A 203,882-nucleotide genomic window follows, 5' to 3' on the forward strand; every position below is an offset into this window, starting at 1 on the left:
CCCTTACGCAGTAGCAAGTGTTATTTCCTCATTCAGTGGGTTCACTCCTGTGCTGCTGGGAGCCAAGATGCCAAGATGAAAAGCATGAGTAGAGTGGCCCTAAATTACAATGAAAACAGAGCAGGTTCAAAATTTTCTGGTGGAAAGCTTTTCCCTCAGAATATGCCTTTTTTTATTTTTATTTTTTACAAATGTAAAACATTCTGTGGGAATATGTCAATTCTGACAAAATTTCATTAAAAAATCTAAACTGTTTCAAGAAGGGTGCAATGAAATATTTTCAACTTTTTGTTTCTTAGCTTATTGTTTACAAATTTATTTTGTTTGATATTATATTATAAATCATAATATAATAAGTCAAAATCAGACTGAAATGTTTCAGTTTTATCAAAGCAGAACATTTTGACTGACTGAAAACAAATTGTTCTTGAAAATTTCATTTCACAGGAAATATTGAAATGTTTTATTTTCATTCTGATTTGGAATGTAAATGAATTTTGAAATGTCAAAATTTCCCATGGGATGGATATGCCAAGTTTGGACTAGCTCTAAATGAAAGAATACTGAAGGACACCCTAGCCTTACATCAAAATAGAAAGGTTTCTTCTCTCGGATTACCTTCTTAGATAAAAGGAGAAGCAGCAGGGCAGGTTTGTGAGAGTAAGAATTTCCAGAGAAGTAAGATGAAGAGTAATTTATGCAGAAGTGGGAAAAATTATTAATGTTAAAACAGGAAAAAAGTTACCCTATTTTGAACCTTAAGAACTCTTTGGGATTGGGTTTGTTTCTGATAAAATAAGGACCTCCCTGAACCATTTTGGCCATCTCTAATGATAAGATAGATTAGCTGTATAGATATGGGTTTTTTAACATCCTCACGGACATCACTAAAGACCACACAACTTTCTGCCATAAGTCTTTGGAAACCATTGCAGTCTATCATGTCAAAGCAGGTTTAGTGGGGTTGCTTAGAGAAAGTGAAGGCAGAATTTTGCCCATGATAACTGCAGAGTCCTATTATCATCTCAATAAGCTTATGTTTGTTGTCCACCAAGTTCATGGAGAAAAATGTGGGCAGGATCAACACAGTTTTACTATTGGTCATATAAATAAAAGCCATGAACAGTACATAATGGGTACAGGACTGGGAGTTCTAGTCTAGGCTCTTACACTGTCTGTTTCAGTTCTTATATAGCCTCTGTTACCACAGTATTTGAGCACCTCACAAACTTTCATGTATGTATTCTCACAACCCCCTTGTGAGATAGTACTTCTCTGTCATCCCATTTTACAGATGGAGAACTGAGGCACAAAGAGGTCAAGGCCAGCTTTTTATAGTTATTTAAGTGTTCTTCTGCTCAGCATTGCAAGGCCTGAGTATCTTAGCCATCTAAATTACTTCAGTGCTGGGCAGAGCAACACCTAAATATCTTTAAAATCTGGGCCTACGTTACTTGTCCAAAGTCACTCAGGAAATCTGTAGCAAGAGCAGCAAATTCACCCTGGGTCTTTCTAGACCCAGGCTATCACACTAGCCACTGGACTACCCTTCCTGTCTAAACACCATTCACTCCTTGTGTGGTTTGGGGCCAATAACATAATCTCTCTTTTTCTGCTTCCACATCTGTAAAATAAGGATAACATTTGTTTATTCTCTCCTTGGGAAGTGGTTAATATTCATTAGTTAATGTTTGTACGTCACTATATAAAAGTGTTAAGTATTATTATTTCTCATTTAAGTTCTCAACAATTACTGTACACTGACACAAAGCTGTATGTGTATGGAAATCTAAGTAGGCTAAGAACTGTGTTTGAAATCACATGTGTGTGCAGGAAACTGTTTTACTGGACGTAGAATAAATGATCAAATTGTCACGAGTGGATTTTGAAGAGGAGCTTAATAAAGAACATAGTATTATCCATCATTTTGTTATACTGTAGCAATAATGTGATATGGAAGATCATAAAAGCTTCACAAGATCTTTATTGGGAAGGACTGTCTAATGATTCGGGTATCGGTCTGAGACTTCTGGGATCTTTTCTCAGTTTTGCTGCTTGAATTCTGTAAACTTTGGACAAATAACTTAAACAAAATAGATAAGCAGGTTAACTTATGTCTCAGTTTACCAACTTGATAGGAATGCTCTGAGGTTCGGATAATGATTGTTAAGTGCTTTTAGATCCTCAGATGACATGAGCACTTTATAAGAAAGTCCTAATTCGTTTTACCTGAGTGCCTGTATAACCATAAGGTATAAACAAATGTATTCTACGTAAGCATCTTAGATGAAAGGCAATGGCCAGTTACGTTATGAAACTGTATACAAGGGAGTGCTCTTAACCCTTCACATCATACACTATAATGCAGAAGTCACTGGACATGATTCTTTCTAGTGCCCATGCCTTGTAAAGTCTTTATAGCTGTGTGAAATGCTACCTAATCACAATGCACTCGGCACAACTTTAAATGAGTACGGAAGGTGCAAAGCAGTAGATAAGCAGGCCCACTATGTGTGAATCTGTAGCATAGGCCCTACAGCTCAGTATAAGCTGCCTATTAATCAGTAGATGCCAATAGAATGTGTTGGTTCAACAATCTACCCTAAATGTAGGCTTTCTGTACATGCTCCCCCGGTTGAATCTTTCACTGGAATCACTCTCCTCTTCTGAGTGTGACACACAAAAATTCTAAAGGTTACAGTAACAGCAATAGGAGACAGGAAACAACAGTTCTTTGATCCTGTTTAGACAATAAACAAAGAAATGTTTTTTTCAAATCAGTAAAAGTTCAAACACAGCTGCAATGTGTAATGCTCAGCATGTGTGTGCTGGCTGCCCTCAGACACAGATTCCTGTCCAAATGAGGCCAAAAAGGGTCAAAAGCCATTTAAAACTCTGACATGTTATTACTCACATGTCTTACATTCTGAAAAATGACTTCATTTAGAAATGCACCAGCATTAGTGAAGGGAAATATAGGAAAGTCCATGATGCTGGTTGTGCTACTCTTACCTTAGTGAGTCATGACGTGGGTTGTGATGATGAAGATCGTTAAGGGCTGGCCAGAAAACAAGAATTCTGTTTCACAAAAAAAATGGTGATGTTTTGACGTTTGTTCTCATTCTGTAGTGGTGAGTGCCCTAACCACTGGACTATTGGTTATTCTGGACTCTTGCTCTCTCTGTGATCAAAACACTCATCCTCAGAAATCTTCCTCATGAAAATTTAATCAAAACCAATATGTTTCCACAAAAAGTCTTGTTTTTGATGAATCAGCATTTTCCATTGAAAAAAATTCAACCAGCTCTAATCATGAGAACTCACTGCACAGCCATGAATGACATAAAAATTTTCATAATATTTCCAACTGCTTCCCCAATAGCAAAGCATACTGGGAAGTGGGAATTCAGAGGGTATGTCTACACTGCAAAAAAATATGTTCTTAACTGAGGTTAACTACCTCGCATTAGCAAACTCAGGTTGAAAGAGCAATGAAAACATGGCAGCTTGGCTTTCAATTCAAGTTAGCAGCTGGAGTTCAAACCTATAATAGAGCCTGGAGTGGAACCGGTTCTGCCAACCAGAGTTAAAAGCCCAGTTGCAGTGTCTTCTCTGCTGCTTTAACCCAAGTTAGCTAACCCAAGTTAAGAAGAAACTTCAATTTTTCAGGGTGGATATACTCTGGGATATAGTGAGCTACAATCATTGAAAAGGTAGCCAGTGGGGAGCAATGCTTTATGTATTGTGATACAGCATGGCCAGAGGGCAGCAGGAGAGTGAGGTTTTTTTTTTCAGCAGGAGAGTGTTTATTTGCATAACACACTTACAAAACAAAAACAACAGCATATGCAATGTGTAACACAGCAACTGATCACAATTGTTTTCTCATTAGCTTCAGGGGAGGGAAGTGTTCAAGCTTGCCTGGGCCCAGGGCGGGGGGGGGCTTCCTCGACTCTCGTGGTCTTCCACCCTTCCGAGTTACCTGGCGCCACGCCCAGTGTCACCAACAATTCCCTCCTTTGCAAGCACTCAACAAGAGGGGCAGTCTGTGGGGTGGACAATCCAGGGGGTGGGGGGGGCACATGCACCCACGTGTGAAAGGACCCCTCTAAGGTGGTGGTGTCCGCAGCAGCAATGGCTGGGGCTGGGGTCCCTTACTCTCTCCCCCAATCAAAGGGTCAAACAAAGGGAACCGGACGGGGACACCGAGCAGAGAACCTCGAACAGCACCCACCGCTCCTCAAAAGCATCAAGGAAGTCGGTGGACGCCGCCCAGAGGAACTCCGCCTGGATACGTGAATGGACCGAGGATCGGAAAATGCCCCACAGTCACAGGAAACTCCATCGGCCAACCTCCTCTCTCTGGTTTTATAGATGGCTGTTTTAGCCAGGGCCAGGAGGAGGTTAACTAGGAGATCCCACGACTTTGTGAGGCCACGGATGGGGAGTGCATAAATAAAAAGGTGAGGGAAAAATGCAACCAAAAACGTAATAGAAAATTTGTGAGGAGCTGGAACAGGGGCTGCAGCCTGGCGCACTCCAAATATACGTGCGCCAGGGTTTCCCTCACACCGCAAAAGGGACAAGTATCTGGGATCGGGGTGAATCGCACCAAGTACGTGCCTGTGCTCACAGCTCCATGAAGGAGCTGCCAACTGATGTCCCCAGCGGGCCTCGGAACCAAGGTGGAATATAGGCTGGCCCACCGGGGTTGCTCACCCTCCAAAAGGTGGCAAAAGGTCTCGCCACTTTGTGTCGGGGCGGGACACTAGGGTGAGGGCGTGAAGGGTGTGGGGCATAAGCGTGTATAGACGTTTCCTTGGCGTGGTTTGGAAGCATACCGGCTGCAGTTCATGCAGCCGGCTCGCAGTAAAGGGGTGAGGGGGTCGATTGGGTATACGGGGTGGGGGTCCAATTAAAAGATCCGGCGCGCCTGGGGTAGAGGGTGGGCGGGGCGTGCCCTCGAGCAGGGCCCAGTCGAGGTAAGCTTGGGCAGCAAAGCGGCCTTCACCTCCTGAAGTATGCGTTGGGGGGGTACGAGGTCTGGAGAGCCCCATGCGCCGAGCGAGCGTCAGGGGATCCAGCCAGTCTCCCCGGTCGTAGTCCAGGAGGTCTCCGACTCTCATGACTTCTGCCAGGATCAAGCTCTGGCGCACCGAGTGGGACTCCGCCACCTGCACACGGAGCTGGGGGTTGTGTAGCAGGGGCTCCGCGAGGAGATCTGCCCCCTCGGTGGCCACCACAGACCTGGTCATTAAAAACAGTTTCCAAGTCCGGAGGAGGTCCTGGTAGAAGACCCGCAGCCCAGAGAGGTCTCGCGGAAGACCTCCCGGACGGAGATAAAAGAGCTGCCGGTCATATCAGAGCCCTCGGATGTGGCGCAGGATGGCGTGCGCCAGTATGCTCCACGCCGAACTGCCTGCACCATAAAGGAGCCTCTGTAGGGCCTGGAGGCGAAAGACGCGGACCTGAGTGTGCAGACACTTCAGGCCCTGTCCTCCTTCCTTCAGGGGTAGATGAAGAACCCCTACAGGGGCCCAGTGCATTCCTGTCCAAAAGAACCCCAGAATCGATGTCTGGAGGTTGGTCAGGAAACCCGGGGCCGGGACCAGGGTGTTGAGCCGGTACCAGAGCATGGACAGGACTAGTTGATTAAGCACCAGCGCTCTCCCTCGGCGGGAGAGACATCGGAGTAGTCCCGTCCATTTCCGGAGCTGCTCTATCACCCCGCCCTCTAAATTTTCCCAGTTCTCCGGTGGAGAGGGATGCGTGGCAGAAAGGTAAACGCCAAGGTAGAGCAGCGGACCCACGCTCCACCGGATAGTCTGAAGCACGGGTGGGAGGGAGGTTGTCTGCCGCCAGTCTCCTACTGGCGGGCCAGAGCTCTTGACCCAGTTGACCCGGGCGGAGGAGGTTGCCGAATAGATGGCCTGGCAAGCCTCCACCCGCGCCAAGTCGCCCGGGTCCTGGACCACGAGGAGCATGTCATCAGCGTATGCTGACAGGACCAGCCGCAGCTCCAGCTCCCGCAACACCAACCCTGTCAACCTCCTGCAGAGGAGACAGAGGAAGGGCTCAATCACCAAAGCGTACAGCTGACCCGAGAGGGGGCACCCCTGCCATACTCCTCGCCCGACGTTGACCAGTTCGGTCAGGGTCCAGTTGAGCTTAACCAGACACTCTGCAGAAGCGTACAGCAGCTGGAGAAAACCCACAAACTGGGGTCCAAAGCCAAACGCCCGCAGAGTGCTCAGGAGATACCCGTGGTCCACCCTATCAAACGCCTTCTCCTGATCTAGGGACAGGAGGGCGAACGACAGACCGTCTCTACGCCCGAGTTCCAAAAGGTCCCGAACCAGAAATAGGTTATCAAAGATGCTGCGGTCCGGGACGGTGTAAGTCTGGTCTGGGTGGCTCACGTCCGCCAGCACAGACCCTAGCCGCAGCGAGATTGCTTTCGCTATGATTTTGTAGTCCGTGCTGAGGAGCAAGACGGGATGCCAATTTCGTAAATCGCGGAGGTCCCCCTTCTTCGGCAATAAGGCGAGCACAGCTCGCCTGCACGAAAGAGGGAGGACCCCGCTCTGCAGACACTCGGCCCAGACGGTGACTAGGTCTGGGCCGAGGATGTCCCAAAACATGCGGTAGAACTCCATGGTCAGCCCGTCCATGCCTGGAGACTTATTAGTGGGCATGCGATGGAGAGCTTCCGAGAACTTGGCCAGAGTGAGAGGCAACTCTAGCCGGTCTCGGTCGCTCGCGCTGACTGTAGGGAGCTCCTCCCAGAGCACTCTGCAAGCGCTAGGGTCGGTTGGATCCAGGGAGAAAAGACTTGCTTAGAAGGCTCGGGCCCTCCAGCACATCTCCACCGGTTCCGTGAGGGGGGTGCCGTCTTCTGCCAGGAGGCAGGTGACATGTTTCTTGGCCCCCCCTCTTTTTCTCCAGGGCATAGAAGAAGCAGGAGCCACGATCCATCTCCCGAAGGAGGCGGATGCGGGATCGAACAAAGGCGCCCCAGCCCGATGGTCCTCAAGGGCCCGGAGCTCCTCCCGCTTCTCCCGGCACACTCTGCAGAGGAGCGGGTCCTCGGGGCTGGTGGCCAGACACCTCTCCAGCTCTAAGACTTCCCGTTCCAACTGCTCTATTGCCGCATTTCTCCATCGGCTGGTACCCCGGGTGTAGTCGCGGCAGAAAAGCCGGGCGCGCACCTTCCCCAGGTCCCACCATCACCGTGCCGAGGGAAAGGCACACCACTGCCCTCGCCAGGCCAGGCAGAATTCCCGGAAGGATGTCATGAAGCCCTCATCCTCCAACAGGCTGTTGTTAAAATGCCAGTAGGCCAGCCCCAGCCTCTCCGCACAGAGGGAGGCTGTCACGGTGGCTAGGTGATGGTCAGAAAATGGGGCCAGCCGAATGCTGGAGGAGTGGGCTCGTGAGAGATGGAGGCATGATAAATAAATGCGGTCCAACCGGGAGTGGCTCGACCGATGGGCTCCCACCCGGACAAAGGTGAACGTGGAAGTGTCAACCAGGTAGTGGTCACGCCAGATGTCCACTAGGGAGTGATGTTCGACTATCTCCCGGAGGGTGTTCGCGGCGGCCGGGCTCTGCTCGGTCCCTGAGCGGTCTTGCTCCTCAAGGGCGGTATTAAAATTCCCTCCCAGGACCAGGCACTCATGAGAATCTAAGGTGCCGAGGAAGGCGGACGCCTGCTGATAGAACTGCAGCTGCTCCGGGCCCGATGTCGGGGCAGAGACGTTAACAAGGTTAACCACAAGCCCCTCTATACAGACCCGGAGATGCAGCAGGCGACCCGGCATGGCCTCGGTGACCCCTAGCACCTCGGGCCATAGGTCGGGGGAGAACAGAGTCGCCACTCCAGCCTGTCGAACCGTGGAATGGCTAAAGTAGACCCTGTCCCCCCACTCCAGCCGCCAACTGTCTTCGGCGGTCGGATCCGTATGGGTCTCCTGCAGGAAAACCACAGAGTACTCCCCCTCCTGAAGGAAGGGGAGCACCTGGGACCTGCGGAGAGCCATCCTACAACCCCGGGTGTTCAATGTTGCGATGGTGAGAGGTGTCATGGGGAGGGCCGGGGGGGATCCTCACTGGCAGGGATGCTCGCATCCCCAAGCGGCCCGTGCAACAGTCCTTGAGCCATCCCATAGGTGATTAATTGTTCACGGAAGATGTGGACCCGCCAGTAGGCCGCGGCATCCTGCTTCCCCGTCCCTTTACCTTCCCCCATGAGGGCCCTTGTGGCCTGGAGGATTTGAAAAAAGTCCCCCCATCGCTGGAGAACAAGCTGTACCTTGTTGCAGGAGCCACGAACATCCTCTAAAAACTTCCACAGCTCTCCTCGCAGCTCATGGGAGGGTGGGGTTATGGTTTCCCGGTTGCTCCCTGGTGGGGCCGTTGGTGCAGCCCCGTGGCCCACTAAAACAGGCAAGCAGGGTGCATACCCCCGACGGGGTGCCTGATGGGCTGGAGCTTCTAGGCCCGCCTCAAGCCCTGGGGCGATAGGGGACGGTGGAGGGAAAATAGCAGCCCCTAATGGGTCGGGGGAGGAGAACACAAAGGCCCCTCCCTGGGGGTCATCAGTTGGAAAAGGGAAGGAGACAGCCCCAGGGGCAGCGATAACATTGCAGGAGGTAAACTGGATAGGGGTAGGGGTAGGGACAGGGGCAGAGGCGAGGTTCTGGGTTTCGGGAGGCAAGCAGCTGGATGGTGGCACCTCCCGATCAGGCTCAAGGGTTAAGGGGGTGGGGAGGGAGCTCTCAGTGATACCGGGCACAGGTGGATTTAGCGGCCACAGCATCAGGAGGTGGATTATCTTCTGTCGGGCCCCTTCCCGGGAAGGAAATCAATTGCTCCACACCAACGGGGGGTGCCCCTGGCGACTCGTGTCCCGGCTGCGTGGCACCGGCTGTCACCTGAGCAGGCTCGGTGGTCGTCAGCGGGGTGCCATCAGCGGCCGGGTCGATGGAGGAGTCCAGGGGCTCCTCGGAGGTGGGAGCAGAAGCAGCAGTTAGGGGGAGGGAGCATGGGGAAAAGAGGAGTGGAGTGAGGTCGCCCAAATCGAGGTTTGCTGGCAAAAGGTCGTCCTCCCCCTGGGCGACTAGGGTCAGATTTAGGGCCTCGATCTCCTCGAACATGGAGGAGAGGACACTTTCCGCCACCCCGGGGTTCTCCCCACTGGCACCCGCCACGGCGGTTGCCTCGGGGTTCACGGGGGCTTCTGGTAGTGTCAGGACAGAAGGGGCTTCCTCGAGGGTCTCAGAGGGGAGGGTCTCCCGTGGAGGGGAGACACTACCTTCCGGTGCTACCACGTCTTTCCAGGCTGACAGCGGTGGATGGGACGTACTCGTGGGCAAAGCAGAAGGTTCAGCATTGGTGCCCCCCTTCCTGGTCTTCCGGGGGGCCTCCGCTTCAGGTAGATGAGGCGGAGCTCGAGCCTTCTGCTTGCCTCACTTCCCCTGGACTAGGGCCCAGCCCTCCATGGCATCATCTGGGGGCTGGTTAGCAGGGGTCATGTCAGGGGGTAAAGGCGAGGGCTCAGGGACTTGGGGGGGGGGGGGGAACGGTGGGGCGGCATAAGGGAGGGAGGATTCTCCCTGGGGCAGGCTCTCTCCCATGGCTGGTGGTATCTCTTCCACACCCTCCTCCATAGGCCCCGCCAGATTGTCAGCAGCGAGGGTGGGGCTATCCCGCTCGTCTGGGCATTGTAGGGGAGGTGCCCCTTGGGCCTGAGCGGGAGTAGCGGTGGTCCGAAGAGGAGGGGGGGCGGGTTCGGGTACCGGGTGGCCAGGGGCGTCGGCAATGACGGGGCCGATGTCCTGCCGGGTCTCGGGGATCCCAGGTGCCCCTCCTTGCCAGGCTAAGGGGCAGTCCCTCCAGACATGCCCCGACACCTGTCAGAGGTAGCACCGGGCTTCCCCCATAAAGAAATACACCCGGTAACGGGCCCCCTGGTGGGGACTAGGAAGGACCCCTCGAGCGCCACTCCGTCATGTGCCGCCGACAACAGTAGAAGCTGCACTTGCCGGCGGAAGGAAAAGATGTGACAGAAGGCGGAGTCCTTGCAGCCCAACGGGAGAGAGCTGAGAACAGAAACAGGTTTCCCCAGGGTGGAAAGGGTGGGTAGCAGGGCAGCACTGGGGAGAAAAGGAGGGACAGAGGTCAGGACCAGGTGGACGCCCAGGTCCTCCAGCGGCTCTAGGGGGACAAACACCCCCCCGCACCGCCAGGCCCCTCTCCACCGCTTCCTGGGCGACAGCCTCCGATGCTAAGAAGAAAACGACCTTCCCGTACATTTTGGAGGCCGCCACAATGGCCGAAGGCCCCACCACCCTCGCCAACGCCCACACGTAGGTCTCCACATGGGGCGAGGTGAGCACCAGGAGGCATCGGACACCGTGCTTCCTTGTCATGGTGGGAAAGGGGCCCTGGCCGCTATTGATGGTGGTAGAGGCGGTGGGTGGGAGAGATGACGAGGCGGCAGGCGGGGGGGGCTGCCGCCGCCCGGGCATACATCCTTGGGGCTGAGGGAGGGGCACTCGCAGAGCTGGTGGAGGGGGCAGCGGGGAAGGACATAGTGGTCGGTGGCAGGGCCGCAGCAGCGGGGGTGGCCTCTGCCATGGAGAGCCTGGTGGTTTTAGCGGGGCCCTTCCCCTTCTTCTTGCCCTGGCCTTTCCTGCTGTTAATAAATGAATAAAAACAGTGGGCCCCATTCTACCTTACATAGGAATAACTCCTGTAAGGGATTACTTGAACATAAAACAACACATCCACACCATAATGGAGAGAATGCTTTATGAGTGACATTCATAGTGTGTCCTGTTGTTATAGCAGGAATCAGCAGGTGACACAATTACACAATCTTCTACATACTCGTTCTTGACATCTGACCAAATGTTCAGCCTTTGAAAAATATGTTGTGTTCTTGTTAGTTTGTTATACAAGTCTCTAGTAGATGAGCTGGGAGCAGACAGTTTAATCTCTGCCTCAGTCTCTGATTACAGACAATTCTTGAGGCAAAGCTGCTCCATGGGAACGAAGCATTGGTGTTGGGCTGGGGCCCCTGAAAGAAGGCATTGCCTACATGCTGTTTGACCACCTCTGTTTCAGGACTTGGGGGTGCATGTAAATAAAGCAAATTACATTTAGAATATATCCAGCCTCCATGTCACTGATTTCTCCTCCAGAAGGAAGCTAACCTACAAGGCCTGCACATCTGCTAAAGATTAGCAGAGGAGTGATACTGGTGTCAGAACAGGACCCTGATTTAGATAGAAGGGGCATGTCACAGGCACTTCATCAACTACCCAGTGAGCAGCACTGTCTAGTCTGCTTTCATGGTCCCCAGTCACAAACAAATATGGTCTATTTCTTTTCCACCACATGTATCTTTAATCTTCTGTTTTCAAACAGGGCAGGGCATAGTACATGTATACAGGAGAAGCCACCTTCCACCCAGCTTCTCTCCTCCATCCAGCTCAACCTCTGAGCTCTCTGTTCCTCCCAAATATATCTATATCCTCCCAGTTATTGAACCAATTACATCATTAACCCAAGAGTTACCACCAAGGGTTAGTAATTCCCACTAGAAACAGGTTAATTGGCTCCAGTTGTACCTGCAGCCTTCTCTGTGCTACAGCTAGCTCTCTGCCACAGGGTAACGTGCAGAATGTTTCCAGTGAGGGAGAAAGAGGGTAAAGGGAGCTTGGGTTTGCCAGTCCTACCCATGCACAGGAAGATGAGGGACTCTTCCCACTGAAAGGGCAGGATCACTGACCTACCAGCCTGGGCTCCCTTTACACTGTACTGCTGTGACCAGCCTGCACTTTACCAGCACACGTACAGATAGGGACACACCCAGCTGCAGTTACATACACACAGGTTCTTTATAGAACCCCTGCATGGAAAGGCACAGCTAGAGCACCTCCCAGTTCCTAAGGCATGCACCCCCCTCTGGAGTGTAAACCCAAAATTATACCGTCTTGTGCTGCACAGAGAACTGTACAGCATAAGCCCAAGAAATTTTCCCCCTCCCTCAATGAGGAGAAAGATATGCAATAGCTTTCTGCCGCAAGTTATGATTTTCATACACACTGGCTTTAGAAAAAGCAAAACAAATGTAACATCTATCTTTTGTAGTTAATAAGTGATTATAAGGGATAGCAAACAGATCAAAGCAGATTACCTAGCAAATAAACAAAACACACAAACTAAGTTTAGTATACTGAAGAGATTGAATATGAGTAGCAAATTCTCACCCCAAATGATGATTCAAGCAGGCTGCAGAGATTCTTAAGGGCCAAGCTTCAGTAACTTACAGCTTGGAATCCCCAAGTGTTTCATTCACAGGCTAAAAATCCCTTTAGCCTGGGTCCAGCACTTTCCCCCAGTTCAATCTTTGTTCCTCGGGTGTTTTTAGGAGTCTCTTTTGGCAGGGAGTCAGTGAAGAACCACTATGATGTCACTCACCTGCCTTATCTAGACTTTACATATGGTGGGAACCATTTGTTTCCAAGCTTGGTTCCCATGCCAGTCAGTGGAAAAATACTGGTATCCCAAGATGGAATCCAGCACCAGGTGACCAGATCACATGGGCCCTGTAGTGTCATAGCAGCCATGAGACAGAGGCTGAGGAGTAGAGGGGAGTTAAAGTCAAAAGACAAGCTAAAACATGCCATTTGATGCTTTTTAAATCATGATTGTGACAGTCTGACTCATAATTTTTGATCTCTTGAGGTTGGTAATACTGAGTCCATCTCACCCTTCTCCCTAAGCAACCTTCCAGTCCAGCTACTACTGTGAGAGGAGACACCCCCCTCACTGGGGACACGAAGAAGAGACAAATAACCACTGTTAGCAGGAAGAAGATGCAAAGAGCCCCTAGAGTGGAAGGGGAGGGATGTGGGAGTAGATGGCTACACAGGGCTCCTGGCTTGGGTATGTGAAGGAAACACAGAGCCTCTAGGGGGCAAGGAAAGGACACCAAGAACCTGCGGTTGGTAGGACCCCACTGGATACACACAAAAGCGAAAGACAAAAGTGACCTCTAAGAGGGACAGAAAAGGGGGAAAGAAGGGATCTCTAAGAGGGACACTGCAGGACATGATGGAGACAGAGAAAAATGAACAGAAGGAAGAATAAGAACAAGAGCAATTGTAAGGGTGTTTTTGTTTTGTTTTTTTAGAAAATTGTGCTAAAATACACACAAGAATTTGATTCTGTGTATCTTATAAAAAGCAAATGGTGTTGCCTATACCCCCACATTTCCTCATGGTTGGTATAAATGCAAGCTATAATGTTGCTGGAAGCATGTTACAGGGATTATAGGGGCTAAGCTTGTCTATGGGCCAGCTCTTTAGCAATAACTCCAAATTTGGAGCCATAATTATTCTGTGGAGTGGCATACAACAAAGCAGAATTTTCCTAATCCCAGCTTCCCTCCACAAGTGGACACGGATTGTCCCCCACGGCCAATGCAGGCAAAGCTTCACTGTTTGTGCACTAGCATTGAAGAGGTAACTTGGAGTTTTCTGATGGAGTCTCACATCATTGCAGCTATGTAGATGATCCACACACCTGAATGTCCATGACAAGTTAGAATTGCCAGAGAGCTGTATAGATGAAATAATGCCCATATGCTGTGGACTGCTAAAGCACAAACCTTATAACTTCACTAGGAGAATAGAGCTGAGGAAAAGAGAAATCCCTCAATTCCAGAGCAATTTTTCTGAATGTGCATAGCATATGTCCAGTGAAACTAACAACAGAGAAACTAGCTCATCATGAGAACAGTTTGAACTCTCTCTAGCTTCTGTCTTCATAAGTCATTTTACCAACTATTTTCAGATTTGAAACCTCAACTAAGATAACATGAAGGACAAGGTCCAATATGTCTATTCATTTCAAAATCTTGTCTTCTATATAGTTATGGTTAATTTCCTTGATCTGTAAAAACTTGGTAGTTCATGATCTGAAATGTATATATAGGCCTTGTGTGCTTGGTTGATCTGCAAACCTTTACTCTCAAAGGTATACCTTATTCCTGAGTTTGCTCGCAGATTGCGAGTATCTCAGAGTTCAGACCCTATTTGGGTATTTCCAAGCACCCAGCCCAAAATGGGCACTACCCCAATAAATACTTGTGACATTCTATACCTTGGTGGAGCATCCAGGAACCCCCATATTCCTCATTTTTATATAATTGTGACCTTACATAAAAAGCATGTCCTGTAAAGTATCAGGGAAAAGATTATGATTGGCTGAAAGTCACTTCTCTATCCATATGTGTATATCATTAATGCATGTGAAGTTATGAGAGTTGTGTTGTATGGTGGTCACTAAAACGTGCTGTAAATTGGGGAATCAGCCAGGGATTACAGCAAGGAAAGTAGCCAACCCCAGGATAGGGTATCAATCAACCCATCAACAGCCATTGTCCAACAAGGGAGCTACAATGCAATGACTCACCTGCATGAGGCCACGCCAGGGGAATTTCTCAGCTTTGCCTAGAGACTCAGCAAGGCCCACCCAGACATGCCTGGACTGGTGTTTTCCAAGCACACGGACTGAGGGCATAAAACAGACAGAGTGGACACATACTGGGCCCTTCTCCTGCCCCCACCTATGCTGCAAGCAACTAAGACACTGAGAAGAAAAGACTCAAACAGAGGAGATTGGCCCAGATTTCAAGGGTGAAATCTGTATACTAAGGACTGCAATATCCAGTGGGTGAGAACAACTGCTTAATCGAGTTGTTGCTCAGTCTAATAGGGTTGAGAGTTTAGACTGTGTGGTTATATTTTATTTCTAACTTTATAACTAACTTTGACTTTTTGTCTATCACTTACAATCTGTCTTTTATAGTCAATAAATTTGTTTAACTGTTTATCTTTACCAGTGAGTTTGTATGAAGTGTGTGGCAAATCTCAAGTCTTGCAAAGGCTGGTATATGTCCATTTTCCATTGATGAAGTAGCAAACTATTTAATAAATCTGCATTGCTCGTCTTAAACAGTGCAAGACAGTATATTCCTGAGATACAGTACTCGGAGCTGGGAGGATTTGGCTCCGGTGCCTTTCTCTACGTGATTCATGAGTGGCTCTGGGAGCATTCATACAATGTAGCAGGGTGTGGGGCTCCACATGCTGTTGTGCTGAGTGATCACAGCGCCTGGTGTGGCTTCCTGCTGGTCACTAGCAAGGCATTGTGAGAGAGCCCAGGCTGGAGAAAGTTAAGGGGGCACAACAGTCCCAGGCAAATCCCTGGGGGGATCCCGTCACAATACTAACTTCACTGTATATGGAATTTCACTAGAACAAAGTTCACAATGGGCAGATTCCACTGTACCATGATGTGCAAAGGAGGTAGTTATGAAATGTGTTCAACTCACTGATTAAAAACTACTCATCTGATTTGTGGTCACACGGTGCCAAATATTTAAAATTACTCACAGAAGAAAGAAAAACTACCTTGGCCGAAATAAAAAGAAGGAATTGAGTAGCTGAAAATTTATTTCATTCTCAGTGAAACATCTGGAGTTTTAAACCTTATATTGTATTAATGTTGCAGGATTGCTAATTCTAGGAGCTGTTCACTAGCAAGCAGGCTCTGGGGCATCTAAGGGGCTTTGCTTGATTCCACAGACCCTTTAGAAAGTGCATAGGCCTCCAGTTGATAGGGGGATATAAAGTCAATTGTAGTTGTGGTCAAATGCAGGTTGTAACAGAAAATTACTTTCCTGCAGTTACTTTCAGTAGCCCATAGTAAATGAATGAGAAGTTTTAACTCACATGTAAAAGACACCAGCATGATTAGCACTAATTGGTACCAAAAAACTGGTCAGAAAACAAAGAAGGAGGGGAAACAAGAAAATCATTTTATCTATTTTTAGTCCAATTGTTTCAGTAAAAATTTTTCAACTTTGTGTGAGGTTTTTCACAAGTCTCCCCTAGTCCATTTTTCTTTGAAATTTCATTTAGACAAATGTTCAGACCATCTCTGTGGTACCCTTGTTTGCTGTCATGAAAGGAAGAATGGCCCAGTGATTAGGCTGGGGAAAACCCAGATTCCATTCAGTTCCACAAGTGGCCTGCCTCTGTGTCACAGTCTCTCTGACCCTCATTTCCCCATCTGTAAAAGGGGGATAATAGCACTTCCCCACCGCACAGGGTGTTGTGGGGACAACTACATTAGAGATTGAGAGGGTGACAGGGGACCATATAAATACATTAGCTGTACAGTAGCCCCTCAATACCATCTCTCTGTGATTTAAAGATGACCCTCCAGGAGGAAGGGACATAGCCAAAACAATAGCAGCAGAAAGCTTATATTAAGTCTGGCTGACGGCAACCGATTTTTTTTTTTTTAAAGATCATATGCTGTGACTGTGTAGGAAGCAGATAAATGTTTCTTTGCCTCACCCTAAAATCTGCAAACTCTTGTCCTATAGAGCAGTTCTGAGGCTAGATTGCTGTAATAGGACTTGGAGATTAGGTAACTATAATAAGACTTCTAGGAAAACTAAAGACAACACAATGGAGCTGCCTGGTTATGAAGCAGAATTTCATGTGGGGAGCTCATAGCACCAGTACTCTAGGTTCTACATGGCTGTCAGTAAATTGCTAGGTGGAGATAAAGGTATTGCCACCGGTAAAAGGGATAAACAGTTTGGAACTCAATTACTTGAGAGATTGCCTCTCTCCCAGGGTCATACCACCAGAGCTGAGATTAGAGCCCTGCAACCCAACCCAAACCCCATGAGACGAGACTGCAAGTGTCAGATCCAGGTGGGAAAACAGCTGGACCCTCTCACGAGTCAGCTCCTCAAGTCCTGCCCATGGGGGTGGCACCACAGGGGCTGCATGGCCTGCTTCCCCTGCCAGCAGCACCTCACTGTCCTGGGCGTGCGGCAAAGTGAGCGTGCCAAGGAGTCGCAGCAGGCACATGGAGTGGCAGGGGGTGACAGACAGCAGGAGTGGGGCGTGCAGCCATGCTGATCCCACGGGCAGAAGGAGGAGAGCCAATCCCATGGGCAGGAGGAGGCATCTGCACTAACTCAGGATCAAGGGGAAGGGTCGAGATCAGGTCAGAAAATGACTCTACCCTCTTGGGTTCAGGATGGGTGGGCTTGAGTCTGGGTTGGGCCTAAAAATGTGACCTGAGCAGACCACTAATGGATGACCAGAGGCCCTTGAACAGCAGGTCCCTCCACATAAATGGGAGGAGCCTGCTGGCAGACAATCTGCATGGGATCATATCCTTTGTCTCTTGCTCCTTGGTCCTCCAGAGCTTATAGACACGGTGCACAGTCCATCATCCTTCCAAGTGTTTGAGGAGGGAGTAGGGAGGAGTTTGGAGGGAGGGTTATGATGTCACTAGTCCTAGCAGAGAGATCCTCCCCAAAGTATGTTCAGCACAGGAATAGAGCAGGGCAAGGGAGGTGGACAAGGGTGGTGGTAGGTCATTATGGTGCCTCCCTATATCCTGGGGCAAATTGGGAGGTCGACCTGGCACCTAGCGTAAATTACTGCAGCTTTAGGGCTGCTCTAGCATACACTTGGTTGCAATGGCCCTGTAGGGGCCATTGCTGTAGCCAACAGCCGCCTGAATGCAGTTGTCAACCGACCACCCCCCAATCTCCCTGGACCACGCTGGTGGTTGTGGGGCAGTAAAGAACCAGTTGCACTGGCTCGGTCATCCAAGGAATCCCCTTTGCAAGTGACATTCCCTGATGGGGAGATCTGCTATTTTCAGGGGCCCTTGGCATTGCTGAAGTGGCTGCATCTCAGTGAGATGCAAAATTGTGCCCACTCTCCAAGGCAAGATGAGGCACATTGGCAGGGTGAGGTGGGGAGGGCTTAACCACAGGAAACTTGTGTAGGAAAGCCCACTACTGTAGCTAGAGCCTAGCCTCCAGGGTCATCAAGCTAGCTCCTTCCTTATTAAAATTTTTTTAAAAGCGCCCATCTGTATACATCTGTCAGCACAGAGACAGACTCTGCTAAACCTCAGCACTGTTTGTAGCAATTAGGCATCTACTAATGGCATTCATTGAGCCCAGCTTATGTCCTAATGAGAGGGTGGATACTTCCATGGTTCACTGCCATATCTATTCCTGCCATCAGCCTGGGAGGGCTGTATGTTTGACACATACTAAATGGGCCCTTTCCTTCTGTTGTGCCCTTGAAAACAATGTCAGTTTAAAGAGGAAATATCACAGACTGTGGCGGGAGTTTAGCTTGTGTCAGTACTAGGAATATGATCTCTGAATCATACACAAATTTAGCTTATAAAAACTGGATGACGCCTAAGCAATTTTCAGTGGAAAATAAGCCATCAGGAATCACTACTTGGAGAACGTTTTCAGAAATCCCTGGCTCTGGGTGACCCCATCCCTTTTTCTTCTTTCAAAGCACAGTTCCACTCCAGTACGTCAATGACATTCATATTTACTTCAGAGTAATACAAATGGCCACAAGTTCTCCTTCAGACCTTCATTTCTCAAGCCAGAGTGAAAATGAGAGCAATTTAACACACGGTCCAGATTTAGAGGAGTGGTGGGATGTGGTGTATTGTATAGTATCACCATACATTGACACAGTCTGTGGTGCAGGTGTGCTTAGAAATGTGTGTGGTGTGTCTGTTTGCTACCTTATAAATCTAGCAGCTGCTGACATGGTCTTTTTTGTGCACCTCCCTTTCTGGACTGACACCATCAGGAATAAATACAACTGGCCATTTGGTACTTCCTTTGTCATAGCACCAAATACATCTATCAAGATAAACTTTGTTAGTGACAATCAGCATGTATTGCTATTTAGTTTTCGTTTACACCCTGAAAAGCAGAGGGAAACTAAATAATGTTCAGGCTAAAGCAATCTGTCTGCTGGCCTGGGTCTCTAACAGTCCGAGCACCCCAACATTTACGTTTTGATCTGAAATAGCTACAAGACCTGAATATCTCCTCTTGCATACTAGTCTTCCCCAGCAAACCATGGGAGACAACTGATCACCTGACATTAAACACCCTAGGGTTTGCTTTGCCATCTATAGCAATCATCATCTTTAACTGCCACATTGTTCATCCTCTACGAGAAAACACAAGAGGTCAAGGGACCACAAGGACACAAAAGCCACCATGTTGATCTTCACCGTTGGGCTTACATTTCTTTTCTGCTGGACTCTATCACATTTTTGTTTTCTTATTGAAGAACAGAAGCTGTCAAGGGCTGTTCCTGAGACAAGTTGTTCAATTTTGACTCCCAATTTTCTCCTGCTTTCACCAACAGTTGCCTTAAACCCGGGATTTATGTATTTGTTGGGAAGTACTTCAGGGAGAAGGTTTTTAAAGTTTATATACAATTTATTCCGAGCTGATTTCCTTTAAAAGGCCTAGCACCTCAAGAGAAATCTTCATATTTTACTTCCAGCTTGAAACAAGTTATCTTAACACAAGAATTCTGCTTCTGCTTTATTTTGATGTCACATTTCTCAGATATTAAAGAGATTAACATGAATTACTGAGGATTAGCTTGGCCTGTAAATATTGAATGCATATTTAACTAGAGTAAATCCTGTTGGTTAATTATTTCTCCATGGTTAGTCCAACTGCTATGCTATGTGTCCAAACGCACAAATAGCGAATTTTCACCCAATATAGATGATTAACACAGTGTCACCCAAGAGAAACTCTTACGCAACAGATATTGGAAGGATGGTTTAAAATCCTGTCTGGTCAGGAAACCCAGCACAGCCTCTGCAGCTGAGTAGTTATCTCACAGGAAGACAAAAACAACAGAATTTCGCTATCACACACAGATAGATAGCAAAGAGGGAAGTTTCAAGAGTTGATGAGGAGCCCACCAAGTCATCATGCATGAAAGTTAAGATGCCATCGGCATTGTACCACAGCAAAAAGGGTAGTTTGTCCTTATGTCACATTCTGCTTGGATGTCTTCTTAAAGAGACCATGGAAAAACACCATTGATCTAAGCTGGCTCATTTATCAGTCACAGGAAAGGAAAATCCCTCAGACTGGAAATCAGAGCGATGGTCTATGTATGAAAAATTACCAAAGGGTTAAAAATTGTACTGCATCCTATCTATTGACCATTTAATAGAGTTCAGTGTTAACCACTGTACACACCTGAACGGCAATGTGTGAAACGTACAATGCTTACAGACAGGTAGATGTAAATATGGAGTCGATCCACCAATGGTATAGATCTGTGTAGCTCCAAGGAACTATGACACTTTACACCAGCTAAGGATCTGGCTCTGTTATTGTTAATCTTTGCTATTTTTACTAATAGTCTTAGTGATGTAATGCTTGACAGTTGTTTCTAATATCTTGGATACATAAATATTGTACACTACATGAAAGTGTTCCATAAGGTGAGAATACCTGACTTGTTTAAAAAAAAATCCACACAAATAAATGGCCTTTTTGGGAGCCAATCTTAAAGATGTAGGCTGAGATTTTCAAAGTGAACTCAATGGTGCTGGGAACCTAAGTCACTTAGGCTTTTTTGGAAATCCTAGCCTTAAGCATTTAATGGAACTTTACTCACCTGAGTAGCCCCAATGAAGCAAGTGTGACTACTTGCAGGAGTAGAGTTATTCAACTACTGGAGTAATTTTCTACATTATTTGTAATATTGCGAAGATGGACTGTGCTGTTAAAGAGAATCTCTGAGCCAGATCCTCAGCTGGTGTAAATCAGGGTAGCTCGCTCTAGTCCATGGAGCTATGTTTCTATGCACCAGCTGAAGATCACACTCTAATATATTGCTAATATGATCAAGGACTCCATTCAAGGCTTGTCAGCTAGACAAGGATTCTTTTGATTTTTCTCCAAAGTCTAGATGAAGAAATCTGTACTTGTTGCATTTGTTTCCATAATAATTTACTGTATTCTTAATGTCTGGTAAAGACACCCAGAGCTCTGGATACGCACTTTTATTTTTGTTGGTATAAATCAATGAGATAAAATATATTTAATTTTATTTCCTTATGCTCCCTGTCTGTTTATTTCTGTATGCTCCCTGTGCATTTGTTATGTCCTCTTATACTTTGATTGTTGGTTCTGTGGGGAAAAGGCAGTTTTGTGTTTGTACGGCACCTAACACGATGGGGTCCTAGTCTAGGACTGGAGTCCCTAGGTGTTACCACAATAAATAGTAATTCTATCCCAAATCAGCACTGGGAGGCAGGGAAACTTCTCTTCATTCATGTACTCCTGTAAGACAGGCACAAGCTGACAGTTGGGAGATCGGACCTGATCATAGTACAAGATTATATATCTACAAGCCATAGAAAGAAATATAGTGTGTGCTTGGAACCAGTCAAACAGCATCACTGTGAAAGGAAAATAAGTTTGTGAACCCAGAACAATGCAGAGAGCAGAAAGGGCAAATACAATACAGCTGTATGTGTTCAACAGGTCATGAAATCAGTTTAAAAAAAACAACCTTCTACTCACAGCCATAATTAGCATTTTTAATAAAAATGTAAGTCATGACAGCCAGCAATTCCAATGGCTCTTGATTAAGAAATCTGTCCAGCTGCCCCTAATTCCAGTGATGTGTTGTTTTTTAAATCTTGACCTAATTCATTTCCTGTGGATCCTTTTTCATTTGAGCAAAGGAAGCCTTTTGGAGAAGTTGGGGGAGCCCCACAGCGGAAACCCATCTGATTACTAGAGTGGGTTAAGTGATCATGGAATGAAGATTACCCCTAACTGTGTGAATTTTACTCATTTTGGCATGTTTGAGATCAATGTGAACTGATCACTTGTTCCAGTGAGCCATTTGTGAGCAAGAATCTGCTTCTGGTCCACCCAGATATGCTGCATTCAGTTAAAAATAAAGACGGGATACTTACTCACTGAGAATCGTTGAGGGAAAAGTGAAAAGAATTAAAAAAATTGTATGAATGTATGTGTCATTTTCCCACTATTCTTGAGGACCTAAAAAGGCAAGAAACTTTCCTCTTTTGGGGCTGACTAACCCTCTGACATATTCATGTATATGTAGGCATCTAAGGGGGAAATGCTTCTTACACAGAACTTAGGGAAAAGATTTCCACTGATGTCAATAGACATTGTATCAAACCCCAAATTAATGCCCTGTTTGTTTTAGCTGTACATAGCTACCAAACAGTGTGAGATTAACATGTTTATGAACTGTTTAGTACTGGGATTTATAAATTACATGATTTGATTTCCTAGCTTCCTGCAAATATACCGGTAATGGTTTTCTACAGTACTTAGTGGAGTCTCAGATCAATAGATTGAATCCACAATACCAATGAGGGAAAAGCAAAGTGTTTATTTATAAATGCATGAAGCAGATGTAAGAGTCTCTGGCTTCTGGCTCCTATTTCCGCTTGCATTACAGATCACTTGCACTGTATTCGCCTAGATTACAGTAACTTTGATTATTAGCCTTGGAGGGCTTGATTAAATGTTCTAACAATGTTAAGTGCTGTGTTGTGATAGGAAAGGCATGGAAAATAAATATGAAAGTGAGATAGGCCACCTGTAATAGTGCCATCCTGGGAAGGATTCTTGACTTGAAATGTGCATGTGTGGGGAACAGCACAGGAATAAAGAAAGAGAAGTGGGGAGGGGAGGGTAAGGCTTGTTGTGCTCTGTGCAAGCCCTGTAGAAATCACAAGCCTTAAGACACAGATCTTCTTTGAGGAGAACCAATGTTTAGAGGATATTACTGTAAATCTGCAGCATCTATTCCATCAGTCACCATGTTATCCCATCATCTCCAGAGCTAAATTCTTATTTTGGAAGAAGCTCATAAGTTCAGCCAGCCATGAGCATTCAAAGATGAGGAGTCAGGTCCAAAAAGACAAAACAAATGGGATTTTTCCTCTCTTCTGCCTTGCGGGTCAAGTTTACAAGCTTTTCTCCACAACAAGGCCTAAAAAAAAATTATTTATTTTTTTTAAGGCCAAGTGAAAGCCCAGAGAATCATGTACTCACCTCACTCCAGAAACAGGGCTTTGGGGAAAAACACCAAGTATGTAAGACTCATGATAAAGATCATGCATTGGCAGCACTGCTCATACGTGGCTTTCCAAATCTACTGTGGTGAAACAGGGAAGCTTGTGACATTGGCCAAGTTGTGCTTGTGACCTTTCTTATGTTGTCACAAGCATAACAAGTCACTTCAACACCCTCCATGGTGGTTTCTAGCTTTAAGGCTATAATGCTAAAAAAAATCTATTAAAGGGAGGATAAATGTATTCACTACTGCCTAGTATTCATGCAGATTACGTGGATGATGCAATCAATGCTACCAGCAGAATGTCATTTAAAGTAATAACTCAGGAAAGAGACCCCAAAAGCCTTGCTGTACACACACAAGCTGCAGGCATCTTCCGAAAAAGAGTTCACAATAAGGATAAGCAATGTTTCCTCCAGAAACCAAGGCCAGTGATCAATCATTGTTCTAAACTTCAGCACATACCACAATTTCTAGAGATCCTCTCCTCTGGTAATTAATTTAAATGCATCAAAGTTCACATTTTCTTTCATGAATCCTCATCCATCTGTTTTGTCACATGCACACACAAAACCCATCCACACATTAGAAGTTATATCAAGCACCCTCTTCCAAAACTAATGATGAGCCCCACCCCTCACCTCTTACATGAGTAGTCCCACTGATGGGCCTAAGGGCCTAAGCGGTGCCCTGCATCCCTTGATGAGCCTTGAAGTCAATGGGATTGGAGGAGCTGTTAAGGCACTCTCAGAATTGGCCCCTACAGGGCAATTCATCAATTTACTAAGAGTCTATTGCTTATCCACCATCTCCAGAAACCCAGCAAGTTCTTTGTCCCATAACACTAACACACTTTTAGTTTGGTGAACGTTTCATGCACCTCTCTCCTAGACAGCAACAGGCACTTTTTTCAATAATACTTCAGTGGTAGGGTTCAGTGGTAGGGTTTTCCTGAAAGGATTCATCAAACAATTTATAGTGCCAATTAGCTGTGAAGCCTGCCTATGCAAATCAGATAGTCATGGAATGAGAAGAGTCTATATTCCTGTACAGGTAGAATGATGAGCAGTGCTGGGCAGGAAATGGTTTTCCTGTCCCATGAATATTTTCAAGAGCTCAATATTTTTCCCTCATCCCAAAATGGGATGAAAAGTCAAAATCTCATTAATATCCATGAACCAAAAAAAAAATGGGGAGGTCCAATTTGCCTTAAAGTTCTAAACAAGAAGTCATTTTCAATCAGAAAACTGGAAAATTTTATTTTGAAAAACATCAAAACAAAAAGATTGCTGGAATTCTGAAACTTTCAACATTTTTTCAGGTTGGGAAATTCATTGAACCTGAGACTGATCCACAACAGATTTTTCTCTGACAAATTGGCATTTTTTTCAAAACAAAAGAACAGTTGGTCAAAGGATTCCTGACCAGTTCTAGTGATGAGCAGAAATGAACTTCAAGTACTTCTTATCCTCCTACCCAAAATTGCTCTCTTGATAAAAGACTAAAGACCAGATCCTCAGCTGACATAAGTCAAACTGAAGTTTGTGGACCTATGGCTATATAGAACCTGTCAAGGACTTGGCCCTTACAGCAGAGATAATGGACTTGATTTCCACTCCATTATATTACTTTTTTAGATGATGAAACTCCACTGACTTCAGTGAAGTCACAACAGCATCAACCTGGTATAACAGAATGGAGAATCAGGCCCTATGTATTTTTGCTAGGCTTATTTAGCTCTAAAGGCTCTGGAAGAAAATGGCCTTCTGGGAACAGTACTGTTGACACAGAGCATAAAAATGCCAGCGGGTGATACGTTTTTACTGTTTTGAGGTGTAAACTATAAAGAAATAAAACCTTGGATCCTTTTCTGTTGGGAAAGGGAAAATTCAATTAGCCTAAGTTTTGAAAAGAGCTATTGGAAAAGAACTCAGGATTTGATAGTTGACTCAAAAAGCCTGGGGTATCTGAGACAAAGATAGGTGTAAAAAATCAATGGAAAGACAACTTCTCAAGGTCAGGGGTCTAGCCACAGAGTCTGAAACATTGTGGCCCAATCTCAGAAAACCATACTGCTGGCAGCACTGATTTACGTTTATCTTTTGGTTCAATGCCAGCATGCAGGAGCCCATTCCAGGAAGGGCTGTTGCAAAATACACATGTATGTACACAAAATATTCTGATGTTGAGAAATGACCTGCCAAGGCCAACTTTGGTGTGGCCTGTGGGAACAGGTGTGGCACCCTGGATTCCGAGCTGGCCCCACAGCTGCCTAGCGGCTTCCCATTTTCTCATGGATATATTTTTAGTAAAATTCAGGGACAGGTCACGGCTTCCGTGAATTTCTCTTTATTGTCTGTGACCTGTCCCTGACTTTTACTAAAAATATCAGTGACAAAATCTTAGTCTTAATTATAAATTATGGGCCTTAAAATCTCCACTATGTTTTAAGCACCATTGAGTGTGAAAAGGGTGAAAATCTACTCAAATGCCCAAAATTCTTTTGGAGGAAGAGGAGCTGAGTTTAAGGGGGGGGATCATTCCTCTCCCTCTTGCCCCACACATTTAGGGCTGAACGGACGCAGAGGAACACACAGAGGCTAAATGGGGAACCATATGATTGGAGAAGAGCCACTTTGCACAGCACCATCAAGGAGATACCCATGCAAGTTAATATTCTCCTTGTCAGCATTAATTCCTTTGGGTTATTGCTCTGCACCTTCTTCCTGGGCACACTTGAATCAAGAAGATGGGCTGGGCAGCTGATGGAGACCATACTGCCAGCAGGAATATTACCGTGGTGTGAGGTGGGAGATTGGCCATCAGCATGAATCTCCCAGCACTCTGCAGAAGGCCTGAGCTCCATTAAATTTATCTGCAGACCTCAGGATATACACAGAGTTGGAGAGTCAAGCTCGGTGGGAAGGCAAACCCCACCGCTCCAGCTGCTATGTGCCTCAGACAGTTGAAGTAGTCTTAGGATTTTTCCATAGTAAGCCATGACCTGGTCCTAAATGAACACTAGCCAACAACTCACCAGGCAAGAGCAGAGCAGAGCAGAGCAGATCAGTTCAAAGCATAGCTTTGTGGTAGAGCAGAAGTTCAGAACAAATTCCTCCTAGTTCTATTGTCATCGTCTATGCAAGATTATCAAGGAAAAAAGGGGGATCAGCCTTCATTTAGCAGCTACTGCCACAGCAGTCAGGCAGTGAAAGGTCTCTTATCTAGCCATACTTTATGGCAAGAACAGTCAAGGCTTTCTGCCAGTATGACAGATAAGGGAATCGCCTGGAGCAGAAAAATATTAACAGCAAAAGAATTAGTAGTGATATGAAAGGATTTTGAGCTGTTCTATTTTGTTTCTTAAGCAAAACACTGAGGATATTGCTTTGCCATCAACTGAAAATAGGGGAAGAACTGAAATAAAATTAATAAATTGCTAAGAAATGGGGTGGCAACAGTAGACCTTAACATTAAGGTGCATAAGTTCATAAGCATAAAGAAATAAGGACATTGTTTATAGTTTAAACATTTGGTAATTTAAAGTGTGTGTACACAATGTGGGGGCACAGCCAAGGACAGTGAGATGGCAGTTTTAAGCAGTTTGGCCTATGGCTAGTGTATTGGTAGGCAGATATGGACAGAGGCCAGGTAACGGTCACTCCAAAACTGAAGGAAGGGGTCAGTCAGGCATGTTCAGTCCAAACTAGGTGAGGGTCTCCATACCATACTAGAAAACATCCCCTAATACTAAAACTTGTTCTGTAACAGCTTTAATTGACAGACAGATTTAGCAGTTGTGGCTTTTTCACACACCTGAGCGAGGTAACTTGCATAGACTTAAACAGTAGTGTAGACAAGCCCTTACACAAAGCCAAAGAAAAGGCAAATACGGAGAGTAAGGATGCTATAGTATAGAATATAGGATAGAAATAGGGTTAATAAACGTGTATGCCTGGATCAATAAAGGTGAGTGTCGGTGGTGTGTATGTATAAAGTTTGCTGTCAGTGTCCCGCACATGATGGATCACTATGTGCAGAACCTAACCACTTAAGCCATTCATCTGTATGACATTACAGTGTTGGGTACTTTAGCTTGTATACCTGGGCTAAGGGATTTATGTTTATTTTTTAAATTTAGGTTTAGATTAATTGTGTTAGGAAAGATTGGGTACACTAAATAAAGAAAACACTGTGTTTTGGAAAAGTTCTGCTTGGGTGTCAATCCTTTGAGCAGAAGGCTGAATCTGTATCCTCCCAGGGGTGAACAGATCTAATCTGTTCTTGGGGAATTTCCTGAAGGGCACAGGGAAATCCTGGGTAAACTTTGGCAATTCTACTAGGACAGGGCAGGCCCCTTCCTTTCACCTTACAGGAACAGCTTATTGGGGCAACATCTTGGGAACCTGGGATCTGGGATCCCCGAGTCTGTTCTTGGGTTAACAGTAGGGTGTGTATGTATGCACACACACACACACACAGGCTGCTAGGGGGAGGACTGCAGCAGAATCCCTACAGCCAGTCCCGAGGATTCTCTTCATGACCTAAAATCAAAGTTGCTGATGAAGTAAAGGGAAGGGGATCCTCGGGGCTTCCACTAATCACACAGGAAGCCCCGGGAGGGAGGCGGGAAACCTCTGTCCTCTATTAATGCATTTTACTAAAAAGGTGTATGGTCGATTGGAAGTTTCCCTCAACCCAAAATTCAGGACACTTATTCACAAAACTGTCTCTGTGAATCAAGATTAACAGTGCAAGTGCCCAGTTATGCATCAAAGATGCACATTTCACTTGCATGCACAACCTTGTTCACCAAGGCTTAATATTCTTTTCTTATGCATATATATGATGCATCCAGCCCATCAGCCTAAGGGGACAGAGCAGTGGTCTAACCATCAATTGTATAACGGAATAGCCAAAGTCCCTTGAACCAGAGACTCAGATCCTAGCAGTACCAATTCAGCTCTTCAGCCGTCTGAGTTAAATTAAGAACTGTTATATTTGTACCAAGCAGAGACGGAAGTAGACACAAGGGGAGTGGATTTAAACGCACCTGTCTCTGTGCTGCCTTTATTGCTCTGGCAGCCAAATAGAAACCAAAATGAAAGTGGGAATGCACTGAGGAGGGTGAATACAGAACAAGCTCTTTAAAGGGACAGGACATCACAGGAACCACCCAGTTTAGAAGAGCCTCTTCTGAGTGAAAGGAAAAAGGATAGTCTGGTGGTTAGGGCACTAGCTGGGACTTGGGAGTTTCAGTTCTCTGGTCCTCCACAGAGTTTCCTGTGTGACCTTAGACAAGCCATTAGTCTCTCCTTCCTCATCTGTGAAATGGGGATAACAGCCCTTTCCTACCTCACCGGGTTATGACGACGCTAAATTCATTAAACTGTGAGGTGCTCAGATACAACAGCAGTGGGGAGGGGGAGGTCATGTAAGGACCTCAGATCTAAAATGCAGAGCTGGTTGGAACATTCAACAAACTGAATTTTTTTCCAAATTATGCTGTTTCAGAAGCCTTTGTTGAAATGCATTGTGGGCCCATGCCAAGAGTTAGCAAAACAGATGCTCACATGGTGGTTTGGGCATTAGCCTGGTACATGATGAAATGCAGGTTCAGGTCCCCGCTCTGTCTGAATCAGTGATCTGGGATGAAAAAACCCTCTACTCTGAACCAGATAGAGGAGTGACATCAATTTGGGTTTCCTCCTGTCCCAAGGCCAGTGTCCTAAGCACACATGCCCACTCTAGCATTTTGACACTTCTCCCCAAATTGAAAACCTCAGGTTTCAATTCAAAAACAGGCATTGACAATTTCATGTTGGTGAAAACATTTGAAGGGTTTTGCTTGCAAGCAAGTCTCAAAACTTCAGAAGTTGGCACCAAACAGAGCTGTTGTCCCCTGGTCAGCTCTACTCCTTAGCTAAGATTTTCCTTCACAGTCGTACAATATACATACGATGCTGGTTTGCGGTTGCCTCCTCCCAGAGTAGCCTGCATTTCCATGGTGCTGAATGTATATAGTTTGTGAAGCACTGCAGTTGGCATATAGGCAAAAATATTAGCCATATCCAAGTGTTCCTGAGTTGGTACTCACAGGATAATGATTTACTTAGATCAGCACATCCATCTTTTTAACTCGGGCTTATGACTAGGATCCGAGTAGAGGGTAGGTAGAGTTATTGATGTATTGTTCCAATCTCTGATCCTGGTGGCACAGTGCCCCTTTGTATATTCTGTTTTGGTTTATAATTGTGGTATTTAATTATTGGTAAAGTAACCATATGCCCTAGTTTTATCAGGACAGCAAATCCTGCTGCAGGATTCAGACATTTGAATGCACTTGTCAATCTTAATGAAGGCAGAAGAGAAACTGAGTTATTTTCATATATTCTTTGTTTGTGAAAACTTTCTGATCCTTCTATAATGTTAGAAATTCTCATTTTAATGAAAACTGGTAACAGATATCCTCAAGACAAACTGATTAATAAAAAGCTGTTTAATTAGTTTTTCAGTCTCCTCTGGGGCTGCAAGATAGCAACACGCAGCATGTGCTTAAGTGAAGAAATACAGTTCGACATACTTGGCTCTTTCATCCAGAGGATAAACTATCATCATATCACATCGAATCATCCTATCACAATTTATTACTGTGTTTTATTATTAGTTACTGTATTGCTTGCCATATGATAACGCACAGTATCGAGTGCCAAATCACTGTTTTCCCTTTCCTTACCTAATTGACAAATGTATACCGCTTTTAGTTTTGCTAATCTGACAGGTTGTATTGGAGAGAGGCTTTTTAGTACTCAGCTCATCCTTGTTAATTATGCACTATCACACTTCCACATGTGACACAACAAGCCACAGACTGAGGAGTTATTCTCTGGTGCAAAAAGATAGTTATTTTATCATGTAAATCAAAAATAAAGCAGGTCCCACTAATATGCTAACTAGCTTTAACAATCTTCTCACTGTATGCTCCTAATTTTACACAGAACCCAAAGACTTCACATTCTAGATGTGCAAAGAATTAAGTCACCCAATCAAAAGCTCCCCCAAAGGGGGAGGATTTTCCTTTGTAATGTGATTGTGTATGACAGCTTGTTCAATGGAGTAGAGCTGATTAGTTAGACATGGGTTATGAATTACTGCAAGTAGCTATGAAATGAAAGGGATATCATAATTTACAAAGTATGTGACTGTTCAAGGGATTTTGACAGGTTTATTAATGACACTTTGGATTATTAAAAGTGAATTTTTTAAAAAAGTTATATTGAATTTCCCAATTTATGCAGCATTTTTTACTTTTTGCATTTTACTCAGCTGGTTCTGTTTCACTTTGGTTTCTAGTCAGCTTCCCCTTCTAGTTCTCATGCCCTGGCAAAAAACTGCCATGTTTGGGTTGCAAAAACTGCACATTGAAATGAAGTCTTTCACTGAAGCTTCAAGCAAGTGCAATGAAAACATTTACCAAAACCTCCCATTAGAAGATCCTGTTGTCACTTGCTTATAACTTTACCAAACTGTTTCACATGGAAAGTTTCAGCCCAAGAGTTTGCCTCAGGCTGAATTTTACTGGAACATTTCAAACAGAAATGATGTATCTGTTTCCAAGAATGAGGCTATAGAAAAATATGTTTTGCACATTTTTTAAAAAAATCTGGTGACTTTTTTTGAGAACCTCTAGATTCATAGATTCCAAAGCCAAAAGGGACCACTGTGATCATCTAGTCTAGCACTTCCCCGAAATAATTCCTAGAGCATAGCTTTTAGAAAAAAACATCCAATCTGGATTTAAATTGTCAGTGATGAAGAATCAAGTTCCCCGTGCTTTGGACCAGTGATGTGAAATTTGTCAGCGGATGGCGTTTGTGACATGGATGTGTCCTTTGCCATCCTTATGAAAAACTGCCCAAACTTAGTGGAGGGGCAAGGGGGAATTAGTTTGCAAATGGTCAGTAGAAACTTGCTAGAGCGTCACAGCTAAATTCCTTTAAGATTCCATCTGCACTGAGCATGATTTTCCCTGCAACTGCCCCCCTGTGGGTTGCTCTGGGCCAGGCCTGCATGAGGGACTGAAACTGAGAGTAGGGAGCTCATTTCCTGCATGTTCTCAGTGACCTTCCTGCCAAACCCAGGCAGCCATAGGGGAGGGAAGCTGCCTGATTCGAGTGCAGAGGTGACAAAAGCTGAACCTGGCAAAGGAGTAGATTCAGAGAAAAAGGAAACAGAAACTGGGACTGGAGGTTGGCACGCATAGGGAGAAAGGGACTGGAGCTGGGGTAGACGGGGACTGGCAACATGAGACAGAGACCTGGACTAACTGGGCAAGTCAACTGGGAGCTGGGGAGGGAGATTGAGATGAGAAGCCTGAGGAGTAGAGAATGGGACTAGGACAAGGAGCCAGAGCTGGGGAAGAGACAAGACTGGGACAGGTTAGAGGGGACAGAGCAGAAGGGGTCAAGCTTGGGGGAAATGGGCAGAAGAATCCCAACGCAGGCAACCTTAATTTTGACATTTCCTAACTTTTGAAAGCTTGGTTTTTTTCAATCTTAATATGTTCTTTTAATGTTGTTAGTATGCTTACATATAAGTCTGGGGACTAAACTGTAGTGCTTCTTGGTGTCCCTTTAATAATCCCTGTTTTTTCTTGTAGAAAGAGAAACTCCTCAGACTTTCTTGTCAAGTGCTGGAAATGGCCCACCTTGATTATCACTGCAAAAGGTTTCCCCCCCGCTCCCCCTTGCTCTCCTGCTGGTAATAGCTCACCTTAAGTGATCACTCTGGTTACACTGTGTATGGTAACACCCATTGTTTCATGTTCTCTATGTATATAAATCTCCCCACTGGATTTTCCACTGAATGCATCCGATGAAGTGAGCTGTAGTTCACAAAAGCTGATGCTCAAATAAATTTTTTAGTCTCTGAGGTGCCACAAGTACTCCTTTTCTTTTTGCGAATACAGACTAACACTGCTGCTACTCAGAAACTGCAGTGTTATTCACGACAAATGCTTGCAGAGTCAAATATGTCAAGTTCACATTTGCAACATTCTGAGCTTGAAGTCTTCTGCCCTTTACATTATGAACTGATTTTAAATCCATCTATTCATTTTCGGTAATTACATTACACTTCAATTCTAGAAAATGTGCTTACAATTACTTCCACCAATTCCAGACCGATATTGAGCTATACCAAGCTAGGTGGGACCATTCACAGCCACACCATTTATTTCACAAATAGAGCTGCTTTGTCTGTTTATCTGCAAGCAGACTCTAGCATAAGGATTTGTTCTCTGTTTGAAGTTATCAGTGAATGTTTTATATAAACATATTGCAGTCTACCATTAGCTGATGAATGACTGAGCTAAGGCAGTTGCTTTGAGTATTTGCAGTTGAAAATTTATACTGCGTGTTTAGTCACCTAAGGCACATGGTTTCATTTTGTTCCCTGATTGGGTGACTCAAATCCACAAAATGTTTTCTGAATGGCCACATGAACACTTTTGAAGTGAATATGTATCCTCACGGGAGCATAAGTACAATTGTACAAGCACTGGTAAGACTGTGTACAATTCTGGTCATCCATGTTCAAGAAAGATGAATTCAAACTGAAACAGGCACAGAGGAAAGCTATCAAGATATCACAGGAACAGAGAGCCTGTCTTACAAGAGGAGACAAAGATTCTGGCTTGGTTAGCCTAGCAAAACAAAAATTGAGAGGTGATTTGATTGTTTCCTGTAAATCTATCATATGGGTAAACACCAGGGATGGTGAAGAGTTATTTAAACTAAAGGACAATACTGGCACAAGAAGAAAGTGGGTATAAACTGGTCATGAACAAATTCAAGTGGGAAATTAGAAGACTGTTTCTAACCACCAAAAGGATGAGGTTCTGGAACAGCCTTCCAACAGGAGTTTGTGCAGGGGGGAGCAAACAACTTAATTAGCTTTAAGAAAGCTGGACAAATTTATGAGTGGGATTGTATGATGGAGTTGCTTGGGGCCGGGGTGGGGGAGGGTTGGATTTGGATCCCTCAGGGCTATCTACTGGTGTATTATGTTCCTAAAATCTCATGCTTCAAAGCATCAGTCACCTGCAGGGGGCAGGAAGTTCCCCCTCCTTCTCCCTTCCCCCAGAGTCAAAGAGAGGCAGTTTCTCAGGTACTCCTAGCTAGCATGAGCTACCTACCACTAATGTTTATCCCATTGCATCTTCAAGCATGTCCTAGAAGACATTGATGTTGTTCCATATGGGTTTTTGCCACAATGTCCTTTCACTATTCATCTCTAATTTATATAATCTGGTTTTCTGGCCTTCTCTGAGCAGAAGAGAAAACACTTGATGACAAGTGATGGCTAGATGTCCCATTAACATCAGCTCTAAGCCTTATTAAAAAACCCAAACACTGCTGTTCTGGACAGCCCTTGAAGTCATACTACAATAGCCCTATTGTGATAGGATATGGACCATTACTACAGAACACCGCATTACCAAAAGTAAGACTGATTCCAATCCAATCCAGCTCCATAGGGAATGAAGATTATTCCCATACTTGATGATCTATGTGAAATGAGGTGATTATTACTTACTGTGTGTAGAGAACTCAAATGAATAGTCCCTGCCCCAAGGATCATATAACCTGGATTAGAAACTACAGATAAAATACACCACAAGGTCAGATGACCAAGCAGTTCTCAGGCCAGGTATATACAATACCAATCACTGTGGTGGCTTTTCTGGTCTCAGCAGCGAAGTCAAGTACTGAATAGGTGCAGAAAACACCACTAGCATCTGTCCGTCTGGGTCAAGATTGATACACATTGGCAGAGCACAATAGGGAAGCTTTTAGGGCCAGTTCAAGTGCATCTGGGATCCTGGAGACCCACTCATTTGAAGGCCCCTCTCACATGTAATCAGTCACTTAAAATAGGTCTATACGGCAATCAGAGGTGTGATTCAAGTTCATGTAGAAGACTCAAAATAGCTTTGATCTAGCTTGAGCAATGATAGTAGTGTAGCTGCACCACCACCATGGACTAACCTTCTGACTAAAAGTCTACACAGGACCCTCAACACCTGTGTGCCACAGTCACACTGCTATTGTTACCCCAAGTAGCTTTGACCTAGCTAGATCAAAGCTAGCTCAGGGTACGCCTACGTGAGCTGCAGTCATACCTCGGATACCCTTAGTTATCCCCAGCCCATGCTTACAGTTAAGGTAGAGGGGTGCAAAGGCTCAGACAGGCAGCAGCATCCAGGCAGTGGCCAAAGAGAGCTGAACAGACAGTCATGGGCAGCAGTACCATGCAGCTTACAGTATCTGGGTCGTGGAAGCCTGCTAGAGGCAGACTTGAGAGGACAGGACTAGGGTTGCCACTTGTCCAGGTTTTCCCAGGATCCCCTAATTTTTTGAGGTAGCTGTTGCAGGAGATCAGTAAGTGTGCTTGTGGCACAGAAGCTCCTTAGCAAGGAGCTCACCTCAGACCTGACTAACTCATTACACTAAACATATTAGAATATTTATACACAAAGAGTAACATGTCAGGTAGCTACAGAAAACTTGCAACTTGTGAAGATTCATAATCTTTGTGAGATGTGTGGATGGTAATATTTACAGAAGAGTGAATTTATACTGAAAGTACACTTTATGGACTTGGTGTAAAAGTTAGTCACCAGGGAATAATGTTTCTCACCAATGGCCCATGCGGGCAGTGGAGAATTACCACAATGCAAGGATCAATTGTATAGCCTTTCACAAAAAAAGACTTTCAACGGGAAACCATCAGACACAACTGCAAACAATCAAAGCTACTTGAAGATTAAAAAGGAACATTACAGCAAGACAGGGGTTAGCTTTGTCTGTGACTAGAAACAAAAGGCTGTTTTCAGTATAACACAGACGAGGGAGAAACACTCTGCATCCATTCATTAAGGAAACCCCTTTTTGGAGCTGAGGTGTTTTGATGAACATTTAGATCCTGGTTCTTGGGAAGCCAGTCAGCTCTGCAACAGATTGAACTATGTTCTTAACTAGGAACGGTAACTATTGATAGATGTAGACCAAGGTTCACATTTTGCAATTTTGTTTTGTATGGTAACCATGTGTGTCCATCACTTTCTCTCATTTCTAGTTAAATCTACTGGATTTCATATAAATGCTTACAAGTGCTCCGTGGTCTGCAGGAGTGGAGGTGTCACAGGGCGCACCATTCACCATTTGTCTGGTGTTTCCTCTTGCTCACTCTGGGGGATTTGCTCTTGAGACTAACATCCCTTTCTGTGATTGCATATTGTCACATCATCTTGCTCTCTCTCAGGTCTGCAGCTCCCAGGAACCCCAGCATCCTTTTCATGACTCAGCTCTCTGGCTAGATCACTCAGTGTTTTCCCCCTCCTGGGGTATATCAAAGTCTTTCCTTCAGCCGTGCTAGGTAATCTTCCCATTCACTGCCTCGGTGGCCGATAGGGGAACCCAGGCCTACCCTCTGCTCTAGACTCAGTCCAGGGACCCTACACCCAGCAGTTCTGGGCTTTCCTCTCCCACCACCTATTGCTCCTTCCCTGGACTGCTTCCCATAACTCCTGGTTTCCCTCCTTACTCTGGTTGTACTAGCTCCAAACCCTCCTCCCCAGAGGTGATGGCAACCTCCATGCCCCTGCAGCCTACAAACAGTCCTGCCTTTTTCCAAAGAGAGGCTACCTTTTCCCAGCAGCAGCAGCCCCTAGGCATTGCCAGCTTCCCGGTTTTATGGGCTCTGCTTACTCCTGCACAGCTGAATCTGCTTGCAATTAATTCCCTGCTCCGTGGCTCTTCCTCTAGGTGCAGCCTGTGGAGTTAATAGTGTACTTTGGCCATCATAACCGCTTCTAGTCCTATGTGGAGATTTAAGGTAAAACTGGGGTATGCTGCATCCTTAGGGACAGAAGATCTCTAATTTCTGGTTAGCTAGAGTAGCTAGTGTCAGGGGCTGGATATCATAGGATGAAAACTTCAGAGGGACTCTGGGATCAGGCTGCACCTATTGTTAACCTGCAAGGTGAAGCCAGGGCTGGCATAGTCCAGAGGAGAGTGCTTGAGTGGCTGAAAGGCTAGTGGTGTTAGGGAGAAGACACCCAGTTGGCACAGGCAGGATTATTTCACACTGGAGGCAGGGGGCTGCACAGTGACTCAAAGCCCTGTGTACCCTGAGAAACATCACAGTGTTCAGTGCATACTGCAACTGCCCAGTTTGATGGGCTTGGGATCATCCCAGATGTCCTGTTCTTTTCTACCTCAGAGGTGTCAATCTCAAAACCTGATACCCCCTTCCACACACCAACACTGCCCTGGGCTGTCCTGTCTCAGCAAAAATTCTGAGGGAGGAGAAAAGAACAACATGACCTCGCTGGGCCAGGACAAACTCAGGGATTGAGTATCTCCCCTGATCAACAGGCACAACTTGCTCACCCCTCTTCTTGTTTGGTTTGGAGGACTGAGGAGCAGGGCTGGAAAGTTTCCCCTGACTGTCAGAGTTTAAAGTACTGAGGAAGCTGTGGGATCAATGGGGTGGATTGGGTGAAGCACAGCTCCCCTTCTTCTGCTGAAAGCAGAGGGAGAACTCCTCTTCCTCATCCCTGGGTGCCATGGCAACCCTTTCCTGTTCCAGTCTACTTTAACCACACCTGACAGCTTCATGCCAGCGCACTAGGCTTAGTAAGCCAGGTGCCGAATACCTGCACTGCTACCTTCTCCCCCTAAAAGACACCCACTCTTCCACCTCCTTTAACCCTTGAACCCATGAACATACAACTCCCATGAGCCACCTCTGCACTTACCACAATAAATCAAATCAATTCCACCCCTGAGTAAGTCATTTGCATTCCCAATCAGTTCTGTCCATTCAAGCCAATCCATGTTGTCTCCCCAGAATAGATTCCAGCCTCAATCAATTCTGGCCCCAAATCCAATCCATCATCCCCACCCCTACTACATCACACTCTTTTTGTAGGACAGGGTTGCTTTGTGGCTGCTGCTGCCCTCTATCTCCAAAACCTTCATTCTGAGCCAGGTCCCCCTCCTTATCATTCCCCCAACCTGTGTCAAGGGTGGTGACTACAGCTGCTCAGTTACTCCACTCTTCCTTCTCCTGCTGAGAAACAGCTGGTGATGCTTGAGCTGCCCAGCTCAGTTCCTCCCTCTACGCCTATTAAAGGAGCAGCAGGGTTTACCAGCTTCCCTTTTTCCACAGGCTAGGTCTGCCTTCTTGTGGGCCACTTCTCAACTGAGGGTCTCCTGCAACCACCGGCCTCACGGTCTGCTTGACGTGGGCCCGGGAGCTTGCCCTGCACCCAGCAGCACTATTGTTGCTCTGTGGAGAAAGGGCTCCAGGCCTGGGAGGCCAGCCCTGACTCCATTTCCTGAAATGTTAAAACATAGAAACATAAAATCAAAGACACAGCAGCAGCTGCTGCCAACTAGGATTCAAATGCAGAGAGCTAATTGTCTCACAGATGGCTACAGCAGCTGCAAATGTTTGTGCTTGTGTGTCAGCTGCGTCTGCCTCCCGCACTGGGCAGGAATCTGCCAGCTCCTGTTCACACTGTCAGAAAGCATTGATGCTGAATTGCACAGTGCTGACAGGATCTGGGCCCTATTTTGGTGCCCTTTGCATTCCTGCCAGGAGGTATTTGGACCAGGTTCATTGTGCTAGTGCTTATCTAGTGACAATACCTATTCCCATGCAGTTGATGGCATTCTGCACCCATGGTCCTGAATGCACACATTAGTATGCAGTAGCTGTGAATGACCCACAGGTAACAGGATAGCATAGTATCCAAGTGCTGAAACACCACAGGATAGGGCAAGAGGATGTAAGTGAAATTAAAATAACTAAGGACATTGTCTTCTCTAGGTGGGAATAAAGAAGAGGCAACACTCCTAGTCACTAGGGAAAAGAGAAACACAGCAATGTTCCAACCACTTCAGCAGTGACCCTGACCTGCTCCAAATGGAGCTCTGCATAGGGCCTGTCCTGAAATATGGTAGATGAGATGTAAGGCCACAAAAAGTAGGGAGATGGAACATAAGAACAGCCATACTGGGTCAGACCAAACATCCATCTAGCCCTGTATCCTGTCTTCCGACAGTGGCCAATGCCAGGTGCCCCAGAGGGAATGAACAGAACAGGTAATCGTCAAGTGATCCATTCCCTGTCTCCCATTCACAGCTTCTGGCAAATAGAGGCTAGGGACACCACCCCTGCCCATCCTGGCTAATAGCCATTGATTGACCTGTCCTCCATGAATTTATCTAGTTCTTTTTTGAACCCTGGTATAGTCTTGGCCTTCACAACATCCTCTGGCAAAGAGTTCCACAGGTTGACTGTGCATTGTGTGAAGAAATACTTCCTTTTGTTCGTTTTGTGCCTATTAGTTTCATTTGGTGACCCCTAGTTCTTGTGTTATAAGAAGTAAATAACACTTCTTATTTACTTTCTCCACACCAGTCATGATTTTATAGACCTCAATCATATCTCCCCTTAGTCATCTCTTTTCCAAGCTGAAAAGTCCGGGTCTTATTAGGCTCTTCTCATATGGAAGCTGTTCCATAACCAATGAAGTGAGCTGTAGCTCATGAAAGCTTATGCTCAAATAAATTTGTTAGTCTCTAAGGTGCCACAAGTCCTCCTTTTCTTTTTGCAGATACAGACTAACACGGCTGCTACTCTGAAACCTGAAATTAATCATTTTTGTTGCACTTCCATGCCTTTTCCAATTGTAATATATCTTTTTGAGATGGGGCGACCACATCTGGGTGCAGTGTTCAAGATGTGGGCATACCATGGATTTATATAGAGGCAATATGATATTTTCTGTCTTCTTATCTGTCCCTTTCTTAATGATTCCCAACATTCTGTTCACTTTTTTTTCCTGCCGCTGCACACTGAGTGGATGTTTTCAGAGAACTATCCGCAATGATGCCAAGATCCCTTTCTTGAGTGGTAGAAGCTAATTTAGACCCCATCATTTTATATGGATAGTTGAGATTATGTTTTCCAATGTGCATTACTTTGCATTTATCAACATTGAATTTCATCTGCCATTTTGTTGCCCAGTCACCCAGTTTGGTGAGATCCCTTTGGAACTCTTCGTAATTTGCTTTGGACTTAACTATATTGAATAGTTTTGTATCATCTGCAAATTTTGCCACCTCAGAAGATGGAGGTGCGTGGGGAATGGAAGTATGGGGGAAGAGGTACAGTGTGTGCATGCTGATGTAGGAGAATGAGAGCTATCTACCCTATTCTGTCAAGGATGGGGATGAGCTCAGACTGTAACAAAACTAAAGGATCTATTTCCCCCACCCCAACGCATGTTTGAAATACCATTGATATGAGTGGTAGGAATGCAGTTTTATCAAGCATATTTATGCAGAGCTTTGCAGTCACTGAATTCACTTGAAACTATTTTGTTTTACTATTACTAAACAGAGAGCATGTCTGAGGGCAATACTTTAGTTACTTAGCTTACATTTTTATATCAAAGGATATATATTGTTCCACGATCTCTGTTCCCAGCCAAATGATAGGGGAATATATTAGCAAATGCTTATTCAATGGTAATCACCTGAGATCGACATAATGATTCTTCAAAAAAAGAAAAGGAGGACTTGTGGCACCTTAGAGACTAACAAATTTATTTGAGCGTAAGGTTTCGTGAGTTGATTAATCATTGGAACAAACTACCAGAAGAAATGGGGGATTCTCCATCTCTTGATGTCTTCAGATCAAGACTGGATGCCTTCCTGGAAGATAGAAAAGGAGTACTTGTGGCACCTTAGAGACTAACCAATTTATTTGAGCATAAGCTTTCGTGAGCTACAGCTCACTTCATCGGATGTGCTTTAGCCAAACACAGGTTATGCTTTTGTCAACACAAAAGTTATTGGGCTCAATACAGGGATAACTGGGTGAAATGTAATGGCTGGTAATATACAGGAGGTCAGATTAGGTCACCTAATAGTCACTTCTGGCTGTAAACTCTATGAATCTATGAAAAATTCCTGTTCCTTACACTACTGTGCTTCACAACACACCTCCCAGAGTATGTCATGCTCATAGCAGGTTTAAATTCAGATTGTTTCCCCTGAGGTAATTGTATTGATCAAGTAATAAAGACAGAGTACTAGCAAATTATCAGCTAGTTTCAGAGATAGAATCATAGAAATGTAGGGCTGGAAGGAATCTCGAGAAGTCATCAAGTCCAGTCCCCTAAGATGTGGAAGGACCAAGTAAACCTAGACCATCCCTGACAGGTGTTTGTCTAACCTGTTTTTAAAAAATTCCAAAAATGGGAATTCCCCAGCATCCCTTGGAAGTCTTTCCAGTGCTTAACTACCCTTATAATTAGAAAGTTTTTCCTAACATCTAACCTAAATCCCCCTTGCTGCAGAATAAGCCCATTGCTTCTTATCCTACCATTAGTGGACATGGAGAATAGTTGATCACAGTCCTCTTTATATCAGCCCTCAACCTATTTGAAGACTGTTATGTCCCCTCTTAGTCTTCTTTTCTTAAGATTAAACCTGCCCAGTTATTTTAACTTTTCATCATAAATCAGGTGTTCTAAACTTTGATTTTTTTTTTTTGTTGGTCTCCTCTGGACTCTCTCTAATTTGTCCACATCTTTCCTAAAGTGTGACACCCAGAACTAGACACAGTAATCCAGCTGAGGCTTCACCAGTGCTGAGTAGAGTCCAACAATTACCTCATTTCTTACATACAACACTCTTATTAATACACCCCAGAAAGATGTTAGCCTTTTTCATAGCTGCATCACATTCCGGACTCATATTTAATCTGTGATCCACTATAACTCCTAGATCCTTTGGGTGGAGAAAACGAAAAGACTGTTCATCTGTATTCATCAGACTTACTGGCCATTTTGGCAACTACCTAAATATGTTTTAACAGCTATTCTTAGGACTTCACACTTAATAGAAGGAAGCATCAATAATAATTCAGGGAGAGGACAGCGAGAAAAAGGGTTATGATGAGAACAGCATTTGAAAACCTCTCTTTATGTCAGTATGGATCTTCAAATTAAATGGTACAAGAGGCTTTAGGGGATGATGTAAAGACAGTAATGGTTAATGTAGGGGGACATGCTCCTCTGTAATTGCCTCCTGTCACTTCTGCAGTGTGCTGAGGGATAGTCCAAAGAGACAGGGCCCAGTTTATATTTCCATGTCCACAGAGCTCCTCAAACTTTGGGGACATTTTTTTGAAAGAATTGTCAAAGAGCATTGCATGAACACAGAATGCCCTCAGAGGCGCATCACCTCTGGTATTGAGAAAAAGGATCTACCTGGTGCTAAATTACAGGTCTGAGGGAATAAGAACAGTAACAAAATAAAGCAACGCTCTGGGACGATGTTAGCCACAGATAGACAAATTCAGCCCTAGAGTAAAAGGGCACAGCTCCATTTATTATTGATGGTATTGCCAAGGTGCCTAAGTGTCATGGACCAGGACCTCATTGTGTAAGGTGCTGTACAGGCACAGAACAAAGAGACAGGTCCTGCGCCAAAGACTGTACAATCTAAGTAATGAAGTCAATGTAGTTGCATTCCCCTTTACGCAAGATGCATTTGGCCCATTGACTTCCTGATCCTAAGGAGACTGTAATATTAGCACTCAGAGATAGCAGTAGCGAGTAGCAAAAGAGAAAAGGTTCAGCATTTCTTGCAAAATATTAAACAACAATGAAAAGCCCAGCAGAAATTGAGCTAATAGCACCTATTGGAGGCCTTGAGCTCAGAAATGGTTTGAGGTCATGAGATGAACTGATTATTTTAGTCCTCAAAATTATGCCCTTGGAACTGGGTAGATAGGGGCATGCCATGTTAGCGCTGAACTATTGTTCAGTAGTTGCAGGAAATCCTGGGCCCATGTATAGGAGAGTTAAACATTAGCAAAACACTAATGACACTAGGAACTACATTTCCTAATAAAGCAGGAAGTATGTATAAAAAGCAACAGGGCTTTTGAATATGCCTGAATTCTCTTTAAATAGTACTTATTACTCATGGACCGCCGTCCTCAAGCATGGTCCTGTACATAGGCGCCGACTCCGTGGGTGCTCCGGGGCTGGAGCACCCACAGGAAAACATTAGTAGGTGCTCTGCACCCACTGGCAGCCAAGTTCCCCACCCCACCTCACCTCTGCCTCTGCCTCCTCCCCTGAGCACGCCACATCCCCGCTCCCCCGTCTACTTCCCAGTGCTTTCCGCTGCCAAACAGCTGTAGCAAGCTCCGGGACGGAGGAGGGAGAAGCAGGAACATGGCGCACTCAGGGGAGGAGGCAGGGAAGAGGCGGGGCTGGGTGGGGATTTGGGGAAGGAGTTGGAATAGGGGCAGGGAGGGGGCGGAATTGGGGCAGGGACTTTGGGGAAGGGGTTGGAATGGGGGTGGGAGGTGGCAGGGCAGGGGTGGAGTCGGGGCGGGGCCAGGGGCAGAGGGGGTTCGAGCACCTACCGGAGCCCTTAGAAGTCAGCGCCAATGGCCCTGTACTATTATTATTATTTATTGTGTATTATGGTAGCACCTAGGAGCCCTAATAATGGACCAGGACCCCACTGTGGTAGGTGCTGTACAAACAGAACAAAAAGATGGTCGCTGCCCCAAAGAGTTTGAAAAAAGTGGTCTGAAAAAAGTGGGGGGAGGGGTCTATCATAACCTGAGAGCAGCAGCAGTTGGTAAGATAGTGCTCAAAGAGTGCTTCTCAGGGACCCGGCTTATTTATTTATTTATTGCTGAATCTGCAACCCCTTGCAGACCCTTCTCTTTACACCCTGGAGCTGAAGATCTAAGTATAAACAACAGGCTGGTACAATTAGTCACTGCATTTCTCCTTACAACTTTGCCATGTCTAATGGATTAGTGATCAGTCCCCTGTCCCCTTTCCACTCAGATGACCTGGTGCCCCTTTTACCAGCTTGGGTCCAGTCCATTACCTAACGTACTGGCCATGCCAGAACACAGACGTAGCAATCCCCTGATCCTTCCAGCCCATCACTTTATAAACACACTCTTGCCACACCCCATTTCTCTGTGGGTCACTGTATCTCCTCCAAATGTTCAGTCTCCTCTTTGGCACAGCATGTTCAGAACTTACCAAGTTTCTGCTGCTCAAGGGCCTTAAAGCACTGGAGTCAGTATGATGCCGTGGATAGAGCACTAGCGTGGAAAGATTTCAGAGTAACAGCCGTGTTCGTCTGTATTCGTAAAAAGAAAAGGAGTACTTGTGGCACCTTAGAGACTAACCAGTTTATTTGAGCATGAGCTTTCGTGAGCTACAGCTCACTTCATCGGATGCATAGCATATCGTGGAAACTACAGAAGACATTTGTTTCATGGTCTCTGTGTGTATATAATGTCTTCTGCAGTTTCCACGATATGCTATGCATCCGATGAAGTGAGCTGTAGCTCACGAAAGCTCATGCTCAAATAAACTGGTTAGTCTCTAAGGTGCCACAAGTACTCCTTTTCTTTTTAGCGTGGAAAGAGACCCATCTTCTATTCCCAGCTCTGCAATAGCCTGCTGGTTGGACAAGTCACTTCCCCTCATTTTTCCCCATCTGTAAAATGGGGACAATGATCTTTAACTCATTTGTGAAGTGCTTTGAGATCTAAGGGTGAAAAAGTGCTATGTGAGAGCTAGGTGTTATTGTTATAACAATGGATCTGGGTACAGAATGAGCTTCACATGCACACTTTCTTCACCATGTCTTCTGTAGTTTGTCAAAATCAGAGTTAAAATAAAGCATCTCTTCATCACCTTGTCCAATCTTTTTTCACTCTTAATTGAAGTAATTCTTTACAACTTGCTTCTTACCATCAGCATGCACCATGCTCACTAACCTCTGGGCTATTGTACACTTCCATGTAATACAAACATAATCAGCCTTTGGAAAATGGAGTGTAAATTTGTATTTCTTTTCTGCTGCAATTTGCTCTCTTGTTCATGACTGCAGGAAGAGACCAATATCAGAAGTCTTTTACGGAGGTATATCGAACACACTGACACTCACTGGGATACAGTAGTTTGGCTAATTTTTATTTTCTACACAGTCTGCATCTGTGAGTGTACATACATTTATTACTTGATGAAATATTCCTGATGAAATCTTCATAGACTGTATGCTTGTCAGGGCAGTCAGGGTGGGTAATTTTTTCAAAACAGCCCATATGACTTAGGAGTCTAAGTCTAATTGACACTTAGTGGGGCTCCTAATTGACCTAGGCCCAGATTTTCAGAAGTATTTAAGTGACTAAAGATGTGGATAGGTCTCTAATGGGATTTTCAAAATCCCCCTAAGGCATCCCCCCAGATGCCTATATTACTTTTGAAAATCTTGCCACTACTACTAGACCCCTTAAGGCACTATCATTGTATATGACATATTAATAAGCGCAGGAGCAGCTAGAGGGTTTTTGGAAGGCTTCTATACTCACCATTCTCCACCAGATGCAGAAGAATCATATAAAATGATGGGAATCCTTTAAAAAATAGTCTTAGTGATTTGCTCACAACAGAGGCAAAGGCTAAGGCAGTGGTGCCCAAACTTTTCCTGTCACGCCCCCCCTTACCACTAATGGAATCTGTCCACACCACCCCCTCCCTTACAACACAGCCAAGATTCTTTAGTAGAGGAGCTTGGGCTGACAGTGGAGGTGGGGACAGAACTGGAGATGGGGGAAGAGCTGGGGTTAGTGGTGGAGCTGGCCTGAGGGGCGGAGATGGAATGAGGGCAGAGCTGGGATGGGTGGAGCAGGGGGCGAAGTGGGGCTGGGGCCAGAACTGGGCTGGGGGTGGAGCAGGGGGAGAAGTGGAGCTGGAGCTGGGTCTGGGGCCGGAACTGGGCTGGGGGCGGAGCAGGGGGCAAAGTGGAGCTGGGGCTGGGTTGGGGGCAGAGCAGAGCTGCGTCTGGGACTGGAGCCTGAGCCGGGATGTGGGCAGAGCGGGACTGGGTGGCCCTCCCTTCCCTCCCCCCAGGGGGGCTGGCTTGGGCTCTGTCGCACAACTCCCACCCAAATGTTCCTCTATGCCCCCTTAGAGGGGTATGCCTGTGACACACTGTACCTCAAACTAGCACCCTGTAATCCCCATATTCATCATTCAGATATCGTTGTGATATTTCATACAAAGCATGCCATGTAAGATATCATATGAAAGGTCATGATCTGCTGAGACCCATTATTCTCTCAAAATATGTATATTGTTAGTATGTATGAAGTTATGAGAATTTGCATATGGTTGCTATTGAAATATATTGAGTTTGGGAGTCGTCCACTGCTAGTTCTCCAGTGACAATAACAATAGGGGGTGACCAACACCTAGAGGGCTTTAAACCACCATTAATCAGCAGGGGAATTGTAAACAAGGTATTTACAATTCTCTAAGAGAGTTGTGCAAGCACCACCCAATGGGACTTGTTCAAATGTATAACTCAGTTGTGCAAGACCACACATGGGGGACTGCTCAACTCTGGGACTCAGCAAGGCCCACCAGGACATGTCTGGGCTAGTGTTTTCCAGGCACAGGGGCTGAGGATATAAAATAAGGGACAGTGGCATCATGCAATTACCTCTTTCCTCGCCCACCTATGCTGAAGGCAACAAGAACACTGGGAAGACAAAGACTTCTGGGCTTGTTTCATTTGGAGATTGCTTATTTGGGTTTTTTGTAATAGGTGACTTACCAAATTATAGTTTAAAAATGATTGTAGGAGTGGTTTTGGTGATTGACTGGTGTCAATGCACATCATTAGAATTTTAGAATCCTCCTATCCCGACTCCCATTCAATTAAAAAAACACTCCGCAATTCATGAATTTTCTGGCCCTCCTACTTGACACATCCTATGTTCCAATATTTTGTCCCATACCAGGATATGCATCAATGGTCCAACATGGGAACGTACGACATTGAGGCAACAGAGACCATGGATCGCTTGAGTGAAGATGACCTTTTTTAATAATGGAAGTATACACACATTTATTATTTTAATATTTTTAATGAGGAACTGCTAGGAGCCGGGTCCCCTGAGCCCACGACCGAATGGGAGCATAGAGCTGCCTCCCTGAGGATCACTTTAAGCCACTGCTCCCTTTCTTTAAGAGTTCTAGGGCGGAACTTGCGACAGATCTCACAGCGATCCTTTTGGTGACCCTCCCCTAGGCACCGTAAACACGAGGAGTGTGGATTGCTCTTTGGCATGTGCTTTGTGCAGACCACACAGTTTTTAAACCCGGAGACCATGGCCTACCACAGCTCTGGGGACTCTAATTACTAACTACAAAGATAAACTAACTCTGTACAAACAACTGGAGTTGAACGCGCTTGCTAAAGCAAGGGCTACAGGACATTCCAGCCTACCGTCACTGGCGATAAGAAGGAACTGAGGGGGTGGTGGGTCGGCAGGGCTCTATATTGAGCGCCATGAAGGCACAACTCTTGGGGGTGCCCGGACCGACCGGACGGACGCTGCAAGGGGAAAAATCTTCCAGATACTGTGTACATGCGTGGACGCACACCTGATTGGAACTGACATGAACAAGCACTCGAAGAAGAACTAGAACTACTAAAAAAAATAGAATTAGTGTAAACACCCCCACTACCCTCCCTCTGAAATGGGTTGGGCTTCTTTGGAAAGACAGGGCCACTTTTTTTTTTTTCTCGTGAGACTTGGCTCCCAACATATTTCAGAGTAGCAGCCGTGTTAGTCTGTATTCGCAAAAAGAAAAGGAGTACTAGTGGCACTTTAGAGACTAACCAATTTATTTGAGCATAAGCCCTTTCGTGAGCTACAGCTCACTTCATCGGATGCATTCAGTGGAAAATACAGTGAGGAGATTTATATACACACAGAACATGAAAAAATGGGTGTTATCATACACACTGTAAGGAGAGTGATCACTTAAGATGAGTTATTACCAGCAGGAGAGTGGGAGGAGGGGGGGAAGAAAACCTTTTGTAGTGATAATCAAGGTGGGCCATTTCCAGCAGTTAACAGGAACGTCTGAGGAACAGTGCAGGGGAGAAATAAACATGGGGAAATAGTTTTACTTTGTGTAATGAAACATCCACTCCCAGTCTCTAGTCAAGCCTAAGTTAATTGTATCCAGTTTGCAAATTAATTCCAATTCAGCAGTCTCTCGTTGGAGTCTGTTTTTGAAGTCTTTTTGTTGTAATATTGCGACCTTTTGGTCTGAGATCAAGTGACCAGAGAGACTGAAGTGTTCTCCGACTGGTTTATGAATGTTATAATTCTTGACATCTGATTTGTGTCCATTTATTCGTTTACGTAGAGGCTGTCCAGTTTGACCAATGTACGTGGCAGAGGGGCATTGCTGGCACATGATGGCATATATCACATTGGTAGATGTGCAGGTGAACGAGCCACTGATAGTGTGGCTGATGTGATTAGGCCCCATGATGGTGTCCCCTGAATAGATATGTGGACACAGTTGGCAACGGGCTTTGTTGCAAGGATAGGTTCCTGGGTTAGTGGTTCTGTTGTGTGGTGTGTGGTTGCTGGTGAGTATTTGCTTCAGGTTGGGGGGCTGTCTGTAGGCAAGGACTGGCCTGTCTCCCAAGATTTGTGAGAGTGATGGGTCGTCCTTCAGGATAGGTTGTAGATCCTTGATGATGCATTAGAGAGGTTTTAGTTGGGGGCTGAAGGTGACGGCTAGTGGTGTTCTATTATTATCTTTGTTGGGCCTGTCCTGTAGTAGGTGACTTCTGGGTACTCTTCTGGCTCTGTCAATTTGTTTCTTCACTTCAGCAAGTGGGTATTGTAGTTGTAAGAACGCTTGATAGAGATCTTGTAGGCGTTTGTCTCTGTCTGAGGGGTTGGAGCAAATGCGGTTGTATCGCAGAGCTTGTCTGTAGACGATGGATCGTGTGGTGTGGTCTGGATGAAAGCTGGAGGCATGTTGGTAGGAATAGAAGAACATACTGGCCATAAGCTGAACTGCTTAAAACTGCCATCTCACTGTCCTTGGCTGTGTGCCAACATTGCACACTTCAACTACCAAACATTTTAATTATAAACCATCATCTTATTTCTTTAGTATACGCTTAATTGTTATGCATCTTAATGTTATGGTCTACCGCTGTCACCCAATTTCTTACCACTTTAGTTAATTTTATTCTGGTTTCCCCCCCTATTTTCAGTGAATGGTGGCAAAGCAATGTTCTCAGTGCTATGCTTAACAAAATAGAGCAGCTCAAAACCCTTCATATCAGTGGAAGGCTGAGTTATTTCATGATTACTGTTTACGTTATATAGCGCCATTCCTCAAAGCAGACCCAAGCCTGGGCAAAGGCACCTCAATTATGGATCAGCACCTTGGGAGAAACCGCAAGGATGCCAGAGGGGTAGATCACTATTAGGTAGGTGGAGTGCTCCAGGAATGGTTCAAGAAAGCCCCCGGGGAATGGGATGCTACACTAATCACGAGAGGCAGGGATAAGTGCCACACCATGGGCTGCTCACTGAGATGTGTGAACAGGAAAAAGAAAAAGAAGCAAGGCCTTGCAAGGTTTCCAAACAAAAATGCCAAGCTCATCTGCAGCCCATTGAGGGCTGCTTCATGAGAACCACAATGGGCATCTGCAGCCCCCTGAATGCTCCTTTGCAAGCATCTGGGTGGACATTTGCAGTTCACCATAGGCTGCTCTGCTAGATCCTGGCTAGACACTCCTTTCTCTGAGCCCCAGATTTTGTGCCTTGGGCAGCTGGACATTACTGACAGTCATATTTTGATGCAACGTGTTTAAAGAGTGATTTTTCTCAATATGTTGGAGTCTGATAGGTGCATCAAATAGCTCAGACATAGGTGAGAGGTTTTTCGCAGGAGTGGGTGGGTGAGATTCTGTGGCCTGCATTGTGCAGGAGGTCGGACTAGATGATCATAATGGTCCCTTCTGACCTTAGTATCTATGAATCTAAATGCACTGAAATCACCCAATCAACAAGGCTATGATATGGTCTAAAATGGGGGTCACTTCCAATCCATATAAATGTAAATACACGTTTAAACTCACTTCTCTTTATTTCATTGCATGAAACCTTTCATTAAAAGGCACAGTCAACTCCATGTTACTATTTTAGAATAACGTCTATCTAGATTTCCTGACCAGGAGCCATCTTCTTCTCTGTATAGCTTGAACTTGTCACTTTGCTCAACTTGCAATGGAGGTTGGGGAATAGCATGTTAACTTTCCAGACTCATCTTTTTGGGCCTCAAGTAGCTGCTTGTGCTTAAGACAGCCCTAGAGTTTGCCTGTTACACTCAGATGCTAAAAGGGGCTTAACATCCTGTCTTCCTCCAAGTTCCACAAGGATCAGGTCTTTGGAAAGCCCGACACCTGGGGCTCTCTCCCTGACAAACACAGTTCACACCATAGCATTTACAAATAAGATAATACCACTATTCTCTCTGTACTATAGAAAGAGCTAATAGCAAAGCATACAATTAAAGTTACTTACCACTTTCCAAGTGCAACACCCTGTCTTCAGTCACCTCTACCTTTACCAAACTATTTGAGCTGAAATGTGTCATGCTGGGTGTCTGCCACAGGGTGATTTTTTTTAAAAAAAGTTTCAGCAAAACAGCTCAGCTATGTCTGAGAGTGAGCTTAAGGGGAAAATATGTTTTGCCCACATTACAAAAAAAGTCTAACATCTGTTTAATTGCCTATGCAACCTTAATTCAGCCCCTTTGTGTATTTGCATTGTGATAGTCTTTAATGACATGATCTCATACTATTTTTCCATAGGACCCTTGCTGAATGCATCTGTTCTGGAGATGAAACAGGGTGTGTAACGAAGGCTGTTGTCTGTAGGACCCTTACCTCATTTGTTACACTAGTTGGAAGGTGTGTAGTGAATGAGAGAGGAGATTGCAAGAAGAGAAAAACTGTCTCCTGGATAAGAAAGTTGAATGCCAACTTGCAGAATTGGATTCTGCACAAAGAGTTCCTGTGTGAAGCTGGGCGAGTCACTTGAACTAAGCTTTTCAAAGATGGCCACTAACTGCATGAGACACCTGCGGCCAGATTTGCAGAAGTGGTGAGCACTCATGACTGCAAGTGAGCTGTGCTTTGAACATATGAAGTGCTATAAAAATGCAAAATACTCTGTACCTTGGTTCTCTAGCTAGACACTGAGGATACCACCACCTATTCTCACAGTGGTGTGGAGATTAATTCATTAATGTTTGTGAAGCACTTAGATGTTTTGGTGAGAGCACTATTAACACAGCCATCAGGAAATTAATAATTTTGTATTCATTCAGTACAGGGTTTGAATGGTGTGCAATAACAAAGACCTGGGGCCAGACATTGAATGTGGAGGATAAAAGTAGTATTGAGTAACTTCCCATTCACCAAATGAGGCAGGGGTTCTATGGGAAAAACAGCATAAGGTAAGGTAAAGCTGGTTCATAATGCATATGTAGAAGAGGGCTGAATTAAGAGGCACAGGCAACCTTAATTCTGGTATCTTCTAATTTCTGAGGGCTTGACTTTGCAACCTTAATACTCCTTTAACATAGATATACAACATTAGATTAAAAAAACAAAACCAACTTAAGTCAGGTGAAAGGCTCATAGTTACTTCTGCTTTTTTTAAAAGAGAGGTCATTTTCTATATTAAATTTACACATTAGGATTAGAAAACTGACTTGAGGCAGAGTAAGATGTTTATTAAGTATTGATACCAATCCACAGCTTTTTCCATTAAGTATATTGAACAGAACAGCCTATTTGTATGAGGCTTTTACCATTTTAATATACTAAAATATACATCAAGATTGGTGCAGATAAGTTATGATCTAAAAATAGTTCTCATATATATATGGAGGGCACAAGTACTTTAAGCAAAATAAAGAAAGATTAAATATTTTAATTCCTTTCACGAGTGGTTTTTAACTTCATAAGATTCTATTGTCTTTACACTAACAAATTATATACAAACAATGCCACAAAACTACTTTACCAGCAAATATGTAAAAAATATACACATACATATACACACAGTTTCTTTTCTGTGTAAGCTACATTAGGGTGTTTGTTTGTTTTTAAGGAAATCCAGTGTAAAAACATGATTAATATTTACGTTGTAACCGCAATTAATAGCTTTTTTTTAAATTTGTAAACCAGATTCACAGCAAGTTAAAATAGTTGAGAGAAGCATACATCGTGAAGGCTGGAAATGGATGGGACTAGATGAAAAGATGGGTGCAAAATGATTTAATATATACATCTGTTGAAAAAGCTTGTATTATTGTGAGAGCTGGGATGGTTAGGAATATATATTTAACCTAAATTAACTGCTGGACTTCACTGTTATTTTACAACAAAAAAACAAAAAAGAAATACCCAAAAACATTTGAATGTAATTTAGGCATCACATTTTCAGGTGTCGGGATCAACTCCAGTAAGAAAGGAATTTAGCTTGTTGATGTCATCCTGCTATTAAATAGCATTTTGCTTTATCAAGAAAACCCATCTCACTAGTGACATTAAATATTGATAAACTGTACAATAGCAAATAACAGATGCAAAACAAACAAACAAACAAAAAAAACCCACTGTAACTGATTTTTTTAGTGATGAAAAAAATTAAACCTCACATCCACCGAGTATGTAGCCATTGGTGACATGACTACATGTCCCTAATCTATGTGCAAGTAAGTACTGGGTATACTGTATTATTAAAATTGTGTTCTGCTCTGCAGTTTAACAACTACCAACTAATACCTGAAAGGAAATGGAAGCTGCTTCTGAATGGAGCCAGTTATAGGCTCCACTTAGTCACAGAAGAGATGTTTATGAAGAAATTTTTAAGAATGATGGAAGTGATCTCTACACCAGGTACTTCCAGGGCACTTGCCACTATACTGTTAAGAGCCAAGATGCTTAAGAAAATCAAAATGATAGCTTTGAGCCTGTCTCCCTGGATAGCATCAAACTAATCGGTATTAAAAGTAGCATCGGTCAGTATTTACACCTTTGTGAATGTGTACAGGGAAGAAAGCAAAATAGAATTGTGTATGTTATTTACACATTTACACATTATACAGTGTGTTCAGATCTGTTTAAACTTATTTGGAGTTATGAAAAATGTTAATAACTATAACAGAGTTTGTTACAGTGAAGAGCTCAAGTACAATAACCTTATCACAAACCTCATCATGCTAATGGAGATATACAGCACTAGATTTGCAAGTTTGTGTGCAAATTACATATACACAGATGTATCACCCACTATAATCAAAGTTTTAGTTAAACCTTATCCTGTGTATTTTGTAAAGTGCCCCCACAAACACTTATAGTAACAAACAGCACATTTGGTGAATCCTTTTTTCTATACCCTATATAATTTTTTGATTAAGAACATAGGGTACCCACATCTGCAACACATTTTAAGACAGTGACCTAGTTTAAAGGTTGAATTTATTTATTTTTTAATTTAAATGTAAACCTTTCTGTTCAGCTTTTGCAACCTAAACAAAATTCTTCTAGCCTATGAGAACCAAGAAGCTAGCCATAAACAGATCAGTTTTATTGAGCAGGTTGAATAAGTTGCAAGCAGTAAACAGCACAAATAGTGAAAAGTGAAGTTTGAAAATTTGAACTATTAAGAGACTTAATGAAAAAGAGAGCTTATAAAAATATAATATTATACCTTGACAGTGTGGATCTATGTAGAAATAATGTATTCTAAGGGCATCTCTCTGTACACTTTGATTGTGGGGAATCTGTAAATGAAGTAAAACTAAACAGCCATTTCTTTAAATTCAACTGTTAAAAATAGTTTATATATATGATAAATAGACAGATCTACGTTGTCTATTACAGTATATGCCAATTAACTTGGACAGATCTTTACCAGCATGGCTGATATATTGGTATACTAGCCTAATAGTAGCAAATGGTAATGACTGCAGCTACAGTATACTACTTATAACATAATTCCACTTACAAGGATTCGTTCAAGTGGTGTCAAGTGATTATGATGCATTTACCCAGGTGTGAAATGCTCCCCTCTGATCTTTTAATATAGAAATTACCAAATAATTAGACAAGGAAAAAAATAAACCCAACCCCCAAAACAAACCCCAACAGACAATAGTTCATGTCATTAAATCTTCAGCTTTTTTGGGGGGTGGAAGATAAATGGCATCTCCTCTCAGCTGTGACAAGATGCTTAATTGATACAACCAGCCAGTGACAGGGGTACCCCAATTAAGTGGCTTCTAGTATATCTAACAAACCCAGCAGTAAAATGTGCCATTTTTAAAACCAAGACCTTGTTTGTAAGTAACATTTTGTTTAAAAAAAATAATAATAATAATAATAAAGCAGAAGCTGAATTGCTGCTCATGACATTCAGTTAATCAAAATTGTATTACAGGAGTTTGAAATATACCATGCTGTGAGAATGGCAAAAACAAGTTTGTAACAATGTAACCTTTAAATAAAGGGAAGATTATTAAAATATATTCTGCATAGAATTTTAAACTAAATTATGAAATTGTATTTTTGTACTCTGCTTACCCCTTACCTACATCAGTTCTGTAACTGCTTTATTTTTAAAATATAGTTATTTCATGATAGGCAACAGTAGATCAGAAGACAAAGAAACTAGTATTTTTCATTTAATAGGCATTTTAAACAAAGCAAGACACATTGAATTTTGTTTTTCTTCCCTTAAAATTTTCATCAAACGTTGTCCCTTTCAAAAATTGGCATAAGTTTCTAAATCATAAAGGATAATGCACATTACTGTTTATTCACACTATAAAAAAAGCACAATATACAGGCCATATCCTTTAAAGTGCAACACAACAGAACATGTCTGCAACATTCAGGTTCTTCCAAAACCCACAGAAGAAGAAATTTGATATTTAGGAGGGACAATTATTGTTCACAAGCATATGGACACAGTGTAATTGCTGAACAGTTACCAAGAGACTGTCCTTGTTGTAAGTGCCACACTAAAAACAATGCTCATGACCCATAAAATTATAACATTCTGTCTGACTTCTTATCATATGGCTTCCATGTCTGATGTCCAAAACAAAATTCTTACTATTTAGTTATTGAAGAGCATCTATGGAACCCTTTATCAAAGACAGTTCTTTGAGCATGCTCAAGAAAACTTTTAAAATACACACAGTGTCACAAAGGGGCTGCTGATTCTAATGGCAAATCAAATGAACCAAGAAAAATATGGTAACTGAAATACAGCAAGCATGTTTCTGACTTGGCAGCAAATGCTCCACTATGTTTGACACTAGCTACCAAATGTATTGGTAACATGCAGCATGTCCACAAGCAAGTACCAATTTGCTTTTCATTTCTGAACTTTTTGGTTGGATGTTTTGATATTAAATTGTTTGAAAAACCTCCTCGTTCCTGAGATGAACACAATAAAATGAAATGAGTTCCATCTAAAGCTGCCACTGGGACATAATGTTATGTATTTCCAGCATCGTTATTCTCTTGCTGAGTCATATTTAAACTATCAATCCTCCCCAAGGCGCCATTTCTGTGACTCTTCTTGACGCACATCCGGACGGATTTGGTTTCTCATTCCACCTAAAACATTTGAGGTTGCCTCTGTTGCGACAATGAGAGGTTTCACCACAGCTGGTGGAATTTGGCGGAGGACTCCTCCTACTGCTCCCGTTACCCCTCTGTTCTCATGCTCTCGAGCAGCAGTTTCATATATGGTCTGGGCAGTGTCTGTAATTCCCTTGGGAAATTGAGGAAAAAAAAAACAAAAAACCAGTTACCTAAGAAGAAAATCCATCCTTTTCTAATTTTATGGACAACTTCAGTTAGGGCTTGTCTGCATGGTGGGGTAATGCATTCTATGGGAGTGTGATTTCTAAAGCACACTAACATGCTGCACATAAATTGGTCTGTGTAGACTTTGCTGTTGTGCACTAATGGTTCCCTAGTGCACTTTAATGTAGAATTGTTTCCAACAGCACTATGTTAAAGTGCGCCAGCAGAGTCTACAAGGGGCAAGTAACGTGCAACACATTAGTGTGCTTTAGAACTCAAAACCCCATGGAGTGCATTACCCGTTGTGTAGATAAGCCCTCGCTCAGCAGAAAACTGTGTGTGTGTATTACATCAACACTTTATGTAACTAGACAAGTTTAATGTGATTGTTTTGATATTTTTCTTATTAAAATCTGATAAACATAGGAAGACTGATTTAATATAATTGCTTGGGGGAACTTCTTGGGCTGTGGGGGAAGCAGGTTTGGGCTATTCCAAAATGATGGAATTCACTGAAACTTCCTCACCTCAGTTAGACTCACCTGTCCTCCAACTATTGTTATCACACAAATGTCACCCCAAATAATGACCAGAATAAAAAAAAAAAGATGGACATTTTTACTAACACACAAGAGATGAAACAAATAACTGAACCACAATACAACTAACTACAACACAGCTAATAATTCAACTTTTTAACATACTGCTATGGTAGAGAAAGACAAATTTCACTCGTTTCATTCACAGGCTGCTGCTTAAATCATAAATGCCTGAAATTTAGTTTTAGATAGTGTTAGATGCCAAAAGATAAGAATAACTGCTACGTCCTTCTAAGGTTGTTGATATTCACTAGGACAAATCAGCAAAACAATATCAAGGGAGATTAGGTTGGATATTAGGAAAAGGTTTCTAACTACAAGTTACGTACTGAGGCTGTGGAATCCTCATCATTGGAGATTTCTAAGAACAGGTTAGACAAACACATGTCAGGGATGGTCTAGGTATACATAATCCTGCCTCAGCTCAGGGGAAAAGAGTAGATGACCTGTTGAGGTCCCTTTCAGCCCATATTTCTATGATTCCATGAATGCAAATTTGTAGAACACAGATTTTCTATTGACTCAGGTTATAATTCATCTTGTTTGCAAGGTGCCTTGGCCTAATTCTGCTTCTCAGATTTTCCCTACATGTGAGGCTTTTATAGAGTTTGGTCTACTGAATTAGATTGTATGTTTCAAATGATCTGATATTTCTCTCCAGCTGAAATTTCAAAATAAGAACTTTTTAATACCATCTTACATATTTCATATTTTGCTTTAACAAGGTTTAATTGCACTTGGGTCAAAAATAACAGCATTTGTGCATACCTCTTTTACCACACTGTATGCTTTGGCCACACCTTCCCGTAGGTCTACTGGCTGATGAGCTAAGCGATGCCGAGAGAATCGTTTGACCTTTTTTGTCTCCATACAGCTAGGACCTGGGGAGACCATGTCATAAGCAGTTTCTGCAGCTGCCTAGGGATCAGTTCAAATGAAATATAAATTAATACATTCTTAATATAGCATTTGATCACATACCTAACCAACCCGATTTACAAAAATTACAATGATAATCCATCACGTACGTTCTTGTTTTTTTTTTTAAAGATATGAATATGCATTTTACATGCATTCCTCCCTCTATCAGTTGTTACCACAATACAGGCTATGTATTAAATATGAGTTTAAAAAGGGCAGACAAATATGGCCTCAGAGGGTTTATATTACACTCTAAATTACATATTAGTAAAACAGTCTCATCACTTTTACACACTGAACCACCACATGAGTCATCAGAACTAACATAATTTCTCCTCCTTCCCTCTGTCTCAATGTACAGCGATACCACAACATTAAAACCCCTTTTTAATTTTGCTTCACAGTGGAATGATTTTAAATCAAGGTGATTTTAATCACTGACTTAAATGATAATTTAAATAACTTAAAAAAAAATCATTGATTTAAATCAGGTTCGGGCTTTGTAAAACTATCTTGAAAATTATGACACTGCAATTTTAAATTATGTTATAATAAACTAAATTATAAATGCTGCTTTTTAATTGTCGCTACTGATAAGGTTTATATTTTATTTGAATTTTACAAAATGGCAGTAGCTGAAAATTGAAAATTAAGGCTCTGTTCCTAAAACACACAAGCAGGTATGTACCTTTAATCATATGAATAATGCCATTGACTTCAATGGGAAATCTCATATGCATAAAGTTAAAAATGTGCACAGGAAGTATTTGCAGCTTCAGGGGCTAAAATTGTAATTTTAATAAACTCTTTTCTCTTAGTGCATAGAACTATTTTCATTTAAAAACAAAATTACTTCAATGTTAACAGCAGAAAGTTATTCCAAGTTTGAAAACATTAATAAAGTTAGTGTGAACTTTTTATATACACAGGTCAAAATTTTCAGAAGTAGGAGCCTAAAGCTAGGCTTCTAAACCCATATTTAGGTGCCTAAACTGGGATTTTCAAAAGCATGTGAGTGACTCAAGAGCACAAGTCCCACTGATTTCAAAACTACAAATCCTAATGGAGGAGTACAGCTTTGTCCAAGCATTTTGGCTTTTCTGACTCTTGGATGTGCAATAGATCAGAAGGGGGTGTTGGTTGCAAACACAGCAGAGGCTGTTTGCTTACAATTTTGTGCTGATCTCACAGAAGGAATGAGCCCCTGGGCTTGTCTCTCTCAGCATGGATGAGCATTTTAAAAATAAAACTTCTTAGTGGAAAAAAATTCCTGTGTGAAATCTAAAATATGTAATTCTACTAACGAGGACAAAATATCCACTTTCACAATTAAAGACGATAAAACAGGAGGAGGATGGTAAAAAAACCAACATATACGTTACAAATCATAATAGAAATTAAAAATTTATTTGTAATTTTTTAAAGCATGATCTTTATCTACCCTGATTTATTTGCTGTCAGTGTTTCCATATTGCAAGTGTTTCAAGTGAAAACAAATAAGCCCTCTGGATAGAGACCATCTGTTTTCCATTTTTGTACAGCACCCATCACCGTGAGGCCCTGATCCACAGTGGGGCCTTTGGGGACTACTGTAATAATTATTACTAAAAAACTTGTTTTCTTGTCTAACCTCAGACATAACGTAAAATGTACCTGTATGGTTTGAACCATTCTGTTTGTTAGCTCTAAAGCTGCCATTGCAGTGGAAGTACCAAAGGAAGCTGCTCCTCTTTGAAAGCCTCTTACAATACGACCATCCTTTCGGTACTGTTCTATTGGTAACCAAACTAAGTCCTTCAGACCTTGAACTGAAATTACAGCCAGAATGCAAAACACATAACTTGTTATATAAACCTTTATACCTTGGAAAGCTGCTAAATGCTACATGCAGACTATTTTACCAGGGTGATATGTATTAGAACAGTAACAGAACTGAACTCACCTAATTGCACTAATGAATGCATAGGCCCTACTCCTCCTAGGATTCCTGGTAGCTGGTTTTTCTTTATGTCATTAAGCCATTCAGTGATGGCATAAGAGAATAGCTTATCCACACCTAACAAACTGTAACAGACAGAGTTATTAGTACTTATGGAAAGCAATGATAATTAAAGCTTTGGTACTGTCTCGCATGACCTCATAAAAAAATGAGGGAAATGCAACCTAGATGGAGCTACTATAAGGTGGATGCAAAACTGGTTAGAAAACCGTTCCCAGACAGTAGTTATCAGTGGTTCACAGTCATGCTGGAAGGACAACGAGTGGGGTCCCGCAGGGATCAGTTCTGGGTCCGGTTCTGTTCAATATCTTCATCAATGATTTAGATAATGGCATAGAGAGCACTCTCATAAAGTTTGCGGGTGATACCAAGCTGGGAGGGGTTGCAAGTTCTTTGGAGGATAGGATTAAAATTCAAAATGATCTGAACAAACTGGAGAAATGGTCTGAAGTAAATAGGATGAAATTCAATAAGGACAAATGCAAAGTACTCCATTTAGGAAGGAACAATCAGATACACACATACAAAATGGGAAATGACTGCCTAGGAAGGAGTACTGCGGAAAGGGATCTGGGGGGTCATAGTGGACACAAGCTAAATAGGAGTCAACAGTGTAACGCTATTGCAAAAAAAGCAAACATCGTTCTGGGATGTATTAGCAGGAGTGTTGTGAGCAAGACACGAGAAGTAATTCTTCCGCTTTACTCTGTGCTGATTAGGCCTCAACTGGAGTATTGTGTCCAGTTCTGGGCGCCACATTTCAGGAAAGATGTGGACAAATTGGAGAGAGTCCAGAGAAGAGTGACAAAAATGATTAAAGGTTTAGAAAACATGACCTATGAGGGAAAATTGAAAAAATCGGGTTTGTTTAGTCTGGAAAAGAGAAGTCCTAGAGGGGACATGATAACAGTTTTCAAGTATGTAAAAGGTTGTTACAAGTAGGTGGGAGAAAACTTATGGGGAAAATTGATACAGCAGCAGTACAGCTTCATGTTATTCCCATAGGCTCTGAATCAGGAAAGAACTTAAGTATGTGTTTAATTTTAAGATTTTATGGTCAAGTTCAGTACATGGTTAAGAGTTGTTTTGAACAGAGATGCTTTCCTGAATTGGAGCCATATTAGACAATTCTCTGCCCTAGTTTTCATCCCATTCACAGCACAAATGTCTATAAACAAACAGTTTAAGTGCATTAAAAATGAAGTTTCTCCTTATAAAAATCATTGCAATGTGCTCGGAATTTTAAATATGCTTAATATGAGATGTCGCTTTTTGCTTGGTATACCCCATTACTTGCAACGTACACATCCAATTTCCAGAAAAAAAATCATATTAAAATTTTGTAAACTCACCCATGTCGATAGCAAAGTCTCTTCAACTTTAACTCTGAGCAGTTTAATTGTGCAAGACCAATCAAAATCCCAGCTAATGTACCCTGAAAATTAAATACTTGATTAATCTAAAAGTCTATCTGCAATACGCAATCTGAAGTTGGGAAATAAATACTTGAGAACCTTGGATCAAATGCAAATTTTATTGAATATATTTTAAATTGCATACATGGAAATAAAACTTACCCCCATAACCCATATTTATTTTATTACAGCATTTTGAACTATGCCAGATTAAAACTGACACAAGGTGCTTTGGATAAAGAAGCCGCAATACAAACTTAGCAAACTGGTGTAAGGGAAATCTTTGGATGGCACAGGCCTCTCCAGCAGTATGGTGGTGTGTCAATGGGTGCACCCAACGGCTTAGCTGGAGCTCTAGTGCACTTCATGCACCTCAGATGGTGGCATGGTCCCTTGAGGGCCATTCCTGCTGGGTGAGAGTGGCTGGCATTCAACACCCAACCAACCCCAGGATTCAGGGGAGAAGGTACACAAAAGTGGCTTAACGCCAGTCCCCTTTGCCCCCAATCCTACAACTTCCTCTGCTGAATAATGGTGAACCAGACCCAAAGATCTACCCCATTGTTCTCACGTAACAGTTATATGTTATTTAGTTTCACTGAAAGTTTAAATAAGTAATACTTGAGAATTTTCAAGACTACACTGCAGATGGGAAGGTAGGTCAAAGGATAGTTCTGCTCATGGAAAGAAAGCACAAAACATCAGTTTTATCAGATAGTCTCTGTGTTGTAAACAAACCTGATCCATTGAGACATGTTTGCCATGGTAATCAAGACGTATTGGAACTTCTGATATAAATCGAAATTCTCTGAAATATACAAAGGAAACAATCAATTTATTACAGTGAGAGAAACTGAAACAGGAAATAAATGAAGCCATTCAAAAGGAAAACCAAAGTATGAATCACAAATAAGTGCATGTCACATTATAATATGATTCTCTTCAGTTTTTTTGTAAGGCATATATCACTATAGCGCACCTTAGACTGTTGTTCTACTCCAAAAAGGAGCATAAAAAACAATGTGGGGTTCCATGTTCACCGTTTCAATGACTTCAGGATCAAATCTGCTTATTGTAGAAGTTTGTACAATCTTTTTCTAACTATCAGCCCAGCAAATTAATCTTGAGATCAGAAAGTCAAGATGTATTCCTTCTCAATACTGTATCAGCACAATCCTTTCCAAGGGCCAATTCTGCCCTTAGTTACACTGGTGCAACTCTACTGTTTTCAGTGGCTTTGCACACATGAAAATGAGAGCAGAATTTGGCTCAGCAATCGGAATGTAGTTAACCGTTCTGGTGGTGATGCATGTGCTGGGACAGAATCTAGCTCACTCTCCCACAGCTTGGTTCTGCTGTGCTAACAAAAGTGAAAAGTTAATCGTTATAAGTAGTTATAACTGAATACATAAGGCAGAACTGTTGAATAAGAAGGTGCAGTTTCTTCAGTCACTTTTTAAGGCAAAACTACTTTAAAGCTCATCTCATGATATTTTACTATTGTAACCCTCTTTTCTCCCATAACATCCAGACCCTCCCTTAATTCACCGTCATCCTTGATTGTGTTAATTTTAATTTAGACTCAGCTCTTGAGTGCAGGGACCAGTCATTTTATTTCTTGGTAACACACTTTGCTCATCTATGGTGATGTATCAGAGCTTTTATTGAATTTCATTTTCTTCATATACATGTGAGAGTTTGAAAAAGCTAACAGGAAATTCAAGAAATGTTTATTTTTCAATGATACATCATAGTGTTATATTTAAGCTCTGGAAGAAAAAGATCATGCCCATTGAGGCTGCACAGAAATTATTGTAATGCCATATTTTATAAAAAGCAGTTAAAATGGTGGAATACGTGTACCCCTCTGGAAATCCTGCAACCAAAATTTACCTGAAAAAGACTGGTTGATCGCTGAACGATGTCTCTTCATGTGACAAATGATGGTCCTCTCCATTAACCATATCCACAGAATCAACACTATCATTTTGGCTTGTTTGCTTGTGTACTGAGAAAGAAATGACTGGGCTTGGGTCCTTGAAGCTGCTGACATGCTTGGGCAAACTACAGGTTACATCAGCACCAGGAGACTTTTTAACTGAGATAATAAAAATTTACATACAGTAAACAAATAATTCATAGTCTTTCACAGTAATTTCAAACAGCCTGTTAAATAAGTGTTTTCTTTTTTTTTGGTCTAATGAAACAAATCCATGCTGTTACAGTTAAACGCACTGTGGTGTATAAAAAGCGGTTACTCACCTTCTCGTAACTGTTTTTCTTCAAGATGTGCTGTTCACATTGATTCCAATCAGGTGTGCGCGCGCTGCGAACGTGGTCGTCGGAAAGTTTTCCCTTAGCAGCTCACGTTGGGTCGGCTGTGGAGCCCCCTGGAGTGGCGCTTCATGGCACTCAATATATGACCCTGCCGACCCGACCCGACCCTCCTTCAGGTCCTTCTTGCAAGCTACTCCAACAGAGGGGAAGGAGGGTGGGTATTGGAATGGACATGAACAATACATCTCGAAGAATGAGAAGGTGAGTAACCGTTTTTATTTCTTCAAGTGCTTGTTCATGACCATTCCAATCAGGTGACTCCCAAGCTCTACCCTGGAGGTGGGGTCAGAGTTAAGGAATCACTAATTGGAACACCACCCTGCTGAATGCTGCATCATCTCTGGCGTGTTGAGTGATAGCATAGTGAGAGGTAAACGTATGCACCGATGACCAAGCTGCTGCCCTGCAGATCTCTTGTATCGGGATCTGGGCCAGGAACGCAGCTGATGAGGCTTGTGCCCTTGCTCTTGTGCGGCACAGGGGAAGTCAAGCAGTGCTTGGCCGCTATCCCTGGGTATGGAGCCGGGGAGCGCCAGTGCCGAGTAGAGTCCTTCCTCAGCACTGTGTTGCGTATGGATGCCAGAGCACTCCGTACGGATGTGCCCAGTGCCGGGTCTTGGTGGTCTGCAGCCGGCTGTGGGCGGAGAGCGGATTCCATTCACAGTTGCTTTAGTGGGAAATCACGCTCCTTTTTGGTTCTTGCCAAAAACCCCTGCAGATTTTGCACCTTTCCGTTTGGTGCGCTTCCCCCCAGACACTTTAGACAAGAGTCATGGGGGTCACTGATGGGAATAGGCTTTTTACAAGCACTGCAGGGCTTAAAGGTTTGGGCTCATGGCATGCCCCAGAGCCAGAGAGAGGTTAGGGATTGGGGAGAGACCCCTGCTCTCAACCTACTATCTAAACTAACTATCTATACTAAATTACTGTAACACTAACTATAACTGATAGAAGAACGCTAAGGGAGCACTTGCTGAGCAAGTGAGCACTGTTCCAGTGGCCGTTGTGGATGATAAGAAGGAACTGAAGGGGGGGTCAGGTCGGCAGGGTCATATATTGAGCGCCATGAAGGCTCACTCCAGGGGGTTTCACAGGTGACCTGACGGGAGCTGCTAAGGGAAAACTTTCCGACAACTGTGCACGCGGTGTGCGCACACCTGATTGGAATCAACGTGAACAAGCACTCAAAGAACAAACTGGATTTTCACAAGAATAGCCATATTTGTAAAATGCTCCCAATCTGTAAAGTTATAAATAGTTCTATAGGTAGCTAAAGCTAACAAATAAATCATAAAAAAAAGTCAGGAGTAAAGATTTATGGTAACAAGCTCCTCTTGATGAGAGACTGAGTGAAATTTTCAGAATTTCAAGTAAACTTTGCGATTTCTAAGCATTCGTAGGCTGGCAAAAGCATTCATGGAATTTTACCAGAAACCCTGCTGAGAATTACACAGCCTGTATATTTCTGCAAGTTGCACCAAGGAAAGTAGGTGATCTAAGACTGTTTACATACACAGAAGAGAATACAATATAGTCAAAGGGAGAATAATACTTAATTAAAAAAAATCTTATTCTCTCATTTTTGGCCAGGTTTACAATGACAGTTGAATGGAAATACTACTTTAACTTAATACTAACATTTTACTACTTGCATATAAATATAGGATATGATTCCTTCTGCAAGAGCTGCATTTAACTTTAAATTAGTAACTATACATACCCTTTAACAGAGAAGGAGAAAAATCATTTGTTTTGTTTATCCATAGCTCCAACACTTTACACATATACGCTCACAACTTTTCAGAAGTGTTCACTAGTATACTTCAATTTCTCAAGTGCCCAACTTGAGAGATATCTTGTGATTGGTCTTCAGAGGTGCTGAGGACCTATGTGGGTACCCAAAAACTGATGAAGAAACTGTACCTGTGGTTCTTCAAGATGTGATGCAGATGTGTATTCCACTTAGGTGTGTGCATTCCCAGCACACCGGAGCCAGAGACTTTTCCTAGCAGTACCCGTAGAAGGGTGGTGCTTGCGCTTCCTCTGGCATATGAGGCAGCGCTGCCCCAATGCCCCTCAGTTCCTTCCAGCCGAAAACCCACAGAAGGAGAAGCCGATGCAAAGGGGATGGAGGATGGGTCACGGAATACATACCTGAATCACAACTCAAAGAAACACAGTTACAGTAAGTAATGATTTCTTCTTCGAGTAGATGCAGATGTGCTTTCCACTTAGGTGACTCACAAGCAGTACCCCAATCTGGAGGTGGGGCTCCGAGTCTAAGAAATAGGGACTGTAGAACCACTCTTCGGAGGCCTGCATCCACTCTGGAAGATACAGTAGTAGCATAATGGTTCTTAAACGTACATATGGATGACCACATGGCTGCCATGCAAATGTCCTGTATGGAAACATCACCGAGGAACACTATTGTTGTCACTTGCGTTCTCACGGACTGAGCCCATAGCCACGGTGGAGGTGTAGCCGAAGCTATCTCATACTTAGTCTTGATATAGGATGTTATCAATCTAGAGATGGTCTGGGCAGAGACCACTTGCCCCTTCATGCAGTCCGCATATGGTACGAACAGGTCAGGTGAATCACAAAATGGCTTAGGACAGTCTAGATAAAAGGCTAGACATCACCTGACATCCAGAGCACGGAGGTGCTGTTCTTCTCAGGAAGAGCGCAGCTTAGGGAAAAGCACAGGTAAATACACTGCCTGATTCAGAAAAAACTGAGAGACCACCTTGGATAAAACCTTTGGGTGTGATCGCAGCGTTAACTTCTCCTTAGAGAACTGAATGTAAGGAGGTTCAGCCATTAGCGCCTGCAACTGTCACACCCTCCTTGAAGAAGTGATGGCTATCAGGAACGTGGTTTTCTAAGAGAGGAGGGGCAGCAGACAGGACACAAGGGGCTCAAATGGAGGGTCCATCAGAGCTGCCAGAACCGTGTTTAGGTCCCACAAGGGAACCAAATCTCAGACCAGAGGATGCAAGAGGATAAGCCCTTTCAGAAATCTCCTCACCATGGCATTGGAAAAAAATGACTTCCAGGGGGATGAAACACAGATATAGTTGCCAAATGCACTCTCAGCAAACTGAGCGCAAGGCAAAATTTCTGAAGATGTAGCAGGTACGCGAAGATGTCCTGGATGGAAGCCCCTGTCACTTGTGTCTCATGAGCCCAGGACCACAGTGAGTACCTCTTCCACTTTGCTAAGTAGGCCATCCTAGTGGAGGACTTCCTATTGTTGAGCAGGACTTGTTGGATAGCCGCTGAATATTGCTGGAGCACCCACAGAAAAAAATTAGTGGGTGCTTAGCACACACAAGCAGCCAGCTCCCCCCTCCCATCTCCAGCGCCTCCCACCTGCAGGCAGCCCCGCTGATCAACTCCTCCTGCTCCCTCCCAGCGCCTCCTGCTCACCGCGATCAGCTCTTCCATGGTGTGCAGGAGGCGCTGGGGGGAGGGAGTGGGACAGGACGTGCTCAGAGGTGGGGGCAGAACTGGGCAGGAAGAGGCAGGGCAGGGGTGGAGCTGGGGCAGAAGAGGCAGGGAGGGGGTGGGGACCTGGGAGAAGGGGTGGGGTCTGTGGTGGAGCCGGGGGTTGAGCACCCCCAGGGCCCAAAGGAAGCCGGTGCCTGTGCCTACCCTGCTGAGCTCTGTTATTTCCAACTGTTATGGCCAAGGAGATCACTGATATGGGTAGGGCATTGGTGGCCAATAGGGCCTGGGACCTATGTCCCAGCTTCGGGTACATGCCAATCCTGGGAGCCATACTGGTCCATTGGTGGACCTCAGAGGTTGTCAGGGGATGTGGAATGGGAAGACGACAATCCCGACTCGGAATCAGAAGAGCCCTGTGATCTTGGGAACATGGGAGGAGCGATGCCCGAGAGAGTCAATAGGTAGCTCGATTCATCCATCGCCCAGAACGAGGCAGGAATCAGGGCCCCCAGTGAAGGCAGTCCTGTCAGTACCGAGCATGCCAGTGCCACAGGCAGCATCAGTCCTGGCACAAACAGCGATACTGGAGTACCTGAGTGCACTGACGTCAAGGACGATGAAAGCCACCACGGGAGCCTTTGTGGCGTTGAAGGCAGGGAAGCCAAAGAGGGTCCTGGTGTTGAGGTCCCCTGTACTGATTCCAGTACTGGCTTCACGGGGAGGGGAGCAACTGGATGTGGTGCCAACAGACACAAGGGTTCAGCGGCTGGCTCCATCGGAGGAGCTATAGGTGGCGCACCTCTGGCTAATGGTAAGGGCAGGACCGAAAGACAGAGGAGATCTGTTGCTGCCTGGTTCGTGGATGACATGGACATAATTGGGACCAGCATCTCAGCCATCAGTACTGGACTGAATGGAGGCCAGACCCAGAGTTTCCACCCTTTCCACTCAGTACCAGAGAAGGGTCCAGAGGTACCCGTACCATCCTGCACACCGGATTCAGTCCCAATCCAGTTCGCACCTTTTCTGGGGAGGCAGAGGTGTCGTACCGCAACCTGGAGCGGTCCCAATTGGTCTTATGAGACCTCTTTCTCAGCACCAATGGAGAACAGCTCATATAGCCAGGGGAGGGGCCACAGCCATGAGGCACAAGCACCACCCTCTATGCGTATTGGTAGGCAAACGTCTCTAACTCCAGCACGCTGAGCGTGCATACACCTAACTGGAATACAGCTCTGTATCTACTCGAAGAACACCACAAAATTAGAGAACTCTTCTGAAAGCTTTGGGCTTAATAAATAAATTACATGTATTAGTGTACATGCAAGTGCGCACGCGCACACACACACACACACACACACACACACACGAGAGAGAGAGACAGAGAAAGAAAGAGGGAGAGGGAGTAGAGTATGTATTTCCAGCTTACTACACCAATAATAGTACCTTCTGGATCCGGAGTCATTAAGACTTCCACGTCTGTAGAAAGGCTAGTGAAAAAATCTTTCAGGAAAAACAAGGCATCCTAAAATAAAGAAATAATGCAATCACATTAAAGGAAAGGAAACAAATCACCTCAATCCAGAGTTCTCTGAAGAAACCATCCACAATCCTGGATGTTATGTTTCTGTGGGGACTTGCACATCAATCAAAGGAACAAGAGGATACATTTTAGCATCCAGAGCTCAAGTCCTTTTTTCAGTTGCAACCTAAACCAAACAATACATTGACCTATATTGTGCAATGGAGAGCCATGGGCAGAAATGTGGGACTTCCCCTTGGATTGCACAGCACGTGGCGCAGCTGCTTTTGCAGTACTGTCCCAATCCCTTTCCCGGGACCCTTCAGAGGGTGGGGGACATGCATGGTCCCTGCACCAACCCTCACAGAATACAGTCTAGGACTATATTACTTTTCCTTTGGCCTCTTCTGCGTAGCTAGAGGGGAACCTGTTAGCATGGATCCATTGGAACTGAACTACTAAAGAGCCGAGGAGGTCATTATTGGGGGCCCCAAAGCCAATGTGGAGGCCCTTGCCTCCAGGGAACACAAGGCAGAATGTGGTTCATTCTCCAGTGGCTGAAAAAGTGGACATCATGTACTGAGCAAAGTTAAAAGCATGGTATAGGAATGTTACAAATGGGGAATTTTCTTGGCTGGTAGATGGCAGCACTTCCATGCTATATTTCTGTTCTTGGTGGATATAGTATGAAATTATTACAGACTATGGCAGGGAGGAATTTAAGAGGCACAAATGGCAGCAAATTACGTGTTTAACATCCACTGAAAGCCAATGGATGGTAGACACTTAAATGTCACATGTACTTCTGAAACTCTCCCTCTCCATAGTCGGCGGAAATCAGTCAAGGTCAAGGAGAGAATTTCAAAGTCATATTGCTCATTTCTATCAAAACCAAGTCATTACACTTTTAAACTTTTAGAACTTCTGGGTTTGGGAGGCCTCACACACAGTGGATACTAAACAAATAAAAAACATCCTGCCTAACTTATAAAAAACATCCTGATAGAACTAATTTCTTACATCTCTTTTCAGTGCTCTCCGCCATTAATGTTCCAAATAGCTGTTAAGAGTAACAAATGGCAAAGAGCTTGTGGTACAGACGTCTCACCATGTCATGTGCTTCTAACTAAAATATTATTGACTTGTCTTCTTCACATTACAATTCAACATTATTGGACTTACTTTCAAGTCAATGATAATTTACTGGGATGACAAAGCTATACAAGTGTTGCCAAAGCATAAGCGTACTCAGGTCTTTACAAATTCACTGTTTCAAAAGTCACAGAATTTTTCAGAAGTCTCAATGAATGAAGTGCAATCTTTGAGAGCATAGCATTTCTGCAGATATTACTAGTCTTTAAATTAAAAAGTCTAGTCACTGTGTTGGATGAGCAGTAGACAAGCTCAATTGTTAAAAGCAATTTTTCATATAAAACGGACATAGGCAAATGTACAAGAAGATATATGTATAGCTGCAGGGAATCCAAAGTTACATAACAGAAGGCAATCAAACCCACAAAAGAATTCCATAAAATGTGTATTCGGAGGTTATGAGTATAAAGGTTATAACAGTACTCATATTAAATTTCGCCAAACAAGCATTTAGAGAGTGTACATTGGCACAATCCAAAGGGCACAATGATGCTTCATCTAATGGACAGTGTCTCTAGCATCACCAACCTGGTCGATATTGAGGCGAAGTGGCATTAGTGATACACGTAAACAACACTCCTGTGGTGATCTGCCAGACTCTGGACGGACATGTAATGCTTTAACTGTTAGCTGCAGAACAAGAATGAGACAAAGACAAACTCAATACGTTAAAAATACAAAAACCCAAACCGAAAACACTGACCAATGAAAAGTGTTCACCTTTCATTCATACTTTGAAATGATTACAACTTCTATCCTTGTAACATATCTCAATTTGCCAATTATATAGCTAACATGGGATGAGTAACTTATCATGGATTGATGTATGTCTGAAAGTTCACCAGAAAAAGAAAGCTACAAATGAAACAGGTCTCCAAAGCCTCTGACATGAATATACTAGGTGTATATGCTTCCATACGCAGCTGAAATGCAAAGTGTACACACACAAAGTGATGCATACTCAAAACTGAAGACACAGTACAACTTAAGTAAGCATGTGTGTGTTAGATCTATTTTAAAATTGCTATAACCTTGAAAAACAGGATAGAAAGATTATTATTTGAGATGACCTTTTATACCAAACTCTACCCACAAGAAATTAAGAAAATATCCTACATTGACATAAAGCTTATGCTATTACAACATTCCATGATCTCATACTTGCTCTTCTGCAATACCAAGGAACCCACACCATTCTCAAAATTAAAACGTTTGGTTACTATAATATGCTATGAATACGTTTCATAACCTTACCATATTAGAATGTGCTTTTCTGGGCATCTCCTTACTACAGTAGAGATAGAGAAATTTATTCATCTGTGATGTAGCCAAGCGATCTCTGATCTCAAGGTCTTGAACAATAAAAACCTGCCGGGACACTGGCTGCTCCAACAGACTGGATTCGCATTCCAGCCCTCCTGGAGGGTATACCTCATGCTGGAATTTCACCTTGGAACAGAAAGGCAAAAGGGGATATTAAGGTTTAATGCATACAAGTCTTTACAATATAACAGTACTGATAAATCTAGGACTTTGTAAAGCCCAATCCATGATTTTTAATCATGAGATTTTAAAATAAATAAATAAATAAATGATGGGGTGTGGGGGTCTGATGTCTGCACACTTAACAGAAAAGCCTCCTGACCCTGCTTTGCACATTCATGTTTTAGAATGAAGATTCAACCTGAAGCAAATGGAATATACAAACACAAAAAGAGAGGGAGAGAGAAGAGGTGTTTTCCACCTATTCATCCTGCCACAGACTTTTATTTTCCTCTCAGTCCTAGGGTGGCATTTTCCTCACTGACTGCCTGTTCCCCATGTGGTCTCCAGTGATGTTCTGCTTCTGCCCCATACCAGGAAACTCATGCTCCTGATCCCGTCAACCTCTTCCAGCAACTTTCTCGTCTCTTACTTTCCTGTGTACATACACCCAATCCCTCCATTACTCCAGCCATTATCCCCCCGCAACACTTCACTAATCCTGTTTCCCCCTTGCCTGCTGGCAGCCTCCCCTCCACACAGTGCTTCTCCCCAGCAACCCCCACTTATTCCTCTCCTCCACTCCTATGCCCTGTTGACCCTCAAGTCATCCTCCTCCTTTCCCCCTTACACACTCCAGCAACCTCCCCGCTCTACTATTTAGTGTAGATTAGGACTGCAAGCACAGCAAATGGGACAGTGACCTCTGGTGACCAGCAAGGAAACTGCAGGCAGCTGAGCCCAAATTCCTGAGGTTGCCTGCAGATGGAGCATGATTGTGAAAATATTTAAAAGTGGCCCAATCCATGACATTTGTAATAATATTGTGAATGTTGGCCATGAAGATATCATCAAATCGTCAACTTCTATGTCAGGTTATCTGACATCTGAGCACTGTTCAGAATCCTTATGTTTTTCACACTATGACCCCATTATTTTCAGATGAATATCTTTGCATCAGCATAGCAATTGATTTATATCCTTACACTGCACTAGAGAGAGGAAAACCTTAATATGCTGTTAGTATATATGTAAAGCATCCGCAACAACATAGAGGGAGCCATTACACTTTGACAGAATCACGGAAATATTCATGTGGAATCTTTAACTTTTCTTTTTCCCTCCTTTTACCATGGCAATAGGTCTTTAGAAAAGGATAAAATAGAAAATCATCACACATTTTGCTTCACATTAACAGTTAATGGGCTGAATTACTTTAAGCAATACAAAATGTACAAGGAATTTGAAGAATAGAAATAATTTGGTTTTACATAAGAGCTTTCATGCTCAAGAGACTTTCCAAAACATTGTAAGAGTGAAAAAATGAAAAATGGTTCTGGCTATTTTAAAAAATATCCATCTATTTACTTTAAATTTGCTTAACCAGTAGCTGTTTGCTAATGATATTTTTAATAGGCTCACATTCACCTTTCTAAGTTCCATACTAAAGCTGAGTATATCATTAAAAATAACTAAATTAAATGTAAATTAGCATAATTTGGTTATAGCAGTAGTAGACTGTTGTGGCCAATGGTATTAATGATGCCATGAGGTGACCAAATATTACTGAATATCAAGTTACGGAGTAACCCCAGACATCTCACAGTTAATTCTGAGGGAAATGTCTATAACAATGTCTTCATAATAGCAATTTCAATTTTGAGTAAACGGAAAGGAAAGTTTTACCATGATAAGGATAGCAAAAGTGGTGGGGAAAAAAGGATTCTGTCAAAATAAAAATACTTTAAGGACTAAAAGCAAATATTTTAATAACTGTTCAGCTTCCCTCATTTCAAATATGGTTGCTAAACAAACAAAGTTGCACTATGACAACCATGCAGCCCTGCAAACTCATTTGGTAAAGAAATTCTAAGTCCATCACTCAGCATAACTATGTTAATGGACTTCTGCATCTAAGTAAGATTAATGCTCATTTTTACTGGTAAGCTTTCTAGCTTCATGGAGTCAAGAGCTCATCATTAGGGTTTATAAAGTCTTTAGAATATATATTATATATGCCCTCGTGTCTGCAGATTTTTCTGTTATTATCTCACCTTGCTTAACTGTATTTCCATTAGGAAGTCTGGGTTCCTTCCTCTTCCCCCACACGTCGTACTACGTCCATGTCTTGTTGGTGTGTGAGAAGGAGAACTATGAGGACTACTAGAAATGGGAGAAAAGAAGTATTTTTTCTGAGTTTAAATTGAAAGTCGGCCCATACCATCTCTAACCACACAAGCATGCATATTTTATTGGGTTTTACTAAATATTTTTATGGTTAAAAAAAGAAAAGGAACACTGAAAAATTGCTGTATTAATGTAAACTAAAAATATTTCTCTCATTTTCACCGTAATAGTTATGCAGAGCTTGAGGCACTGAAAAATATTATAAAACATATACACTGTTTCCACTGAATTACCATTAATAAAATAACTCCTATTGTTACCCAAAATAATATTCACTCTCCTCCAACCTGCTTAATATCCTCAAAACAGACTCCATTCTCCACAACCACCTTCAACACACTCATCCCCAATTAAACCTACTCTCCGCAGGGAAAGCTTGGGAGAATACATTTGACTTTCAATGTACCCTGTAGGTCAACAAATTTGAACTCGTTCAAATTAAGGGGTGGGAGAAATACATTCCAGAATTAAATTGAACAGGATATTCATTATAAAAAGAAAGTACATTAAGTTCATCTAACTCTTCGTTTTGAAATCAAATGCAGAATGTGTGGATCTGAAAAAGAAACACTTAGTTACCTAAAGCACTTACATAAAACTTTTAGCTGGAGAAGTAGTAGGTACAGTCCCAAAATCCTTTCCTCCATAAAGATGCCAAATAAGAGAGATTTCCTTCACAACATAGCGAACCAAAGGGATAGGAAAATGTAGGGGGGCTTTGCTCATATCTGTCTTTTTTACAGGCAGGCTGAAATGATTGTCTTTTATCAGGATTGCATCATCAACCATTATTTTCACTACTGGCTCCTCCTCTTTCTCCTAAGAAAGTTACACAGGAAAGTGAGTGCAATTCTTAATTTCTTCATTCAGTTGTTTAATTTCTTCAAGATGAAAACAGATCAGTGTCCTCCTTGCTTCTATATGAAGAATATGGAATACAGCCCCAATAACTGTTCTTGTTTTGGTAGTAACAGGTTATATAAGGAAGCTGTGAAATCCATGCCTTTGTGGGGTTTTAAAAACAGATTAAACAAAACACCAATCAGAGATGGTCTAGGTATACTTAATCCTGCCTCAGCATGGAGGGGTGTGGGGGTGGACTACACGACCTTCTGAAATCCCTTCTAGTCCGACATTTCTATAATTCTAAGATTGCATGGCCTCAAGACTCAGGACAGCTTTCTCTTGAAAGTTGGCCCCAATGAGATAACCTGATATCTCCTAACTATGAGAGATAAAGTAAACTGAAAATTGAAAGGAAATAAAATATGTCTCTTCATCCAAACTCAAAAATTAAGTCTTAAAACATAGTGTGGAAGTGCTACTATTATGCTAGTACTGCTGGAGGTGGAACTTCTGAGGGTTAGCCAAGTGAATGGGGGGCTCAATATCAGAAGTCTAGAGTTGACTCTGGTCTGTCTAGATAAAGGCAATTTATCAGTGATAGTTTAGTGGTGATATTATGAGAGAAGAGAAGACTTTTTAAGTGTCAATACTCTGTCTCATAAACTTTTGTGCAGTGGTGACTGAAACATTGGGAGTTAAGAACTGATATTTTTGCTGATGCTGTTGCTGTTTACCCACAGAAACTTTTGTGCAAAGTTTGGTAATAGGGTCTATAACAGCAATGGAAAAAGGCTGGCATTACTTTTAAATTAAAACTTGGATTTTCTGATAAATGGATACAAGACAAATGCTTCAAGGATAAAATATCTTGGTAAATACTGTACTTTTCTTATAAGCCTTTTCAACTACACTACATGTCATGATTAAAGATATGTTGAAATGCCAACACAGGAAAAATGCAAATTTGCTACTAAGTGATAATCATAATAGAAGAGGACTAAATAACATTTATATATATTCTAGTATATTTGTTGTCATTCCTGGGAGGAACAATGCATGACGTGAATTCTCAGGTTTATTCCAAAAAATTGCTACATATCTTTTACATGAATAGTGGGACTTCCTCCAAAATGGCAACATTTCAAAGATAACGAAATATAAGGAATATTCTCCCCTCCATACCCCTACTGCCCACCCATCAATGTCAGCAGACAGTTGGTAGAAAGTTACAAAATCTAAAGGGACAGGTCTCAAATGTACTTTCCTCAATCTGTCTTAGATTTCTTAATATTAGGAGCTTCTTACAGAAACAACAGCTTTGGGTGCAAAAAGAATACAGAAGTCATCATTTTCAGTAGGTATGTCTCCCATCGCCTCTTTAATCAGATGGTGAGTGAATGAAGTGTATGTGGGACTTGGCTCTTGCGAGATGTTCCCACTTTCATCTGGAAACAGGAAGAGATCTGAGCAAGCTGGTTCCTGGGTTTGAGATTTTTCATCCAAGATTCCTGACATAAAGAAAGGCATTTCAATGGAAATATCTTTATAAGATACACCCAAGATTAAATGACTGAAATTGTGATACTTAGAATAGTTCTAAAATTAAGTGTTAAAACAATCAGAAATAAAATATGCATATTATCTGGCTAATACATTCCTAGCATAAAACAAACCCATCTTTCTAAAATTAATCTACTATTAAGACTCAAAACAGAGAACCTGTGGAAACTGTCTTTACTACATAAAAACTGAAGATCTCATAATCAAATGAGACTCTTGACATGACAGCAACCAATGTCTAATCTTCCATTCCTTAGCAACAGACTTGAGAACATAGCCTCTCATCTTTCTCATCACATCTTACAATACAATATCCTTAACCAATTTCAAATTGGTATTTAATTCTTACCATGGCAAAAAAAATCACAGTCCTCCTACATAATCAATTACCTTGTTCTTTCTCCTAATGGTTTCTCCCTAGATCACTCTCCTGAATCTAAGTTCTTCCTTTGATACTGCAGACTACTACTCCATTCTCCTGGACTGCCTCGACTGCTGTGAATGAGCTCTTGGTTTCCTACTTGATGTAGTATGTCTCATCACTTTATGTCTGCCCAGATCCCTAACACACTGAGTCCCAAAGGGTCAAATTCATTGACTACTGTTCTAACTACCTGCTCTTATTCCATTACATATATCTGAATTTAACCTTAAGTTGCTACTTCTGCAATACTGGCATTAAGACTGAAATCTGATAGAAAATTTTGAAGGGTTAAATGTGATTCTAGGCTTCTTCTACCGTTAGATTGTGGCCCAATGGGGGAAGCAGCTTGATGGATCTCAATTTCCTCCATAGCATCACTCATCAAATCCCGTAAAATCTGTTGTTCTGCTTCAGCAAGGACTAGTCCTTGGGAAGATGGTCGGCTAGAGGCATCTGCCTACAAACAGAAGCACTATATAAAGTTACAGTTATAAAGAAACTGAAGCACTGTGCTTAACAAGTATTTATGAATATGATTTTTACTTTCACGGTTTGGTATTCCAGTGTAAAACCACAGTGTGGAAGGTAATTGCATTTTAAAATAAACATGTAAACTGGGACTATACCCTAGATTATCCAGGCAAAAAGGTTTTAGCAAACATTTTGAAGGTCTGTAACATCACTGTTGAGTGTGAATACACACTGTATTAGAGAAATGCCTAGGTGTCGCAGTGTTTGAAATAGCCATATGTGGACAGGCATATATATGTCCTAGAATCTTGTCTTCAAAAAGAGAATTAAGTGTATCAGGATGGTATCTAAGGGATTTTGTACTGTTGAGCTTACATGTTATGAGTGCCAAGAGGAAAGGAAAAATTATTGCAAAAAGCAATTACTGTGAGAACTGCTTCAGAGACATTAAGCCCACACAATAAGTTAAGTATTTTGGGAAAAGCTCTATAAAAAGTATACATTAATTATTATTACTATGATTATTATTGTGGAAAGCACAGCTAATGTGTCTGATTAGAAAATGTGATGATGGTAGTGCTAGGTGAGTTCGTGTTCCTTTGCCATTTCATACCTTAGTTTTCCGCTTGACGACTCCAGGTTTAATCTCTGTCTTGCTAGGTGGATGCAAATCGCCATAACTCGCAATATACTGTATAAGATTCATTAGCGCAGCACAAGAATCTGAGCATGTTCGGATATGGATTACATCACTGGAACTGTGTAGCTCAAAGCGTGGCTTAAGCTAGGCAGCAATAACACAATGTCAGAAATCTATCCAAGATCAATTTAATGTTCCATATGAAGAGTATACACAGATTTATTGTTATCTAGATTACTTAGTTGTCTGATCATTCAATAGAAAAGCTTTAGAAACAGAGCATAATTGATAAACTACTTTGGAACCTGAAATCTCACAATCTGATGATGAGAGAAGGGATGTTTTAAAACTGTTAAGTAGGATTTGATCCTAAATGTGATTTAAGCTTTTCAAAATGTTTTAAAATCAAAATACAAAATATGTATTTTTATCATTTAGGATTAACATTATTATTTTATTCTTTCTATTTTAAGTACTTACTCTCTCCCCATCAGAACCAGGTTTTACTGCTGTTATGGTGAGTTCCAAGAGTCCCATATCCATAACACGAATATAATCTGAAAGTCCAAATGAATATTTTAAACACTGCCCAACATCAAATGTCATCTTAAATTCTGATTGTTTTTTAAATCACCAATTATTAATCTCTGTTAAGAAGCATAATGAACTAAATTTTGTTTGTTTTGGTCTTGTCAACACACTTCATGCTTCTATGTTGCCTTACATCAGAGGAGCTCTCTGGGCTCAATCCTCAGCTATTTCTGGTTTACATTTGGTGCAGCTGAGTGAAGAAGAGAATGGTGGCTTTAAGCCACCTGTCCATTTCCCCAGTTCTTGGCCAGATGGGGCCAAAACAAGGATTACTCTGCCAGCTAAGAATCAAGTAGAGCACTGCACGCCCTGCCAGACCCCTGCCCGTGCGTTATGGAGTAGGATGCCAACAGGTGGCATAAAACAGTGACCTGATAGATCCTTCTTGGAGCTGAACCGGCATACCAGTTCTAGGCTAGTGCCCCCACCACTTCCTCAGAAACAGCCCTTTAAATACCTTAACACACAAGCAAGCGTCTTCATTTTTGCTTTTTATTTTGTTCAAAATTTCCTGTGAATTTATTTATGTTTATTACAAAAAGTAAAAAAAATGGGGTGAAAATCAGTGGAAAAATTTAACTTCGGTTTTCTGGGTAAATATCAGCATTAATATTGGGGGATGGGAGGACAGAAAAAAAGCAACAAATAGAGAAAAGTAAGAATACTTCCGACCTGGCTCACTGCTCCAGAAGGAGAGGTGGTGGCTCAGTAACTTGGGTGGCCCAGGTTATTGAGCTGCCACCTCTCCTTCCAGAATGGACACAAAGTGGAAGAGGTGAAGGAGGCAAGGACACCATCTCTTCACACCTCTTCTGCTTCTGGGCCTGCTCTGAAAGGAGAGACGGTATCACAGTTAACAGGGAGGACCATGTTACCAAGTCATCATCTCTCCTTTTGGAGCAAGAAGCCAGGTCTGGAGGGACAAGGGAGTCCTCAGCTGCCATCTCTCTTTCTGGAGTGGGGAGCTGGGTCTGGGGAATTCTCGCACTTCTTTTTTTAGGACTCTAGCATGGATGTATACATACGCATGTTCATGCACACGTGTATCTTCCACTACATTGCCTTGAAAGGTATGTTGTGGGGGAGATGCTGATCATTGTAGCAATGGATATATGTCTGTAGGTTTTGCACATGTACTGGTTGGGTCTGGTGCCGCTTGTCTGTGGAGAGCTTGCTTCTGATAATGAGCTTAGAGAGGCTGGGGGGCTGCTTGAAGGCCAGAAGAGGGGGTTCAGGAAATATTTCTTTCAGGATGGGGTCCCCTTTGAGTATGGATTTTAGTTGTTTGATGATATCCCATATGGGTTCCAGTATGGGGTGGTAGGTGACAACTAGGAGTGTGCGGACAGAGTGGGTTTTATTTCTGCATTGAACCAGGTTCCGTGGAATGGGCCACCCAAATGCTCCAAGAGAACCTGATAGAGCCATACAGAAAAGAACTTTTATTTCCTTGTTCTGTGACATGACCCTGCATATACAGTTTAAAATTACACTGGTCAATTTTTCTGCTATACTACATTACACACTCAAGTCTAACTTGCTGCTCGCTATAAACCCAACTCTCTTCTCCAGTAGCCTATTGGACTGTTTTTAATATTTCTGTAGATTTCTTTAAATTCTGAAAGCTATATTTATAAGGTTAGCATATGGTTACTATTGCTTCTAAAACACCCTTACCTCTCTGCAGATTCACTGTAACAGTGTTGCACTTGTCGGATAAATGCAAAGCAGCCTCATCCAAGATTATTCTACAGGAGAAAAATGGGAAACAAAAATTCCAGGTTAAAAACTGTGCACTTCACACAAAGTAAATTATATGACATTATGTAAAAAGCCAGAACATATTTAAATCCTAACGTTTTTACTCTCCATTGTAACAGTTTTTAATAACTATCCTTTCATCTGGCTGTAAGGACATGGAGACGATTATTGGAGAATAAAATAATTTTAATTTTTACTATCTCAGTTTAACCTTTTGTGGGGTTGTAAATTATCCAGGACTACATGTAGTCTCCCTAGATCAGAAGTCCCCAAACTGTGGGGCACTGTCCCCAGCCTTGGTGCAGCTCTGCTCCTGGCCCCGCACCAGCCCCCAGCCTTGGCCACTGGCTGCGGCTCTGTTCCAGGCCTGGGGCTGAGGCCAGGGGCAGAGCCGCACTTGGCCACAGGCCTGGCTGCTGGCCCCCACCACAGCCCCACTCCTGACCCAAGGCCCACCCCTCACTGCGGCCCCAGCCTCAGCCCCTGTACTCCTGTCCACGTCAGTCTCCCGCATCTCCCCAGAGCAGGGACCCTGCTCCCAGCCCCGGCGGGGCACGGATGGGGTGTGTGTGCTGGGGTGACCCTCAAAAGTTTGGGGATCGCTGCCCTAGAGCCTTCTGGGAATAATGAGTAGATTCCTTGGAAGGCAATACAGTTAGGCTAACCTTTCCTTTATTATATTATGGCAGAGGTTTAAAATATTTTTAACAATGTAACATTTATTTCCAGAATACAGCACTATTACAAGACCATTTAAAAGGATACCACAAAAGGAACAGGTGATATAAAACAGGCTTTAAATCCAATAAAAATACCAAAGAACCAATACTCAAGTAAAAACAGGGGAATAACAATAACAAAAATAAAAGGAGTACTTGTGGCACCTTAGAGACTAACCAACTTATTTGAGCATAAGCTTTCGTGAGCTACAGCTCACTTCAGGAAGTGAGCTGTAGCTCACGAAAGCTTATGCTCAAATAAATTGGTTAGTCTCTAAGGTGCCACAAGTACTCCTTTTATTTTTGCGAATACAGACTAACACGGCTGCTACTCTGAAACCTGTTATTAATTTAGGATGAGCTATACCCATTAAGTATTTCTTTATCTACTATTCAACCTGACCTAAGCAAATCCTTGTTCTAAAGATCTGAAGGTGTCATCGTGCTCAGCAGCCCACACACAAACACCTGATTTTACAATATTTTTCAAGCATATTTAAAGGTGTCACAACAACAATTAGCAGTGGGACAAACAATCCACTCAAGAACAATGGATTTAAGCAAACCAAGGGATTATATCCAGACAAAGTATAATACATAGTCTGGAATAGATGTAATTCTCCACTTGAGGAGAACATTTTCTCCATAAAAGACAGAAAAAATGGTTACTAACCTTTCTGTAACTGTTGTTCTTTGAGATGTGTTGCTCATGTCCCTTCCACGTTAGGTGGCGTGCGCACGCTGAGTGCACAGTTGATGGAAATTTTTCCCTCAGTGGTTTCTTTTGGGCAGGCTTTAGTACCCTCTGATACTGCACACACATGTACCGGTATAAGGGGCCTGGCCAGCTCCACACCTTCTCAGTTGTTTCTCACAGGCTAACTCCGAAAGGGTGGGTTGTGGAACGGACATGAGCAACACATCTCAAAGGAAAACACTTACAGAAAGGTTAGTAGCCACTTTTTCTTCTTCAAGTGCTTGCTCGTGTCCATTCCACATTAGGTGACTCCCAAGCAGTACCTTAAGAGGTGGGCTCAGAGTTCACGGACATGAGGATTGCAACACTGCTCTACCAAACCTGGAATCATCTCTAGCCTGCTGGGTGATGGCATAGTGGGATGAAAAAATATGCACCAAGAACCAGGTCGCCGCTCTGCAAATATCTGGATTGGCGCCTGGGCCTGAAACGCCGCTGAGGAAGCTTGAGCTCTCATCGAGTAGGCAGTGCAGATGGCAGGAGACGGAGCACCCATCTGCTCATAGCACGAGTGAATGCAGGAAGCGATCCAGGATTAAATTCTTTGGGCCCAAACTGGCAGACCTTTCATTCTGTCTGCTATTGCCACAAAGAGCTGCTTGGATGTACGGAATAGTTTAGCCCTTTCTATATAGAAAGCCAGGGCATGCCTAACGTCCAAAGTGTGGAGACACTGCTCCTCCCTATTCTTGTGTGGTTTTGGGAAGAACACTGGCAGGAAGATATTGCAGTTTCATGCTAATCAGGCTACTTTCAGAAGGAATGCGGGGTTGGGGGGTGAAGCTGAACCTTGTCCTTAAAGAACACTGTATACAGGGGTTCTGATGTAAGGGCCCTGGTCTCTGAGACCCTCCTGACCAAGGTAATCGCTACCAGGAAGGCAACTTCCAGGAGAGGTCTGACAAGGGGAATGATGCCAACAGCTCAAAGGCAGGGCCTGTGAATCTTGACAGGACCAGGTTTAGGTCCCATGGGGGAATGGGTTCACGAATCTGCCAGTATAGTCTAAGCCCCTGAGGAAGTGAATGGACATTTTGTGAGAAAAAAACGAACTCCCATCCACCGGAGGGTGGAAGGCTGAGATGGCTGCTAGATGTACCTGAACTGATGAGATGAGTAGGCCCTGATGTTTCAGATGAAGCAGATACTCCAGCACAGACTGGAGAGGTGACCTAGAAGGTGAGATGCCTTACTGGGACAACCACACGGAGAAATGCTTCCACTTGGTGAGGTAAGTCGCTCTAGTAGATGGTTTCCTACTACCTAGCAATATCTGGCAGACTTGCTCCAAATAGGCCAGCTCTGCTGGGTTTAACCATGGAGCTTCCATATGGTCAGGTGGAGTGCCTTAAGATTCGGGTGGAGCAATCAGACATGATTACGCAAGATCAGGTCTGAAGGGGAGGGAGCGGCATGGGGGTCATTACGGACAGGTCCAATAACATTCCGAACCAGTGCTGGCATGGTCATGCTAGGGCCACAAGAATAACCTTCTTTCTGTCGTGCTTGACTTTGAGTAAGACTGTACATGAGAGAAATGGGGGGAAACGCACAGAACAGGTGCTTTGTCCAGGGGAGCAGGCATCTGTGAGAAGGCATCCGTGAGCAAGCCTGGGCTGCTCCTGCATAGAGATCAAAACTACTGACACTTCCTGTTTTGCCTGGTTGCAAACAGATCTCTGAGAGGAGTCACCCGCTGCCGGAAGATGATCCTGACTATATCAGGATGAAGGGACCACTCATGGTGAGAGGAGAAAGATCTGCTGAGGTGATCTGCCAGATTGTTCTCAGCTCTTGGAAGATGAGAAGCTTCAACGTGGATCGAGTGCTTTACGCAGAATTCCCATAAGTAAATGGCCTCTTGACACAAGGGGAAGATAATGCCCCTTTCTTGCCTGTTCATGTAAAACATGGCTGCCGTGTTGTCCGTAAGGACTTGCATAACCTTGTCTGCAATCTGGGATAAAAACATGCTAGGCGGACCCCTCTGTGCTCTCTGACATTTATATATACGGAGAGTTTCTTTTGGGACCACAGACCTTGATTCCTGAGGTGCTCGAGGTGAGCCCCCCAACCTAGCTTGGATGCATTCAAGATTAGGGATACTGAAGCATAGGGATTGACAAAGCCTACCAACCAGGGGTCTCTCCACGGATCGAGGGAGGCAAGGACCTGGGCGGGAACTGTAAGCACCAAGTCCAAAGAGCGCTAGAGCCAGCCCGATGGATACCACTGAAGGAAAAATCTCCAGCAACTGTGCATGTGGTGTGCCACACCACCTAACATGGAATGGACATGAGCAAGCACTCGAAGAAGAAATAAAGGCTACAATGGTTATGTGAGCTTCCATATTTTATGAACACTCTAATTTATACCTGAGAGTAGAAGAGGACTTATCCAGTGCAACATTACTGGAAATGCTGAAAGTTTCAACAGTAAGTAGAGATCTGGTTGGCAAAAACAAAGGCCTAACAACAAAAAAGGAGAAAAAATGTTAATACATCCTACATATTTTAGAAATGCAACAATGCAATCTTAAAGGTTGATCAAGAGTTATATTTTTAGTTATAAAATTTTCTTCAAAACAAGCCTGCACAAATATGCATTCTGATATGTAAACTGGAGTATTCCTAAAGAGTAACTAACTAAACAGTTACTGCACCATAAGGAGACAAACATACATTTATTTTATTTACCTGTAATCAAGAGCACAACTCCAGAGGTGTATATGAAAAGTTGTAATGGAAGCTGGAGGATTATATCCCAAAACAGGCTCATCAGAAATATTCAAAAAATATAAAATCTACAAGCACAAAAATATGATTATGATCTTTCAATATATGCCAGTTTAGTAAACATGGATTTTTAAAAGAGATAATCCTTAATACATAGTATAACAAAATGTTTGAGAGAGAGAAGGAGGGGGAGAAACTCAAAATATTACGGGGGCATTTACTCAGTAGTTGAAAGGAAGGGAGAGTGTTCTATGTAAAAAGGGCAGAACGTGTGAGAAGGAAACCCCCAAACTGTTGAGAATTAGACAGTAGGAATGGAAACCTTTTAATCCAACCCAACAACTACAAAAGTGCATGTTAGTTCCGACATAAGGATGTAAGAACTTAAGAATGGCCACACTGGATCAGACTAATGGTCCATCTAGTCTAGTAACCTGTCTTCCAACAGTGGCCAATGCCAGATGCTTCAAAGGTAATCAACAGAACAAGGCAATCATCAAATGATCCATCCCCTGTTGTTCAGTCCCAGCATCTGGCAGCCAGAGGCTTAGGGACACCCAGAGCATGTGGTTGCGTCCCTGACCATCTTGGCTAATAGCTATTCATGGACCTATCCTCCATGAACTTACGTAATTCTTTTTTGAATCCAGTTATAGTTTTGGCTGTCACAACAGCCCTTGGCAATGACTTCCACAAGTTGACTGTGCATACTGTGTAGAAGTACTTCTTTTTGTTTGTTTTAAAGCTGCTACCTATTAATTTCATTGGGTAACCCCTGGTTTTTGTGTTACGTGAAGGGGTAAATAACACTTTCTTATTCACTTTCTCCACATCATTCATGATTTTATAGAATCATAGAATATCAGGGTTGGAAGGGACCTCAAGTCCAACCCCCTACTCAAAGCAGGACTAATCCCCAACTAAATCATCCCAGCCAGGCCTTTGCAAGCCTGACCTTAAAAACTTCAAAGGAAGGAGATTCCACCACCTCCCTAGGTAACGCATTCCAGGGCTTCACCACCCTCCTAGTGAAAAAGTTTTTCCTAATATCCCCCACTGCAACCTGAGACCCCTCATTCTGTCATCCGCTACCACTGAGAACAGTCTAGATCCATCCTCTTTGGAACCCCCTTTCAGGTAGCTGAAAGCAGCTATCAAATCCCCCCTCATTCTTCTTGTCCACTGTAACCCCTAGGTCCTTTTCTGCAGAACTGCTGCCTAGCCATTCGGTCCCTAATCTGTAGTGTGCATGGGATTCTTCCGTCCTAAGTGCAGGACTCTGCACTTGTCCTTGTTGAACCTCATCAGATTTCTTTTGGCCCAATCCTCTAATTTGTCTAGAGCCCTCTGTATCCTATCCCTACCCTCCAGCATATCTACCTCTCCTCCCAGTTTAGTATCATCTGCAAACTTGCTGAGGGTGCAATCACCATCCTCCAGATCATTAATGAAGATATTGAACAAAATTGGCCCAAGGACCGACCCTTGGGGCACTCCATTTGATACTGGCTGCCAACTAGACATGGAGCCATTGATCACTACCCGTTGAGCCCGACGATCTAGCCAGCTTTCTATAAACCTTATAGTCCATTCATCCAGCCTATACTTCTTTAACTTGCTGGCAAAAATACTGTGGGAGACCATGTCAAAAGCTTTGCTAAAGTCAAGGAATAACACGTCCACTGCTTTCCATAGAGTCAGTTATCTCGTCATAGAAGGCAATTAGATTACTTAGGCATGACTTGCCCTTGGTGAATCCATGCTGACTGTTCCTGATCACTTTCCTCTCCTCTAAGTGCTTCAGAATTGATTCCTTGAGGACCTGCTCCATGATTTTTCCAGAGACTGAGGTGAGGCTGACTGGCCTGTAGTTCCCCGGATCCTCCTTCTTCCCTTTTTTAAAGGGAAGGGGGGCTTGCCATGGGGGAAGGGGGGCTGGAAATAAATTAAGACGACAGAGCAGACCCCTCTGCTGAGCCCAGCTCCTGCCAGCACCCAAGATGCAGACAGATCATCGCTCTCCCTCCCCCACGCTGGCTCCTGGCTGGAAAGAGCTCTGGGGAGGAGGTGATGGGGAGGCCCAAGAGGGAGCCGTGTTGCTCTGCAGGGGGTCATGTCCCAACCAGGAGGCTCACGGGCTCCCCTTAGCAGCAGAGTCCCAAGAACCAGCTCAGGGCTGCGTAGTGGTGGCTGGCATCCCAGCGGGCTGCCTGCCCTCCCCTGCGCCCCGGAAGGAGGCCTCTCCTGTGGCCACCACTTTGTCCCGCCTGAGTCTCTGCAGCTTCTCCACCAGGTTCCAGCTGAAGATGTTGCTCTTGTTCTGGGATCTGCTAGGCCCAGGGGCACCGCCGTCATCCAGCCCGGGGGCCCTCGGGAAAGGCTGAGCCAAGCCTGAACCGCCAAGAGACCTTCCCCCCAGGCTGTCCCACTGCTCCCTCAAGGGGGGAAGGTCTCAGGGCGGCTCAGGCTTGGCTCGGCCATAGACCTCTACCATATCCCCATTTAGTAATCTACATTAGAGTCTATTCCCGCCCCCCCGCCCACTAATTTGGTCTGAACCACTACTCTTGCCAAGTTTTTACTATTAGGAAAATTCTCTCTCTTATCTAAACTTGCCCATCTTTAGTTGAAAGGTCAACATTTCTTGTAATACTATTTGAGTTTACTCCTCTACATTTTTTCCCTTCAAGTATTTGTTCTCAGCGAGCACAATCCCCCGCTCCCTTAATTTAAGCTACAAAAGTTACATTTCTTCAAACTTCACTCATGTATGATACATTCCATCATTTTCTTTGCTGCTCTTGCCCCCCTAGTTTCTTGCTATCCTTTTAATAAAGAGGTACCACCCAAAGGTGTTCCAGGTAAGGCTCTCACTTCAGTTCTGTGTACTCAAGAATTTTCTCTCTTGGCATATACTGAACCTTTATATTCACACATCTCAATATAGCCTTTTATTCTGCTGCAGCCTGGCATTACAGGCTTATATTTAATTAGTCATTCACTCTTGCTCCAAAGTTTTTTATTCCAACTACTACTATTCAAACGAGTTGTGGGAAAGAGATAGGAGAGAAGTGATTTAAGAAATTAAATGAGTAGATGGAAATGAAGACAGTTATAGGGTTGCAGATCTGAAGTGGAGAGAGTCCCTTAATAGCCTTTTTTTTCAGTTGAGAATTATTTATATTATTGGATTCAGAGGTGGACATAAAAATTGTGAACATAATCAAGCACTGGGGTGTTGAGATCTTTTACCTAAAAGTGAGAGAACAGTTTGAGGTCAACATTCTGGATTTCCTGAAGTTGAAAGGGTAGGATTCAGAATGATCATAGTAGAAGGAATTGTTGCAAATGAGATGGGAAATAATGACACAGATAAGCATTTCACAACAAGATCAAACTCTAGCAATGCTCTGGAGGCAAAAGGGGAAAGAATGCCAAAGGACAGCAATAACACTTCTGAGAACACAGTAAGATAGTGGTATTGAATCAAACACAAAGCCAAAAGACAAAGATTTTGCACGAAGGATCAGTTCAATCTTTAAAACAATCAGTAGTAAAACTGAAATTAAACATGAAATCAAGAAAATTACATTAACCTGACCTGTTCATGCCAGCTTAGACCTGAAGGCAATACTCTGTGCTGGAGAGTGGCTCCTCTCAGCCCAACAGCAACTAGAAATTCCTGCATAGAAAAATTATGCTAATTAGTGTACATGTTTTGAGATTTGGGACTCTGAACTGTGGGTTTTATCTTGCTCCCATTTAAGTCATCAGCAGGACTCCCACTGCCTTCAAGGGGACATGATTGGGTCATAAGTCTGAATTCAGAAATATATTATTTCAAGAAGTTCAACACTATGCATCTACAGTCACGTCATTGAAATCACGGTTAACACAGTCTAACCTTTTTTGTAAAAATTATATTTTATGAATATCAAACCACTATCATTCAGGGGTGCTGTTCTAAACAGTAATGTAAAGACCAAAATAGGCCAAGAAGTTACACTGTAACGAACAAACAAAACACACAATATTCTTTAAAAGGAGTAGATTTTTCTAGTTTTAAGTAATAACATAACCACCTTTCTGTATGTACACATAGCATCTTTTGCCCTGAAGTATCCCAAGGCACTTTACAGATTATATTCACGGGGATCACTCAGAAACGACTGACATGCAACCACATCTAGGGTGGAATCTGGCAGCCATTCTAAGAGAAGAAGCCACAAAGTGACTGGCTTTTTTTTTTTTTTTTTTTTTAAATAATCTTCTGCAGTCCTTCCTCTTCTGATTTGTTGATCATAGGGTCTTTCTGTCTTTTGCTTCAAAAAAGAACTCCTTTGTGCACTGCTTCATCAAAGAGCTTGTTCTCAAAATACTTAGAGAGACAATTACGTGTTCAGTTTGGCTTTCTATTCTACAATCCATAAACATAATTTAGCTATAGTACTGCATGCCACAAATCTTTAGAAGTCCAAAGATGCATATGACGCAAATGTTACAGACAGTGAGACCTTATGAAGGATCAATTTTACATATGATAGTTGGGTCTGAAAGAAAATCTATCCAGGCCCAGATACAATGTGGCTGCTATTATCCTTGGAGAAAGGCAGATGCTGCCTCATTTTAAACCATACAGCAATTTCTAACCCAAACTCCATGCGCTCCTTAGACAACAGGTCTACTTTTGAAGAAACCACCATTTCAATAACTAAATAGGCAACAGTCAAATCACATGCTGATTTTAACTTAGGCATCATGTTATACCAATAAAATAAAAACCAGCAGGATCTTATTAAAGGGTAAAAGGCAAAATATCACATTTATTGTGAATACAGAAAGAATCATAGTAAGCAGTTAGTTATAGCTATAACATTCCATTCAATCTCATATTTATTCACACATTCATTCATACAAACACACACACACAGGTTCTGCAAGGTTGTTGTCATAGTTACCAGCCTTAGAGTTGCTCATGCCAAGCCACTGGCCAGGTGGCCTGGACATGAGGAGAGAGCAGGGCCTTGTCAGATGCTCATCTGATGCTCCTGGAAGTTGGTTAGCAGAATCAGACCCCCAAAATTCTCGCTTTCTAGAGTCCATTTTTATAGGAATGTCTTCCTATGCCAATCTATGGGAATTGCTTCATCATGCTGTTGCTGAATCAATCAGCAGATGGCACATTCCTGACGGCTCCGTGCTGCTAGATGTTATCTTGTTCTTTGGTTCTCCCATTCTTGAGGCTGTTGGGTGGATTCCAGTTTTCCCTCCGGGGGTCCTCTGGTTATTTCCACTTGACGCCTTCTTCAGCCGATGGACAGTGGATTCTTAGGCAGCACCTCCCTGATCATTCAGTTATTATCCACACCAAGCATCCATCCACATACATCCTCTATCTCTATTTTAATCACAATTGTTAATACAACAAAAGGGCGGGGAATCTCGGGGTGCTGTTTCTGTTGTTACAGAGTATTGCTTTGAGTCTCTCTCTGTGTGAATTGCTTTGAGAACAGACTCTGTCTTAGAATGTACTAATGCAATTAGCAGCTTGCGCGTTTCACACATAGAAGGAGAGAAACAGTACCAAAAACCAAGAGACCTCTTAATTAGTAATACCCTGGAATTTAAACTATGGGGAATCAAACTCATCTGTGATTTTAATACAGAACTTCTTTAATATGATCCAACAATCAGATAGAACATTTTTGATTATCTCTACAATTCTCTTATTTGCTCCCACCCTGACTTAACCACATTTCCTATAACTGGATGGAAAGAATTCAGACTTTTTTCTTAGAGGCTGATGGAAAGTACTCGCTGTTGTCTCATTTTCCATTTCATGAGTCATTTACTTCAGAAGTCTCTGAATGCCCTGCATTAATACCTAGGGCAACAGAACATAAGCTCGCACTGGTACAGAGGAAAGAGCTTTTCCCTGGTTTCTTCCTCTCCAGGGCTGGAGGCTCAGACTCCTCTACAGATAAGATGATCTGAGGGTACTACATTTTCCCTTTTTTATGAGTGACACAACTTTTCCTCCTTTAGAGAGAGAGTAGGTTTATACAAGCTTTTTGCTAGTTCCCACTTATCCTTAGATTTTGCTGATTCACTGTGGACTGAGAACTGAAGTCAAGTTCTGACCTGAATTTTCCCTTTTCCTCCTTTCTTGTGCTTAATGTTGAATTGTGGAGGGCTTAATGGTCATCAACAAGCCTGACAACGAGGGGTCACTCCCTACTCTGTGTTGAGAAGATAACCAATTTTATTAAAATAAGGGAAAGGTCTAAATACTTCCACTTCAGTAAAGTATTTGACATGGTATTACATGGGAAATTATTCATCAAATTACAGACGATGGAGATTAGTACAAGAATTCTAAGGTGGAGTGAGGAACTGGCAATGGGTTGTGCTGAAAGGTGAACTCTTGAACTAAAGGGAGTTTACTAATGGAGTTCCTCAGTGAACACTTGGGACCAATCTTATTCAATATTTTTATTAATGGTGGCACATAAAATAGTAGTATGCGAGTGAAATTTTCTGATAATACAAAAGTTGGGAGGCGTCATCATTACCGAGAAGGATTAGGATATTATACAGGAAGATCTGGATGACCTTGAAGACTAAAAGGAACAGAAATGGGTTGAAATTCAATAGTACAAAGTTCAAGACCATGTACCTAGGGCCTAATAATAAGAATTTCCGCTATAAGCTGGGGGTTTAACAGTTGGAAGAGGCAGAGGAAGACAGAGAGACCTGGGTGTGTTGATCAATCACGGATGACTATGAGCCAACAATGTGGTGTGGTTGTGAAAAAAGCAAATACTATCCTAAGACTTATCAGGTGAGGCATTTCTAGTAGAAATAAAGTATTAATGCCATTTTATAAGGCACTGGTAAGATCTCATTTGGAATACAGTGTACAATTTTGGTTACGCATGTTCAAGAAAGATTAATTCAATTTACAACGGGTGCAGAGAAGAGCTTCTATGATGATAAGAGGAATGGAATACCTATCTTACGAGAGGGGACAAAAAGAGCTTGGCTTGTTTAGCCTAGCAAAATGAAGGCTGAGAAAGGATATGATTGCTTTCTATATATACATTGGGAAGGAGGAGGGAGAAGTAAACACCAGGGAGTGTGAAGAACTATTTAAACTAAAGGACAATGTTGGCACAAGAAGAAATAGGTATAAACTGGCCATGAACAAATTCAGGCTGGAAATTAGAAAAGAGTTTCTACCCATCAAAGGAGTGAGGTTCTGGAACAGCCTCCAAATAGGAGTTGTGGGGGCAAACAATTAGTTAATTTAGTTTTCAGAGACAGTTGGACAAATTTATGAATGGGACTGTATGACAGGGTTGCTTGTGATGGGGATGGGCGGGGGGGGGGGGGGGGGGGGAGAGGGAGGCAGAGCTCAGCCCTGAAGGTGCCCTTCTGGTTTATGTCTTATGTTCCTAAAATCTCATGCCTCAGGGCTTCAGCTGGTTGCCTGAAGTGGGTCTGGATGGGATTCTCTTTTTCTACCAACATATTCTGTGTCTGTGCTTTGAGGGGGCACTAAGCATTCTTGTTCTCTCTCTCGGGAGCTTAGTTGGCTGACTGACTGCCATATGTGGAGTTGGGAAGGAATTTTCACTCCATGTCAGATTGGCAGTGACCTTGGAGGGTTTTCTCCTTCCACTGCAGTGTAGAGTGTGGGTCACTTAATGAAATCATCTCGGTAATCAACTCCCTGCCATCATAGAGTCCTTGGACATTGGTGCACCTTGGTCCTACTTATTGTCTTCCTGTGGCACATAATAGTTTAGTCTCTTGAGGGCTGTAATACTTTGGTCTAATTTTGGTTTTTAGTTTTAGTGCGGGTACTGGGTGGTGTTGGTGGCTTGTGATATACAGGAGGTCAGTGCGACTGGCTGTAATCCATGTTCACCATTTTTACAAGACTATGATAAATTTTGTACAGAGTATGCCTTGTGAGGTATCATTTCGAAACTCATAATATACTGAACATTATTGTCCTGGTAAAATATGGTGTATCAACATTGTATGTAAAGTTAGAAGATTCTACTGTATAACATAACTGTATCATGTTCCAAGTTTAAGAAAAGCAAGCCAAAACCAGTTTTTCAGAGATAAAAGATACCTGGCTGGGGCTCCAGCGTATCAGCATAATCAGATGAACTGTATTATAGACTATCACCTAGTTAAATGGCCATTCTTTAGCAGGAGGAAGAGTGAAAGCAAGAACTTTGCATACTGACAATAGAACTGGGGGTTCCCGTGTAAACAGAGTGGCTGTCGCTTGAACTCCAACTGGAGGTAATCCTCAAAGAGGGAAGAATGGTATAAGAATGGAAGACACACAGAACACAAATTACCTCTCTCCCTTCATCTATACTCATGATAGCTACAACATTTGAAAGACAAAGGAAGCATCACTGAACTGGGAAAGGGGAGGTTCTTGCTGAAGCAATCCAGCCAGACTGCTGTAAGTCTTTGGTGAAAACAAACCTTTTTGCTTTTAAGTTCATTTAGCTTGTTAAGTTAGGTATTCATTTGCATCTTATCTTTTTATTTTCTTTGTAAGCAATTCTGACTTCTATGCCTTATTACTTGTAATCGCTTAAAATCTTTCTGTAGTTAAAAAACTTGTTTTATTGTTTTACCTAAACCAGTGTGTGTTTGGATTGAAGAGTTGGGAACCTCCACTTGAAATAACAGGGACTGTGCATGTCATTTTCCATTGATGAAATGAAAGACTTTATAGAAGCTTGCATTGTTGAGTGGGTGCTGGGCAGTACAAGACATACATTTCTGGCGGAAGGTCTGGGACCAGGAATTTGCTGCTGTCACCCTGTATGTAATTAATGAGTGGCTGGCCAGAGCATTTATGTAATACAGCTAGGAGTGATTTTGCATGCTAGAGGCTGCGTGTGAACTGGCTAGGAGTGGTGGTTCTCACTGCAAAGCAGTGTAAAAGGCACTCCAGCCTGGAGTACTGAGAAGACACAGCTTCTCCAGCAGTCCAGATTGTACCCTGTGGAATGTCACAGTCAGATTAGATGAGCTGGTGGTCCCTTCTGGCCTTAAAATCTATCTTATGGCTTGCCTTTTCCAGGCAGTGCCCAGTTGCAGCTGGAAGAGGGAGGCCCCCTGTCCCTATCAGAAGCCACTGCAGCACTTCCAGAAATATGGCTTGGTTGTGGTGGATATCACTAAGGAAAGGCACTTACCCCAGCTGATGCAGTAAGTTAAAGAAGTATGGGCTGGATGAATGGACGATAAGGTGGATAGAGAGCTGGCTAGACTGTCGGGCTCAATGGGTAGTGATCAATGGCTCCATGTCTAATTGGCAGCCAGTATCAAGTGGAGTGCCCCAAGGGTCGGTCCTGGTGCCGGTTTTGTTCAATATCTTCATTAATGATTTGGAGGATGGTGTGGATTGCACCCTCAGCAAGTCTACAGATGACACTAAACTGGGAGGAGAGGTAGATACGCTGGAGGGTAGGGATAGGATACAGAGGGCCCTAGACAAATTAGAGCATTGGGCCAAAAGAAATCTGATGAGGTTCAACAAGGACAAGTGCAGAGTCTTGCACTTAGGATGGAAGAATCCTATGCACCGCTACAGACTAGGGACCGAATGGCTAGGCAGCAGTTCTGCAGAAAAGGACCTAGAGGTTACAGTGGACGAGAAGCTAGATATGAGTCAACAGTGTGCCGTTGTTGCCAAGAAGGCCAACGGCATTTTGGGATGTATAAGTAGGGGCAGCAGATCAAGGGAGGTGATCGTTCCCCTCTATTCGACATAGGTGAGGCCTCATCTGGAGTACTGTGTCCAGTTTTGAGCCCCACACTACAAGAAGGATGTGGAAAAATTGGAAAACGTCCAGTGGAGGGCAACAAAAATGATTAGGGGACTGGAACACATGACTTATGAGGAGAGGCTGAGGGAACCGGGATTATTTAGTCTGCGGAAGAGAAGAATGAGGGAGTACTTGATAGCTGCTTTCAACTACTTGAAAGGGGATTCCAAAGACGATGGATCTAGACTGTTCTCAGTGGTAGCGGATGACAGAATGAGGAGTAATGGTCTCAAGTTGCAGTGGGGGAGGTTTAGGTTGGATATTAGGAAAAACTTTTTCACTAGGAGGGTGGTGAAACACTGGAATGGGTTACATAGAGAGGTGGTGGAATCTCCTTGCTGAGAAGTTTTTAAGGTCAGGCTTGACAAAGCCCTGGCTGGGATGATTTAGTTGGGGATTGGTCCTGCTTTGAGCAGGGGCTTGGACTAGATGACCTCCTGAGGTCCCTTCCAACCCTGATATTCTGTGATTCTATGAAGATCAATGGTGGCTAGTGGAGATGCCCTGTAGTTAGAGGCAGTGGCTAAAGAGCATTAGGAAGGTGACCAATGATCTGTTGCATCATTCTGGGGTCCATGAAGAATGGGAACTACAGGTCTATTGGTGTCCCTGTGCTCAAGGTTGTCAAGGCCCTGGCAAAGCTTGAAGCCATTGAGCCCTTGTGATGGTCTGAAGTTGGCTGTCACTGGAGACTTCCTCTTTTTCCATCCCACCTGTGTGCCACTACAAGAGCTGTTGGATTCTGGGAGCGGGGAGGGGGGGTGGGAGAGAGAGCAAAGCAGAGCCAGAGCTCTCATCTTCTGCCCATATCAATGAATGCAGGAGCCAAGCCAAATGAACTCCTACCAATGCGAACAGTGAGACTGGAAGTAAGCAGGCAAAGGCTGTTCTTTAGGGTAAAAGATTCAATATTTCCCTACCAGGCAAAGTTGCCAATAAACTGAACAATAAGCTTATAGCTCTTTGTATTTATCCCTGCCTGAGGTGGGAGAATGGCCTCCACAAATGCATAGCAGAGGTAAAAGAGAGCAAAGAATGGGTAAGAAGGCTAACTGGCCAAAAAATACAGATCCTTTAGATAAAAGCAATAGTGATCAGCACAAGGAATCACATGAAGAATTGGGCTATGTTGCTAAATAACAGACATAACCACAAGGAATATTAAAGTAGTTTTAAAGTCTAGTAAAGCATTCAGATTTCAATAGCTATTAAACTAACAGTTTAAAAATGGACATCGTTCAAAGTTTGTAGTTATTTGTGTTTATCTATGACCTTTAGAAGAAAGTTTGAATTCTTGTAAATGCTTTCATGTAAATTAGGTGTCTGAAATAATCTAGACAATGCACAAAAGCTTAAAGTTGGAAACACAAACCTTTGTATTGCTCTCCGATTTATGTGACTGGATTTTCACTGCAACAGACAGCATACTTAAACAGTCCACTCCCACACCATCTGAAGAAGTCCTACTGAGACCATCTTCTTCGGAAAAATAAATGGTAGGTTCTAACCAGTGTGGACGAGTTGTGTTAGGCAGTCGTATTTCAGATGGAGGGACAACTCCATCCACCACACCTGTATAGAGATTGTAGCTATGGTTATCCTGTGCAGCAGAGATGTTTGTGATTTAGGTAAAACTACTGGAAATCTGTCTACCCTTACCTGGCGATAAGATCATTTTAACTCTAATTAACTTTGCCATAGTATTAGCAAAAAACAGAAACAAGAGCTCAGACATGAGTGATAGGAAAGTTTCTGCTGTTGCACATCCTCTGTCCTTAGAAGTTAGTGATTGGGAGGCTGGTGAAGATCATGAGACACAGTGCCAGATGTACGTCATCCCCCAACTTAATAGAAGCCCTCACACTGAAATTCCCTTAACCTCATTGCCACTCATTTGAGGTTATAGGAACAGGAAACCTTAAAACTTACAGGTCCCACTCTCTCCTCCTTGGCTACAATGGAGCTGTCATCCATGGAGACTGTTTGGTCACTTTAAAATACTTTACTGGCTGACTGCACTTTAGCCAGCAAGAAAATGACCTAAAACCTACATTAGGATTTCAAGGAGTGCACACAGAATTGTACTATTTTGGAATTACATGGAAATTAACGAATGAGAATGACACTTTTTGAAAAAGAGACAGTTTCTGCAGATTTGAGAGTTTTGCAGGCCAGCAGTTGCAGAGGTCATTTGAAGCTAGATGATCCAGAAGCAAACATATTAATTATTGTTATTTATTATTTGTATTACTATAGTACCTAGGGACCCTAGTCATGGACCAGAACCCCATTATGCTAAATGCTGTACACAGAATAAAACGACTGTCCCTGCCCCAAAGAGCCTGTATTTGACTATTTGTTAATCTTTACTCAAATTTACATCCACTGACATTTTAAGTTCCTACCTTGATGATATAAACTGAGACTGCTAGAATGAAGACAGATGTAATGTTTGTCTTCAAAACCTTCATATTTAGTCACACAGAATAATGAACCACTGTTGAACTCAAACCAGAATTCACCATGCTTGCCTTCCAGAATATTTCCACCATCCTGCTGAAGAAAGAATCAGAAACATATAGCTGCTTGTGGAATTATTGTTGTTGCTTAGGACAGTATAATAGAACGTGTCACTTGCTACCATACAGCTCTCCTCTCCTTGTATTTAATTTTCCTAACATCAAATATGAAGTAATCAAAAATGTTTAAACATAGAATCATAGTCAGATGCATCCTTAACGATATCATTAAGATAGCGAGACTCTAATATCTGAAAGACACACATATGACTACTTGTACAACAAAACTGCTAATAAAGCAATAATACAACAGATAGCACCAAGAGCTCCTGTCAGCGTATCAAGATACATTATGCCTGTAACGTTTCAGAGTAGCAGCCGTGTTAGTCTGTATTCGCAAAAAGAAAAGGAGTACTAGTGGCACCTTAGAGACTATGAAGTGAGCTGTAGCTCACAAAAGCTTATGCTCAAATAAATTTGTTAGTCTCTAAGGTGCCACTAGTACTCCTTTTCATTATGCCTGTAAGTAAACTTAAGACTTAGCACAATACTGTCCGTTCCTGAAACCTCACCTTTACATCTGTGAATATTGACACTAATCCATGATTAACATTTAGAAAAACAGAGAGAGAGCTCTGTGTGTTCTTGTTTTGCAATTCAAGCTTTTTTTTCCGGCGTGAACGATAGTTTGGATCAACTGTGGAATAATATTGTAGAGTTTCCTCCTCAGATCCACTCTCATCATCTACAAGAAAACAACAACAAAATATCTTGATACAACTTATACAAAAGTTATCGAAGAAAATTACAAGTTTTTCACCTTTAATAATATTCAATTTCACAGCAGTATTTTAGCTAACATTCTATCCATATCAAAACATTCATTTACACATTTCTTTGTGGGATATATAATTGATTTTATATCTTCAAGTCTTCCCTTTGTACACTTAATAGTCTCAGGCAAGTATATCTACCCTGTACCACTGTTGTTCAAGAGGATTTATAAAATACATTACCATAATGAATTGTAGATTTGAATTGACTAAAGCTGTCTTTACTGAAAGTATTGATCAGTTGGCTGGCGACTGACAGTCCAACACCATATGAAATATTCTCAAATGTTTCTACAGGAGATGGAGCTGTGGGTTCCCACAATAATAAGTCATTGCTGATCCTAGAAAGAAAAACATGTTATTGTTGCATTATTAAACATCTGATTAAAATGCCACTTGAATTAAAGCTAATTAACGTACAACAGTCCTGTAACAGATTTCATACAAAATAATCTGCAAAAGGATGAGATGAGCTCAAGAGCACAAATCGCAGTAACATATTTTAGTGAGCAAAGAAATCCTAATAATCTGCTCTTTAGATCTTTTACAAAAATCTGATTATTATTAATTATGTCAGGCATTTGATTGTGCAGCACAAATCCTTTACATACGCTAATTCAATGGATATGCCAAAGATAGTTACTCTGGTTGCCTCGTGGATATTAAAGAAATTCACAAGATGCACATTCTACATTTCTTTGCTTAAGACAATCTTTTGGGCAATTTGAGTAAAAGGTTTTGCTTGAAGTGGAAGTGACTTTGCAAGACTTGTCCAATGAGAGGACTGAAGGGGCATGGAGTACTTAATGGCTGAGGTGTCATGCAGAGAGCAAAGTCAGGCTCCTGAGGGATAGCTGAGGCTAAAAAAAGATAGGACTTCATATTTTTCAAGGCTAGGGTTAGAGTAATTTAGTGTAAGTACATGCATATTGATTAGAAATTTAATAAAATTTTGGTTTGCTATTTCACTATGTACTTAAGTGTCGATTTCTATATCGACTTCTCTCTATATTCTTTCAAGACTGGTTCAATTTTTCTTTACTATTTTTGCATGTTTTTATGTTGTACATTACTGGTGCTAAGATTGCAAATAGTGATTTTTTTTCTTTACTCTGCCTTATCAAATCTGCTTTATTTAAAACTAGGTCGGTCAAACCATTAAAAAAATTATTGCGATTAATTGCACTGTTCAGCAATAATAGTATAACATTTATTTAAATATTTTTGGAAGTTTTCTACAATTTCAAATATATTGAATTCAATTACAACACAGAATAATGAAGTGTACATTGCTCACTTTATATTTATTTTTGATTACAATTATTTGCACTGGGAAAAGAAAGAGAGAGTATTTTTCAATTCACCTAATACAATTAGACTGCAATCTCTTTATTATGAAAGTTGAACTTACAAATGTAAAATTATATAAAAAATAAACCTGCCCTCAAAAATAAAACAATGTAAAACTTTAGAGCCTGCAAGTCCACTCAGTCCTACTTCTTGTTCAGCCAATCGCTCAAACAAGTTTGTTTACATTTGCAGGAGATAATGCTGCCCGCTTCTTGTTTATAATGTCACCTGAAAGCGAGAATAGGCATTCTGCTGGCACTGTTGTAGCCAGCATCGCAAGATATTTACGTGCCAGATGCACTGAAGAGTCATATGTCCCTTCATGCTTCAACCACCATTCCAGGGGACATGCGTCCATGCTGATGATGGGTTCTGCTCGATAACAATCCAAAGCAGTGCAGCCCGACATGTTCATTTTCATTATCTGAGTCAGATGCCACCAGCAGAAGGTTGATTTTCTTTTTTGGTGGTTCGGGTTCTGTAGTTTCCGCATCGGAATGCTGCTCTTTTAAGACTTCTGAAAGCACGCTCCACACCTATTTCCTCTCAGATTTTGGAAGGCACTTCAGATTCTTAAGCCTTGGGTCGAGTCCTGTAGCTATCTTGAGAAATCTCACATTGGTACCTTCTTTCCGTTTTGTCAAATCTGTAGTGAAAGCGTTCTTAACATGAACATGTGCTGGGTCATCATCAGAGACTGCTATAACATGAAATATATGGCAGAATGCAGGTAAAACAGAGCAGGGGACATACAATTCTCCCCCAAGGAGTTCAGTCACAAATTTAATTAACGCATTATTTTTTTAATTAGCATCATCAGCATGGAAGCATGTCCTCTGGAATGGTGGCCGAAGCATGAAAGGGCATATGAATGTTTAGCATATCTGGCAGGTAAATACCTTGCAACACCAGCTACAAAAGTGCCATGCAAATGCCTGTTCTCAATTTCTGGCGACATTGTAATTAAGAGGGCAGCATTATCTCCTGTAAATGTAAACAAACTTGTTTGTCTTCGTGATTGGCTGAATAAGAAGGAGGACTGAGTGGATTTCTAGGCTCTGAAGTTTGGCATTGCTTTTTTTTTTTTTTTTTGAGCCCAGCTATGTAACAAAAAAAAGAGATCTACATTTGTAAGTTGCACTTTCACAACAAAGATTGCACAACAATACTTGTATGAGGCGAACTGGAAAATACTATTTCTTTTGTTTATCATTTTCACAGTGCAAATATGTGTAATCAAAAATAATATACCCTTTTATTTCAATTACAACACAGAATACAATATATATGAAAATATAGAAAAACATCCAAAATATTTAATAAATTTCAATTGGTATTCTATTGTTTAACAGTTTGATTAAACTGCCATTTATCGCAATTATTTTTTTTTATTTAATCGCATGAGTTAACTGCGATTAATCAACAGCCCTACTTAAAACCACACACACACACACACACACACACACAAAGGGAAGGGAAAAGAATCTAATTCAACAATTTTTGAAGTGGAATTTGAAGAGGAATTCAACTAGATTGTGGCAACTGTAAGATCTTAAAACAAACGTTCATTTGGTGGAAGCAAAAACTTATTTATTTTATTCTCAATAGAAAAGATCTGCCAAATTGTTTTGAGTGGCTGGCTGCTCAGATAGGGTCCAGAGAGGAGACTTCATTGCACTTCTGATAATAACTTAGAATAGCATTTATACAGCACTTTACATTGTTATAGAGCTGTACAAATATTACAGGTCAAATTAATTACTGCAGCTACTGACTTAGTTGTTCTTATGACCAATGAATACACTGACCAGAAATACAGGTCATACTAACCAAGCAAACTAATGCTTATACTCACCTATTGTAAAGTTTCTCATAAAAGGTCTTGTTTGGCAGCGTTAAGTGAACATTTGGTAACATGAGTTCCAGTACATAATGAGAATTGCTGATTGCTTTATCCTGAAACTCGGTCATCTCAACTGCATCACCTGGCATCACCATCTGAAAATAAAACAAAACACAATCTCAAGCTGTTGAGGGTTATCTGGAACAGAAGCTGCATATAAGCCAGAAAGGTAATATTCATTTGTATCTACAATGATTCTGTAAACAGTAAGACTTTGTTTTACCTCTTCATTTTCAAACATGACCCTACGAGAGGAAAAAGGAGAAGGCTCTGGTCTTCTAAGATCACAGACATCCTTAAGAGAATGAGATCCTCCTTCCTCTTCCTCTTGAAAGTTTCCATCACCCTCTTCTTCAGCTGCTATCCTTTCCAGAATGGAGTGTACAGCCAGTGGGTTTATTTTCAGTACAATCCTGATATTGAAAAAAGCAAGCAGAATAAATTATTAGTGATATATGCTGAGAATTTTTACAGTAGATATCCACTGGAGATGTATATGTGCCCTTTTTATGAGTTAGCCTGTGAAATGCATTGATACATATATTATGTACAAACTAACACATTAGATGTCCAAATTGTTACATTGCCTACATGTACTATTGTACATAGGAATTCATCACATTGTAAACTTTCATCCAAAAAAGTGTGAGACTCCATTACATGGTCTGGCATAAATCAATGAAAAACAGGACATTCAGAGATTGGATTGAAATTGCCTCTTTAATTTATGTAGCTACATAGGTTGGGGCCTTTATATTATAGATAGTATGAACATCTAACCAGGGGTCTCCCAAACATTAAACATCCTTTTATGTGATATGAACTATAATATCCAGGCTCAAGAAGAGGTTCAGTATTCGCTCAAATTTTCTGGTTTTGCACCAGCATCTTAACAGTTAAAAATTAATTGTGTGTGTTAGATTTTCACTTTAAGAGTATAATAAATTCAGAAGTAAGAGAAAAAGTAAAATGAACATGAACAGTGTATGGATGGAAAATTGTTTAAACTTTTACTCAAATCAAAAATTAAAAGCAATCATACTGCCAAACATCACACATCTGGCAGTGCCATCATGCATTCCCACAGCTCATCGGGATCATCACATGTTCAGCTGAGCCAGGGAAAGACAGCAGCTATTTGTTGTGAAGTTATACAGTTGTGCCTTCTTGCCACATGGGGCTGCTGTGGTACCTGCTGACAAGCAAGCCTCTCCGCCTCCCACTCCTACTGCCCTCTGTGCTGAATCCCAGGAAGAGACAGTAGCACTGTACCACCAGCACAAGGCGAAGGGCCCAATATTGACTCCAGGCTACCTCACCATCTAGCTTGCTAAATCAGGATGTCTTCTCCCTCCCGCATCACTCACACCTCATGCACCTCAGCAGCCCCAGGCACTACAGTACCTACCCATCTTATAAGAGCTCTGGTGAAAATGCTCCGTGCATCCGAGTAGTGAGCCATCCATCTGCTAGCACCTCCAGTCACCCCATTACCTCCAGGCAACTCCACCAGCCATCACTCCCACATAACATCTTTGGACTCTCTCACACACCCAGCTTCCTTGTCCCAGACAGCCCCCAGCTTTCTTCCCTCAAAATTCTCCATTCACCTAGCTTTTCCCCACCAAAAGTGTAGGAATTTAGTTATAATTGGCTCATTCCATCCAGAAATCATTCCATCCATTAATAAAGATCTGTGTTATTTCTGCAAGATAAGATTTCTTCATCTCTAGGTTCTATTCAATTACAGGGATCAAAAATGATACATTCTTAGTTTGTGCCTGATATTTAAAGTAACTGTCTCTGACTATTTATATTAGTTATTAGAGAAAGTGTTGCTTTTAAAAAGAATTATGATGAAAAATTAAAGATATTTTACCGTGGCCAATCAAAGTTGTCAGATGATATCATATCTCCATCTATGCCACTGGACACTTGAAAGAATTTTATTGAAGATTCTGTTTTATCTTCTTCAAATAAGCCTTAAATAGGAGAAAAGTTTGTAGAAAGATCAAAAATACAGGGGCCAGAGTCTGCCTGCAGGTATAGCTGAGCAGAACCCCGCTCCATGATTTTAACAATTCTGAAGCTAGTACTTTTACAATCTTGATATCGAGCAACACCAGTAAAACAAGTCACATTTTAAGTATCTCTTTTTTTTCCTAACAACAACAAACTGTATTACCCAGAAAGACTTTAACTTCAGTAAGCTTTTGCCTGTATTGGCATATTTCAGCTAAGAACCAGAAACCTTAATTATATAATACAACTAAAAACACTAAACACCAAGCTTAATTATCTGGGATTCTGATTCAGTTTTGTATTATGCTAAGATATATACTTCGACTTCGGTTGAGGTTCTATCATAGAAATACCGGAAACTGAAGTAACACAGATAAAATGCTCCTAAGTGCAAAATGAAAGTTGTATTCTCAAGAGGGCAAAAGTTCTGTTTAAACTTGCAAGACCTCTTTGTCAACCAAATGACTGTTTGACAATTGAAAAGTATAGTTAGCATTAATATAACATTTGTACTTCTTACCAGCTAGCTCTTTAAAGGTAAGTTCTAATTTAACTTGTTCTGGAGTTGAACCTCCTATAAACTCAGTCTTGAATTCCATGTCTGTAAATTCAAGATGAAGGATTTCCTTCTGAAGTGATTTTTTAAACCATGGTCCTCTTTCCTGATCTGATCGTAGGTCAGGTATAGGGAAGCGAACAAAAAGATCTAATGCTGGTGAAGTGACTTGCACAGAAATTCTACAGTTTGCAGGTGTACGTGAATCATCCAGGAAAACTTCGGTAAAAGCTTTATGCTAAAAAATACAAGGTGAAAAACAAACTAGAGAAGCAGCATTTAAAAAAAAACAAAACAAAAAACTTTACTGACTTGATACAATGGTTGTAATAGGTAAAGCTGCATTTTTTTATACAATTTCATACAGTACTATACGTGAACTATAAGAGAATATGGACCACCCATACTTTTTTTTGCTAAGCTATTAGAACAGGTACTGTCAAACTTCTATATTTAATCAGGATTGAAAAAAAATATATATTCAGGACAGAGCTACACAAGTATGGAATTTAAACCAGGGGTGCAGGGCTGCTTCTAGATTCCCATTATTGGATGATCAAATGGGTATTTTGGGGCACCTGCATTTAAAAAACAAAACAACCTTCCAAGAGGCTAGGGGGTAGTTAGATCCCTGGAAAATCTTGGATTTTAAGAGTTTAAAAAAGTAAAATTTGGCTAATGTGTCGGTATTTTATTGTTATTTATAATTTATATAAAAGGATGACAATGCTTCAATCTGCTGCTACCCCACTACTTTACATTGGATGGCTTTGTACCTATTCTGGCCGGACAATAATTTTGAGACCCTTTAAAATGTTCCCGTTGCCTCCTGGTAGCTCCAGGCCTGCCAGCATGCATATAAATTAATTTCACTCACCAGACTAACGTGTTTGTTGTAAGATGTGTACATGTGAGATGCCATCATCTCCACTGTGGTTAGTTTCTGTGGCTGAAGCAAAGAATTTAGTCTGTCCACAATACTGATATCCAGTTCACAAAATACTGGACTTAGCTTGATTTGTAATTCTGCTTTCTGTGGAACAGAGCTCAGTCTTCCTTGACTACCCTACAGAAATAAGTACATCAATATTCTCAATGAAATACTGAAAAATACATTAGAAAAACAAAGGATGCTTGCAATATACATCTTTCTATGCAACCATCAAGATATAAAGTTACCTTTAAAGATTAGAGAAAAAATATTATGCTACAGCATAATGCAACAATGCAGTCAGGTTGTTTTTTTTTCAACCTTACCTGAGGTCCTCTGTTATCTGAGTGCTTATAATGGAGCTGAAGGCATGAAAGAGGATGTGTATCATTTCCTTTTTCAGAATGAAATGTTAGCAGCTTGAAAATAAAAAATTAAATAATTAATAGATGTAAAACAAACAAAAGAACCAGAGAGCAGGAAAAAGTATAGTCTATCTGGCCCAAACTGCCAGTCAATCCAGTATTCAGCTGCTTGTCTGATAGCCACAGATCCAATAAAGAGCCACAACTTCTGATTCAGACTGGGGAGACTGTCCAGAAAGCCCTGAGCCTCACATACCACATTTGAGGAGACAGATAGGAAGTGATCATCAAGCACAGGCGAAGCTGAGAGCAGATGGAATACAGCGCCTGAATGACAGCAACTAGGGCCACCATCATGAATCCAATATCATAGGCTCATCTCAATCTGAGTATGAGCAAGGAGCAGTTGGGCCAAGAGCCATCACCTAAGAAAACCTGCCCACTGCCCAACTGGATGGGGTGGCAAGCAGCACTTTCTTTGAAATGTTTCAACCTAATTTTCAAAACACAATTCCTTTTGCTTCACACACACAAAACATTAGAGAACTCTACAGGCTTGATCCTTTGGTGGCAGGGAAAGAGGGGACACTGTGGCTCATTATCTGAGTTTTCAATTAAAATTTAAGACGTCTTAATACTACCCAATCACTACAAAAATACAATAAATTAGCAATCTTAACTTTTCCAATTCTAACAGTAGAGTAGGATTTCCCTTCTGAAAACCTATCCAGTTAACATTTCCATTGCCCTGGTGCTTGGTTAATAACAGTATTTTTAATTACCTCTGTGTAGTGAGGTTGAATGGAGCAGGAGTCGGTAGAGAAAAGACATTCCAGTAGTTCCATATGCCCAATGGACAAATCTGTGCTGAAGCATCGAGAAGCAGACCTTTGTCTTTGTTCATAAGAGACTTTGATGCCAGTACCTATAAATCTGTTATGAGAAACAAAGGTATAAATATGTATAAAATGGATTGCAGTAATCACTTTGAAAATTCAGAAACGTCTCGTGTATATATATGTATGTGTGTATACATATATATTAGGGCTGTCAAGCGATTAAAAAAATTAATTACGATTAATCGCTCTGTTAAACAATAATAGAATACCATTTATTTAAATATTTTTGGATGTTTTCTACGTTTTCAAATATACTGATTTCAATTACAACTGCAAAGTGTACAGTGCTCATTTTCTATTTATATTTTATTATAAATATTTGCACTGTAAAAAACAAAAGAAATCATATTTTTCAATTCACCTAATACAGCTACTGTAGTGCAATCTCTTTAACGTGAAAATTGAATTTACAAATGTAGAATTATGTACAAAAAAACCTACATTCAAAAATAAAACAATGTAAAACTTTAGAGCCTGCAAGTCCACTCAGTCCTATTTCTTGTTCAGCCAATTGCTCAGACAAACAAGCTTGTTTACATTTGCAGGAGATAATGCTGCCTGCTTCTTGTTTATAATGTCACCTGAAAGTGAGAACAGGCGTTCGCATGGTGCTGTTGTAGCCAGCATCGCAAGATATTTATGTGCTAGATGTGCTAAAGATTCATATGTCCCTTCATGCTTCAAGCACCATTCCAGAAGACAAGTGTCAATGCTGATGACTGGTTCTGCTCGATAACGATCCAAAGCAGTGTGGGCTGATGCATGTTCATTTTCATCATCTGAGTCAGATGCCACCAGCTGAAGGTTGATTTTCTTTTTCATTGGTGCGGATTCTGTAGTTTCCACATTGGAGTGTTGCTCTTTTGAGACTTCTGAATGCATGCTCCAGACCTCGTCCCTCTCAGATTTTGGAAAGCACTGTAGATTCTTAAACATTGGGTCGAGTACTGTAGCTATCTTTAGAAATCTCACACTGGTACCTGCTTTGCGTTTTGCCAAATCTGTAGTGAAAGTGTTCTTAAAATGAACAACATGTGCTGGGTCATCATCCGAGACTGCTATAACATAAAATATCAGCATGGAAGCACATCCTCTGGAATGTTGGGCAAGCACTGAAGGGGCATACAAATGTTTAGCATATCTGACACATAAATACCTTGCAATGCCAGCTACAAAAGTGCCAGGCAACCGCCTGTTCTCACTTTCTGGTGACAGGCAGCATTATCTCCCATAAATGTAAACAAACTTGTTTATCTTAACGATTGGCTGAACAAGAAGTAAGACTAAGTGAACTTGTAGGTTCTGAAGTTTTGCATTGTTTTTGTTTTTGAGTGCAGTTATGTAACAAAAAAAATCTACATCTGTACATTGCACTGTCACAATAAAGAGATTCCACTACAGTACTTGTATGAGGTGAACTAAAAAATACTGTTTTTATAGTACAAATATTTGTAATCAATAATAATAATAATATAAAGTGAGCACCGCACACTTTGTATTCTCTGTTGTAATTGAAATCAATATATTTGAAAATATAGGAATACATCAACAAATATTTAATAAATTTCAATCAATATTCTTTTGTTTAACATTGCAATTAAATTTTTTTTGAGTTAATCACGTGAGTTAACTGCGATTAATTACTCCTTGGGGAATTCTGTGCCAAAAAATCCTAAATTCTGCATATTTTATGTGTCAAAATAATGCAATATAATCACACCAGTTTCACTTATTTTGGTAATTTATTTGAACTACCATACAGAAAAAAAAAATCACAATAACTGCTCATCATTTCCTAAACACATGAAAATTAAGTTACAAATACTTGGTAGCCAATACCCTGCATTCCAGTTATAATCCTGGATTTTCATTTAAATTACATTACTTTTATTGTGGTGTTCTGTAAAGTAAAATATCGCTTTAAATTGCTCAGACTTTCACACAGCTTTGCTAATCACTGTCCTGTATATATATATATTTTTTTAAATGGACAAGTAAAATAGATCCTGAGCTGTAATCTAACCCCACTGTGCCTCTCTGGCACAGGAAAAAAAAGCAAGAAAGCACATAGACCTTGCTAGCTGAGGATTCGGTTACTGACATTTACAATAAGGCCCCTTTACACCATTCTGGCAAGATAAAGGAGCCTTAATTGACTAAGAATGGGAACAATTAACTAACAATGGGAACATTAGCAGCCTACCTTCTTCATTGTTACATTTCTGCTCTGCCTCAGGGACAGAGCCTGTTCACACAGTCCTATGCCTCCAAGCCTGGGATGCAGCAACAGTGAGCGAGAGGGACCGAGTGAGTCTCTCTCACTCTTTCGCATGCAGGCACGCGCCCAGCCCCACCAGCTTAAAATAGGGTTGACAACTTTCTAATCACACGAAACTGAACGCCCCTGCCCTGCCCCTTCTCCGAGGCCCGCCCCCGGCTCACTCCATTCCTACCCCCCTGCCATGCCATCGCTCACTCTTCCCCACCCTCACTCACTTTCACTGGGCTGGAGCCAGGGGCTGGGGTGTGGGCTCTGGGCTGGGGGTGCGGGCTCTGGGGTGGGCCCAGGGATTAGGGGTTTGGGGTGCAGGATGGGGCTCTGGGCTGAAGCAGGGGGTTGGGGCGCGGGGGGGGGGGGCGTGAGGGCTCTGGCTGGGGGTGTGGGCGGGGGCTCCAGGCTGGGGCTGAGGGCTTGGGGTGCGGGTCCCGGCAGCACTTACCGTGGCTCTGAGGAAGCGGCCACCAGATCCCTGCGGCCTCTAGGCACATGGCCGACCAAGAGGCTCTGTGCGGTGCATGCTGCCTTAACGCCCACAGGCACCACCGCCCATAACTCCCACTGGTTGCGGTTCCCAGCCAATGGGAGCTGTGGAGCTCGCACTTGGGGCGGGGCCAGCGCGCAGAGTCTCCCAGTCCCTGGCCACCCCAGTGCCTACGGGCTGTAGGGACCTGGCAGCTGCTTCCAGTAGCAGTGCGGAGCCAGGGCAGACAGGTAGCCTGCCTCAGCCCCTACCACCTGCTACACTGCCAACCGGAGCCACCAGGCTCCCTTTTCGATTGGGCGTTCAGGTTGAAAACCAGATGCCTGGCAAGCCTACCTTAACGTCTCTCCACGGACAAATGCACGCACACCCAGCCTCCCTCCTCCCCACCCACGGTGATCTACTCTCTCCTGACAGCTGCTCCCAGCGGACGCGCTTGGGCTGCCGGAGAAGGGGCACAGAATTCCTCCAGGAGTAGCTTAATCAACAGCCCTAATATGTACATGTATGCTATAAAGAAATAAATTAGTACAGTGATACTCAGACTGAGGCTCAGGAGCAGCAAGTGGCTCTTCAATGTGTCTCCTGAAGCTCTTTGCAGCACATGATATTAAAGCTCTGTGTGATTTAATTATTAACCAATCTAAGTTATTAGCTAATCAGGATGTTTTTACTATTTTATTAACCAACTGTAGAATACTTGGTCAGGACAGTCACTTTCCTGTGAGAATAATATATATAATAGTAAATGAAACCATGAATCAACAATACTGTGGTTCTTTTGGGTAACATTAATTGCTAATTTGGCTCCTGAACCACTGAGGTCTGAGTATCACTTCATTAGTACTTATAATAGGCTCTGACATTAGGAACCTAGGATAATGGAATCCACCTATTCTGCCTTCAACAGTGACCAATGCCTAATGCTTCAGAGGAACACATAAAACCTCTACAATGCACATATTGTAATTTAGCAATACTATGCCATGGAAAAATTGGTTCCTGACTCCTGGATGATTTTGTTCACTTTTTTTATTGTGCCCCAACTGACGTCCCATTTTGCACCACAAAGAAAAAAAATCTCACTCAAGACCACTTGTGTAATAAGGCTGCTCTATAAACTATACCTATTTCTTAAAGATGCTGTATAACCCAGAGAAACATCCTAATTTATGCTCCAGACTGTGTGTGTGTGATTGTAGAACCTGCATCTGTCTTGATCTATCTCAGCATGAAGAGATTTAGGATGAGTTGTGCACACACGGTTCTTTTTTTTTTCCTGAGATTTTTCATTTGAAACTCAAACCGTCCAAAACTATTTTAACATTTAATGAAAAAACAAACTTCTAGTACTTCAAATAAAGTATGATTTGATTCCAAATATTTATGGGCATAAACCTAAGTTGTCAAAGCTTATTTAAAAGAATATTTGGTTCTTTGTTTGTTGTATTAGTTAATAGGCAAAGTTGTACCTAAGGTGGTCATGAGAACAAGCCTCTGCAAATACTTCTCGGAAGGACAGAAAATCTTCTGTTGAAAACTTAACTGGATCAATCTTTTCTATTCGGGTAAAGAAATCCAGTGCCATTGGTGTCAGTGGGTTAAGGTTCAGTGATGTTTCAGGTGGCGGCAGAGGGTCAATGTGAAGTACAGATACTGAGAAAGTGCCCAGTGCCAATCTAAAAAGAAGTTCAGGCCTGGATTCATCCACTGAAACAGATCTGGATGGAAGGGCTGAAATACAAAATTAAATTAAATTTCTCACTAAAAGTTAGTTTTCAATAGCAACTTGCACATCTATTACATTTACCAGCACAGCCTTAAGAAATGCACAAACGTCAAACTATGAATACTACGCAAATCACAACACGACTAATTTTATACACTGTAATATATTGAGTCTTTGTTTAACTATAGAAGATTTACACCTTGTGTAGAACTACTTTTGTTGACGTTACTCTTCCCTTACCTCATTTTTAAATTAGGCCAAATCCCCCACATAAATGAAGAACATCCATGTAAACCTCTCACTCACTTATGAGAAAGCAGCTAAGCAGCAATCTGTGCAATAGATCTAAGTCATGAAGTGCACAATTCAGCATACCTTCTTAAACTGTATTGTCTAGAGGAAAAGACTACACATTAACTGAAGAAGCAATTAGGGAAAGGTGACATTTTGATCTTCTGGATTTTGATGCCCTTTTGACAAGTTTCAGAACAACAATGAAAAATGTCTAGCAACAGTATAAAATGACTAGGAAGTAAACACACGTTTTTACTTACAAGTCCTTCTTAAAGGAGTTTGATGAACAATACTGGGTGTAAATGATGAACTTCTTGGTGGTGGAGGTGGTGGTTCTTGTTTATTAGGGTCATGAAAATCACCCCAAGTTGGCTGAAGCTAAAACACAAATATATCTGATCTCTCATCTGCATAACACAACAGTTCTCAAGGATTAATCTAATGCAAACAGTAACGTGTGACCAAAAGACAGTATGCAAGACCCTTGTGCATATATACCATAAAAAGTAGTTTTCCAGCTTGTCATTTTCATGGTATATTAACCAATAATTTGTCTATTGTTTATCTGGGTGTCAAGCTACGTTCTTTAGCTCTGATGATGATCTTCCCCTTGTATTTCTGAAAGGGAGATAACATTGCCCTCACAACTAACACATGTTCTTCTGTTACCCAAAGGAAACTAGAACTGTTCTCTATGACCTCTATTCAGCAAAGTATTTAAAAGCATGTGCGTAAGAACTGAGTAGGGATGAACTTAAACCACAGTAATACTTTGTTGAATTACAGGCTATGACCTTAACTTAGGCAATACCACACCTTTGTGTGCTTTTATTCCGTTCCTGGCCTTGTATATTAAACATAGAAATGCAACACAAGCTTCTGTCGCAAAAACTCCACGTTCAACTTATAGCAGCTTGGAAACATACATAGTCTATTTCCTGGTCTGCTAGCCAAACAAATTTGTAACTTATGGAATCCCAGGTTTCAAAGCTGCAACTTGCTGTGGGAATACCACTGAAAATCTATCTAACTCCTTAATAAAGGAAAGCCAGAAAGTGATTTTATGCATTAAGGAACCATACAAATTTGCTAGTTGATACTGCCACTGGAAAAGAAAGCTTAATAGGTGTGTACTTACTATTATCTGAGAATTTTTCACTAGGCATTAGCAATGAGGAATCAATATGAAAAAAAAAAAACCCCAACCTTTTACTCTACAGAGATATTAACTGTAAACAATACTATACCACTGTAGCACTCAGTGGAGATCCTGCTGGTGTAGTAGTGTATGTACTAGTTAAAGATAAGTCTAGATCCATAGTTGGTGGGTCTCCAAGAGGTGGAAGAGAGGAGAGACTGTGAGACATGTCCATGTCAGCCATTGAGAAGAAAACTTCTTCTTCTAAGGAGAGATTATGTATAATCAATAGGTTTTTTTTTCTAATGACAAACATTAACTTTAGTTATAATACACCAAATTAATCATAGCTGCAGAAACAAAATAGTCTGGATATGACATTAACTAGTTAAAAGTTTATTCACAGCATTTCCTAGTTAACTTATACTGAAGCCCATTAATAACCAAGGGGAAAAAAAGATTTTTCCAAAAAAGAGTGTGTGACCAAGGCAACACCAAATTCCAGCAATGTTATGAGTACACATAATATAAAATATTTCCATTTATTTTCATGTTCAGGTTAAGACTGCTAAAGGTTGCAGTGATTAATTCACACTTCCCATGCTAAATCAGATATGAATTGGCACCTAAAAAAACCAGTAACAAATTATCCATGGGCTCAAAATTAAAAGTAAAGCAATTCACATTTAATATAAACAATCATTAAATAAATTATATAAGAACAAATAAAATAATAGACTACTGTAAACCTTTGTTAATGGAGCTGTACTAATCTAAGTATTGGCATCTTTCAGATTCCAGGTTTCTTCTCCACGAAATTCCTGTCTTAAATCCAAATACATTCCTCCAGTACATGCATGTTTAAACTAGGTTTTATAATAGAAAACCAAACGAAAGTTTTATAGTATTCTACATTTCATTTAGTTCCTTCAGCTATTAGTTCTGAAAGGGATCTTACAGAATTAGTGTCTGTTTCGTTGTGTATTAGTGTCCAGACTATTAAATGCCTCAAATGAACTATGACTTCAATCTGGGCTAGTAACGTGAACAGACCTTATATCCTGATTTAAGGGTATAATTAATGGTAGACAATAAGTTTAAAAGTCTATAAAGGTCACTGTTATTTGGCCCTTCTGAAAGATCAAGAGTGCTTCAGCACAGTACATTAAAAATTATTTTGCATGATGTTGATACCAGGCTGTCTGACATACTGGCATCATGTTTCATACTCACCACGGCTAGAAGGTGTTCTGGCAGTCTCGGTCTCATAAAAGCTCTGCTCAGATGATGCTCCTGCTGACAAAGATTCTTTTCTTAAGTAACGCTTCAGCTCCATCTGAATCCGATACTCGTCCTCCTGTTGCATGGGTCGGTTCTTTCTATCTTTATTTGATAATTCTATCCTGCTGGGGCTCTCTGTATTCAAATAGAAAAAATGGAAACATAATTTGTATTTCCTTTCCATTCCGCCATGGAAAACTTCAACTAGTCAGAAAACGGACTGACATTTTATGAATTTATCTTCCATTTTCACTTCTCAAATACAAACCAGCATGGAAAACTAACCCTTTTTCCTTCTGTATTATTACTCCCAAACCTAAGAGGAAGATTTTGAGGTTATGTAGTCAGAACAGTTACAGAATCTTTTTTTTAAAGTTCTGGTCCATGTTGGCTTTAGAGACTTATGGACACATCATCTATAAATTACATTATAACATGAATTGGCCCCATTTAATGAATGGAATAGGAAAATATTTCCAACATTCTTCCAAGGATCTTAAAATCATTACCTAAATTGACATAGTAATTGAATTTGCAGCATTGGGAATATATCTAGTTATACACTTGATCCAGTCAAATAAGTTTTATTATTTTATACACTACGATTCCAAAAAGGATTGCATATTTATATGAACAATGAGAGCATCCATAGTTATATTAGGTCTGGTCTACACTACAGACCCATATCAGTATGAAAAATCCACACCCCTAAACCCCCTCCTCCCATGTAGACAGCGTTATGTCGGCAGAAGAGCTTCTCCCGTTGACATAGTTACCACCTCTTGGGGAGGTTTATTAAGTACACCAACAGGAGAGCTCTCTCCCATTGGTGTAGAGTGTCTTCATTAAAGTGCTACTGCGGCACAGCTGCATCAGTGCAGCTGGACTTGATGGACCCCACTCTGGTCCAAACTATACCAAACAAAACCGTTTCACTGTTATGTTGTCCTTTTCTCCCTCCACCACTCCTCTTCCCCAGACATTTAATTGTATTCTCCACCTGTTAGCTCAGCACAAACTAAGATTTCAAACTCTTTTTAAAAGGCTATTACATATGTGTACAGCGTATAGAACAATGAAGCCTGGAGACATGATAGGGGCCTCTAGGTATTATCATTATGCAAATAAATAGATAATGAATATTAATAATCTGTTATAGTAATTACTATGTACCTAATCAGGGGACTTGTTTATTATGCAAGCTTTCTTTACTACTTTCTATCTCATCAAATACACATTTAATATTAATATAATGTTTACTTGCCTGGTCCAGCAATGGCTGCTAACATGTCCAATAGAAGATGTACCTGCCTCGGTGACAGGAATAGGTGTATTGAGTCTATCTGCCCATCCACATCCAACTTAAAAAAAAAAAAAAAAAAATTATAAACTCTTAGAACAAAGACATGTCACTTAAGCTTCCCCAATCAACTACAAGTCACTAGATATTGTACAGTACCACTCAATAGCAGTGGCTCTCAACCTTTCCAGACTACTGTACCCCTTTCAGAAGTCTGATTTGTCTGGTGTACCCCCAAGTTTCACCTCACTTAAAAACTATTTGTTTAAAAAAATCATAAAAATACAAAAGCATCAGAGTACATTATTACTGAAAAATGGCTTACTTTCTTATTTTTACCATATAATTATAAAATAAATCAACTGGAAAATAGATATTGTACTTACTTTTCAGTGTATAATATATAGAGCAGTATAAACAAGTCAGTGTTGGTATGAAAACTTAGTTTGTGGTGACTTTGCTAGTGCTTTTTATGTAGCCTGTTGTAAAACTAGGCAAATATCTAGCTGAGTGGATGTACACCCAGAAGACCTCTGTGTACCGCCAGGGGTACACATACTCCTGGTTGAGAACCACTGCTTTGTAGGGCAAGTGAACTAAAGTCCTAATTCTCCTTCTTTCACTCTCTCCTATGCCACCACCTCCATGCTGCTTTTAAGTGAACTGCATGTTTTATCTGGAAGCTTTGAAGGATATAGTCTTCCTGCAACATTTGGAATTGAACCTTCATATTCTTCCAATTGGGAACAGCCTGAAATTTAACTGTACAATTGCTTCCAACTTTGGGTTACATAGCAGTTCTACAAAACATTGCTACTGTGCCAATGATTATTTATTTTGTTATGCTATACACAAAACAAACAAAACCATCCAAAAACCATGCACCCTTGGAGGAAAAAACATGATCACATTAAGCAGTTAGCAATTTTGTTTCTTTAATACTCTTGCATGTAATTAATTTCCTTAAAAATTCAAATAATTTTCACATAAATACTAGCCTATATATATTATACAAAATTACTGATTTTCTTAAATAATGGGTTATACCTAAGATTTATTATAAACTGTAACAACAGTTACAAAACAAGGAAATTAAACTATTTCTCTCTAGACCACTAGATTGCACCACAAATTGAGCTTGTTCCCAATGTTTGCTGTAGGATTACTCCCTTAGGGGCTCATACAGATTAGGGTCCAATTCTAAAACCCCTTACACTCTCACTTGTTGCTCCACTGGCAAGTGTTATATGTTGGAGAAAAGATTTGATGGAGCAAGTAGTCTTCATGAAGATGTCTTGTGATGGGGAGTACCACAACTAACATTTACGAAAGGGATAACATTACTGTAGACACATGACAAGTTACTATCTGTAGTTGCTACAGTTCATACATATATTTGATTTTTTTTGTTAAAAATAAAAATTAAATAGTCAATTACGGTTCATTAATAATTTCTTCTCTCTCTTTCAGCTCTCTAAATACCTATTAGTGACATACACCAATGCTCATGCCAAGTCCTCACATAACTAAAGGACATAAAGCAACTAACCAATTACAATTTATTTGTACAATGGTGTGAAAGTCAATGTCCAGACACACCAAGTGAGAACAGGAGGTTTAACTCCCACCTCTTAAATAAGCAGTTAAATCACCTGATTTTATGCAAAGTAATTATACTGTACAAATATATTGAGAATGGTCTTTTATGAAAGCTTGTAATGTTCTGAACTTTATGGTCATTATGAGATACGTATGCAGACCATGGTTATGTATGTATGTGTATACAGAAAACTGTAACTATAAGGCAACAGGGCAGTGAAGCAGAGTGAGAGGGCACCTCCCAAGAGTCATTTACATAATACAAGGGTAGACCATTAGAGTTAATGGAAAGACGTTCAGACAACCTTGCTTCAACACAAAAGGGAATTTTCCGCACTCTCGAGGCTTGTCTACACTTGAAACGCAACAGTAGCGCAGTTCCAACAATGGTTCTCCCATCATCATAGGCAATCCACCTCCCTGAGAGGCTGTAGCTAGGTTGACAGAAGAATTCTTCTGTTGATCTAGCACAGTCTACACAGGAACTTAGGACGGTTTAACTACACTGTTCAGGGGTGTGGATTTTTCACACCCTTGAGTGATATAATTAAGACAATCTAATTTTCTAGTACAGATCAGTCACCATGCCAGGAGAGAAAAATAAAAAGAGAGAAAAGCCTTTTTAAAGGATGCTTAAAACTGAAGTTTTCATCTAGAAACTGAGCGACAGTCACTTAGCGGGTGCTGTCTATGAAACCCTGGATCCCTTTTATTGCATGGGGTACACCAGAACACTATTCAAAAGGCAACAACTATTTTACATTAGAACAGGGATTTTATCTAATGTGGAAGTGTAAAGCCTGAAGTTGAGTCTTTATGTTTGTTTATTGTGTAACTTGTATATGTTTTCTCTTCCTTACTATATTATCTTTGAATCTGTGATTTTTCTATTAAATAACATTTTATTTATTTTACCCCAAGCAGGTCTCTGAAGCACAAACTGTGGTGAGTGTGTGCACCAAAGATACCAGGGAGGGGTTGGGGGAGGGGCTGGATTTCACACCTTCGGAGGTGAAGAACCAGAGGGGAAAAGTCTGAGGGTCTGGTAGTTACGAACTCACAGTGGATGAATTTAGGGAGACCTGGGACTCAAAGGGCTGTTGGGGTCACCCTGCAAGGAGTAACTAGGCTGGTGAAAGCCAGGACTTTATGCTTGTGGGTAGGCTGCTAGTATCAGGTCTCTGAACCAAAGCAGCACAGCATAAATCAGATAAGGTAACAAGGCAGGAATTGACCAAACCTCTTACTGGTCTAGGTGATCCCTAAAACTTTACAACTGGCTCCTACTGGCTTTTCCTTCCCTTGGGAAAACTAGAAAGAAGATTCAAATTATTAAATTGTGCTAGCACTTGAAATTAAATTAAATTCTGTTAGTTCCTGAGAGGGTTAAAATCTGGATAGATTTAATTTAAACACCTTATTTAATCCCATATTTAAATAATATCATCAAACCCATCAGGAGGAAATCTTGGACTAGACTGTATGTTTTGAAGAAGAAAACCAACTGCACGTTCTGTATACTTTTTCTCTATTTCTTCGAATATATATAGTCTATTTAATTAATTAACCAAAATCAAAACTGAGTTCACTTTTTAATTTTGCACACCATGTAACATGTATAGTGTTCACTGACTAGTGTTAAAATGTATTTTGTATACAGTTAATGCAAAAAGATGAAGTCAATACTCAAAGTCAGTAACAGAATGTGATTAAACTTAAAAATCACAATACCGTTTACCACACCAACTGATTTGTTCAGTGTTTCTCCCACTACAATGCCCAACAATGCACAAAGCATGCCAGAAATGTTGCACTGTGTTCTATTTAAGGCATTGGACAGATCACCAAATATAAGTGCAACATAGAGTCCTAGACTCAGACCTTGAACTAAAGAGGTTCTTTTCCTGCCACCTTTAAATAAATGAAATGATTGACAGTAGGAAATCTCTTGATCTTTAAAAGGGTTGCAGTTAAGCACTTAGCTATTAGTAAATCTAGAACTGATAACCACAGAGCTTTTAATATCTTGTAATAGTTTGTTTCTGTATTTCACACACTGCATTTTCATGGTATCTTCCTTTTCAGCAAATGTTGCCACAAGGACTTTAAGTCAAGAATTGTTCTGGACTGAACAAATATAAAGAAGTTCTAAAAAATGAACCAGCAACTGCAGGATATGTAACAAAATTCCCCACTGTAGTAGAAACCATAGTGAGTAGTTTCTGCTCGCTGTATTTTGTATTCTTTGTTTCAATTAATTGTATTTTCAATTTAAATTTTAAAATAATTTCTATCATTTACCTTTTATCCGCAGGTATCAGAGCACATTATAAACCACAAATGTGAGTACACTTCATTGAAGATGATTTCAGAGCCAATTTTATTATTGAAGTTAATAGGAATATTCATGTGAGTAAAGTTTATACTGCCAGTGCTTGTAGGATCAGGGCCTTATAGTTTCAATATTTCTGTTTTTGTCTACAGAAGTTTTGGAAAATTCAAATAAAATACCCTCCCAGTAGTGGCATTTTCTTTTAAAACCCAGCATTATAATTTAATTCACTGTAAATTTTAATCTAAAATGTCAATAGCATAAATTTTCAAATTAGTTTTACAAAGCAAGCCTCAACCTGATTTAAATCAATGATTTTTTTTTAAGTCAAATTTTTTTAAATTTCAAAATCAGGAGGCTACAATACACAGAGCAAAAAAAATAAATGGGTAGCAACCAGACTTTTCATGAAAACAAAGCAATTCTCTTGGGAATTATTGCAGTACATAGAATTCAAGCTGTCTCTAAGATACAATGCACCTTGTTTAAGAAACAGACATCACTATATTGTCTGTACTTTTGAAAGTAATTTAAACGAAATCACCAAATGATTTATCATAGCTTCTTTTACAATTTGCTTTGGTAGAAGCTGTGAGTAGGGTATGAAAATGGTCAACATGCCTGCCTACCAAAGAAAATAAGACCCCCCAAATGCATACTGGGACAAATTCTGCACTCAGTTATGAGTGTGCAACTCCCCTGATAGTGTGGCTTGTGAACAGAGCAAATCTGCCCATGGTGTTTAGACATGCATTTCCATGCATTCCACAACATATTCTCAGCACTCTAGGACCTTGTTGGTTAAAGAAGGGATGTTCTAACAAGGGTTATTGCCTTGCCTTTAAATGCAGATCATTTAAAATAAAATTAGCAAAATTAAACATAGCCCAAACCAATTCTTTTTCCTTAAAACTCTCAAAACTTTTGCAGTAGGCAAAAACCAAAACCAAATAGCTACTTGACTGTGTCCAGTTAGTTAAAGAATATAAAACGACAACTAACCTTAGCTCCAGGAAGTACTTCATGTTGCTTTAATGTAAGGCTCAACTTCATTTTACCAATCAGCCTACTAATCTGCACGGGGTCAGAGGGAGCAACTTCTGGCAAGTTTCTGGTTAACTGTGGATGTGGCTCATACACAATTTTTGGGTTCCAGCTAGGGGAAAGCTTTGGTTCCGCTGCCTTTAAAATGCAAGGGGAAAAAGAGGCAATTTGCATGCATCCTAGTATGTGTCACAAAGTATACATATACAAGTCTGATAAATCTATACTATGTGTAAATGAAAAACAGTTTCACATAAGTGCAAATTTGACATCTGTATTAACAAATATATTTACTAGCAAATTTTAAATAAACAGGTATCAAAAAGCACTCAGAATCTTGAAGCGTCAGGAAAAGATGGAATTTTTCTTCAAATAGTAAATTATGGAGAGATGCCAGACTCTACAAAGATTAAGGTTACAGTGAGATTCAAGTACTGCATTTTTAGTCTTCTATAATTTTGCTCTTCAGACCTCACCATCTCCACTCTTACATAATATAAGTGTTTGACAAAGGAATTTATAAATTTTTTGCCCAAATTCAACAAGGGTTGCTGGGCTCAGTAGTTTGAGAACCACTTATGTAAATGAATTAAGAGTGCAATGAGCTACCTAAACACTGTTCCAAGAAGAGGTTCAATTCCTTTATTAAGTATTAGGCTTATATGTATATTACAATACAATATATTTTATCCTTCATCAACTCTACATATTTATATGATTTATTTATTTTTACCAACTGTGTAGCTGAACACACTGGAGAGGACTTCGCTGATGCTGGAAACTCATCCCAGAAGAGAGAGACACCTGAGAGCTGAAGTAACTTGTGAGCAAAAGCTGTGGGCTGATGTACATTAATTCCAGAGCATTCATCAGCAGTTTCATCACAGTACATAGTTCTGGGAGACAAAAGCAAGGAAATAAGCACGGTAGGGATGGCATGCACACTTTTACCTTCTACTGTGCTATTTAGCCTACAGTTCATGTTTATATATGCTTTCTCTACATAGATTATTTACAAGGACATTGACTGATGTGAAAAGAGAAACCACCACTTTCTGCAAATGGGTGGAAATCTTGAGGTTCTTGCAGGACACTATTAATAGCAATTGCGCTATACGTTTGAAGTCAATGTACCCTAATATGAGATCCTACTATTTACTGTTTAATCTTATCTCAAAGTGAAGAAGTTTGCCCTATAGTACTGTTTTTGTTTGTTTACATTAAGACATCTATAACTGTGTTCTAGTCTCGTGACTAAAGTATGTCATGGGATGTGGATACATCTACAACATATGTATTTTATATACTCTTAAAGCACTACTTGGATGGAACACTTTCCTTTATGTCAGTCATTTTTGTTTAATAAATTAACAGAACTTAAATTATGCCTAGGACATGCCCAAAATTAACTCTTCTAAATTTCTGAAATGAAATTTTATCTATTAAAATATTACTGAATTGTATAAATAGAAGAACAGTAGAAATTTTAAAAGATATAATTTACAATGGGAACACACACATAATTTTATCTTAACTAAAATAACTCAAATAGTACCACTCTGTTATAACACTTGAATTAGATGTTCTCTCTTCAAAAAGTTTGTGTAAGGGTAGCTTTTAATGTACAGGGGATTTTTTAAAGGGGGGGAAGGTGGAGGGGTTCAGATAGACATGTTTACTGACCAGTTCTCTCTTGAACTGAACTCAGCAACTGCAACAATGATTTTTATTTATTTAAGAACAAACAATATTTCATCCACATTTTTGTGTATGTAAAAACATTATTTTGTAGTGATCTTAATACAGTAAGATACTTTTGTTTTCATCATGGCACCAACTAAAATGAGCTTATTAGCCAAATGAGCTAAATGAATACCTTAAGAACATCTACAATTCACAAGTTTCAATTATTTATAAAATTTGCTTTACACCGTATGTGGGTACTTCTAGCAGATCATGCAAAAGCTGGATTTCTACTGATCTGGTACAGTAATACTTTTGCAGGATTAAGGCTTCTTTCCTAAATATAGAATTGTGAGGTCAGGTTTTCAAAAGTGCTCAGCATCCACAACTGGGGCCAGATTTTCTAAAGGGTTAACCTACAATTCAGTCACCTAAATGGAGTGGCCTGATTTAATAATGGGAGCTGTTGGATGTTGACCATTTAAGAAAAATCTAGTCCCTCATTTAGGGCATGTCTACACAGAAAAACAAACAGACAAACAACTCTGCAGCAGCAAGTCTCCAAGCCCAGGTCAACTGATTCAGGTTCACGGTGCTCATGCTGCAGTGTTAAAAATAGCAGTGTAGACATTTGGGCTTGGGCTGAAGCCTGGGTTCTGAGACACTCCCCCCTCGCTGGGTTTCAGAATGCAAGCTCCAACCCAAGCCCGAAATCTACAATGCTATTTTTAACGCTGCAGCACAAGCCTGAATCAGTTGACCCTGGCTCGGACTCTTGCTGCCACTGGTCTTTTTTTGCTATGTCGATGTACCCTCTTGTCATCAAAATGGGAGCTGTTCAATGTTGCAACCCTGCTAAGAATTGGGTGGAAACTTTTTACTAGAAAATTCACTTAAGGCATCAAAAGTCAACAGCATGGATGATTTGGACTTCAGATTTGGACATGTGTGCCTGTGTGTAAATCTGTGCATATAAAGATAAGAAAAAAAATGTTTATTTTAAGCAGCACTTACTTCTCAATTCGGATTTCAAGTGCAGACCCACTTTTAGAATTTTCCAGCACATGTTCGATTCTCAAAACAGTATCTAAAAAGGTAACTTTCACTCTTCTTAGAACTGACGTGAGGAAACCAGAAGACAATACAGTTACATCATGACCATTTAAAATCACTGAAACACACTGATGACTTAATATATGAATAAAAAGATCAATTCTTCTTTGTTGATTGAAAGCTAATATTTATTTCATTGTTAGAATTATAAATAGCATCTAATACAATATCACAATTCCAAATGAGAACCTAGTTTTCTATCAGTAAGTCTTAGCTTCTTCCAGTTGGACATTCAAAAAAATGTAAAGCAATCTGAAGAAAACCCACTTTAAAATTTCAAAACTGCATCCAATGCCCTGTTACGCTAAAAACATGTACTGTACAGAAGACTGTTCTACCAGGTTTTTTCTCCTAGGGCTACTAACACCAATGCTGATCCAACTGTCATATGATGTGCTAAACCAGCACTGCCAGAAACAAGACATTCTGCCAGACAGTCCTGTCAATGAAAGGAATTATCCAAATTTATACTGGTATGAATGAGAGAATTTGGCTCTAATGAAGAGTTGAATCAGCACACTGCAGAAACAGTTTTTTGGGTTTTTTTTACTACTGTGGTTTTATTTCCCTGCTCTTCTCTCCTGTTTTAACCGGCAGAAGGTAGAGTCACTGATAAAAAGTTGAGAGAGAAGAGAAGCTGTTGCAAGTGAGCTCTCATTTTGTAATATTATGGCATGGTGTAGGCTAACACAATGTAACTTAAGATGTTAATTCACAAGGTGCATAGTAGAGTCATACCTGTTTCAATAGTTTCTGCAAACTTCTCAAGTCCTTCAAAAGGTTGAGACCCTTCTCCTTGTTCATCTGTCAGTTTTTGGCTAAGACATTCTTTTGCAAGTTGCATACTAGTGGTCATAAAACTTGACCAATACATAGGCTCTGAACCAGATGCTGTAGAATAAGATAAAAGTCTTAAATATATTTGGCCATAAATGTAAAACCAACAAAACCAAAGCAAACATATGATTTGTTTGGTATATCTAGACAAAGGTATGGTCTACACACAAGCTGCACCAGTTTAACTAAAAGTCTGATTTTAAACCATTAGTTAAACTGGTGCAAACCCCTGCATGGACACACTCAAATCAATTTAAAATTGGCTTCTTTCTTTTTAGCTTCTGTTGGTAAGTTTATAGCTACAAGATAAATCAGTATAACCAGTTTTAAACCAGTGCAAGTGGGGACACAGAAGGGTTGGCACTGATTTAATTAAATCAGTTTTTTAAACAGATTTTTAATCACACTAGTGTGACTTCTGTAGGCAAGACTAGGCATAGACAAGGCCTAAGAAAAAATGTTGTTCTTTAAATGGAGTTAGCTTCCTTGAGGTAGCTGTAATTGAAGATGACTTCCGGGTATTAGGGAGGAGCACCAATTATTAGTTAGATTGTGGTAGCAACAAAAATGTACTAGACACTGTCCAAATCTATACGAAGTCCATCTCTACCTTGAGGTAGCTAACAAGATTGGAAACATCACTCAACACCTCATTCCTCATCCAGCCTAGGATTTAAGGTGTGATTTTAGCACATTAGCTACTACATGCTAATAGCATGTTTAAAAAGTCTAGCTAGGCCAGACACAGTGCCCTCAGATGTGCTAAACTGGTCAAGTTAAACACTAAGGGGGAGCCTAGAATTTGACTTGACCAGTTTAGCATGTGTTAAAAGCAATGTGTCTCATCTACACTAGATTTTTAAAATGTGCTAACATCACATCTTTAAATCCTAGTCTAGACAAGGCCTTAGACACTATTTGACATCTTTACAATCATATTTGTTGATAGAGGTCAACCCTAGGATGCCAGATAACATAATTGACGGTCATCTCTAACAGCTAACTTGATAACAGTCTGACGTTTGCTCGTATTAAAAGTAAACAAGGCACATCAATTAATTTGAGGTAAAAGCTCCACTGTAGACAAGCCCAACTGAAGCTAACACTACAGTAGATACTAAACTGCATCCATGATAGGACCTCAGTGGTGTTTCAGATGGGATTAACTACCTCAAGCTAGCTAGGTCTGTTTTAAAAAATCCCTACACCATGTATTAATCTTGTGGCTGTAGCTGCTTGGTGACAATATTTCCTTCTTACATGCTCCAATTTTAAACAATTTGTGACAGCAAAGGACAACCACACATCCATGCAAAAAAATAAAATAAAGCTCACTGACAATCGGGGAAAGGAAAAGCATGACCACTGAAAAATTCCTTCCTGAACTCCACAAAAACAGTGATCCTAGCTAGTACAAAGCACTAATTAATAATGTATTTTTTTCACATACTTATTCATAATATTAGACTCCAGCACCAAAGTGAAGGCCATTCCTCCTATTTATTACTACCTATTATTACCATTCTTTGTAAGATAATATCTTCTTAGATGGACATTACCAAGTAAAATTAGCCTAAGATTTAAGTTCTATTACAATAAATTAGAATGAAACATAGAACAACAAAAATATACGTGATTTTAAAAGAAACCTATTCAAATAGGACTTTCAAAGAGACAAAAAATGTTCTTATGCCTTTTGTCACTTCTTTATGGTGTCTAAAAGCAGCATAAAAGCATTTCTCTTATCTTTCCATTATTCAAAATTCAGATCCTGAGCAGTGTAAAAGACACGGTGGTCTGTTCTATACTATAAAAATTAAAAGAGTTTAAGCCCGTAGGATGTTTGTATAAAAATCTGTATCCACAAACAAAAACGCCCCAAATAGTCCATACATGGTTAATAATGCATTAGAACAGACCACGTCTCAGCCTAACCAGTTTCGTCTGAACTAGGTTAGTGCCAGTGTGGACACAGACAAGCTGGACGGTTCTACCAGTCCCACTACACTGTTCTGAAGAAGACTTCTGTGTACTAGGGCAATGGGTCTCAACCAGGGGCATGCAGGGAGTACATCAACTCATCTAGATATTTGCTTAGTTTTACAATAGGCTACGTAAAAAGCACTAGCGAAGTCAGTACAAACTAAAATTTCATACAGATAATGACTTGTTTTTACGGTTCTATATACTATACACTGAAATGTAAATACAATATTTATATTCCAATTGATTTTATAATTATATGGTAAAAATTAGAAAGTAAGCAATTTTTCAGTAACAGTGTGCTGTGACACTTTTGCATTTTTATGTCTGATTTTGTAAGCAAGTACCTTTTAAGTGAGTTGAAACTTGGGGATACACAAGACAAATCAGACTTCTGGAATGGGTACAGTAGTCTGGAAAGTTGAGAGCCACCGTACTAGGGAACAGCACCAAAGGGATTCTCTACGTGAACACTTAGTTCACAGCAAGCTGGGGTGTAAATCTATGCCGCACTAGGCTACCATGAATTAGTCCATGCAGACCCTGTTGCCAAGTACTAAAAGCTCCCTAGTGCACTTTGATCCACTCCCATTTCAAAGCAGGACAGATCAAAGCACACTAGGGAACCTTTAGTGCATAGCACCAGGGTCCCACATGGACAGCGAGCATGTAGCAGCCTAGAGTGGAGTAGCTTTACATCCAGCCACCAAAATGTGCTTGTGATGCTGGCAGGCCAGATGCCAGGCATTACCTAAGAACTGACAACCCTGGGGAAACCAGAACAAGTCACCTGTACATTAGTTTTGCTCAAAACAGGTATTAGTCTTATCAGAATGTATTTTGTGTGTTTAGACACTATGGAATATTCATAAGTTGCTACATGCATTAATCTTACTTGCAATGTTTGTATTCCATGCTATAAGAAAATATGTACATTTTGCTTTATAACTTTGAAAATGCTTGCTCTGAACTTGTGAACTCAGGCATGGGAGTTGTCCAGCTGTCTCCTGGGTCCACTCTGAAAGACACTTAGATTTGACAGATCACTACAACTCTGTCATTCTTAGGGTTTAGATGTTAACTCATTTGTGTGTATATGTTTGCTCGCTTTAACCTGTAAATGATTCATTTCCATTTCCTAGTTAATAAATCTTGAGAGTTTATTACAGGATTGGCTACAGGCTGTGTCTTTGGTGTAAAATCTAGGGTACCAACTGATCCAGGTAGGTGACTGGTATCATGGGACAGGAATCAACCTGAATGTGGTGTGATTTTTGGTGTAAGTGACCATTTATCCATTTATTAAGTCCAGTTTGCCGGGGGGGGGGGGGGGAGATAGACTGGAGAGTGTAAGGGGCCTGTCTGTGACTCCACGGTAAGACTGTTATAGATATCCAGGAGTTCACATTTATTACTGACTTGGTGAAATTTAATTATAGATGACAGTTTGGGGTGTCTGCCCTGTTTTTCACAGTCTGCCCTGAGGTAGGCACTCATGGTCATGAGCCACTCTAGACAGCATGACGGCGCTTTTCGGCAAAGAGCTTGAAAGAACCCTTTAGCAGGATGGCTCACCCCTTTAAGGGTTGGAGACCAGGGGGCAACCAACCCTAGTTACTAAGGAGGCACATCTGAGCAGGGATCAGCTGATTTCCTCAAAGAGCAGCAAGAAGCTGTAGAGAAGGGATTCTCAGGGAGACCAAAGGTGGAGTACAGAAGCTGCTGGGAGCAAGTAGACTCCAGTAGAGAAAGTTGGGGAGTGAGACTACAGGCAAGAAAGGCCAGGGAGTGACCTGATAAGGGGTAACAAATGGAATTGCAAACTTTATTTTGAATGTTTGCTAACTTAAACCAGAACCCAGGAAGGGGTGAAAATGGATACAAGGGTTTGTGAATTACTGAAGCCCCATGAAAGGGGAAACTGAGGTGGGAGTTGGGACCCCACTTGCAGGGCCATGCAGAGGCCACAAGAGGACATATGTGAAGCAGCCACCCAATGACAAACCCACAGGAAACAGTATCACCATCTCTCCCCATAATAAGTCCATACCATTGCACCATCTTCCAGCCATGAGAGGTAATCAGTTCCAATCCAGTCAAGTTCAGTATCTACTCAAACTGGCCAGTAGGAGCTATTGTATAATAGATAATTAATAAAGCACTCTCTTCCATCCACAATTTAAAGGGCCACCTATACAATACAGCTTGTCCAGATAGCACAAATGAAGCAAAATACAAACTTGTGGTCCTCACACGGCAACATGCCACAATATGGGTAGACCAGTCCCAATTAAGGTCTCTAGAGAATTTTCCTATGAGTCAAAAATAAGCAGAAGCAAAAATGAAGAAGATTTAGATTTGTTTTTATAAAAAAGAAAAATATGGGAACATGGCTGTTTGACTATAAAATGTTAGGTACAAAACGGACACTTATGAGGAAACATTTCTTTATTAATTTCTAAAATTACATCTATGTAAATGCGGAAGCAAAGACACAGAACTTCAAAATATTATAGACTTAAATTAATAGTGCCTAGGCACAATTTTTTATCTTGTATGTGTGATATTATAAAAAAAACAACAACAACAAAACCACTGGTTGAAGCAAAACTGCCAGTATAATCTCAAACATTTGAACACTGTAAAGAATACTCCTAATTTATCAATGTAACAGCCAAATAAGATAATGCAGTAAACCTACCAAGACGAGGCCTTGGCCTGAAGACCATCTCTAATCCTTTCACTTCTAGTGCACAGTTATCCTGTAGCAATGACCCCCAGGGAACAGACAGAGAAATGGACTGGATAAACCCTTCAGTGACTTCCAGAGGTGCATCTGCTGATTCCAGAATCTCATTAAGACACTAAAAGGAGAGAATCCAAAATTACGCTCATATTAACAGAATCAAAACATTTAAGATATGTTAAAAGAAATTAAATTAATGTATTTTAAAAACTGGAAGTTATCCTCTACTTTGGTTCTGTCAATGATGCATGCTAATTAAGCACTAAACTTTTAATCTAATACAATTCCTGCTGTGGTTTTTCTTATGATCTATACTACTGAACCGTTCTGTATGTTCCATATGTTCCTAACAGAAATATTATAGTACTGCAGCTTAAAGTGTTACCACAAAAAGAAAAAATAATTACAGTTATAGGAAAGGCCAGCACAGTAAATGGATAAAAACAGTTTGTTCATTGTGACAAGAATCTTTGATTAGGACACAAGCCAAATAACTAAATTTGATGTAATGCTCATTCCATACTTGTCTGACTGTGATAACTGAGCCAAAAAGATTTATTTCTATTGTACTGCATGCTGTATTGATTGCTTGTTAGTTCTAAAAATATGAAAAAGTTATTCCCAGTAATGTTCAAAACTAATATTTTTTTTCCAGTATTCAAAATTCAAACTACCACTATTTTTTAAATGTAAAAATCAGAACAGACTTGACTGGCTGGTGTTCTACAAAAACAGTACTATTCATGGACCCCTCATAGTTAATACACCAGTCCTCATACTAAAATTGGTTTCTGATGAATGGAAGTAAGGGGCTCACACTATCATGTTGCCTTAAGTTCCAGACTCACAGGAAGGTGAACTGGATGATTCCTTTGGAGAGACAGCTAATAAAAAAGGAGACCTCACCTCTGAAAGCCTATTCAGTTCTAGAAAACATCCCAGAGAAAACCTGTTATTGCTCTTTGTAGCTTTCATTCATTCTATACAAATTCCAACCATTTTTTTCCAATGCTACATTTCTTTGCATTAAAAGATCACCTATTTTTAAAAGAAAACCCCTTTAATTTATGCTCGTTTAAGTTTTTCATGTTTATATATTGTTAAATAAGATCCAAATTAAGCTTTTTTTAAATATACAGTTTTTAAATTCTCCATCATAATTATAAGGTGGGTGCATAACTGATTGAAGGACTGAATTCAGAGTAGTTATCCATGGTTCGCTGTCAAACTGGAAGGATGTATCTGTCCCGGGTCAGGTACTTTTCAACATATTCATTAATGACTTGGGTAATGGAGTGGAGAGTATGCTTATAAAATTTGCAGATGATAGTAAGCTGGGAGGAGTTAAAAGCACTTTGCAGATACGATTAACATTAAAAATAACCTTGACAAATTGAAGAATTGGTCTGAAATTATGAAGATGAAATTTAACAAACACAAGTGCAAAGTGTGCAAAGGAAGAAGGAAAATCAACTGCACAGATGCAAAATGGTGAATTGGCAAGGAAGTAGTACTGCTGAAAAGAATGTGGAGGTTATAGTGGATTACAAATGAGCCAACAACGTGATGCAGTTGCGAAAAAGGCTAATATCATTCTGGGATGTATTAACAGGAGTGTCAGATGTGTGACATGGGAGGTAATCAGCCTCAGCTAGAGAGCCCAAAACGGAACACAGTACCATGCTTTAAGAAATATGTGGACAAACTGGAGAGAGTCTAAAGAAGAGCAATAAAAATTATAAAAGGCTTAGGAAACATGACCTATGAAGAAAGGTTAAAAAAGCTGGGTAGGTTTAGTCTTGAGAAAAGAAGACTGAGGGGGGACATGATAACAGTCATTAAATATATTAAGGGTTGTTATGAAGAAGACAGGGATCAATTGTTCTCCATGTCCACTGAAAGTAGGACAAGAAGTAATCAGTGGTTAGATATTAGGAAAAATTTTCTAACTGTAAGGATAGTTAAGTACTGGAATAGGCTTCCAAGGGAGGTTGTGGAATCCCCATCATTGGAAGTTTTTAAGAACAAATTAGACAAATACCTGCCACAGATGGTCTAGGTATACCAGTCTTGCCTCAGCATGGGGAGCAGGACTAGATGACCTATCAAGGTCCCTTTCAGCCCTACATTTTATGTTTCTATGTTTTATTAAACAAGCATAATATTCTAAAGACCACATATAATTTAACCATAATATAGGCTGTTTCATCATTTTATAAAATACCTATATGTATGTATTTATCAAGCTTGACAATTTTCTAATAATAAAGTGAAAAGTGTTGGCATCCTATTTCCAACAAAGACTAACCAATGGGAAGGAATATTTACATCTTAAATATACACTCACTAATTTCACCCATGAGTATATCTTCAAAACACACGTACACTTGTAAAAATGCTGTATGTCAGTCTTGTTCACTAACATTTCCAGTCAGTGTCTGGAGGTCAGTACACAAAGAATCATGATTCATAAAACATTCTCAGGCCTTGATCCTGCAAACAGTTATGGATATGAGAATTTTTTGTCGTGTGAGTTCAACATAAATGGACTACTCATGTGCCTGAAGTTGGGCCTTGCACATATGAAAAAATTGCAAGTTTAATTTAAATCACTTTTTAAACCCAGGCTGTCAGTTCCCTACTCTGTCTATACTTTTTGCCTTCAATCGTTTTCTTTTCTCGTTGGTCCTACTTACATTCTTAAGAATTTTTGATGTGCTTTACTATTTTAGTGTCTGATACAGCATTGATTAAGAGTAATGTAAAGAGTCTCACTGACTTTAACAAGAGTTGAATCAGACCCTGAAACAGTTTTGGAAAGAAACAATTTGATTTATCATATGTATACGACGATTACCATTCAACGCAGTTAAACCTGTTTCTAAAATAAAAGATAATGCAGTAACTGTAGTTATCAATCAACAGTGTGAAATGTTTCAAGTAGCAGAAGTATGAGCAAAAAAAATTAGTGTACATTAGAAAAACTTGTTGCTACCACAAAAATGAGGTATAGATTCAAACTGTGGTATTTCACATGTATCTGAGCTACATGTACGGACAATTATATATATGAATATTAATAAAATCTAGCATATCAAAACAAATTTTGAATAAGTCTGGCCTCAGATCTCTTTTTACAAACTATATATAGGGAAACAGAAAGTAAAATTTATTGTTATTATTCTTTCCAACTATTTTAAGCAAACTATAAGAAAAAATACAAGTGTATGTTTATTACAGTTAAATGGCATTAATAAAAGATAAAGATCTGTTTAGCGAATAAATGATTAAAAAGTATTTAAAATAAAATTATAAAATTCCACGTATCTACACCAACTGCTGGCTTGATCCTACATCACTGAGGAATTTCCACTGGAGTCAATGAGAATTCAGGACATGGAAAGGCTTTGCAGGGTTAACTCCAGAAGCAGCGGTGAAATCAATCATTAAGCATATTTATATATTCAATCACAAATATTGTGGGCTAAATTCTGACTTTCATTAGACAGTGCAACCCTCCTGAGGTCAAAGGGGTTGCACAAGTATAGTGGAGGTCAGAACATGTCCCTCTGTATACAGTAAACACCAAGACAATGGTTTATATATTATGTACGTTAAAATATTTTTAAAAAATTAAATGAAACCAGTCGATGAAGAACAAACAGTTCAAAAACAGAACAAAAATGAGAAAATAATTAAGGTTAAAACTACAGCCTCCTTGAGGACATGTAGACAGCAAGTTTAAAGTGACTTGAAAAAAAAAGCAGCTATAGCACTTTCTCAACACCTGTTTTTGTAATCTTTCTGTCATGCATGAGAGAGCCATACCTAAAAAGCATTAGCCACTCATTAATTTATAGGCCAGAAAACACTGCCCAGCAAAGAAAAAAAAAAGTTTCTCCAAACTGGAAAATGAACATTATATGCACATTTTACTAACTTTCTTTAGTACACCAAGCACTTTACGTAAATTGCAAGGGTTCATAATGTTTATCTTTCAAGTCTAGTGTAACTAGCAAAGGCTGTTTTAATATCCACTAGAGGGCACTGAAATCTTATTAAAACATTAAGTCTGCCCACCTACTACACAAAAACAGCTGCCCCACAGGACCAAATGAAGAAATTAATATTTTGCATTTACAAAGTGTCTTTTATCTAGGGCATCTCAGAAGTCCTTTACGTAAAACACTTACAACACTCCTACTATAATATCTATTTTACAGAATTAGATCCCAAGTTTGCAAACACTAACATCCATGCTTAACTTTACTACTAAAAAAGTTTAGTAGTAGTTTATTAGTAGTAAAGTTAAGCACACGTTTACAGGATTAAGGGCTTAAACAAACAAACAAACCAACCAACCAAGGCCTACAACCCAGATTTCATATAAACGCATTCTAGAATGATGGCATCACATTGGACCCCATGAGACTGATCCATGGCCTTCTCCACTGGTGAAGGGCAGTTAAGAGTTCTGGGGCCACATATTTACCGACTTCAAAAACTCCCTGAAAGAGAGAAGCTTAGGACCTTTGCAACAACAACAACAACAAAAAAGGCATATTCAGATCTGTAACATGACACAATATACCACCCAATGCCTAATTTCCCATTCCTCAGCGAAGTGATTGAACAGCTTGCAAAGCATCAGCTCCAAGAACAACTGACCTCTACCACTATTTTGGAACCTGCTCAGCTGGAGTTTATACCAGAATATGGTACAGAAGCAATTTATGTTTTGTTGGTGGTTGGACAGTCTGTTCATAGCCATGGACAGCTAGCAAACTGCCATATTCATACTACTAGGCCTCTCTAGTATTTCATATAGTCAGCCACAATATATTAGTGACTTGCTTTACAGACCATTCAGAGTTATGTGGAGTTACATTAATTAAGATGGCTTCCAAACTCTCACCTATGGCATTCCACAGTCCTTTACCCTCTCCCGCACCTAACTCAATGTTTGTATAAACACATATTAAAAGGTTGAGACTATGTTAATACCATCCAGAGTTACATCTCCATCATAAAAAGTGCAAAAATGACTAACTACCTAGCCTAGTGTCTCAAAGAAATCAACACAAAGATGAAGACCAGCTGACTAAATCCTAACACGGACAAAACAAGTGATGCTATTGAAAAGAGGAAGGTGTTGTGAAAAGAGGAAGGTGTTGTGAAGAACAAACTGACAGCCTATCAGTCAAGCCACATATAGTCAAAATGATGCTCAGCCTTAAAATCCTCACTGATAATGGAGACCCAAATGTCAACAACTCCTAGAAATACCTCCTTCTTCTGACAGCTGGCCAAGAGAGTGCCAAATATTAATAGATACAGACCCAGCCATAAAGATGCATGTTGTTGTGACTGCTAGGCTGGATTACTGTAACACTATATCTAAGACTGAATATGCCAAGGCCTGAAAAAAATCAATTTTGTTCAGAATGTGGCATTCCATGGGCTAAGCAACACCAGCAGAGCAAGATCCTCCCACTCCCACTGCTTCTGTTGTTGACTACCAACCGAATACCGGGTCCATTTCTAAGCCAGAGAACTATTTATTAAAGCTCTCAGTGCTCTGGGTTTGAGCTATCACTTCCCTCTCCCCTACCAGGTCCTTTCATGACAGCAGAGCTTCCTCTATTCAAGAGAGTGGAGCTGTCCATAAAGCCAGGACAGAGTTGGAGATGGAGCATTTTTAGCAATAAGCCCACTGAAGAATGGACCTCCCTTTCGAAGAGCTGATTGACCAGCTATCTTGCCATCTTGAGGCCAGGCTCAAGATCTGTCTCTTTGCCTTTGCCTTCAAACAACATTTTTAAAAGCACCCAAACCCCACTCAGTGTTACTGCACATGGGGAGGGCAGGAAAACCACCTGCACCAAACTATCTATTTTTTGCAAGGTACTCAGACACCATGGCGACAAGTACAATTCCCTAGATAAAATATTAGAGTTGACTTTATTTTTTAAGGCAAAAAAAGTGATTTAAAAATAAAACAGGTGGCACCCGAGGGAGGGGAGGGGCCTGGGGCTGATCGCTCAGGAGCAGCAGGGTAGCAGGGACTGCACCTCTCTTACCCATTTATCCAGAGGGACCTGCGCCAGAGAGCCGGTGCCCTGGTACAGATCCAGGCTGAGCTGCTCCAGGCTGAGCTTCTCCTGCAGGAAGTGGCCCAGGTACCTCTGCAGCAGGTACCTGCAGGCCCTTTTCTTGATGGACTCTGAGAAAGGCCAAGGCATGGTAGCGGGTCGGGGCGGGGGGGTCACTAGGCTGGAGCTGCTGGGCTGGAAGGGAGGGGGGGGGCTAATCGGCTGGGGCGACGGGGGGCGGGGAGCTGCCGGGCTCGAGTCAGCTCTGCTAGGGAAAGAGCTCCCTACGGTCCCCCGTCCCCCGACTCGCACCCCGTGGGGCCGGACCCCGCACGCTCAGGGGAAGAAGGCAATGACAGGTAGCTCCATCCTCACTGAGCCGCCGCCGCCGCCATCTTCTCAGCGCCCCGGGATGCGAGGGGGCGGCTGGTGATTTCGGGGCTCCACCGCGGTAGCGCGCGCGCGCACTGCCGCCTGGCTTCGGTCCCTTCAGCGGACCTGCAGCCACCTCCTACGTGCCTCTACCCTCCCCCTCTCACCGGAACCGAGCGACAGTGACGCCAAGGTGACGTTTCAGGGGAAGTGAAGTCACAGAGCGGGGGCGGAAGTGAAGGGGCGGGCATGAGGCGGAAGTCGGAGTGGGTGGCAGGCCAGCCACAAAGCTCCTTTTCGGCGGCCGTAGAAGACGGACGGGAGGCGCGTCTGTGGCGGACAGGTGAAGGGTCTCGGCCTGCGGCAGCGGGGAGCAGTAGAAAAGGCGGCGGCGGCTGGAGGGCCCGTCCCGCCGCTGTGTTAGGGTTTTTTTTTCCCCGTATCAAACCCAGGGTGGCGCTAACGAGGCTTCGCTGCCCGATTCTCCTGCGCGCTGTGCGGCTGTCACCGCGGTGGGTGCGCTGCAGGCCCTTCTCCAGGGAGCGGCGGGGCTGCCTGCTGCGAGCTGCTCTTCCGGCCCCTTCTCGCCTCTGCCTGTAGCCCCAAGGAGTTGCCGGGGGAGCGGGGTCGTTCTCGAGCGTGAGGCGCCTTGCTGCACGGGGCGTGCACGGGGGTCACCAGCCCTCTCGGCTGTGGGTGTGTTACGGTGCTGTGGGAGCACCCTGCCCCGAGGACAGAGTGGGGCTTGGAAAGGGGGTTTGCGTTGCCTTTCATCTTGCATGCCTTGCATCTTGGGACTAACGCAGAAAACGTGTCCCAGTGTTCAGCCTTTTTGTTTCAGAGTAGCAGCCGTGTTAGTTTATATCGGCAAAAAGAACAGGAGGACTTGTGGCACCTTAGAGCCTAACACTTATTTGAGCATAAGCTTTCGTGAACTACAACTGTCAACACATGCTACTGACCTTTGTATTAACAAACAGATACAGAGAGAGGCTGAACGAATTGACTTTCTTTACAGGCAAACAGCCAGTCTTACTAACTAGCTCCTTTAAATATTAGTGACCCTTCACTTTCAGTCCAAGAGTTTGAGCTTTCATTTGAGTCCTCTCTCTTCCCCTTCCTGCACCTGCTGATGCAGACATCAATTCTTGACTCATTGGGGACCAGCAGATGAGTTGTTTAGGAAAGACTCATAACTGCTTGTGTATTAAGAACACTGCATACTGTGCTTATAAAATATAGATGTGTGCATTATCAGTTACTTTAATACCATAGTCACAGAATTGTGAGTTTGTTATGCTGAAACATTGTGGTTAATACCTTGTCTTTCAAGATTCCTCCAATTAAAAAAAAATCCTAGTTGACCTGCTAATAGCCCTACAGGGCCCATATCTTCCTTTGGTTTTGCAGGACATTGAATGTGTCTTAAAATAGTTCTTTCTGTTGGAAAAAAAATCTGTTTTATATCATTGATTTTGCATAATAATTTGTGGCCACATAAAATTGAATCTGGTGTTTCCATCCACAGAATGGAGACTGATTACAATCCCATGGAGTTGTCCAGTAACACAGGGTTTGAAGAAGATTCTGAATATAAGGACATTGAAGGAACAGATGTGAAGGATATGAGACTAGAGGCGGAAGCTGTTGTGAATGATGTTCTGTTTGCTGTCAGCAACATGTTTGTCTCAAAAAACCTTCCATGTGCAGAGGCTGTGGCATATATTAATGTGGAGACAAGGGAAAGAAACAGATATTGCCTGGAGCTCACAGAAGCAGGACTTAGGGTAACCTGTTTATCCTTTTATAAAGCTTCTTTGTTTACAATAAATATTAATTGAAAGGTGTCTAGTAACAACTGAAAATTTTTATCAAAGCAGCATAGGCTCTTTTCTTTATTGAATACATTTGAGACTCTTATTTCATATTTCAAAATTCAGCGTTTAAGGGAACTACTATTATGCCATTTCAATTAAATCCAAAAGGGGAAGATTTTACACACTTGTCTTGCCAAAGCGCATCTTACATGAATGGAAAAATGTTAAGTTAGAACTGATGCAATGACCACTATTTCAAGTAAAGCTCTGTATGTTGTAACAGTGATTATGCCCTGCATAACTGGGGTATGGTATACAATATTTTTCTGTGCATGGTTTTATCTTGATTCTATGTTTCACTAACACAGGCTGAAAGCAGTAACTGGTGCTAAAGTTAGGCATTAGATAAAGATAAGAACTTTTTAAAAAATAAATTTCTGACAAATTGACACAACCCTGGAACCTAAGAGCTGAGGCTTGTGGTATCCTTGACATGTGCTATTGTGCCTCATTTTACTTTCAAAACTGAAGTGTTTAAACCCCATAATAATCCATTAACTCTTAGCCAAAGTAGAGGGTACGTTTTAGCACCCTATTTAAAGAAGTGAGGTAATGCCCATCCTCATGTTTTCTCCAATGCTTTTAGTTTAATAACCCAACAGTTAACCTAGATTATGAAAAGCAGGCATTTATCAGAAACATCTACAGAATGATAAAGATGGAAGTAGATAACTGAAATGTTTGGTGTTACAGATGACTTTTTTTTTTTACTGTAAAAAGAAAAGGAGTACTTGTGGCACCTTAGAGACTAACCAATTTATTTGAGCATAAGCTTTCGTGAGCTACAGCTCATTTCATCGGATGCATCCGATGAAGTGAGCTGTAGCTCACGAAAGCTTATGCTCAAATAAATTGGTTAGTCTCTAAGGTGCCACAAGTACTCCTTTTCTTTTTGCAAATACAGACTAACACGACTGCTACTCTGAAACCTTTTTCACTGTAGTTCTTCAATCTTCTAGTCCACAGTTGTCTGAGAAAAGTGCACAACAATTGCAGAAGGCGTAAAAAAAGTAGATGATATAGTATTGTGCCCACATCAGACTGCATTTTATAGAACAGACTACTGTAATCTTAATGAGAAACACTAACTATTGATTTCTATGCATGCATCTCCCATTCACACTATTTAAATTGCTTGTGCGGTGAAGTGAACTTCCAGCCAAATTCAAAAGTAAGCCTCTGTATATTTATTGTCTTTGGTGGTCTCAATTTTTGTGAGAAAAGAATATTGGAAACTCCTTTAGAGGATGAATTGTTACTTAACGTCTTGAGTAGGGAAGAGGAAGTATAGGCTTTATTGAATCAACTTCTCTTGGTAAAAGACAAGCCTTCGAGCTTACACAGAGCTTTTCTCTTTTTCAGAGCTTGTCTACACTTGAAGTGCTACAGTGGCACTGCTGTGCCACTATAGGCCTTCAAGTGTAGACACTATCTGTGGTGATGGGAGGGGTTCTTCCATCAGCTTAAGTGATCCACCTCTGAGAGGTTGTAATTAAGTTGACGGAAGGATTCTTCTGTCAACCTACTACTTTCTACATCCGGGGTTAGGTCGGCTTAACTACATTGCTCAGGGGGTGTGGATTTTTCTCACGCCCTGAGCGACAAATGTGTCAACCTAACTTTTTAGTGTAGACCAGGACTGAGTGTCAATTAAATACACTTCACCTTGAATGGTCTCCTACGTGTTTATGTCGGATGATCTGTTCCATGTTGTAGTTAGCTGTGACACTGAGTGCCTTTCAAGACCTGAAGAGGAGCTTTGTGTAAGCTCAAAAGCTTGTCTTTCACCAACAAAAGATATTATTTCACCCACCTTGTCTCTGGTATCCTGGGATCAACATGGTTACAGCACTACAAACAAAGTATAGTATAGGTTTGTTGGGTCTGGCAATCCTTCATTCAGTGTACTAATGTGACTAATTTTGTGGGGGTTTTTTATGGTTCCTAAATGACTAACCACAAAAAAATTAACCATTGGTCTCTTTGCAACAGGTGGTGGGTTATGCTTTTGACCAGGCTGATGATGGCTTACAAACTGCGTATCATGAGACTGTCTACTCTTTATTGGACTCTCTTAGCCCAGCATATCGTGAAGCTTTTGGAAATGCACTACTACAGAGACTGGAAGCTTTAAAAAGGGATGGGCAATCGTGATTCAGTCTGCAGTAACAAGCACATGTTGGGGAATGGTTAATAATAGTGGGAATTCTTAGTATGAGTTACTGAGATTTTCCTTTCGGGTATATCCAGAAACGTTTATCAAGCTTCATTTCTTGCCTGAACATCTAGGTTCCTTACAATAGAACTGACTTGTAAAATATGAATGTTGCTATGGATCTGCTTTGTCCACAAGGCTACTTTAAGCTATTTTGGTGGACTATAGAAGTAGTACCTTTTTTGTTAAACTCTGCTGTAGATCATCAGTTGACAGTGACTTGCTTTCTATAGCATTTGAAGAAATTTGATCTCTTTCCAAAGCAATATGATCCAATATCTTATTCTAAGAAATATCTTAATTGGTACTGTGCAAATCTTGAATGCCATGTATGAAAGTAGTAATACTTTCTTAATGTCTATCTGTAAATTTTAACTCTGCTCCTTAAAACCAAATTTTAACTACTTGCTCTAGCTAAATTAATGGGAATTACTTTATTCCACTTAGAGGATATCTATTTCAGCTCAATTTTTTTGTAAGCAAACCTGAAAACTCTCTGCTTCATTCACAAGATATGAACCTCACAATATCATACATCATTTGAACATTGCTTATTCTGAGCTTGTCTGTGCTTAAAATACTGCAGCCATGCCGCTGTAGCTATGCCACTTTAGCACTTCAGAATCTCCTGTTGGAAATTCACCTCCCCAGGAGGTGATAGCTAAGCTGCCAGAAGAATTCTTCCATTGATCTAGCGGTCTACTCAGGGATTTTGGTCAGCTTAAGTGCACTGCTCAGGGGTGAGGACTTTTTTATAGCCCTTACCGATGTAGTTAAACTGACCTGATTTCTAGTTTAGACCAGACCTTAGTGTCCTTGTTGAGTTAAAAGCAATGTTCAGTATTATTCAGTGTACCCTTGTCTGCGGCAACCACCAACCCGTAAACAAATGATAACTGTTGGCATATGAATGTATCCTCTAAATTTGCAAATGATATAAGCACAGAAGAAAACAAGGAAGAACAGGTGACATTTTTTTCTTAAATTTAGCCCATTCTAATAACTTTGGAAGACATTTTAGCCTGTTTACTGTTCTAAACGTTTGTTTACATGATGTACAGAATATACTCAAGTATTTTTGCTTCAGTCTTTACTTTTTACAGTGCAGTGCTTAGGTATTCCTGTAAGGCTGCCCTCTTCTCCCTCAATTGTACAGTGTCCTGTCCTAAAGAACAGTAAGTATATAATGTCAATGCAGTGTATTGGTTTGAAACCTAAGGCTGTATGAAACATTCAGAGATTGATATTGAATTGGGAGACAGTTGCATATTTTCTATTTTATAAAAAAAATACAAAGCTCTTTATAAACTTATTGTGCTACTGTAAGTTTTCAGATGTGTGGAAGAGATTTGGGTGTATGAATGGAAGAGACTTGAAAAGTATTCAGTTGGTTTAAAGCACCAGTACTATTGAACTAGCATTCTATGATTATATGATCACTGTGTTGCACTCTTGTACTATTCAATATCTATGCATCCTTGTTTATGTAATTCTGCCTTTATTTGCCCGTGTTTCATGCTAGAAACAAAGTAAATGTGAATCCAAAGAGAGGGCTAGATTATCAGCTTTTGTAAATAAACATGCTCCACTGACTTCAACAGAACTAGACTGATTGATGCCAGCTGAGGATCAGTCACATTAATTTGAGGGACCAGTTAACAAGTTGAGCATTTATTATAGTTTTGTGGCAATGATGCTGTAATTCTGACTGAGAAGGGACCTACAGTCAAAGCTTCTGTTTTCAAGTGTAATGTTTGTTTTATTATCTTTGTAGGTTGAAACAACTCATGTTAATACATAATTTTGTTAAAAGTATTTTCATGCTCTAAGAAAATGGTTCCTTTTTTTTTTTTTTTTTTTGCAGTTTTGTGGCATGTGCTTTAATCCTCTATGAGGAAAATGTACTTTGCCAAGTTTATATCTCAATATCTACCCCTGTAACAACGCACCTGTTTATTTCAATGACTAGACACTTGAATAAATGCACAAACTTATGTATGATCCGCTTTTTATTCTCCTCCCCCAAAATAAATTGAAAATGTATACCTATATCTTTCTAAACATGCAAGTCTCAGACACACAAGTCAGGTAAACACATGGTAGCTTAAACAATACCTTTGGCTGTAGTGTACAAATATATAAGAGCATTTAAAATTGGCAGGTTGAATAGTAATGCAGATCAATGTAAAAAAGGCGTGGAGATCAAGTACTTAAACATTGGTGAACAACTTCAAGGGTAGTATTACATCATAGTAACTCTTCACTTAATTTGAATATGCCTATGGCTAACAAGGAATATTTTTTTAAAGCTTTACAGCAGAAATTGAGAAGCCTTTACCAGAAGGCATAAACTTGCTGGAAGGCTGTGTAAGCTGCAGATCTCACCTACTTCCTTAGGAAATAATTGACTACACTATAACTTGAAAATGAAAAGGGATTCTAGTCATGCACGTATGGGGTTAGTATGCTTGTAACATGTGGGAATACTCTTAAATAGTTATACTAGAAAATGCTGCTTGTGTGAAGAGGCTCAGTTGAAATGCTAATTAACAGCAGACCTTTTAATACAATTCCTTACTTGTTTGCTTTATATACCTATCTGAATCCTTGATCCTGTGCTGCTGGGCATCTGATAAAGCCATAGATCTATGAACGGATATACCTTCCATAAGGATGAGAATGGATAGGCTTTCAATTAAATAAAAGTGGGAATGGACAGCAAAACACAACCTTGGACAGTATGAAAAGTCTCAAAGATTAGCATGGTTTAATCACTTTGAGACCATCTTATTAAGAGATCATAAACAGCTGCCTGCTCTAAGGATATCTGGTAACATTTTGAAGAATGGAATTGACCTCAGTACTGACAAAGATTTTGTGCCATGCTGAAGAACGTGCTATGTACTTAGAGCTTTGAATTGTGGATATATCGGGACAAGAGCCCACTCCAGTTCAGAGTAGTATTGGAATGCAAATGTAAAATAGGATAAGAGGAGTTCATCTTTGTATAAAGAATGATGCTGCTGTTTATCTGCTATTGCTGATTATCACTTCTTATATGTACTGCATAATCTAAAAGTTACTATGCATACCTCAAGGCTGTCTTTCAGGTAGTAGCTTGCATATTACAACTTTAAAAATACAAAATGCTCTTTTAAACACTATTTCTCAAGCTTCAGTTGCAGACACCTAATAAGGTCAATGGAAGTTGTATCTAAAGCTCATATACTTAACAGTGCAGTCAGTTGTTTGATACAGTACACAAATAACATTTTTGCTAAGCTTAGCAAACAAACTGCAAAAAGGTCAGATGCTGTTCTCATTGTAAAACTGCATTATATTAAAAAGTACCGGAGTTGGTGCTGAACTTTTTAGAGGCAGAGATCCTTCTAAAAAAAATTGCTGCCTCTATAGCAACTTTTTCCTATAAATTGAAGACTGCTCAGTTGTAACGGGGGAAACCTAGATCAGCCTTTGTCGCATTCCCCCTCAGTACCTATCCTGAGCTAGGAAAGCTAATGATCCAACCAACGGACTAAACTGGGTGACGAATCCTGGTCACGTGCCACCTGAGGCACGCACAGATGCTAAGAAGAAGTTGGAAGTGACAAAGGAAGAGAGAGAGACCTTGATGTACTGGTTGCTCGCAGGAGGACTATGAGTTGCAGCTGTGAAAAAGGCTAATGCAGTCTTAGGATGCAGTAGGTGAGGTATTTCCAGTAGAGATAGGGAAGTGACAGTACCCTTACGCAAGGCAGGGATGAGATCTCTGGAATACTGTGCAATTCTGGTCTCCAATGTTTCAGAAAGATTAATTCAAACTGGAATAGGTACAGAGAAGGGCTACTGCGATGATCTTAGGAATGGAAAACCTACCTTATGAAAGGAGACTCAAAGAGCCCACCCAAAAGAAGGTTGAGGGGAGAGATGATTGGCAAAGACAGTAAGTTTGAAACATGGGATTAATTAACATAAATGCTGAATATGTTCTTGTTTCTTCTTAAAGTGCTAGTGCATACATACATTGATAACATAATTGCTCAGTGGTGCATAAAGATGCAGAACTTGCAATATAGAGAATGTGAACTATGAACAAATCCACAACTGTAAAATGCCTTTTGGACATATTTATGATTTTAAGGCTGAAGAGACCTCAAGAGGTCAGGTAGACTATCCCCTGTGCTGAGGCAGGACCACATATTCATCTGACCGTTACTTCTGAAACATGTAATGGTAGTAACCAATTGTCTGATAAGCACAGAGCTGCTTTACCAGCACTGTTTCTCTTTCCTCTCCCGTTTTTTCTTAGGATGGGGGTGTGTAAAAAGTGCAGGGTTGAGGGACTTCTGGCCAGCCTTTATCTTCCACTTAATTCTCCTGTAAATCTGCACAGGCTAGAACCTTGATTTTTCAAACATCAGTCTTATGAACAACTAGTTTTATGAACTATTTTTCCCAACAGGAAAAAAAAATCACATAACAAAAGTGATATCCTAATGCTTTCAGTGCCATGGAAATGCTTTGCCTTGTTTCAAAGGATAAGAAGAAAGTAATATAGTGCCCTATACTGCAACTTTGGTACTAAAACTTGGAGATACTCAATTTTATGAACTTCAATCCCCAGATAGTTCATAAAAGAGGGGTTCTACCATATTAGTGAAAATGCCTATGAAATACTGACCCTCTTATTTAAAAAACAAACAAAGCCATATGAACATAAATGCCTCCTCCCTCACCTAACTCAGCTCAGAGCTGGGCAAGTATCTTACCGACCTGGCACTCTACAGTACAACCCACTCTCGATTACAGCATGTGTTGTTTTAAAACGTCAAACTCTGCCTCTGTCATGATTCTCTCCCCTCTTGCTCCTGGACCGCCTCCACTGTAGCTCTGTCTCTGTAGATCTTTGTCCCTCTTTTAGGGAATAGTTATAGGTTCGTGCCCTTTTCCTTTCTGTTCGACTCGGGCTCTGCCTACCCCAGTATCGGTCTCTCTCCCGGCTTTTGCTCAGGGAGCGGGAGCCTCCCTTCCCCCGAGGCGCCCTGGCACCAGCCTCGCCAGCTGCAGGGACCGCCCCCTGCCCGCGTCTTGGCCCGGCCCTGTGGCGGCCCTCCCCAGTGCCTGGGCCGGTGCGGAGAAGGACGCTGCCGCTTGGCTCGGTCGCTTAGCAACGGCCCGGCTTCCTCGGCGAGCGCCATGGCGGCGGCGGAGGAGGAGGCGGTGGCCGTGACCGCGGCCGAAGGGACCTTTCGCAGCCAGAGGGTCTTTCTCAACCATCTGGACTCCTACAGCGGCAGCAGCATCGGGAAGGTGACCGCGGGGTGGGGGGTCCCTGGGAGGGGGCTGGGCTGTAGGATCCTTCGAGCTCCCCTCAAGCCGCAAGCTGGGATACGGCCCCATCCCTGGCCACCCCCACGGGGGGTGAACAACCTGCTGGGGTGTGGCTGATGCCAGAGCCAGGGCTAGAGAGCGGCCCCATGGCCCAGCACAAGGTGCTAGCCATCACCGAGAGCACAGCCTCCCTGGCATGGCAATACTCCTCCTGGAGCCACATGCCGGTGCCAGGGTACCTTTGCCAGCCCACATGCTTCCCTGGGCACAAAGGCACGTGCTGAGCTATGATGCAGGCAACATCACCAGGACCACAGGATCTCTTTAGTACCCCTATCATCAGCAACCGCTTGCTGGGCTACAAGGCTATAAGCACTATGGGGTGCCCCCCGCCAGTCCTCCCAAATGGGAACCATATGCTGAGGTGCAATGTTAATAGATTTACATAGTCTTAGAATCTCTCCTGTGCCCAGTGGCACATAGAGCAACCCATTTTTCCCACTGTTATCTCTCCGGAGAAAGATGTTTGACTCCATCGTAAGTTGTCTCCATGATGGCAGCATCTTTTTCAGTGGTACTAGGATAAGTCATTCTTTGCCCTCCACACCTTCTCTTCCTAGAGTTGCCAGGTGTCTGGTTTTCGACCGGAATGCCTGGTCGAAAAGGGACCCTGGCAGCTCTGGTCAGCACTGCTGCCCGGGCTGTTAAAAGTCCGGTCGGCAGTTCAGTGGGGCTAAGGCAGGCTCCCTGCCTGTCATGGCCCTGCACAGCTCCCGGAAGCAGTGGCATGTCCCTCCTCCAGCTCCTAGGCATAGATGCAGCCAGGGGGCTCCGTGCACCAGCTCAGCAGCTTCCATTGGCTGGGAACAGTGGCCCATGGGAGCTGTGGGGGCAGCGCCTGTGGACAGGGCAGCGCGCAGAGCCACCTGGCTGCGCCTCCACATAGGAGCTGGATGGGGGATTTGCCATTGCTTATGGGAGCTGCTTGAGGTAAGCACCACCCTATCCCCCTCCCACCCTGCAAACCCCTCGATCCTAGCCCAGAGCACCCTCCTGCACCCCACACCCCTCATCCCCAGTGCTACTGCAAAGCCCGCACCCCCAGCTGGAGCTCCCCCGCATGCTCCAACCCCCTGCCCCAGCCCTGATCCCCCTTCCACCCTCCAAACCCCTCTGTCCCAGCCCGGAGCACCTTCCCGCACCCTGAACGCCTCATTTCTGGCCCTATCCTGGAACCCGCACCCCCAGCCAGAGCCCTCACTCCCTTCTGCACCCCAATCCCCTGAGCCAGCCCGGTGAAAATGAGTGAGTGAGTGAGGGTGGGGAGAACAAGCGACAGAGGGAGGGTGGATTGAGTGAGTAGGGGGCGTGGCCTTGGAGAAGGGGTGGGGCATGGGCTGGGCCCCATAGGAGGCGGGGCAAGGCTGTTCAGTTTTGGGCGAGTAGAAAGTTGGCAACCCTATGTCTTCCCTCCTGGTGTAATCCAATCTCATACCTTGTAATTCTTTGATGACATTGCCAAACCACCATAGCTCTGTCTATCTAATTACTCAGTTCTCAGTTTGCTGACTTCTGTGGTGCAGCACTTCCATATTGTGGCACCTTAGAGACTAACCAGTTTATTTGAGCATGAGCTTTCGTGAGCTACAGCTCACTTCATCGGATGCATAGCATATCGTGGAAACTGCAGAAGACATTATATACACACAGAGACCATGAAACAAAACTTCCTCCCACCCCACTCTCCTGCTGGTAACAGCTTATCTAAAGTGATCATCAAGTAGAGCCATTGGCCAATGGCTCTACTTGATGATCACTTTAGATAAGCTGTTACCAGCAGGAGAGTGGGGTGGGAGGAAGTTTTGTTTCATGGTCTCTGTGTGTATATAATGTCTTCTGCAGTTTCCACGATATGCTATGCATCCGATGAAGTGAGCTGTAGCTCACGAAAGCTCATGCTCAAATAAACTGGTTAGTCTCTAAGGTGCCACAAGTACTCCTTTTCTTTTTACGAATACAGACTAACACGGCTGTTACTCTGAAACTTCCATATTGGTTACATAATTTCTCCAATGAATTCCCAACAAAACTGGGGGAATTAATTCATCCTCTTGTTGTGTACTTCCACCATCTGCCATGTTACTGAAGCCTACAATAACGTTGGAAGGATAATAGCATAGCACAATCTCATTTTAGTGTGCAGATGTATTTTCTCACTCTTCGAGATGTTTGACAAACAGGAATTTGATCCACAGGCTTCACTGAGTTTTGCCTTCACTTCTTTACTAAGCTGGCCATTAGCAGATATTGTTCTTCCAAGATAGACAAAGTCATCAACTCTTTCCTAATCTTCTCCATCAATTACATTCTCCAATATTGACAGCATTCTCTCCTATTTCCATGGTCTTGCTCTTCTGTGTATTGCTTTATGCTCATAAAGTGTCTTTTCATTCCATCCAAGTTTGGTACCCAGTATGAATACATCATCTGCAAAATGTAAGTCTTGCAGCTTATCTCTGCCCCAAACAATGCCAGTGTCCTTAGCAGCAGCCATCACTCTTCTCATCACAAAGTCTATGACAATGCAGAAGAGAAGTGGGGATAATATGCAACTTTGCCTTATGCCAGTAACAATCTTAACCCATTCTGTGTCTCCACTTTCTGTCCTGACACAGCTCACAGACTTGTCATTCAAAGCTTTTATTAAATTAATAATTTTTGATGGAATTCTATAGTGACTCAAGACCTTCCAGAGGACTTTTCTTTGGACATCAACAAATGCTGTTTTAAAATCAAGAAAGTTAAAAACCAGCTTCTGATGGCATTCTAGGCCTTTTTCAATCGTCTTCTCAAGATGAAAATCTGGTCTGAACACAACCCACGAGATCAAAATCCAGCCTGTTCATCCACAAGTATTTATCAACAGCAGTTTTCATCCTATTCAAAATGATAATACAAAACACTTTTCCAAGTACAGATATGAGTGTCACCCCTCTCCAGTTATCACAAATAAACTGGTCCCCCTTTTTAGGAATTTTGCAGATAACACCTCTTCTCCAATCTTTAGGACAGATCTTATTTTCCCAAACCATTCTGTACAACCTGCACATGTAATTCACCATCACTTACTCTCTGACTTTTAACATTTTAGCATCTTTCTTATCATAGCCTTTACTTCTCTTCAGTTGGTTTATGATCTCAGTTACTTCCTCAAAGGTTATTATTTTTAGTGATATAGGTGAAGGTATTTCTTCACATACCTCAGTGTATATTAGTGGTTCTATCTGGTTGAGCACAACCTGTAAATGTTCCATCCAGTGGGCTCTCTGTTCTTCCTTTGTGCTTAAAACTGTACCTTCTTGGGTATTCACAGTGCCACAATGGTTTAAAAATTGTGATGTCAGTTGTTTAGATATTAGAAAAAGCTTTTTTAGTATACTCTTGTATGCCTCCTCAGCTTCCATCCATTCTCTTATCTCTTCTGGTTTATCTTTTAACTCCCTTGTTTTAGTCTGCATATTCTTGTTGTAGAATAGCTCTCACTGCTGTCAGATTCTTGTTGAATTCTCTCTCTAATTCCTTCCTCTCTTCAACAAGCCTCCATGTATTGGGTTGGAGTCAGTCTTCTTTCTTAGGTCTTCCCACCCTCACTGAAGTCCTGGCTGCATCCACACTTGCTTCTTTGAAAAACTCCCATTGTTCTTCTGTGACCTCCATGAGTGTCTTTAACTCTTAAGATCTGTTGCTAAGCTGCTGCTTGAAATTCACCTTCACTGCTGGATCTACTAATTTGCTAGACATATATGTACCCTCTGCCTTGCGTGATGTTACCTTCTTTAGTTTTATTTTGATTGTCCCAATATCAACATGGTGGTCACTTCTGATCTCAGAATAGGTATATACCCTGGTGTCCAACACTGATCTTTTCCAACACCTACTAAATAGTAACATGATCAAGCTATTTCTGGCTAAAGACATCATTTGATCTTCATGTCAGTTTGTCTATTCTTGTGTGGAAATAGTATAATTGCATAGCCTTCAGAGTTCAGCAACATTTTTCCTATGGTCAGGCTGGTCTGAGATGCCATATCTGCCCATAACATGTTCATATCTAGTATTTCATCACCAAGTCCATGAGGGACAACAACGCTAATATTAGGAGCACAGTGGCCTTCCTAATTTTTCCCCCAGGGACTATTTTGGACACAAGTTAGAACACAAGGTCATTGCTAGGTCCAGGCCCTCCCCCAACCCCACTCTATTTCACCCAGTGGGAGAGCCACTTTCAGGGCTACAGTGCTAACACCAGGACCATCAGACCTCTCAAAAATGTGGCAATACTCTTCCAAGTTCAGGCCAAGTTTACACTAGAAACTATTGCCAATATAGTAATGTCAGTTAGAAGTGTGATATACCATAGAATCATAGAAATGTAGGGTTGGAAAGGACCTGGAGAGGTCATTAAGTCCAGCTCCCTGTGCTGAGGCGGGGCTGGGGCGGAGATGTAAAGGGCCCAGGGCGGTAGCGGCGGCCGAGCCCTAGGCCCTTTAAATCGTCCCCGGAGCCCTGCCGCCACTTCCCCAGGGCTCCGGCAGGCTCCGGGGACGATTTAAAGGGCCTGGGGTGGTAGTGGCGGCCGGAGCCCCGTTCCTGGAGACCTGCTGCCGGAGCCCTGGGGAAGCGGTGGCGGGGATCCGGGGACGATTTAAAGGGCCCAGGGCTCCGGCCGCCGCTACCGCCCAGGGCCCTTTAAATTGCTGCCAGAGCCCCCAGCTGCCGCTGTTACCCTGGGGAGAGGGAAGGAGGCATTTGCCGGTACAGGGCCCAAGGCCCCGCCCCTTCCAGGGGCCAGAGCCAGCCCCAGCCCAGCCCCGTACCGGTAAGTCCCTAGACTTACTTTCACCCCTGACTAGACCAGTAATTCTGTCAAAGAAGGAAATTAGGTTTGTTTGGCATGATTTATTCTTGACAAATCCATATTGTCTATTACTTATTATCTTATTATCCTCTAGATGCTTACAAACTGATTGTTTAATAATTTGTTCCAGTACCTTTCCAGGTATCAAAGTTAGGCTGACTGGCCTATAATTCCCCAGGTCCTTTTTATTCCCCTTTTTAAACATAGGTCCTTGTTTGCCCTTCTTCAGTTCTCTGGGACCTCACCAGTCCTCCATGAGTTCTCAAAGATAATTGTTAGCTGTTCCAAGATGGCTTCAGCTAGTTCCTTAAGTACCCTAGGATGAATTTTTTTATGCCCTACCAATTTGAATATAGCTACTTTATGTAAATATTATTTAACCTGTTATTTCTCTATTCTGGCTTGTGTTCCTTTCCCCTAGTTAATATTAATTGTGTTAAGCATCTGGTTACAATTAACTTTTTAAATGAAGACTGAAGCAAAATAGGCATTAAACTCTTCAGTCTTTTTTATGTCAGCCATTGTTAGCAGCCCTTCCCCACTAAGTAGTGACCTAAACTTTCTTCATCTTTTTCTTGCTCCTAATATATTTATAGAACCTCTTCTTGTTGCATTTTATGTCCCTTGTTATGTGTAACTCATTTTGTGCTTTAGCCTTTCTTTTGTTCTATTCCTTAGCAATTTGTCCATGTTTCCATTTTTTGTAGGTTACCTTTTTAATTTTCAGGTATTAAAGAGCTCCTGATGGAGCTATGTTGGCATCTTAATATTATTTCTAACTTTTTATTGTGCATATGTATTTTGCAACTTTTCTATACCTCCAAAGGCCCTAGTGTAGATGCAGTTATAACAGCATAAAAGTATTTTTGCCAATACGGCTTATTTCGTTCAGGGAACTGCTCAATGCTATGCAAAAGCATCTTTTCCATGTATTAGCCGTATCTAAACTCAGAGGGTTTCCTTGTATAGTTGTACAGAAAAAACTTTTTTTATTGTAGTCCTGACATTTCTCACTTATGCTTAAAGGACCTGTCACTTACAGTAGACTGCAAATCTTCATAATATAGTATTTTCTCTCCTTTCTTACATGCTTTCATGAGCAATGAAATAGTTAACAATATTGATATTTAAAGTTTTATTACTCCTTATCTGAATTAGCCTTCATTTAAATGAATGGGGTCGGTCAGACCTCAGAGTTATTGTTTCAGTTTCTGCAAACACTGGCCAGTTCACTTTTTTGAGTTACTCTCAACTACCACAACAGCTGAAGTCTTTTTTTTTAATGAAAGCTGAGACTCTGGAGAACAAGAAGGCAACATGAAAAGGGTGCCAGGAGATTGTGCCATCATGCTGCACCAGCATGCAAACCTAATCTGAGCCCTGCTTTCTGATCTACCATTAGGCTTTGACTTCTTTGAATAGCATTGTCATAGTCACACTGAACAGAACTTGGTATCACAAAAGTGGGATTTGGAACAACCCATGCTCTACAGTGAGTTAGGAAGCTCATTAATTCAGCCTTCTAATAGTGTACACCATTTATTTCTCGTGTCAGTGGCTTTCAAAATACTGGAATTAAATATGTCACAAGTATAACAGTTTCCCCTTGTTTTTTCCTCCCCCCCCCCCCCCCCACGACGTTCTGGTTAAACTTGGATTTATGCTGGAAGTGGCCCACCTTGATTGTCATGCACAGTGTGGGGAGAGTGGTCAGTTTGGATGAGCTATTGCCAGCAGGAGAGTGAGTTTGTGTGTGGGGGGGGTGAGAAAACCTGGATTTGTGCTGGAAATGGCCCACTTTGATTTTCATGCAGGTTGTAAGGAGAGTGGTCACTTTGGATAGGCTATTACCAGCAGGAGAGTGAGTTTGTGTGTGTGGTTTTTGGAGGGGGGTGAGGGGGTGAGAGAACCTGGATTTCTGCAGGAAATGGCCCACCTTGATTATCATACGCATTGTGAAGACAGTGGTCACTTTGGATGGGCTATTACCAGCAAGAGAGTGAGTTTGTTTGTGGGGGGGCGGAGGGTGAGAAAACCTGGATTTGTGCTGGAAATGGCCCAACTTGATGATCACTTTAGATAAGCTATTACCAGCAGGAGAGTGGGGTGGGAGGAGGTATTGTTTCATGGTGTCTGTGTATATAATGTCTTCTGCGATTTCCACAGTATGCATCCGATGAAGTGAGCTGTAGCTCACGAAAGCTCATGCTCAAATAAATTGGTTAGTCTCTAAGGTGCCACAAGTCCTCCTTTTCTTTTTGCGAATACAGACTAACACGGCTGTTACTCTGAAACAAGTATAACAGTGTTGTTTTTTATTTTGCGTGATTTGCCTTCACCCTCAGAACTATGTAATTCTTAGGTTTCTTCAATTAAAGTTTTACAAAACCAATGTTTCATGATATGTCAGCGAAAACATTTATTTTTTTGTCATCTATTTGGATTTAAACACCATCTCTCATACGCACGCTAGCCATTGTTTGCAACTTTAATGGTTGCAGCTTGGTACTCAAACATTATCTAGCTGCTAATAAGTGACACCAAGTAGTGTTAGTATAAACAAAAGTGAAACTGACTAGTCTGTTTTAATTGTTTTAACTGAGGCTAATGCAAAAAGCAAACCGTGCAAATAATGACCATGCATTTATATTTAAAAATTATTTCAGTCTTAAAATGCTTCAATGTAGAGATGTGATAAAACCAGGATAGAAACCCTTTACAACCACGGACCCTAGACTAGGATTTAAAATGTGATGTGAGAATGTGTTAACTAATATGTTTCCAAAGTTTAGCGTTGGCAAGGCTGTATATACGTTAGGCTGGCCCCAAGATTTAACTCACAAGTTTAGCATGTGTTAAAGGCAGTGTGCCTTGTTTACTCTAGACTTTTAAAATGTGTTATTTTATTTTAGTCTAGACAAGTTTTGAAGAGAAATTCACATATCTTTGTTCTTTAGGGTAGGAGAGAAATAACATAATTTTTATTATGAATCTTGACACCAGTACTAAATGCTTTGATCCTTTAGCTTCTTACACATGGATGGGCAGCTGCACTGTACCCAGAGCCCCACTGACTTCCTTGGTTAAGGTGTAAGCCCATATGAAGTCATCTGCAGGATTGGGGCCTAATTTTGTACAGTGCTTAGATACCAAGGTGATAGATTCCCTGATTATATTGGATAAATATAGAAAGAAATTTGAGAGAATTCAGATTTGTATCCCTGAATCCAAATTAGTTCTGTGGTTTTGGTCCCTTCTTGAGTCCAGTTCAGGATCTGATGTGAACAAAATCTTACAAGACTAGCTGTTATCAAGATCATTCAATCCAAGATGGCAGAAATCTCATGAGAACCACACACATGGTTTTTGGGACTTTCAAATCTGATTGATTGGTCTATAAATCCCAGACCTTAACTACAGAACACTCCCTTGGCTCATCTCTACCCAGGTGTTAAGTAAACAAGTCAAGATTTTTAAAGGAATTTGAAGCAGTGTTTCTTAAATGAAATGCAACTATAATTTCCTGCCATAGCCATTGTCTTTTTTTAAAGAGTGAGCAATTGCTGAAGGACATCAATGAAAAGCTGATATCTTAATCTGTGAAAAATTACGTTCAAACCTCAACGTTACGAACACCTTGGGAATGGAGGTTCTTTGTAGCTCTGAAATGTTCGTAACTCTGAACAAAACATTATGGTTGTTCTTTCAAAAGTTTACAACAGAACATTGATTTAATACAACTTTAAAACTTTACTATGCAGAAGAAAAATGCTGCTTTCTTTTTTTTTTTTTAGTAGTTTACATTTAACACAGTACTATACTGTGTTTGCTTTTTTTTTTTTTTTGTCTCTGCTGCTGCCTGATTGTTTACTTCTGGTTCCAAATGAGGTGTGTGGTTGACTGATCAGTTTGTAACTCTGAGGTTCTACGCAGTGTTTCTCAAATGCAGCCACCGTGGCCGCAAGTGGCCATCAGGGGCTTCTCGTGCAGCCACTGCCTCCTGGGCAGTGGTTGGGGGGGGGCCCTGCCACTCCCCCTCCCTCACCCCCCCGAGACACAAATGCTGGAGGAGCAGGCAGCTAGTGAGTTCCCCACCTTCCTGGGGACAGTAGGGTCGGGCTCCAGTCCTGGGGTGGTGGGAAGCAGGCTCTGGCCTTGGAACTCCAAATCCCAGCTGTGGGGCTCCCCCTGCATCACCCCTGGTGCCCGCTGCCTCTGCCGGCCTGTCATGCATCTCCCTGTCTCCCAGTTCCCCCCATCGACCTTCCCATCAAAGGCTTAATTTGTCCCCGGGCTTGCCAGGACTGAGTAAGTCTGCTGCTGTGAAAAGTGATATTTGTATGTTTGTTAATATCACTTTTCACAGCAGCAGACTTACTAGCTAGCAAATCTTTTTTAAAAAGCAAAAGAAACAACAACAACAAAAAAGTCAAGAACCTTCAGAACACCTTATTTGTGTTTCTGTTCTGGTCCAGTAAAGAATAGAGACAACTGTACATTATTTTTATTATTGAGTCTGTAAAAAGATTTAATAAATTACAATGATTTGGACATATGTATGTGCATATTTATTTATTTTCCCTAAAGTTAATTAAGAATTTTAGGAAAAATTGTTAGTGTGGCCACCAGCAAGAGTTGGTGGCCGCATTTTGAGGCCACCAAAAAATTTGTTGTGAGAACCCCTGTATCTACATGAAATAAACACAAATTGTGCATTAATATTGAAGAGGAAAATTGTTTACCATGTGTACAGATATTAAACTGAGTCTCCTTTTATTTATAGATCATTTTTTCTGTCTTGTGTGTTGTAGTATTTATCTAACTGTGTTGCTGGAGCATCACTTGAAGAGGTGGGAGAGGAAGAAGAAGAAGAAGAAGATGAAATTATGTCAGTTATAGATGTTACTCTCAGTAAACCAAAGGAGGGAGCCTACCAAATAGTGGGGACTCTTTCTAAGGCACAGAGTATGAAACCAGATTTTGCTCAGGAAACTTACACAGTGAGTAACAGTCTTGTTAAATTGGTAGTAAATAAATATTTTTGTCTTTTTAGGTCATCTTTAAGACAAACTTTGGATTATTCCAAACCATAAAAAAAATATATATATAATATATATTGTAGACCTGTGAGTATGATTTATAGATTTCTAAAATTATTTTCTACATGTTCTTTCAGAAGTACTACATTTGTATTTTATTCTCCCTCGTCCCTGTACAGCCTCTTTCTAGGTGATCTCATCAGCTCACAAAGGGCCTGATCCAGAGAACACTGAAATTAATGGAAAGACTCACATTGCTTTAAGTGTGCTTTGGATCAGGTCCACAATGGATAGACTGGTTTCAAAGGGGTAGCCGTGTTAGTCTGTATCAGCAGAAAGAAGGAGGAGTACTTGTGGCACCTTAGAGACTAACAAATTTATTTGAGCATAAGCTTTTGCAGGCTAAAGCCCACTTCATCAGATGCATGGATAGACTGACATCTCTATGCTAATGACTCACTCGTCTATTTTTCTACTCCTAGCTTGTCTTTCTGCATCCAGACATCTCAGCCTCTTTCTCTGACATCTCCTTCTCACCATCACCTTAACCTTAGAATGGCCAAAACTGAACTCCTTGTCTTTCCTCCCCACTTTATCCATTTCTTCATACTTCATGGAAATGATGTGTTTGTTTATTATGTGAGCAATGTGAGATGTATGATAGCTTTAACTATTCACTGAAGCCAAGATTTCAGCAGTCACTTGTTATTCTGAATGCCTCAAGAATTGAGTGCCCGACTTGAGACACCTAAATGACCAGTTTTTGAGAACGTGGATGCTTGTCACTTTTGGAAAATAAGGCCCCTTTAAGGCGTTTTTTCATATGTGGATCACAAAAGTTAGTAAACATTATTAGCCCCACTTTACATTTGGCCTAATTAAATAGAGAAATTTGAAACTGTGTTATAAAATTTACTGTGGCCTAGTGGACAATAAGAGTCTGTGACAGGGTGTGGGCATGAAGTGCTTAATCATCCCCCTGCCATGCCAGCCCCAGTCAAAGAGAATGGATTGGGGCTGGCTGAATAGCCCTGCTTGCTTGGCAACTAGAAGCAGCTGCTAGCCTAATTAGCCAGGGACTATAAAGGCTGTGAGGTGGGGGAGGCCAGACGCTGAGAGGGACTGGTGGCTGTGATCTGTTGCTGGCGAAGTCTGGCTGTAAAACCCTGTACATAGATAGTACGCTGGTGGTGGGAAAGAACTATAAATAAAATACGTGGATGATTGCATCAACCTGAGGCGTCCCTGATTGGTTTTGGTGAGGGCAGCAGGGGCAGAAGCAAAAGGGTCCCAGCTGTGCCTCAGTATAGGGTCCGTCTCCTCAGTAATCTGATTTCTGCTCTTAGTTCTACCATGCGTTTCCTATGGAATCTTTGGAAAGTTACTAAAGCTCTTAAAAAGAAAAGGAGGACTTGTGGCACCTTAGAGACTAACCAATTTATTTGAGCATGAGCTTTCGTGAGCTACAGCTCACTTCATCGGATGCATGCTGTGGAAATCGCACAAGACATTTTATACACAGACACCATGAAACAATGCCTCCTCCCACCCCACTCTCCTGCTGGTAATAGCTTATCTAAAGTGATCATCAAGTTGGGCCATTTCCAGCACAAATCCAGGTTTTCTCACCCTCCGCCCTCCCACAAACAAACTCACTCTCTTGCTGGTAATAGCCCATCCAAAGTGACCACTGTCTTCACAATGCATATGATAATCAATGTGGGCCGTTTCCTGCAGAAATCCAGGTTCTCTCACCCCCTCACCCCCCTTCAAAAACCACACACACAAACTCACTCTCCTGCTGGTAATAGCCTATCCAAAGTGACCACTCTCCCTACAACCTGCATGAAAATCAAAGTGGGCCATTTCCAGCACAAATCCAGGTTTTCTCACTCCCCCACCCCCATACTCACACAAACTCACTCTCCTGCTGGTAATAGCTCATCCGAAGTGACCACTCCCCCTACAATGTGCATGATAATCAAGGTGGGCCATTTCCAGCACAAATCCAGGTTTTCTCACCCACCCCCCCGAAACACACACACACAAACTCACTCTCCTGCTGGCAATAGCTCATCCAAACTGATCACTCTCCCCACACTGTGCATGGCAATCTTGGTTCCTAGATTTGCTCCTGATCCAGCAAACTGCTCCTTAACAAACCCTGTACTCACACAGAGCATCTTGCAGGCCTGGGGCCTGAATGTGCTTTAGCTAGGCAGATAGAGGGACTTGAATGTTACACATTTTATAGAAATGCCGTGTTACCATTTTTACAAAAAAGGAGCAATTTTTCAACTTTTTTAATATAAAAAAAAATCTTTTTCATTTTTCTTTTTCTGGAATTACATGAAGGACAAAAATCAGCCTTTTAGTGGTTGCAATTTTAGCTAGGGAGAAACTCTCACTTCTTTATAAGACAACACCCAACTTCAGAGCTAGGCCTGGAACACTAGTCTTCTAGTTATAGAATCAAAGGTCTTTACAACCTGAAGAACAGGATGATTTCTGTTGGCTGTCAACTAGCCAACTGTTAATAGAAAACAACACACGGGTCTTGATCCTGCTTCTGATGAAGTCAATGATGCTGGGAGAGATGGGGAGGAGTGGGGACGGGGCGCACTTGGGGGAGGAGGCGGAATCATGTCTGGGGCCGAGGACACTGCTGATCAACTCCTACCTCCCACCCCTCCAGTGCCTCCTGCACACTGGGGAACAGCTGTTCAGGGGGATGCAGGAGGTGCAGGGAGGGAGGGAGGGGGAGGAGTGGGGACGGGGCGTGCTCAGGGGAGGGGGTGGAAAGAGGTGGGGAAGAGGAGGGGCAGGGCTGGAGTGGGGGCAGGAAGAGGTGGGGTGTGGCCTTGGGGGAAGGAGTAGAGTGGGGGCTGGGGATGAGTGGGGAGTTTGAGGGTCCATGAAAAAATGTAAATCAAAATGGGGGTCGTCAGGTTGCTAAAGTTTGAGAAGCGCTGCTCTACAGCAATCTGCACCCCAGATCTGCAGCAGGAAAGTGAAAGTTAAAAGAAAAAAGAATTTGGGGCAGGGGAACTCATTCTTTCTATAAAAGATTATTGGGTTGTTGATTTTTTTTTCTCCAGATCTCTTCTCGAGAAGAACTTCTAGGTCACCTACTTGAGTGTGATGTCATTATTTATAACATCACTGAAGATGCAAATCAAATTGAAGAAGCTACCTGGGCTGCTTCTGGTTAGTATAATCAGTAACTGAACAGAAAACTCGCTGTTATGCAGCAATCAGAATTTGCAATAGAAAATTAGTTAAATAAATTGAGATTTGTAATTTGCTATGATATGAAACCGGGTTCCTAGATGAAAGAGCAGTATGGAGAAATGGTGAACTTTAATTACTGCAACACGCATTGGATAGGACACATTTGTACTTCAAAGGAGTCAGTAAACTTTTGATCAAGTAACAAGACAATGGCAGCCAAAAATAAATACAAATGTATTTTAAAGGGAAAGATATTAAATCAATGTACATTTTATTCTCAATGAACAGAGTAGCATATTTGTGACACTGAGTGTAAAACTCCATCAAATCAGAATTCTCCATTCATCCTACTAGTCGTATTTTGCTTTGCTGTCTTTTGACAAGATATCTCAAACCTCATTATCAGAAAGATAGCTTCCTTTCCATTTCAGGCTTGTTGGTTTCCTAGCAGCAAAGAATGCATCTTCCACCAAGATGCTTTACAGCATCTGGACCACATATTAATTTGGATATGCAATTAAAATGTGAAATGGTTAAATTCTGTTTATAGTACAATGCATCCTTTATTAATACTGCTCATGTATAGCTTTGCTTTGGACTCTGTGGGGACACTCTGCAATGCAGCAAGTAGAGGGTATGACAAGACAGGAGAGGGGGAAAGGCACAGGAAAAAATCTGCAGCTATGTAGATCCTCCAATCCTCCTCTCATCTGGGCTTCTTAAGGGGCCATGGTGCCTTCTCTACCTGTTGAGCTGGAATAGCCTCCATCGAATGGCTCTGTAGCCACTCTGTGACCTGAAAGGGGACATTTATTTCCTTCAGACAACTGCCTACTGCCCAGCTAATCTGTTTGGGTTGGTAGCTGGGTGGAAGATTTTTCCCTTTGCCATTCATATCAACATCAAGATTCCATATTTTGCAAAACAATTTCAACTATATTTTGACTTAAAACTTCAGTAGAACCATTCTGACCCACCACTTGGTATTATACACCCGACAATGAAACCAATGTTAACTGCTTTGCAAAAGATTCCTGCAGCGAAAATGAGAAGGTATTCATACAACATTTAAGACAATTATACTTGCATGTTTACAGTGTAAATATATAGGTCATATCATAGTTATTTGAGTGGAAAACAAATAAACCTTAACCCCAACTATGTTATTTAGCTCTGGATTAAAATAAGGGGGCTGTATTATTGGAATAATTCTATAATGCTTTATTCTAACCATGAAAGCAATACATATTTTAGTTTGCTATCAAGATCGCAGTTATTCATCTTTATTGACAAGTGATTTTTTTCACAGTATATCTTAAGGGAAGAGATGATAATTCCTGGCAATTTAATCCTATTATATTATCTTAATTTGCTAAGCAATAAGAAATATGTATTTAATATCAAACTTAATGACAGTTATTTGCGGGGAAAAGTTATGTCACATTGAACATTGTAGTAACTGTTTTTATGGAACGTTATAACTTGAAAACATAAATACAGTAGAAGTAATGCTGCTTACAGTAAAATAAGCACTTCACTAGGAGGGTGGTGAAGCACTGGAATGGGTTACCTCAGGAGGTGGTGGAATCTCCTTCTTTAGAGGTTTTTAAGGTCAGGCTTGACAAAGTCCTGGCTGGGATGATTTAGCTGGGGATTGGTCCTGCTTTGAGCAGGGGGTTGGACTAGATGACCTCCTGAGGTCCCTTCCAACCCTGATATTCTATGATTCTATGATTCACTTTGCTTTGATTATACAGCAGTACATGGAGAGGTACTACATTTTGAGAAACCAAAGTTATTTATCTTAGTTTCAACAATAATGACATGGGCACGAAGCAAACCTCTTGACCCAGTAAGTAATATTCATTTTTGCTGAATATTCTCTTTTCTGTTACATATTTTTAGCATGTACCCTAGTTGTAATGAACATGGTCAACATCAGCAAACTTATTTTCACTGTTGATTTTTGCACCTACGTCACTGACTGCAAAACTTTGAGTTTATATATGTATACATACAGTAAACTAATTAAATAGACTATTCGTGTGTGGAGTTACATGTAAAATTTACAGGATTGGGACCATAGATAACCAGGTGTGGCATTTTGTAGCATCTTTTTGACATTCACAAATTTAAAGTCTTTCTGAAACTGTATATGTTAATGATGTGAGAAGCAAACTTCAAGATATTGTTATGCTTGTTTTCCTTTTAAATAGTTTTGATACATCTACATTTTTAAAAGCATTGATCATTTGATTTTTTTCTCAAAGATTTTGAGAGTTTCTTTTTTATACATGTTTAAAAACAGAGGCTTTTTATATACAATGTAAATTGAATTTAAAATGACTGTGTACTTTTAAAAAATATCTTGGTTTTAAGCCATGTAGAACTTTTTGAATGTTTTTTCAGGAAAGTAGGACATTTTTCTTAGAGTTTTCTCTCTACAGGATGATTCAGAAATTCCTTTTACTGAGGAAGATTATCGCAGAAGAAAACCTCACCCTAACTTTATGGACCATATAAATGCTGAAAAAGTGATTATCAAACTTGGAAAAACAGTAAGTACTGTATCACAAAATAACCTATTTGATGCAGTTCTTTTTTACTTAAACTGAAGAATAACATCATCTTAATAATAGAAATTGTCTGCAATGTTTAACTGATTTCTGCAAGTATGTTAACTCCTTGATAAATGTGAATAGCTCCCAGTGGTGGTAATGTGAAATGTATAAAAATACTGAGAAGGGAATTGACCCTTTAGAGATTTAAATGTGTGTGTTTATTTTATATTAACCTATTTCCACTACAAATTCATGCTTTTTTACTTAGTCAATGAATAAATCATACTTATTTCATAAGATATGTGTTCATGTATTTGTTATATTAGAAATAGAATTGGAGCTGGGGGCTTTCATGGGGAAAAGACAAGGGTGTGGAAGGGTGGGGGAAAGGGAATTTAGTATGTGTAATCTGGAAAGAAGAACAGCAGCAAATAAATTCTGGTTAGTTACTAAGTTATTGTTATGTCTAATTTAAATACTTTGAAGGTTCTCAGATAGATACTATGGTGATGGGGCACATAAATTCTGAGCAGTGAGTATCTAGATAGACCCTGATCTTGCAACAGGCTGTGTGCTGCCAGACTGCTGTGTCTGCATGGAGCCTCATTGGCTTTTGTGTACTCCATTGCAGAATCAGGGTCACAGACTCATCCCAAACACCTAGTGTGCATATCATCACTCTGATCACTTTGCATGCATGTTATATCTTTTTCCCCTCACCCTTCATCTGTCTTTGTCTTTTTTAGATTGCTAAGCTCCTTGGGGAAGACACTGTCTCTCTTCATGTTTGATCACTATTGCCATATAAATAATAATAACAGCGGTCCAATTCCTGCTCTCCTAGCTCATACTGAATTCCTTAGAGCATTGTAGAGGTTAGAGCAGAAAACTGGAAACCAGGAAATACAAGTGTGTACTCTAGGGAAAACCACGCATTCTGTATAGACCTGGCCTTGCAAGATGCTCAGAGCCTCCAAGGAGTATTTAGATGAGGGCACCATGAGACATGAAAGCATTCATCTCTTTGTAGGGGGAACTCAGTATCTTACAGGGTTAGGCTGTACATAAGCTTGGACATCAGTCAGTCTAGTTTGGGTGGGGGGGGGGGATGATGACCTCACCAAAAATGAATATTTTTACTCTGAATTAGGTGTAGCACCCCTTTTTCTGTATGGCACACAGAGAGAATGGCACTGCAAATCATACTTGATTCTCATATGGCTAATGACAATACAGAACATTAGCCATGGCATGACAAGACAATCAACAATGTTGTATAAAGTGCCGTGGCAAGCCAAAAAAAATTGCCTTTACTTCCCTGATATGTATGTTATGAAATTTCCCTCACAGGCACAGTAATACCCATTATGGGGGCCAGAGGTTACACCTGGCCTCCATAGTGTCTGACATTGGCCCTTATGAGAAAAAATATACTGGAATAGATGGACCACTGGTCTGAATCTGTGTGGCTATTCCTATGTGCTAAGTCTGTGCCTAACCAGGCTACTAAAGGTGTTAGTATATAATTACCTTTTAAACAGGTGCATGCATCAGAGAAGAATGTTGGAAAAGCTTTCTCATGGCATTATTATTTTGCAGTGATAGGAAAACTTTCTTGTTAATTAGTCTGAAAAATAACCACATGAAATCTCTTTGTCTTTGTTGTGACAACATTCAGCTTGGGACATTCAGTACAAAGAACAAGACAAATACTAACACAGAAATGGTTTACAATGGCTAGAATGGTTTCAGTGGTCACCGTGTTAGTCTGTATCAGCAAAAAAAACGAGGAGTCCTTGTGGCACCTTAGAGACTAACAGATTTATTTGGGCATAAGCTTTCGTGGGCTAGAACCCACTTCATGGCTAGAATGTGACATCTAGTGGTTTTAAAGAATATTGCAAAAGAAATTGAAGAGCACTATTTGTCAGTCAGTGACTAGACCTGCAATAGAGGTCTTCCTGCGGGATGGGGAGCAGGCAAATACTGGACACAGTGTTGGTATATAATACTTTAAATGCTTTTTATTGATAACAAAACAAACCTTACTTTACAGTTCTATTTGATAATTTTGCATTTGTACACATTGTATTGCTAGTACAGTTTTATTGTTAATCTTAGACACACCAAATAGATTTACATTTAGAGATGTTTTTAAGGCTTGGGCTTGTTTGAATTGGAGTTTTACACTTCTAATTTTTTGTTTCAATAGTGCACCAAAATTGTGTTACATGTGTCTGTAGAGCCCCCAAATTTTAAAGCTGACATTTTCCCTTGTAACGTCTTATAATATTAAATGAGTTTAAAACTTCAGCTTCAGCACCAGTACTACCTACGATATATTTTCCTATACTTTTTTTATTTTGTATGGTTCCGTTTCCCCATTGTTGTTGCCACGCTTGTAATCAAGGCAAGGCATATTGCATGCACTCCGGATGTTGTGCATTTATGTTTACTTGCACTTCTTTTAACCAGATTGTTTGATTTACAATAGTTGGAGCTTTGATTACTTTTTTTTTATATGGCTCATCTGCCATGATTTTTGGTGCAATCCTGTTTACTGGTTTTTGATTAATAAACATAAAAAATGACCATATTTCTGAAAATACATTTTCCCATTAATTTTTTAAAGCAACTTAATCTTATTATTATGGAAGGATTTGCCATTACTCCATATTTTCATAATTTAAGAGCCATTGACTTATTTTATTTTACATGAGTATTAGCCAATTTTTTATTTATTAGACATTTAGGGTGACTACATCAAATTTTAAACTTTAAAAGGTACAGTTCAGAGTACTTATATTTAGATTGTTCTCATTATAACTAAATTTAAACATTAGTTGACCTTCCCCCCTTAGTATGTACAAATACCTTGATTGCTTTTTTAAATTTTTTGGCTTTAGATATTTGTATGTCACATTTTTGCCATCTTTCCACCATATTTTAAATTTTACCTTAAAAGGCTTTTTTTTTTACATTTGGTTTTGTTTGGTTGGTTTTTTTATTCTGTTCCATGAATAGTTTAATGTGTTATTTCCTTTGATGCATACCTTCATTTTAGAGGTGCTTCCATATGTATATTTATGTACCCCTAAATTTGTCCAAATATTCAAAAAACATAAAAGCCAGAAATTTTTACCCTTTTTGAATTATGAGGATTCTTAATATTGAAGCCATGGCTATTATTCCATCGGAATAATGTCTGATGCTTTCGGACGTATTATTTTAAATACTTACACTAACCTTTTTTATTTTTGCTTGAGCTCCAGTATTATTATTTTTCTAAAATATAACGCACACAACACAATTTTTCACTAAGCACAAAATGCAAAGCAAAGCAAGCATAAGCAATAAGTCAATTACAAAAATTGTAGCACCGTATTTACACTTTAAATTCAAGGTCCGTAAAGGATAATTTTCGGTGCAATTGGGCATTCCTTTTTTCTTTGTAAGATAAACTAAAAGAAAAAGAAAGGAACATTATTTTTAGGCCATAACTTTAATTGTGATGTGTGGACCCACTTTTTTTTTTTTTTTTAATGTAAATCTGCACTACAGTAGGTGAAGTTTTATTTATGATGGAAAATGGTTTAACCCATTTAGACTTCAGGACATGATTTTTTAATATTAATTTTAAATACATTACTTTATTTTTGATTTTTCATAATTTACTGTTCTGAGCCACACAAGAATTTACATACATACATTAATCATGGCACTTTGTCCCCCACGATTTTAACACATGCTTCTATTTTACCACATTCTGCTTTATTTGCAATTTATACATCGGGAAACTTCTTTACCCACACATCCTGTTGATCCAGTATAATTTTCTCCACTGCTTCTGCAGCATATATTCTTGGAACGTACCCTGCTGTCAGGATGCTTTCTGTCCAGCCGGGTACACGCCACAGAACTTCATTAGTTAAATACAAAACTAACCGATTCCTCTTCAAAAAAGGAGACCCCAATATTAGTGGCTCAGCCGCCTGATCTATCTGAAGCATTTGTTTTTTACAACAAAAATCCCTCACTCTCTCTCTCTGGGTATAGCTATTTCTACTGAATGATGCATTTTTCCTGTTACTCCTTCCCCAATAAAGGAGGCTGCTGTAATGATCTCTGACACATATCGAGAGAAATTACAACTTTTATTTACAATATTTACATCAGCCCCACTATCCAATAGGGCATTTTTGAGTTCATTATCTCCCACAATGACAGTTATCCTAGCCGTCCCATTTGAATTCCATTTTAATCTAGTTACCATCTCCCACTCCTGAGGACCCATTTTCAGTGGGAGCAACTTGTCATCATGGCTTTCCTATAGAGCAGATTTCTCTGAACCCTCAGCTTGCATACCTACAACCTTTTTCTGCTCCTTAAACATTTCTTCTTTCATCCTTTGCATTTCTTTGATCAGTTTGTTAGTATATTTCCCATTCCACTTATTCATATTTACTCCCCTCAATTTTAAATACCTTCAAGCGATATTCTGAATTACATCTACTTCCTTTTAGGGCTTATTTTGATTATTCCACCCTCTACGTTCTTGGAGTAGGGTGTTTTGTCCTCTACCACGGCCGCTTCCTTTTTTACGGTATCCTGATTTATAAGCACTTTCATTTGAATGTTATTGCTTCAACAAAAGGTACTCTAGGTTTTAATCCTTTTACCTGGCTTCGCCCTTTCATCATCCGTTGGCATACTATTCAGAGCTCCAGTCCATCCATAGCAGTTAACCCCTCATCCTGGGCTGTTTGGTTCACCAAATTAATAGGCATCACTAATAAATTTTTGTCCAATCCTTTAAACACATCATTTTAAAATTACCTCTGATTCAAATCAACTACCATCAGAGAATCAGCTGTGACATGTCTGGCGACCTTTGCCCTGGGATTGGTCACCGATTGTATTTCTTCAACCAATAATTGCAATGTTATTCTCCTTAACAGGTAATCCCTGGGTGAATTTCCAGGGTTCATGTAATCTGCACTGGATAACACTTTTATGGGTCTTTGACCTATCTCTTTCCCTAACAGCATAATAAATTGTGGTATCAGTTGGTGTGCTGGCTGCCTCTCCAAAGCATTTTTCACTCAATCTACTGTCTGTCTAATCTCTCCAGCCTTGATAAACCTATAAGATTTACTCATTTTTTAAATTCTCTGTTCCTCCTAACTCTGCCCACTGTACTAGCCATGTAGCCAATTTTTTTATATTTACTGGGCCTACTGACTTTACCATCAACTGTAAGTCTGACGAACTTGCAGGAATTATTTGTGTCTGCTCTGACTGTATTTCCCCCGCTGCATTCTTAATGGTTGATCTCCATTTTATCACTGCTACAGCCTTTTCTGTCTTAGGCTCTCCCAGCCATTTTCTTATTTTTCTCTTGACCCCCTCACAGGTCCTCTCCATACCAAATATCGTTGGAATACAAATCCAAATCTCTCTCTTTTTGACACACAGCACAACTTGCAGCTCCTGTATTTTCACATGCTTTTTCAATGCTGCTATAGTTTTCTTGCACCAACTGTGAGAAACGCTTGCGATCTCTTCCTTTTCCTTAGTCAAATTTTGAACTAACTGTTTCATTTCTATCACTTGATGGTCTAAATTATTCTTGTCTGCTTTAATCTTTTCCCAATACATCATTCTTTTCTCCAATTTCCTATTTTGTTTCCCGATTTGTTCGAACTGAGTTTGCATAATCTGTGTCTGCCTCACTTCCCGCTTCAAATTTTCCTGGCAAGTTTTAAAATTCTCTTGTAATGTTTGTAAATCTGCACAGACTTCCCCATTACATGCAATTGCCTTTTTTACAGCTTGCCACTACAGCCATACTATGGCCGTTTGCTTTTTACTGGCATTAGGCTTGTACAGCTGTACATGTTCCTCAAACATGTTTTCTATGGTATCAAATATTACATCTGGTTCCATTGCACCTTCCATCTAAGGGCACATCTCAAATGCAATAATCTCCTTCTCTAACAGAGAAGGGGCTTTAACTTTAGTCCACTTCCATCCCTTTACTTCTCTCCTGAACAGTGTTTTAAACATTATTACAATAACACCATGCGGTATCTTCCCACTTGTTTTTTTTTTCCTTACAAATTTCACAAAAAAGGAGTCACCCTCATTGATCTTAAATAAGACTCCCCCAACACTCCCCCCGTCTCGAAATCTGGCACTCCTTAATATCTCTCCCCCCTCCACATTCTCCATCACATGTTAGACCCACAATAGAGGTCTCCCTATGGGATGGGGAGCAGGCAGGTACCGGACACAGTGTTGGTATATAATACTCTAAATGCTCTTTATTGATTACAAAACAAACCTTACTCACTCCACATTCACACTCCAAACATACTATACCAGAGTCCAAAGGTCAGAATGGTCCCAATGGTCAGTTGAAATTTCTTCTGATCATAAGATCAGAAGATGTGGGGAGCTGGCGAAAACCACATCTATATCCACCCGGGACTCTGGATTAATAAACAACTGCAATTTGCAGAAATCGTAGGTCACCATTTATAGTCCATTTCATCACGTCATCAGTTCTTTGCCTTTGTTTACTCGGCCTTCTACCCACACAATTCCAAAGAGACAATCCTGGGTGGACCGCCATTATCCAAGGCATGCCATTTCCTCCAATTTGTGTATAATTTTATATCAGTCCAACTGGTATTGTTTCCTTTTCTGCTGATTCTACATATTTTTCTCTGAACATAACAAGATTGTTTTAGCACAAATAGTTCTAATAGTTCTTGACCTTAAGTTCTTGCTTAGGTTGCCAACTTGCAGTGCACGTATTCATGTCAAGCACGCGTTATTCATACCAGGCCTCAATGACCTATAACATATTACATAAATATATAAATCACAATGTACCGGTATATTAATATATCCCAGCAGACCTACATTGCAAGATTACAGCTTGATTATTCAAAATGTTAATACAAATTTTATAGTCACAATGGTGGATAATACATTCTCATGCACATGACTTATGGCACTAAAAAGATATTTTTAGAAGTCCTGAATCCTTTCAAAGGCCCACTAGCTCATATTTCAATGGTCTATGGTAAATATTCCATCTTTAATCTCCCCTGATTCACATCTTTTTATTCCAATAATTATTAAAAAGTTGTTAGAGTCAACTGATCTGAGAAATATTTCCTATTTGTTATTGTAAACTTTTAATTATTTAAATATGCAAACCAGGTTCCCTTTATGTAGTATTTTGTCTATAAAGTCAAGTTTATAACTATAACTATATGTTTCTGAAATGCTGTAAAAGTGATTTCAAGAGATACATTATCCTTATAGTGAAAAAAATAGACAGTCACTTCTGCTTCTGCTTTCTGATTTTGTCCCTGCATGCTTTGCGCTATTCTTTTGTATTTATCCTTAGCAATTTATTTATGTTACCACTTTTAGTAGAATTTCTTTTGATTTTTCAGGTCATTAAAGATGCTGGATGGGAATGTAACAATTCAGTCTCTTGAAAGAAGTTATCTCAGAAAAGTGGATATAACATGTTGATAAAATACTTAATTCCTCTCTCTCCTCGTCCTCTGCATCCAAAAGAAGAGCTGCACTTAGATCATTTTCATGCAGATTTAATTAGCTCCACTGGCACCAGTGGCCTGTCTGTTCTTGATGAATCTCACTTGGATTCAGGATACTTTTGGGAATGGTAGTTCCTAGCCTTCTTGTTAGTTTCACTGTTGGTTACTGCTGGCAGTATTAGCAAAAGGCCTATTTCCCCAGTAGTAGTTATGTAGGAATTCATCTCACTTCCACGCTGAAGTGATGTAAGTGAACTATTCCATATATAGAATTCAAGTGCAATTTCACGGTAAGTCAACAAAATTTAATTTACAACATTGTTCATAGTGTTTTTTTAAAACTTTCCTGTTTTACTCCACAGAACAAAAACAAATTTTCAACCTATGTTGTTGCTTCAGGCCTTCAGTATGGAGCTGAAGAAGGAATATTTCACTACTTTTTCAAGGTAGACTTTTTCAATTTTGGTGAAGTTTAGTTTAATATTGCACAGTTCTTAAAAGTAAACTGAAAAGGAATTTAACAAACTTCTAACTACAGTATTGCTGTATGCTCAATGTCTCTACTAACAAGGCAGAGCACCTGATCCAATGCCTCTTGAAGTCCATTCCCATGGTCTATACTTAAAACTTATACCAGCATGTATCAGGGTGGTGACCTGCTCCAGGGCTGAAAGGGCTTGAAACCAGTCCTGGGAGAGGGCTTGGGCTGCGAGGGGGCTGCTGCTGAGGAAAGCAGCAAGCCTCCGCTTACTGGGGAAGCTGCCACAGCTGGGCCATGCCCCAATCAGGGCACAGTTGGGCCCTATAAAAGGCTGTGAGCCAGGAGCTCAGGCAGTCTCTCTCTGACTGTAGAGAGGGAAGGACCTGGCTGCCTGGGGACTGAGCAAACTACCTGAGTAGAGCGGCGCTGGGGAAAGGCAAAAGGAGCTGGGGAGCTCCCGCCTGGAAACCCCCAGGCTGCAGGGCCTTGCGCGGGGCCTAAACAGGTTCTGGGGCTGCGAAGGGACAGCCCGGGGCTAGGTAAAGGCAGTAGGTCTTACCTCCCTTGCCTATGATGACTGGCTCTTATACTGCAGTCTGCCCCAGGGAGTGGGGGCTAGACAATGACTGGCAGTAGCTGCTGAGGCAAGGTGGGATTAGGGGGTTGAGGGTTCCCTGGGGAGGGGAGACCCTGAGAGTGAGGGGACACTGCTGTGGCAGAACCCCCAGATAAAGGGGCACCATGGTCTGGGAGGGACACGGGGGCCAGCAGTGGCAGGACACCAGTAGAGGGTTCTCTGGAGCTGGTAAAAAGAGCTAATTCCTGGACAACCAGCAGGAGGCGCCGCAGGGGTGAGTTGTGCACCGTTACACAGCATAATTGTTTTGACCAGTAGTGTGAAAAAAATACACACACTAGTTGACACAGTTATTTTGGCAAAACCTCCATTAGAGACACAACTATACCGATAAAAAAGTACTTCTGTTGACATAGCTAATGTTGTTTGTGGAGATGGTATTACTGTGCCGCAAGAACTCTTCATTCTGACAGCACATGCTGTGTCTACACTGGGGGACTATACTGGCATAGCTATGCCAATATGGAATCATAGAAATTTAAGGCTAGAAGGGACCTTGAGAGGTTATCTAGTCCAGCCCCCTGTGCTGAGGCAGGATCAAGTAAATCTAGACCATCCCTGACGGGTGTTTATCTAAACTGTTCTTAAAAACCTCCAAGGACTAGGATTCCACAGCCTCCCTTGGAAGACCATTCCAGTATTTAACTATCCTTATAGTTAGAAAGTTTTTCTTAATAACTAACTCAAATCTCACCTGCTCCAGATTAAGCCCATTACTTCTTGTCCAACCTTCAATGGACATGGAGAACATCTGAATAGCATCCTCTTTATAAAACCCCTTACCATATTTGAAGACTTATCAGGTCTATCCTCAGTCTTCTTTTCTCAAAACTAATATACCCAGTTTTTTTAACCTTTCCACACAGGTCAGTTTTTCTAAACCTTTTAACATTTTCGTTGCGCTCCTCTGAACTGTCATCTTTCTGAAAGTGTGGTGCCCAAAACCAGACCCAGCTGTGGCCTTGTCAGTGCCAAATACCGCAGGACAGTTACCTCTAGTGTCTTACATACAATACTCCTGTTATCCCAGAATATTAGCTTTTTTTTGCAACTGCATCATATTGTTGGCTCATAATCAACTGGTGATCCACTATAGCCTCCAGATCCTTTTGAGCAGTACTACTGCCTAGCCAGTTATTCCCCATTTTGTATTTGTACAGTTGATTTTTACTTCCTAAGTGGAGTACTTTGCACTAGTCTTTATTGAATTTCATCTTGTTGATTTCAGACCAGCTCTCTAATTTCTCCAGGTCTTTCTGAATTCCAATCATGTCCTAAAAAGGGCTAGCAACCCTTCCATCTTGGTGTCACCTGCAACTTTTATATGCTTACTCTACACTCCATTATCAGTTATTAATTAACATATTGAAAAGTATCAGATGCAGGATAGACCCCTGTAGGACCCCACTAGATACACCCTCACAGTTTGACAGCGAACCATTGATAATTACTATTTGAGTATGGTCTTTCAATCAGTTATACACCCACCTTATTGTAATTTCATCTGGACCACAGCTCCCTTGTTTGCTTATGAGATTGTCATGTGGGACTGTGTCAAAAGCCTTACTAAAATCAAGATATATCAGTTCTACAGCTTCCTCCATCCAATAGGCCAGTAACCCTGAAAAAAAGGAAATTAGGTTGCTGCTTGAGAACTTACTAGAGACGGCAATTAAATAATTGTCTGACCGCACCCTCTAATTTCCCACAGCTGTGACTATTTCAATCCATAGTGCAAGAAAAAATGCTTAGAATAAACATTGATATTATTCCTTGAAATTATATATTTAAAAAAATCAAATTCTTCCCAGCCTATAAATACAGCTATGCCAGCCTAGGCCTGTAGTGTGGACATGGCCACATTGAGTCATTTAGCAGATTTTTAGTTTAAAACATATTCAGTCATTCCACAGTTTTTGAACTATATCCTAGTATATCCTATGTTGGTAAGGGTATATCTATCATGGAACCCCAACGGAGTATGCAGCCTGCCTGTTGGGGATTAGGTGAACAATGTTTTTTTCATTATAGTATGATTTTTTTTTCCCCCCGCCCCCCAAGCTTTCTTTATTTCTATTTTCATTTTATATCCTTTGGGATATAAAATAATAATAATAAAGCTTTTCCAAAACTGAGCAGTTTTGTCAAAAATGCCCACTAACTTTGTAGGCTCTTTGTAGACTGCTCGCCTACATCAGCAGCTCGCAGAATTGATTACTCAGCTGTGGCTCAGACTCACATCCAAGAAACTGAACATTAAAATTCAGGATGTACCTAGTTTCATCAACTGTACATATGTTCCTTTTTGCAACTCTAATTAAATATAACCCTCCTGCTTCGTTTGTATTTATTTTCAGACAGCTTGGCTTGGTGAGACTCCTGCAATACCAGTTTTTGGAGATGGAAACAATTTTCTTCCAACCATTCATGTTGTTGATTTAGCAGCGTAAGTATGCTTTTTAGGGATGGCCATCCCTAGAAATGCTTAGTATCCATATATGTAGCAAAACCATACCTACCAGTGGAGATTTCAAACAGCTGCTACCATATTTTTTTTTAAATTATTTTTTAAAATGGCATTGTATTACAGTTGACTTTGGCACATCATTTTCAGGCAAATGGAGTTTTAAATATTTCCAACATGAAATAGGCCTTCTGGAAGTAATAACTTACAGGCACATTGAGGCCATGCTTTCAAGAAATTCGTAGAAGTACCATGTCCAGAACATAGTACCAGTCAACCAAATGGAACCAACAGGGAACTGCACTACAGTTTTTGAAACCAGGATAGAAAGGACAAGTAGCAGTTTGGTGTATATTTTCTAGAGACATTGTTTCATATTCCTGAATTGTCTTGGCCAAACTGAGATATCTAGGTATCTTATCTTACGAATAAAAATCAATATGAAAATAGCATGCTTTGGAATATTCACCTTCAGAGTTTCCTCATACCCTTTGACTCGGGGTTGCTTCTGTATTATATTTCATATTAAAGACACAATATTTTTCCTTCCACTAATGGGCATTTATTGCATTTGCTATATTGCAGAGTGTTACAAAATATAGCCGACCATAGGCCAAGGACTCACTACATTGTGGCAGTGGATGAATCTATACATACTCTTCAGGCCATAGTTAAGGTAAAACAGCTTAAGATTTTGTTTCTTTGTCTAGGTATCTTTTTAGTCTTGTAAATCCTTAGGCCTCGCTCTGTTAAAAGTCCCTGAATCTTCCCTGAATGATTCTGTGCAACAATTTTATAAAAACTAGTCTTGAAATCCTATAATGCAAAATGTGGGCCCAGTCCTGTAGTCCATATTCAGGCAAAATTATTAGTTTCAAAAGGGGTTTTGACTGTGATAAAGGGCTGATGGATTCGACCTTATGTTTTCATCCAGTTCATATATACTGTAACTAGGCAGTCAATGTCTTTTTGAAATTCTTTTTTCCTTTGAATTGTAGGAATATAGTTTGTTCACATGCCTTGAAGCAGAATCCAGCAAAGTAACCTGGAAGCTGCTGTGAAGTAGCAATCTGGTGATTTTAAATCTCTATTATTTAAAAGTGCTTTCGAAGTAATTGGCAATTTATTTGCCTACTGACACTGAAAATTGAACATACTAGGACAGAGATTGTCAGATGGTAATCCATGGACTTCAGAGCCTTTTTTCTGGTCGTCTGCAGAATGAAATATTTTGAGAATCATGTAGTGGGAGTGTTGGGAAATAAAGCAGGTCCATGATTGGCTCTTGGCTTTATGATGTGGTCCATAAAATAGAAAGCTTGCAACACTCCTTTTTTCAGTACAGATAGCAAAAAAGATCTGATATACAGCCTAGCAGAGCTATTCTACCATGTCTCTAAACTTGAACTAGTACACACATGTTCTTCAGATTGCTGTGCATGTCAGAAGTATGGATTAGATGAGTATTTAATGTGTACAATATTGTTTTCTGACAGTGCATTAGCAAAAATGTTGGACCAGGAAAAATCCAAAAGATTCCAAGAGAAAACGCTTTCTTAAGCAAAGACTTGACGGTTAGTATTTTGTTTCCTTTTTTGAATATCTTCTTTAAGGAAGGGATATGAGATGAAAATATAAATGCCATGCAATGTATTCTTTTCTTATTGTTTACATCAGCACAAAGATATGACACAAAAATATGTCAACAAAAGTGCATAAACTATAATTAGATAAAGTAAATGAAGAAGCAGGTTATAAACCACATAATAGAGAATTATGAGGAGTTTTTGCTAGTATGTAGAACCTGATCCTGAGGCTCTCCAGTGGAGCTGATGTGAGTTGAAGATGCTAAGCACCTCACAGGAGGCCCGCATAGAATTGAGCCTTTACAGAGGAAATAAGATATAAATAGTGAGCTACAAAATTTTTTATTCTGATTAGTCAATAAGATGTGGCAGATGTGAATTGTTTCTGTATTCTTACAAGCAGCTTGGAGTAAACTAGGTATGAATTGTCAAAGGCACTTTAGAATGTGTCCCTTTAATATTTCAGTGCAAGGATAATTGAGTGAATATGGTCTGTGTTATAGAGGTCCTTCTATCCTTAAAATCTATGAGTAAGAATAGATTCAGGAGTTAAGAGAGATGGAATTATTGACTGCCGCTTCATTGGTCACAGTAACAAAATGCCCACAGATGGTAGTCTTTGCAGCATGGAGTTAGGACTGGGAGAGAGACTATCAAGATAAAAATCATATTACATAATTATTACCTTAACTCTTTGTCATTAATAACAAGCTAGATTATTAAAACTAAAATTTTAAAATTGAATTCTTGTCTTTAGGCCTAAATCATAGCCCACTAAAGTCAATGGGAGTCATTCCATTGACTTCAGTGCACTTTGGATTAGGGCCCTTTGTTTACTTTTTGCCCTTCACTCTGCTTAGAAAATGAAAGTTCCACTCTCTGGTTTCCATGCATGATCACAAACCAGTGGTATAGTGGCTGGATTTCCAACACTTCATGGGAATATTTAAATTAAAAATAAAACCTGTTTTCATTTAAATTGTTAAATCTTGAAAATATTAATTTTTGGTTTTGTAAAGCAGCACTCCTTACCCCTCCATTTTTTTTTTTTTTAAAAAGACCTACATTTTGGGATTAAGCTACTTGGCAGTGTCCCTTTAATATCAAACAGGGAATTCTGTGTGCAATTAAATGTACTTTTGCTTGTTTAGCAAACACATTTGGATATGTTACTTGTGAACCTGCGGATGGAAGCTGTATTCTTGAAGGAGAACTTCAACATTAAGTGGGTTGCTCAGACAGGACTGGTGGAGAATATTGGGCAAGTCCTCAAAGAATACAAGCAAAGTCGGGAATTACTGGTAATCATTTGCTGTATGCTGTAGTGAAGTGCTCTGATATTTTTCAAAGAGGAGTGTATAAATGTACATTAAGTGACAATATTTGGAATGCTGTTAAGAGATTCAAAATAAACTGACAAATACAATATATTGGGAACTAAAACTGAAAGAAGGACCGAAGAACTAAAGAGAAGAAATACTTTTCCTGTTGTCCCTAGAACTGAAATCCTGCAGGTGAAATCAGCAGAGGGCTGTGGCTCCGGAGTTAGCTCTCTCATGTGATATACCATAATATGGTGACTTTTGGAATGAAATAAGAAACATCTGTTTACTCAGGTGTTTTGATTTGAAGGCTAGTCTACACTAGAAAAGCTTTGCCAATACAGCTACATTGGTACTGTATAGCTATATCAGCAGAGAGAACCCCCTAGTGGAGATGCAGCGTATACCTGCACAAGGAGATCTTTCATCAGTATAGCTAAATCACCTCCCGACGTAACATATGCTATATTGACTTCTTAAAGGACTTCTTTTGCCAGTATAGCTCCAGTTATATGGGGGCGAGGGGTTTTTGCTAGCATAATTATGACAGTCAAGTGTGTGGATTTTTTCACATCCCTGACCAACGTCACTATGCCATCAAAACTTTGTAGTGTAGACCTGGCCTTAGGATCAGTAGCTGAGAGAGTATTTTATGTCCTTTGTGTGCTCTGGTTACAACTAAATCAGCAGGCTCCGTTATAACACATTTGTTCCCTCACCCAGTTCCAAATGTAATATGGAACACTGTTTCCTAAGTGGGCTAAATATTTGGCTATATTCAAATGATCAGGAGTATAGTTACTAATGGTGCAAGAGTTTTTGTGACCATGCAGTTACTGTTTTGTCTTTAATTTTGTAAAGCTTCCTGGCTATGACTGTGATTGTTGTGATATCAGTGTGTAAAGAGTAAATCCTGTCCAAGCCTCCATGGATGCAGAAGGTCCAGAACAAAGGAAAACTCTTGTGGTTCATTGAAAGTCCCAGCACTCATGCACAGAAAGGGGTTTTCAGGGCTGGGCTGGGCTGCTAGATCTGTGATCACATGGACATACCAGTTCAAAAAAAGAATACTCAAGTAAATACATGAAATACTGATACAAACAATTTGGAGGTGGGAAAGGGATGATGTTAAAACTCTTATTATTAGTGGCCCAAAGTATGACCAGCCCGATCAACTGTTTATTGACAGGCAAAAGAGAATTTTAGAGAGTCTTATGTTTGTATATAGTTTTAGGCCCCTGTTTTGCTTCAGGAACTGCTAGTGCAGACCCCTCCCCTGTCCAGAGTCTTACTGAAGTTAGTGGTACCGTATGTAGGCACATGCATCAGCACTAGTAGATCCTGATGTAGGTGAGTTTTGGACATACTACTGTCAATTACATTGTAGAGTGGTATTTTAGCAAGTATACATTTAGCCCTGAATCGTGATGCTAATGCCTAGCCCATATGGCTTGGCAGTATGCTGTGGATCTCTGTGGAACTGACAGGGAGGAGTCATTCATAGACCTGCAGGTCTGGTTTTAGAGCTGAAATAACACCTGTGTTTCCTGTGCCACCTCTCATGGAGGAAGGTAGTAGTATATCCACTACCCCATCCAGATTCTCACTGCATCCTGAGGCTTAGGAAGCCAATTTTTGTTCTGTTCGGAGAGTAGACTCTTCAAATTCTGCTCACCTTTGCACAGTACAGCCACACTGATTCCACTGCAAGGGGTTTTTCTAAGCTTGTGGAAAGAGACAAGATTTGTCCCTTAAATGGGGGACTGGATGAAAAATTGATGAGATGGAGCTCATAACTTAAGAGCATATCCCTGGCTCACTATCTCCCTGACCCACTGGTCTGTGGTCAAAGCAACCTTTTCCTCCAGGAAATGGGAAATCCTGCACCCAAGCTCAGTTCTGGGTGAAGACCTATGTGGTCTTTGTCATAACAAGCCTTTAGGAGCAGCAGGGTTCCCTTGGGGCTTTTCTCCCGAGCCACGGTTCCACGGCTTTCCTCTGGAGAACATGCTGTCTCTTCACTGGTCTTTCTGTGAGGATGAAGGCCAAAAGGAAAACCTTTGTCTGAACGCTGTCATGTACTCTCTTAAAGGCATGGTTTTGTGTTGGAAGGGACTGCTTAGATTTTGCAGCATTGTCTGCCACTACCCCTGGCTAGTTTATCTCCAAAACGTAGGGCTCCTGTGAATTTGGCAGAGTACTACACCTGCCTCTAGTGGCATCTGGTCACTGAGCTGGAGGCTATGTCTTTGGCTGAGAATCTCATAGCATCCATTGAGCAAATGCTGTTGCCAGGGCAACTTTCTTTAAAATAGAATCAGTCTGAGGGTGATCTCTATTCTTCAGGACTCTGAGATCTTTCAGTCAGGAGAGAGATGCCCTGCAAAGCAAGTAGCTGCTATGGACGCCCTGAAGGACGCTGAGGAGGCCTCGCTCTCTTTTGAGAAAAGGAGTACTTGTGGCACCTTAAAGACTAACCAATTTATTTGAGCATAAGCTTTCGTGAGCTACAGCTCACTTCATTGGATGCATAAAGTGGAAAATGCAGTGAGGATGTTTTATACACACAGACTATGAAAAAATGGGTGTTTATCACTTCAAAAGTTTTTCTCCCCCCACCCCACTCTCCTGCTGGTAATAGCTTATCTAAAGTGATCACTCTCCTTACAATGTGTATGATAATCAAGGTGGGCCATTTCCAGCACAAATCCAGGGTTTAACAAGAACGTCTGAGGAACAGTGGGGGAGGGGGGGGTTAGGAAAAAACAAGGGGAAATAGGTTACCTTGCATAATGACTTAGCCACTCCCAGTCTCTATTCAAGCCTAAGTTAATTGTATCCAATTTGCAAATGAATTCCAATTCAGCAGTCTCTCGCTGGAGTCTGGTTTTGAAGTTTTTCTGTTGTAATATCGCAACTTTCATGTCTGTAATCGCGTGACCAGAGAGATTGTGGTCTGTGTGTATAAAATATCCTCACTGCATTTTCCACTTTATGCATCCGATGAAGTGAGCTGTAGCTCACGAAAGCTTGTGCTCAAATAAATTGGTTAGTCTCTAAGGTGCCACAAGTACTCCTTTTCTTTTTGCGAATACAGACTAACACGGCTGCTACTCTGAAACCTCTCTTTTGAGAGTGGCCTCCATTTTTCTATCCATGAGGTCCTTCGGTTAGAACTCTGCTTCTGAACCATATCCTTAGCTAGACATGCTACAGTTGCATCAACCTTTGATATCTCAGTAACTGGGACTTTTGGTTCCTGGATCCTGTAGAACCCAAGATCCAGTTCTGTCAATGTGCTTACCTTTGTCTGGCTTGTCCCATTCATCTCTAATTACTTCCTCAAAGGGGGAATCAGGGCCTCTGGAAAGAATTTTGAAGGGAGAAATTTGCTCATAGACTTACTCTCAGTTTTTTGTTCAGGTTGAATCTGAATAGTGGATACAACATTGTTTGATTCACGTGGCCTTGAATTTCTCAGGGGGAAAATACCTTTCCTGAGTCTTTCCCTGGTCATGATGGGAGTCAGAGCCTGACAATCCATCCTCTTCTTTGGAAGAGGGGGAGGAGTGAGAGGGCTCATACTATCTCTTTTATGCTTTTTTCTTCCCCTTTTTCACTTTCTTTTATTTTATTTTTTAATTTTTTTTAAGCTTTTTTTTTTTTAGCATGCTGAGAGAGTGTACAATCTCTGTCATGACTTTGGTGAGGTCTTTTGCTGCTAGCCTTGCTGAAGATCTGAAGTCATCTCGCGAGATCTCTTTCTGAGTCTCCATCTGCTGAACCCTATTCACACAGGGAGGAGTGAGGGGAAATGCTTCCAGAGCCTTCCTGGCCAGATTGGAAAGGAGGAGGAGTGGTTATTGCTGGATTGAGATTCTCTTACTCATCAGATGGGTCTAACAAATCTTTATTAAGGCATAAACACTCATCAAGTAGTGATGAATTACAAGTGGGAAGCTCATCAGGATGATCTCATCACAATCACTTCCAACACTGGACAATATAGCTTCAACCTCCCTTTGTTACACAGTTTTATTTATAACTTTTTGTTGTTGTTTTTTATACATATGTATTAGTCCCTGATTTCCATGTTCACTCTCATCCCCTGACAGCATAGGTTTAGTGTTAGCTCAAACCAGTTTCTTCTAGCTTTGTGGCTACTTTATCTTTTATTTTCCTCACAAACATGTTTACTCTGTAATTTTTTACACGTGCACAGTTCTACTTACATTGTTAAACATTATTAGAGTAGACTCTTAAAATTCACAGCGGGCTTTTATCAGGCCTAAATATGCCTTTACTTTCAATGCTTATGATTAGGGTGACCAGACGTCCCGTTTTTAAAAATACAGTCCTGTATTTAAGCCCTCCTGCAGGTGTCCTGACTTTTTCTTAAAAATGGGAGAATTGTCCCATATTTTCTGTCTCCCCCGCATCAGTACTGGCAGGTCCTGCTGCTGGCTAGATCCCTGCTTGCCAGCCGCCCGCTTACCAGCGGTAAATGGGTTGGGTCCAGTGGCTGACTATGGGGGTGGGTGTGCAAGGCTGGTGGCAGGGGCTGGTCCATTAGCGCAGCCCCTGGTGCATGCTGGCTTGTGGCCGGCAGGTCCCCGCCCCTCCGTCCCCGCCCCGTTTCCAGCTGGCACTGCCTGTGAGCTGCGGTGGCTGGTGAGTGAGGGCAGGTGGTGACTGGTTATATGTCGCCTCTGCTGCTCACCCATTGGCCCTTTACATGCTCCCCCTCTCGCTGTCCCCTGCATTGTCCCTTCCCGTGCCCCCCCACCCCCCCCCCGCAACCCTGCTACTCCTCCATATCCCCACTGGCAGGACATGTCCTGCTCCCAGCACTGGGCAGAAAACCAGCCCCTGGTCAGAGCACTGAACCACCACCAGCCTGGCCAGCAGGCTCTTTCCTTCCCCTACTGCGTCTGGCTGGGCTGGTGCCCTGGGAAATCCCAAGACCCTCTGGCCTGGGGCACTGGCCAGGAAGAGCCGAGACCTATATGTGCCAAATCCCCACACAGTGCTGGCATGGGGAAGCCACTTTGCCCCTCAACTATGCTCTGGAGTGGCAGAGGGGAAGCGATTTCCAGCCTGTTCACGCCTGAACCTGCAGTCTCCATAGCAGTACCCCAGGCAGAGGCTTAGCACCCTCTTCATCCCCCCGCCCTGGGTTCGCTGAAGCCCCTACAGTCAAGTTCCCTGGGCCCTGGTGCACAATGCATCCCTAGGGCTTAACCCTTCCTGCTTGCACTGTAGCTGAGGGACAAGAGGTGGCTGGGTTATGTCAGTGGCCAGCAGCAGCCTTGAGGTGTTAGCTGCCTTTTGTCACTGTGCGGGCAGGAAGGGACAAGCTGCTTCCAGCCACCCGGGAGCGGTGGGGTGGAGGGGAGATGAGCTCTGCCAAGAGATGGGCTAGGTCATCCCTGCCCCACCCTCTCCCCTGCAACTGGAAGCAGCTCCTGTCCCTTCCCTCCCATACAGTTCTGAAAGGTTGCTGCTGGCCACATTCTGGTGTGAACCCTGGTAGCAGAAATCTGGGGACGGGGAGAGCATGTGACCCTGTGTGCACACACACCCGCCCCCCCCCCCCCCAACATGTTTCCTCAGGAATATGCGGTGCCAGGTACGAGGAGAGGCAGGTCGGTCCCGGGGGCCTGGCCAGCCAGGCATGGAGGGCGGTGAGCGCTGGGCAGGGAGGGTCGGGTTGGTTGGTCTCACTCCCACCCCCTGTGAGAGAGGTGAATGGGAGTGCGTGTGTGTCACCCCTCCCCGTGTGAACCCTAAAGCCTTAAAGATAATAAGGTAAATAAAAAGAATCCCACTACGCAGTATTTCTTTTTAACAGGGGCTCAGTCAACTTGATGTTAATTTGAATCTTTGTACGATTGATTGCTGCTTAATTCACTTGAATACGAGTAATGTTACCAGATGTCCCGTGTTCAGCATAAGGAAATATGGCCACCCTACTTATGATCCCTTTGTTTCTTTTTCCAGAGTGCTCAGGATCCATTTTTAGAACTTGGGGGGAGGGAGGATTTGTGACCTTGTAAATCTGCTTTCTCTTTTCTCCAGGGGCCCACTGGGAATTACCCCCTGAGTTGGTTCACTAGGCCCTCCTCATCCTTGGAGCCTCTCCCTGCCCTGTCTATAGATTCTTGGTTCATTTTTGCCATGTCGGAACCACAGCTGCTCTGGTGGCGAGGGGATTCCACACGCCTGCCTGACTCATAGCACTGGGATCTAACAGAATTAGGGGTAGAAGGCTGGGTGTAGGCTGGGTACACATCACTGTCTGCTGAGCCTGGGAAGGCAGTCTCACAGATGGAGCACCATTTGGATTTCATTTGGTGCTTTTTAGGGTACTCTGCCATATCCAGAAGGTGCAGAGGAGCCGGCAGGATGCACTGCAGCCCAGGCTCCAGAGGGTTCCAACACACAGCTAAAAAAACTGGCCAACGGAGGAAGAGAGGCTGGGAGGACAATTGCTGCTCAGCCCTGCCCCAAATTTTGACATTCCCCTTCCCCCACAACCCAAAACCATAGGCAGAGGTAAACTGGGAGCTTTAAAAACCACTGTCCACACATGTCAGTGTCAGAGAAACTGGAGGAAAGTAGGAGCTGAGGGAGCATGGCCATACCATGTGGCTCCAAAACTCTGATCCATCTCTGTAAGCTGCAGAGAGGGGAGAGCTGCCCAGATGTCAAGAATTGTAGGAGACACTGAGCTCCAGAAATAGGACATCCAAGGGCAGAATTTATACACTGAAAGTTCATCTAAAATAGGTATCCAATTGTATGTTAATTTGTTTGTTCATATATTTTCTACTGGTCCTAGGGGAAAGACCAATCATTTAAAACAATCACACTATTTGCTTAATTCCTTTTTATCTTTTTTCTTTCAGCCAGTCAAAATTTGTGTTCTTGGTCCTCCTGCAGTTGGGAAATCTACCATTGCTGAAGAACTCTGCAAACACTATATGCTACATCACATTAAAATAAAGGATGTAATTTTTGAAGCAATGGAAAATCTGGTACGTGGGTAACTGTTCTTTAGGATTATTATTTTGGTTTTCATAGTTTTAAAATGTAAAATGTTTGAAATCATTTATGAATTAGAAAACTGTGATTTAGAAGTTGAAGAATGACCATAGGAAATAACCTTCTTCTAGTAGAATACAATGAGGAATTAAAAATATCCTAACTCCATTGTAGATGCCCAACTGTTGCTGTTGAAACTAATCCCTGCCTTTTCCATTTTTCAGTATCTGCAAAAGCCAAAAAATATTTTATTTAACCTAGGCTGTAAAGGCATGATCTTGTGACATGCTGAGTACTGAGCACACCTTATTTTAACTGATTGTAATTAGTGAAGATGGCTCAGAACCTCACAGCTTAGAGCCTTAGATGAGCTCCATATCTATATAATAAAATTCCAGGATTGTCACTCTGTGTGTCTTATGTTCTTATGTGTGTCACTCTGAAGCCTGGAATGTCTGAGTCAGTGTGAAGCTGGAAAAAGCTACAAGTACAGTTGAAAGCTCTTTTTGTTCAGAATATCACCAGGTTCAATCATCACTAGGATTCGGAGTCTGTTACCATCTAATTTTTAAGTTCTCGGCCATTTTGACTTTGAGTTACACCCGTACTGTGTACACGTACAGGAAGGCATGTGTCTATGCCATGCCAAGGGTCCTAGACCATTGTGATATCAACCCAATCACCGCCCTTAGTCTACAGTTATTTTGCATGCAAAGATTTCATTGGCTGTATGAAGGAATCTGCACAACTCCCCCCTACCCACAACATAGCCTCCCCTCCACAACATAACCAGCATACACAATAACCCCAAATACACATAGACCGTCACTGTGGCACATTCCCCTCATTTGCCATCCACACAACACTCCCCACACACAAATCAACAAAACCAGCCACACAACACAATCAGCACACACAGTAACCCCAAAGATCACTCTTAAGTCTGTTGAACCAATGTGAAGCAATGGAAACAGCTACAAGCATGGTTGAGAGCGCTTTTTGTTTAAAATATCACGAGGTTCAATCATCATTGGGATTCATGGTCTGTTACCATCTACCTGAGCCATTATTGGCTTTTTTACATACATAACTTTATGAATTACACCTATGTGACAGCACAGGCTTTCAGCTATTAGTCTGAAACTAAGATGCAGACAGTTGCCCAAATGTCCTTAATTATACCTGTCTAATACCAAAGGCAGAATTTAGCCAAACTATTTTTGAACCTTATTTTTGTATATAGGAAAAAATTATTGCTCCTAAAGAAACAGTGGAAACTGAAGAGGTGGGAGAGGAGGGAGAAGAAGATGAAGAAGAAGAAGGGAACAGTATAGAAGAGGCACAAGAACTCTTAGATGGAGTCAAAGAAAACATGGAGCAGAATGGAGGTAAGACGTGAAAGGAAAGGCATACTGATAATGGTAGCCTGGATTTTAGTTAATAGATGTAACTTTTATACAAATGAAAAATCAGGAAATTGATTTGTGCCTGTACCTTTAGACCTTATAGCTCCCATTGAAGGCAAGGGTCATGCCCTCTGTTTGCAGTGTTATGAACCTTTACCTCACTTACCTTTGTGCAATTCCACAGAAATAATTGAGATTATATGAGAGTAACGGGGCAAAATTTGACCTAATGTGTCTGTAAAAAGTCATATACATTTTTAATCACTGAAAAGCTATTATAATAGTAGGAATTGTTTTCTGCATATATTTTTATGCAGCCCTTTTGACACTACAAACTAACATTTTACTTACAGCTCTATATTCAGTCTCTCTAGATTCTTGGCAAGAATATTTTCTAATTAATTATATCATGCTTACCTTTCAGAAGTGAAAGCCTAATTAATGTCACTTAAAGTAAAAAGCTAGCCAAGTTTTACTGGGTTTCTTGATTGCAACTAACCTTGAAAAAAATCAGTTAACTTTTTGTTCTTTGGTTCCCCCCTTTTGGTGAAGGGTAAATAATGTTTACCCATGTTTGTAAAATACTTTAAGGCCTGTGGATGGAAAAAGTGCCATATAAGTGTTTTAATTATTATTTGTGGCTAAAGTCATGTGTGCTTTTGGCCTTGTGCTTCTTAACACACTGAGGTCTACAATCATTTCCCATGAAAAAGCACTGGATTCTTTTGTCTAATTAACGCATGCTTTATCTGCAAAATTAATGAGCACTGCTGCATTATCTCCTGTGTGGCTTTGCTTTACTGTTAAAACAATGAAACCTTTTACAATCAAAATATTTTGATTACAGTGGATTATATATATTTAACTAAGACTTTTTAAAAATGAAGCAAAGGGAAGGGGAGGGAGTTGGAGTCATGATTACAGATGAAGTAAGAATCTGAGTTTTATTCCCAGGACATTGGGGTTTTATTGTAACGTTTATTTAATGACCTGGGCCAAGTCACTAAAACTACTTTGTGTCTCAGTTTACCCATCTGAAAGTGAGCATAATACCTGTCTCACATGGGTTTTTCCAAGTGTTTTAATGACAAATTGAATATGTGTTTGTAAAACTGTTTGAGGCCCTTAGTAAAATCCAACATTTTGCAAGTTTAACTGTTCTGCTACATTCCTCTCTCTAAATGTTTTTTTGTTTTGTCAAGTAAATTCAGAAATTAATTCTAGATGCTTCAGGAGATAGTGCAAGTCCCTAGGCGTTACCAGTATGTTATACTACTATGTCCAATTTATTTATTTTTACTCCTTTGATCCTGGGATAATAGTTAAACTCATCAAACGTAAACAGTCTTATGAAAGGAATCTTTCATTTTATACCTGATGATAATTTTGTGGTACTCTGAAGACTCTGTAACATATCAGTACATATTACCATAGGTGATTCTGTGTAGTTACCAAATAGTGATCCCAAGCAGATAGTTAGGCATTCTCAGATCTCAACTCAAAGACTCTCTGACAAGTGGATAAAAATGTTAGTAAAATCTTTCAGATGTTCATCTTCCACATAAACCATACATAGGTTAACTCTATTTGAATGCATATGTTAAATTTTCAGGTCGTCTGGATGATCAGTATGTGATTAGATTCATGAAAGAAAAGCTAAAGTCTATGCCTTGCAAGAATCAAGGATATATTTTGGATGGGTTTCCAAAGACCTATGACCAGGCAAAAGATCTATTTAATCGTAAGTTACAGAGTTCTGCTGTAGTTGTTATGTATGTATGAAGACTGAAAAAGGGCAAATATAGTAAAAAGAAAAGGAGTACTTGTGGCACCTTAGAGACTAACCAATTTATTTGAGCATAAGCTTTCGTGGGCTACAGCTCACTTCATCGGATGCATAAAGTGGAAAAAACAGAGAGGAGATTTATATACACACAGACCATGAAAAAATACACATTGTAAGGAGAGTGATCACTTAAGATGAACTATTACCAGCAGGAGAGTGGGGTGGGGGGAGAGAAAACCTTTTGAAGTGATAATCAAGGTGGGCCATTTCCAGCACATTTCCAGGAGTTAACAAGAACGTCTGAGGAACAGTGGGGGGGCGAATAAACAAGGGGAAATAGAGACTGCTGAATTGGAATTAATTTGCAAATTGGATACAATTAACTTAGGCTTGAATAGAGACTGGGAGTGGTTGAGTCATTATACTAAGTAAAACTATTTCCCCTTGTTTATCCCCCCCCCCCAACTGTTCCTCAAGACGTTCTTGTTAACTCCTGGAAATGTGCTGGAAATGGCCCACCTTGATTATCACTTCAAAAGGTTTTCTCTCCCCCCACCCCACTCTCCTGCTGGTAATAGCTCATCTTAAGTGATCACTCTCCTTACAATGTGTATTTTTTCATGGTCTGTATGTATATAAATCTCCTCACTGTTATTTCCACTTTATGCGTCCGATGAAGTGAGCTGTAGCCCACGAAAGCTTATGCTCAAATAAATTGGTTTAGTCTCTAAGGTGCCACAAGTACTCCTTTTCTTTTTGCGAATACAGACTAACACGGCTGCTACTCTGAAACCTGGCAAATATAGTGGCAATCTATAAAAAAGGAAATAAGGACAACCCAGGGAATTAAAGACCAGTCAGCTTAACTTCTGTACCCGGAAACAAAAGGGAGCAAATAATTAAGCAATCAATTTGCAAACATCTAGTAGGTGATAAGTAACAGTCAGCATGGATTTGTCAAAAACAAATCATGTCAAAGCAACCTGATAGCTTTATTTGACAGGGTAACAAGCCTCATGGATAGGGGGGAAGCAGTAGACATGGTATATCTGTTATACTAATAAAATAAAAACCAGCAGGATCTTATTAAAAGGGAAAAGGCAAAATACCACATTTATTGTGAATACAGAAAGAATCATAGTAAGCAGTTAGTTATAGCTATAACATTCCATTCAATCTCATATTTATTCACACATTCATTCATACAAACACACACACACAGGTTCTGCAAGGTTGTTATCATAGTTACCAGCCTTAGAGTTGCTCATGCCAAGCCACTGGCCAGGTGGCCTGGACATGAGGAGGGAGCAGGGCCTTGTCAGATGCTCATCTGATGCTCCTGGAAGTTGGTTTCCAGAATCAGACCCCAAAGTTCTCACTTTCTAGAGTCCATTTTTATAGGAGTTTCTTCCTATGCCAGTCTATGGGAATTGCTTCATCATGCTGTTGCTGAATCAATCAGCAGATGGCACATTCCTGATGGCTCCATGCTGCTAGATATTATCTTGTTCTTTGGTTCTCCCATTCTTGAGGCTGTTGGGTGGATTCCAGTCTGCCCTCCGGGGGTCCTCTGGTTATTTCCACTTCACGCCTTCTTCAGCCGATGGACACTGGATTCTTAGGCTGGCACCTCCCTGATCATTCAGTTATTATCCACACCAAGCATCCATCCACATACATCCTCTATCTCTATTTTAATCACAATTGTTGATACAACAAAAGGGCGGGGAGTCTCTGGGTGCTGTTTCTGTTGTTACAGAGTATTGCTTTGAGTCTCTCTCTCTGTGAATTGCTTTGAGAGCAGACTCTGTCTTACAATGTACTAACGCAATTAGCAGCTTGCAAGTTTCACACACAGAGGGAGAGAAACAGTACCAAAAACCAAGAGACTTCTTAATTAGTAATACCCTGGAATTTAAACTATGGGGAATCAAACTTATTTGTGATTTTAATACAGAACTTCTTTAATATGATCCCACATATCTTGACTTTAGTAAAGCTTTTGATACTGTCTCACATGACCTTTTCATAAACTAGGGAAATGCAACCTAGATGGAGCTACTATAAGGTGGGTGCAAAACTGGTTGGAAAACCGTTCCCAGAGAATAGTTATCAATGGATCACAGTCATGCTGGAAGGGCATAATGAGTGGGGTCCCGCAGGGATCAGTTCTGGGTCTGGTTCTGTTCAGTATCTTCAGTGATTTAGATAATGGCATAGAGAGTACACTTATAAAGTTTGCAGACGATATCAAGCTGAGAGGGGTTGCAACTGCTTTGGAGGGTAGGATTAAAATTCAAAATGATCTGGACAAACTGGAGAAATCGAGAAATGGTCCAAAGTAAATAGGATGAAATTCAATAAGGACAAATGTGAAGTACTCCATTTAGAAAGGAACAATCAGTTACACACATACAAAATGGGAAATGACTGCCTAGGAAGAAGTACTGTGGAAAGGGATCTGGGGGTCATAGTGGACACAAGCTAAATAAGAGTCAACAGTGTAACGCTGTTGCAAAAAAAAAGTGAACATACTTCTGGGATGTATTAGCAGGAGTGTTGTAACCAAGACACGAGAAGTAATTCTTCTGCTCTACTCCGCACTGATTAGGCCTCAACTGGAGTATTGTGTCCAGTTCTGGGCACCACATTTCAGGAAGGATGTGGACAAATTGGAGAGAGTCCAGAGAAGAGCGACAAAAATAATTAAAGGTCTAGAAAACATGACCTCTGAGGGAAAACTGAAAAAATTGGGTTTGTTTAGTCTGGAAAAGAGAAGACTGAAAGGGGAGATGATAATAGTTTTCAAGTACGTAAAAGGTTGTTACAAAGAGGAGGAAGAAAATTTGTTTTTCTTAACCTCTGAGGATAGGACAAGAAGAAATGGGCTTAAATTGCAGCAAGGAAGGTTTAGGTTGGACATTAGGAAAAAATTTCTAACTTTCAGGGTGGTTAAGCACTGGAATAAATTGCCTAGGGAGATTGTGGAATCTCCATCATTGGAGATTTTTAAGAACAGGTTAGATAAACACCTGTCAGGAATGGTCTAGATAATACTTAGTCCTGCCACGAGTGCAGGGGACTGGACTAGATGACCTCTAGGTCCTTTCCAGCTCTATGATTCTATGCAGAGTATTATTATTTGTTATATGTTCACCACCAGCATTGTGCTGATTGCTGTATAGGACACAAATATAAAAACAGTCCCTTTCCCAAGAAGCTTACAACTGAAGGATTCTACATCACTTCATTTTAGTTAAGGAAGTCAGTGTTTTCAAAATATGTCCTGGTAAATAAAGGAATGAATAAATAAATGTACAAACATGGAGGGCTCAGTCCTTCTGTGTGCTGAGCTAGTGTATAGTGAGTTGTTGGGGGGAAATAGTATAGGAGCCTATTCCACCTATGTAAGAATTCCACAGGGCTGCTTTAAGAAAAGAGTCCAGCTAATGGGCCAGCCCAGAACTTCAGTTCATGTATATCAGCATAACTCCACTGAAAATCACTGAAGTCAATGGAGCTATGTGATTTACACCAGTTGAGGATCTTTCCCCAAGTCTCTAAGCAGGCATTGTCTACACATTCGGAGACATGTCCGCCCCAGCCCCCCAAAACAGCTAGTATATGTTCTATTGCCAGTAGCAGGAGTTGGCCAGAAGATGGTGGGTGTGCATGCTGCTCCTGCTCAGAGATGTAGAAAAGTGTGTCTCTCAGCAGAATCCTGCATTGGCTGGCAGGATCTCTGTGTCCGATGTTCATATACCATATGGGGGGGCGGGGGAGGGGGAGGAGAGAGAAAGAGAGAGAGAATGAATATGCACCAAGCTAATTTTAAACAATAGAACTCTTCTGAATCATGAAGAACTAGCATCATTTGTGCTTCTTATTTAGAAGTATCTAAACATTTTTTTTCTGAATTATTTACCCACCTATCTCACAATGGTGCTGTCAGGATTCATTAGTTAGTGTCATTTGACCATATAAAGAACTGGTACTACATAAAGAACAGGTATTGTTACTAGCACCTCTTTAGTTAACGTTAGTAATATAGTTTCTTCAGGTGACAGTGTTAATTATATTGTACTTTTATTTTAGTTGAAGATGATGAGGAAGAAGAGATAAGAAGCAAAGTGCCTCGCTATGATAAATTAATCACTCCTGGTAAGTTTACTATACTACAAAGGGCAGAGTTTTAAAAGAATACTCACACCATTAAGAAGCACTCCTTCTGTTGCTGGATTTAAGCATATAGTGGCCCTAATCTCATTGGAACAAAGATTTGGTCCAGACCTCTAGACAGACAGCAACAGATGATGAAGCACTAACTTTTGAACCAAGCAGCTTCTTCTATTCATAAATTGAGACACTTGTAGTCCACATTTTTAAAGTGAAAACATGAATAAATCATTGTGATGCACTATGATGACCCTGGCAACAGGATCTGCAGGGGAGGTCTAAAAACACAGCTGTTCCAAGAAAAGAAGAGTGACTATATGAGAGAAGGTTGCACTCTCAACCCATGGCTATGCTGAGGTGGGAAGCATTTTTGTTCGTTTTCTGAGTTTTACTGACTGTTATGCTGTACCTGGTTCTATAAATTTCTCCCTGAGAAAAGATGTTACTGCTTGACTTTGCTAAACTGCTTCACCAATTTACAATGGTATTTATAAAATTAGATAAATTAGTCCTTATTTCCTTTGACTTTAATGGCAGTTTTATCTGAGGCTTAGGGCTTGTCTACCCTGGCGCTTTAGAGCGCTGCAAAGTTCTTGCTCAGGGGGGTGAAAAAACACCCCCCTGAGCACAGCAAGTTTCAGCGCTGTAAAGTGCCAGTGTAGACAGTGCACCAGCCCTGGGAGCTGCACTCCCCATTCTGGTAGCTACGCCCCTCATGGAGGTGGCAGCGCTGCCATGGCAGCACTTTAGCGTTGCCAGAGTAGACTAGCCCTAAGTCTACACTAGCAACTTATGTCGGTATAACTATGTTGCTCAAGGGCATGGAAAATCCACATTCCTAGCAACACAAGTATACTGATTACCTCCTGGCGTGATGTCAATGGGAGGGCTTCTCCTGTTACCATAGCTATTGCCTCTCAGGGAAGTGGATTGCCTATACCGACAGGAGAAGCCCACCTGTCAGCATAGGTAGCATTTTCACTGAAGCTGAATAAAGATATGAATAAAGATTTTTATTTTATAAAGAATAAAAAATTGAGACTGTTAAACTAATACAAAGTAAAATGTTTTTACATGCCCTTCCAGTATTTTCCCTACCACTGTACTACAGATAACAGTGATACTAAATTATATTGCATCTGGCATATTTTATTTTTATGTACTGCTTAGGTGCATGATAGTTTACTTAACCCGAGCATAGGTACATTTATTTATGAGATTAGAAATTCCAGACTATAGTAATCTAGTCCATGAGGTCTTTTGAATAGATGAGTTAAGTTTTCCAGTCCTATTTACTACATTGGCCACACAATTCACATAGATCTTTTCAGATTTTACTATTTAAAGCATTTTGACTGGTGTGTATAGTAGCTTTCTATGGGGCTTTAGGACTAGATTCTGCCACTGTTACTCATGTTGAGTAGTCCCTTACACCACAAATAGTCCCACTGAGTTCAATAAGTAAGGGTGGTAGGATATGGTCCATAGTTTGTAGTTAAACTTTACGGTTTTTAACTGAGATAACATTGGAACATCAGGGTTCTTTCCAAAGCACTTTTGTTTACTGTTAAATATTGGTGAATTGCTACAAGTGTACACAGTTGGAGACAGAGCATTCTGTAATGCTGTTTTGTATGGAGAGATTTAAAGATTTGACATCTGTTTCTATTCACTAGTAGTTTGGAATTTGTTATTCATAGATGATATCTAGTGATAGCAGAAAAATAAAACAAAAATTATGACATTACATCTAACCCTCAAAAATGTTTTTTTTCCACAGAATATGTTATTTCTTTGAATGCCTCAGATGAATTCCTAAAAAACCGAGTAATGAACCTTCCAGAGAGTGTTGTGGCTGGAACTCATTATACTCAGGACCGGTTCTTGAGAACTCTCAGTCTCTTCAGAGAGTTAAACACTGAAGATGAGACTGTTGTCAACTATTTTGATGAACTTGAAATACATCCACAGTTTATTGGTATGGAATAAAAGCAAACTTTTATATAAGCCATTAGAAACATAGTATATTTTTCTTCCATGGAAATAATACAATATTTTTACATAGATAAAATGGCATATTTTAATGGTCACTGAAGTACAAATCTAAGAACATGCTTGCACTACTGCAGGAGTGTTTGTTTACTCTTATAATTTGGGGAAATGTACATCTAACTGCCATTGGCTCATACAATGTACCCATTTTAAAGGTCCACTTTTGGAGGCTAAGTGAACTATCCTTTTATAATGAGAACACAGACCCCACTGTTGATGGTCTGGTAAATTCGTACAGTAATATCCAGTCCTTGATTTTCAATATCATGGCTCCCAATAAACCTTTTCCTCAGCTTTGTTCTCACAAGTCATGATGGTATATAAATGATCTGCAACAGACGAAGCATGAAGATGGCTAGGGCACTGGGGAGGGAACTCTTGTAATGCTTCTGACTGACTATGACATAAGAAATTTTTGAAATCCCCCTTCACGCCCACCCCTCCCCCAAAAAAATGTCTTCCAACATACCATCCACAAAACCTGATCACTGGAACTCTTGGGGTTGGTGAATCGAGCCTGATTATTCAGAAACAAAGTGAGAGCAATATGCCAGCATTGCTTAAAGAAGCTATTTTCAGCCTGTGCACAAAAAAGCTATACCTTGGTATGGATAATCACACTAATTATCACCCTGTCTTGAATGTCCCTTTTGTGGACTCAGATAATGAGACTGTTATGGTGAAACAACCCTGGTGATACCTGGAGTTCCCAGATTTTTTTTTTCCTTCCATTCAGTCCTTGAGCAGACCATCTACAGACCTCTCAAGGTCCCTTCCAGTCCTATGATGCTATAAATATGGTACAGAGATTGTGCTACTTGTACTGGTAGGAAATCTTCTGCAATGGACAAAGACCATGTGTCCATATTGATCCTTTCAGATTTGTCACACTGACCATGAAGTGTAGTTGACATATTTTTGGACCTTTGAAAGCATAGGTAGAGTTGCTCACGAGGAATTCCATTCCTTTTTTTCCCTAAGAGGTCCTAGTGGGTAATAATATTAGGTAATTTTTCTTCTGTTCTGAGGGTTCTTATATTGTATTTCAGAAGCGTCTATTCTATTGTCCCTCCCATTCAAAGCATATAGGAGGGCACATGGGGAAATAATGAGAATATTTGAGCTCTGGTGCCTCTATGTTAAACCAATAAAATAAAAAATCAGCAGGATCTTATTAAAGGGGATAAGACAAAATGTCACATTTATTGTGAATACAAAAAGAATCATAGTAGGCAGTCAGTTATAGCTATAACATTTCATTCAGTTTCACATTCATTCACACGTTTGTTCATACACACATACAGGTTCTGCAGCTGCTGTATAGTTACCAGTCCTGAATGTAGCTTGTGGCTTAGGGTTGTAGCTTGTGGCGGCTAACTGGCCAGGAAAGCCGGGCACAAGGAAGAGCTGGGTCTCTGTTGGGCATGCACCGATGCCCTTCCATGTTGGCAGCAGAATGTTACCCTTCAAAGTCTTCCATCTCACCCATCCTTTTTGTAGGCTTTAGTTTGAATCCAGAGTCTATAGGTCTTGCTGTGTCACGCTGCCTCTGAGTTCGGTGTGATTGATCACCTGTCAATTGCAGACATGACTTTCAGCCTAGGACCTGGCTTTGATGTTTCTTCAATTGTACTTTTGTTCTTTTTTTTTGAGGGTGGACTCCTCTTAGTTTGTCAGCGCTGTTGTCTGCATCTTTAGCCGTTGGGTGTTTACACTTTATTTCATCAGGACAGGCTGGGGCTGGAGGTTGTTTCCATCATCCATACATACCTCATTCACACATCTAAACTAAACTAATAAGATTACAGCAGGGTTTTGCAAAAATGAAGGTTGCAGCAAGCTTTTACAAAATGAAGTGAGCATTTTAAAATGGAGTTTGGGACAAGCTAAAATGGAGTTTGAGTTACAATATGGACAAGTGTAAGGAATGGCAAACAGTGAACAGAAGTTACAATGTTGAAACAGTGTAAGTTTCAGCGATTTAAGCAGCAATTGGATTGAAACTGAAACTCAATTAGCCAGTTATTGGGGTAACCGGTTTTATGAATGAATGTTGATTAATAAAACTTTGCTTATGAAGTTATATTAATAAAGTGAACAATTAAAAACAATTTCATTGATCACTTCTACATCTAGTATGCAGATGCAACTGGCTCCACAACATTCCTTATCAGATCCAGATGGTGAAGTTGATTGACTTACCTCAATGTCCTACTAAAGTGGGAGTTGGATGCAGGTTAGCTAGCTAAGGGTATGTCTACACTAGCAAGTTTCTGCCCAACAAGTTATACCCCTTTTATTAAAGCACTAGAGTTAAACTGCTATTGTGTGTCCATACTGCGCTCCTTGTGACGGTGGAGTGCATCCACATTAGCAGCTCTTGCAAGGGCAAAGAGAGCAGTGCATTGTAGTAACTATTCCACTGTGCAATTGGCCGCAGGGTGCTTTGGGAAGGGTTTGCAATGCCTCATGGGGCAGGCACAGCGTCACATGATGCAGGTTTCCCAATCCCTTGTTCTGTGGGCATTTTCCTACATTGCCAGCTGCTTTTCAACTGAAGTGTGGGGGAAGGGGGGCAGAATGTGTGACGGAGTGTATGTGTATGGAGGGGGCAGGAAAGAGTGTGTTTTGGGGGACAGAGAGTGTGTCAGCATGCTGTCTTGTAAGTTCAGACAGCAGCAGGAAGCAACCAGTCCTGAGACAGGGGGAGGGGGAAACCCGACATCAGCCCCTGTCTCTCTCCCCAGCACTTGTCAGAAACGGAGCTTTGAAAGGGGAAGGGCACACGCCTTCACAGCAGCCAGCGAGTTCAAAACAATGAGCAGAGTGGCCACTTTAGGGATTCCGGGACACTTCCAGAGGCCAATTGATTGCTTTCTGCACTGTAATGTATTTATACTGCCAATACAGCGCTGGAGCCTCTGTGCTGTAAGGCTTACAACTCTCGTGGAGGTGGTTCTTTGCAACGCTGCAACTGAGGCGTTTCTGCGCACAAAGTAGCTTAGCAATGTGTAAACCTTGGGAGTTGCACTGCAGAAAGCTGCTTTACTGCGCAGAAACTTGCCAGTGTAGACAAGGCCTACGTCTCAGTTCAGGGAAGACCAAGGAATGCTATTAGACAGGGAAAGCAAATGGAAGAAGTGGTAATTATTTCTGCCTTCTTGATTGAGGGGGTTTGCCCATCGTTTGTTAGTTATATTCATCTGGAAGTCTAGGTAGTAGCACTTGCCTAGAATGGGTTTGTATTTTAATCTGTGCTTCATAAGAATTTTTTTTCTCTTTTTGATGTTGACTTCACTTCATAATTAGATTACTACATTGTCCTCTGCCTTGGGCTACACCTGAAGACTATTCTGAAACTCTAGCTATTGCCAAAGGAGGCATTCTGCTTTGCCTGGTGGTGCTTCTTACAGGGACATCACACCCATGTTTCACAGTCTTCACTAGCTTCCAGCTGATTTCCATATGCAATTTAAGATTTTGACTTTCATCTTGAAAGCAACAGGCTTAGGTCCTGGTTACCTTCAGAACTGCTTCTATCCTTGCAGCTGCAATCAACTGAAGTGTGCAAGTTTACAGCTTTCTGGTGCAAAAAGATGACTTATGGCAAGAATAATTTCAGTAAAGGCTCTTTAGCTCTGCAACTCACTTCTCTCACCCTACCTCATAGAATCATGGGGTTAGAAGGGACCACACAGGTCACCTAGTCTAACCCCCTGCCAAGATGCAGGATTTGCTGTGGCTAAACCATCCAAGACAGATGGCTATCCAGCTTCCTTCTGAAAACCTCCAGTGAAGGAGCTTCCACAACCTCCCTGGGCAGTCTGTTCCATTGTCCTACTGTTCTTACAGTTAGGAAGTTTTTCCTGAGATTTATTCCAAATCTTATCCCCAGTAGGTCCATCACAGCCCACATTTAGTGACCCAAAGATCAAACGGCAAACCTGATTGTTTTCTCACACTTCTTCTGGGGGAAGCTGATTGGGTGTACTGGGTTTAGTGGGAATGTAACAGGGTAGGGCTTGCCCCATGGGCTGAAGAGCCAGAGGCTAAGCCAACCCTGAATACAGCATGAACTTCACCTTACAGTATAAAAGGAGCCCGAAGTTGCAATGAATGGGGGGAAAGTCGGAAAGTTGTTGTAGAGTGTATAGAAAGTGTAATAGGCAGGGAGGCCAGTACAAGCAGGGTAGGGATGGTAAAGGGCTCAGGTAGGAAGGCCAAGGAAGAAGGGGAGAAACCTTGGGTTGTGTGTACTTATGAAGGGACTTGGTTTTGAGTTTTATCATTTAATCTATATCGATAAACCTAGTTCCCAAGGAGGGATATCTTTTGATCCAGAAAAAGCCTGAAGTGAAATTTACATGAATAGTCCAAGAGGGGAAACTGAGGCAGGGTGCCTGTAATTTGACTCTAGGCCATGAGAGAGTTTATGAAAGGTTGCTGGCCCAATCACAAGGGGGATATAATTTTGTTGTAGAGTAGGGAATTTTTTTTTATGTGTGGCTTTTTCTTAATATTGATCCAAATATTTGAATTTTATGACTTTACTATCATCAAGGATTTTAGAAGACTGCCAACTATTAAAAATGTGGCCTTCTGAGTTGGCTTTTTTATGTCTGCACTGTGGTTTAAACAGGAAAGTATCAAGTTATCTGGATTTTTCTCTCTGCACGAGTTGTGTAAAGCACTTAACTCCTGTCTGCTTTCCCATCTGCAAATTGGGGATAACTCAGGAATCTAGGGAGGCTTAGTCAGTGGCTGAGACCACTGATAAAGAATCTTTTATTCAATGAAAAGCAGTGTTATCCTTTTAACAGTGCTTGCCTTTTAAGACCTCAATTGTGGGCTCCCCAGTTTTTGTGACCCCTTAAGGGTGCACCTGCATGGCCTAGGGCAATGAGCCTCCCAGCCCCTGTTGACAGACTTGGGGTTGCAGGGCTCATGCTAACCCTCTAAAAATAGCTGTGTAGATGGTGCTTTGAATTTGCAGCTTGGGCTGAGCTCAGATTCTGAAGCCTAGAGAGGGTGGTGGGCTTCTATTTTTAGAGCACTAGTATGAGCCCCACAAGCTAGAGTCTGTTTACCTGGGCTCAGAGGCTCACTGCTGTGGGCTATGTAGATGTATCCTCTGTGGCTCTTTTATTTAAACAATCTCAGCTCTTATTTAAAAAGACAAGTATATTTCTGAGGCTATGCAGTTAAGTATGACTTCTGTAGCATTTGTATTGCAGTCTTAACCATTTAGATGGGTAGATGAATAGCAGAATTGTAGACCATGTGATACGGAAGTTTCTATCCATGGTTAATACTAAAGTATTGTTGTTAGGGGTCCTGTGGGGAAAAACAGTATGTGATCATCTAATCAAAGACAGTATAAAAGGAGCAGGAAGTTGCAATCATTCATATGCACAAGCAGTAAATTAAGATTGTAGACAACCTTAGTTCTGGAGTTTCTTTACTTTGTAAATTCAGGTTTCAGAGTGGTAGCTATGTTAGTCTGTATCAGCAAAAAAAACCAAGGAGTACTTGTGGCACCTTAGAGACTAACAAATTTATTTGGGCATAAGCTTTCGTGGGCTAAAACCCACTTCATCGGATGCATGCAGTGGAAAATACAGTAGGAAGATATATATACACAGAGAACATGAAAAAATGGGTGTTGCCATACCAACTGTAACGAGACTAATCAATTAAGCTGGGCTATTATCAGCAGGAGAAAAAAAAACTTTTGCAGTGATAATCAGGATGGTCCATTTCAAACAGTTGACAAGAAGGTGTGAGTAACAGTAGGGGAAAAATTAGCACGGGGAAATAGTTTTTACTTTGTGTAATGACCCATCCACTCCCAGTCTTTATTCAAGCCTAATTTAATGGTGTCCAGTTTGCAAATTAGTTCCAATTCTGCAGTTTCTCATTGGAGTCTGTTTCTGAAGTTTTTTTGTTGGAGAATTGCAACTTTTAGTCTGAAATTGAATGGCCAGGGAGCTTGAAGTGTTCTCCGACTGGTTTTTGAATGTTATAATTCTTGACATCTGATTTGTGGCATAAGTAGAGTAGGGCCATTAGGGGACGAGAGCTGAGGAAGCGTTGTTCTCAGTCAGCCATAAAAACGTTGGCATACTGTGGGGCCACGCGGGTACCCATAACAGTGCCGCTGACTTGAAGGTGTACATTGTCCCCAAATGTGAAATAGTTGTGGGTGAGGACAAAGTCACAAAGTTCAGCCACCAGGTTTGCCATGACATTATCAGGGATACTGTTCCTTACTGCTTGTAGTCCATCTTTGTGTGGAATGTTGGTGTAGAGGAATTCTACATCCACGGTTGCCAGGATGGTGTATGACAGCAGAGGAAAGCAGAGACTCAGGACTCCTGGGTTCCATTCCAGGCTCTGGATGTATTCTAGTAGTTATAAACCCTTGTGCCCCTGGCTTGTCCTCCTTACTTTCCCTCTGCCCGTATCCAAACCCTTCCCAGTTCCTCTGCACCAGCCCTCATCTCCCTCCGTGCTTATTTAACACACACACCCCGGCCAAAAAAAAACCAAATAAAACCCTGCTTGCCTGGACCCTCCAGCTTCTGCAACCCACTCTCCTTCCTGCTTAGAATCATAGAATATTAGGGTTGGAAGAGACCTCCGGAGGTCATCTAGTCCAATCCCCTGCTCAAAGCAGGACCAACACCAACTATTCTTCAACTGTGCTTCTATTCACCTCCTGCCACTCCTTCTGCCTCCTGTCCCTCAGCCCGTTGCATTCACGTCAGGCTCCTCCATGTTGCCTGGGCACCAGTAGAGACAGTGTTGAGAGCACAGAGACAGTCGCCCTGCTCTCATTGCCAGTGTCCACTGCCACAGCAACCCCAGCAGAGTGGAAGAGCAATTACAAGGCATCCTGCTCAGTGTCTGCGGCCTTGTTGCAGCATACACAATTAATCACTCAATGGTGATTGTGTTTGTAAAATCTACTCACAGATAGAATCTGTGTGGGGATGGAATATCCTCACTACGGATGGCATCTTTGAGATCTTAGACACGAAACTTGTTAACAAGTCTCTCCTAAATCTGAACTGCGTTTTTTCCTCATAGTCTCATCACTTGGCCAAATATGGATGAACTTTTGCAGGGATGGTAAAAGGCACATTCCTACCGCAGACCACCCCCTTGCCAAATTTCAAGCCCTTGCTCCAAAGTATGGGGGTGCTAGAGTTACTCAATAAAACAGTTGTAAGAATTTGTTTAATAGTGGGCAAACCAATATTTTTTCCCATCTCATTCTCAGAAATGACAATCATTTTAGCTGAAGCGTTATATGTGTCAGCCTGAGCAGACACCTGGCATAGAAAACTTCAGCCAAGATGGTTAAAGTTTGACACAGTTTACCACAACTGAAAACAGGCTCTTTATGATGGAAAGTGTTGGCTAACCTTAACTAATATATCAAATATATTTTAAAGGTCTCACAATAATCATTGAAATCCCTTTCCCCTGTAATTAATGAGGACACTTATGTTCTTTGTTCTTATGTTTAAAAGATGTAGCAAAGTTTGAGGATCCTGAGAACAGACTTATTGTAAACGAGATCATCAAAGAAACTGGAAAACCTCGAAATTATGGTTTGACAGATGAAGAAAAGGAAGAACTAGAACGCAAAAGAGCCGAGGCACGCCTTGCCAAAGAAGCAGAAGACAATGCTGAACAGGAGCGTAAAGACGCTGAGGAAAGGGCTGAAAAGGTGGCAAACTGGGAAGAGTGGGTAAGTTATTACAGAGTTCTGCACAAACCTAATTATATACCTGTTTTAGAAAATAGCAGTTATGTGATCTCCAGTAGTCTTATCATTTGACCTTATGCAAAAATGTTTGACTTGGGCATGCATGTGATGCTTGGGTCAGAGCTATGCAGTGTCGTTCCATTTCAAAAGTGTGGTATCTGCTCTGTAGTCTCCTATACCAAGTTGCATATTTGTTTTCATATTTCCTTCATCGGATGTATTCTGAAACCCTTGTTAAAGAATTCAAATATTAATAAAGTTACAACAGAAGATTTTGAGTGTCGTTACCAAAATACCCTTAAAACAAGCTTGATGATCTTCCTCCTCTTAACGCCTTATAAATGTCCAGTGAGATTTCAGATATTGATTGGAACATTCCAGAGCAAGAAACTGAAGAAAAAGGGCTTTAGTAGCCCTTACACAAGTGTGCCACAGTGAGTTACACCATCATACCCCCCTCTGGGATTTTGCCACAGATGGGCAAAGACTACTGCACCATTGGAGCTGCCCCAGATGAAGCTTTCAAGGAGATGCACTGAATCAACACATCTCCTGTGTGCATTCTCCATGCTCCCTTTTTGGCTACCTTTGCACACTTTTGCTCACACAGTAGGCATAAAGATTCCAGTTGTTTTGTGCTACTATAAATGGTCTCCAGGTGGACTTGCTGAAACTTGCAGAACCACTCAGACATTGAAAGGGGCAGAACCCAGGAGAGCCAAAGATTCCCTCTTACCAACCTTTCAGTCACCTTATTGAGCCTGTGAAATCAAAATTAATTAACATTATGTCATTTCTTGCTGGTGCTGAAATGAACTGACAAAACTCAGGGAAATACTTCTATGGAGCCAAACAGTAGCAGTAATAAGCTGCTTTATCTTGCCATTTGTAATTGTCTACTATAATATGTCAAGTATCAGAGGGTTAGCCATGTTAGTCTGGATCTGTAAAAGTGGCAAAGAGTCCTGCGGCACCTTATAGACTAACAGACGTATTGGAGCATAAGCTTTCGTGGGTGAATACCCACTTCGTCGGATGCTATAATATGAGCATTTTCCTCATCCTCCTCCTCCTCCATCCTGCCAGGAACTTTCCAGTTTACTTTCTTCTCTCTTCTTGTCTGCTAAAGTCTTGATTGTCATCTTTATGACTCCACTGATAAGGATTCAACATTTGTCAATTATCTGCAGTACTTAACTGTCTATAGAAACATAGGAATTGCCATACTGCATCAGTCCAGTGGTCCTATGTAGTACCCTGCGTCTGACAGTGGCCAGTACCAACTGCTTCAAGAAAATAAACTCTTTAGTAGGCAATTTTGGGACACTCTGCCCCCCATGAAAAGTTTCATGATAACTCTCAAGATTTAGAGGTTGGATTATGCCCTCATTTTAAGGACTTGTATCCCTTCCAGAGCCCTTGTTTGTTTTTTTACTTAATATTTACTTTTATAACTCTGGATATTCATGTTATCTACATAGGTTTAATAATTTTTTAGAATCCTGCTAAGTGCTTGGCCTCAGTGATACCTCGTGGTCCTGAGTTTTGCAGGCTAAACTGTGTTGAATTAAAATAGTATTTCCTTTTATTAGTTTTGAATGTGAGACCTTGTAACTCCATTCTCTCCTCTCTGTAGTGTAACTACTGTAATATTCCCTTTTCAGTCCATCCAGCCTTTTTTCCCTTCTTTTTTTTTTTGCCTACTACATGCAATAAGCAAGGAACAGCAGTTACCTTAGTCCTCCTTCCCCTTTTTTTCCTAACAAGATGGAATGAAGCAGGCAAGGAAGATCAAACAAAAGGAGAAAATTAGGGCAAAGAAAGTGTTTGGGGAAAGAAAAGAGGAGAGCAAGGGTCAAAAAGGGCAGCATCAAAGAGAACAATTCCTCCCTTCTGCCTCCCTCCTGGCCTCATTAGACTGAATACAAGAGGCAGTTCACCACTTTTCAGAGGTTGCGTGATTGGCTACCCATTGAGTAACGTCTTCTCTCAGAAGATGGGTATTCGTGCTAGTATTGAGACTCTTTTTTTCTTCCCTCTCCCTATGTTGACTGACTTTGCTGGTCCCTTCTGAGGGCAAGTCTACACTATGGGGCTAAGTTGACCTAAGTTACGCAACTCCAGCTACGTGAAATACGTGAAATGGTGGCATCCAAGACTATGCAGATGAGGTAAGAGAGGAAGGGGAAGAAGGCAAAAGCCAAGACCTGCTAAAAGTTTAGTGGTGAGGAAAGCGATTATAGCAGGATCTTTCAAGTTCTGTGGGATAGGGAAAACAATTCCTCCAAGAAGGAAAGTGTGCAATCTTCTGGAGGAAGAAAGTCTTCAGTGGATGGAGATTAAATAAAGGGCACCAAATACAAAGCCTATAAAACAGAGCTGGAGAATATGCCTGGCCAGATCTGCTCTACTGTCCCCCACTTGGGAGAACCGTTGCGCTGGGGCACTTGAAGCAGCTGAACAGAGTGTGGTGTTAGTCAGGGCATGTCTACGCTTACTGTGGATCGCTGCTGTGGCGATCGATCCACTGGGAATTGATTTAGCGTATCTAGTGAAGACCCGCTAAATCAACCACAGATTGCTCTCCAGTCGACTCCGGTACTCTACTGGAACGAGAAACATAAGGTAAGCATACGTGAATAACGTAGCTGGAGTTGATGTAGCTTAGATCGACTTATTGTGGTGTCTACACAGTGCTGGGTCGATGGGAGAAACTCTCCTGTTGACTTACCTTATGCTTCTCGTTCCAGTAGAGTACCAGAGTCGACTGGAGAGCAATCTGCCCTTTATTTAATCTCCATCCACTGAAGACTTTCCTCCTCCAGAAGATTGCACACTTTCCTTCTTGGAGGAATTGTTTTCCCTATCCCACAGAACTTGAAAGATCCTGCTATAATCACTTTCCTCACCACTAAACTTTTAGCAGGTCTTTGTTTTTGCCTTCTTCCCCTTCCTCTCTTCCCTCATCTGCATAGTCTTGGATGCCACCATTTCAGGCTGAGGTGTCCATTTGGGCACTCTATCAGTGCTTTAATGCACTGGAGTTACTGGTAATATGCTTAGCTCTTCTTGCCTGGGAACCACTGCTAGCTCAACACTGTGTCTTAGTCCAGTGTGACAAACAAGCTCCAGTGGCATATGTCAACTGGCAAGGGGCACTCACAGCCCTCAGCTCCTGTCAGAAGCCTTCTGCTTTTGTGTTTAGGCAGAATCCCATATTTCTTTCCTTATAGCAATCATCGTCAGGGGCAAGGAGAATGTCTCAGAAGTTGGACTTAGCAAAGCATTCCATATTTTGAAACAATGTTTGCATCCCCAGCACATTGCAGCTGAAGTATCTGCGAAGTTCTGATATCTTATTAGAGACAAACCAATTGAACAAATGCCCCAGATTTTGGTAAATTACCTAGAATATCCAAGGATTAGAGCATGGAGCTGGGCTGCTCCTCACCCACCCATTCTTCAGATTCCCAAGTATGGAAAGTCAGGCAGGATTTTGTTTTTGCCCAGGTGTCCTTGATATCCTTCATTCTCTGATATCATGAGTGGGCTGTCTTTATCCATGGAACATAACTTTCAGACAAGATCTTTAAATCTAACCCGAAGATCCATTCAATACTGCAATCCAGACCATCTATCTCTAACAGCCTATAAAGATAAGCATCTCTGATAGCTATAGAAAGGCTTTTCAGTGGAGAGTGTAAAGTATGTGATGCAATCAGAAGTCCACTTCTAGTACATACTATAGAATCAGGGATGTCTTCCCCAGTAGGTACAAGAGCATCACATTGACATTTATTCCTGTTTACTTCAGCACACTCTCAGGTTTTGGTTGGTAGGATTCACAAAAGGTCTTAAGGTGAATAACTTGTAAGTGCATGCCCCAGCAATTTTTTTGGTCCTCTGCAGAGTCAGGATATTATATCCCAGAAAGCAACTCTTATATTTTTTATAACTTAAATACAGGCCAATAATTCCACAGTAGGTTCTTTTTCATTTTTGTATGTGCTTATGAATCTTGGAGAGAGAATGCCTCGAAACTACTCACTTTTAATGTAGCATTTGTAGTTGCTGTAACTGTAGTTTGAAATATAGGAATGCCAAGTAGAGCCCTTGCTATCTCTCCACACATCTTCATTTTTTTTCCGGATTAAGCAGTGTTTTGCCTTCCCCTAGAGTTTGTCTTAAAGCATAATGTGGACTCTTATGTTAATGAACCAACTGTCTTATCTATGCACTGTCTAAAGGCTTCAACCACTCAGAAGTGAAACTCCACACTGAATATAAAGTTAGTGCTCAAGTTTAACCTATATAATACAAAAGCACTTTGGAATTCTAAATAGCTATCAATCTGCTCTAAGGACAGTAACAAGAAGAAGGCTACATTCAAGATCTCCATTTTCCTCTGGGTAAAGGTTCACATGCCATCTATGTCCATGCTCACAAACCACATCCAAAGCTTGTCAAATGTCACTTCTGAGCTATTACAGACAAGGTGGCTGAGGTGATATCTTAGTAGACCAACTTCTGTTGGTGAAAGACAAGCTTTCAAGCTTACACAGAGCTCTTTCGTGACCTGAAGAGTCTGTGTAAGCTTGAAAGTGTGTTTCTTTCACCAACAGAAGTTGGTTCACTAAAAGATATTCTTATCCACCCTGTCTCTCATATGCTGGGACCAACACTGCTACAACACTGCAAACTCCTGAGGTATGTCAACCATGTGGACTTGGAAACCTGAAATATCTGCTTCTTTGATTTAGAAGGCCGGCATCTAGGCCTCCTCTCACCCATTCATCAGCCATTACTGTATGAACCTGACTCTTGTGCCAGTTTTTGAATGGGAAAGAGCCGTCTGCTGAGTTCTCCAGAGTTTCTACTGTTTGCTATATCCACTAATAACCCAGGTTACTGCTGGGAAAGAAAGGACTGTAACAAACTTAAGGCTAACTTCAGCAGCTGTAAGAAAGTGCAACTCCATTGGCACTTTAAAAAAAAAAAACACAACCTTGTATGAGCTGTTCTGTAGAACCATCCAGTAAGATCAAAGTGTTCTCTGTGAAGTTCAAAACAGTGCCCAGAAAGGGCTCAAGAAGTTTCTGGCATATGCAAAAAGAACTGTTGGTTTTTTGCCTGGGACTTGCAAACATTTTCACCTTTTGGCAATAGGAGCAATGCAAAACATCTTTAGACTTTAGATAGAGAGGAAAATCAAAAGAAACAGTCGAAGGGAGATGGTCTCATTCTTCACTGGACTGAGTCCTTTTCTTCTCTCCTCCTTCCCTCCCACCCTTGTGCCCCATCCTTCTAATACAAGAACCCAGGTACAAATTGTTCAAACATTTTAAAGAAATGACCAGTATTTCTAACTGATCATGTTTTTCCTACAAGCCACCATTCCAGATTTTTGGCAAATGCTATTTAATAGAACTGAAATTTTTAAAAATTATTATTACTTCTAGAATAAACGTCTAGAGGAAGTGAAGAGGCAGGAACAGGAATTACTTGAAGCCCAGTCCATTCCTCTAAGGAACTACTTAATGAAGAATGTCATGCCAACACTTATGCAAGGGCTGAATGAATGTTGCAAGATCAGGCCTGATGATCCAGTTGACTTCCTGGTAAGATAATTATTGTTTTCTCAGATACCTTTGACAAGGCACAAAGGAAAAGTGTATTAAAACAGTAGCATCTCTTTGATAGCAAAGGCCTATGAAATCAAAGAAAGAGCCCAGTTCTCTTCCAATTGACATCAGTGGCAAATTCCAGTTATCTTAAACAGCAGCTGAAGGAGGCCCAAACTCAAATTGCTACTGTTCAGGAGACCAAGAGTTGTTATGAAAGTAGAATATACAGAAATCTAATCTTTTTGGACTGGATTGGCACCTTAGAAACAGCCCAATAAGGGATGGCATGTAGCTGCACTGCCCAGGAGTATGGGAGGGATTCTCACAATTTGGTCCTGGCTCACCCTCTGTACCAGCTGAGCTGTACTGGCTGGTATACTGGGATGGGAGGTTGGGCTTCTACTCCCTACCCACCACACAGGATCTCCAAAGCAGGTTGCTCAAACAGGGAAATAAGGAGGGGCCTTATGCCTCCTTAATACCCTGCATAAACACACAGCCAAGCTCCCAAGTGAGCCATAAAAAAGGATGAGCAGAATTACTGCCATCCTGGTGATCTTACCTAATTTTCCACTAAACCATATATAAAAAATATTTGCATGGAAGAAAGGGGAAATATTAACAGATGCTTCCTCTAAGGGCTTATCTACATTTAAGAGCGCTGCAGCTGCACCCTTGTAACACTTAGGCTATGTCTACACTATAGAGCTTGCACTAGTACAGCTGCACCACTGTAAGTTCGCTAGTGTAGCTACTCTATGCCTTAGTGAAGCTATATGGATGGGAGAAGCCCTCCTATCAACATAGCACTGTCTATACTGGGAGTTTGGTCAGTATAACTGCATCACTCAGGGGTGTGAATTATCTACGCCCCTAAGTGACGTAGTTATACCAACATAAATTTGCAGTGTAGACCAGGGCTTAGTCAAGGCTTAGAATGAATGCATCCGTTTTGTGCTACTGTGGGCAGTATATAATGTCCTTACATCGTTGCTCTCTGCCCAATGATGTACAGAATCAGAATGATATCCATCTATAGGGAGAAGGGAGGGCTCTCAGTCTATTAAGAATAAGAATTATGATCTACATTAAGGAAAAAAATGAGAAGATGTACACATTCCTGGATTTTTATCTTTATGGGGAAGGACAATGTGGCCTCAGTAGTAGGTGATACAATCTTTGTTTGCTTGAAGTAATTGTACACTTTGTGTAAAGAGGGGTGATAGTATTAAAAAATGTCATAGCAATTGATGGCATATCTGTCAGGGCTTACAGCTTTACCATCTTGGAGCTTGGATTTTGTTTAAAGTGGCGTCATCCTCTAAACTTCTGTTAATTTGGGGAAGTTTAAAATTGAACACTTAGAGTCTGTAAAACTGTTACCTTTACTTTTTGTCAATCTTTTGTCTATAGGCAGAATATCTCTTCAAGAACAATCCTGAAATGGAATGAAAGAGTACTGACAGATGTAAAACCCCAGCACATCATCACACTAATGAAAAGGCAGAACATTTGTAACGTATTTTACAAAAAAATTGATTACACTGAAACTATTTTCTTTATATTTCTTTGTGTAGTTTTCACTTTTATTTCTGACATATTACTTTTACTGCTCATAGTACAGTAGATAGCTTTGCACTCCACTAAATACTCTGTTTATGACCACACCTTAAATTATGCACATATATATCAGAATATTTGTGCATATACCTATTTGAAATGGTGGTCCAAAAGAATCCACTCCATCACCATGGAAGGGCAGCACTGTTGGGAGTGTGTTCCTTGCCTCCCATTCTCTAGTGCAGTTGACATGACTAGCACCACCAGCAAATTCTTTTCTGGTTCTCTAGCACAATGGAAGAAAGAAACAAGGCTATGGGATTCTTTCCCCCAGTCTTTGAAAAGGGGGCAGCTGCTGCTACTGATAAAGGGAAGGAAACAGGAGCATCAAGGACTATCTTTCTACTACTCTCCAAGTGTAAAGCTGCTTCCTCTCCTCTGCTTATTATGAGACTGTTAAGGCACTAGAAAGGCTTTCAGTCCAGGGGTTTTGAGCACCCTACATGAGGCATAGTGAGCAAGTGGTAATTCTGACCTGGGCTTCACACCCTCTGCCTGTTACACAAGAACAGACAGATAGTGGAGCACACAAAGTGCTGCCATTCTGTACCAGATTTGGAAGCATACCAATCCACTAAAGTGACTGGGTAAATGCCTGGTGACCCAATATGGATCTGCCATTAATTTTCTGTGTTGTTTTGGTATTATCAATATTTGGTTTAATAGTCAAAGGATATTCAATATTTCTGTACCATTATTAAATTGTTTTAAGATTCCCATAGAAGCACTTCTTGAAGGAGAATCTAAAGAGTTCCTGGGTTGGTCACAGTTAGTTTCTCAACAATAGTTGGAAGGCTTTCATTTGGTTATTTTGATTTTGTATTGACCTAATGTATATTGTCAAAAAGGCCAAATAAACCATCTGTCTTGAGCTGATGAGGTTTTGATAGTATTCATCTTCAAATATTTTTTATTATAGAAAATGTAACACCATATCATCCCAAAACAGAGAGCATGCCTATGGGGGCTGTTTGAAAAGGAAAAGAGAAACGAAAACATCTAACATTTCTAAAAAGGATGATGACCTATTAATACTACATATAATAAATGCAAAATATTTTAATATAGGACTTTTATCTATTAATTCTCACTGTGTCCCCATTCAAACACACAAAACCCTTCTTCTGCATGCTAACATAACTTGCACAAGGTCACGTG

The 203,882-nt window shown here is 41.4% G+C and overlaps 3 protein-coding genes across 16 annotated transcripts; 2 read left to right on the forward strand and 1 right to left on the reverse strand.

Annotated features, from left to right (window-relative positions):
* Positions 1-53,735: 53,735 nt before the first annotated feature.
* Positions 53,736-132,188, reverse strand: ATG2B (autophagy related 2B). Of its 7 annotated transcripts, none has more exons than XM_043549078.1 (42): positions 131,620-132,188; positions 125,495-125,657; positions 120,712-120,864; positions 119,875-119,977; positions 117,911-118,073; positions 117,136-117,315; positions 112,167-112,263; positions 110,855-111,037; positions 109,731-109,885; positions 108,744-108,861; positions 107,933-108,194; positions 103,582-103,732; positions 102,761-102,853; positions 102,381-102,569; positions 101,468-101,741; positions 100,805-100,907; positions 99,149-99,338; positions 98,878-99,020; positions 95,856-96,013; positions 95,412-95,584; positions 94,726-94,873; positions 93,693-93,892; positions 86,056-86,136; positions 82,416-82,522; positions 82,095-82,187; positions 78,160-78,230; positions 76,372-76,448; positions 75,865-76,029; positions 75,096-75,237; positions 74,102-74,304; positions 72,543-72,769; positions 71,818-71,926; positions 69,536-69,730; positions 68,810-68,911; positions 67,054-67,132; positions 61,711-61,915; positions 60,556-60,625; positions 59,755-59,837; positions 58,346-58,467; positions 58,057-58,211; positions 56,251-56,400; positions 53,736-54,848 (listed from the first exon to the last, which is right to left on the reverse strand). In XM_043549078.1, the coding sequence occupies exons 1-42, from the start codon at positions 131,779-131,781 to the stop codon at positions 54,618-54,620; spliced, it is 6,228 nt and encodes a 2,075-aa protein (XP_043405013.1). In that variant the 5' UTR covers positions 131,782-132,188; the 3' UTR covers positions 53,736-54,617. The 7 variants fall into 7 exon arrangements, 6 of the variants coding, with proteins under 6 accessions (XP_043405013.1, XP_043405012.1, XP_037756842.1 ...); XM_043549077.1 differs by having other exon boundaries at positions 94,726-94,876; XM_037900914.2 differs by having other exon boundaries at positions 75,865-76,035; positions 94,726-94,876.
* A 32-nt stretch (positions 132,189-132,220) lies between these two features.
* Positions 132,221-138,089, forward strand: LOC102935546 (GSK3B interacting protein). Of its 4 annotated transcripts, XM_043549080.1 has the most exons (4): positions 132,294-132,396; positions 132,438-132,456; positions 133,532-133,790; positions 135,873-138,089. In XM_043549080.1, the coding sequence occupies exons 3-4, from the start codon at positions 133,533-133,535 to the stop codon at positions 136,032-136,034; spliced, it is 420 nt and encodes a 139-aa protein (XP_043405015.1). In that variant the 5' UTR covers positions 132,294-132,396; positions 132,438-132,456; position 133,532; the 3' UTR covers positions 136,035-138,089. The 4 variants fall into 4 exon arrangements, with proteins under 4 accessions (XP_037756847.1, XP_037756845.1, XP_007065009.1 ...); XM_037900919.2 differs by lacking the exon at positions 132,438-132,456 and having other exon boundaries at positions 132,221-132,346; XM_007064947.4 differs by having other exon boundaries at positions 132,254-132,515.
* Positions 138,090-140,913: 2,824 nt separating this feature from the next.
* AK7 (adenylate kinase 7) lies at positions 140,914-203,354 on the forward strand. 5 transcript variants are annotated; one of them, XM_037900920.2, is made up of 18 exons: positions 141,140-141,405; positions 151,156-151,344; positions 154,482-154,590; positions 156,372-156,466; positions 157,062-157,172; positions 165,115-165,198; positions 168,228-168,316; positions 168,920-169,010; positions 169,831-169,908; positions 171,072-171,221; positions 178,151-178,279; positions 179,530-179,674; positions 181,305-181,433; positions 185,574-185,639; positions 187,435-187,632; positions 195,242-195,462; positions 200,940-201,098; positions 202,518-203,354. In XM_037900920.2, exons 1-18 carry the CDS (start codon positions 141,292-141,294, stop codon positions 202,554-202,556), a joined length of 2,196 nt encoding a protein of 731 aa, XP_037756848.1. In that variant the 5' UTR covers positions 141,140-141,291; the 3' UTR covers positions 202,557-203,354. The 5 variants fall into 5 exon arrangements, with proteins under 5 accessions (XP_043405018.1, XP_037756848.1, XP_043405017.1 ...); XM_043549083.1 differs by lacking the exon at positions 151,156-151,344 and having other exon boundaries at positions 140,914-141,405; XM_043549082.1 differs by lacking the exon at positions 181,305-181,433.
* Positions 203,355-203,882: the final 528 nt, after the last annotated feature.

This window comes from Chelonia mydas, chromosome 6 (assembly GCF_015237465.2).
Source record: "Chelonia mydas isolate rCheMyd1 chromosome 6, rCheMyd1.pri.v2, whole genome shotgun sequence".
Taxonomy (NCBI): Eukaryota; Metazoa; Chordata; order Testudines; family Cheloniidae; genus Chelonia; species Chelonia mydas.

Excerpts from the sequence above, each read along its gene's own strand:
- ATG2B (XM_037900914.2), bottom strand. The coding sequence starts at position 131,781 with ATGCCTTGGCCTTTCTCAGAGTCCATCAAGAAAAGGGCCTGCAGGTAC. Across the intron at positions 95,585-95,855 it reads CAAATCTACAATTCATTATG|ATGATGAGAGTGGATCTGAG; the intron begins GTAATGTATTTT and ends GTTTTCTTGTAG. Across the intron at positions 54,849-56,250 it reads CATACAGTGTGGTAAAAGAG|GGAATTACAGACACTGCCCA; the intron begins GTATGCACAAAT and ends CAATTTCCCAAG.
- AK7 (XM_037900920.2), top strand. The coding sequence starts at position 141,292 with ATGGCGGCGGCGGAGGAGGAGGCGGTGGCCGTGACCGCGGCCGAAGGG. Across the intron at positions 151,345-154,481 it reads TTGCTCAGGAAACTTACACA|ATCTCTTCTCGAGAAGAACT; the intron begins GTGAGTAACAGT and ends TTTTTTCTCCAG. Across the intron at positions 169,011-169,830 it reads CTCTTCAGGCCATAGTTAAG|TGCATTAGCAAAAATGTTGG; the intron begins GTAAAACAGCTT and ends GTTTTCTGACAG.
- LOC102935546 (XM_037900917.2), top strand. The coding sequence starts at position 133,422 with ATGTGTCTTAAAATAGTTCTTTCTGTTGGAAAAAAAATCTGTTTTATA. Across the intron at positions 133,791-135,872 it reads TCACAGAAGCAGGACTTAGG|GTGGTGGGTTATGCTTTTGA; the intron begins GTAACCTGTTTA and ends TCTTTGCAACAG.